Source organism: Phodopus roborovskii, unplaced genomic scaffold, assembly GCF_943737965.1.
Source record: "Phodopus roborovskii unplaced genomic scaffold, PHOROB, whole genome shotgun sequence".
In the NCBI taxonomy this organism is placed as follows: domain Eukaryota; kingdom Metazoa; phylum Chordata; class Mammalia; order Rodentia; family Cricetidae; genus Phodopus; species Phodopus roborovskii.
The window spans coordinates 16983843-17228112 of NW_026126409.1; the positions used below are offsets into that span (position 1 = coordinate 16983843).

The 244270-nt window shown below is 43.5% G+C and overlaps 2 protein-coding genes across 2 annotated transcripts; one reads left to right on the forward strand and one right to left on the reverse strand.

The window, feature by feature from the left end:
- The first annotated feature begins 24049 nt into the window (after window positions 1-24049).
- Mcph1 (microcephalin 1) lies at window positions 24050-96850 on the forward strand. Its single transcript, XM_051181959.1, has 13 exons — window positions 24050-24089; window positions 25532-25623; window positions 28834-28952; window positions 35459-35546; window positions 38391-38505; window positions 39241-39381; window positions 39959-40048; window positions 42200-43315; window positions 52207-52307; window positions 74080-74117; window positions 76165-76327; window positions 96007-96172; window positions 96795-96850. Exons 1-13 carry the CDS (start codon window positions 24050-24052, stop codon window positions 96848-96850), a joined length of 2325 nt encoding a protein of 774 aa, XP_051037916.1.
- A 1375-nt stretch (window positions 96851-98225) lies between these two features.
- On the reverse strand, window positions 98226-148932 carry Angpt2 (angiopoietin 2). Its single transcript, XM_051182082.1, has 9 exons — window positions 148203-148932; window positions 122421-122576; window positions 118462-118583; window positions 113830-114062; window positions 111255-111385; window positions 106201-106302; window positions 105114-105280; window positions 101413-101543; window positions 98226-99096 (listed from the first exon to the last, which is right to left on the reverse strand). Exons 1-9 carry the CDS (start codon window positions 148488-148490, stop codon window positions 98936-98938), a joined length of 1491 nt encoding a protein of 496 aa, XP_051038039.1. The 5' UTR covers window positions 148491-148932; the 3' UTR covers window positions 98226-98935.
- Between the last annotated feature and the right edge of the window lie 95338 nt (window positions 148933-244270).

Here is a 244270-nt window from a genome sequence, read left to right on the forward strand (position 1 = left end):
TTTCTGCTGAAGATACTCAGAGATGCTTTTTAAATATCCATCTGTACCTGGCAGCACCATCCAGAGACTGAGCAGAGAACTAGACAGAGTGGCACATGCTTGGTATCCTGGCACTCAGGAGGCAGAGCCAGGTGGTTCTCTATGAGTCTGAAGTCAGTCTGACCATCATATTGACTTCCAGGACTGCCAGGGATACGCTGTGAGACCCTATCTCAAAGGAAGGGTGGGGAGGGAGGGATTTGAGCATGCAGGAGGCAGGTAAACAGCAAGGCAAACTCTTAAGCTGTTGAATTTAGAAAGCAGGCTTCCTGAAGCATACTAAGCCCATTGACAGAAACTGGGAGGTCAGCCCTAAGCAATAGGTGGCAGTGTCAAGAAGAAAAATAAAATAAAATCGCTCAATACACTCTATAGATTTAGTTTAGAAAGTCACTAAACAATCTATGGCCACTGCACAATGAGCTGAATTTGATCCCCAGGGTAACATTACATAATCCCAAATGTCCAGGTTTCAACAAGCAGTTATACATAGAAATCAACTTTGACTCACACGTGAGGGGGATGCTCAGTAGAACTGGTTCTTAATGGAGTGTAGACATTACACTTATTGGATAGAGTGAGTTTTGCTCTTTGTTTAATTACAATTAATGTGTGTCTATCTGTTTCTCTGGCTGTCTCTGTCTCTCTCTCTCTGTGTGTGTGTGTGTGTGTGTGTGTTTGTCTGTCACACTTCATATGCCACAGTGTACATGAAGTCAGAGGACAATTTCAAAGCTCAGTTCTTTCCTTCAACTATGTATGATGTGTGTTCTAGGATCAAATTCAGGTTATCAGTCTTGGTAGCAAGTGCTGTTACCCACTAAGCCATCCTGTCATCCTTGTAAGCAAAGTAATCAACTGTTTTGCTGACATTTTGAGACAATGTCTTACTATGTACACCACAGACTGGCCTTGAACTCCTGGTCCTTCTTCCTCTGATGCCAAGTGCTGGGGTTATATGCATTCATCTCCCGGTTAAGCAGCTATTTTAAATATGCCCAATGAACCAGGGGCTTGCATGTAAAAACTAAAGAAAAATATGAATGCTGTCTCTTTAAAGAGAGACCAGCAAGAGATAGACACTATAAGAAAAAAACAAAAATTCTAAAGATAAAAGTACAGTAATAAGATTCCTCTTTTAATTATGTGAGAGGATTTTGATGGTAGAGTGAACAGAGGAAAAAAGTCAAGATACTTAAAGCTAAATTGAGATTATACGATGGAGGCACAGAAAGCAAAATCAACAGTCTCAGAGGCCTGTAGGGCTTTACCCGGCATACCCATATTATGTATCATAGGAGAACCAGGGAGAAAGACAGACATGATGTTTGAAGAAAAAAATGACAAAACTGATGGCCTATGTTACTCTATATAAATGGCAAATTCAACTAGTTGCAGTTGGTATAAACTCAGTGAAATCCTTGCCTAAGTACACTGAAATCAAAATGCCAAACGACAAACATAAAAAGGGAATTTTGAAGCAGGAAAAGAGGCATATCATACACCCAAGAGTCTCAGTACAGTTAACAGCTGATTTCTCATATAAAACATTGGAGACCACTGGCAGTGGAATGACATACTGAAATTCTGGAAGAGAAGACCAGCCTATCAATCAGGATCTATCTGGCAAAACTATCCTTCAGATATAAAGAATAATTAGCAGTACATTTGTTGAAGCATGGGTCTTTATGCACATTTGATTACATATATACAAATTGGGGGAAGCTTAATAAACCTAATATTTTCACAGCACCTTCTTCTCTTAGTCTAAACAGATAAGTGTTGACCTCACCATTCAGCAAGGAAATGGATCTCAGCACAGACAGAGACCATTACAAAAACCAGAACCAGTTAAAGTCAGAGTTGTGGAGCACCAGTTCCCACCAACAGATCTCCCTCACCCAAGGACCAAGGACCACAGTAGGAAGAGTAGGAAGACTGCAAAGCCAGAAGAACTAACAGGGAGTTTGCTGTAACATGAGCTGAACCAGAACAATATCAATAAATATGCTAATGTGGACAGGAGACACTCACAAGGATGAAGAACTACAGGCAGCTAAGGAATGCTGAGGAAAGAAGAAATAGTCTCCCTCAGGAAATGGCACACAAACTGGTTATCCAATACCAAATGGTCAGCCCTGAGACCATACATAAAAATAAAACTATCCAGACTGAGCAGGTTGTAGTTACATATTTAGGAATATGCACACACGTGTGCACGTACATACACACACACACACACACACATACAGGCATGCACACATGTGTGTATGTGTTACAATTTAAGAAGGTCATGAACTGGAAAGACAGCAAGGTGGGAGGTACATGAGAGGATCTAGAGGGAGGAAAGAGAAAATGATGTAATTATAATCTCAAAACATAAAAAAAGTTTAAAAAACATAAAGGGTTATACTATGAACTCAATATTCCTATTAAATTTTGATATCAAACAAAAGATTTTTCTGTATCTAAGTCTAACATGGGTGCTCCTTTCAAAAAGAAGGATGTGAACATCAAAGTTACTTCAGTTCACAAAGGAAACGGGGTAAAGGCTCCAGCAGTGGCTTTCAGACAATCCAGAGGAAAAAGAATTATGTTCATGTGTTTCTCTTGCCCAGGTTTGATGTTTTGGTTTGTTCCCCCCCACCCCCAGAATCGGGGTATTTATTTTGCTCATTGTATCTAAGTTTTATGATTTCACCATAGATTTGTTTGTCTGTTTAACTCATTTCCTGGCACAATCCTAGAGTGCACACACACACACACACACACACACACACACACACACACACACACGATTTAAAACATCCTCTTGTTCTTCAATAAAACACACATAGACAGGCATTGTCTTTGTGGGTTTTTACCAACTTCTTAACCTAAATTAAAAGCAACTGAATAAGCTACCTCTGACTTGAACATAAATCAGTTGACAATTTAAAAACAAAAACAAACAAAAAATTCACTGTCTATTGATTTAGTTAGGTCAATTTTCACCAATGGTCCATTTAAACTCCAAAACTGAACTGGATTATAACAACTGTTACCATTTATTGAAGATTTCTTCCCATTGGCTTGGCAGCACTCATTATTTCTGACAGTCCCAACAACCTAGCAGGTGGAAAACCAGGCCATAGATGAGTATTAAGTGTTAGCTCTGAAGTTTGTCCTCAATAAAGCTAAGGCTGGGCTCTGAAGTTAACCTAATTTTCACCACACCATCACATTAAGAGAATTCCATGATTCACCCTTCATCTCTCCCAGCTCTGAATCCTGTCTCAGAGTCCTTAGTGGTCTGCCTGTTGAAGAATTTTAAATACACAGCACCCTCCTAATCTTGTGACTTAAACAGTTGACATTGTTGCAATTCCTCCTTTTACCCTCCCTAGCCCGCCCCCAAATCCCTTCTGCATAGGATAGCTCATTAGTAAGTGTGGTTGTCTAAATGAGAATGTCCCTATATGTTCATACCTTTGAATACTTGGTCTTTAGGTCATAGAACTGTTTGGGAAGGATTAGGAGGTGTGGCCTTGTTGAAGATGGTGTATCATAGAGGACAGGTTTTAAGGTTTCAAAAGGCTGTTACCCCTCCCAGTAGCTCTCACTGCCTCCTATGTGTGAACCAACTCTTCTCTCAAGTACTGCTCTAGGACCATTCCTGTCTGCCTATTACCATGCCCCTTACCATGATGGTCATGAACTCTAACCCTCTGAAATGGTAAACCCCAAATAAAATCTTTCTTTTATAATTTCCCTTGGTCACAGTATCTTATCACAGCAACAGAAAAGTAACTCAGACAGTAAGAGACCAGGGAAAAAGAAGGAATTTTCATAAGCTTGATAAGGAAACCCCAAAGAAGAAAACCTCACCTCCTACCAAACTGCAGAACGTGCTGTAGGCTGACACCACAGAGCTATGACCCTATGCACACCTAAGCACAGATCAAACAGGGATGCTCTGATATGCATGGTCTTTATTTGCATGGCCCTGATTACAAGCCTTTAATTGCATAGCAGATGCATAATTGGAAATTACACACAAAATGGTTTGTGCTAACTCCAGACCTGTACACTGCCCAACATGGGCAGCCCTCAGTCACATGGTATGAATTACAGGCCAGGTAACCACACAGATTAATTCACTGTAATGGCACAAGTACTTCCCAAATGGGGACTGCTCCCTTTGTCAATGTCTTGGGTTGCCTAGCCTGCAGTTACCTTATGGTGTGTTGGGCAGACCTGTCTCTTCCTGAGAGATGAGCTCTTTAACCACTCTTCAAGCCCTCCTCCCTACGTTTGTGTCACTGACTACTTTTCCTGTTGCTTCCTGTACCTCTCCGAATGTTGGAGGCCTACAGAGATTTGTCCTGGCTACTCTGCCTCTTCTTCATTCATTTATTCACAGACTCAACAAAATGCTCTTGAACCACTACTGTGAATAAGCACTTACACTTACAGTTCTGACTCTGAGCAGAGACACCAGCATTAAGCTGTAACGATAAAAGCATGAGTAAGTACATAATGAGAAAGAGTTGAAAAGGAGAACTCCCAGAAGGTCTCAGCCAGGTGTGGCTGAGGTAAGGTACAACCTTGGATGGGGCAGGAGGAGCTCCTACTTCAGGCAGCACTTGAAAGATGAGTGGAGGCTATTATCCTATCAAAGAGATTGAATTGTTCTGCCTGACCAAAAATAAAATATATATAATTTATAAAAATCCAAGAAGCTATGAGTGGGTATTGCTGAGCTCAGGAAAAGGCAGGGCTGAGAAAGGGAGCCAGAAAATCTAGGAAGAAAACCACACCATACCATGTCTGGCAGGCTGCAAAAGGACCTTGTGTGTGAAGGATTTGAAGCAGAGGAGTGGCCTGACCTTGACTGTGCTTTTATGGGAGCATTTTGGCTGTAGCAATGAGCATGCTGGGAATGCAAGTGGAGAATCTGTATCTTTCTTGGTCTGACTTACTTCTGTAGCCTTTTGGTTTTTCTTTATGCATATTATTGCTATTCTCCAATGTAGCTGTCAATGTGATCTTTCTCTTCAATATTTTGTGTGTGAGTGTGTGTGTATGTGTGTGAGTATATGTGTGTGTGTGTGGTGTTTGTGTGTGTGAGTGTGAGAGTGTATGTGTGAGTGTGTGAGTGTGAGAGTGTGTGTGACTGTGTGTGAGTGTGTGTGTGAGATCATGTGCATGCACATGTGTGCAAGGATACATGGAGGTCAGAGATCAACATCGGGTCTTCTTTTCTGATGCTTTCATAAGACACCATGACCAAGGCAACTTATGAAAGGGACAGTTTTTTGGAGGCTTACAGTTTCAAAGGGTTAGAATCCCAAGACCATCATGACAGGGAGCATAGCAGTAGGCAGGCAGGCATGGGGATGGAGCAGCAGCTATGGGCTCACATCCTAATCCACAGGCACAAGTAGTGTGAGTCTTTAGAAACCTCAAAGTCCATCCCCAGTGACACACCTCCTCCAACAAGCCCACACCTCCTAATCCTTCTAAGACAGTTCCAGGAACTGTCGACCACATATTCAAATACATGAACCTGTGTATGCATTCAAACCATCACAGGTGTTTTCTGTTATCTACTTTGATTTTTAAGAAGAGTTGCTCAATGAACCTGAAACTCAAAGGTACATGGCCAGCAAGTTCCCAGGATCCCCCTATTTCTGCTGTCCCTTCACTGGGATCACAGGAGTATCCACACCTTGACTGGATTTACACATGGCTGCTAGGGATCAAAATCCAAGCCCTCATGCTTGTGTGGCAAGCACTTTACTGACAAGGCCATGCCCCACCCTCAGCATTGTATTGTATTTCTAAAACTTCAAGAGGATACACACTATCTCTATAAGTACTTCTTCCCCAAAGTGATTCTATCTAGATCCTTTTTCATTTCCCCAGTCAAGGTACAGAACTAGGCACACCATCTCAGGTTGCTTTGGACCATTTATGTTTACAGAATGAAGCTACCTTCGTATGCTTTCTATTGTTGTGAAAAACACAATAACCAAAAGCAACATGGGGGTGGGGAGAAGGGTTATTGGGTTTACAGGTTACCATCAGAAGACAAGACAGGAACCAGAGGCAGATGCCACTGCTTACTGGCTTGCTCATCATGGCTCACTCAGCCTGCTTTTTTTTTTTTTTTTTTTTTTTTTTTTTTTTTTTTACAACCTAGGCCCATCTGCCAGAGCCAACTGAATGGGGGCATTTTCTCAACTGAAGTTCCCTTTTCCAGATGCCCCTAGTCAAGGTCAAGTTAACAGAAAACAAATCTGCACACTATCATTGATTCAAACCTGTCATTATTAAAGGTACTTAACACTAGCTGGTAGACTTTTATTGAAACAACCATATAACTTTTGGTTGAATGGGCCCCAACTTTTAGAGAAAACTCCTGCACTGAATATACTATATGGTGGATTTTCCAAAGGAGATGCTATTGGTTTGGCAACCTGCTGTGTTAATCTGCTCCAGCTACCACAACTGGATATGCAGTCTGTGTTGCTTAAACAGAAATCTAATACCTAAAGTAGAAAACTGTTACCAGGCTTATAACTCTGACTTGAAGAAGACAGACTGATGATACCACAGGGATGCTAGCTGTTAACTAAGCCAGCAGATTCTGCAGTTGTTGTCTCTACCTACTTGGAGTTGTGTGACTTCAGGCTCAGAGGAGTCCTGGGATCCCTCCATCACTATCTTATTCCACACAACATAGACCTTAACTTGCATTTCTGGACAGCCATCAATTCAACACAAACAGTAGAATTGTCAGGAGAATTTGGTAAACAAATACTCGTTTTATCGTGCATTTTCCATCTACAATTGAGTCCTCTACTCCTGCTGGATTTCAGATGACTGAAAGCAGAATCCCAGTGCTGTGGTAGGATTGTCCAGCTGCTCTAATAGTCCCAGGACTTCCAAGTCTCCATTCTCATGCCTCCCTGTTAGTATGCAGCTTGTTAAACCAATGAAATTTCTTCCTGTGTATATGGGTGTGTGATATGTGTGTATGTGTGTGTGTGTGTGTGCACATGTGGTGTGTATGTATGGTATTTGTTGTGGTGTGTGTGTGATATGTATCTGTGGTGTATGGTGTATTTGTGTGTGGTATGGTGTATGTGCTGTGTGTGTGTGTGTGTAGTGGTGTGTGTGTGGTATGGTGTATGTTGTGGTGTGTGTGTGTTGTGGTGTGTGTGTGTGATGTGTATGCGTAGTGTACGGTGTGTTTGTGTGTGGGATGGTGTGTGTGTGTGTGTGTGTGTGTGTGTGTGTGTGTGTCTGTGTGTGTGTGTAAACCTAGAGCCTCATACATACAAGGGTTAGCCCTGTAGCACTAAGCTACATCGCCAGCCCAACCAAGCCAGTGAAAGATCTGCTGGCCCCAATTCTTCTATTATACTATGAACCATCTAAGTAATTTCTAGAAAATAAAAATGAAACAGTACAGAAAGAAATGAAAAGAAAAACAATAACAAACTCAACCACACAGGTGAACTTCTCAATACGCCAGCCCCAGGGAGAGCAGAGATGGCTGTTAGCATTGCAGACTGATAGATGCTTCGGCAAGAGCCTGGTCTATGGAGGTTTTAAAAAGCACTTTTATATTACTTTTTACCCAAATTTTATATGAAAAAGTAATGTGAAATTTTAAATGGGAACACAGATAACACTTTCCTCCACAATTTCAAGGTAGTGTTTTCATTTTCCTCTTTCTTTCACATCACTCCACTTTCCACCCACTTTCTATCTGGCTGCTCTTGCTTCCTGAGGCTGCAAAACTTAATACCGCTCTCTTAGGTGCCATACTCTTCCCTCTCTTATCTGGTTGACTTATTATATGTCCCCTTTACTACTGAATAGCTAATGAATGAGCGGGCCACAGGGTCTAAACTGGAAAAGAGAGAGAGAGAATCAGAATATATGGCAGGTACTGGAGAGGTAGCTGGGTTCTCAAAGTGCTTGCTGTGCATGCATGAGGACCTGAGTTCAAGCCGCAGAAAACACATAAAAAAGCTAGGCACAGGGCTAATAAGATTGTTCAGCAGATAAAAGCAATTGCTGCCAATTCTGACAATCTGAGTTAGATATCTAGGTGAAACATGGTACAAAGGTGCCAAATGTTGTCCTCTGACCTCCACACCTGCATAGTGGCATGTGTACCCACTGTATGCTGGGGTATAAATGTAATAATATAATTTGTTTTATGCCAGGCACGGTAATGTAGCACATGCTTATAGAGCCAGTATTAAGGAGAAGGAGACTGGTGGATCCCTGTGTGTCGATGGTCAGCCAATTAGCTTAATAATAACCAGTGAGAGACCCAGGTTCAAAACCAAACCAAAAAAAAAAAGGTGGCACCAGAACACACACACACACACACACACACACAGAGAGAGAGAGAGAGAGAGAGAGAGAGAGAGAGAGAGAGAGAGAGAGAGAGAGAGAGAGAGAGGAGAGAGAGGAACCTGGTATAGTGGCACATGTCCTTCGCTGAGGAGCTAGACAGCTGGATCTCTAGGATTTTGAGGCTAGTTTGTTCTACACAGCAAGTTACAGGTCAGCCAAGTCTACACAATGAGACAAACAATGACAGGCACACACTACTCCAAGCTCACACTTCATGATGCTTCCTCTGCCTAGTAGACCTCTGGATTCTATCTGTTCATCCCCTTACATCCTAAAAGATACAACCTTCATATTTTCCTTATTTTAGCCTTTGCCAGGATGCTGTCTAGATGGACTTCTTCAGTATGCAGCCTGTCCAGTATACATATCCACCTTTCCCCTATGTCTTGTCTGGGCTTGTAGCACATTTTTTTTAAGATATCAAACAGTATCTATCTGTCTGGATAGGCCACAACTGTTCCCATTCATGCTCTTTCCAATTTGGGACAATTATAAATAAACCAGTTAAAATGCTCATGTGCAAGTTTTTAATGCACTTGTTATCTTTAAACACATATAATACACACATGCACGCACACACACACACACACACACACACACACACACACACACACACACACACATACTGTACTCTGCTCAGCAACAGAGTACTTGTCTAGCGTCTAGCATAAATTCAGTTCCAAGCACTGAATAGATAAAGTTGCTCCTGTAGATACTCAAGGTTACTTACTAGCAAAATTACCAGCAACTATAGTTTAGGCACATACTCAAAGGTCTGGGGAGGAGTCCCTCACAGTCCCTGCTGAACCAGGAATTAGCAGACATGAGGCAGGGATCATAGGATAGCAGCCAGCAGCAGCCTCTTCTGAATGATTCATGATACCTTTGTCCTCAGTGGCAAAGCTGAGCATGGGACCCCAGCCATGGATCACTGAACATTTTCAGTCATACCACCTATAGGTAACAATACCCAGCAACATTTGGATTTTGGTTTCACAATATACTGTGCTCATTTTCCACACTGGATATGTTTACCCAAGTTTCAGGAAAATATTTGAGGTGATTTAGTTTTGAGTCAGCCTACAGGTGGTGAAGAATAATTTCTGTAGCCTCAGAGAAATGTTTGGTCGGCCTACTTCATAACAATGGATTCTTCTGTCCTTTATGAGAACAAGGACCTATCCATTTAACACACTGCCAAATCTGCAGGTCTCCATGGTGTACACAGGCCATGGGAAATAGGGTTGGGTACAAGAGAAAAAAAAAATTGCATATACCAGGGCCACAGGGAAACAAGGAAGAAACCCACCTTAAATGATAACTGCTAAGAACAGTTGGTTGTAGTGAGATAGTCCTTCTGTGGCACTGACCATGCCCATTGGGGGGTGGAGCCATGGGCAGAAGTGACCTGTGGAAGGAGGTCGGAGAGAGAGCCGGGAAAAGCTCTCTGGCTGGCAGGACTTGGACAGGAGAGCATCGGGTGGAATTTCCTGGTGTTCAATTGTCTAGGTTGTAAGTTATTTCCCCCTGAATAAACATCTATTTGGCCTATTTGTTTATCCTGATCCTTATTTAACCGCGATATCTGGTGTCAGGAGTGGGATTAGGATTTTCACGGGACCTGGGTTTCACCCAGGTGGCAGACGCCGCTCCCCTCCCCAACCATCCCCAACGGGAAGGGTCCCTTGCCTAACCAGGTGGACTGACCACAGCTTTGGGACATTTGCCTCTTCCTTATGGCAAAGGAGATCTTTGCCACCAAAGGTGACCTGAGAAGGCACTCACCGCTTCTCATTTTTTGCCCATTTCCACACTGCACTTTGCATTCCCGCAGAGCTGCTCAGCACCCGCCCTGCTTACGCGTTTTCCTGCCCTTAGTCTTGTGTTCCCAGCAATTCCACAAGTCTCCTTTTAACAAAATTTCGCTTGCCATAGTTTGTTAAGAGCTATTCTACAGGGACCAGAATCAGAAGGATCGTCTGCTGCCAGACAATATTTGGCAGTACACTTCCAGGCAGAACAGGGATCAGATGGGCCTCGGCTGCTAAGCGCTATTTGGTGGTACACCTCCAGGTGTAACTACCACAAGCTGAGATCTACAACTAAAAGCATCAAAGTTCCAGGACAGCAGAATTACACCTAAGGTAATTGTAACATCCTTTGCAATTTAAGCTGATATAATATCTGAGACCAATTGTTCCATAACTATGGCAGATAATTTTACAATGCAGGACTTTAGGAATTATTTTACTTCATATATAGAAGAGATTTTAGCAGAAGAAACTTATGACTGGACCAATATGTACTTTTATTTTATAATAGTAATGGGTTTCATCATTAACATGATATTCTTAAAGAAATTGTTTGAGATTACAGCAAACAATAAGGAATTTGTACAAACCATAGGAGACTTAGTAACAAGGATTCGAAACATTGAAAATGATAGAATTCAAAGCATAGAAACAAGGATTCGAAACATTGAAAATGATAGAATTCAAAGCATAGAAAGTATAGAAAGAAAAGTTCAGAATATTGAAGATGGCATTGGAGAGCTGACAGGTAGAATACAAACCGTGGAACATGAAAATGACCAAGTAAAAAACAGAATTTGTTTCATCTCAGATACCTCAATAACCAGAACAGGAACAATGCAATGCATTAACACTCTAGCAGAAACAGCTCGTTTTTGGTCAGAGGAAGCTACTAATAAGTTTAAAAAACTGGAACATCAGATAGAAAGACTAGATGATAGAATCTCTTCCATGTCTGAGGATAATGACAAGCTAGCAGATAGAACATTGTTTCTGGAAGGCAGTTTACATGCCAATTCAGATAATATCTAAGGATGAGAAGATTAAAAACATGGAATCATTTGTAGTTGGAGAAAGTAAGAAACTGACTGATGCAATGAAGTCTCTAGAAAGTTATTTGATTCAAGAAGTTCAGACACTCAAAGAAACAATGGTGAATAGATTTCAGGCTTTAGAAGACCTTCAGTCTGATACATCAGAAGAAGAACTACAGGTAACAGGGCATGAAAAAGACTTAAAATTTTTCACACCATTTAGGGTCAGGGGAGCTTTCCCTGTATCTATTAATGAAAAACTAGCAACGAAAAAACACCCAAAAGGTGTCTTTGCATATCAGTGGGAACCAATATGTATGAAATATTTAAAAGGTATAAAGGAAGCAGTAGTCTCTTATGGCATGCACTCACCTTATGTGAAGCAATTAGTAGAATCATGGGCATGGAAAAACAAGGTAACCCCTAAGGATTGGGATCAATTAATATCAGCTGTCCTTGAAAACTCCCCTCAATTAGAATGGAGGGCTTTATGGAGAGAGGAAGCAAAAGCTCTTGCACTTCAGGGCTTAAAGAAAGGTTATAGAGCTCCCCAAGATAAAATTCTTGGTGAGGGTCTCTATGCTGACCCAGAACCCCAAGCTGCCTATGATGAACATATCTTGTATCTATGCAGTACAGCAGCTTTGAATGCTTGGGATAAGTTTCATGAATTAGGAGAGAGGATAGAACCCTATACCAAGATAAAGCAAGAACCTAGAGAAAGATTTAGTGTATTTCTAGAAAGATTATCTAGGGCAGTACAATTAGATGTAGCAGACATAGATGCTAGGTGAATACTCATAGAATCTTTAGCTTATGAGAATGCGAATCCTCAATGCAAACAGGTGCTTTGGCCTTTAAAAATGCGATCAGCACCCTTGGATGAATGGGTCCTACATACAGGCAACATTGATTATAATGACAATAAGCTGGGTAGGAGAAGCCATATCTAAAGGTCAGAGAAGACATCAAGATAACAGAGTTCCTTACTATGGTGTCTTAGAAGCTTGGGTAGGAGAAGCCATCTCCAAAGGTTTGAAGAGATATCAACATGTCAGATGTTATAACTGTGGTAAGATAGGACATATGAAAAGAAATTGTAGGCAAAGCTTCCCTAGAAATAACACTCCCAGGAATGAATCAAACAGAAGGCCTCAGCCTCCTGGGTTATGTAGAAGGTGTGGCAAAGGCAGACACTAGACATATGAGTGTAGATTGACCAGAGACAAGCAAGGAAACCCTTACCATCGGGAAACTCCTCGGGGGGCCTCTCGAAGGCCCCCACGTCACAGGTGGTCCGAACATTCCCAGTCACAGTGGAAGACAATCTTCCACAGGACAATTAGAAAATTCTGTGCCTATTATATAAACTCATACTGCTCTGGATGACAAACTAGTGATGGAAGTTGAATCAAACATGACAGAAAGAAATAAAAAACGTATATTTTGGCAAACCGCTATAAATAGTCATAGGCCTAGATTGATAGTTAAGATGAATAGACTGACGGTCTACTGGACACAGGGGCGGATGTAACTATCATATCTAATAAATCTTGGCCTCGAAGATGGCCCCTGCATGAGGTAAATGTTCAGTTCTTAGGGATTGGAACCCTGTCTCAGGTAAAACAAAGCACGAGATGGATAGAATGTATAGGACCGAAGGACAGGGAGGAAGGTTGAGACCATATGTGGCTGATGTAGTGATAAATTTATGGGGTCATGATCTATTACAGCAATGGAATACACAGATTAACATTCCTCCAGTATTAGATAGGAACCATAAACGACCTCATGATTTTGGAAAAAATATTATAAAGTACTATACAAGACAGATTCCAAATATCCAGGCTGTACAAAAACAGAATACAAGTGCTGAACAAACAGAGGAACCAAAAGCCCTATCTTTAAAATGGCTAACAGAGGAACCTGTCTGGGTAGGACAATGGCCTATGACTTCTGAGAAGTTAGAAGCTTTAGAAAGCCTGGTTCAGGAACAGCTAAATGCTGGACATATTGAGGAATCAACCAGCCCTTGGAATTCTCCTGTATTTGTGATCAAAAAGAAATCTGGTAAATGGAGAATGCTTACAGACCTGAGAGCCATCAATAAAGTTATCCAGCCAATGGGCTCTCTACAGCCTGGAATGCCCTTGCCTTCTTTGATACCCAAAGAATGGCCTATTATAGTTATTGATTTAAAGGATTGCTTCTTCACTATACCTTTACAAGAACAAGATAAAGAGAAATTTGCCTTCACAGTACCTAATTATAATAATTCTCAACTGGTGAAGAGATATCAATGGAAGGTTTTGCCACAGGGAATGCTAAATAGCCCCACCCTGTGCGAATATTTTGTACAAAAACCGCTAGAAATAATTCGTAAACAGTTTCCACAATCCATAATCTATCATTACATGGATGATATATTGTTAGCTGACTCTAATGGAGAAATATTAGAAAAAATGTTTGAGAAAGTAAAGGAAGTTTTACCTCACTGGGGATTACAAATTGCACCTGAAAAAATACAAAAAGGAGAGTCTATCAACTACTTAGGAAATAAAATAGGTCTACAGAAAATTAGACCACAAAAAGTACAGATCAGAAGAGATCGCTACCAGACTCTTAATGATCTTCAAAAATTACTAGGAGAGATTTCTCAACTGCAAACCATTATTGGAGTAGAAGGGCATGATTTGAAAAACCTGAAAATGGCCCTAAAAGGAGATAAGGACTTGAATAGTCCACAAATACTAACAGCTGAGAAGGAATTAGAATGGGTAGAATGGGTAGAAAAGAGGATACTAGAAGCACATGTGGACCGTGTGGATCCAAACCTAGACTGTAGACTGTATTCTGGTTATATTACCATCTAGAGAATATCCTTCAGGGATTTTGATGCAGAGAGAAGATATTCCTACCACATAAACAGAATAAAAAATTAAAAAACATATATAGAAAATATCTCTGACTTGATTATAAAAGGTAAATTAAGACTTCGTCAGCTAATAGGAAGGGACCCAGCAGAAATTATAGTACCTTTAACTAATGAGGAAATTTCCTCCTTATGGAAAGATAACGAATATTGGCAGAGAGCTTGCAGTAACTTTTTGGGAACGATTAACAACAACTATCCAAAAACTGAGAGAATCAAATTCATAAAGAAAACAATTTGGATCCTTCCACGCATTGTAAGAAAAACACCTATTTCTGGAGTTCATACATTCTACACTGATGCAAACAAATCAGGTAAGGCAGGATATAAATCAGTAAAAATTAGCAAAGTGGTTCAAAGCCCTTACAATTCTGTACAAAAGGCAGAATTGTATGCCATTCTCATGGTACTTATGGATTTTAAAGAACCCCTCAATATAGTTACTGACTCTCAATACGCAGAGAGTCGTTTTACACATTGAGACTGCAGAATTTATTCCTGACAATACAGAATTAACTTCATTGTTTATACAGTTACAAGATACTATCAGAAAGAGGACTCATCCTATATATAACACACATCAGATCCCATACGGGTCTGCCAGGTCCTCTAGCACAAGGCAATGACGAAATTGATCGTTTATTGGTAGGGAGTGTGCTAGAAGCCTCAGAGTTTCATAAGAAACACCACGTGAACACAAAGGTTTAAAAAAGGATTTTTCTATCACTTGGGAACAAGCCAAGGAATGGATAGTAAGGAAATGTCCTGCTTGCTCATTCTATATCCAAACTCCTTTACCACCAGGCAGTAACCCTAAAGGTATAAATAGGAATGAAATATGGCAAATGGATGTGTTTCATTTTGCAGAATTTGGAAAATTAACATATGTACATCACACTATAGATACATTTTCAGGGTTTCAATTGGCTACTGCTCTGAGCTCTGAAAAGGCTGATTCTGTTATCACACACCTATTAGAGGTAATGGCCATTATGGGCATACCTGCACAAATAAAAACTGACAATGCTCCAGCATATGTCTCCAGCAAATTGAAACAGTTTTTTGAGTATTATAACATAAAGCACATAACTGGTATACCACACAATCCTACAGGACAAGCAGTGGTTGAGAGATCCAATCGTACTTTAAAAGAAATGCTCCATAAACAGGCAGGAGGAACCAAGACACCCAAACACAGACTACATAATGCTTTATTAACATTAAACTTTCTTAATGCTGATGAAAAAGGAAAAACAGCTGCAGAAAGACACTGGACAATAGAAAAAACTTCTGAACTAAATCAGCCAGTGTACTTCAAGGATGTACTGACCTCAGAATGGAAAGCAGAATGTGTGTTACGTTGGGGTAGGGGTTTTGCATAGAAAAACTATGGATACCATCTAAGTTAATCAAGATCCAAGTTGAACAAGAGAAACATCTTAATGAAGAAAAATGACAAGTCATCCAACAAATTAGGTCCCATGAAGTGTGTGGAGGCCTCTCAAAGGTAGGGGAAATGTTCTGTTCTTGTTCTTACAGGAAAACAGAGAAAACCCATCATCAAACAGCCAAAAGACACTGAACATGTAGGTACCTACAGAAGAGAAGACAGCTCTTCAGAAACAATCACTTAATGAAGCAGAATCTGATATATGGTAAAAATATTTAATTGTAGTAAACTATTTCTATACAGAAATCTATTTCTCTCTACTATCCAGTATTCCTGAAGTCCCAATGTATGTAAACCAGTGCTGGCTTTGGAGTTGGATTTGGCTTTCCTTCTCTAAATTCAAGCATGTTGTTAAGATTAAATTCATGGTTTCTGCCCTAAATCAAGAAGCCAATTGGTGTAAGGCAGAAGATAACAAAATGTGGGGACTCATTTCTTATACGCAATTTTCTCTCTGAAATCCTAATTTTCTCACATACTTTTTAATGCTTATTTTTGTCTTTCCCTAATGCATACCTTAAAACTTGAAAATTTTACTTTAATATTGATGTGTAACTTTTCCACTAGGAATAAAAACGATTCCTAACAGCAGTCTTTGAATTCACGGGAAAGAAGATGGGGCCCCACATCATTGTTTCCACTTGACTCAACCTGATGCATCTGAACTACAAAAATCACCCTAAAACCAGTTTGAGACTGTTTTGCTCGAGACAACTCATGACTAGCTAGCTGTAATGGTGCACCTTTTTATTACACCCTGGCCAGAGTTTCAAATAGAAGTACAGTCAAGCATTTTCTGCCACACAGTGACTAGCTACATATGTCACAGCCAGTTCTGTTGAGAAATTGGTTGCTAAAAATTTTCTTCCTACAGGATCCATTGGATCAATCATGGTCCCATTTCAGCAGGAAGTAACCTTAAGATAACAATACCCCCTTTCCCTACCCTTGGAATTTTGGGATAATAGTTATCTTCTTTGGGTTGGTTTTAGTTATTTAGGGTTGGGTATGGAAGGTGATGCTTACACTCGGGTTTATCTTTTAGATAGTAATAGGGAATGGTTGGGAAATGTATGGTTTAGATGGGATATAGGTAGATTAGCCTATTTTCTTGTGAATTTGAGTAAGAATAAGATAGTATTTTACAGCTTACATTGTTATGTATTCTTATATGTGGTAAGCTATGTAAAATTAAGTTTATATTTGTTATATTGTGTGAAATCTTTCCACTTATGATGTTTTATGCACATTATTTTTTACCATATTTTATGTATGTATACTTTTCTTGTATTCAAGACATTTTGTATATTGATACAATTTGGGATATTTATCATGCTGCCCTTTATAGTTCTACCTCTTGTCTTGACATTTCTATTCTACCTCTATTTTAGGGATTTATATGTATGTATACGTATATAGTTATATTGTTTAAGTATTTGTTCCTGATTTACTCAAGGAAGTTGTAATTAGTTTTTTAGCTAAGTTCCTGAGTATTACAGATTATCTTCACTCATATTTCCTGTACCTATGAGATTAGTCAGATATAGATGCTTAATCTTCAATCACTTCATAGACATGCAGAACATGGCATTTAAATGTTTTAATATTAGTAATTCATTGACATGAGACACTGTTGCTCTTGACAGCACCGTGCACTTTCCCGAAAATATGTTGGACACTATTGTTGCTCCTGCTGGAGTTCATTCTCGCCTTAACTAATGGCCTGTTGGGCAAAGAATTGCCCCCACCTTGACCACTGATTTGGACATGCAGTCCTATGTGCTTGCAGGAGACAAATATAGTCAGGGTAAGACAGCCATTCTACCTTCCTGCTGTTGTTGTGGTCTGTCAAGTTCTCTTGGCCTTAGCCAAAACTGGGTGTACCAACGTTCCTGTGAGACCTAGGGTGACTGTCCAGGTGGCTTGCTGTTTCTCTCCTTGCTGCACCTTTTGGAAGTTGTCCATCCGTACTTCCTGTCTACTCTAGTATCATTATTTTCCTTCTCAGGTCTTGATGAGGTTGAAGATTAAACTTTCACAACTATTACTCTCTCTTCCGAGTTAGATATATTAGGTACTAAACTTACGTTTTCCAGCTTAGGACAACTCTATTGTAAACTCTGTTATGCCTTCACCCTAGGACTAGATATGTAGGTCATTTTGTTCTCGATTTTCCTTTTCTTAGAGCACACTTGTTATTCGCTGTTTTGTATATAGTTTTGTATTAAGCCTAAATCTTTTCTTTAGACTAAAAGGGGAATTGTAGTGAGATAGTCCTTCTGTGGCACTGACCACGCCCATTGGGGGGTGGAGCCATGGGCGGAAGTGACCTGTGGAAGGAGGTCGGAGAGAGAGCCGGGAAAAGCTCTCTGGCTGACAGGACTCGGACAGGAGAGCATCAGGTGGAATTTCCTGGTGTTCAACTGTCTAGGTTGTAAGTTATTTCCCCCTGAATAAACATCTATTTGGCCTATTTGTTTATCCTGATCCTTATTTAACCGCGATAGTTGGTAGAAACTGGCCAGGCAGTTTTTGGGCAGCTCTGATTCTTGTCCTTGGCCAGAAGCTGAAAATGCCCCCAAGTTCTATTCTGGCCAGAAGCCAGAAATGGCAAGAGTGTTTGGGGGAGGAGGGGTGCTGACTCCTGGTCTGGTTTCTTGTTGTCTTCTTCATAGCTAGAGCACACCTGCATGAAGGTTTGAGTGAGGGGGTGACCCAAATGGTGCATAGACATAGGTGAGTAAGCCAACTGGACAGATCAGTTCACGTCTCCTGCCTACTAAAAGCTCCTGTAGCATCCAATGGCAACCCATCCATTGGATCCACTCCTGTTAGACTGGAGCCCTGCTGCTCCCTGCCTCTCGTGTTCTCACCTGTAAACCTATATATAATTCCTTCCTAAACTACTCCTTGTCTGTGAAAGCCATTCCAGTTCAGGAGACAAAGGATCTGGAAGCCACTGTCCTTGCCTGTGGTGGCCTTGGTGGCTGTTAACTGTCCAGGACTCAAGCACCCTGAGTTACATTTACCCAAGGTAAGAAAGCTACTATCACTCTTTGGGGTAAGCCTCACTATTTCCCCCTCAAATCATTACCACCTCAGGAGATGCAAACATTTGTAAAAAGTTAACATTTTCAGTAAAACCAATTCCCTGGTAATCTGCCCTATAACTTTTCATCTGTTCAGCACATACAATGAAAATAATTGTAGGTTTTCCAGACAGGTTTTACATGCATCCAACCGGGAATAAAGACCACGGGCTATATATTTCTTAGCTCTTAAGAAGACATAGCTAGTCAAGATTTAAAACTTCCCTTGTGATAAATCCTTATCTTATTTGACTATCTATATTTCTTAAGAGCTAAGAAATATGTATTAATTAAAACAAGAACTCTCCACACTGGAAAGACGGCTCAGTGATTAAGAGAACTTGTTCTTGCAGAGGATTGAGTTCAATTCCTGGTTACAACCACCTGTAAACTCCAGCTAGGTGATTTGATGACCTCTTCTGGCTTAAGTGGGCACTGCATGCATACTAAAAATGTTTACAAATTTTAAAAAGAACTCTGCCTTAGTTTATTTGCTAGCCCATTAAAATTCCACTTATACTGCAAGGTATAAAACTAAAAAAAATTCATTATTTTTCTCCCAATTCTTCTCTGGTATATTTGTTTTGTTTTTTTACCCTCTGGTTTTTAAAGTCAATTTCGAACCAGTCACGCATGTATGTCAATTCACATTACTACATTTTCAAAGTACTTTGGCCTGTGTGAGTACAAGAATATTTCTTATTACATATTATCAAACAATATTTCACAACATAAAAATATGTATTTAATTACTTTATTTTTGATTGATATATTGTGTGTGAGAGAAAAGAGGGGGAGGGTACCACAGAGTGTTTGTGGGAGTCAAAAGACAACCTTCATTAAAGTTAGGTTAGCAGGCTTATGTAGCTAGCTGAGCCATCTCACCAACCACAATAAAATCTGTTTTTGTTTTGTTTTATGGTGATCTGCTATTGTCAGAGTAACATAGTGTAGGCAGCAGTGGGAAACTCTCATTTGTACTGTAAAAGTTTTCTATCTGAATTAATGTCTGTCCCTCAGGTCTCTGGCCTCCCTCCACTCTTCCTCTCTTTCCCTTCCATTTCCTTTGGTTTCTCAGAAAGAGCAATAAGGAAAGTACGCCTGGTTGGTACTTGGCCTCTACATTTGATATTCAAGAGCTTTTAGAAACCCAGATCCATCCCCTGCTGCCTTCGGTGTTTGAGCCACACTGTTGAGAATGCTGGCTTCTAGGGGTTGGGGGGGGGCTGCAGACTGCAAGGGGTAATGTTTTTCCTCAGAAACTACCCTTTATCTGACTTGCTTGCCAGGACTTCCTGTAATCTTGACTGCTGCCTCCTGACTGCTGCCCCAAAGCTGTCAGGTTATTAAGACGAAATCTCTGAAAGCTGGCCACCTGCTGAGTCCAAGTGTGTGCCTCACAAAAGTCAATATTTTCAGCTTTCCCCTAGCCCTGGCGTGCTTTAAGGGCTTTCTAGTGTACATCCTTTGATTGTGAGCGAGTGTTGGTAAGGAAAATGGCTTTCATCTTTTGTCTATGGAAAGTGGAAAGTGGAGTTGCTCTGGTCTAGTCTTCATCACAGTCTTTGTTTAGAAGAAGTTATTTCAAAAAGACTAGAGGCAAGGGCATATTGATGCAAAGTCAGATACATCTGCATTCATTAATGTTTGTTGGGGTGCACCATGTAGTAAGGGTTGGTTGAGGAAAGGCGGCAGTCCAAGATGAAATTTTAAGGCCTATGCAGCAGCAAGAAGGTCCTGCTCTTCCAAGATGAACTTTAAGGACTATGTGGCAGCAGAAAAGTCCAGCCTCTTCTGATGGACTAACCCCCAAAAAGCTGTACAAAGGAGTATTTACTGATTGTCACATAAAGTATTTCCTCATCCCAAGGTGCCTAGTCTAATTTATATATCTTACTAAAGGAGAGTGCACCACCGCTCTGCCTTAGTTCAGCTTTTTGAGACAGGTTTTTTTCCTAGCCCAGGCTATCTCCCTGTAAATCCAAGGCGACCTAGAACTCCTGATCCTCCTGCCTCTCCCTCCCCAACTCTGGGATAACAGGTGTAGGCTATCACACCCAGCTTCTCTTTGTTGACAGGTGTGGCTGTGTATGACTTTAATGCTGGAACTCTAGAAGTAGAGGCAGGTGGATCTCTGAGACTTGGAGCCCAGCCTGGTCTATATAGCAAGTTCCAGACCTACATAATGAGACCTCTGCCTCCAACTACTATGATTTAAAGATTTTTTTTTACATGTATAGTTGTTTTGCCTACATGTATACCTGTAGTCATGTGAAGTACATGTATATCATATATATGTAAAGCCAGCTTTTTACATAAGTTTCAAACATAGCATTTTATACCGGTATGTCTTTAGAGAAAAGAACATCTATATTAGATTAATTCTACTTGTGATAGTTGGGATGACAGATGTCCTCACTGGTCCCCAGTTGGTGGTGCTGTTTGGAGAGGTCATGGAACCTTTAGGAGATTCAGCTTGCTGGAGGAAGTCCATCACTGGAGGTGAGCCTATTATAGCCTCATCTCATTTCCTGTTCATTTTCTCTGCTTCCTATGTGTGGAAGAAAATGTGATCAGCCACCTTCCAGATTCTGCCACCAGGCCATTCCTTCCCTACCATGAATGACTTTATCCCTCTGGAATCTTAAGTCAAAATAAACCATTTTTTCTCTAAACTGCTTTTGGTCATGGTGTTGAATCACAGCAACAACAAAATAACAACCTTAACAGAAATGATTTTTAGGTTGCACGGCAATGTTTTTCTACTGGTACAATGTGATGTTGGTCTCTTCAAACTCCTCACCAAGAATGGCAGTACACACCAAAAAAGGAATCGTAGCCTTCCAGGTCATGACACTAGGTAAGTGAGGTCACTGGGAAGTAATTTGGCCCTGAGAGTAGAGGCCTCATAAAGAGCAGTAGTGCTTTTAAAGAGAAATGTTTTTAAAGCAAATTTCAGGATTATAGAAAACACATAAACAGAAGAAAATCCCATAATCCATCCACAGAGAGTCACAATATGTGCCACATTTTTCTGTCCTCTCTGACCTAGCCTATCTATTGCATTTTAGTTGACTAAAAGCCCATTTTCAACTTTGATTACAGGCTTCACTCTGGGACTGAGCTTGAATACCAGGTCCAAAAGAGCTGATCAAAGCAGAACCATGGTTCTGCTTCTGTGTTCCCTTTTTAGGAAGCCAAGTCCTGTTCTTACTGCCTGTATAAAGTGAAGACATGACCACTACAAGGTATGGCTGAGGAGAAGGGTTTTTAGTACAGCCAGAGGCATCTTGAAGAATCCAGAGCAAGGGATGTAGTATGTTGAACACGGCCAGCAGAGTGGATGAGGCCATGAGAGGAGGGGAAGAAGGGGGGAGAGAGCAAGACAAGAGAGAGGACCAAGAGAGAGAGCCAAGAGGGAGCTAAGAAGACCAACAGAACTCATGGCCAGAGTGACAGGGAAGGGGGTTGGGGTGAGAAGTGCTAAGGGGGGCCACAGGTACTGACTGAGCCTGGAGGCTAGCAGACACTTTGGTATGTTAATAGGCACCAGTTAGCCCTTTGAGTTTCTTTTGCACCTGACAAGACCTAGGGAAAGTTCCCAGGCTGTTATAGTGAAAGCTGCCTCAATTCATGAATTACCAATAATAGCTAATTGTAATTTAAACATTTTTTTAAAAATAGGGCCTCTCTATGTAGTCAAAAGTGGCTTCCAATTCCCGTCCTTGTCCCTCAGATGTATGCCACCACACTCAACAATTTTCTTTTGACAGAAGCAAAAGAAGACAATAAAGACAAATTCCCTCTAAAGCAATGATTCTCAACTATTTCGGATCGAATGACCCTTTCACAGGGTTGCTTAAGACCTTTAGAAAACACAGACTTTTACATTACAATTCATAACAGTAGCAAAATTACAGCTATGAAGTAGCAACGAAAGTAATTTCATGGTGGGGGGGGTCACCACAAAATGTATTAAAGGGTCGCAACATTAGTAAAATTGAGGATCTTTAGAAGGCTAGCAAAACCAAGCAGAGTGAATTCCCCCTAATAAGTCATCAATGCCTCCCAGCCAGTTAGGGATCAAAAAAAGTCCCTGAAGTCCAATCTAATCCTAAAGCATACCCCTCAATTCTAGGTTATGGGCTTCTCTTAATTTTTAGTGCCGTGTTTTTATTAAGTTCGTGAAAGGATTATGGGCTCCATGATGAAACAAAAGAGGAACTGAGCTACATACAGGTAAAGGAATATTAAGTAATTTGTTCATCTTGTAATAAATAAGGTGGAGGACTGGGTGAGGTGGCACACCCAGTAATCCCAGCACTCTGGGAGGCTGAGGCAGGACTGCAGAGTTGTGGGCTAGAAAACAAGACCCTGTTTCAAAAACAAACAACCATAAATAAATAATCAGGGGCTATAGAGATGGCTCAGTGGTTAAGGCCATTTGCTTTAGCAGAGGACTTGAATTTGGTCCCCGTGGCTCATAACCACGGTAACTTCTGCTGGGGGGGTAGGGGGGACCTGATGTCCTCCTCGGAACTTCCACTGGCAGGCACCAGGCACGCACGTGGTGCACATGTGTACACACAGGCAAAATACTCACACACTTAACATAAACAGGTACCGAGAAGAAAGAAGAGAAAACCCAGTCTAATCAAAGGTGGTGCTTTTAACGCCCCGTTCTCAGGGCGACAAAAGGAGACCTTGGCCATCAATCCGCTGGCCCTTGCAGGCTGGGGTCCTGCCTGGCTGCTCCTGCCTCCGGCCCCCTCCCACCTCCCGGCAGCCTTTGCGCGGGGAGGCGGGCCCGCCTCCGGCTCTCCCACTCTCAGAATCTCTGTGGCGGGAGTTTTGAAGAGCCGGGTGCACGCAGAGGCTCCAGCAGCCGGCCTCCCGCTCCACGGTGCGGGGCTGGGTCGGGGCCCACGAGTGGGTCTGGGTGGCTGAGAGCACAGGGTCCCCCTACCGGGTCACCGGGAGGACGCGGGCCCAGCCCGGAGAAGCGACGCGGTGCTGATCAGCGCCCTGAAGCCACTGTGCGGCAGGCCGACTCCAGCCAGGGCGCCGCCCGCAGTTGCTTCCGGGCCCTCCTGGAGGGAGCAAGGACTTTGCTGCAGCGTGTCACGGAGCCTGGAGCACGCGGGGAGGGGAGCGAGGAGGCCGGGGTCCCACACACGCCCAGTCCCGAGCCGCCGAGCCCCCGGGGGCGCGGCCTGCGCATGCGCACCCCTCAGCCTTCCCGCCCGCGCACGCTCGGTCCGGCCGCACACAGGGTCATGGAAACCTCGGACAGAACTGGGGGCGCCTTCCTGAAAGGTGAGGAGACACGCCCAGTAGGTGGGGGGGGGGGTGGTCTGCGTGACGCGCGCTCGGAAGCCCTTCCTGGGCTACCAGGATCCTCTGATTCAGGATCCTGAGCAACCTGTGTAGACCACCCACCCCAGGCACTGTGTGGCCTTCATCTCTTTCGGAGTCCCTGCCATGACACCTATGCGCCCCCCTTCCCCGTGCGTCCTGAGTCTGCGGTAGCTGGCAGGAGCATCAGGTCCCATCTTAGCTTTCTGAGAGCCTCACCTATGGGGCCGCCCGGGCACTTGTGGGATGAGGAAAAGTAATTATTTTGGAACCTACTCAGAGCTGACACTTGTGGAACGCTCTTACTTTTGTCGAGCCAACACGTTCCTTCATTTCACTGGTAAGGAGAGCAAGGCTTGTTCCTCCTTTGCTTAGTAGGGTCCTCACGGTTGAGCCCCCGGGGTGCCTGTTCCCAGGCATGACTCCCTAAACTGAGGACTGGGCTGCCCTGATGCTGGTAGAGTTTCACTTTGAGGAAAGATCTGTGTGGAGGGACTTGGAGTGCGAGAGCTGAAAGAATAGACAGACCAGCTGTTTGCACGATTCTGTAACCAGGGGTGACTTGTTTTTCTAGTATTACTACACTATTTTGTAACAGAACCAGGTATTGCATTTGCTTTGCCACTGTTAACAGTGGGACTCCTGAAGGGGGGAAAAAAAATCTGTTTTGGAGACAGTGTCAAACCCATGCTAACCTATGATACTTCTTAGGCAGCTGAATTTCTGGTCCTCCTGCTAGAGATGGGATTATAGGTGTGGGCTTCCAAGCCTTGTTTGTGTTGTATTAGGCTTAAAAGCTGGGACCTACTGCATGCTAAAGAAGTAGTTTACGAACTGTATGTACTACATCTCCAGCCCTTCTTCAGATTTTACGTGTGAAAAAAAAAGAATGGCAGGTGAAAATTATATGCATCTAATTTCCTTCTCCATAATTTTTTTTTAAGACAAGGTCTCCTGCAGCCCAAGCTGGCCTCCCAACTTGCTATATAGCTGAGGCTGCCCTAGAATTCTTGATCCTCTGCCTAATCCCTAAATGCTAAGGTTATAGTCATGTGAATATGCCCAGCTCCACAAACAAAATTTTACTATAACAAAGCTATATTGGCTTGTTAACCTACTGCCTAGGCTATGGCTATGAAATTGTGTTGTTGGAAAATAGTCCGGCCCAGAAAGTCTGGAATAATTCCTGTTTCTCTACAGAAAGCAGAATCCAGGATAATTAAGCCCAGGTTAGGAAGAGTCTTAAGTACCACCAAGAGAGCAGTGACAATATTTTGAATAGATTCCTAATAGAAATTTTCATTTATTTTCTAACATAAATAGAAAGAGAAGAACCTGTTGAGCAGAGGGTATTGCAATTTCCAATGTGTATTTCCCCCTGCTGATGTCTTGCTTATTTTCAGATATTGTAGCCTATGTTGAAGTATGGTCTTCCAACGGGACAGAGAATTACTCAAAGACATTTACAAAACAACTTGAGGATATGGGGGCAACGGTAAGAAATTAATATCAGAATGATTGATAGCCCGCTGGCATTTTTTTTGTGAGGGGAGCTGTTCCTTTGAACATGAAGAACATGGCAGTGGGTGAGCGGTGGGTGACAAAATAGGAGTTGGGCAGTAAGGCTTACAGAGCAGATGGTCTTGGAGAGTGTGAGGAGAAGTCTAGGAGGAAGCAGGAATCTGGCATTGGTTCTGTAAGGACCAGTTCTTGAAGTCAAAAGAATAAACATACAGGAGAATGAGCAAGTTCCTAAGGGAAGGCTGTGACCTCAGGCATAATGGAAACATCTCATAGCCATTTGACTATCCATATCTACAGCTCAGGGCAGTCACAGCTATAGATTGTGACATGGCCTCAAGATCTCTGAGTTCAGGAGAGAATATTGGCCTTGCTCAGATTCCAGTTGGAGTGAATAGAGCTAAAGGAGGTGGCCTTTTGAATATTTAAGGACCAGTGTTGGCCTGACCACCAGCCCAGGAAAAAGAGAGAAAAATATGTCAGGAACACGTGGAAGCAAGCGTGGAAGAATTTGAAAGACGGGGATTCAGCCAGGTGTTGGTGATACCACTCCTTTAATCCCAGCATTTGGGAGGCAGAGGCAGGTGGGTTTCTTGTTCAAGGCCAGCTTGGTCTACATAGTAAGTCCCAGGACAGCCAGAGCTACACGGAAACCCTATTTCAAAAAACATGCTCGAGGAAAGGTAAGATATACTTGAGGTTTAAAAACTGCTAGACAATTGTCTTAGTTCACTTCCCCATTATAGAGGTAAAGGGGTTTGAGATGAATCTGAGAATCCTGGCTTAGGGGGAAATGGAGACAGTGACCATAGACTGCTCTGGTAGGGAGTTTTGCTTTGAACAACGTGTGCTTATTCATTGGATAGATAACTCAAGGCAGCATAAGCACTGGTGTTCTAGCAGTACCTGCCTTGCTTATCCACCCTAATCTGTGCGAAGTTAGGTCAAAGGCTTAGAGTAGCAGAATCTGCACAGACGAACTACCTGCCACCTACATTGGAGTTGTTAGGAAATATTGTAAATTGAAAATGAATTTAATCACACAGCTTAGCAGCTCTGTGTGTGTGTGTATGTGGAGCTGTGGCTCTTGGGACTAAGATCTGTTGTTCTTTGCATCACGAGATATGCTGCATATCCTACAGTTCATAGCCAGCTTAACAAAGTATTATTTCCTACCACCTCAAAATAAAACAATGCTAAGTAAAACCAGGCAGGAACTTTCTGTATGAGAGGCCAAGCTATTTTCCATTGAAGAGGCACAGCATATTTTGTTACACTGACATGTGGGACACCAAGTAGAGTTTCATTTTTGGAGGGTTGGTGTTTAAATTCTGGCTCACGCCTCTGTCTAGATGTAATCCATGGCAGCCCAGTCCAAGGGGTGGGATTTTTCCAGACCCTCTTTTGTTAAAGATGTGCTGCTTGTTGTCTGATAGCCTGAAAGCTTCACTAGGATGGGGGTCTTCTGATTGCTTTGAGAATGGCTGTGCAGAAAAGTACCACCTGTGCAGGCTGTGAAATCTGTAATGAAATCCAAGAGAAGCCAGCTGTCCTTTGCTTTATACTGGTTTTGTGCTGGGATAGAATTCTTAGTCTCACAAACAGTAGTACACCATCACTGACTTAGGTCTCCAGCATCTTTGAGGTTCTGGAAGGACAATCATTTTAAATATGCTTTTAAACGTGTGGGTGGAGAACAAGAGCACATGGCAAATGTGTGGTCAGAAGACAGCTTGAGGCAGTCTCCTACAGTGCAGGGCCTGGAGAACACATGTAGGTCATCAGGCTTGGTGGTGCAAGCATCTCCCTTTACCCACAGAGCCATGACACCAAACCCCAAATGTTTTTAATCTCTTCCTATTTGTATTTGCTTTCATATTTCCAGTGTAGAGTACTTTTCAGGGAGTATAAAGTCCAAGACCCCCCCCCCAATACCTGAACTTACAGATAGTACCAAACCATATCTATGCATATGCACACCCATGAGCTGGCCCAGTGGTGCAGGACAGGATCCCAGCTATTTGAGAGAATGAGGCACATAACCAAGTTGAAGGTACCTTATCGGATCCTGTATCACAGTCTAAAAAAAAATAAAATAAGAAAGGGTTGAGGATGTAGGTATAAGACTTAGTAGTAGAACATCTGCCTTGCATACTTAAAACCATAGGTCCAAGCCTCCCCGGTGCTGGGATTACAAGCGTGGACGGACCACCATGTCTGACTTTTTACACAAATGCAGTGAATTAAACTTGAAGTTGGCTTTTGGTTTTGTTTTTTATTCTTTTGGCTCTTTTACTTTTGGGGGGGTCCTGCCAAATGGAGGCTTATTATTACTCATGAATGCCTGGCCTTAGCTTGGCTTTTCTTGCCAGCCTCTCTCTCTCTCTCTCTCTCTCTCTCTCTCTCTCTCTCTCTCTCTCTCTCTCTCTCTCTCTCTCCCCTCCCCTCCTTCCCTCCCCCTCTTCCTCTCTCTCTCCTTTCTGTCTTTTTTATTATTTTATGTGCATTGGTATTTTACCTGCATCTGTGTCCGTGTGAGGGTGTCAGATGTTGAGTTACAGACAGTTGTGAGCTGTCATGTGGGTGCTGGGAGTTGAACAGGTGGTGCCTCCCTCCGACTCTCCTTTTTTCTTTTTCTTTATCCTCAGGAGCTCCTCCTGATTTGGTCTCTCCCACTCTCTTTATCCTTGAAGGATTCCTACTCTGTTCTATGCTTGGAAACTTTATTGTTGGAGTAAGGGTGACATGAGCAGAAGGGGGTAAGGGTGATGACATGAGCAGAAGTGTTATTGGGAGGTAAGGATAACAGAAATGCTAACCCTCATTCTGACTGCAGCAGATGTATTTTGGTGAGGAGAGGTTGAGACAAGGTCTCACTATGTAGCTCTGGCTGACCTGGAATTCTGTGTGTGCCAGGCTGACCACAGACTCAGAGAGAACCTCCTGCTTCTGCCTCCTAAGGGCTGGGTGCTGAATAGGAGTTACGTACCACCATGCCACGAGAAAGCATCATGCCACATCCACCACAGGATTTTTTTCTGGTGCATTTTGAGAAGTGAAATTCTCACTTAAGGGTTTTGATCATTTCATTTTGACAAATTTTGAACAGTGTTCCTGTTGATATCTTTATGAAATTATGAATAGATAGCAAGTGAGTTATTTGGTATTGGGATTTTGTCCACAGGTTTCAAAAACTTTGAACAAGCAAGTGACCCATGTGATCTTCAAAGATGGGTATCAAAGCACCTGGGACAAAGCCAAGAAGACAGGAGCAAAGTTGGTTTCCGTCCTCTGGGTTGAAAAGTAAGTAGTTGTCCTCTGCTTTTCTCCTACAGTTTTCCAAGATGGGTCAAAGTCTAGTTTTAATGCTTTGCCTGGGTCATAGAATTTGATATTTGGTTTTCATCTTAGCCTTCTGTGAAGGAGAGTACCTTAATATCTTTAAGCTTTAGTTTCTGCAGCTGAAAAATAGATGAAGTGCTGATTCTGTGTAGAGAGAAGGTGAGCAAGAAGGCCTAAGGCAGCAGTGTGCCTTCGATGTTCAGGAGACAGGGAGAGTGTGACAGAGCACTTTGTATTGCTACCTAATGTTTCTGTTAGGTAATATTAGGTTGTTATTGCAGGAGCCTATTTTCTCACAGCTCTGGAAACTATACCTCAAGCATCTGTTGCTTTATACTTGTACTTGGTGAAGCAGAAAAATGTGTGTGGATATTGAGTAAGTCTTCTTTTTGCTTTTAAGTCTCTTTAAGTTGATCAAATTTGAGTAGCCAAACCTGATTTGGGGCACAGGTTGTAAACCCCCCCCCCCAGTGTGATAACAATCCCATTACTCCCTACTTTGGGTCTGAGGTGGAGGGAAAGGGTAGAGGCAGGAAAAGGATCACAGTTCAAGGTCATCTTCTGCTATATAGGAAGAGTGGTTTGAGGCAGTGTGGACTATGTAAGACCTACTCTTCAAGAAGATAAAAAGCTCTTTGTATTAGAGATGCAGGAAATATCATAACTGGTCTGATATAACACTTTTATTTAATTCCCTTTTCCAGTCAGAATCACTGAACCTTTGTATACACCACTATTCTGTAGATAAATGTCTTTCTGCAGGTTTAAACGCCAAATATTGGGTTTTTAGCTCAGGGGGGTTTGCACATTGTGATTTGTGATAGATGCTGCCTAATTTTCCTGGAAAGAATACCTTAATTCCTATTCTTTCAGGTAATATGAAAAGATATGTTCTAATTTGTTAGTAACAAGTATTGTTTTTCCTTCTCATTTTTCCTAACTTTAAGTGAGCTAGGATGACCTCTGTGAATATCGGTCTGGCTTCTCTTTTTAAATGCCCAAGGTCACACATCACTTTTTCACTGGCTGTGGTCATGTGTGTGTGACTTCCAGTGACCCATTGTGTGGGGTCTGTTGGGCACCAGGTTTCAGACTGTAACAGACTCTGATGAAAATGACCTTTCCTTTGGACAGCAGAAAACAAAAGATGAAGACCGCAATTAAAGATCAACCTGGCTCTCATCTCCTGGGTCTTCTCAAGAAAGTTGTTCATAAGTTAAAATTCTAAAAGTCATTAACACTCATATAAAAAAAAATTGAAATGCATCCATTAGCTGTTATCAGCCTGTTAAAGGAAGGTCTAAGATTGCTGACTGCAGGTCTAGGACCTAGGCCTGTGGAGGAGTAACCCTTAGGGGTCAGTGTGGCTGGCAAGTGCATGGCTGTGCAAGGGAGGAGAGCATGAGAACCCTGTAGTGGCCACTTCCCAAAGCACTGCATGACATAGTGGTGATCAGCAAGTCTGCTGCTGTAAGACTCAGTGCCTGGCTACCCTTTGCAAAGTCTCAGCATGCCCCTAACATGTGCATTCTGCTTAGAAGAGGTGGGATGGACTGTAGGTGGCATTCGACCTAAGGTCAGAGAGCCATTTGGCTTCTAATGTGACATGAATTAAAATGGGCCTGGCAAGCTTCAGATGACTTAGTGGACACTATCACATTTCTACAAATGCCTTTCTTTGTACAATTACATAATTACATTACCTTTTTTAGCACCTAGTTCAGCTACAGTTTCCTCCAGCAATATTCTAAGAACACAATCCTATGCCCTGTGATGATTCAGGTCTGGATCCAGCCAGCCTGGGAAAGATGGAGATTCTGTTTTCTTCTGACCCTCACTAGGTACAACCTGGTGTTCAATACCCAGCACTCAGATCCCAGTCCAGCTCCACTTGCATCTTCTTTGCACAGAGACCCCTCAAACACTCCTTCCTGTGCTCTCTCTCCCTCATGTTCCAGGGGGATAGCTGTTAGGACTGTGTGCTGTATGTCCAGTACCCAATGCGATGTGTCTGTGTTTGAAAATAACACACAGCTACTTAGGTGCCTCGCTGATTGGTTTAAGGGGTAAGGGGTGACAGTTTAGAGGCGGTGAGGGAGCAGTGGGGCTGGCCCTGGTGAGAGCATGGGAATTACAGGTTTTCTCTTGGGGAGAAGCCTTCTTAGTGGAAGGAAGCAGCTGTGGCCTCCATGGGCTCTCAGGTGGCTACAGATGGTGGTGTTGGCACTGCTTAAAGCACTGTTCTCCTTGGCCACTAGATGGAGTGCTGATGTTACCATTTTACATTTCTGAAGACCACTAGAAGTCTAAAAGGAAGTGTTTTCTTTAATATTAATGGGGTACCAGGTAAATGTGAGGCTTTTTTTTTTTTTATCAGTGCAGTTTGGTTTTATTATTTTTAATTGCGTGTCTGTGTGGATATGTGCATTCTGTGTGGATATGTGCATGTGAGTTGTTACCCAGGGAGGCCAGAGGCATTAGATCTCCTTGGAGTTGGAGTTACAGCTGGTCTGTAACCTGCCTGACATATGCACTGGGAATGGAGCTCCAGTCCACTGGAAAAACATTACATGTCCTTTACCACTGATTCATCTCTCTAGACCTTGTTTTTGTTTTTGAGGCAATGTCTCACTTTGTAGCCTGAGCTGCCTTGGAACTCAAAGAGAGTCACTTGCTTCTGCCTCCAGAGTGCTGGGATTAAAGATGTTTATCATCATGCCTAATTCAGTGTGAGTTTTTACCGAGTACCTTCATACCTTAACACCTGTGTGAACATGTAAGTCCCTTGCCTAGATTTGTTACTGACATGTTTCACTTCATGTTGTGAACTGACTGCCTGTCACTCCTGTAGTTGAGTTATTGAGGTACTTAATCTAAAGTTAGACAAAACATGTCTTCTATAGCTGTCACCTAGACCAGGCACAAATTTTGCTGATATGAATCAAGCCTTTCCCCAAACTAGTAGCTATAGAACATGTCTAGTAATTTTATAAACTTGGGCAGATGGTCTATGAGCTAAACTTCGTTTGTTAACCAGAAGGAGGCAGCAGTGCTTACATACCAGCTCTGGTGCAGGCATCTCCAGACTAGCCAATCTTGTCCTGATGGTGACAGTATTCTGTGTGTGGAAATAGGGCCCCCAGGCTCAGTTCCTCTTATGTTCAGATGAGTGTCCACCAGTTAGGCCCCTCCTTTTACTAGTGTGTGTGTGTGTGTGTGTGTGTGTGTGTGTGTGTGTGTGTGTGTGTGTGTGTAAGCTGGTAAGAACAACTGGGGATTAAAGTCGTAACCAGAGAAGGAGCACATGAGAGACATTTCACCCTTGCTGCTCTTGGGCCACTCTTGCTGACTTTCCTTTCATCTCCAACCTTCTTTCATCTGATCATGTATGTATCTGTAGCTCAGGCTGGCCTTTGGCTCTCAGCAGTCTGTGCTCCTCCCTCCCTCCCTCCCCAGTGTTGAAATCACTGGCATGAGTCAGTGCACCCAGCTCTTCTGCTAGTACCTCTAGAAGCTATGGGCTTCTAGAGGCTTAAATGACGGGATTATTTCTTAAAATCAGCCTTGTAAATGTATGGCTTACACCAAGTTTGGTGGTTCATGTCTGTAACGTCAGCACTTGGGAGGCTGAGACAGGAGGGTCACTGAGAGTTCAAAGCCAGGTTGGGTTATATAACTAGTTCCAAATAACCTGAGGTACAATGTGAGACCTGTCTCAAAATATACCTGTTTAAGTTTACAGATCAATGTGTTATAACGACCAAACTCAAAATACCGGGATTTTATAACCCCTCAGAGTACCACCTGCCCCTTACAGTCAGCTCTCTTCTCTCCAACCCCCATCCCAGAGCAGCCTCTGGTCTGGATTCTGTAGCCAGAAGTTGGTTTCCCTGCTGTAGGATTCCAGGCAGACGGACTCTTCCAGCATGGACTGCTTGGCTTCCTTCAGTCAGTGTGATATTTTAGAGATTTCTCCATGACTTATGCAGCAATAGTTTCCTTTCATTTGTTTAGCCAAGTAGTGTCTATTGCATGTACATACCACAGTACATTTGCCAATGGTAGAAATTTGAACAGTTTTCCATTTTTGGTTACTATGAATGAAGTTGTTATGGAGATCTGTGTTTGTGCCTTTCTGTGTTTTCATTTCTCGTGGTTTATTACCCAAACAAGATGGCCGCATGGTTTTATGTTCCTACAATAGTGTGAGTATCCTTCTGTCCCATGCTTTCACCCACACTTGGGATTTGTCTATCATGCGAATTTAGCTATTGAGAGTGGATATATAGCAGTCTCTCATAAGTTCTAACTTACATTCCATAGAATTCTCAGTTGAACTATACAGTTCACTGCTTTTAAACATACCTCAAAGAGTTGTGCAGCCATCTCCACAATTTTAAAGTATTTTTTACCTTCAACTGAAGCCTGTGCCCTTTAGCCATAACTCTGCATGTCTGAAGCCTCAACTACTGTTGGTTACTCTGCCTGTATAGTTTCCTATTTATGGGCATTTTGAATAAATGCCATCACATAGTATCACAGCATCTGAGGTTGTCTTAGCAAGGTCCATCATGTTGTTTGCTTCCTTTTTCTGACCAAATAATGCCTGATTATCCGGATGTACGAGCTCGAGCATACACACGCTTGCACCACACTCCTAATTTATGTGCTCTTGTCAGTCCCCTCCCCCCATACCACCCTAAGGGAGCCAGCAGCAGCTGCAAAAGCAGCCACAACTGCTAGAGAGGCTCACCACACACTGTAGTAGTTCATCAAGTCGTTCCTCTAACTTCAGTAACTATTCTGAGATAATAGGACAAGGAATATATGGTAATAAAAAGCTACTAGTTGCTAAGATGTGGAAGGGAAATAGGCTGGGTAAGGATGAGGATGAGTTTGGATCAACTGAGGGAAAATAATGAGTGAAAAGTAGATGGAAACGAGAAACCTGGATACTGTTAGGATCTACAGTTTAAAGATTATTACAGCTACATAAGGTAAGAAAAGGGAGAATAGTGGAGAAGAGAGAAGAAATGTGGTAAGAATGAGAGAAAGACTGGGCTATGTATAGAATGACTATAATCAACCAACACCAAAATCAAAGCAAGACCGTTAACATATTTTTGCAGCCAGAGAGATGGCTCAGAGGTTAGTAGCATTGGCTGTTCTTATAGAAGACCTGGGTTCAGTTCCTAGTACCCACATGGCAGCTCACACTATCTCTCATGCCTTATTCTTGTCTCTATGGACATGGGGCACATAAGTAGTGCATAGGTAAACATACAGACTGAACACTCATACTCATAAAATAAAGTAAAAATAATGTAAAAAGGTATTTCTATAAGAATGAAAATTGAAAAACAAAGTGAAGATGTTAAATTATGTCATCACTATCTCTTCCTTGTTGGGATGGGTTTTGAGTTCCTCCCTGCGATGTCTCATGTAGCACAGTACTAATGAGGGAGATGGAGTTTTTTCTAGTTCAGACTTCAAAATCAGACTTGTGTGTCTGCAGTGTTCAAACTAATGATCTTTTAGGTTGAGTTTCTGCTCTTTTGCCAGTAGGTGTCAGACAGTCCTTGAGTCTTTTTCTAGTCCTCTAAATGGAATGATGTTGTTGGGAAATTTCTATATCATTGTTACACACCTATTAGATGGTAACCCTTTCCCACTTGGGTTACCTTGTTGTCTGGACATGTTCTTACCTGGGCTCTGGCTGCCTCTGCTCATGTCTGCGTCCATGGTCTTCACTTAGTTTTAGATCAGACCCATGATTACTTAGTTCTGAGCTCAGCAGAAATTTTCCGTGTTGCTGGTCACCTATAGAGTTTGGAAGATGCTTCCTTCTTAGGGTATTGCTTTCAGGGTGCCAGTGGATAACCTCATCCTAGGCTTGCTCTGATGTGTGACATGCCGGCTCTATCTTCACAGCCTCTTAATCCTGAGTCTGTCGGCCTGGGTAGATATCTAACCCCTGGTCGTATCTCAACCTCTAGGTATATCTCTAACCCCTGCCCCTATCTCTAGTTCACTGGTTCCTGTGTCTCCAGTGTAGGGAGTGAAGGTGAGTAGGGAGTGCTGATTTTATTTTGGTAGTGCTTGGGAGTGAACCCAGTGTGGCTCACTTGATATATAAACACCCTAACACTGAGAGACTCTCTCAGTCTCTTGGGGCATGAGGAAATGCAGCCTCCTTCCTCACCACCTGTCAAGTGCGTGGATTACAGGTGTGCACTCATATGTCTGACCCTCTTCTGCCTTTGCATTGGGGCAAAGGAGACCATGTAGAGAAAGAAGATTTTGGAAAATCTAATTTATACCAGCTTATATTTGGCATTTTATGTATTTACATATTATTGTAAAATATATTAGCTTTTGAACCTGCTGCCTGATACATACGTAGTTCTCATGCTGAATGTTATAGCAAAGACAGTTACTCACTGGACTGCCTTGACTTGGTTCCACAGATGCAGGATGGCTGGAGCACATGTTGATGAATCTTTATTCCCTGCAGCGAATACTAATGAGCAGTTACCAAACCTAATTAAAAGAAAAGTAAGTATGCAATTTCAGTGTAGACAGGAGCATTATGAATGTGTACACCCTTGGCTTTTTATTCTAGAAATCACATTTTTTGCAGGTATTGTTCAGAATATCTTAAGTTGCTGTTGAGTTCATTGCTGCTCTTACATAAAGTTTCTAGTTAGCTGTAAATTTTCTTTAGTATGTGAATGCTTTGATATAATCTATGGGAGATGGAAGAGACCAGGCAGCCTTCTGTGTCTGGTGGTTCTTTTTTTTTTTTTTAATTTTTATTGTATGTGTTTGTATGTTTTGTCTCCATCTGTGTCTGTGCATTGCATGCAGATCTGCTGCCATGGAGTCCAGAAGAGGGCATTGGATCCCCTGAAGCTAGAGTTGCTTGTGGACCACCAAGGAAGTGCTGGGGCTTGAACCCAGGTCCTCTGCAAAAGCAGTCAGTGCTCTCAACTGCTGAGCCATCTTTCCAGCCCCCTAGTTTTTGTTTGTTTGAGTGTAGTTCACTGTGAAGTATCAAAGTACCTTGTTCTCAAGAACCACTGTTAGATATTGACCTAATCAAGATTGAATGGAGTGGATGAAAACTGTGTAGTTCCAGCTGAGTAAAAGAAGTAGCTATGGGCTTCTCCACACTTTTAGTAGATACTGCATGATGTGCATCCATTATGTTCATCACAGTAAGCCAGGTACCAGAGAGGTGACGAGGCTACTCCTCCAAGGCTTCTTCTCCAGACTTCCTCATCTGGTTCTGGGCAGTTCTTGATTGTGACATGTCCAAGTAAAGGACTTGGAAAACACATCAATAGTACATGTTGTACATTAATACATTTGGTAAACTCAGGCACAGTGGGTGCCTCTTATGTTTTTTTTCCCTCTGTCACATCATCTCCACTAGTGACCTGGGTAAGAGTCTGAAGTGCTCACTATATGTTAGCATATGAACCTGCTCTGCACAGTGAAGCTCTGCTCAGCTAGATGTTTAGTATGCTGGGCTGCCTTTTCTTCCCCGCTTAATAGTGTGTCTTTGGTCATGTTAATTTCATTTTATATTGCAAATGGGCATTTCCTATATTATATATGTATACACACACACACACACATACACATAGATATACCCACAGTCAGTTTTTAATGAAGCATGTTATATGTTAAATGTGTATTTACTTCTTGTGCTCACAAACATAGAAGTACAATTGCTGGCTCAATGTGCAAATAGCCTTAGATTTGGAGATACACCAATAGTGTGCAAAAGCATCTCTTTATTTTCCAGTGTTTTTGTATTATCTTTATACTTTGTCTAGTCTAATGTACAAATAGTGACAACCTTTAGCCTACACTTACAACTTCTAAAAACTTCTTTTTTCTTCCCTTTTCCAAATGCAGTTGCAAGTTAAATATGACCTGAAAAACATTATCATGTTAGGTGCTTGGAGGGCAGTTTCTACTCTCTCCCTCTCACCCTGCCCCCAGCCTGACCATGGCTTGTTGCTCAGGAAAGAGCAACATCATCGTATTATCTGTTCTCTCTGTCTGGATCATGCTCCCCTGAAGTCCATTGGAGACCCACTTTGCAGCCTTCTGTGAGTCTGAGTAGATGTCACATTACCCAGTAGCCCTCTGGACACTCCTGTCACAGTAGTAGGTCTTTCTTTTGTGGCTGCTGCCCTGATTCTATCCATTCTACCCTGTGACCTAAGGTGCTGCATGGATTTGGAAACATTACTGTTTTCAGGTTCTATGTATGAATCCTTTTTTTTTTTTCCTTAAGCAACTGAACCCCGTTCTAACTGCCACCATTTGTCTAGTGATAGGAAGACACCCAATACTAAGGTCACCAAGTAGAACCTCTACCCTCTGCTTACCATATACCTATGGACTCTGCCCCATGGAAAGAGTCCTCCAGGCACACCGCTGATCCTCCTGACAGAACAGTGTGCACAAGCTGTCCTCAGTGTGCAAAGCAGCACTGTTAAGAAGTACATTGCACACTGCAGCAGTGAGCTGCTGGCCTCCTCCTGCTCCCAGCCAGCACTAGTACAACCAAGTTGTTTGCTAAGGCTCTTGTCTATCACTCATCTCTTTGGTGCAAGCTCTTAAATGCTGAGAATTGGTGCCTGACACAAAAGGGATGTGGTAATGACCAAGTGCCTACCTGACCTAGCACGTCAAGAACAAAACTAGAGCATGGGTCTACAAGGGCCAGAAGCAGCTAAGACAAAAAAACTATGGTTTGTTTGTTTCTTTAGTAACTGAAATAATTGCTTTCGTTTCCTGTGTTGTTTGAGAGAAGTTAGTGTGAGAATATCACAGTGCCTAGGCTGCTTCTGAGAACCTTCTTGGATGCTGAGAATGCCTCAGAAATTAAATAGCTCAGAAAATCATTGCCTAGTATACAGCCTTTCACTTCATCTTCTAAACTCTGTGCTATTCATCAGAACAATGCCCCAGAAATAAATATTGCCAACCCACACACAGTTTCACGAACAACTCATTTAAGTTCTTTTAATTTTGATGTCATTGAAGTTACCAGAGTTGTATGGAAAGGGCTTTCTCTCCTGTTTGAAAAAGTCAACACTCCTAGGGACTGGGAAGATGGCTCCGCAGTCTTTCTTCAGAGGACCTAGCTGGGTTTTCTTCCCAGCACCTACATGGTGGCTCACGATTGTCCCTAACTCTAGTTTCAGGGGATCTGATACCCTCTTCTGGCCTCTATGGGCACCAGGCATGCATATAATGTACATACATAAACTAACACAGGTCAGCATTTCTTCACATAATAAAAACAAGCAAATCTTTTTTTAAACAGACAATAAAGAACACAATATACTTTTATTAATGTTGATAACCTTTTTTGCCTAGCACAAGTGTATGCAGCCCAAAGATTTTATTCCTAAAACACCAGAAAATGACAAAAGACTTCAAAAGAAGTTTGAGAAAATGGCTGAAGAGCTACAAAGGCAGAAGACAACCTTAGGTAAGCCCTGTCCACTGGCCTGACAGCTGGAGGTATAGGGTCTGTGGTAGCTTTAAGGAGGAAGGGAGGAGAGAGCACAGCGCCATCTGCCCGCTGGAGACTGAGTTGTAACTGTGACAGCCACTGGGAAGGAAGGACATTCAGATAATCCTCATCAATAAGTGCGTGGAATTCTTACACGAGGAATGATTACAGGAGAAAAGCAATCTCCTTTCTACCTCATGCCTGCTATTTTTGTTTCATTATCTAGAACTTAGGCAGCATTTGCTCTGAATTCTGTAGGGAAACCACTTGGGCTCTCTTCCTGTGGTCAAGTTCATGTGTGGGTGTGGGTATATGGAGTAAGGGCAGTGTTCAGTAGGAGCACTTTCTGAAACCTGGATATAAAACCAGTTTTGAAGCCAGTCCACATTCCAGCTTTCTTGCTAGTTGTATGATTGTATACATATACCGATTTACCTGTGATCCAGTGGCTATCTCTGTTCATGAGGATGCCAACACCTATCATCAGGTAGGGCCTGGATACACCTGGATGAATAGTGCATGCCCTTACTGAGAGCTCAGCAAGGGCCACCTGGAAGCTGGCTCTGCTGCCAGTGTCATGATTCATGGTGGGCGTAATACTGTCTGTGGGAAGAGAGAATGGTACTGAAAGGGAGCAAGGATGCAGGAGGGAGGGGAGCGTGGTGAAGTGTGAAGCATTTTCTTGAACGTAAAGTTGAACTCTGTTTTCAGATGATGGTGTTCCTGTCATGCTGTTTGAGTCTCCTCGATCATCGGTGTACAATTCCACCACTCCCAATAGGAGCCACAAAAGCATCATGGAGAAGAGACTGCAAGAGATGAGGGAGAAAAGGGAAAACCTTTCTCCTACCTGTGAGTGATTGCTTTGTAAAATGAAAACTGTGCATACTGATGAATTGCAGGTGGACTAAGTCACTGATGACCTAGCTATTGTCTGTGAAACCTGGAAGGTTTTCCAACCACAACACTGTTGACTTCTGGGGACAATTCTTTATTGTGTGCATGATCTAAGCCAGTACTAGGCCTCCCTCACCTTGTGACAGACATTGTCCTATGTCTACTTTAGCACTGGGATCCTACTTCGAGGTAAATATTAGGAACTTCCTTGGTTATCAAGCAAACTGAAAACATTCATTTTATTTGGTTTAAGCTTCAGGCATGTTGGATCTTTAAACTCTCATCTCACATATGATTCTGTGAGTTAATGCTTTTGGGGCAATGATTGATTGATAGGAATTCATTTTTGTCAGTTTTACATCTACAATATATTTCACATAATTTTTCCACTCATAGTAAATTAAGCTTAGACTCTAGTTAGGTGTCATTTAATGTGTGTAGGGGATCAAGAGCAGAATGGGTAGACCTGCTGTTGTTCTCTCCAGTAGGAAATTCTGTGGTCCAGTTCAGTGACATGTCATTATTTTATCAGCTTCCCAGATGTTTGAACAGTCTCAACAGAACCCAAATACCACTCTGTGTGAAGCATCTTTGAACATTGCTCGTGAATCTTTAAGTTCAGGTAAAATTGTAATTTTTTTTGTGTGTGTGACAAAGTTATGAATTGAAAGAAGTGTGTGTGTGTGTGTGTGTGTGTGTGTGTGTGTGTGTGTATCTATGTGTATGTTTACTCACACTTGTACTTTTTGAGATAGACTGTTACTATGGAGCCCTGGCTGGCATGGAACTTACCATGTAGACCCAGCTGTCTCCAATTTAGAGCAGTCCTCTTCTCTCCTCTTGAGTGGTAACATTACAGACATGCACCACCATGCCCAGCTTTTATGTTGTTACTTCTTCTATACACTCAGGAAACTTCGTAAAACTACAACTTATGTTTCTCCTTGAAATTTTGGTATTATGCTAGTATTGACACAGAGCCAAGATCTCTTGCTTGAAGTCTATAGGTTCCTTCCTGGGAATTTGGTCTTTTGCTGTGGAACAAGTTGCTTATTTTTAGAAATTCTTGTGACTACATATGAACTGCTAAATGTGGTATAAAGCAAATCTCTCTGTGAACAGTAAGCATTAAAGAGGAATCGTTTCATGTTTAATTAACCTGTGAAGTACATTATTGAAAAGAGTGTATATAAAGTAGTGTGAGAGCCCTTGACTTTTTTAAAGATTATATAGCTTTCATGTGTCAAGTTCCTTACACTGTTCTCCTGTAAGTCCATGGGAAGGCCTAAACAAAGTCAGAAACCCTGAAATAAAACTGTGTTCTTTGTGCTTCAGGTACTATCTATATCTTGGAAAGCTACAAGAGGAGATTGAGCTAAGCTTTCTTCCCATCAGTGTGGTATATTCTGGCATTCTCTCCTGCGTGCTCTGGATTATTTACGCATTTATCTTTTTGTGTTCAGATTTTTCTGTTGGAAACAAATAGTGATTAGAATGCTGGCTTCTGGGTTTCACTGTAACACACATGCTCACACACCTGCATCCACGCACACACTCTCAGTGAACTAGGCTGCATCTGCACTCTCATTTACCAGAGAGAAAAGCAGGACATGGAGAGGTCAGGTGGATTATGATAGACCCAGGTTTCTGTATTAAATAGTCTTAAGAATTTATGCTCTTAATGATATACCATAGTGTGCCATGAAAAGTGTGATTATTTCATTCAGTTCCTAAGAGTACATCTGCATGTGTCCCTCCAGCTGCTGCCTTCAAAGCACGTCCACAAGGGCCTAGTGTCAGGCTGGCCTTGGCTCCCTCCCTCCTCAGAGCACAATGTCAAGGAGGGTGTGTCTTTGTGGCCTCTGCTGTTTGTTGTTTTTGTTTGTTTGTTTGTTTTTTGTTTTTTTGTTTTGTTTTGTTTTTTCAAGAGAGGATTTCTCTGTAGTTTTGGAGCCTGTCCTGGAACTCACTCTGTAGACCAGAACTCAGAGATCTACCTGCCTTCTGACTGCTGGGGTTAAAAAATGCTCTGTTCTTTTTTTAAAGTTGAACTTCCTTTGTCTCAAGCAAAAGTTAGAATCCCAGTATTGCCTCCAGAGTGTGTAGTTTCTCTAAAATGGAGGCTCTCAGCCAGCCAGCACTGTGCCAGTGGAGAACTAGCCTTGAGTGATGACCACAAGTTCCCAAGTGAGCAAAAATGGCGGCTGCCCTCTAATACCTCATCGTGTAGTGAGAGAACAGGGATCTTTATGCTGTGGTGAATATTGCTGTGTCATGGCAGGAGGGTGAAGCAGTGTGACTTGGTAGGGTAAAGGGATTTGCAGATGACACCAACACTTAGGTGGTTTTTGAAGGATGAATTGTGTTTACCTACAGTAAAATGTGGGACAAAGATGGGGCCTGATGTGAGGAGCCTGGAGGCTTCAGGTGGTAGGGGGATCTTAGCATTATGTCTGGAGTAAAGTGCATGTTTCACTGGAGGTCACAATGCTGAGGGTCTCATTTGAAATGTAAATGGAGCATGAGAACTTGCCAGAAGAACTGGGCAAAAAGGGAGCTGAGTGGTATTTATCAGGGGAAATGTTTCATAGAAGACAAAAGCTTAGCCAGCCATGGTGGCACACATCTCTAAACCCAGCATTTGGGAGGGAGGCAGGAGCAGCCAGGCCAGCTAGGTCTACATAATGAAACTCTCTCTTTAAAAGAAAACAAGGTAGTTTATGGTCAATTGCACATTTTAAAGATGTTTTTGTTTTTTAATTGACCTCTCCAGATGAATCCTTTGCCAGTTGTTCACACTCATCTATTTATGGTCTCTGTGGAAATCAGGAAAGGGAACTGGGAAGAAGATCTGTTAATGAGATGGCCGGGATGGCATGCCTTTCCTCACCAGTGTTGAAGACAAGCAGTTCTTACAGCTCATTGTTCCCCAACTGCCTCAGACAGCCAAGTCCTCAGAAAGCTAAGGATCATCCTCCAAAGGAGGGTACCAGCTGGCAGAAAGATGCTGCAGGTGAGAGAGCTGAGCGGGAGAGAGAGCAAGCTGCAGGTGTGTCTCGGGAGATGCCTGATGAGAAGCTCTGTCTGTCCCCTGCCACCGCAAGGGACATAGATGCCACAGAGGAACCCAAGAGTTGCTCAGCTAAGAGAAAAAGGCCAGTGGACTTGGGTTCACCCCCAAAAAGCAAACTCAAGAAGAAGAGGTACGATAGGAAATCTGCCCTGCCAATACAGCTATTCAAGTCTGACCATAGCCTGCAATTCAAGACCAGCCCCATCCTGGGGACTCCTGATGTTGGGGCTTCCTCTTATGAGGACTACTTTTCCCCTGATAATCTCAAGGAAAGGAATTCAGAGGCTCTTCCTTCTGAGGCTCAGACATTATCAAGCCCTTCCCTGTTCCACAGCAGAAGTCTCTCAAAGTGGGAGCGAAGCAGCATACTGGAAATGTATGATTTTACATGCATTGGTGACAAACCCAGGTCCATCAGCATTCCTGACCCAGTTTTAAAAAGTACTTCTTGTCTTGAGAAACCCAGCAAGGAGGAAGTAAATACAGTTTCTAGGTGCAATGTTGTGGAAACATCTGCTAAAGAAACCCCAGAACATTGCAGGCAGTCTGAACCTCAGCAGAGGGAGGACACAGCCCCGCAGGGAAGCACCCCTTCTGATATCCACAACAGCCCTGCTCATGGCAGCATACCCTCAAAAGGAGGTAGTAAGGAAGAAAGAGAACCAGTTGATGTAAAAGGCTTCCCAAAAGACAGTACCAGTCCTCCAGCATTGGCCTCTTCTGAAGGAGAAGCACACAGCTTCAGTTTTAGAGGCGATTGTAATGTAGAAAAATCTGTGGAAGAAAAGGAGAACAAGTCTACAGGATACAGTGAAAGTATGTGAATATCATTTTCTGAGTCTTTCTGTTCTGCCAGTATGCAATACTGTGTTTCCTATTTTAAATTTGTCACAACTTCATAATTTATTTTCCCTCCCCTTTTAAGGAACATATGTTTGATATTTCCAGTGATGGTCTTTAGGTGGCAGGCCCTAAACCTTCTGGTCAACTCTGCTGCCATGAATACACTTCCCCAGGCTTTGTCCCTGTGGATTGAAAAAAAAAAAAAAAAAAAAGTGGTAATGTTTAATAGTTGGCTTATGCCTTCTGTATGCCTCTGTCACTTAGTACGACAATACAAAGAGGTGGCTGATAGAGGGATTTTTTTTTTTTTTAACTTAGGTTTATTTAGGAAGGGTTTTGTATGTGATAGATACAGTAACTAGCAACATGAATACTCCATAATTAGGGAGGGTTTTTATTGTGAATGAGAGGAAGTATCTAGAGGCATCTGAACAAGTCCAGAGCAGAAAAAGAGAAATGGACTGGACATGGCCAGGGCTGTCTACCAGACAAGGGAGAATGGCAGGGGCAGAGCAGTAACATAACAAGAGTGCTAAGGGAATAAGAAGCAGAGAAAGAGAGGACAGTAAAATTAGCAGGAGTACCCAGGGCCAGGGGATAAAGAGTTGGGATCTGAGGTGACCAGAATGCTAGAGTAGGTGTTCTGTATAGTAAGTGCTTGTGAATGGGAGCTCAGGGAGTCTGGAGGCCAGCATGGGCTTTAATATGCAGCCTGTGTCCTTCGGCTACACATAAGGAACATGACATTTCACAAGTCCCTGAGGAATTCTGGCTTTTGTCTGATCACCAGAAACCCTCCTATAGTCCGGGTTGCACTCTTGAGCTGGGCAGAGACACATTTTGGACCAAGTCAGTAGGCTTGCCCTTTTGGACCTGACATGTTCCTACTGTAAAACTCTAGAGAGAATCAGCCATGGTTTTTCTATGAAAAATGTGAAAAAGTAAGTTTTGAAATTTGACATCAGTGTTTACTTCTGAAGCAACTTTGGGCAATGTTCAATAAAAACAAATATTCGAGGTCAGCCTGGTCTACAGAGCTAGTTCCAGGACTACCAAGACTGTTACACAGAGGGGGGAGAATTTGGTTAACTCTCTCTCCAGCCCTCAAGTAAGAATTTGGATGTCACTTTGATTTCTGCTTATTTTGCTTTAATAATGAGCTATATGATTATAAACTTAGATGCAAAAGTAACAAAAATATCAACAAATTTTGTGATCAAAATTGAAATCTTGGCCTTTGACTTTTTAAAATTTGATTGAAATTAAATATGACTAAATTGGCCCTTCATCATTTCTTTCCATATTTGAGGTGGCTTTAGCCACTATAGAGTAGACTTGTCAGGGGGAAATCATTATAGCTCCATCTCTCTCTCTCCCTTTCTTTCTATTTTGAATATAAGCTCACTCAAAATCAGCTCAAAACATCAATGAAATGATTTTTAGATTTTAAGCTGATAAATAGCTCAACTTTTGAATAACATATTATTTTCATGAGTTTTGTTACATCAAGGTTATGTGTTTTCAAAATATATAAAATCAAATTGACTCTAGTAAATATGAAAGAGTATATATATGTAAAGTTGTTTTGATAGTTCAAAATATCCTGTCTTGAGTTCTGAGTTTTTTTATGTTATATGATATTTATAAGTCATTTGATGTATGATATGTAAATGTAAGTTTAGTGGGACACAACTGGTTCCAAACAGGTTGGCACAACCTAAACCCCAGCATTGCAGGTGTACTTCTTCATCCAGGGCTTAGCCTTCCTGTACACAGTCCTGAATATCAGGCTTCAGAAACAGACAGTGAATGGTACAGGCATGGGATGCTCCTCCAGGATCATTGGAGGAGATTGAGAGGTTTGGTGATGATGAAAGGGGTTGGCTTGCTGGTGCACAGACAGGGACCCGTGTGACTCAGTTTGACTCTGATGGAAATGTTCTATAAACTGTCATGTCTTCCTACAAGACAAACATGGGCTTGTGGGGCAAGATAACACCTATCTAGCCTAAACCCACTCATTTTCCTTTACACTAGTAAAACTCATGGATATTTTACATTGTCCACAGTCAGCCCAGCCTGGACTCAGGCCAGTCAACTCTTTGGGGATCCACCATTGATACAATCATAAATCCTTGGCCTGAAATGGGAATTCTGTACCTGCTCCAGTGGGAGCCAGGAGGCCTGCTCTCAGCATGAGTTAGACCCTCCAGATCCCTCAAATGGAAATGAAAGACTTTCAGTGTCTGCCTTCATTTCACTTGCACTTGTTGACCCTAAGATAGTGTGCAATGAGGATCCTAAAGGAAGTTCCAAGAAAGATCACTAATAGACATTGAAACAGTGGGATATAGTCATTAACTCTCCACATTTTTATTCTCTAATTTTATGAACAATAAACAAGAAAATTTCTATTGTTAAAAAGAATAAACTTTCCTATCTCAAGTCTTCACTTCCTGCCTGTATTAATTTTTCAATTGCCATGGAAGAGTAGTTGTAGACCTGTTATGTCTGACACTTACTTCTAGTTGTAAGGCGACAGCAGAGAGGGAAACAGACTCCAGAGTCCTAGAAGACAGATGGTAGGACATGGTGTCAGCTAGTAAGTGTATTCAAGGGTGCTCCATAGGAGAGAGAGCAGTCAGGCATCTGGAAAAGTCCAGAACAGAGAGATAAAGAAGTAGACTGGAGATGGCACACTAGTAGGAGGATAAGAGAATAAGTGGGGGTAAAAGTGTCAAAAAGGATAGCCAGAGAGAGACAGTAGTGAGATCAGCAGGAGATGGCAGGGGTTGGGGAGGACCTTGGCTTTATAAAGAGGACAAATGCTGTCTGGAAGAAATGGAAGTGATAAGGGTTAGGATGCCAGTGTAGACTTTGAAATGTATAATAGATCCTTGCAGCCACAGGTATTTATCAATGGAGCCATATGTCCCTTCTGACAGACATAAGGAAAAATGACTCCTTTTGGCAAATGGGAACCAGTGTCACAAATTCCTGAGAAATGCTGACTTTAACAATCAGAAATCCTCCTATAGTTCAGGATTCTGGGTATGTGGACTGCCTTTTGGAGTTTGGGAATTGAAGTTTCCTTTGAACCTGACAGTGAGTAATTAGAAAAACACTGATACCCCAAGAGTATAAGTGATTGATCAGGCACCCAGAAGGCTCCTCTAAGGTTTTATTAACTGCGGACCAGGAGAGAGAGCATGTTTGTGTCTACTGAAGGTAAGCACAAATGACCAAACATCCTGTAGGAAGGAGGAGGCCAGTATAGTGACAAGCCACTGAGCCTCTGGCGGGGGGGGGGGGGGTTGATGACCACAAATGTGGCGGGAATCAGATCCTCGGGACCTCCGCTCCCCAGCAAGGCATGGAGTTCCAGTTTGTTTTTATAGTGTGATGAGAAGCCGCTGGGGATTTTGAGCTGAAGTAACCAAATCTGATTTGTTTTCATTGTAACCCTGGATACTTTGAAGAACAAACTGTAGTTTTAGTGTGTTTGCTAGAAGCAATTACTGTCAACAGTATTTCCTTCCAGATAACTGTGTGTATAAACATACAAATGAAATATATTTAAAGAGTTTCTCTTGGATACATAGAACCATATTATCCTGTTGCCTTAAATTGGCCTTTTAAAAACACTTAACATGTCAGATACATTCTTCACAGTGATATTTGTTTCTTTAGTATAATCTATATTAAGGATCAGTGATATTTCCTGTAATGAGTCAAAAGGATATAAAGACATTTTTCCAAATTTTTTGTTGATGGAATTCAAAATTGAGTAGTTTTTGTAATGCATATCTGTCCTTGAATGTTTCCTTGTGTAAGGGGAGGATGAGTAACCCTGTGACTTCATTGGGACTCTAGTAGGTGAGTCTCCCATCATACTTGATTGCAATAATTCTTGGTCCTGTCCAAGTCTAATGTTTATAAGGAGACAGTTTTCAAGCCTGTTGGGCCCTACGGCAGTGTTTATGTAATTGCAGGTTTGCCTTTCCATGTATACCTTCCAGCAGGTTCTTATCTTGTGTATTCATCACTTGGCAGTGGGAAGCTAAGTAGAAACTCTTGAATGGTTCAGGTAGTGTGATCTCACAATTAGGATATTGTGAGATCTTTTATCAGGTCTGGGAAATACCTTAGGAAATACTATAGTCAATATAGAAAGAAATGTCTAAACCCAATTTGTATGGGGATGGGGTCTTGCTTTCTGTTTTATTATATTTATTGTATGTATGTATGTATGTATGTATGTATGTATTTATTTATTTATTTATTTTGGAGGCAAGATCTTACATGGGCGTAATCATCCTGTCTCAGCTTCTGGTCTGCTGAGACTATGAATATGTAGCAACACAGCAAGCTTCATTTTAACTTTTAACACTGCAAGAAGGAAGCATGAAAAGCAGCTTGGTCATTATTGAGATAACATCCTCTGCTCTCTCCCACACGAAATCAATTTGAATTGCCCAGTAGATAAAGTCTATCAGTTGTCCTGTGCACCTTAGTGCACGATAGAGTTCCTACATGTCTTTCACTAATGATACTGATGGCAGGAGCTCCTTATGTCTCACTTGAATACCAGCAGAGTTGGTCCTTTCCACACTATGTCCCATGTCTGGCCATTGATTTAATGCACATTTTCTCCTGTTCAGCATGTGTTAGAATTTTACATGTCAGCGTTTTATACACATGTGTTCACTTATCTGTACAGTTTGGCCATTTCCAAATATTGGAGTCTTTTACAGAATACCAGCTGTTGGGGGTTGATAGACCAGTGTCCTTCCAGCAGGTCTGGCTACCAGATCTTAAGGAAAACAGGTTTCATAAACATTTGTTGGCCAGCAAAATGGGGGAAAGTCCTCCAAGTAGACAGACCAGCCTTGGTCCTTTAACTTACTATCCTATTAGAGGCAAACCTCTATGAAAGTTATTGTCCACCTTAGACTACCTGATATCTCTTGACTCTGTATTTTATTATAGGTCATTTATGGATCAAGATGTGGGCATCATCTCCAGGGATACAAGTTTCAGCTAATACTGGATTTTTGTACTTTGCTCACACATGGTTTAGAGAGTGCTCTGTAATATCCAGCCAGTCCACTCTTGAATCCACAAGTTTATCCAATGGGAAGCTTTCTGACCACTTGATGTCATCAATTACAGCTTATTTGTTCCATCCATAATGGCTGTTAGCAAGGCATTTCAAAACGGACTTGTGGGCTTGTCTCTGAGGCTTGGCATCTGTTAACCCTCGTTTGTCTGTCTATTCAACACTTTACATTTTGAGATTGAAACAATTACAAAAAACGTTGGAGCTAGGGTTCTTTTAAATTTTTGTTTCTTGAGACGTTGTCTTACTCTATAGCCCAGTGTGGCCTTGGAGCAGTCTCCCTACCTCAGCCTCTAGATCAGTGATTCTCAACCTTCCTAATGCTGCTCCCCCTCTTTAATACAATTCCTCATTTTGTGGTGACCCCCCAACCATAAAATTATTTTTATTACTATTTCATAACTGTAATTTTGCTACTGTTATGAATTGTAATGTAAATGTGTTTTCTGATGATCTTAGGTTAACTGCTGTGAAAGTCATGTCCCGTTCCCCCCCCCCCAAGAGGGGTCATGATCTTAGAGTTGAGAACCACTGCTTTAGGGTACTGGAATTATACTCCTGTCCCACTGTACCTTTCTGCTAAAGTCCTTTTAATTTGATCTTTTAATTTGATTATTTCATGATAACTAGGACAACACAATGTGAACAATGAAGCTAGAATGAAAATGAGAAGGCATCTGAGATTTACAGTTGGGTAGAATACTGTGTCCAACTCCCACCCCATGAGCTCTAACCTTATTCTGGATAAGAGTATTTGGAGGTTAACCCTTTGGAAGGAAATTACATTCAGATGAGATCATAAGATTGGGGCCCTAATGAAGCAACTAGAGTTTCATGAAGAGGGCAAGAGACACCAGGAATCTTCTTTCCGCCCTCGTTGCCATGTAAAGTGTAAGCAGCAAGGCTACCATCTGGAAGCCAGGTGGGTGGGCCCTCACCAGAAGCCAATTATGAGTAACTAGTTGAAATCAAAATTTTCAAAGTCTCTGAAACAGAAGATTAATCGCTGTTATCAAGTCACCTAGTTAGGGCGTTTCAAAGCAGTCATCAAACCTATGTGGAAGACCAGCAGTCTGCTGGAGAATGACTGTAGGTCATTCTCAAATAGAGAATAGACAACAAATAGATATTTGTTAGCTGGTTCTATCAGTCCATTCACAGACAGGAGGTCTAGAGAAGGGACATTGCCTCAGCAATGTAGGAATGGATGGTGTCACAAGACATGATGATGTCACCCAGCAAGCACATCTGACAACCTGTGAACAGCAGCACTGCAGGAGCAGACAGGCAAAGCCCAGGGGAGGGGGAGGAGGCACCAGACTGGCCCCACAGCCAGCTCAGAGCCACTCTGCCCTCAGCTGCTATTGGTTGCCTGGTGACATTAGAGGAAGTGTGGCAGAGTGTGTGAGGAATAAGTGATCAAGAAGTGTCTGCTTGTTTCACACTATGACCCAGTGTCCTCTGTCCTCTACTGGATATTCTGTCCGTTAAATACTTCCAATCTCAGGCCTGAAAGCTGGTTGAAAACAAATTCTGTGTTCCATGCCTATTAGGAGCTGGGGAACTTTTTGTTTGTTTGTTTTGTTTTGTTTTTTAAACAAAAAACACATTAGGAAGCAATATAGAGATGTTGGTATCACAAAGTGAGGAAGTCTACCAAACCGAGCATCTTAGAACTGTTAACCCTTTATCTGGCTGCTATAGTCTATCCACTTCTTTAGCAACAGAGGGCTTCAGTGGGTGGGCAGTTATCCAGGATTGAGGGAGACATGACATTTAAAAGACAGCTGAAGAGAAAAGAGAGGGGTTTAGTGTGTGATTGGTTTGTCTCCAAAGGGATCCAGTTTAGACATTTATAGGCAAAGAATGTTGTCTTTAAAATGTTTATAGGGCCCAGGATACAAATAACAGCTAGTTTGAATTCTGGAGAACCCTTAACTATTAATATATTTTTTTTCCTTTAGTTTACTGATTCATTTTTACACTTATTCATTGGGGGCATGCATTTGTCTACCAGTGTTGTGTGTACATATGTAGATCAAGACAGCTTGAAGGAGTTAGTTCTTGTCTTCTACCACATAGGGTTTGGGAATTGGACTCAGGTCCTTTACTCACTAAACCATCTTGCTGGTCCCATTTCTATTTAGATAAAATTCTGGTTCGAAGCATAAATGGAATTGTCAAGTGCAATTTCTCAAACTTGGGTCACTCTGGGTTTTATCACACTGTCCTATCTGCCAGGTAGACTTTCTTATGTATACCTTTTAGTTTCTGAAAGTGCTTTTTATTATTTTGCCTTAGAGCATATTTATTTGTGTACCTAGCATGTGCATGGGCAGTGTCTTCTGCACTGGGCAGTCTTCACTGTCAGCCTCATATTGTTTTTGTCCACAGGTAAGATATGCAGTTCAGCTGGCACCACCTGCCACAGCTGCTGCCTGCCAAGGTCATAAGTGTGGCTCATTTATGCCCCCACATATGTCCTTCTTAAAACGCCCAACTAATATTTAAAGTAGGCAGACTTCTGGAGAAGAATAAGAATAGAGAACTCATGCAAGGCTGTAAGAGTAAGGGTCAACTCACACCCTCTCCATTGTCTGCAGCGGGTATCTCACAGAGCCACAGGAAGTATAGTCGATTCCCTTGTCTGTTTTTGTGGCAAGAAGTTGGTTTAATGTGAAAATCTGGCAGGGAGCAAAATCCAATATGTGCAGATTAAAACCTGAGGCTTTGTACTGAACACTGTTCTAGAAAAACTAAGTCAAAAGCCGTGTTTTATTATTATTTCATAATAACTGATTGCATCTAGTAGATATCTTCTGGCAAGCTGGGTTCATTTGTTTTATGTTTTTTGTTTGTGTTTTGTTTTGTTTTTTATAAGTAAGAATTGTTTTGAGCCTGGCATTAGTGGCGCACGCCTTTAATCCCACCACTCGGGAGATAATAGGCAGGCGGATCTCTGTAAGTTTGAGGCCAGTATGGTCTACAGAGCAAGTTCCAGGACAGGCTCCAAAGCAATACAGAGAAGCCCTGTCTAAAAAAAAAAAAAAAAAAACACATAAGTGTGGCATAACATTGTGACCAACCTTGAAAATTTGCTGAGATATTGGCAGGGAATTGCCTGCTACCTCTAAGTAGATTTTTTTTCTTTGTACTTTATTTTTAGAGTATGTATATGAATGTAGCCTGTGTTTATAGTCACATTTAGCAGTATATGCACACTACATCTAGCCCAATGTTCTACCATCACTCTCCATCTTGCTCTTTGAAACAATGTGTCACAGCAATTGAACCCAGTGCTCACATCTGTGGCTGGGTAGTCATTAAGCTGTATAGAATTTGGTTCTGGTTAATTCTGGAGTGTGATATTATTTTCAGTTAAGTTTTATTAAAACAGAGAGAGAGAGAACACAATATGGCTAGTCTGGCTAGTCAGCTTGTTCGGGGATCCGCCTGCTTCATCTTTCCAAATACTTGCATTACTAGTCAGTACCACACCCATATAGTGTTTATGTTGGTTAGGAATCCAGATCCTGGTCCTTAGCCTTGTATGGCAAGTGCATTATCTGCTGAATTGTTTCCCCAGCTCTCTAATTAGATCTTTGGACATGGTTTGATTGATGAAATGTGCAGTATTCTGTCCCCATTTGGCATAGACAGAATGCTTGATTTTTGTTGTGCCTAACTTACCATTTGCATTCAGTCCATGTTGTTTCTAACTAACCTTCACTCCACTTGGTCTTAGGTGTTAAAAATGGACCTGTGAAACCTGAGACTTCAGAAAGCTCATGTACAGGTCTTGTCAGACCTCAAGAGAAACCAAAGAAATGTGGGAAAGGACAAAAGGTCAGTGGATAAAAGTATAGTTTCAAACCTTCAAATGCTCAGATGTCATAATATCCTACTCTGGCTTAATGAAGCAGATTATTCTGTGAACCACGTGTTTATGTAAGAAATTAATTAGTAGTGAATGTGGGCAGTTTGAATATAACACTGAGAGGTCTGAAGTTATCCAGGATGGGGTATTGGTACTGACAAACCAAGCTTCCTCATAGTGCTTTGCGAGCACATGCCTAGCTGTGAACAAGCCTCCCACTGCTCTCAGCCACTGTGGGGGCCAGTGTCTGTTGCTCTATGCTAATTTAACAGATATTCACTAGATAGGAGCAAAGCACCCAGATATCCTTCATTTGTGAATAATTCAAGGCCTGACATAAAACCAGAGGCCAATAGTCATAAAGCTCATGGAGTATGTGAACTTGAAGTCATTATGGTAGGGGGAGACCATCCTGATAGGCAAGGAAGATAGCTGCAGAGACTCACTTGATTGCCTAGGCGTTGCTAGAAGAACTGATTTGGATAGAGATGTGGAGAGGTCAAGGATTATGCTTTTGTTACTGCGGTTTGAAGAACAATAGAAATGTCTTAATACATGATTTATATTTAAGCTTCCCAGCATGTTGAGATCTTTTATGTAGGGTGGGGATGGACGTTTGTTTGGTGTCTGGTATTGTTATGAGTCTTTGTTGACACTGGGATTGTTTGTTGATATTGAAAGCCAAATGTAGGATTGTAGAATTAGAGTGGTAAATTACAGCTTCCTCATTCATCTTCATGTTAAGCTAGTATCTGTCATTTCTCCCTTTCCCCCTCAGAAATGAGAATTTCACTTGCTTATTTTTGGTCCTTAATAGATTTTTAAGATAATCTGTGTTAAACTGAAGTTTGAGACTTTCGCAGGGTCCTGTTTTTATGTACAGTTCAAATCAATCCATTTTATTAAGCACAGATCTTGTTCCTGCTATCTTTTTAAGATCTTGTCATTGAGCCAGGGATGTAGCTCAGCAGTAAACCTCTCTGGATTTGATCTCCAGTGCTGCAAAGACATGAAAATCTTGTGATTAAATTTTAATACTGAAAAGAAGGTTTCACTGGGAGATGGTGGAGTGTGCACCTTTAATCTCAGCACATGGGAGGCAAAGGCAGGTGGATCTCTTGATTGCAAAGCCAGCCTGGTCTACAGAAGGAGTTCCAGAACAGCCAGAGCTGCACAAGAAAACCCTGTCTCAAAAGACCAAAAAAAAAGAAAAAAAGAAAAAGAAAGAAAGAAGAAAAGAAAAGAAAGAAAAGGGGTTTCATTGAAGCAAAGGGGTTTCATTTGCTAATTATTGTAGATTGACAGTCCTGGTGGCCAGTGCTGCTGTGGGGGATGAACACAGCTTGAAGCTCAGGTTTTTCTCTGGGCATTGATGATCTTCTACTCTTAAAGAAGCAAGGGTAGGTGTTCTCCCATTCTGTGTAACATGGAGATTTAGGGTGAAGGGTAGGGAGCCAGAGACTGGCTAGTGTGGACCCAGTGGATGCAGAACAGTTCTGGGGGCGGGGGGGTGGGGCTGAGAAGACCCAAGATCTAAGCATCAAGGGAGATGTAGTACCCTGTGTTTGTTGTGAGTCTTCTTGAGGGCCACAGGCCTTGTTTGATCTTTGATTTGTTCTGGAAAATTAGCAGCTATTGCTGCTTCTGCCCGTTTTCTCAGCTCTGTATTGCTGGCACTATAATGTTGCCATGTGTTACCCATGTTCTAGAGTTCATACCTTGTGATGTTTCTTTTGGATCTTGTTGTAAGACAGGATTTCACTCCGTCACCCTGGCTGGCAAGTCCATTGTGTTGCTAAATCTACAAAATGAAGTTCATCATCCTTTCATTGTTCTTTTAAATTCTTATAGCTTTATTTGAAATTTTTTTATCATTTTCAGTTCTGTACCGTGCATGTTTATTTTGAAGCCTGTCTCTGACATCTCTGCTATCCCTTGTATCTGCAGTTTCTTGTAGTTCTACAGCTAGTAATGTGTTGGTTTGGCTTCTAGTCAGGAGATGGGATGGTTGAGAGCTTGGCCTCTGTCTTTAGGAGCCTGAATGTCCTTGGGAATGTGAACCTCAGGTGCCGTGTCAGCAATCCAGCTCTCACATCTAGCTGCCGGGGCAGTGTTGTCATAGACATTGCCTACCTGCTTGTACAGTTTTCTGGGTGATCCCAGTTTGTTGGTAGATTTACAAGACTCAGTCTATCACTATTGGAAATTTTTATGATCTTTTAAAGAAAGAAAACTTAAAATGATATCCTTTTATTGATTGGTTGGTGGGGGATTGTGGGGAATGTGAGTATTTGTATATGTGTATGCTGACATATGGAGGACAAAGTCAACATTGCTCCACACTTTTTATTTCTTGAGACAGGAACTGAACCTGGAACTCACTGAACCTGGAACTCACTGACTGGCTAGACTGGCTAGCCATCAGACTTCAGGGATACACCTGACTCCATCTCCCCTCTTCCCTCTCTCCTACCCCCTACCTCCAACCTGACTTTTTCCATGGATGCTGGGGATTTGAACTCTGGGCCTCATGCCTGTACTGAAAGCATTTCACCCCACCCCAGCCTCTCCCTAGTCCCCTATATGCATCCCTTTGTGAAAAAAATTAAGAAAAGATTTTAAGTAAAAAGAATTTTTTTCTGAAACAGTTGTTCAAGAAAAAATACATTAAACATCTAAGTGATTGTTCTAGTTGGTTGTTTTTGTTAACTTGACACAAGCTAGACTTATTTTGGAAGAGGAGCCTCAATAGAGAAATTGCCTCCGTTAGATGGCCTGTAGGCAAGTCTGTAATGCATTTTCTTGATTCATGATTGATGTGGAACAACCCATTCACTGGGGGCATTGCCACCCTTGGGCAAATGATCCTGGTTTGTATAAAAAAAAAAACAGGCTGAGCAAACCAGGAGGACCAAGCCAGTAAGCAGTACTCCTCCATGGTCTGCAGCAGCTCCTGCCTCCAGGATCATAACTTCCCTCAATGACGGACTTATAAACTGTAAGGTGGAATAAACCCTTTCCTCCCCAAGTTGCTTTTGGTTCTGGTGTTTATCACATCAATAGACACCCTAAAACAGTGATCTTACTTCAGTTTCTCTTTAGCGGGGAACAAATAAAATTCAATAAAGAGTATATGATCTTGAAATTATAACTTTCATCAGAATGCTTTTGGTTTGATACCCACATTCAATAGGAAAAGTATCTTTACTGTTTATTTGATCTCTTTTTACTCAGGGCTTGGCTAAACAGTTTATCAGCTCTCCTCTCTTAGTTTATAGTATGTTTAGTTGTATTGTAGGCAGTGATAAAGTTCTACATCATTCCAGGGAGGGAGGAATATAAACTGCTCAGGCAGAGTGACCATTGAGGGTTGTTGAGCATAGAACCTGAGGAAGCTAAATGTGGGCTTCATGCTTGAACTCCATAAAAAGTACATGAACTCTGCTTCTCCATGGTTTTCATTTGTTCTGTTACTTCTGGGCTTGCTGTTGTCCGAAAGATTATTATCCTCAACAAAAATTTAACCTGAATCATCAACTGCATAGCTCTTGGTCAGTGGCTGAGTTTTTGAAATCTCATTTTGAGCTATGCCTGCCAATCCAGGTTGTTCCGCAGGAAGACAAGCTGTGGGTCAGAGCACAGAGGGTTTGCAGATGGCTTTCATAAATGCAAAGCCTTGGGGGGGGGGGAAGAGGACCAATGGACCGCACCTATTTTGACAGGGTTTTTGTTGTTGTTTTAAAAGAAGCCCATACACCAGATAGAATGCTTACATTTTTATTAGCATTCAAAAAAAATTTGTATTATTATGGGTGTGTGTATGTGTGTGTGTGTGCATGCACGCTGTGGCTTACACATGGAAGTCAGGATATTTGCAGGACTTCCTTCTACTGTGTGGGTTCTTAACATCTTACTCAGGTTGTCAGGCTGCACAGCAAGTACTTTTACCCCTTGAGGCATCTTTCTGGTCCAGAATATTTACATTCTTAAAAGCCTTGTACATGATCGAGAAAACAAATAGCTTGCATGTATTTTAATAATTGTTTATTCTCCAAACTTTGTTAGGCTATGAATCTCTAGGGGCTTGCTCTGTGCTGTCTTGGAGTACCCTACATGATACAGTACTACATGCAATCAGGGATGTAGTGATGGTGTGTGTGTGTGTGTGTGTGTGTGTGTGTGTGTGTGTGTGTGTGTGTGCATGCTTGCATGTTCACATGTGTATGGGTACATGTGTTTGAGTATGTATGCATATGAAGGACTGAGGTTGGAACTAGAAGTCTCCCTTGAATTTTCTCCCCCTTATTCAATGACTCAGGTTTCTCACTTGATTGAGAGTTTGCCATTATGCCTAATCTGGGTAGAGCTTCCTCTGGGATTCCTGGTGTCCACCCTCTAAACACTGGAATTATAGGTTGGGCACCACACCCACCCAGTAGATTTGTAGATCTAAACTTCAGTTCTCACACTTTCATAATTAGTGCTGTAGCCAATGAGTCATCTCCCAATCCCTCCCTTTTATATTTTCATTTGTGTGTGGCTATTTTGCCTTTATGTGTGTCTATGTACCATATGTACAGTGATCATAAAGACCAGAAGGCATCAGATCTCCTTGGACTGGAGTTACAGATTCTGAGCTGCAATTTGGATACTGGGACTCAAATGTGGATCCTCTAGAAGAGCAGCCAGTGCTCATAACCATGGAGCCGTCTCTCTTTCCCCTTTTTTGACTCAACATGTTTCCCTCATTTCTTGTGCTCTCTGTCCCCACTCCACTAGAATCGTTGCCACATGCTGTGTTTTTTTTGTTTTTGTTTTTCCAGATGCTCCCCTACTAGAGAGGTGCTTTAGCATCAGTGAGAGATGAAGTCTGTCCTCCAGGCTGCACACTGCAGTTGACTTCTGACTTAAATCCTACTCTTTTCTCCATGAAAAGGCTCCAGACATATATCTCACTGCTGTGCTAGAGTAAATAGTTTTCCAGTTTGTAGTAATCCCAGTACTTTGGCTGTATGCCTTTAGATATTGTGGTGAATGCTTTGATTTCAAGCTTTTGACTTTCAAGTTTAAACAACAGTGATTCATACAAATGATGGGTGATATTTGTTTTTGTTCTTGAAAATTCAACATGGGTATTTATTATTAAGCAAGTCAGGGAATTGTCACACTTCCTCTAAGATGACACATTTTATAAATGTCCCCATAAACAGTTTCCTGCCCTTTATTCCTGCTGGGTGCACTGAGATAGGGCCAGTCTCAGGATGGGTCCCTTGAGAGCCTTTGGGAGATGGGTTTAGAGAGATTGAGTACTTATTTCTAACACAGGTGTTTGGTGATCTGCTGTTCCTTTGATAAACCCTTCCCGTCAAACCAAACCCAGAGCTGGGAAAGATGGAGATGAGCTCTCGTTGTGACAGGTGTAGGTTTCATCAGCAGATGCTGCCTTGTGAAGTCATTTAGAAACCAATGGCATGTTGATGGCCCACGATTACTGTCTGCTCCCATGATGAGCATATTATTATTTTTTCTTGTTATGTATGACAAAATGTTTCTATAAAAAATATTTAATGCAGTCTTCAAAGAGCTTTGGATGCATTGTGAACTGTATAATGCAGAAGTCATCAAATACAGCCATGGTTGTGCACATGGCTGTAATCCCAGCACTTGAGAGTGGGAGGCAAGAAGATCAGGAGTTCAGGTCAACCTCAGCTATGGAGGGAATTCAAGCCTATATTGGACAGGCATCTCTACCAAACTAATTACAAATAAGAACAACGTGAATGTGTTTAGCCTGAGCTATATGAGACCCTGTCTCAGAACCAGTAGTAACAGCAATCTTGAGATGCATTTGGATTGGAGATGGTAGAAGTGAGGGCCTGTTGGACAGATTCCCCTAGACCCTCCGTGACTTCTGGGCGACATACAACTGGAAGCCAAGATGACAATGTACTCTCTACTCAGAGTCCTGTGTGGCAGAGAGATGAGCTGTTCCAGGAGTCTGGAAAGATGTCTGGTAGGCAATCAAGACTCTGGGCAAGGCTGAGTCATCAAATCCCATGTGAATATGTTGTATTAGTTACTTTTGGTTGCTGTGACAAAACATCTTACAAAAGCAACTTAAAGAATGAAGAGTCTGTTTTGGCTTAACAGTCTGTGTTGGCTTTGAATCATGATGGCAGAAACTCAAGACTCCTGGTCTCATTGCTTCTGCAGTCAGGAAATAGGTGAATGCTAGTACTCAGCTCCCTTTCTCTTTGCATTCAATCTAGGACCCCACCTCAGGGCATGGTGCCACTCAACTGCAGTTAACCCTTTCTGGAAATGCCTTCACAGTCCCACCTAACTTCCCACAGGATGATTGTCTAAGTCTAGTCAAGATGCTAATGAAGCTTTGCTGTCCCACACACATAGCTGCTGGTTTCTAAGGTCTAGTTTATTAAATATACTATGTGGGAGATGTTAGCCAACCCTAGTAGTCTGCTTAAAAATATCAAATACTTCCATTTGAAGGAGTCTGTGGGACTTAAGAAACTGCTCATGTGGGTTGTTACTCAGTCCTGTGCCCCCTCAGTGCCCACCTGTTCTCCAGAGAGTCACCACCATGCTGGTGACCATGCCTGCCGTAAGTGCCCCACACTGTGTCCATTCTGTCCCCCAGTGACTCAGCCGAGCTAACCACATTCATGCTGTTCTTGTACTTAGTTGGTGACTCACTTCTGTCCCATATGATGTGAGGGAAGTCTTATGAGAAGGTCCTGGGACTAGTGTTCTCTCGAGGAAGATACCCCTGGGAAGAAGAGACTGGCTATGTCCCCTGGAACATCTACAGCCTGAGGTTGAAGCCAAGAGTGAGGGAAAGGAAAGGAGAGTAGGAGGCAGGGCCTGCAAACCTCACTGTTTCCATGGAAATCAGGTGGCAGTGTGCCCTAGGGAAGGGCTGCTTGCTTCAGTTAGGTGCCTCAGGGAACATGATGTATTCAAAGCCTAGGAGGTTAAGCCAGGAGACTTCATGCTGTGTCCAGTATCACCAGAGGTCAGTGTACCTAAGGGTGGGGCTGAGTCAGTTATCAGCCTTGCCCAATACCATGCATACATAGCACAGGAGTGTGACCTCTGCTCATCTGCCCAAAAGCCTAGACCTCACGTACAAGCAGGCTTGTACTTCCTCCCTGGCAAGACAAAGACTTCCTTTCCATCACTGGGTTTTTATTCCTTTGCCTTTCCATAATTCTCTAACATTTTGACCCTTTTAAATAGTATTGTACTCTAGGTATTCAGTGCTACTACTGACTAATAATAATCTGGGTAATCTGGGTTGTTTATTGTTTTAAAAAGGAATAGAAGAAATGACATTAGAGAGTGACATATCAAAACTGCCAGTTACAAATCAATGAGACATTATATGAGTTAAGCAAAATAAGAAGCATTTCAAATAATTTTTTGGCATGCTTTGTGGCTTTTGGATGTGAGTGGAGATTTAGTTTGTATGTCAGTGTCCAAGAAAATCTCATGTCTGTTGACTGTCAGATTAAAGCAATTTGAGATGAGGAAATCTTTATCCTTAGATTTTCAGCAAATATGTTATTAGAAATTATAGTGTTTTACTTTTCTGTGGGATTAACCTATTTTCCTTGTCAAATATATTTGTTTCTTAATTCTGTTTTATGTTTTAAAAAAAACAAAACTAAAGTCTGTTTTAGTGTTAATAGAATTCTTTTTCTCATTTTTATTTATTTATTTGTTTATTTTGAGTAAGTTCGTTCCACTTGCTCCAGTAAACTTCTTTTTAAAAAATAGCATAAGTGTGTGTCAATGTACACACTTGGGTTGGTTCTCAAAGAGGTCAGAGGATATTGGGTACCCTTGAGTTGTACTTAACAGACAGTTGTGAGCTACCCAGTATAGACACTGGGAACCAAACTCTTCTGCAAGAGCAGCAACAGCACTTATCCCCTAAGTTATTTCTCCAGCCCTCTGTATCTTTTTTTAAGGCTTACTTATTTTTATATTATATGTGCATGTTTTACCTGTATGTATGTATGAACACTAGCGTGTATAGTGCCAGCACATGCCCTTGGAGGCCAGAAGAAGTCCCTTGGAAATGAAGTTATGGTTGGTTGTCAGCTACCATGTGGGTTCTGAGAACCAAATTGGGACTCCTAGAAGAGCAGCAAGTACTTAAAACCTTTGAGCCATCTCTCCATCCCCATTTGTCTTTTAAAAAATAATTTGGATATTAGTGACAATTTTCTTGTCTAGCCATTATGTTTTTAACTATAAACTATTCCTTTGATTTTTTAATTTAATTTTTGATGTCATTGTATGCAGTATATTGTGAACATACTCACCTGCTGCTCCCCTGTTTTTCCCCTCCTGCTCCCACAGACCCTTCCGTCCAATCCCCTCATGCTTTCGGGCCTTGCTTTGTGCAGGTCTGTGCAGCCAGCCGCAGCTACTGTGTGCTCATGAGGACATGAGCACATGTCCTACCCAGAGGAATGTTTTCCAGAACTCCTCCTGTCCTCCATCTCCTACTGTTTTGCTAGTCCCTTTTCCACAGTGTCTCCTGGGTCTTGGAAGGCTTCTTAGAGATGCCTCATTTAGAGAGACAAACTTGACAGCCATTTGTTCTCTGCATGTTGACCAGTTCTGAGTCTCTATATTAACTGTCACTCATTGCAAAAAGAAGTTTCTTTGGCCAAAAAGGATGGCAGCTTGGCTGGCTACCTATAAGATTACTGCTAAAGATGACATATACTTGGAATGCAACTCACACGTCAGGCATTTCTCTAACCTCCTGAGGAGACTTTAAATGACATAACTGCCAGGGGTCTGGTAAGGAACATCCCAGGCAGTGACATGAGAACTTGGGATGGGGGAGGTTGTTTGTTTTGTCAGCCTTTGTCCTTTGCTATAGTTGATCTACCCTTTTCATTTTCTCTGTAGTCACAGTGTTTTATAATTCTGACAGTGCTCGTGTACTTACATGGATTTACAACAGGATCTATGTTTGAAAATACATGGATTAATTATCTCCTCCATTCACTCATTTTTGTTTCACTTGGTTTTTGTCTAGACAGGGTTTCTCTGTGTAACCCTGGCTATCCTGGAACTCCCTCTGTAGATCAGGCTGGCCTCAAACTCACAGAGATCCATCTGCCTCTACCTCCCAAGTGTGTGCCACCACTGCCCAGCCAGTTTGCTCATTTTTAAGGAAAAGTAATTTTACTGTTTATCTGAAAGCTAGTGCCTAAACCCAAACAATTTTTCAGTGTTTTATTTCTGAAATGCTTCTCTTTATCACTAATAAGTACATCTGTTTGGTTTGACCTACCTTTGATCTTAGTAAAACAAAGTCAACTGCAGTTTCCCAAATGTCACATTCCCTCCTTCTCAACTTCCCCTTGTCTTCTTCCTCTCTCTGGACTCTTCTGACTCTTTAGAAACTTCAGAAAGGTTTTTTTCTTAAGTTAACAGCAGTGTGCTCAGTGTGCTTGCATGAGCTACTCCTCCCTCCCTGTGGGGTTCATTCTGTAGTTCCTGTTGATACTGTGTGGCTGACAGCATAGCCCAGAGCCTGTGACTGCGGTGGGTGCTCTTCTATTCTGGACACAGCCTTGCCTGTTCTTTTTCTAGTCAATAACAAAGTTGAAAACTACCCCATGCCTCAGATACATTTGCTTCTATATAGTCCCTCACTCACTGATTAAAGACTATCTCTCTCTCTCTCTTTTTCCTTTTTACTTAAATTTGAAACAAGGTTTGTTTATATGTCAACCCCAGTCCCCACACCCTCCCATACCACCACCACCAACCCCCAGTCCATTCCCTTTCTGCTCCTCAAAGTAATCTCTTAGAGAGATTACTTATAATCACAAAATAAGCCTGGCTTCATTAAATTGATTTGTGTAGATAACTGGAGCTAGAATGGCAATTTTTCAATAGGACCTTAAGTTTGATAATTTATGGGCCTTTATTTTTTTATTTTATGTGTATAAATATTTTGCTTGCATGTATGTTTGTGTACTATGTGTATGTCCGGTGCCTGAGGAGGCCTGGGATCCTCTGGAACTGGAGTTCTGAATGGTTAGTAGCTTCTATGTAGATGCTGGGAATCAGACCCAGGCTTTCTGTTAAAACAAGTGCCTTATGTGCTGAGGCAACTCTCCAACTCCTGTGGGCCTTTCCTAGAGTCCAACTGAACATTTAATAGCCTCTTTTGGCTGGTAGCTGAGCCAGGCAGGAGCCTGCTGCCAGGTCAGCCACAGCCCCTCATGTTTGTGTGACTTCCCTTTGTCTGAGTCACCCTCCACCCCCAATATATCCCATGGCTACTCTACCATGTGAACTTCCTCACTCACTTGAAAGCTGAGGATCCCTTAAGCCGGTCCCAGTCTTGTTGTGCAAAGAGAATATTACAAACACTGGCTCCCTAAAGCAAACCTAGGTTCCTTCAATGTGTGGTGGCAGCTCATTAATACAACATTCTCAAATATGACATTGTGGACAAGGCTGCCATTGTGAACCAGTGTTTAATTACTTTCTCATAACAATGAAGACAAGCTACATGTGAACCTCTGAAAAAAAATATACCACAGTTTCTGGATTCTGGGGAGACCAAACATGGAGAAAGAGTAAGTCATTTCCAAATATGTCCTTTCTGTTCACAAAAGTATGGTCTATCATCAAGTCATCATGACATCCAGATAGCATAAGAACGTAGACGATCTCCTGTCTACCACACAGCACAGAACATGAACACATCAACCATACCCCAACTAAAAGCTTGGGACACTCCCACCAATTAACTCATTTACGTATAGCAATAAACTGTTCTGCTTGGCTGATTAGCAGTCTCTAGAGCCCATCTGCTTCTCAGAGTTCTTGAAACCCCAGTTTAATCCCCTGGGAGGTGGGATCAGAACAAAGCAAAACTCAAGATGAGTGTGATTAACTTATTACTGGCCATTTTCAAATCCAAAGATCTGGTTAGAGTTAATTAAAACAGTCGTGCCAATAGAGAGGTCAGGTTAAGCATGGTATGCAAACCATGAAGTTTAGGGAAGGCATCTGTAAATAATGATCAACCTTATTCTCCAAAAGAAGTAGGAATTACATCTATTTATAAAAGCAGGAGAGGCCCACAAGATGGCTTAGAGGGTGAAGGTGCTTGCCCTCAAGCCTGGCAACCTGAGTTCAATACCTAGGATCCACACAATGAATGGAAAGAACCTGAAAATTGTCCTCTGACCTCCACATGCACTCCATGGCACTTGTATATATAATAAATAACAAAGAAATATATGATAGAGATTTTACAGAAGAAAAGTCAGATACAATAAAGTAAACCTGAGACATATTTGTGGTCTGTCAAGCATAAAATTATAGCAAGAATGTCAGACAGTTGCTAGTCTAGAGTAAGCCCTGCACATCAGTGAGATATTAGTAGAAGTAACCTCCATTCGTTTCCATTCCACTACCTGGGGGAGGCGAAGCATCTCTTTCTAACAGCTTCCTGTGTGTTATCAGTAGAAACATGTCATGTGGACACAGCTATTTCCAGGTCTGTGTTCTTACAAAGTAGCACACATACTTTTGTGGTTTTCCAGGAAATGTCACAGCTTTAGGTGCAAAATATTATTTTACTTTGATTTGATGAAGGCAAAAATCTCAGAAGCTATCCAGAAATTTTGAACACCTGATTTAAGACAGGGCCATAGTTACTTAAAAGAATTAGTATAAGTAAAATTAGAGGTCCACATACTAGACCACTAAATCTAGATACCTTATGGATAAACACATATAAAGAGAATGAATTGATACCCTTGCTAGTAATACAATGGAAGGTTAGCTATTTTCCCCAAACCTAAAGTATTCTATTAATTTCATTTCCCAAATGTTTGTCTAAATATGTGAGTTTGAATTATCAAAGTGTTTGAGTTTAGTAGGAATACCTTCCCCTCCCACCACTGAAAACATTTTAGAGCATTCACTATCCTTACCTTCTTAAGGCAGGGATCTAGGAAATTTGTAGGTTCCAGTGCATCTCCAGTCCAAGATATATGGCCTCATTTGGTGGCATTCCCTCAGGAGGGTCATCCCAGAAGGGGTTGGTGCTGGTTGAGAACCCCCAGATAAACTGGGCTTCAGTACCAGGATGGTCTGCACTGCTGCCCAACAGAAGATTCTGGAGAACTGGATTAGTCTGGCTAGGGTGTGCCTCTCATGGGAGCTATGGGATACAGGTTGCTATGGTGTGCCTCTCACAGTAACTGTAGGACACAGATACCTATGGTGTGCCCCTCACAGGTGCTGTAGGACACAGGTGACTGTGGTGTGCCTCTCACAGGTGCTGTGGGACACAGGTGGCTATGGTGTGCCTCTCACAGATGTTCCTTTGACCTAGTTGAAAGCATGCAGTGTCTGACAAGAGGACTCTCTCTTAGGACTGCTATTTATACAGGAGGCACTACTGTACTTTTGTGCTACCACTCTGCCACTAGAGCCTGCCTTTGCATTCTCTTTGATTTCCCAAGGGAATCCCAGCTTGGAGTAGCCCCAAGTTTTCAGACTGGAGGGTAAAAGTCAGTGTACTACAATAAAGAATAACTTTCATTTAAGGATTAGATACATGTTTGGTGGTGGTGGTGGTGGTGCACACCTTTAATCCAAGCACTCAGGAGGTAGAAGCAGGCAGGTCTCTTGAGTTCCAGGCCAGCATGGTCTACAGAGTGAGTTCTAGGACAGAGGGTTACACAGAGAAACTCTCTCTGGGGTGGGGTAAGGGGGGTATTAGATACAGAGAGATTAGGTAACCCTCCATCCCCAGGCTATGCATGGCAGGTTAGAAGAGTCAAGTAAGGGGTGAGGAGGGGATGCAGGAGAGAGAAAAGGAGGAGGAGAAAGAGAGATAGACAGAGAGAGACAGACAGAGATCCATGATCAATGCTGTTATTTTCCAAGTAGGTTTCCCATAGGGACTTTTATTGAGGGATTGAAAGAAAGCAGATACAAGTTCCCTGGGACCACAGTGTGACTCAGAGATGGTTGCTGAGCTAGGGTAGGAGGGCCAGGGAGTAGGAAGAAGAGGCATGTACAGATGAGTCTTAGGGAGGTAGTCACCACAAGGAGGCGGCTGTGTAGGACAGACATCTGGGTAGCCCACTGAGATCCTAAGTGAGACTGTAGAACTAGAAAACCAAGAAAGGTGGCAGAGCTCCATTCCTTTATAAAAGTAAAATAAAAAAAAAAATAGAAAAACTTGAGCATTTTTAAAGTAGATTCTGGGCAGTATGTCATTTTAAGTGTTCCCTTTAGTGGACCTTGTGCATTACAGCGGCATGCACACATGGAGAAAGAACTACAGTTTGTAACTTTATTCCAAAATTTCTGTCATGGGTCAGGCATGATTATGGTAGTACAAAACAGCATATCTACTTCTTGGTAGCATGAAATTTTTATTTGCTTCGAACTCAAAGCAGACCAACCAAAAGATCTCTTAAGCCAGATTCTCCGTTATTTTCACAGTGGAGACAAGATCTCTGTAAACATCCACCCATTTACAGAGAATAGCACAAGGCAGACCCTGAAACCAACAGAAGCTGGCACCAGACTCAAAGTAGAATTGAAATCAGATTCCTACTGTGACACCATCCACGCACAGGGTCAGTAGCTGAATTCTCGGTGTGTCCCTAGATCTCCAGGGATGAGTACAAGAACTTCTATACCCCCTTTCCTAGATGAGGAAGCAGGGCCAGACCCCATGTACCCTCATGGGGAGAGACAAGACCACCACCCCACCACCCTGTTCAGACTACTGTAACAGAAGGGTCCCCTCGTGAAGAATTTTTGGGAAAGGAAGGAAGGACCCACAGTTCTTGAGAGCAGGCTATTAGTTTATTCTACAGGCATGAAGGTACATGGCAGTGGACTTCTGAGTCACTGAGGAAGGTGGATGAGGGTTGTGGGAGGGCAGTCAAGAAAAGTATTGTCAGAACACAAAAGGCTAGGGGAATTCTTAACCAGCACTATATTTTCTAGAGGTCACATGACTCAGGTAAAGTTCAGCTTTGCCATAGAGAACTGACTTCCAGTAAAATCAGAATAGGTGTTATAGCCATCTAGCTATCAAGTATAAATAAACCCCTGCTTGGCTTTTTAATATTTGATGTGCCAAGCCTTCTAAATGTTAATTTCTTCTTCTGGTCTTTTCTAATAACATCAATCAAAGTTTTCTAATTCTAATTAGATTTTTGCATCGTGAATGTTATCTCCAAACAGGGATCTCATTGGATCTGGGACCTTCAGATTATTGTCATTGAAGAGAATAAAGTACTGAAACTCACTCAGCTTTTATTTCTGCCATTGAAATCTTACATGCAGCAGAGGTTATATGAGCAGATGACTAAGGCATGACATATTCCTGGGTAGTAATGCTATGAAGATATGAAGATCTTTAACACTTTCAATATGATTACTAGCTATGTGGCACTTGGGAATAGCTCATTAAAGAAGCTCTCAGATGAGAGACATCCATACAGAAAAAGGCCATGTGGCCTGTCACATAACACCAGTGACACAGGCACTACGAAGTTTCCCTGAGTATAGTCTTCGGGCAACAGTCTTCTTTCGCTCTGTCATTTTGTGTAATGCACTCTGGTGTGCTGTTCTGTGGGTCTCCAGTATGGATAGCCTGGGGGAAGTCACTTCACTTACAAGTTTCTACTCATCATCATCAGGGCTTGCTGATGGCTTGCCACAGTCAGAGGCCTTCACATCCCCTCAGAGGGTTCCATGAGTGAGCTTCCTGAGAGAAACTGACTATGCAACAGGGGAAAGTGCATATGTGTTTATTAATGAGCCAGTACACAAGCGTCACACAAAACGTGAAGGTCAAACCTGGGCCAGGTTATCAACACTTCAGGAGGATTGTGAGCTTCAGGAGGAAGAAAGTTACAAGGTGGAGCTACTCAAGGGATTGACCAGCCTTCCAGCTTTGCCTAACTCAAATTCTGAGCTCCACTGGCTCTGCTGTCACCATGGTGATTGACTTACAAGTCACAGGCTCCGTCAGTTGAATAATTCTTTGTTCTTACTGAGCTGGTCAAGATGTAAGCCTTAGTAAATCCATCTATAGATCACGGTCCAGTTGATTTTCTTCTCTTTTTAAGAAGGAGGGGCAGCTTTCAAAGTCCTTTTGTGTTTTCCAGCTAGAATACTGAGTTCACAGTGTTGCGGACAAAGCTCCTGCATGCCTTTCCAAGACAATCTCTCTGTGTGATGCTTAAGACTTTGGCCAAAGCCCAAGGGAGATTCAAGAAACACCCACTAATTGGAGGGCCCAGTCAGGGAACTCAACTTTTCTTCCCTTCATTTATCTGAGAGAGTGACTAAAGGAAAAGGCTGTGGCACTCTGAGGACACTGAACAGGCTAGGTAAGGGTAAAGAGAAGATGAAGCCTGAGATAAGAGTCAATAAAATATTTTCTGTTGGGAATAAAGAGATGGTTCAACATTTAACAGCACTGGTGGTGACTCACAGCCATCTGTAACTCCAGTTCCAGAAGATCTGCAATCCTCTTCTGTCCTCTCTAAGGGCACCTAGTGTACACATGATACACAGACATACACACAGGCAACACTTACACATACACATAAAATAAAATTTAAAAAGATGTTTCCGTTGTCAAGTACTTCTTTGAGATCTTCATAAAAGGAAGAGAGGTGGCTCAATAGCCACACACATACTGTTGCCCCAACAGAGGACAATAGTTCAGGCAGCTCCTAACTGCCCATAACTCCAGCTTCAGGAATCGAGCATGCACACACACACACACACACACACACACACACACACACCACACACCTTTTTAATAGACATCGTTTCATTTTGTCTATTAGAAATGCGTCTCACTGTTTGTGAAGCAGTTAGACTCTCCATAAAACACCACATAAAGTGAACAGTTCTGTTCAACTAAAATCTTTCCAGCATGGCACCAGCACTGTATTCAGGGGAAGGTTCACCTGTTTCTTCAGCTTGAAAGTTCCAAGTCAGCAGGGTTCAGCCTGTGGAGTGGGATGATCTGCTGGTCCCTCTTTCAAACCATGATCCACCATCTGAACCCAGGCCTTTTTTCTCCAAGTTGCTGAACTTCTAATGCCTCTAACTGAACCCGGCTTAGATAATCATTGGCTGTCATCCAGTCCTGGACCCTATCCAGACCAAACATCGTTCAAATAAACTCAAACCTTAAAATGCAAGTCAGTGGGTCTTGAATCCAAGGAAGGCCTAGCCTATGTATAACTCAGGTGCTGGGAAAGATTAGCATGTAAGGCAGCCTAGAAGTCACTGTCACATGGTCACTGGGTGGTACCAAACTGATAAAGCTTTGACAGAGTCAACTGAACAGAAGTTAATCAAAGAGCAACTTGCAATCTGAGCAGCCAGGTTCAGAGAGACCTGACCATGACACTGGAGGAAGAGTCTGCAGGCAGAAATCAGAAGGGACATCAGAGGCCTGGTGGGTGTAGCTTGGGTATTTACCTCATCTGAACAAGGCCTGAACATTCACCCAGCTACCTGCCATTGATGGAAACCTGCCTCTGTGCCCGGCTGTGACTCAGCTGTGACTTGTAAGGTTTAACAGTAAGTTAAGCTTTTGCTGAGTTTACACACTAAATTAGGTTTTAGTTGATTGTATAAGGACTCTAGGTACTGAGGCATCCTCAGACCTAATTTACTGTGACTTAACAGCTAACTCTGAATTAAAATACCAGCCCTCTGCTTCCTCTTCCTCAGAAGAGACTACATTTCAATTACGTAGGACATCAAATGACCATACCAAACAACCAAATTCCTAAACATTGCTTTCCCTAGCTGGGACCAATTTATCTAAGCAGATAAAAACCAAAAGCTAATAGAGAACAAAATTAAAAATGAGAAAAATGGATAGCAAAGTTCTAGGGACTCAGCCTCAAAAAGCCCGTGAAAGATGTGTCTGCATCAGAACTGCCTGGGGAGCCGTGCTGTGGGGTCTCAGGCTTGGCCCTGAGCAGTATACTGGGGTGGTGCTTTCCTGTACTGGTGTCGTTCACTGGCCGCCTTCAGAGTCTGCTGGGCATTTCATGAGAGTTTCATAATGGAAAAGATTATTTTTTAAAGGTACAGGAATGAATATATGCCTAATATAAAATGAATATTCAACACATTAATTTGTGAGGGAGCCAAAAAGCCCTTGTCTGGTGTTCAAAGGACAATAACTCGATGAGAGAAAAGAGAATGAATGGTACCCGGAGGCCATGGCCTATGAGTCACCTGCTTAATTTCTGCCTTCCACTTACCCTTAGCTCTGTCCTGATGCCAGGACAACAATAGTGACTTAGAGGAAAGTGTCCTGCTTCTTTGCTGTCACACACCCGTGACTAATGACTCATTGCCATCTTAGGTCGGTGTTTGGCTAAACCCTTTTTCTTGTTTCTTTCTTCAATCTGTAAAACCAAATCCATTTTGGGAAAACATACTCTGGGCAACTAGAGTTCATGGTTTTCTTTTGGAGGCCATCCTTGTTTTGGCTGTGGGCCTCTCACATTCTGTGCCTCAGCTTACCTTTTAAGTCAGTTTAGGCTTGTCAGGAGTGCTGAAATGGTTTTGGTAGTAGTTTCCTCAGTGGTGGACTGTGTTAGTCAGCTTTGGTTTACTGTAACAAACTACCTGAGTCTATTCTCTTAAGAAAAGAAGTGTTTATTTTGTCTCACAGTTCAGCAGCCAGCTGGCCCTGTTACTTTGGCCTGTGGTGATACACTATGTATGGTAAGAGCTTATGATGGAGGAAAACTGCTCTTATTTGTAGCAGGGAAACAAAAGTGAGTGAGCATGGGGGAGGTGTGTTCCTGTAACACACACACACACACACACACACACACTTACTTCAAGGGTCCCCCTCCCCCATTGTCCTAATGACCTCTCACTGACTGTGTCTTAAACACTACCTTCAACATCAGCACATAAGCTTTTGTGGGACATTGAAGACTCAAACTAAGGTAGAGAAGGACTAGTCCACCCAGTAGACTTTACATGTCCATAAATGAAGATCATTTGTATTATGTAGTAGTCACTTGTCTTGTTGCTATGACAAAATACCCAACAAAAGCAACTTAAGAGAGAAAGAGTTTATTGGGGCTCAAAGTCAGTGAGTGCAGTCCATCATGGCAGCAAGAACAAGGTGGCAGGAGCTGAGGACAGCTGGTCATGTGGCAACCACAGCCAGGAACAGGGAGAGATGAGCCATGCTGCTCAGCCTGCTCTTGCTACTCAGCCTGGGCTCCTGCCCATCGGATGGTGCTGCCCACATTTAGGATGGTTCTTCCAGAGGCTTCAGTTAACTTAATCTACATAATGCCTCCCTGCCAGGGCCAGAGGTCTGTTTCCATGGTGATTCTAAACCCTATCAAGGTTAACTGTTGTATATTATAATCAGGTTTGGCAGTTCTCTCTGGCTTTGAGTTTAACAGTTGTTGGGACTATATTTACTTTGTCATCCAACCATCCATTTCTCCTTCCATCAACAGTCTTCATTTTCTTAAATTCATCTGTACAGTTACAGATACTAATATCTGTCATGTTCGTAGGTGTTCCCTTATTAGTGGGAGGCGTCACACTGGATAGATTTCAAGTATCTAACCCTTGTAGGCTAATAAGCAGTGTGCTATGACCTCTGCAGCCAGATAAGTGATGTGCTGGCTCTCTAGGTGTAAGTTGCTCAACTGACAATGGCAAGTTTGACTTTTGGGGCAATTAACAAACTGTTCCCTAAATTTTACCTTCCCTCCAATTGTGTCTGGATCTCCAACTTCTTCATATTCCCATCAAGCTTGTTGTTTTCTATTGTGTGGGTTCTTAAACAGCTGATATAAGGGGCATGATCTTTCATTTCAGTGGGGTCTTAGTGGTTTCCCTGCTTACTAGAGATAATGTAACATCTTTCTGTTGCTTGATAGCCATTTGCATCTTGTCTTTAGAGCCACGTTTATTTGTGATGCTTGCTTACTTTTTTCAAATACTTATTTTTTTATCTGTATGTACATTTTTCTGCATGCATTTTTGTGCAACACATGTGTGTTTGGGGTCTGGAAAGCTAGAAGAGGCCATCAGATCTCCTGGAATGGGAATTCAGCTGGTTAAACTGCCATGTAGGTGCTGGGAGGCAAACATGGTTCTTTGGAAGAGCAGCCAGTGCTCCTAACCAAGGATTCATCTCTCCAGCATTTGATTGGTTGGTTGGTTGATTGATTGATTGATTGATTTTTATTTATTGAGTTGTGGTGGAGGCCGGGGGTTGACATTAGGAGTTTTCCTTGCTCCCTCTCCACCTAATAGGTTGAGCAAGGTCTTTGTTTTGTACCCAGCGTTCAGTGATTTAGCTAATCTAGCTAGCCAGCTTGTTCTGACCATGTCTGTGGCTTCTAAATAATGGGGTTACAAATGCCTATCCAGTATTCACTTGGTTCCTGGAGAACTGAACTTCAGCCCTCACCCTTGTGTGGCAAGCAGCTTACTCCACTAAGCCTTCTCTCTCTTCCCTTCCCTTCAGCAACAGTTTTCATTTTCAGTAGACAACATTGTGCTGTCTCTATTGAAATATTCTGTTATTTTTTTTCATACTGTTGTCAGTGGAGCTGTTTTCCTAATACCTTCTTCTGATTGTTCACTACTAATTTGTGAAAGAAAGACTGGTTTTTTTGTTGTTGTTGTTGTTGTTGATCTTATTTCTTGAAGCCTTGTTGAATTTATTTAGTTCTTGTGGTTACTTTTCATTAAAACCCCAGAGAAGCAACCCATGTAAAATCTGATCTGTGGGTAGAAGTAGTTTTAGTACCTGCTTTCCAGTTTTGGTGTCTTTCATTTCTTTTTTCTTTCCTAATGGTCTGGCTAGTGCAGTGGTTTAGTTTTTGATCAAATTAAACTGAAAATCCTTGCTAGACCTCCGAGTAGAGCTGTGAAGCCAGAGCACTAGATCTGGATGTTAGAGACCTCACATAGGAAGCTGGAAAGCACCCGCCATGTGCTGACATGGCTGGTATTTAAACCCATGTGACCCCTCTAGAGAAGCTTGTGAAGGAAGAAAAGCGGTGGTGGGCAAGGGATGGGGATGTGGGGGGGGGGGTCTGGCATCTATCTAATTGCCCAGCCCCCTCCCTGCAGCTTTGCCCCCCCCAGACTGTCCCACCCCTAGGCTGTGGCCTCTTGTCTACCCCCCCATCAGAGATGACACTAAAGGACAGTCTTAGCTCAGACAGAATAATATTGGATGACTCGAGTCTCCCATACCCAGGCCCTGTGTCCAGAAACAGTCAGAAAGCTATGCTATTGTTATTCCACACAGGTTATCAGAAGTACAGGACAAGAAACTGTAATGTTCCAAAAGGATAGATAAAAGGACAGGGAAGTAGTAGTCTGTTAGCTTAGCTGTCATCGTCAGAGCTCTTCCTCTGAATATCTTTTAGACTCATATTCCCTCTGCATCCTTCAGGCTCCATCTTCCCTAAATGTACAGGGCCAAAGCCCTCTTCTAGGAGTGTCAGGGTCAGGAAGCATCCTTAGAGGCCTTTTGTATTCCCCTCCTCACTGTGCTTTCTCCATTCAAGAACAAGTGAGGTTCCTCCCTTCAATTGTGTGTGTGTGTGTGTGTGTGTGTGTAGTAACTTCACACAATCCCATGGAGCACACACTCACTGGCTGAAAGACATCAGCAAATTCTGAGGGGGTGGGGAGGATACCTAGGGTACTCATATATCTAAGCTGATTTCCATGGTAGTTGCATTTTCTGTAGCACACACACACACACCTACCTGAGTAGATTAGTTACTGTTCTTGTCATCCTGAGGAGCCACTTAAGGAAGGCTTTATCTGGGCCCACATTTTGAAGACACAGTCCAATGTGGCTGGGAGGGCAGGAGCTCGAGGCAGCTCACTGCCTGTGCACACAGGAAGCAGAGAGTGAATGCTGATGCTTAGCTTTCTGTCTTCTCTTTATTCAGTCTGGGACCCCAGTCAATGGAACAGTATCCACTTACCCTTAAGTTGGGTCTCCAAGATGTTTGTTACTGTGGTGATTCTAAATCCCGGGAATTGACAAGCAAAGTCTGAACTACCTCATTGGGCAGGCTCTGGTTGTACCCATCAATACGGAGGCAGAAGGATTGGGAGTTCCAAGTCAGCCTTGGTTACATAGCACATCGAAGTTCTATATAGTGAGACCCTGTCTCAGCAGCAGCCACCACCAACTAATACATGCAGTTTTCATCACAGCAGATGATCGCCGAAGGTGTGAAATTTGCTGGGCCCTCCTGACCATAAACAGTATTATACAGACGTGTGTTCCAAATGAGAATATGGTAGCCCATCCTTCAGAAGAGTGGGCCAGCCTTTAGAGCACTCTTCTCACTCCTTCCTAACTTTAAAGTCTGCACTTTGACTCATCTGAGGGTCCTCGGTGGGCCTTCCTACTCTTCTCCGTCGTGTCTGAGTTTTTCATTTTATTTTTGTTTGGTTTTGTTTTTTTGGATTGGTTTTAGCATAGTGTCTAAATTTCCATCTTCCACTCCATCTCCGTATATATGCTTAAATGTTTGTGTTTAAGTAATATAACTGTTCAAAAAACTTATTAGAGTTTATTTCTATGGGAAAATTTTCATATATTTTTGATTGTTTTTTTTTTTTTTTTTTTTTTTTTGAAATCTCCAGGCAATGAGAACATTAGTCATGACAAGCATGCCATCTGAGTAAGTACTTGTTGTTTTGATAACTTTCTATTCATTGTAAAATTTAGCCTTCCCTTGTATATACTGTAGGTCTTTGTGCCTTCAGGACATTCACAGAAACGGGCTGGATCACTTCTACTCAGTGTAACTATATGGGGTTAGAAGATCATTGGAAATTGAAAATGTAGTTAAATGGGACTGTTGAATGCAAAAAGCTTTTTGGGCCCTTGCATAGCATTAAGAGATTGTATTTATTTATTTCTGTCTTATTTGCTCGCTTAATTCCTAATGGTTTTGTTTGTCCACCCCTCACCCCATGAATGTTCAATAAACTTAGCAGTGCAGGTCGAAGCATTTCCTTACAGATCTTGAAGAAACACCACGTGATCTAAGGCAGATATCTCTGCATCTCGTGGAAGGGTTAATGGTTTGCTGGCTTGCTCTTATCATCTCCTTAAACATTTAGCACAATAAAGAACATCCAACAAAAATATATAATACTGTATTTCTTGCAATGGATTTTCAAATTTGTGCTTAAAGAGGAAAACCACATTTTTTGTATCAATCATAGGTCTTGAGGTTTTTAAGACATCAAAACATTGGGCCATTGCGGTGAAAACATGCTTCAGGAAGCATGTGCACATAGACCACTTTTTGTAGTGGGCTCCTTTTCCTGCCCATGGTGTGCAAACAAAAGCACTTATATTTTAAACACTGTTATGTCATGATTCACAGAAGAGGAGCTCTCTTGTTTTTATTAATACCTTTGATGTGTCATGAACACTTTAGTCTGCTCTAGAAATACTGAATATGAACGTATTAAAGTCCTTGATTATTCTGTAAGTTTAAAAAAAAAATTATAGCCACTTATTCTTCTCATTAAAAGACTTAAAAAAGAAAATTTCTCATTTTGGCTGTTCCATCCCCTGATCCCTTCTCATCTTACACTTCTTGCATATCTTAAGGAGACCTTGGACAGTCTGATTCCATGTTGATTAACAAGGCCATAAAAAAGCAGTTGTTACCAATTAGCACATCCATGAGCTGCTGGTAGCTGCCAGGCTTGGAACAGACAAGATCAGATATTCCGAAGCTAAGTTCTAAACTTAATCCCCTCTGAGATGCTAACAAGCATAGCGTCTCCAGGTCGGTTGGGGAGAGGCCATCTCAACCCATTCTCACAGGGAGGGGCTGAGCTCTTGAGGTGTGATATCCCAGAGATATGAGTCAAAAGCTAGGGCATAGCAGGCCACCCATTGTGGTCCCCTAGTGGAGAGGAGAAAAGCCCACATTTCCACTGACAGAGACCACAGCATGGTCCAAAAGGCCCTGCTCACAGCTTGTGATTCACTGGGGATTTTCAAACAACACTGGGCAGGGGCCATGGATATTAGCAAGCACACTGTAAAAGAAAGAAGCAGGCAGATGAGAACTGAAGGCCTGTGTAAGGATGCTAGAAGAACATCTTGAAAAACAAAACAGAAAGGCATGCCAGCCATTAAGAGAATGACAGCTTAAAGATGCTAGTGAGCTTTGGGAATTAAAGAGATTACTAGAGTCCTCTCTCTCTCTTTTTTGATGAGAAAAACTGCATTTGACACTCCAATGATGTTACATTTTCAAAGTAAAATAAGCAAATAATAATTGGTGTCCTGAGCTAGTGGGATGCTTGTGAGAAAAGCTCTGCTGCCAAACCTGATGACCTGAGTTCATTTCAAGAACCTCTGTGGTAGAAGGAAACAACCTACCCCACGAGTTGTCCCCTGTCCGCCACACTCATGTCACAGCACTCATGCACATATATATTTTAGAAGAGCATGTACTGGCTCAAAAATGCATGAAAGTGCCAGTAGACTGGTGTTGGGAGTCTGGCTTCCAGTGCTGCTGATGTTGTCCCTATACCTGTGTGACATCATCAATAGCTTCATGGGCTTGTATTTGAGATCTGAAAAGTTCTTGTTTCCCCAAACCCCATGTTCCTGTGATGTTACTAAGATGAAGCCAGCCTCTGAGCCTCTGTCTGTCTAATGGACACACAGTGTGACTGTTGACTCTCTCTGATCCACAGGAAGCAGAGCCTCATCATCCAGGTGGTGAACACACTGAAAGGCTTTTCATTCACACCTGAGGTCTGTGAGTCCACCACCCATGTGCTGGTAGGAAAGTCCGTCCGTACCCTCAACGTGCTGATGGGGATCGCAAGAGGATGCTGGATTCTCTCTTACGAATGGGTAAGCCTTGCGCTCATCGTTCATTCATTTTAAAATGAGGTGTTCGCTGGATCCCTTTGATCTGAGATGATGGCATGAGCAGCTGTGCCTACAGTTGCTTACATGCACTGAAGTGACTCTGAGAGCCAGCAAGCTATTCCTCCCACCATCACACTGAGAATCACTCAGAGAGTGCTGTGAGGCAAATGCTAGAGGAAGATGGCAGCCTTTAGAATAAACTCCCAGCCTCCAGTGCAAAGAAGATCAGAACAGGCTTAGGCTAAAAACACAAACTGGCTTTTTTCACATGCCAGTGAGTGTTGCTGTGTGTTTGACTGAGGAGTGATGTGAACTATGCTCTTGATGGCTCAGAAGCCAAAAAGAAAAAAGAAAGAAAGAAAGAAAAAGCTCCAGAGATTGTTTGCACAGATGGATTTGCTTAGGATGAAACATGTTCTGCTAATCCCATTGGATATGTTTCTCCAAACACACATGCAAAGTTAACATTATTTTCTGTGCATTTAAAGCCATCTTTTAAAATGTTTCATCATTTCCATAATTGATAAAAATTGGGCTAGTCTGTCAGTTGGTGTGGTTTTCTTTTGATCCTCAGCCTAGGGGTCACTTCAAAGGCCACCAGCTCATTGCCAATGGGGCAGCCGCACTGGCTACTTGTGTTATGTTGACTCTCGTGCTCCCTTCTCCTCACCCAAGAATGTACTACATTAATACTGGGTTAATTTAATCCTGTAGGATTATACTGTGAAAACAAGCTGCAGATGTCCAGTTAAGACACATTTTCCCGTGTCATAACCCACAGCTGTCTGTGACAAAAGGCTTAAGAGTGCTCCGGGAGTGCTCCAGCAAGTACTAAAGTACTTGCTGCTCATGAAGACCTGGGTTCAAATCCCAGGGCCTACATGAAAAGCATAGTGTGCTACATGAACTTGTAATCCTTCCTGTCACTGAGGAGGTGCCTGGGGCAGATCTCTGGGCCAGCCTAGCCTAATGGGCAGGTCCCAATGAGAAATGCAGTCTTGGGAAACAAGGTGGGTGACTTCTGAGGAATGACACCCAGTAACTACAGATGTGCACACAGGAAAACACACAAAAAGACTTGGATTTTTACTTGAAATCATGATGTGCAAAACTTTAAAAGTATTCTGGGTTTTTTGTTTGTTTTGTTTTTGAGACAGGGTTTCTATAGGTAGCCTTGGCTGTCTTGGAACGTCCTCTGTAGACTAGGCTGGCCTTGAATTCACAGAGATCCACCTGTCTCTGCCTTCTGAGTGCTGGGATTAAAGATGTATGCCACTGCTGCCTGGCTCCAAAAGGGAATTCCTCATAAAAATAAGTGTCCATACTTGATTCTGTGCCAGTCTATTCTTCTAGGAGTTGAGCAGCTAGGAGAGACCAGATAAGAGATTGGGACACTCTCAACATGAAGAAAGGAACTTGTATGTGAGGGACACAGAAAAGGGACTGCTGACACCCCAACTCCAGGGTATAGTTAAGGTTTTTATTGTGAATAAGAGAGAACATCCAGAGGCATCTGGAAGAGTCTAGAGCAGAGAGAAAAAGAAGCCGACCGGACATGGCTAGGGCTATGCATCTTGGAGACAAGGAAGAATAGCAAACAATTGAGAGACTAGAACATAGTGACGGAGCAGGAGAACAAGCCAGTAAGCAAGGAATAGTGAGAATGGGATATGGTTATGAGGAAGGTGAGTAGCTGGAGCAGGAAGGAGCAGCAAAGCAGTGGAGGCTTTGAAATGTGTGACACATACTCGAGAATGGGGACCTAGGGAGCCTGGAAGCCAGCATGGGCTTTGACATGGGGCCACGGGTACATGTCAGTGGAGAGCCATATGTCCCTTCTGCCACTGGTAAGCAAAATGACTCCTTTGGCTGATGGAAACGAGTCTCACAAGTAAGAAATGCTTGCTTGTATCTAAGTGCCAAAAATTCTCCTATAGTCCAGGTTGAGCGAAGCCTAAACTCAATTTGAACTGAGTCAAGGGGGCCTGCCCGTTTTGGAGGATGGGGGTGGGGGGACTGGGTACCCTTTGGACCACACAGTATGGGACCCCTCACACTTCTGCTCAGTGCCTGCCAGTTCTTCACTAGTCACATACGCCTCCACGACTTTACTCTTTCTTCTTCATGGACCTTCTACCTTTCCACAAATGGAGCAGGAACCCCATTCTCCCCCATCCCCAAGCATCAATAGTTTTGCTACCAAAATGATCCCACTGCTACCCATGGCCATGACCACCCTGGAATATACCTCCCCCTAGCAGTCTCTCAACTTCTTCAGCACCCAACTCAAGGCTCATCTCCACCTCCTTACATCACCTCTCCATCTAGTTCTTCTCTGGAGCTAGATAACTGCAGAGGCAAGCTGCTTTACTTTGCCCCGAGGTACTTAGAGTCACGGCTCATGGCCAGAGGGCAGCTCCTCAATCAGAATTTTCCAGTTACCTCAATGTGTTTAGATGGTCATTCAGCTCAGGGCTGTTTAAACAAATCATCCTTCACAAAGCCCACCAAGTTATTTAAAAATAACTCTTAACATTGGCCATGCTGCTTTGCTAGGTAGAGTCCCTCAGTGGCTGCCATGGCAGGTAGGATGAGGTGGAGACTGACTCAGGGTGTTCTCACGAGGCTTGCTTACCTGTATTAGGTCGGTGTTTTCCATTTTCTCTTCTTCCCTCCTCCAAAACAACATATTCCCTCTTATTGCAGAGCCCCTATACAGGGTTAGTCCATGATTGTCATGGCAGGAAGCAGACAGGCAATGGCCCTAGAGCAGTAGCTGAGGGCTTATATTCTGACCCACAAACACAAAGCAAAGAAAGCTAACTGGGAATGGCATGGGCTTCATCCCCAGTGACACACCTGCTATAACAAGGCCATATCTTCTAATCCTTCCCAAACAGTTCCACTCACTAACAAGCAGTCACACATAGGAGCCTACAGGGGGACTTTCTTCCTCAAACCACCACAGTTACTATCCACTGTCACCATAGTTTTATACAAAAACAATGTGTAAAATAAAGAAATCAGAATCATAGAACTACTTCTCATCTTTCAGCTGTCATAATCTTGCTGTGCTGTCCCCTGGTCCTTGGAGAGGGTAATACGGATGCTGAGCTGAGCACTCAGCAGCCATTTATCCTCAGTTACAAGTTTCTTTATCGGCCACTGCTTTTTCTGTTCAGGACAGATAACAGTCAGTCTAAAGCATACACATGTAGATGTCTGTTTGGCCACACCCAGCTTAATGCCAGTTATAAGTTCCTCATTAGGGCCTGTGACTTCCCAACCACAGATTTTTGCACTGGTTCACAAAACCAGATTTATATTTCTTCCCATGAAGTAGACCTCATATCTAATCCAATGCTGTAACTGTCTTTCCAACCTTTGAATACTATATCACTGCAGGCAATCCTTTCAGAGCTTGAGAACACTGTTTTGGAGGCTTGAATCTTATGCAAAAATGAAAACCATTGCAGTGTCAGCAATAGCTAACACAGCACTATGTGGGAAATGCAAGTGTCTGCCACATAAAGCAGACATCTGTTCATGTAACTTAGCTGTGTCAGCTGCCACAATCTCCCTTCTCTACCCTGACATGTGTATCAATGTTGTTAGGGTTTACCCTTTGAGAAAAAGGGTAGAAGTTGACCAGACCTTTTCTCCTATTTAGACCAGTTTTCAACAAGGCAAAGGTTGCCACTTCTTCTTACACAGCCTTCCTTCTTGCATTTATATTATTTCGTTGCTTCACTTTGCTTATGTTTGTGTGTTCATGTATATGACTGCACATGTGGGCACGGAAACATGCATGCATGGTGCATATGTGAGGTCAACCTCAGATGTTGCTCCCCAGGTATTTTCTAGCTTCTCTTTGAGACGGAGTCTCTCATTGACCTCAAGCCTTGCCAAGTTGCCCAGACCCTCTGGCCCATGAACTTCAGAGATCTGCCTATCTCTACCTCCTGGCTCACAGTGGCTGAGATTATAGGTGTGCACCACCACTGTACCTAGCTTTTTTCTTGACTTCTGGGCGTCTAAATTCAGGTCTTCACCCTTGCAAAGTACATGCTTTATTGATTGAACCATCTCCCTAGATTTCCTCCTTGAATTTTGAAAAGAGAGCCAATATATTTGTTTGAGAGAAATGATTGCTGCCACCATTGGGAAGATCAGTCACCAAAATTTCTAGTTTAATGTCCAACTCAATTTGCATTTCCAAGCAGCATATAGTCTTAGAAATGTTACAGCCTTCACAGGCTTCAGCTTCCCTATGTGTCAAGGTTATGAGTTTCCGTATTGTAGCCTTGAAAGATGGAGTAGACCTTGCTGTCAGAAGGCCCTCTCTGTGGGCCTTCCTCTAACACCATCTCCAGTTGGGGGATTCTTAAAATATTCCCTTTGGCCAGCATCAGAAACTTAGCTCCAAGGAAAACATTTCTGAGAATGTTTTTATTTCTGGGTTTGTGTAGTGTTCTCAGGAAGTCTATGTGAAAGACCATTGTAGCAGGCAGCCCTTCAAAGTCAGATGGCAGCCTGTGGCCAGTCAGTCACAGATGCTCCTGGTGATGTTGTCACACAGTTTGGTGTGAATTTTTGCCTAGTCTTCCTTTACTTTTCTACTTGAGAACTTTGCTGGTGACTCCTGCCCGCTCCCCAGTGTTCACTGTATTTTCTGGAAAGAAAATAGTCCATGCTTTTTCTGATTTTTCTGACTGAATCGCCTGGCACATAAGTAAGGAGAAAACCATGCCTGCCATTGCTCTGTTTGCTGTGCATGAGAGAACAGGAGTAACACAATAGAAAGTAAGCTGACTCGACAAAGTGTCCATCTGGACTCAGGCTGCGTTAAAAATCTTGCCTACTTTAAGAGCCAGTAGGCATTCTCCTCACCTTGCTTAGTGTTGCTCTTACTTCTGTGACTTCTCTGCAGCCTGCCTCTGCCTTTTCACCTGCTTGTGGTCACTAACAGGCTAGAAGAATGTCCTGTGACCCAATCCCTCCCTTCTCCAGTTCTGTCTCTAGTCAGAAACAGCCTGGCAGCCATGAGAATTCAGCCTATTTCGTATTTTAAGATGCCAGCTCTAAACATCTCACAACCAAAGCTTGATAAGAAGTTTTAAAATGTAAATAAGCTATAAATCCAAATATTCCTACAAAATTTCAAGGCACCTAACAATAAATACTGAAGTGTTTTCTGATTCAGAGAGAAGGGAATGAGTCTCTGCCCTAGAATGATGTGACCAAGTTGGGGCTCTCTCTCCCGGGTTTACTGGCATCTAAGATGGAGCCAAATGCTATTGAGCAAAGCATGTCACTCGTGTGTGGTCCGAGCCTCTCACTTCACAGCACTTCGTTGCTGCTCACTGTAAAACCAAAGCTAGGTGCACCCAGAACCAATCTGCCTTGTGCTTGGTCAGTGTCTCTTACTTTCACCCAAAGACTATTCAGAATAAGGTGCCATGGCACCACCTATTTCTTGAGCCTAACATTGGAAAATTCTAAGGATACGACGTTTTTTTCAGCAAATTGCACTTGCCCTATCACATCTGCATGCAGAGTTTCTGGTTGCTCTCCTTCTGTTTCTCTGGTGGGCAGCCATGTATGCAGTCTTGAGTTAGCTCTGGCCACATGTATCAAGATTCCGGGGCCCACCTGAGTAGCTCTGGGACCCTTGAGCTTTTATGGACTTCATTCCAGAGATATTCCATCCCTGCTACAGGTTATAGCATGAAGGACTGGAGGTCACAGAGCACTTCACATGTGTCAACTCACTGGTCGCTACAGAGTATTTTGCAACATAGATACTACATGTCCAGATGAGAACACGATACAGAAATAGCTTGACTGGGTCTCGAACATGGGTCTTCGAAACAGTCTTGGTAAAGGTATTGTCCCAAGGCAACAACCATGATCGTTTACCTTAGCATATCCCCGACTTACAGATTTTTACTGCTAAGTGACTTAGAATCTCTCCACAGAGGTAAAGAGCTGTAAAGTCCATGGGCTTCTGCGCCCTGTGTGTGTATGCCCATGCACTTTTTCCACCGGGAACTGGCCATGGACCGCCACACTAAGGATTCTGTCTGGAGCCCATCCCTAATCCTCTGTCATCTTTCTGTCCCTCTGGCTAGATCCTGGAGTCCTTTTCCCACACTGGAGGCACAAATTGCCCATGATTGAGAACAGATTAAAAAACAACCACACAGTTCCCCTGGACATTTACCTTAATGAGAGCAGTGGGAAAACGTATCTGGGAGGGATGAGTGGTATCCTTTGGAGTCAAAGCCATTTTTCCAGAGGGAAGACACCATGAACCACCACCCCAGACTTCACCATGAGCAAAGCTCTACCATCATTACCTTTTTCTTTAAGGTGTACCTTCATAGATCAACACAGAAGGATAGGAACCCATTCCAACTCGGGCAGGCAGGCTTTTGTGTGTCTATCCTCTGTCCTAAGTGGGTCTCAGGGAGGCTAGGGCAGAAGGGACAGCAGAGTAGCAGCAAGCAGCTAGGATGATCCAGTGAGAAATGGCTGTGGCCATGAGAAGGGGAGTTATAGCACAGCTTGTGAGTATAGAGCTTTGGCCATGACAAGGCACCTACAGTGCAGATAGAGTGTAGAGAGCTGGTCTACAGCCTTGGATGCAACAAAGTGACTCCTGTTTCTACAGGAACAACTGGTGGCAGTCATACAGTTCATCATGGAGATATCGAGGGAAAAAAACATGGATAGGGAACAACAGAAAAATTCTGCATTACACATAGTGAGCTGGAGATTCCTATCAGGTATTCAAGGAGAGGGGTGTGTATGTTTGTGTGTGTGGATGTGTGTGTGTGTGTGTGTGTGTGTGTGTGTGTGTGTGCACGCACGCACACACACATGTGTACACACTAGAGCTTTAGAGTCATGGAATGATTGTGCAATGGGGAAGAATGAGCCATAGGGTAGGTCAACACTAAGGAATCCAGGAAGACAGAACATGAGCAAGCAAGGGGAATCAGGAAGGACATGGTACTGCACATTGTAAACTTTTTTCATTTTATGAAAAAAGTCCCTGGGTTACAGTTAGGTTTAAAGTACATGTTTCTGTATCGGGCAAATAGTTTCAAAGAATCAGGCCAAGAATCTGTAAATGAAGGTGCTCAGTTTCAATCAGCTTGTCTTCCTTCCTTAACATCATGGACATAGGGGTCACTCTGGTTTTCTATGCTTCATTTTCACTAAAAGCCACTGATGAGGGATTTAATATCTAGGGCTTGGTTTCCCTTCCTTGTGAATGAAAACTCAGGGACATCACCTTAAACTGGAACCCAAGTCCAGCGTTCACTTTTAGAAAATGCTTTAGCCAGGCAATGGTGGCCCACACCTTTAATCCTAGGAGTCAGAGGCAGGCGAATCTCTGTGAGTTCGAGGCCAGCCTGGTCTGCAGAGCAAGTTTCAGGACAGCTAGGGTCACACAAAGAAACCTTGTCTCTAAAAACCAGAAAGGGAAGGAGGGAGGGAGGGGGAGAGAGAGAGAGAGAGAGGATGCTTTAGTGAGCTAGAGATGGCTCTGCATTAGGACAACTGACTGCTCTTGCAGAGGACCTAGGTTAAGTCCCCAGCTCCTACATAACGGCTCATAACCACTTGTAACTCCAGTATCAGAAGATGCAATGCATTCTTCTCATGTATTCTGGCACCAGGCTTGCACATGGTAGACATATGTACATTCATGCAGACAAACATTTATACACAATAAATAACACTTTAGATAGCACTTTAGTAGTGACCTAAAGATGTGTCTTCACCTTCTTTTGCAACTTCTTTGTTTCAGATTGAGAAATTATTTCTTACTCCTCCCTCCCTCCTTCTCTCTCTCCCTTTGTTCTGGGGACCTAACCCTAGCTGTGTGCTTGTTTTGGAGCACTGAGCTTCACCTCCAGTCCAATTTCTGATGGCTTCATCAGTCTTACTTTTGCTAATAGCATGGAATATTTTATCCCTTGGCACACATTGGAAAATTCACCCATAATTTGATTTAACTGGAACTTTCCAACAGCTGCCTCTAGCCATCTGTCATTCAGATCCTTGCCAGTGACACTGGGATGCTGTTGGCTGTCCACACTTTCAGGGTTTCTGAACTTTATCCCCAAGTCAAAGTAGATTGCCAGGGAGCATTGTACTTGAACTGTGCTAGTCTGTTCCTAAGCACCTCTGTGGATGAGACTTGAATGTCAGTGTCAGCTTTGAGGAGAGCTGATTGAAGAAACACTTGTTTTTCAAGACATTTGCACTATTTTCCAAAACTATAGTGAACTATATCCCTCATTTTATTGTGTGGTACATTTTATGTCTGATTCTTACAGTCCACTTAGAGAAAATACATTTGATGGGGGAAAAAAACTAAAATAAAACAAACAACATCTTGGGCTTCCTTTTGCCAGAGAATAAGAATACATTCGACTCAGTGTGAGTTTGTTTACTGAAATTGAAATAACAGCTTGCAGTATGCCTAGGGTAACCGTTTTCTTTGTGCTTTTCAAATGGTTTTAGTTCGTTTGAAAGAGCACGTCTCTGCTAGTATATTAACATTCTGAATACCTAATCATTTATCAACTTCAGGCCATCTCAGGCCATACACAACCCCTGTGGACCTTTACTTTGACATACTCATGCCAGGACGTGACCACCAAATCATTACTCTCAGTACAGGAGAGTGCAGGGCTCTGTCCTCAGTGTGGTCAAACTACCACAGGGCACTGCATCTCAGACCCTGAACAAAGGCAGCCTCACTCAATGTTACCAGAGTCATTTTCTCTTCCCTTTTGTTGAGTGACAATAGAACAAGAAAGAAGAGCGTGAAAGTCACAGATAGTGGTTTCTGTTTGCTTGTTTTGTTTCCTTAGTACTCCAACCATTCTGGTATTCCTTCTTGTAGCAGGACACTGACTTTTCAATTGAGGGATTAAACACAAGACCTTATGCTCACCTACCAGGCAAGCCTTCTCCCAGTAAGCCACACCCTACAGGTCCCATAAAGAGCACTTTTGTCACATAGCTTAGAAGTAGTCACAGTCTCTCTGGCACTCAATCGGACATGGAGCCCAGTGCTTTTTTTTTTTTTTTTTTTTTTTTTTTTTTTTTTTTGAGAAGATGCATGACCTATTTCTTTTATAAATCGGAGAATTTCTCCTTGCCTCTGATGGAGTCAAGGTTGTGTGACTTGGTGCTCATTTTTTAAAAGTAGTATAAAACCCAGTGTTTCCCTTAGTAACCGTAGCATTCAATGTGCTGTCTCCTTGGCCATAGTAACTTGTGCTCTTGTTTCATACTGTGAAGTGATGTTTCTGCTATTTATTTTAGTTACGTTGGAATTTGTTACAGTCATTTCTTTGTTTTTATTCTGATAAGGAAAGTGCATGCTCATGCTATTTATAAAGATGTTTGGATTTGACATCCAAGTTCAGTGGTGAAATGCCGGGTCACCCTGGTCACTGCTTAGCTTATTTTAAAAGTGGCTATGACTGATCAGTTTAGTCTCAGGATCTCAGAGTACCTCATTTTCATTTTAGTGACCTGGAAAGGACTGGGTAAAGTACAAGCGCCCTTTGACAGAACTCACCTTTTGTGGGACTGGTAAGGGATATGCAGAGATATCCCGCCATGATCATGCACACCTGGAATCCCAGAATGCAGGGGTCAGAAGCAGGAGCTTAAGATTGAGTGCAATGCAGACCACAAAGTGAGACCCTGTCAAAAAGTCACACTTTCTGTGATGCTAGTTTTATGTTAACTTGACACAAACTAGAGTTATCATCTGAAAGGAGGGAGCTTCAATTGAGAAAATGCCCCCTCAAATCTATCTGAAGGACACCTTCTTATTTTTTTCAAAAATTTATTTAAATTAATATGCATTGGTGTGAAGGTGTCAGATCCCCTGGAGCTGGAATAGCAGACAGTTGTGAGCTGCCAAGTAGGTGCTGGGAATTGAAACCCAGGGTCCTCTGGAAGAACAGACAGTGAGTGCTCTTAATTGCTTAGCCACCTCTCCAGCCCCAAAGGGCATTTTCTTAATTGGTAATTGATGGAGGAAGACCAACCTCATTGGGGTAGTACTGTTTCTGGGCTGATGGTCCTGATTCTATAAGAAAGCAGGCTGAGCAAGCCATGAGGAGCAGCAAGCCAGTAAGCAACACCACTCCATGGCCTCTGCATCAGCTCCTGCCTCCAGGTTCCTACCTTGTTTGAGTTTCTGTCCTGACTTTCTTCAGTGATGAATTAAGATGTGGAAGTGGAAGCCAAATAAACCCTTTCCTCCCCAAATTGTTTTTAGTCACAATGTTTAGAAGAATGTACAAGACTTGTGGCAGGAGGGGGAGAGAGGGGGTTAGCTGGGCAGTAGTGGTCCATGCCTTTAATCCAAGCACTCAGGAGATGCAGGTGGATCTCTGAGTTTGAGGCCGGCCTGGTCTACAGAGTGAGTTCTAGGACAGCCAGGGCAGCACAGAGAAACCCTATCTTGAGCCAAAAAAAAAAAAAAAACAACAATTTTACTGCTTTAGACAAGAATAACTATTTAACATTGTAAGAGGAAAGCCATCAATGCTGAGAAAAATGGAGGCTGCAGAGGTTCAACCCCAAAGTTTTCAGAGGGGAACAGTATTAGCAACTGAGCTAGAGACCACTCTTGTGATACTTTGGTAAAGAATGTGGTTGCTTTCTACCCTTATCCTAAGACTGCCTGAGACTCAACTGAAAAATAGTAGACTAAGTTTCTGGAACATTCCAAAACAGCCTATTAATAACCACTCTTATTCATACCTACAGTGAAAAAGAGCAGGTGGAGCAGAAAAACATACAAAATGTACACTTTTAGGAGAAAAGGAGCACTGGAAATTTAGTGTTGCATCAAAGCTTATACTGAAAGAGATAAAGGCCTGGTATGAAATGGAATAAAAGGAGTGGTGCCCTCAAGGCAAGACCCCCACCCAGCCAAGCTTCCAACTTGTATGAAGGCCTAAGGAACTATCTGTTCCTAAAAGGCAAAGGAAAGCTGCCACAAATGGGCTTCAAGGAAGCCAGGCTCCCATCGTACACAGGCAGTCAGACTTGCCAGTGTCATCCCTGTGGTTCTGGCTTTAGAGTCATGAAGGATAAAAGAGCAAAGGGGTTGCGGAATCTTCTTCTAGGTTAAGGAAAACCAATGAGACCCCAAAATGTTAGAGGTGCCAAAACCATGCCTCAATCCCAGCGCTGCTAAAGAGAGCTAGACAGGGAGGGGAACCAGCCCAAGAGAGAGAAGTGTGTTGCAGTCAGAGGGTGGAGCTATCTAAGCCTTTTGGCTTCAGACACAGAGCTACAGGATTTGCAGTTTTTCCTGCTGGGCTTTGTTCTTGCTTTGGTCCAGTATTTCCTCATTATGTCTCCTTTTCTCTCTTTTGAAATAGTGATGATATATTCTGGTTTGTTTGTTTGTTTTTTGTGTTTTTGTTTTCTGGTTTTTTGTTTTGTTTTGTTTTGGTTTTTTGGGACAGGGTTTCTCTATTGTTCTTGTTTTGTAGCTTGTCCTGGAACTAGCTCTATAGACCAGGCTGGCTTCAAACTCACAGAGACCCACTTGCCTCTGCCTCCCCAGTGCTGGGATCAAAAGCATGCACTATCACCGCCTATCTTGCCTTTCGATTTTATAGGGGCTTACAATTGACAGATTGACCTGATAGAAGAAGTGACTTAGACTTTGGCCAGCATTGAGACTGTGGGAATGTTTGAAGTTGAACTAAGTGCATCTTGCATTATGATGTGGCATGGGCCAATGGGAACCAGGGAGTGGAATGTGGTGGTTTGAATAAGAAGGGCTCACACAGGTTTAGGTTCATATATTTGTGAATATTTGGTCCACTGAAGGTAAAACAGTTTAGAAAGGATTAGAAGGTGTAGACTTGTTAGAGGTAGAATGTCATTGGGGATAGCTTTCAAAACACTGCAACCACTCCCAATTAGCTCTCTGCCTCTTGCTTCAGATTAAGATGTGATTTCCCACATGCTGCTCCAGCTGCCTGCCATTTGCATTTCTCCCCCACCAACCTAAACTCTAACCCTCTGCAACTGTGGGACCAAGTACAAGCTCATCTTGGTTGTGGTATTTTGTCACAGACAGAAAGGTGCTGTGTGAAAGCCCAGTTCTGATTCAGGCGGCCTTCATCCGGATATGACTTCACAGACAGCCACATGCCTAGTGCTGTGACTGGACATTGACTAGAAGGCTCAAGGAACCAAGTGGACATGTTGGGTGGAAATAAGCTGTTTCCCAGGTGATTTCCACCTGCTGAGTCCATTGGCCAGCACAAGTATCTGTGAGAATGGTGGCTTGAATATGTTTAGTAAATTCTCCTGGGAAAGTGGCTCTGTGCTCAAATTAGTGAGTTTTAAATTTGAATCTAGCACTTCCATGATTTATGGCCCATATTAATTCCAAAGGTGACCTTTAAAGGTCATCTTTATTCGCAACAAGACTTCAACTTTCACATGTTACTTCTGCGAGTGGACAAGATAATGGGTTTCATACTAACCTTACTGAAAGCCTATTATTAGCCTTGTAGACTTGGGTAAGCAATTGCAATCCCAATCTATAGTAGGATAAAAGATCATCTGTATAGCAGTGGCACTATTATTCAAGGACTTTGACACCTTTCAGGAGCTATTATTAAAGTCATAATTTAGGTGAATCTTGACAGCCTTACAAGAGATCACATACCTGCTGGTGCTTTTTAGTGATATCTCTGTCATATATGATTTCATGGGGATGAGCTCTGATCAGTCATCAGGATAGAGCTGGAGAGAAAATTGGGAAGACTTTGTAGGCACAGCAGGCTTTTGTTACTGTTTTATGTTTGATCCAGGTGTGGTGGCTCATGCCCAGCACTTGAAAGGTAGAGAAAGGGAGATCTCTGTGAATTCAAGCTCAGCCTGATCTACATAGCAAATTACAGGTCAGCCATCAAAACAGAGTGAGATCCTGTCTCCAAAACAGGGCAGGGGAGAAGGTGCTGGAGGGATGGCTCAGTGGTTAAGAGCACTGGCTGCTATTCAGAGGACACAGGTTTAATTCTCAGCACCCACATTGTGCCTAACAGCCATCTCTAACTCCAGTTCCAGGAGATCTAATGCCTTCTTCTGGCTTCCTAGATACTACACACACAGTACACAGACATATATGTAGGTAAAGCACTCATATGACTAAAGTTTTAAAATGAGGGAAGTATTGACTATATTACCTAATTTTTAAAAAAAAAAAAAAAAGCTTTGAAACTACAAAGAGGGGCTGGAGAGATGACTCAAAGGTCACTAGGTGTTCTTCCAGAGGTCCTAAGTTCAATTCCCAGCAACCACATGGTGACTTCTATAATAAGATCTGGTACCCTCTAGAACACTGTATACATAATAAATAAATTTAAAAAACAAAGGGATGAATGCACACTGTGGACAAACTAAATGCTACACTTTAATGCTACACAAACTAAATGCAGTTACTTAACTGCATTTGGGAATATTTGCTACCATTAAAAAAAAATTACACCTGAAAAATTGTTCCAATGTGGCAGCACTGCATCTACTAAATGTGCTTGCTTGTACCTTTAAAAATAACTTTATGTAATTATAGGAAGCATTTCTTGGTGTTGTGAGATAGGGTAGAAATACAGGGGGATAGCTTATTTTGGAACAAATATTATTGCCTTGAAACTTTGCCAGTTCAAGCTGGGTTCTTTGGAAGCCCAGGCCTCCTGTTTTCTGGCTCCAATGTGCGTGGGACATAAGTAACCATTTACTTTGTCATTAGAATTAAACTGTGTCTCTTTCTCCCTGTCTCCCTCTCTTTCTCCTCCCTCCCCCTCCCTTCTTCCCTCCCCACTTCCCTCTGCCTGGGTCCTGAAGTTCAGTGTTACCTAGAAATAGCTACATTGCCTCATTGTTCCACTAACTGCCTGGTTACTCTTCAGTTGATAGAGATGAGTGATACATATTATATACGTGATGGATTAACTAGTTTGCCCTTTGTCCCAAGTGGCCTGCTTTCTGTGTGTTTAAACAGTTCTTTGCACTGCCTGGTTGGGGAAGAATCACAGACTTTATTCATTACTTTGAAGCAGCCAAAATGAAGTATGTAGTCCAAATTCTAATTTTTGTTGTTTGAGAAAAATCACCCTAATCATTGAGACTAATACTCTATGATATATGCTGGGGAGGTTTTTATAATTTGAAATTTATGGTTTTACCAAATGAAAGTTTCGGGGTTTTGTGGGGTTTGTTTTGTTTTGTTTTTGTCATTGTTAATTTTCAAGACGGCGTTTTTCTGTGTAGCCCTGTCTGTCCTGGAACTCACTCTGTAGACTAGGCCGACTTTGAATTCACAAAGATCCTCCTGCCTCTGCCTCCCAAGTGCTGGGATTAAAGTTGTGTGCCACTCCTGCCCAGCAGCAAATACAGTTTGATAAATTGCTTCCATTGTCCTTGAAAATACTAAATATTGCTTCCATCCCTTAAACCACAATTGATGGGGAGGGTAGGTAGGTAGATGATAGCAGAGATGACCCTGTCACTGTTCTGATCAAAGTGGACCGAATACCATGTATATATGGCAGTCCCTACTCTGTCTGCTGATCCAGTGGGACATCAAGCAGACTTTGACTAGTATAAAGTTAATCTGGTCCTCACAAATTAAATATGTGGCTTAAGTGTCCATCAGACTTAATATATTAGCTGGTGTGTTATGCAGCCTGCAAGAAGCCCTCTCTTGCTCCTTTCCTGGTAGATCCCTTAAAGTTCATATTGCCAACTGCTGTTGGATTTTGCTTTGTTCTGAGGCAGGGTCTCAAGTAGCCCAAGCTGGCCTTTTGCTCCCTATGTTGCTGGCGATGACTTTAACTTCTGATCATCCTGCCCACACCTCCTGTGCGAATAGGTTCCTGTCACCACAACTGTACATGTCATGCTAGGGATTGAACCTAAGACTTCCCTGCATGCTAGGCAAGCACTCAGTCAACTCAGGCTCCAGCTTCAACCCATGAAGCTGAAGTTTTAACTGGATGGCTGAGATATGTTCTCTCTGTAAACAGGCTGCAACATGAGGGCCAGAGAGGCTGGTCATCTGGGACTCTGGAGTAAACCCAGTTTTATAGTACAGTTACAGGAAGCTTGTTCATCCAGACTGGCTGTTTGTGCGTGGTTCAGCACGACGTACGGCAGGGCCATAGAGTGAGTGGGATCCATGTCATGTTGTATTTCATGTCAGCACTTAATCACTACAATTGGAACAGCTTTCTCAAGCCCAACCTAAAAAATCCTATCTTACATACTGGTTTTTGCTGTAGCCCAAGCCATTTACCGTCACTTTAAATTAAAGGAATTTGCTATTATTCCCTTCTTTAAAAGCATTTTATGAGAAGTTGGAAAGTAAACTAAGGAAGCGTTGCTTAGGAAATATCTTGTGAATAAAGAATTTTCCTTGAGATATTTAAGCCGTTAAGAAAATACTATAAAAATTTTAAGCTTGGTCCCCAGGACCAGCAGGTGTCCTCTGGTCATGGTGTTCCCATACTTCTGTGTGGATCCAAAACACACACACACACACACACACACACACACACTACACATACACACACACACACACACACACACACACACACCACTTGAACACAGTTGATGCTAAGCTGTCTGATGTTAGGATCCATGGGATTTCTGGAAACTTCCTGATTTTCTTGAGTAGAGACAACTGTTGGGATTGCTAGTGTCTTTCCCTGAGTTCCTGCAGAAGTATCCTAACTCTAAGTCCCTCTTGAGTACATCTGCACATCGGAGAGCCTTGGGTTCCAATATCTTGGGATCACATGTAACCCCTTGGTTGTTCTGCTTCTCTGGGAGCTCAGGCTCGCAGGCAGATGTTCTGCAGGTGCCTCCCACTGCCACGACACCACAATCCCCTTTCTTTTCTTGCTTTTTTTTTCCACCTACTTTTCCATGCTGTAGCTGCTCTACAATGGGGTTAATGCTACATCCAACACAGAGGTAACAAAATGGATTGATGCAGCATGACTGGAGCCCAGCATCTCCGGTAGATGGGAAGATGGAGGGTGAAATCTCAGTTTTTCTGTTTTGTTGTTTTGATGGGTAAGTGTCCCAAGGAGGACTGCCCAGGCTCCCTGAGGCACTGTTCCTGTGTTCAGGGTGAAGTCCGAGCAGCAGGAGGTTCCTTCCAAGCTATGTTGACCTTCAGGAAAGGAGCTACTCCTTTGACCTGTTCTCTTCCTCTGGTTCCCTTGTCCCCCCCAGCCTTTGGGACTCTGCAAAATAATTAAATATTTCTGTCACCTTCTTCCTCCAGACACTTAAGAGTTTCAGCCCCCCTCACTCAGTCACCATTCTCTGACTGTTCTGTGTTCTCCAGTGTTTAGTTACACTGTCTCTTCTGTGAGCTCTTTCCCCCTTCCAGTCTCTGGTGGCACTAAAGATATGGTTATTTTGCCCCACCAATCATATTGCAGCTGCATTTTCTTCAGGACATATAGCGGTCACCTTCACTTGCGTTAATAAGAGCACTGCTCTCGCTCTCCGGCTTCCCCTATGCAGCCAAACTGCCTCACACTGTCCACAAGAATTATTAAAATGTGTATAACATGAAGAGAATTGGAAGGGATAGAGAGATTGTTAGGAGTAGGTTTTCCGCCAGCCTGGTCACACTGCCATGCCTGCCCCAAATAATACACAGAGACTCTGTATTTGATGTAATGCTGTAAGTCAGTTACTAGTTTCTTTATCGGCTACCTCTGTCTTAAATATTAACCCATTTCTATTAATCTAAGTCTCATCTTACCGGAGAGAGGGACCGGCACCCTGTTCTCTCCGGTCTCTACATGTTGACTCCTCCCTACTACTTCCTCGAATCCTCCATGTCTCCTAGTCCCGCCTATCTTGCTTTCCTATTGGCCAACAGTGCTTTATTCATTAACCAGTATGAGAAACATATTCAAAGAATGACATCTCCCATCAATGGTTAAGAGCATTGCATGCTCTTCCAGAGGACTGCAGTTCGATTCTGGCAAACACATGACAGGTCACAACCGTCCATAACTATAGTCCCATGGGATCCAATGACAGTTGTACATGCAGACAAAACATCCAGATCTATGTATACACAAATAAATAAATAATGGATAGATATTTAAAAAGAAGAGACTTGGTACCAGGGTAGTGTAGAGTTAAATATATAACCTTATGTGGTGGGACAGCATCTAGGTGTATCTAAGAATAAAGCAAAAAAAAAAAAAAAATGGTTCCTCAATTAAATTCATCAACAAAGTTTGGACTTTATGAGTGAGGATCAAATGCCAACACTGTCATTTCTTGTATTACTGTGTCTGATATCTAATGTGCTAGTGTTGGTTGGAGGATGTTGAGCTTTCATTGAAGTGGATTCTGGCGATAACTTCCCCTCCCAAGATTTATGTACATAGGATTTATTTAATCCCTTGCATGCAACCCCACTCCTTGTTGTATTTCATTTCTCAGTTATTTTTGTCTTGCTCTGTCTTCTGGGAAGTATGTGGGGTTGGGTAGGATCATTTCACAAGCCTATCTGGAATCCTACATAATAGATTTCTTCTATTTTGAAAATTGTACTAAGCCAAAGAAAGATTTGTCTATAGAAATGAATAAAGCACAAAGTTTTTCCTATATTTCTGGTTCTATGACTTCTACTTCCAGGCAGTATTTATTCTTAAAGAAATTTATCTATTTGCTTAGCAAAATCATACTGTAACTGCCTTACAGTTTTGTTTTCTTAACATTTAGAAAGGAATAAAGTCAAAGAACATGAATTTTCTCCACAAAGTTGTTTAGGTTCAGTTGACATTTTAATGTGGGTTGAGTTGGAACTTCAGTGCCACACACATTTCTACAGCTGACTTGTAGCCTCTCACTGGTGTAGCACATTTCCCACCACAGGATTCTACCATGGCCACATGTTGACATGAACCTGATGTCGAAACTGCATGTTATCTCCTAGGCTGATTCTATGAGGTCATGGAGACCCACAGTATTGATAGTGTATCTCTGAAAGACAGATAGCAAAGGACAGCTGATAGCAGCAGTAAGGGGAACACTGTGTGATGTAAATGTTTTTAACCCAGTTATTATTGAACTTATTAACATCTTTCTCCTCTCCTCCCTCCCCTCCCCTTATCTTTCTTCTCTCTAGTGTCACTTAGGCAATAAAACACAAAAGGGAGTTAAATGACAAAATGTCTGTGACCACAGGGATCTAGTTAAAAAAATGTAGTATTTTCCTTGAGCAGGGTTCCTGCGAACACAACTTGCTGTTTTCCCATTCCTTCCTATTCCCTCCACCCTCCCCTCCCCTCATCCCACCCCAACCCTCTGCTCCTCAGTAAGGGTAAGGCCTCCCATGGGAAGTCAAGTCTTTCCCATCACCACTTTGAGGCAGGACCCTGTGTCTAGTCTAAGCAAAGCATCTCTCCATAGGAAAATGAATATTTTCCCATTCTCAATGTAGACATGCTTTCCCATGTTGATCTCCACTCTGGTTTCTTGACTTAAGCTCAACACCCTCATGGCTGCTTCTCCTGTCTTGTAGGCATGATTGCTAACTCTCAGGTCCTTTGTTTTTTGGTTTTTTATTTTTTGTTTGTTTGTTTGTTTTGTTTTGTTTTTGTGCCATGTGGTGGGCCATCTCCCACAATCCTCCCCACCACTGTTCTAAAGAACCACCCAGCCCAGCGCAGGCCCACACATGCACCTCACCCCACTTCCTCCCAGTCCAGCCCCACACATGCGCCTCATCCCCCTCACACAGCTTCTGCCTGCTGGAAGTCAGGTCAGTATTCGTGCAGAGCGTGCACCTCACCAACTGAGTCCTCTCCCAGGCCCTCACTTCATTTTTTTTAATTCGTAAAATCATAGGATGTTTATGGAAGAATCTAAAGAACAGTGAACTAAAAACTTAAATGCCTAACACATAGCATGTCATGTAAACACAGGATACCTGTTAAGTATTGTCAACTTAACAGGATATGAAATCACCTAGGAGACCAACTTTCAGGCACACTTATGAGGATTATCCTATTTAGAAAAGTTTCTGTCCATACCTATGTGAGATGTTAATTGGATTTACTGAGGAGGCCAAACCCATTCTAACCTAGGGTGGAACTGTGCCCTAAGCTTGAGTCCCATAATGCGTACAAAGGAGAGGCAAGCTAAGATGCGGCATTCGGCACTCATCTCTCTCTGCTCCCTGACTTTGGAGGCAGGGTGACCACTGCTTCAAGCTACTACCTTGATCTCCCTGCCCTGTAGATCTGTGCCCTGAATCCCTGAGCCTCGGTAACCTCTCTGCTTCTTATGGTGCTTCTGTTGCTGGGTACTGGCCTCCATTTCCTACCATAGCAAGATGTTTTTTCTTAATAACCTGTTTGTTGATGACTGTAGCAGGATAGCATGAGGCTTCCCAGAGTGCCCTGGTGTTTGGGTGGTTGTTTTCAGACACAAGCAGTGCTTGTCTTTGCTAGGCTTTTAGGGGGCTTTGTTTTTGTTCTAATCAAAGTGACTTTGGCCTGCCGCCCAACCATCTAATCAACCCGTTCTCTGTGTGGCTGTGTCCCTCTTAGGTGCTGTGGTCTTTAGAATTGGGTCACTGGATTTCTGAGGAGCCTTTTGAACTCTCGGAGTCCTTCCCCGCTGCTCCGGTAAGTCAGCACTGCCTGGCGGTGGTAAATGCAATGTGGGGCTCTGGGAAAACTGCTGCAAGCATGAACTTCATGTCTTCGGTTAAGTGTGGGCTCACTCAGACTAAAAGGATTTCGCCCTAGAAATGAATGCCTTCTATTCATCAACTTGTGAGATCACATGTGACAACTTGAAATACTTGTAAAGTCAATGAGAAATGTCACCTTGAGAAGTTTTGCTTAAGCCAGGCAGTACAGCATTCTGGAAACTAAACTGAGTAGATTGCTGAAAGTTTGAGGCTAACCTGAGCTATAGGGTGAGACCTTTTCTCAAAAAAATTAATAAACAATAATTATTATTATAATTATGAAAGCCTGTAGAGCTGTAGAAAACAGAAATATTAACAAGAAAGGACAACTCTTAAAAGTAATGCTAATACAGATAAAATTGATAGGTATAAAAATCATGGCCTGGCAGCATTGTGATGTGATATTTATATTTTAATGTTTGTCCTACCTAATCTCCACCTTTAAGGACTCTTAGGTATTTTAAATATTTACTGATTAAATTCTGACTTCTCAGATAATTAATGTCTGACTGGAAACAGGGTTCTACAGAAGTTGGCTGTCATTTCCAAACATGTTGTCTGGTTTGGGACAGTTTATTGTTTGAAAAGATGAGTCTCTGAAAGGCAGTGACCGTTCTGGCTGTCCCTGGTGTTCTTACATAGCTATCCAAGTGGCCCTGTGCCGGGGCCCCAGCAGGAAGCTGAACTATGCCCTCTAATCGCTCAGTCATCTAGCTCGTTGCATTGTTTTGTTTTCATTTTTAAAATTACTGTTTTGATTTCCTTTCAACTTTGTAAATGTTTTCTTAAGGACAGAAAAAAAAAATTCTTCTCAGTAAGTTTGTTTGTTTAAAATACTGTGTAAGGAGCTGAAGTTTAAAGTGGAGACCTGAATCCCTCCCATTCTCTGACCTAACAGAGTGTATGTAATTCTGAGTTGCACAGGAGGTTTTCCTTTGAAATTCATCTTCCTGTGCTCATGAAGGACTGCTGGCTTCCTGGGCGATCATTCTCCTATCTCTGTTCCTGTCATTGTGGTCATTAAAGAAACTTACTGCTTTTTGAAGCTGAGGGATGTTTCTTGGTGTCAGATGTTCTAACTAGGTACAGAGCCATGTGGGCCCATCGATGTCCCCTAAATGTTATAGTAAAAACAGCTGTCAGAAAGCAGGGCCCAAGCTCTCTACTCTGGAATTCATGGTACGAAGGGAAGCATGGCAGAAGACAAGGGTGGCTTGGCCACCTGAGTCTGCATATTGACCAGAGCACACAGCAGTGTGTGAAGGTTTCTAACACCAAGGCTATGTGAAAGAAAATGGGTCACAGCAGTGGTTCTCAACTGGTGGGTTGCAACCCCTTGCGGATTATCATATCAGATCTCCTGCCTATCCGATATTTCCATTATAATTCATAACTGTAGCAAAATTACAGTTGTGAAGTAGCAATGAAATAATTTTAGGTTGGGGCATCGTCACCAAAATATAAAAACTGCTTTAGGAATGTTAGAGAAATAAAACAAATCCAACATCTGGGTGTAAAAAGGGACAGATGGATGGGTAAGGAAGGCTGCATGAGAAGCTGCTTCTAATTCTTTTGTACAGGTGTTCATTGATAGAGCTGGCTCTCAGTAAGCTCCCAAGACGTTAGAACAGGGAGAATTAAGGTTTAACAGTCCTAAGCATAAAGCTGTGTTCTTAAACTTTTTCTAGAAGCATCTGGTGATAACTATGTACAGGGCATTTTGCCTTTACATTCTAAAACACTTGAACAGTTTGCTAGTGAAGATAAAATGTTACTGAGGCCAATTACTTTTCTATAAATTAATTCAGAGAATTACTGCTTTGTAGATGTCATAAGTAGGATGGTTATCCTCTATCTCAAATCAAGTTTTATTTTCATTTTGTAAAGCGTGTCTTACTCAACTAGGGAACAGTCCTTTGGAAAGAAACACTAACTCAGTGGTGAAGCCTCTTCAACATGAATCAGCGTTTTCTTCATTAAAAACAACTGTCCTTGTCATGAGATACAGGGTTTTTTGTACATGACCAAAGAACAAACTTGTAAATGTTACCGTAAAAATTAAGCATTATCACCTCAACTAATAAGTTATATTTAATTACTAAAAATACCTTCATATTTAACAGCCAGGCAGGAAACAAAATAGTACAGTCTCCACATATACCAATGTGGCACCGCTTGCTGGTTATTCCAGAGTTGTGGGCATATTCACCATACAGGAAATAGTATCCAGCCATTAAACAACTAAGCCGTCGAGATAGGTAAATGTGTTGTTTTCAAATGAAACTGTAAAGCACCTAAGAGGAAAACAATGCACTGTGCTCCTCCAGATATTAGCGTGTAACCACCTCTTAGAAAATCCCCCAGTACTGGCCGATGTGGTGAGTGAGTCTTGCCATTGGTGATGGCCATGTTTATATACTCTGTAAACCCTGCTCAGGGGACTGTGTTTCCAAGATCACCTTCTCTGTCTAAGTGTTCTGATTTCCAGTTATTGACTGATGAACTCTGACTCGACGCTCTCCCTTGTGGCAGAGTCTGCATGCTGTCCCTCTGACCTCTGATTCTCAGCTTCAGTGTCACCTTCCCACAGTGCCTTTGGGTTTCCTTGGGTTGGTTACTGGTGCTGGCTTAAGTGATGCGCTTCTGTCTGGCACACAGAGTTCCTCCCCACCCCCAGGAGCACCTCCTGACAGGGAAAGGGGCTGCTGCTGTGCATTGGTGTCTCTCAGTGCTTTGGGTTAATCTTTGGACACAGCAAGGTCTTCTGGTAGCATAGGAGGCATTTAGAAATCTGCTGGCCGGATCATCATGGTTGTGGCCTTGAGCGAGTAGCCGGACCCCTTCCAGTAGTACCACTTGATCCCATTGAACTTATTTGTATTCTGCTTTTGTGGGTAGTACTGTCCATTCAAGTTGGAAGGACCACACGCATCAAACCACCAGCCTGTGAAAGTGAAAGACAGAGGGAGTAAGAAGTAGGTAGTGGCACCTGTGTCAGCACGAAGAGGCAGGCTCAGGTGTGCGAGTCAGTTCCCAGCTCAAAGAAGGTGCACACACACCCTCACAGTGTGGGAAGAGCCACTTTGGTTTGTTGCTCCCCAGACACACACCTGTGCAGTCACAGTTCCATTGTGGTGTGTGCTCTCACACACTTTCTGTTCCTTTTGTGCAGAGTCCTTGCAACATGGAAAAACGTGGGTCGGTGCTGTGTGAAAAGCCTGTCGTGCATTGTTGCATTGTGGGGTGAATATATGTATGTAGGAGTCCTGACCAGGTCAGGGCAGATGATTACCACCCTCAGACTGTTTTGGCTGGAATAGAAACCGTGTGCCTAGTGCTCCATGGAGCTAGGAAAAAAGAAACTTTAAGGCTATAAGGTAGAACACTAAGGGAGAGTCAGTAGCAAAGACCTTCCTCATGGGTAGCTCTGGAGCCCACAAATAGGAGCATGGAGGGTGGTAGATTTGCCATATGAGTTCTGATCTGAATTCATCTCTAAGCCTCATCTGGGGAAGACTGATTATATGAGATTGTATGATAGCATTTATGTTTGTTTTTAAATACAGAAAACAAGAGTTGTTGGTAAAGAATGTGAGTGAAATACCAATTCAGAGGCGACCACCTCAGGGCAAGAGGGATATACACAGTAAGGCATCTTCTCTAAAAAAATGTTTCCTGCCATGGAGTGCCGCTGTCTTCCTGGCTACTGCTGCCTGGAGACCCTCCTAGCTGGCACCTGTGATACGTGAGGGTGTATAAGAAGATCCTGTGTTGTGCAAAACTTGGGTCAGTAACAGATCTGCCTTAAACTCCAGGCAGGGACCTTCTATGTTACTGTGCCTGCACACATCTCCCTCCTCCATAGGCCAGCTTCCCCATGGGCCCTCACATGGCTTGGAACATGGCCTCCTTCAGCCTAGACCTCCCTAGTCCTTCCCTGGCTGCTTGCCTCTCCCCCAAGCCCCAACCTCTCCCAGCTCCATTCTCAGCCCCTAAATCTTGAACTAGGTAAATAAATGGATGTGTCCTTGATTATGAAGCTGCTCTCCTGCTCTCTGGGGTAGCAGCACACGGGTGGTCTGGAAACAGCCAGCCCCTCCAGAGAGGTCTTAGTGTGGGAATGGCAGGCAAGACTTGGGGTTAGGTGTGTTGCAACCCCAGAACCCACCCCCCATTGTTATTTGACTTTAAAGAGTATTGTTACACAGAGATGAGAGGTTCTAGCCCCCTTTACAAAATCTTTCCTTTGAATAATTACAAGTAATGGGGGCAACTCATGCCACCAAGTGGCCACTCTGTTCTCCCTGAAACTCCGGTATCTACTATAAAGTGGGTCCTACTTCTTCCATGAAATTTCAAGTTCTGAATTTCATTTCTGTTTTGTCAATAAACCCTCTTATTACTGTTGATGCAAGGATTCTTGACAGAGGGGTACATGTGGTTCAAGCTCAGATCTCTTACTTGTCTTAGCAGTAACTTACATTTTTATTTAATTACATTTTATTTATTTATGGTGGGGTCATGCTGCAGCACAGGTGTGGAGACCAGAGAACAGCTTGAGCTAATCAGTTCTCGACTTCCACCCAAGGGATCCAGGGATCAAACTCAGGTTGTAAGGCTGGACAGCAAGCACCTTTACCACTGAACCATTTTCCAGGCCTGAGCTAGGGGCTCTTACCAAACTTGGAACTCAGGGCTTCAGCTAGACTGACAGGCAAGCAAGCCCCAGCACTGGGGTTGAAGGAGCTCATCACATACTTAGCTTTCCCAGGGGTCCTGGAGGCCTGAGTGCCAGTCTTCGTGTTTATGTGTCAGGACCCTTTCCCACTGAGCTGTCTCCCCTGCCCACTCAGTGTTGTAATCATCCGATACGTATAAGAATCATGATGAGAGACAGCTGAAAAGTCTTGACTGGATATTAAATTAAGCAGAAATGAAGTAAGATGGAGCTAGATTGTTTCCTTTCATCTGGTCAATAAGCACCACCTCAGAGCTTGCTGGATCTCACATATCCACTTAATTTACCTGGGCTCACTCTAGAGGACACACTGTTGGCCTAGTGACAATTCAAGCTCCATGTCATGTTCTCCTGTCATACTTGGGCCAAAAGGAGGAGAAACCAATATACTGGTATCCAGCTAGTATGTCTTCCCATGAAAGTAAGGCCACTGTCCCCATGCCAGCCTGAGCTCCATGCTGCCAGCCTTCCAGGCTACGAAGTTGCTCCTTGCCAACACAAATAGGAACTGAGTCGCCCTACCTCCCGTGAGCATCTGGGAGCACTTGCAGATGCATTTGTCGTTGTCTGAATCCTTTGTGCTAAAATCACTTCCTGGTTGGCTGATGCTGCTTATTTTGCCCGCGGTGCCTGTAAGTCCTGTAAGGTGAATCCTGGAACATGCAAAGGAAAAAATAAGAGCTGTAACTGGCTGGGGTTGTTGATTCACCGTAGTGGAAAATTTCTCATGGTGAAGAATTCCATTCTACAGATCGCACCGGGGCTGGCTAGTGCACTCCAGTGCCTGCTCAGTACAAAATATTTTGCACTGGTATAAACAGGAACCAACTTATCATCAAACCCTCCGACAAAGAGAGATGTTTTCATGACAACTTCAACACATATTGCCTGTACCAGCATCAGGGGGTTGGCGGGGCTTTGTAATTCATTTTCCTATTGCCTCCAGATAAACAAAAGGGGGGGGCTACAGCACAAAGGGGTGTCCCCCACAGATACCCCCCCAACCACTATCCCTGCCAAATTGGTTCTGGAATAACCAGATACCCTCTCTGTGTTCTGAACGGGTGGGAGTTAAAGGGTAGAGAAACTAGGAGATAAGGACTGGCTATTGAGTTTGGGGTAGAAATCTACAGCGTCATATAGAAAGTAAATTCCGGCAGCTGTTTTGCCTCAACTCTGAATACTCGTGTAATAACCCTATCCCACCTTAGGAAGGGAGTGAATGTCAGTGCTCAGATACCTGGTCATGGCCCACACTGTTAGACTGTTTCCAAAGTGTGTCTTGCAGCAGACAACTGTTCAGCAAGGAGAGGCTCAGGGAAAGGCATAATCATTCAGTTCATTTACTGTTTGGGTTTTGAGATGGGGTTGCACACTGGAGCTCAGGCTGGCCTGGAATCCACTATACAGCCCCTATTGACATTGAACTTGTGGCAGTCTACCTGCCTCAGCCTCCCAGTGCTGTACTTACAGACAGGTGCAGCATGCCCAGTTAGAACATATGCTTCTGTAAACTATTACATCACTGCTGTAAACTGCCTGTGGGCAGGGTGCAAGATAGGTCAGAGCTGGGTTTCACATGATAAGGTGGCTGTGAGGGTGCCATGTTGGTGTCTTGGCATGCCAGTGCCCAGCTCCAGGAGACTAACATGCTGAATCCCCGTGACAAGATGAGCTCTAGACACAAAAGGCTCTGGGCCAAGATTCCATAAAGGAAATCCCTGCCTAGGTGACTGGAAAGTGTCCTGTTAGCCCCAAAATGTGTTCTTCTTTGTAAAGCCTACTACTCTTGCCAACCAGCACCTTTGGACTCAGTTGTCAGGCTCTCACATGGGGACAGAGAGAGGAGGGACCAATGCCCAGGGCTGTGCCACAGGTATGCACAGTGGGTGTTCATGGCAGCTCTAGGACACCAGATGCTGTGTGTGCAGTACTAGCTCTTACATGTTTGGCATTCTGAAACATTTCTTTCCCTGAGCCTAGGCAGGCAGGATGTGTGCTACCCCCATAACAGCCCCCCTTAGGTTCGTCTTCCTTTTCAGTCTCTTGTCTTCTTTGAAAGGTCAATGCTCAAGGGACTCATTAAGTGTCCCCCAAAGGCAAGTAATATAAGAGAGAAAGCTATTTTTATTAGTCTCTATTTGAAGGGTTGTTCAATTTTAGATCCTTTGGAGGCCTACCAGATAAAAGTACATTCCTTCAGATCCATTATTAAGAACAGCCATGAACTGGCTATGACAGCGCCCATGCCTATAATCCTAGAATTTGAGGGATTTAGGTAGGACCATCAGGGATTTGAGGTCATCCTTGGCTACATACAAAGTTTTAGCCCAGCTTGAGCTACATGAGACCCTATTTTAGGAATCCAGAGGAGAGGGCAGGGAGTCGGAGGTCAGGCAGGCAGACTGACTATCCATCTGTTGCATACACCTTTCTTATGCACTTTTCAATTTTCTGATTTTCCTTGTTGGCAAGAAGCACAGCCAGGTGTCTAACCTCAATCAATCTCAGCTGTATCTCCCTCCACTTTCCATATTATCATCCTGCTAATGACTGTAGCAAGTTTTTATGGGGTATTTGTTTTACATCTCCAAATAAATTAAGCCTCCAAAGCCAGTTTTCTTTTCAAATACCATAATCAAAATATGTTTGCATTTCCAAAGGAACCTCAGCTTAAGATATTTTTATAATGTCAGTATGGAAGGGTGCTGACCCATTTAGTAAAATCTCCTTATATAAACAGGCTAATTCTTCATTTCTGTGTTTCTTCTTTAAAAAAAAAAAAAAAAAAAAAAAAAAAAAAAGAATTAATTCCTCTATTGTAGCTTCCTAACTGCTGCCAGTTAAGAAAATATTTAGCTTTGAGATAGCACAATGAAGATCACTTGTGTCTCAGAACCCAGTGACTTCTGGGCTTTGGAGTCAGGTGGGACTTGCTGGGGGTGAGGAGGGTCTCCCGTTCCTCCCTTCCCTCCAGAGAAGCCTGATCTATCCATGAACTTCACCGAGAGCCTCACCAGCTGTTTCAAAGTTACGTCAGGCCTTGTGTGTTTTGAAAACAGCTTCTGAATCCTCACCCGCTGTCTGTAAAATCAGGCTGTTCTGGGCAGCACGTAGCCCTCGGGTCAGGCCCCAGACTCTGAGCCGGCTTCCCTGTGCTGTCCACTGTGACCTCTGTAGGACATCAGCCAAAGACATTGTAGTCAAGCTTCCTCCCCTCAGGGCTTGGGCACCACGGAGATGGAGGTCGCGCTGTGGGCCATGGCTTTGTTTGTGGAGTGCCTGTTGTGTGTCACTTGCCCTCTGTGGCTTCAGTAGGTTTACTACGTGCTCTGTGAACACAAGCGAGCACCAGGTGCCCACATCCTTTGGGCGCCTGTGGTCAGCTGTGCTCAGACCTGTTTCTTTGCCACCGTCCCACCCTTCCTGCCCAACACCCCTGTGGAACTTGGATTTGAAAGCACACTGAATGCACACTGAGTCCAGAACCTCGTGCATTGGTCTGGTCATCCACATAGAAAGCCAAGTCCTCGCTGATCTCCTCCTAACCCTGCTTTATAGCCAAAGAGTGAGCAGTCAGGGTTGCCCACGCTCTTGGAACATTTGTGGTCACTGTCATCAGATGGGTGGGGATGAGCCAAAAGCTAAGGGGACACTGTGACTAGGGTGTTCTTTCTGTTTCTTAATTTGGAATTTAACACAACTAACTGCTTAAACTTTAAAAAAAAAAAAAAAAAAGAGCTAACTTTTAATACCTTTGGGGAAAAAACAATGACGGCTGTTACATACAATATATATCAAACGGATATATCAAGTCCACTAATTCTACAGGGGCTCTGAATTGCACATTGTATACTACATAGCAGCTCCTCTTAGCGCACACACAGGCAAGCAACAGATGCAAAAAGGCTCTCACAGTTTCCTGTACACTGTTTGTCCATAGTTAGAAATCTGTCCTCTGTCAATCAATCATCGATCTATTTACCTTGCAGTCCTAGGGACTGAATTATCAGTCTTGCCCATGCTAGACAAGTGTTAGACTAGTGAATTATATCAGGAGCAGAAAACTTGAATCTTAAAACTAGAGAAACTTGCAGTGCCTCTGAGAAACAGCAGTTCAGTATGGAACAATTCTGGATCTTGTTTGGGTAATCATGGATGGCTCTTATTTTCTGGGATAATTACTCAGAAAGGTCCTTTGATTTTTCTCAGTGACAACTTACCTATAATTGAACTCTTCACTGGAGAGGTAAAAGTGCTCATACAGTGAGTGTGCCTCATTGCCTTCCCAGTCCTTCAGCTGTATCTTAAGCACATAGCGATGCCGATTGGTCACCTGTGAGACAAACTCGTTCCCCAGCCAGTACTCTCCCAGAGGGCTCCCGAACCCCTGCAACCAAGAGCAGTTCAGTTGATCTATGGTTGTTCCATGTGTCATCATACAGTCAGTAAATGGTACTCCCTAGTAGAGATGCAAGGTCTTACACGCATGCAAGTTTTATAAATTAATTTTAAGAGAGAGTGAATGGGGGTGAATATATACCACATGTGCTTGTGGAAGGCATCAACACCTTGGGTGTTAGCTCTAGCCTTCCACCTTATTTGAGGCAGGGTTTCTCACTACTGCATACACAATGCTAGCTGGCCCACAAGGTTCTGGGGAGTCACTTGTCTTTGTCTCTCATTTTGTCATAGGATTACAGACTTATATGGGTTCTGGGAATTCAAACTTGGGTCAACAGCCTCACATAGTAAGCATTTTATGCATGGATCATGTCCCCAGTTCAGGAAATAGATTTTTTTTCAAGTCAAGTTTAGGGCTAGAGAGACGGTTCAGCAGTTAAGAACACTAGCTGCTCTTCCAGAGGACCCAGGTTGGATTCCCAGCACCCACTTGGCACCTGTCTCTAACTCCAGTCCCAGAGCTTCTGACACCCTCACACAGACATTCATGCAGGCAAAACACCAATGAATATAAAATAAAATAAAAATTTAAAAAGTCAAGTTTAAGGAACTTAACTGTAGTCAGAAGAAAATTGCTGTTAGAATATTTAAAGTCACTAGCATGACCATGAGCAAAGATGTAATTGTAATAGCTAAGCCCATCTAGGTACCGTAAGACACAACTACAATAGTGACATTTATGCCATTGGAGCCTCACAGCAGAGCAGCTTGCCCAGACAGAGTGTTCTGTATTATATTTCAGTTACTTTGACTACAACATTTCTTAAGAGAGACAGAAATGCCGGGCACTAAGAACCATATCATAAATAACTTCTTCAGAAGCCATTGGTCAGCATCCGCCCTTACCTCTTTGTATTCTTTCCATGTTCTCTGGAAGTCAACAGTACCATCTTCCCGGTGTTGGATGACTGTCCACCCACCGCCACTCGTGTCCATATCACAGTAGGCCTGCAGGGAAAAGTGCACAGTCATTAAGTGCTCAACATCCATGACCCAGGCCTTTGTAGTAATGACTTCTTCCAAGACGGCTTTGTGATAACTTGTGGGGTAAATTGTTGTCCATTGTTAGTGTGTACTGGAGGCATTTAAAATGGTGATGATCAGCAAGCAATGGAATCACATGACAACGCTGGTGAAAACTGGCCTTGCTGCTCATCGTGTGCTCTGGCTAAAGAGTCCCACCCCATAGTTGGTTTAGGGAGTGATTCCTTATTGTTGGGAGACTGTCATATTCTCTCCAAATCCCATATCGTTAACACGTAGAAAACCACAGACTTGTGTTCCCAGCATTGACAACCCTCACTGCCAGCTACATCCATCCTTTAGAATAACAGTTAAATCACTACACAGTACCAAACTCTCCTCACCTTTTCATGATTTGAAGCTGCTGGGCTTCCATTGTGTGAGGGGAAAAGCCTGTTTATTGGTGCATTCCTGGCTTGTGGAGGGCCAGCACCATGTGACCTGGCTTGGCTAGACAGCGCTGACACTGGGGTTTGAGTTTAGGCTTCTGCACACTTCCTTCGCTGCCCATGGCATTTCTCCCCAGTGTTTTATTTCTGCTTTTAAATTGCCTCAGTGGTCTTAAAAAATTTTGTTCAGAACACAAAATTCTTTGGACTTGCATGCTTAATTTCAGCTCAGCTGGAGTTTTATTGTATAATTAACAACCCTTGAAAGTAAGATTATATAAATACTTTTCAATTATAAGGTTGCAGCAGTACCCCCCCAAAAAAAAGTTTTCCAGAGAATAAGATAACTTCCTACAGCACACATGGTGGGAATATTAAGGTTCACAACCAGTTATGAATATTCTTCCTCTTTTGAGTACCATGGTTTGTGGAGACTAAGGAAGACTATCTTGGCAGGTTTAGCCTAAATATAGCTACTCTATATTTGTGAGTTAGGATCCTGGGGATGAGAGCTAAAGGACTCATGAGAGCCTCTCGTCCTGTTTGTTGATACTGCCTAATAGGAACCACACCCCCAAGGAATCCATGTGGTCTGCCATGTCGTTCACCTCTGTCACTCATGGACGTTGATACCTCTAATAGATTGCTTTGTTGGGGTGTCTCTCCAGCACTATTCTACCTCTCCATGAAGACCTTGGGCTCATGTCACCTTCCCCATGACTGGTGTTTAGAAAGGTACATGGATTTAACAAAATTATATTTATTCATAAAAAGATTATGTCTTCAGTAAAATTATACGAATAGACATAACAGATCTGCTTTAGGAACCCCCTGGCTGTTACCATGTGCTGATGCTGTTTTTGTTAATTAACCACGATTGTTTGAGTCCCTTGCATGCAATCTGCCAGATATTTCACATGAGTCACTTGCAATCTCACCACCACTATGAACTCTTGAAACAGTTGACTTAACACTGGTTCATTTGGTCATTTATTCAGCTTGTAGTGGTGAAAAGTATTCGAACATGGCAGCCTCCTTAATTCCTGTGTCATATCTTTTCCCTGACATCATGCTGCCCCAAGCAGAGAAATTTGAACCTTTTGACAATAGACAAAAGTCCTTTATCCCAGATCCACACTGAAGTCAATTCATGAGAAGCCCTTCCTCTTATTTGCCTGTGATCAACCAATTGACCATAGCTGGGCCATTCTGTCAATATGTCACCTTAAAACTCTACTTGGAACACTGATTGAACAAGCTACACTAAGGTAAGGACCTAGTGGCTATGCACAGAATTAACTCCCCAGCATCCTCAGTGACACATTGGTAGGTGAGAAGAAGTGTTTGTAGTGAGCCCACCCTAGTTCTAATAATACCCAATTCCTTGGTGTCAAAATTATCACAATGGAGGTAGTTGCTTGATGATATTTAAAGCAGGCTTCCTCTGTGCAGGAAACCATTTTGCCTTGTGGAAGTCAGAAGCAAGACTCCCAGCTTTGAGGATCACTGCTAGTACATGAATAAATTTCATGAACCACGTTTTTCTTGTCTTTGACTCCATTAGTAACCATGACAAAGTTACTAGAACATTCTCTTAATAACTTTGCCCAGATTTTTAAGAAATGAAGAACAAAGCCTTTGTGGGAAACAGAGCGTCATGGTTCACTGGGTTGTGAAATTTGCAAAAAAGATAGTATTCTGGTAGAGTACCCACATAGCCAGGAGATGTTCAGTGAAAATATGGCAAGGATCAGACCAAGATCTGAAAGGCAGCAGTACTCTGTGCAAGGCATGCCTGCTTCCATTACAACAAACCTGGAGGGCGCTTAGTGTTTTTGATTTGCGTGCCTGAGCCTGGCACGAGGACCCAAAGCCCAAAGCTTTTCAGCAAGTAATGCTTGAGTTAAGTGCTGTGCTCCTGCTTTGGGCTTTGGTGAGGTGAATAAATAGCAGACGTCCATAAGCAACAGAAGTCTGAGAAATCGAGGGAAGGAAACAATTGTGCTTCTAACTAGCAAAACACATACATGCTTGTACTTCTCACGGATGCCCTTTTACAGTGTGTATCTTACATCCATGAAAACCTAATGTAAAGGTGAGGTTCACTAGGCACTTAAATTAGTTAAACTGGTCAAATATAATGTTGTAATACTAAAGCCTTTGATGTGAGTGACATTTCCTTTGCATTAGATGACTGTGGCTGCTGTGACCCCTCATGTAGGCTCCATGTATTATTTTTTCCAGAGCCGTCTCTGGTGCTATGCTTTGACTGTCATACCTTGCAAGGTCGAGTGACAGATCAGTAACACAAGATCACATTGTCATTTATGGAACACCAAGTCTGGAGGGAAGTTTAGAGATAACAGTGCAATGCAGGCCAGTTATTTTAATTTTTAGAACTTTATTTTATTAGTGTGTGTGTGTGTCTGTCTGTCTGTCTGTCTGTCTATGTGTGTCTGTGTGTGAAGGGGAAGCATGTAAGTAGAAGTCAGGACGATTCTGAGAGTTGATTCTCTCCTTCCATCTTGTGATTCAGGAAGCACAGTCCGGCCATCAGACTTGCAGGGCAGTCACTTTACTCACTAAGCCATCACACCACCCATAGGCCAGGTATTTTAGAAAAGAAATTAGGGCTGTGAAAAAAACTTACTGTCCCTTGCCGTATAAATGGATTTAGTTTTACTGTGAATATCTAAAAGGAATATAAATCTGTCTCTAAGCATGACCTAGACACATAACCCAAAGTACAGGCTCTTTCCATCTTTGTGCCTGTCAAGCATGGTGTTAGGTAGGAGATGGCACTAACCCAGAAGGGCATCCCTAGAGCACTGTGAGTTTGTGACAGTGTAGTTCTGGGAGTTTTCACAGTGGGCTCTCAGCTTCTATCCATTCTGGGTGCTACTGCAGGCCAAGATCATGCAGGTATCTGGAGACAGACAGCTGAATGCAAAGAACTGTCTTGCAAGCTGCATTGCAGATGCAGCAGAGACGCTCAGCCTGGGGTTACTTGTTTTTCATCTGCAGCAAACTCTACAGTTTCTCTCCTTCCAGTGCTCCCCTTCTAAGCCACCAGGGACATTAACTGATTTTCAGGGTTGGTTTAAAGCAGCATGAATGAATTAGAGAGATTTCTTTGGAAAGTATTATCCTAAATAGCACAGTTTTATTTTTTTTAATTCATAATCAAAGTGTATGTTACTGTTTCAAATTCCACATCTTTAAACACTTAAATGCTAGTATTTTTCTTTGATAGCATGTTAAATTCTGAAGATAATACTGAGTTCAAAAAGATACTACTTCCAGGAGCCTCTGAAATTTCCGTTTTGACACAGCATCCCATGAATTTTTTGGAGTCATGTTGGGGAATAGCAACTCTTATTTTTAAATACAACTATACCTATCAACATGAAGCGTGTACAGATGTCCAGCTTTCACATAACCCTTCACACTGGTTCTTGTGTAATGCTGTTCTGCCTCTCAGAGAAGCTACCGGAAGTGATTTTCTGAAATACAATCTCCCAGGGCTTATTCGGGGTGTATCAGTAAACCGGGCCACTTGTGGATGGCCTGGCCTGCCTATGTGTTAACCTGCCCTGTTGGACAGGGATGGGGTTCTGTCTACTTTCCACAGATAGAACAGATACTGAACTTCCCCATATAAGATGAAAAAGAATTACACCCTTAGCCAGTGTGCTTGGGTCTTTGGGACCACACTGAATGGGGTCATAGTCTTCCGCTATGAGCTGTGGAGGCCCGGACTTCCTGGAAGCCCTGTGAGCAACTCCACATAGAAAGAGTTGTTCCCAAAGTGAAGATAGCAGCACCCTGGTGTGAAGCAAGACTGATGTAGAGGTGTTGGCGACCTGGTGACATGTGCTCTGTTCAGCCCACGTGCAATCTAAAACAACAGCAGTGCCCAAGACACTTTTCAAAGCAGTGAAAGTGTTTTAGTTTGAGGAGTGTCTTGAGAAAGAGGGTCTCAGTTACCAAGTTAGTGTTGAACCACCTCTGGGCACAAGTCAGCCTCAGAAAAAATGACTGACTTTATCAAACTTTGGCTGCTAAGTTCACGGCTTTCTACAGTTTATATGACAAGAAGGGAAGTGTGTGCAAATTAGTCCCTTCTGACCAGTTGTATTCTCAGTGAACTCCCTCCAAAGTGGAATGTAGTTATTCCTTGGAGAAATGATTAAAAGACAGACTCTGATTAATCCAACTTCAGTTCGGAGACAATACATTCATTAAAATCAATGAGATGATGCCATCACCTGCAGTGGAGGTTGGGGGAATAGAACACCTGAATGTGAGCATTATTTCAGTAGAACATGCTTGTAGAGGGAGGTGGAGATGCAGGGCCATGCTCTATGGCTGGCAGTGACAGAGCTCTCTGTGTATGCCTGGGAAGGGCACAAGATATGGATACTCAGGGGTAGGGGATGTAGTGATGTAGGGGAGTCCCTACAGCTCCCATAGGATACCCTTCCTTACCTTAATCTCCTCTGTGGAGTTGGGAAAGGTCAGCGTGTAGATGCCACTGGTGGTGAGTCCTGACTTGAAGACGTCCGCACAGTCTCTGAAGGTGCTTTGCTCTTCTTTGGGGATGGCAGCAGAGCCCTTAGCTGTATTTAAAAAGCAGCAGGACATTTAAAGGGGTTTGTGAATGGAGAGAAGCCTGTAATTCAAGACCTAGCCGTTTGTTCTCATGTAAGCAAGACAGGCTGTGCATGCCCAGAGTTACTCTTGAAGCACACTTTCCTTTCACTTTGGAAAATTCGTACAAATAGCTCAAACATATTTATTTACTTGTGTGTTTGTGTGTGTACATATGTGCACATGTATGTGCCATCCCGTGCATATGGCAGACAGAGGACAATCTACAGGAGTACGTTCTCCTCCCACTGTGTTAGCCCTAGGAATCTAACTTAGGTTTTTGGAGGCAAGTACTTTACCCACTGAGCCATCTTGCTAACTTCTTACTCCCTTTTAAAATCAGCTGTGTGTAATATGGGTACTTCATAACGACCTGTAATAAACCACTCCTTAAAAAAAATCTTTCTTGTCCAGACTTGAGCACCTAAAACAGCATTCCCTCCACCATCCCCCGAATCCCTTTAGCTCATTGTCCTAATAGTCAGAGTGTACACTGTCTGTTCTTTTTATGTCTGAATGTAAGTGTTTAATCTTTTTTAGAGTATTAAATGGAGGGCTAAAAAGTGTTAGGTAAGAGTATTTGCTGAGCAAGCCTGAGGACCAAAGTTAGTCCTCTTAATACCTATATAAAAATCCCGGCGTGAGCCGGTCAGTGGTACATGCCTTTAATCCCAGCACTCCGGTGACAGAGGTAGATAGATATCTGTGGTAAAGCCAGCCTGGTCTACAGAGTGCATTCCCAAACATCCAGAGACCATATCTCAGAGGCGGGAAGGATTCCAGTGTGGCAGCACATACCTGTAACCCAGTATGCTGCCACATACCTGTAACCCCAATGCTTGGGGCTAGGAGATGGGAGGATTACTATACCTCATTAACTGCCAGCCTAGCTCTGGTTCAATAAGAGACTCAAGGGAAGAAGGCAGAGAATGCTGAAGGAGGATACTCAGCATCTTCCCCAGACCTCTCCTTGCGCACACACACACACCTCTCTACAGGCACCATATCCACATAGACATCCAATATTGAATGTGTATACATAGTATCTTTGGGAGGTCAGTAAATGTGACATAATAGTCTGCATCTTTGCAGGAGCACAATGCCTGTTTATCTAATGTGTTTAAATTCTTTAAGCCCAGACTTTGTAGGCTTATGAAATTCCTTCAGATTTCAATTCTGCCATCATTGTTTCAACTTTCCGTTTTTCACCCACCCGCCATTTCTACCTCACAAGCACCAGCTGAGGGGACATCATTAAATAAACCACCGTAAGAATGAAGTCAAATTCAATTAGGAAAAAAAAAAAAAAAAAACTCTACAAAAAAACACTACAATGATGGAACATTCCATGTTTAACTAATGACTGAAGATTCTCCTTTCTTCCCTCCCCCACCCGTCACCCCCCCAGTAAGTAAAAGAATCTAACAGTAAAATGGTAATGATGAAGGCTAAATATGTTTAAGAGCATGGACAGAGATAGGAGCTAGTGCCACCTTGGTACCAACTGTGCACCAGCCACAGGGAGTAGGGGACTCTCGCTTGTGTCTCTAGCCTTCCTTTGGGCCCAGGGCCAGTTTGCCCATTTGAAAACCAATGAAAGATTCACTATAGCTTAATAGCTTGCCAGCCTCCTCCATTTGACTGATGATGGAACTAACTCAAGATGAGAACCTCGCAGCCTTGAATCAAACTTATCTCTGTGCGTTGGAGTGGCAGGTGTCAGTAAAGGCTCACTTTGCAGGCATGAGGACTTGAGTTTCATCTCTAGAACTCACATCCAAAACAAAGCCAGACATTGCAGCACACACCTCTAATCTCAGTGCTGGGGAGGTAGGGATGAGGAGATCCCTGCAGCTCCTTGGCCGGTGAACCTCACCTACTCTGCTCTCCAGGTTCCCTTGGGAGACTGTCCCTAAAGACAGAATGAATAGCACCTGAGAAATGACACCAGGGGTTGTCTTCCGGTTCTAGACCAAAGGTTCTCACCCTGTGGGTCATGACCCCTTTGGTAGTTGAACAACCCTCTCACAGGAGTCATCTAAGACCATCAGAAAACACAGATATTTATGTTACAATTTATAATAGTAGCAAAATCACAGTTGTGAAGTATCAACAAAAATAATTTTATAATTGGGGTCACCACACCATGAGGAACTGTATTAAAAGGTCACAGCATTAGGAAGGTTGAGAACCACTGGTCAAGACACATGTGGATATTTGTGCCCATGAAAGTGCACACATGAACACAGACCAGGGTTTGTGCTTCGTGATAGTATAATATATGTCCTCCTCATTCTCTGCCTCCTCCTCTGTGCTTGGACTCCTGCACTGAGACTCTTGTCTAAGAGAGATCATGTTGGAGTTTTGAGGGCTCGCCCATCCTAAGTCATCAGGAGTGAGGAGGTCTACTCACAGTTTGGCATGGATATCATGGTCAGAAGGCTGTTGACTGTCTCCATCAGGTCATGCTGCTGCTTCTGAAGGACTGAGTTGTTCATGGTGGCCGTCACCAGCTTCTTCTCCAGCTCATCGATGACTGAGCTCTGCTTGGACACAAGCACCTGGAGCTGGTCCTTCTGCTCTTTCATCGACTGCAGCTGCACACTGTGCTTGTCCTCCATGTCTAGCACTTTCTTTTCTAGGAAGCTTATAAGGGGAGGTGTTTGTAAGTGTAGGGAGTTCCAGGTGCCTCAGGGCCTCATCAACCAAGTGCTTCCTAATTTCCAAAACCAATAATTTTTTCCATCTCTTGGATTTCTGTTTGGTGGTGTTTGGTTAAAATGATTCATAAAGTGGGAAGATTTGGGGGCTGGGGAGGTGGTTCAGTGGTTAGACACCCTGTTGAAGACCTGGTTCTGTTTCCAGCAGCCCTATGGTGGTTCACAAGTACCTATAACTCCATTCTCTGGATGTATGATGGTAAGCATAGCTGCCCTCCATAATTCCAGTTCTAGGGGATCTGATGCCCTTTCCTGACCTCCACAGGCACCAGGCATGCACATGCCTACTTGCAGGCAAAAACTCAGATACTTAGAAATAAATTTTTTAAAAACATTTTTTTAAACTGGGAAGATTTCTCACAGCCCAAAGAAATCTTTCAAATTGCCACAGTATGCTACTTAGGAATATGTGTACGTGTGCATATGCATGTAAACCTGACAGAGTATAGAGTTTTGCCTGTGTAAGAATACACTGGGCCATGGTAATAGACAGTGAGAATCACAAGCTCACAGGAAGGTGGCATTGTTTCAAGCCATATTCACAGAGCTTTTCATGAGAGCAGAGAGTTTGAATTAGACCTTCAGGTCATGTGTTACCTTTCTCCTAAACTATTTTCATTTAAATATTAATCACAACAACAGCACCTACTCTCTCAGTACCATGTGGCAAATATTCTTCTATGATGTTGGCAAATATTATACACAAGTTTAAATCCTAGCACTTTGGCTTTATGAGTGTAAGTGACTTTCCCAGTTGTGCATTGGTTCCCTTCATCTGTAAACTGGGTTAATATTGTCCACTGCATGAGGCTGCTCTGAGGAGTAAGTGCATTTAAAAGTATAAACAGACTGGTAGTCGACACTTAGGAAATGTGATTACCAATATCAACGTTATCATCTCATGTTCAAGGAGTAAACTGAACAAAACTAAAATTTAGACACAATAAATCAAATGCCTATACACACATCCAGGTGGCTGATGATGCCAAATCAAATGCAGATCTTTCTTACTCTAAACTCCTTGTTCCTTTGTTCCTTTGCTTGCTTGCTTGCTTGCTTGCTTGTTTGTTTTCATGTGGATCCCTTTCTTTGCAAAGTTTAGCCAGCCTGTCTCACATAGGTGGTGCTTAACGCTTACAGCCTGAGCAAACCTCTTAAAAATTACTTAATAAAGTTATGCCATATAAGCCCCAAAATGTTTTATTAGTGGTTTTATAGTTATTTCTAATCTTAATTTATAAAGATACATAACCACTCAAAGGTTTAGGTAAGGGTATACTAACTTTTAACTGTAACTTTCTCCTGTAATATTAAACTAGAAAAAAAAAAATAATTTCAAGTGCATAGGATTATGTAAATGCTGGGAGTTTGAGATCATGAACTTGTTCCAGGAACAGAGTCCCACATTAAAGGCCTGTGGCAGCTGCTATTGTCCGTGAGATGAACGGAAGATGGGAGAATCTAACTGTGAACCTTGGCCTCTCTGTACTCGTGCAGGATCAGTGGCTACGTGCTTCATGGAAGACCGCTGTAACTGCACTGCTCCATAGCCCCAGAGTTAGTCAGTTATTTTGAGAATAAAAGAGAACGATAAAATGAAGAGTTCATAGTAGATTTAACTTCAGCTGGTGGTTCTAACGGTGCATTAGTGTTGATCTCGGGAGACATGCTGATCCTGATAAGGATTTTTGATTTTGCTTGAATCTACAAAGAAAGCAATCTCACTTTGAAGAAATTATTAAAGATTGTTCAGAAGTCATTTGTGGAATGTGAATCAGCACATATTTTTCCCAGTCACGTTTTTTTAAAATCTTAGGCTGTTTAGAATTGAAGGCAGGAAACACCCATCGAAAGGGCTAACGTCATCAAGGAAATTTCATGACGTTTTGATGAGGAAACTTTATTATTCCATCGCATATTTGTAACAAAAGAGAAGATAATTTCTGTACCCACATGGAAGGTTCTTGTTCCTTCCATGTGGTCCCTGTTACTGACGGGTTTTTTTTATTTTAGGTAAATCAGCCTTTGTGTACCTGTTCCAGAGAAGGCACATCCAACACAGCGCCCCCTCTGGTAGATTTTTAGCAGTTCAGGTTGTGAAGCACCCACTGAGGCAAGTCATGGGATCCTTTTCAATGTTAGCTATCAAAGCAAGATGCTTTGATAGAGACACTTCCAGGTTTAATCATAAATTCATAAAATGATTTATTGAAAAGGCACATTATTTATTGGCCCAGGTCAGTTAAACTGAGGGAAATGTGAAGGACTTAAATAAGGAGTGGAATGCAAGGGATTGTTTAAGCAGAAATTATTAGAAACCACAGCAAGTGACATCGTGGTTGGAAAACAACTGTTCTCTATAGTAAAGAACCTCAATTCATGAAGAAATCTCACCAAATCCTGAGATGGATTTTAAAATATAGTGGAAGTTTCTGTGTATCTCGAAGCAATTCCCTGAGCAGCTAACTTTGTGTAGAGAGGTTTATTCCAACTCATCTAGGAAAAAGGCAAACACTGACGTTGAGTACAGTCAGCCAGCATAGCCACAAGCTCTGAACCTGTGGATTCAACCACACTGGGATTGAAATTATTTGGGGTTGGGGGCACCCATGCTAAACTTGTACGCCCATTTGTTTTGTTTTGTTTTGTTTCTTTTTCCTTTTTCTTTTTTTTTTTTTTTTTTTACTGCCTAGATGACACAGTATAATTGTGAGCACAGTTGTTACATCATGCTAGGTGTTATCTGCAAGCAACATAGGGACACTTTAAAGCATAGAGGAGGCTTATGTAGGCTACAGGCTAATAACTGTCCCGTCTTATATAAGGGACTTATGTATTGATGGATTTTGGTACCCAAAGTGGATTATACATTCAATCTCCTATGCATCCTGAATGATGGCAGAGTTTACAGAGAAGACACTGGGTGGCATTGTGGGCATATTGATGTGACTGTGAAGCCTTGGGAAGAAGCAGTCATCAGTACCCGAGTATGTTCCACAAACTGAGCAGTGCCGCCTTTCCAAGAGGTGGTGTGTTTACAGCAAGTAGGTGCTATCAGCAGTATCAACAGGAGCCCTGCCAAGGGAAGCTAAGATTGCAGCATCTCACCTAGCAGCTCAAGCTCCCTTACTGTGCAGTGGGGAAATTAGAAATAGGAAAGAAAATGTTCCAGTAAGGGGAAAAAAGAAATCTATTTGCTCTTCAAGCTCATAAATAAAAGACAAAGTAAACCTAGTTACCCAGATAATAACTGTAGCTTGGTGTTTATTAACACTGAGGATGATGTGAGCCCCTATCCATCCCCTTTTCTGGATAAAGAGTGAGACCTTAGGACCATTAGGACCATTCTCCATGAGAGATGCAGTCTCAATTGAAAACAAGGAAATAAGCACCACCTATATTGTAAAACTACTCCCTGGTGCCCCCCCCCATGGGAGGAAAAAAAACCATATGGAAACAGTTTGCATTCATGTAACTATGTTGAGATTTTTAAGTATTTAAATATTGACACAATTATATTTCGCATTCACTTTTCCTCTTTGTTGTAAGCTTTTTAAGGTGTTTACTGGTGCTAGCGTGTGAGCAAGTGAGCTATGGGTGGCTGCCCCTGCTGCATGTGGAGGTCCTTGGACAGTCTTGTAGGGTTGGTTCTCTCTTCACACTTTGTGTGTGGAGGAAGGGGATTGAACTCAGCATCTCAGATTGGTCTGGGAAGCACTTTTTCCAGCTGAGCCATCTCACTGGCCCTCGCCATAGGTTTTAAAGAAAAGTATTACACAGTGAAACAAATGCCATCTTCCAGCTTCCCCAGTGTGCTCCACCTTGCATGAAACAAGATCCCCATCCCCACCAAGCATGGCAGCACTAGGGAAGCAGTAGCAGGCATTTCTAGGAGTTCAAGGCCAGCCTGGTCTACAAGGTTAAGTTTCAGGCAAGCTAGGATTACAAAGTGAGAACACCCCCACCCCCAGCCAAAGACCTACAAATGTGGTCAAGCTGATATTAAAGCCTCAGACAATGTTAATTCACAACCCCACTAGTATTTTGTGTGGATTAAACTGCATAATGTTAAGGGATTTGGAAGGTTCCTGCCAGAGTCTTTAAAGGCCTAGAATGAAAAACAAACTTCGGGACTAATCAGTAGTTTGAGGTCAGTGTAGAAAATCTCTCTAGATTCTCCTTGCCTCTTGTTCTCAGAGCTCTGATCCATATATGTTCCAGGCAGAAATCCATCCTTTTGGGGAAACTATGCTTATAGTTATGGGTAGGCTGTATATCTAGAAAGGGTACAGTTTGGAATATCAAGTATTTTGTAGTATTATTACCTGTTCTTATCTTGTAGTTTGTTTATTTCACTGGTCTGGTCCAAAATCTGTTTTTCCAATTTGTTGGTAGAAATAGAATGTTGGAGAAGCTGCAACTCGAGTCTTGTTGTCTGGTTTAATACCTGCATATAACAAACAAAATCACTGCCTACCATCTTGATTAGTACAATGCATTGCCCTTTCCTGATTCTGTCATCAGGTGATCAGAAAGCATAGTATTCATTAACTCAACTATCTTGTTCAGACACATGGTTTTTCTTGTCTTATATCATAAAACATGGTCATATCTGTGTTTGTATTCCCATCCTCCAACTCTCCCACCAAACAGAGCCTCTTCCCAATTGCTTTTTAATAACCAAGTCCAAATAGTGCTACCTGTACAGGTTTGGGTATGGGGCCGTCTGCCGTAGCATGGGGGATCTTCCAGTGCCCACACATTTGAAAGAAAGAAAAATGATTCTCCATTCCCCAACAGCTGTTAACTGCCAGTAGCTCCTCAGTAAGGGATGAACCTGGAGTGCTCCCCCCACTCCATCCAGGTTTGGCACATTTTTTTATGTCCTTGAAGATTTTGGTGTCATAGAACATACCTAACTATATTATCATTTAAGTCTTTTCATAGTAAATGAGTAACAACTCTAGAAAACAGCTAGTATCGAATCACATACTATGTCACTGCTTCTGTAATATATATAGCAGAGCAAATGGTGATACTAAATAAGCACTTTATAGATCAAAAATTATAAATGATTAAAAACATCTCAGCCTAGCAGGATAGCTCAGCAAGGACAGATACTGGCCACCAAGCTAGGTGACCCAAGTTCATTACCCAGGATAGAGCAAACTCCTGCAAATTGTCCTTTAACCTACAGAGAGAGAGAGAGAGAGAGAGAGAGAGAGAGAGAGAGAGAGCATGCAAACTAAATAAACCTAATAATTTCATTTTAAATAATTTCCCTCTGCTCAAAAGTTTCTGTCAGTGGACAAAAGGACAGAGTCACATGCTCCCCCTGTGAAAGTGAAAGCTCATTTTTAGCCTGCTTATACCCACTTGTTAAGCCTTTTCTTTCTTGTGTTCTATTTTTCTTGTTCCTGTTTTAAAGTCCTTCTGACCAATTAGGGAATAATGAAATCTCAATATCCAGTGGAAGCCAGTGCTGCCCATTGTGTGGGCTCTTTGGTGCCTGGCTGCCTCCCAGCAGGAAGAATCAACTACTCACATCCTTGTGTGGTGTCACTCAGGATGTGATATCACCTGTTAATGGAAGTCTGAATCGTTGCCCAGCAACCAGAGACCTTGAAAAAGAATCATTGTTTGTGGGGGTCCTTGTCATCAGCATAGCCCTGGCCTGTCTCACCATGCAGGTGCCGGGCATGTCTGGTCCTTGTCAAGCCTGGCTGAGGTCATAGCAGAACGCTTCTGGAAATGAGCAAAGGACTGGCCTGTGATTGCAATGCCACTAGCACAGTATTGGCCTCTGTTTTCTCTTTACAGACATTCAACACCAGTTTATTCGCTAAGGAATGGGACAATTTGAGAATTACAGAATGAGGACAGATTTGAGGAGAGGCAGAAAAAGATGCTAATAAAACCCTCTTGATACAGGAATTGTGTGTGTCTATGAGGGGAGAGAGGATAGTATCTGTGTGGAGGTACGCACATGCCATGGCACACGTGTAGTGGTCAGAGGACACCATTAGGACTTGGTTCTCTTCTTCTGCCTTATTGAGGCAGGGTTCATCTTGCTTCTGCTGTGAGTGTGCTCCAGGCTCCTAGTCAGCCCCCAGTCAGCTAGGGAGTTCTGTCTCTGCTTGCCATCATGCCTTAAGATCACTGACTGACCTTAAAGATGGGCACCACTTACACCCAGCTTGCTTTATGTGGGTTCAAAGGATCAAACTGGGATCTTCATGCTTGTGTGGCAAGCACTTTTACCTCCTGAGCCATCTCACCGTTCCAAAGGGGGTTGTATAGTTTGGCAGACCTTAAGGTTCTAAGTAGCTGGTAGTATGTTGTCCAGGTCAGATAATGGCTGTAAGACCTCAGACCTTCAACTTCGTACGTACATTGTTTAATAACCTCACTCTGACAGTCTAGAAGAATTGTGCATCAAACCAGAAATGTTCATGTTTTATGGGACTAATTCCGTACCACCCGTTAAGTGACCAACAGTTGCTGTCAACTGAACTGAGAACCTAAGTCAGCCTATGTGTCCTTCCTCAGGTTCACCCACACTGATGTGTTTATTTGGACTCTGCAGCTGTTTTCTCTCCATTCCTGGCCTGTTTTCCTGTTAGCCTCAGTCATAGGATGTCTAACTTCATAATGGCATTTTTTAAATCCTGTGATCTTACACCAGATGTCACAAAGGTTTGCATAGTTTTCTGTGTCCTAACTTTATTTTCTTGCTTGTATCAGAAAAAAAAAAAAAAAAAAAAAAAAAAAACAAGAAATGTTATACTGTGATTAAGGGACATTTTGGAAGAGCATGATAGCCCCCCCCCCCCCAGAGTTACTGTGAAAAGCTGCAGAATGTCACATAACCATTACAATTTTGTTACCAATTGACTTGATCCATAAATACATTATTTCTTTTTAAATTACTGTATCTCTTCATGTTAACACTCATTAACAAGCAGGATTATAGCTCAGTGCCTGTGATCTGTGGGAAATGTATAGTGTTCCTTTATATTGTTCCTAGATGCCTGGATAGTGTTGAAAGATGATAAGCAAATATTTCCTTACTCTTGTTTTTTATAAACTTTCTTGCTCTACTGTTTTCTCTATGAAACCAGTTTTTAGAGAGACCCTGAAGGATGATTGTCACCATGATAGCAGTGTCTCGGGCGTGAGAGCCTACTGGTCTCTCTTATGGCAGTGACGTTGTCTTGTGTGAAGTTTGGCAGTTGGTCCTCTTTTTCTCAAGCAGCAGGTGGGGCTGAATGTTGGGGTGGTTTACAGTGGGAGACCTCTGTTATTTTCTAAATGATTGAGATAGCTCAGAGAATGATGGCACTAACTTCTGATGCTTCCAAGAATTAGGATTGAGACTCAGGAAGCAGAAGCTTGAGCAGCTGCCCAGACTCACTCTTCCTTGGGAATCTTGGCTCCGGATTGTTATGGAGTTTTCTTATCCAGCCTAGTTCTGCCACCCTTCTCAGCCCCAAACAAGCACATGGATACTATATTAGTTGTGAAACTGTTGGTCAATGACTGGGGCTTCTTATTTGACTAGGTCTGTCTTAATCATTAACCCATTTCTATTAATCTATGTATTTCCACGTGGTCTTGGCTTACCAGAGCATGCTCAGACCTGCTACTCCTTTGTGGTCTACATGTTACCTTTCCCAGAATTCTCCTCAATCTGATCCTGCCTATCTTACTGTCTCATTGGCCAGTGTTTTATTCATCAACCAATAAGAGAAACGTATATACAGAAGGACATCCCCCATCACCGGATCACACCCTGTCTGTGCAACTGCAGGCCTCCACCCACTATCCTGCCAGCACTCCTCTAAGAATCCATCCCACAGATTTCATTAACAGTTACCTTAATTCCAGGGGTAGATTGAAGAGCGAGGCTGTGGCTCTCTGCTTCTTAGTTTCTAGTTCTCAAATATACAAAGCAAAACTTGGAAATGGGAAATAGCACCTAGAGTCTAGAAGAGGCCAGTGAAGTGAAGGAACATTTATTATCTTAGCACATTAAGCTGTGGATAGCATGTGTATAGCTAGGAGAGCCCCTGAATAAACTAAATAAATAAATTTAGCCTCAGTTGTGGAAATGAAAATCCATTGTCTTCTCAAAGTTCTAGCTGTCCCTTAACTCCTCATTTCTGAAGCCACTGCCTTCCTCTACAGCCAGCATCTGTCTAGCTTTCCATTATTCCACCATGCAGCCAGCCACAGGCACGCGGTCTGTCAGCTGCTGTACCAACGGGTTTTGTCAGTCACTTACTTGGGCCTCCACGTCCGTCAGTTTGCGAGTCTGGGCCGCTGTCTGGTTCAGCAGGCTGGTTCCGATCTCTATCATCACAGCCGTCTGGTTCTGCACCACATTCTGCTGGATCTCTACCATCTCCTTCTTCATGTTGTCCTGGATGTAGTTCTCCAGCTAGGAACAAGCAAGTGGTGGACAGACCATCATTAGTCAAATGGCTAGAAGCCTGGTTCTTAAGTACTCATCATTTATTTGCCACTTTTCTGAAACACTGTACTTAGGGTGGTGAGAAGGCTCAGCAGCCAGGGCTCATGCTCCACCCTAACACTTGGCCTTTTGGACACCGATTTCCTTTTGTATAAGTTAGCATTTCCAATTGCTCAGTCAAGCACCTCAAAAATAAGGCTGTATACTTCTACATCATTGTGCGTGTATTACTCCGTGCTTAAAAATTCAATTTCCTTTTTCAAATGGTAGTCTGATAATGAGAGCCATTAATTGGCCCAAACTATAGCTCAAAGACAAAAATTATTTTCATTCTTTTAATGCGAAGTAGAGTACTTTTACATTTAACTGAATATGAAATCTGAGTCTAGCACCTTCCTTTAAATTTGAAAGTCTCTACAGAGGGTCACCGGATCAGTCATCAAAGTCATCTTCCTAAAACACTGACCAGTGACTCTTCCCTTCTGCCTTCAAGAGTAAGAAGGTGGTATGGGAGGAGTCGAGTTCCTCTCTGTTCAAGGGTTAGGGTTAGGGTTGGGGTTAGGGTTAGGGTTGTTGGTGGGCCTCATGTTGTGTCTCCTGATGGGTGCTATGCAGCCCATGGATTCTCACTCTTAGCTGTATGCTGTTTCCACAGTTTGCTCTTGGCATTGCCCTGTCCATCAGTCTCCTCCCTTCCACATAGGCTTTCTGGATAGTTAGCAGTCACTCCTCGGTGACCATTGTCCTTTGGTTATTGAGTAGTGTGACATGTCAGTTCTAATTTTAAAAAGTGACACTCAAGAGAAAGACACCATGTGACAGAGCTTGGATGAAGTGGGTTTTTTTTTTTTTTTTTTTTTTTTTTTTTGGTTGTTTTGTTTTTTTAAATTAGGGGAAAGGGAAAAAGAGGGAAGGGAGAAGGGAGACAGGCCTCTGGAGACAGGTGTGGCAGGAGAGAGAGACCCTTTTAAAGGGGGACAGGTGGTGCTCTTAGTGACTGCACCTCAGGACGTATCCTGTCAGAACCCCAAGGAAAGGCCAGTACAGATGCCTGAATACTAACAAAGTCCTAAAGTTCTCAGGTCATTTATGAAAGTTGAAGATGAAGCCTCCACTGTGATATGGAGTGAAATGCTGTAAAGCTCCAATGTCTGTGTGTAGCAAGGAGTCTACCCTCGAATGCTGGTCTCTACTGACCTCCATCAGGCCTGTCCCAGGCTCTTAGTATAGTGTCCTTCTTAATGCACTGCTTACAGGAATGCATGGGCAGCACTTTGCATGTGTGTGTGATCCTGGGTCACAGCCAACTCATCCAGAACTGTCCTCCATGTTTAGTTCCTCTCCACCCCCAGCAAAGACAGTATATACAGAGATATATATTCTAGGAGTCTGGAGCTAGGAAGATTCCCTGAGCCTAAAGTGTAGATCTATGCTCAGAAACAACAGCCTGCAAGCCTTGTGTAAATGAAGATCTTAGTTTCCCTTTCTCACTCTGAAGCATGGAACTAGAGAGAGAAAATAAACCATCCAACACCTCCCTCCCCTTTTCCAAGCTACTGGATCAAATGTGGTTGCAACTGTCAGAAAACAGGAGAAGATTGTTTATAAAGGTGACATTTAAACTTAAGATGGAATTTAAAAGTAGACCTAGAAACTTTAAAAAAAAAAGACTTAATTTTTTAAAACAAAATTTCCTCATTTCCTTACTGTATCTTTTTCTAAGCTTCAAGACAAGAAATTCTAAAAGGTCAGTAATTTAGGAAGAGATGTGCGACAAAGCCACGTACATGGATATACCACATGTAATGCTTATTGCGGTTCATTTTTATGACAGCATCTTGCAGTTTGTAGGGTGGGCAAAGTGACCCATTTTACACCAAGGTACTTAAAGTGAAGCCCTGGGAAGCTGTGAGCTGCTTCAGAAAGAGGACACTTGACTCTTCGGAAGCCGCCCAGCAGCTGCAAGGCCTGTTGGAACATGAATGTCTGCTGATCATTTGCCACATCTCAGCCACTCTCTAGAGTGTCTGTGAGCTCAGAATGACCAGCTGAGAGCTAATGCTTGCATGCAATGTTAGCTCATTACCAAAGCCCCTACACACATTGTAGCCTTCAGCAGTGATACAGCTCAGAATTGGCTTGAGCATGCCTTCCTGTCCTGGGTTTCATGTGCTTATAACAGACCACCTCACAGCAATGCTGGCCAACAAGAAAGCCTAGAATTAGGGCAGGGGAGTCTAGCTTGGTGGTGAAATGCTTGGCTAACATAAGCACCATGGATGGGGGGGGGGGAGAGAGAGAGAGAGAGAGAGAGAGAGAGAGAGAGAGAGAGAGAGAGAGAGAACAAAAAGAAAACCCTGCATCCAGAATCAAAAATAATTAACAGTCATGTCTCCCAAGAGTGTCATGATAGAAGAATCTGCTTTTCCTCTCCAAAGACTAGTAGTAATTGTGGGATAGGGAGACTGTGGTTGTTCATAAGAGAATGTGAAGACAGCCATTTCCAAATGAAGGTATCTGTCATACTGTCTGTTGTCTTTCTACAAATCATGACATCTCAGAGAACCTAAGACTGGCTTTAGACATGAAACTCTCAGCTGATCAGCAGAGATAGATAGACCTGGAAACTGCTCTTTCCTGGTCCCAACTTGACCACGTGGATGTTTTTTAATACCTGACAGCAAATATCAGCTAGGCAAAGCCCATTCTGACATAAGAAGTCAGCCCGAGGGGGAATGGGGTAAACAAGTGTTCTCCCATGGGTATCCTTTCTTGTCACTTGAAGGTGTTAACAGCAACAGCTCTAGGAACCTCCTTGGGCCTCCCCATGGAGGGGCATGGTTCTTATTCCATTCCATGAATACAGTTCCACATGCTCAGGCTTCATATGAACCTTTGACATCAGCTTCTTGTGATCATGCAGGGACTGTGATCTGTAGGCACAGGTGTCTCTGGAAAGGTCCCTGTGTACCTGTGAGAGGTCACCCTGTGTTTGAATGTTCACTTCTAATGGCTGAAGCACCTCTGGGATGCTGAGACTTTGTTGTCCCTGTGCTCAGAATGCAAAGGAACTCTGATTCTAATGCTGCAGCCTGCCCTCATTCCATAATTGGAGAACATTGTTGCTCACTTTGGATGTACTCCTAATACCGTGTGTGTGTGTGTGTGTGTGTGTGTGTGTGTGTGTGTAGTGTCAAATATGTTCTAAGATTTAATTACCCCCTTAGCCTTTTGAAGGATGAGATTTGACAGGAAAAGTAAGTCCATTTGTCAGACAGCCTTGCAGACTGGCTGTAAATTAAACTGTCTCTCTGGCTAGCTTCCTTATATTTTGGACTGGAAGAAAAGTAATCTTGCACTTTGTTGAAGAAAGGAAAGCATGTGTAGTTTGCTGGAATTGTCTTCAGCTTAGGGGTCTTTTGTTGGCCCCTTGGCAACAGCAGATGCTAGTTGAAGATGCTACTAGATGCTAAGTAGAACTGTTTTCCTGGGAAATTAAAAAAATAATTTGGTGTTTCCTTGAACACATTTTGGGCTATCACTTCACTCTGTAAACAAAATACTGTAACAGTTCTGACAAATGAGACAGAGGAAGGGAAGGAGGGTCTTGTCTTTGCCCTTGTTTGCTTTGTGACACGGTCTCTTATAGCCAGGCCTGGCCTTGAACTTGTAATCCTCCTGTCTGCATATCAAGCACTTACATTACTAGTGAACCCTACCTGCCCAGTTAGTTCTTTATTTCTTTTCACCTCAATGAGCCCTCCCTCCATGGTTATTATTCCGGTGGAAGCTTCCCTCTAGCCTCTGTCATCCATATACCCGAAGAGTCTGGAATGTTCTGGTGGAAGTTCTACCCCAAGCCCCCTCCCCCACCTCTCTCCAAACCCTGCCCCATCTCAGAAAGTCCGCCAAATGATGACTGTACCCCAGAAAACAGACATGTGGTTTTCTGATCTCTTTGGATGGCTGGAAAATCACCCAGGAGCACTTTATCCATTAAACGTGGGCTTTTCCTAATTTGGTTTGATTTGGTCTGATTTGGAGTACCATGTCAGTGGAGAGGATTATCAGGGTGCAACAGCTTTTCAGTTATGTGTCCCCGTCCCCATCCCCCACCTTCTCCTTTGGACCTTAAGGCAGTTGCTGCCTTCTCTCCCACCACCCTGCCTTCAGAGTAAGGGAAACTAAATATAAATTTGATCCCTCTGTGGCTCACATTGCTCCCTGACTTTGTCTGGAAAGGAATCTCTGTTCTTTCTCTTGGGTTCAGGGCTGACATCCTCTAATCTATTTGACCTCTGTGTTAGTCCAGCTTTGTTATGAAGACAGAACACCAGAGGCTGGGCAGTTTGGAAAGGAAAGAGGTGTAATTAGGTTCAGTGAGCAGGTCAGTAGCAAAGTCATGCCTAGTGTGTGCAAGGACTTGGGCCCAATTAGCTCACAGTTTGAGAAACTCAAAGCCTAAAGAGCATGATGGACAGCCTCCCTAGCAACACAGCAAGCAGCACAGGTTATCAGAGCAGGAGCTCACATGAAAGGGACAGAAACCAGAAAGACCATGAGGGGACAGTCTTGCTCCTTCATAACAACACTCTTGGAAGACCTAACCAGAGTCCCAAGAGAATTACTTTAATCCCTTCTTAGTGTAGTGCCCCAAGTGACCTATGGCTAGACTCCCAAATGATGGGACCCACCATTTCCCAAAACTGTGACACTGGGGACAAAGCTTCCAGCACACTAATCACTGGGAGACATGTACAAACCAAATCCAAACCAGAGCAATCTCAAGCTCTGGGTTCATATGACTTTCCTGTTGTGCCTGCTTGCAAATATTAGAGTAGCAATAAAGGCACACTAAGAAAATAACTCCTCTGGTCAAGAATATGGGATCCATGGGATCAATGAAAGTGACCTAACATTGCAGTTGGCCCAGGTCAATCACCTGGCCAAAGGACTACCCCTAGGAATGCAGGCTCACCTTAAGCCATTCTAAAGACATAGGAAGGATAATTAGCCCTTTAATGAGACACTGTTTTTCTGTTCCCGAATTCCCACCCCTAACTTGGTCTCTTACAGAGCGCAGTCGTGCCATGCTCTTCCGAAGCCTGCCCAGTCTTAGGAATTACTCAGAAAATGGCAACATTCCCTTTTCTCTCTATCTCCTCACTAAGTTTGTTGCCCCTAACTCTGGGCTTCCTTACTTTTCATAGCCATGTGGCTCTTTGTCCATCGTGTTTCTGATCTCCATGCCAACTTAAATGGTACAGTCTTTCCCCTTGCTCCTCCATTCTCCTCTTCTGGGTAGGTGCTACTAAGATTTATAGCTTATCTGAACTGGGGTGATTTTCTTTTAAACTCTAATAAAGTTGCCTTTAAGCTTCCATTTGAATCCATTCTTAAATTCATACATTTATAAGACTAGGAACCCCAAGAAGGGACCACAGTCTCCCCCTGGATAATAAGACTATTCAATACCACACCTGTCCCTTGAGCCCTTCACCCCCTGTGTTCATGCTCTCCCGCTCTGTGCTCCTGAAGCAAGGATGCGTTCTGATAATACGTATAGGTATACATATACATACATATATGTTGTTGAATTTATTTTGAAATCCACCACTGGAAGTGAATGTTCATGCTCATTTTGGATAATAATTTCTGTAACCATTTCCATATACACCCTTAGAAACAATAGCCCAAACATTTGCTCTTACAATTAGTTTGAAATTTTGAGTACAGGATTATTAAATCCAGGGATGCTGTGGCTGTGTGGGGATGGCTTTTGACCTAATGTTCTCTAGTCTTTGTCATGGGGAGACTCTGAGGTCTCCAGACAGAAAAGTGGCAGTGCCTGGGCCCTTCCCATCCTTGTAGCACTGCTTTGTTGATTTTGGTTTTCAAGTCTCTAGCTTTTGCTGCCTAAGCATCTGTGTTCTCAGCAGTGTTGCTGGGGGATGCTGAGATTAAAGGGGATAGGGCAGGAGGCTCATGCTTTGGAGAAACCTTTGTCTTCCTAGGATATATGTGGCAGGCCCATAGTAGGACATATCAACACAGGTTATAGGTCATGTTTTGATGCCCCCAGAGCTAGGAAGCAAGAGTCTTCCTGACTGTCATGTTGATACACCATCTTACTATATTAACTAGGGACACCCACATCAGAGCAAATAGCCCACCTCTGCTCTCCAGTTTTACCTCCTTTGCATAGTCAGTGTAAGGCAGATTAATGCAGAGATAAACAGAAGCCAGACCTCTGGCCCAGGCTCCTGGGAGGTTGGCTCATGTGAATTTTCTTTAACAACAGTCCGCTTCCATTTGCCCTGGCCCTGGGACATCAGCCTGTGTAAGGTCTTCCAAGAACACCATTTTTTTTCCCCCTCATTGGTTCATGTGAGTGGCTTTCTGTTATCTGATGCAAGGTCCAGACAAGCTAGCCTCTTGCTACCTTCATCACTATGAAGAGACGAAATGACATCTTGGTGACTCCTTTACATCAAGAAGCCATAGATGGGAACTGCAGGCCTTGGTTGGCAGCCTTATCCCCAGCTCCTGGGATGATTCATCTAAACTGAGTCTGTGTGTTTCTGACTGCGTGCTTTCCTGTGCTGTTGGAGTGCCTTCACTTATGCCCACACCCACTTGCTGCTGTGTGTACCCTACTGTCACTGCTCAACATTTGGCCTTTTCCCTCAGCAGCTGTGACTCTGAGTATATGCCGGTTTAATGAAACTTTGAGTGAGGTGGATGTTTTATTTAGCACAAGATGCCACACTTTATAAAAGTGTCCTCTAGAAAGGTCTTGGAATGCGCATGTCTATCCAATAGCTGTCAGAGCGCAGGCCCATTCCACCTTACAGAGATCTATACATGGAGGAGTTGAAGGTGGCAGCGCTTCCAAGACCAGATGTCCATACGCAAAGCAGAGCAGTCCAACACCGCTGCAGCAGAGTGCTTTTTATATCTTCGTTTTTTTTTTTTTTTTTTTTTTTTTTTTTTTTTTGGTTTTTTTTTTTTTTTTTTTTAATCTCAGTGGGTTCTCACATTCTTAGCTTGGGTTTCCCCAGGATCAGAGCCTGAGACCCAGGCAGGCATACAGGAAGTTTATTTAGGAAGTAGTCCCAGAGAGTAGCCATGGAGGATGGCTGAGGAAGGCAGCAAGGAGAGACAGCCAGTTCAAACATGAGGATTCTGTTGGCCACCACACTGGTTACTGGTGAGATCCCCAGAAGACCAGGGGAACCCTGAGAACTGTCCTTCAGTGACCACCGATGGTTCTGTACATCCCCATGCCTTGGGCTATAATCCAAGGGTCCCCAATGTGTTCTCACTAAGAAAAGTCAGCCAGGGGTCTGGAGGAGGGTCCACATCAAGGCCAGTCTCTGGAAATAGTCCCAGGGGTTGAAAGTGGTCACCAAAAGTGTGCCCCATGGTGGCAGGGTACCTCTGTCAGGCCTCCTTGGTAACGGGAAATTGAGGCTCAGAAACCTTCAGTGTTTTTTTTTTCCAGTGCCCCCTAGACCCAAATCTACAAGCTGACAGAGCAGTAGAATAGGGTGGGAGTTTGAGCTGTGTCAAATGTGGCCTTTGATTGTAAGCTTCCAGCCAGCAATTTGTGTGATGGCTGTGTGGGAGAGCAACAGCAAATCTGAAAATGACCCATCGGAGAGGGTGAGAATGCAGACCGGAAATGCCAGCTGAAGTCCCTACAAGAGGACAAGCGAGGCATAACCTCGCCTAAGCTTGAGCAGCCAAAGTATGGAGAAGAAATTCCTTTTAAGCGCAGCAAAGAAGTGGCATCTAGGAGATTCTACAGGCTTCTTCCATACATCTGCTGAGGAAGCTGAGTAGTTCATCCTACTTATTAAAGGTAAGGTGAGCCTGGCAGTGCAGGGCTTAAGTGTGGGCATAAGAAATCTCACAGTGTGCCCTGCTGTGTGCTGCCACTGTGGACAGACACCGACCACTTTTCCTTCATTTCCCATTTCCAGTACCAATTCAAACATGCAAAGGCTTTCAATGGAGGGAAGTTGAGCTGCCAAAATGTAGACAGGGTTAGCTTACATGAAGACTCAGTAGTGCACAGTGTGCAGCTGCCCTATTTACTTATGGTGATGTGCACCTGCTGGCCTTTACCTATGGCAGTGTGCACTTAACATCCTTTTCTATGGCCATTTGCACCTGCTAGCCTTTACCCGTACACTGTAGAGTTGCCCCACCCTGAACTGGTTGCTTTGGAAGGCACTTTCTCGGTGTGGATGATGCCTTTCTCCTGGATAGTCTTCCTTCTCTTACCCAAGCATCCTTCTTTATGCTTTGCCGTGGGTTCGAAACCCTGTCTACATCTCTGTGGGTGGGTGGGAGTGTAACAGGTGTGTCTGTGCATGTGTCCCATCTTCGTTAATGTGTAGTAGCGTGCAGACCTGGAGAGACAATGTAGTATACTGCCGCCAGGAACTCTCAGCCCACTGCATTGCTCTTCATTTTGTCATCCACAGCTTTTCTAACTTAATGATTTCATTACAACTAAACTTTGCTTTCCTGACCTACTTAGGGGGAAAACCATCCTCTTGTGTTTGATTAGATTATCTCTCCTTTAACCTCTGGTTCCATTCCCACTCTTCCAAGTGTTTAAGGCTACAGTTTTTTCATATTTATTTTCATACTTGTAGTCCCTTGTGTGCACATATTTCACAGGACTGTATATGTGCCTGCATTTCGCTGAAACTAAAAGTGACCAGTCTTTTTATAACTCACATCATAGATACAGAATATTTCACAAGGCCTTGCTTTACACATCAGTTTTTAAAGTTTAAATATATCTTTAAACATTTCAGCAAACTCGTCTTAAATTTGATTAGCAGGTTTTTGGTTTTTATATGACTTTATTTTGTTTTGAGTCAGCCCTCATGATGCCCAGGCTGACCTGGGACTCCATGTAGCATTTGTCAAGCCTGTCTTCAAACTCATGACCTTTCTTCCTCAATCTGCCTCCCAAGTCTGACATTGCAGGCAAGACCAATCATACCTGGATATGTATACATATTTAATTTTGAAAGAAAAAAGTACTTCAGGGGCTGAGAATATAGCTCAGGTGACAGTAATTGCCCACCATTCGTGAAACCCTGGCTTATCCTCAGCACTGCATTTAAAGCAAGCATGGTGGTACATGCCTGCTATCTCAGCCCTCAGGATGGAGTCGGTAGTATAAAAAGCCATGTTCATCTATGTGGCAGATTAAGACAAACCTGGGCTACACCAGGATGCAGCACAGTGTAGGGAAAGCAAGGCAGTACTCAGACAAAGCATGCAATAATGTCACTTTTTCTCCTGATTATAATGTACGTGAATTTCCTGATCTGAAGTTGATGGGAAGTATATGAAGTACTTATCAGTGTAATTGTGGTGGTTAATCTAGGACCAGTGTTCGCTTTGTAAGACTGTAGAAAACCCCTGGGCATGTTCCACTTCTGCCTGTGGCTTGTAGTCTGTCACAACTGTCCTGCAGACCACATGCCCTGGGGCCTTTAAATGGCTGGAGTTTGACTCCACGGAGAAGAGGCTCAACTGGGAACTGCAAATGGTGATTATGACTTCGGGCAAATCTAATTATGTCTAATTATGTCTCCTGACCCAAAATAAGCAAGTGGCTACCACAAAATACACACTGTGCCGAGCTTCTCATGCCAGCATTCCAGCTTAGGGCTGGTATTGCTTCTGATTTCTGTTCAAAGGGAGCTGGTCAGATTTCTGTTTCAGGGCTCATTCATGTTGGAGAAGGAGTGGAGCTACTCTCCAGACAAGGATAGGCACAGAAAAACAATTTGGCCATGAGATGAAGGCATGCTACTCCAAACTGAACATAATTCCTTTAATTTTTGTGTGTGTTTATGTGTCTGTGTCTCTATGTATGTGTACCTGTGTGTGTAGGGGCAAAGGAAGACAACTTTATATCTGCTATGGCACTCTGGTTTATTCTCTTGAGGCAGGGCCTCTCACTGAACCTGGAGTTCACTGATACTGATTGAACTACACACACACACACACACACACACACACACACACACACACACACTCACTCACTCACTCACTCACTCAAGCATGTGTATGTGCATACAAAGATGATGGATGGATGGATGGATGGATGGATGGATGGATGGATGGATGGATGGTTGGATAATAGAATACTTTACATGTTACCTAGGAACAAGTTATTGAATGAACTCTCATCTTAAAGACAATATCAAACTGTAAGCTTGCTGTCATAGTGTCCTGTGTATTCCCTCCATTTTATGTCTCAACCAAAAGAGCTTTAAAGGGTAGTTTGAAATGAAATTTGTAATGTATTTTACTGTCATAGCATGATGTTGCTTAAAGTAGGTGACTTTATATCTCTGCCTTTAACCTGGGACTATCTAGATAATGCCTGTAGAGTGAGCTTGGGAATGTGTCCTCAAACTGTGGAGGAGACCATTCTAGCTGCCCAGGGAGGGTTAAAGGATGCAGTTAGGTAAATTAATAATTTAACATTCCAAAACATGACTCTTTCCGGATCAAGCATAAAAGGCATGTGCCCTTGGAAGCCCAAGAAAGAATTCATACAGTTCCCATTAGTCTAAAAATAAATAACAAGTAAATAAATGTCTGAGTCATGCATTGCATTTCGATGGAGTTCAGTGGCAGGGAGAACATAAGCTATGTTGTGAACGGTGGCTCTGCCGAGTGCCCAGTGGGATGAGGTTGAATTTAGTTCCAACTTGAGTTCCTTCAGTGCACTGTGTCGTGCATTTGGGTGGCAATGTGGAAACTTGAGTGAGATAGTTGTGCAAAGGCTGAGTATGGCTAGGGAGGGTGTATGTCTGTATCTGTGTGTCTGTCTCTATGTGTAGAGGTCTCCCATCTTTGAAGCTATCCTGTGGGCACCTCTGCAGCAGAGGAAAATCCCAGCTGAGCTCCATATTCAGTACTGACCCAGCCAGCATGTTCAAGCTTCCATTCCTCATTGGGAAGAATGACATAGAAATACTGGAGCTGGTCAGAGCTCAGCTGTAACAGTGCACATCTTTTGTGCATGAAGCTGTGGGTTCAGTCCCTAGCATGTTTACCAACACCTGTAATCCTGGCACCTAGGAAGTGGAGGCAGAAGTATCACAAGTTTGTGGTCATCCAGTTCAAGGGTAGTCTGGGCTACAGGAGACCTTGCTCCAAATAGGTGGAGGAGGAAGCAGCCTACTGTGGTAGGTTAGCATTCCAAAATCAGGTTGAACAAATCAGCAGATTCCAAAGTACACTCTAGGGCAGCCTGACTCCCTTGCAACAAGTGGTGACACCGTGCAGGGGAGTTTTAAATGCTCAAGGAAAATCCACAGTGTTCAACTCTGCCAACTCTTAAAAGAACCAGGGCTTCTGGGCCCCTCAGTTATAATGTCTAATTGTCCTCCTGCAAATCTGAATTTCTGGTGGCCACTGTTGCAGAAAGCAAGCCCAGCAGGGTAGAAGATGGACAAGAACACACAGGGGCAGTGTCCACTTTGACTCCAAAGAAGTTGTGCAGTGCCTATAGGATTAGTCCACTCCATTCATGCTTAAGAAACAAATCCATTCAGAAGGCTGAGACAAGTTTGAGACCAGCCTGGGCTATATAGCAATACTTGGTCTCAAAAAAGAAAAAACTTAGTAAAGCATCATTTATTTCTTGCAGTTTATGTGCATTTATGTCTTGAAATGATGACTAAGTATTTAAGTGTTTGGATCTAATATTTTAGTCAATTCATTTACTAGGAGTTCCTTTCCACATAAGGGTGGTGTGGGGGGGGGTGGTGACCAATAACTAACTATGAGATACTTTGGATGCCAGGAACTGAGAAGATTGGGAATACACTGCACAGAGCCTTGCCTTTGGTGCAATGGAAACTAACCCTCCCTGCTTACAATCAAGGTATCGCCTCTGCCTTTAGTTACTATCTGTGTGCATGTTAGAAAACTAGAAGCACAAACAGAACTATTGAGTCATCTTAGACCTTAGCAAAAACAGCAACCAAGCCAACAGTAGTGGTGCATGCCTTTACTCTCAGCACTCAGGGGACAGAGTCAGGTAGATCTCTATCAGTTCAAGGTCAGCCTGGTCTACAAAAGCAAAAGGACAGCCAAGGCTACACAGAGAAACCCTGTCTCAAAAAAACAAAAGTAAAAACAGCACAACCATGTTCCTTGTGAATTTGCTGGCAGGCTCTGCCCCCTTTAGGCAAGCAGCTCTTCTAAGCAGGGAGTGTTTGGTAGCATGGTTCTCAGAGCAGTGTACAGGTATCGTGGGATTCCGTGCTCGCCCTTGGGCTGGTTCTTTTTGGTGGTAGGTGGAAGTATAGCATTGGCATTAGCTTTCAAAGGTTGATCTTACCTGTGGCTGCTTACAATTGATAGTCTGCATATGTCCTGCCCTCACTCATTAGGTGAGCAATTCTGGAACTCTTGAGTTTTTCAGAAAAGCCGAATTGACTTGAGTGCCACAGCCATTTCAGAAGTAAAGCTCAGCCTGATTCTCCAAATGTTTGTGGTGACAGTACAAGGGACTTGACTCATTTTCCCATAATTAATCGCATTTCTTGTGGCCTGCCCCCCCCCACCCGCCCCAGCCTTCTTGCCTTGCATGCACGGCTGTTCGAATGGAAGCTAGTGGAAAATTCCTGTCCCCTTTCACTCCACTGCCATGAGTTATAAAAAGCATGCCATTCACAACGGACTTTTCTTCTGCATGCTTACATTTTTACTCACAAAGTGAATGGGGGAGTGAGTTTTAAGAGCTATGTTGTACTTAACCAATGAGGTTAGGGGCTGCAGTACCACTCTGAATCGCAGAGCAGCTGGCCCTGTCTGTGACTTCTTAGTGGCTCGTATTGGTATCACCGAGACCATTTGAGTGTACTTCTTTGTCAGAGCCACAGTGACATGAGTGCCACAGGTCACTCAGAGCCCACCCTGCCTGGCTCACTAGTGGGAATAAGGGGCAAGCACAGAAGTCGGCAGCATCAGGAGTTTTCTTCCTATTGTTAGACCTGTTTGTTTGTTGTGATCGAAACAAGAATCACCTTGTCCTATTTTTAAGCCAGAGCTCACTGTGGTTTTCCTGTGATTTGATCTTGACCCCATGAACCACTTTAATTTGGAGTCCCCTGATGGAAGGGCCTAACCTGGAGTTTGGCTACTTGTTGGAGTCCACGTTCTGAGCATTAGGTGCCTTGGGATCCTGGTCCCCTCCTGGGGTGATTGTCAAGGCCAAAGTTAGACCCAAAGTGAAGGATTTGCCCCCAGCACTTTTCCCATGTTCTGGTATTTTCCAGCTGGTAGGTGCAGACCTAGCAGGATCTTTCCTCATTCCTATGACTTACATTCCCTTTGAGAGCAAAGTGCCTACTAAGAGAGCAAGTGCCACTTAAATGACAATGCAAAACTAGAAGTTGGCCTTTGAATCCTCCTCTCTGTGATTATCCCAAGCAGCTGGGAGCCCCACCCGGGCCAATTTCAGTACAAGAACTCTGTTCCCAAGGCACCTTTCTCGTGCATTTGTGTGATCCTAGTAACTTCTCAAGGAGTAAGCTCTAGGAGAGGAGCTGGTGTGAGCTCTGTTCGGTGAGCACACCTCTCAGAGGGCAGTGCTATCGAGAAAGACCTAGTAAAGGAAGAAAAAAACTCCCAGAGTTCACAGAAGCAAACTCTACTTTGGAAAATTTGTGTGTGTCCGTTCTCCCCCTCTCTACCCCCTAATGATGGGAAAGGAAGATGGCAGTGAGTAGCACCGGGACACCAGGGCCCTTCCTCCCATCCCCACCTCACTTTTCCATCTCTTGAGTCTTTCTTGTCTCTGTTCTAACTGCTGAACATAACCTTGGGGAAATTTATTATATTTGTACTTAAATCCACAGAAATAATCTCTCCCTTCAGAGTTCTCCCTCAACACCTCAAGAATGAGCACCAAGACCTCTACTCAGCATGGGCTCTGAATGGCGGATTCCATTAGAGAATAAGTTGATCTTGGAATTCACGCCAGACTGCTTTTAAGTCGTTCTAGCAGCAAAGACTCCAAAGATAACAATGCAAAGTATGGCATATGAATTCAACCAGCAGAGAAGCATTGAAGTATTGACTTCTATAAAAAGAGCACACTTCCACCTGAACTAGTGCACACGGGTGTGGAAACAGTACTATATAACAAATCACTCCTCAGTAACGTACCGTGGGAGCACATTTCAATGCATGCAGTACCATGAATGACTCATTGAAAAAAATAAAACCACCGAGCAGAAGTATAGACAGTACTGCTCCAGTTACATGAAATTTAAAACATGGTTACATAAACCTGTATTTGGTGGCAAAATAAAGATTAGCCTCGAGCAGAGAGGACCCAACCAGCAAGGGGGACACAAAGGCCATCAGCTGTGCTGGGCTTGGGCGTCATTACACAGACATGTGAGAGTATACCCATCAAATTATGTGCTTGGGGTGAGTAGGCTGCAGGCTGTATAATTTACTCCTTGAAAGCTGAACTAAGTTTCATAATACAGCATCGCCCAGAGTCTAAGGCAGCTGAGCCAGCAGTCCAAATGAGAATAACTAAGAAACCTCATCTGGTGCATGAGTGCTGGAATAGGGAGGGAGCAGGGACAATGGAACCTGGCTTGCTCTCCCAGGCTTGTGTAGCCCTGCTTTAAGATTAGTGGCCTTCCCATCTTCAGAACTACCTTGTTCATGAATCCTCCCTACCTCTGGAAACCTCAGCTCCTGTCTCCAGATCTTTCTGCACATGGTGCTAATGGCCTGGGGAGCAGCTTGCACCTGTGAACCCTCACATTATTTGCCTGCTAGTTAAATTTGGTGGGTCTCAGAGTTGAGCTTCTCAGTCTTGGTCATGTGAAAAGCAGAGCCAGCTGCAGGGCTCCATGTCTTCCCGTGTGGAGGTAAGCCCCTGCCTTGCACCCCTGTCCCTCACGTAGCAGGACATTTCCTATCTCTGTTCTCACAGACAAGCAGTCTACCAGAACTGGGTCCCCTCCTTCTCCTCCCATGTTTCCTGCTCATTTAACATGACAGATGTGCTCTAGAAGTGGTAGCCATGCACAGTGACAGAAGGGCAGATTTAGGGAACAAGGTGCAGTCTACCATGTGTCCTCAGGACCCGAGAGGAAGTACAGACCACTGTCTGAGGCCACTGAGAATCTGCCTCATCATAGGGAGCTCTGAGGTGGGGGAATGTGTGCAATTTTACCTTCTGTACTGTGTCCCAGTCTCCTCCTGAGTTGAGTCTCTTCTCTGGATGGAGAAGAGGACATCTCCTCTACATGGGAGTAAGCTGAACAAGACATGGGATTTCTTAGTATCACATGATTCTTTTCTAAAAGTGCAATCAAAGGGAGAAGCCACTACGGATCTGTCATTGTTACCTTTGTTTAAAGTTGGTTACACATTATAAAATGAACAACTATTACCTAAGGGAATAAATAGTTCTGATTAGTCTTCATTTTTAATTAATATGTCTCTGTCCCCAACTATCACCATTTTTGAGAACATTTCACTGTACAATGTAGTTAAAATTATACTTCTCAGAAATTTCTGTTAACCCTTTATTAAGGTCAAATAAGTTTTTTGTTTTTTTTAAAGGAAAATTGAATCTGTTCCTTTGCAGTTAAAAATAATAAGGGATTTCACAAACATACCACAAATGTTAAACAGATAATTAGCTTGTGGTTGGAATTTTGATGGTTTTATGTCACTCAGCAAAATGTAATGCAGTCTCTCTAGCAGCATTTTTGCACCAAACATTCCCGTTAAAGAGCCCAGTTTCTTCAGGGATTTTTAAAGCTACATCTGTATCTAATAAGTGCTCAAGATTCCAAAGACTAGATAGTATAATAATACTCAAGACTCCAGTTATCTTCAGACTAATGTTTATCATTATCTAGTAGATACTCCAAAGATTGATATCATCTGTCAATTCTAGAAATTTAATAGCAGGGAAAAAAAATACTTTGAGAAGTCAAAAGAAACACTACCTCTGAGTAATTTTGCATCTTGTCCAGCCAGGCATGCAGGTTGACTGGTGAGTGGCCCGATCCCTGTCTAGAAGGTAGTATGGGACAGTTGTTAACATAGATGTGGTTCTGGCTTTGTTGAACAACAAAGCATGCTGGGACACCCCCTCCAGGTTGCAGACAAAGCCCCCGAAGCCTGAAATGATAAAAGTGCACTTAAAAAGAAATAGCCATTTTAAGAGCTCACTGTGGGGACATGTGAATACAACAGGAGCTGGAGAGAGCGGATGAGAGGAAAATGTGATGTAGTGGATGACTTTGGGGCACACCTATCTCCAGAGAAGCCCATCAGTCAGGTGATATGCAGAAGGAAACCATTGCATATTTTCCCACAACCCTCCTGTTCAATGTTGAAAGGTACTTAGGTACTGTAAGAGCATAGATACTCTCTGGTCCCTACCTCAGACAGCATAGAAGTTGGCCAGAAGAAAACCTTTAGGTCCTGTGAGCTCTTATACAGATCTTGATAAGCATAGCTCTGATCTGATATCATCCGTCAGTTCATCCCACTTGCAGTTTGTCCCTTGTACAGCCTCTGACAGTTTCCAGGGCTCATCTGCTCCCATATGCATTGTTGGAAGCATGTGACTGTGCTGTGAGCTCACCACTGTTAACATAAGAAAGCCTGTCTCATTCCTGAAAGTGCAGAGTCCTGGTCTTAGGCAGAGCACTTAGCTGAATGAAGCAAGGGGTGACTAAGCAGATACTAAGTGCCTAACCCTGCTCCTAAAATACCATTGAGTAAGCAAAAAAAAGCTACTCTAAGTACTTGGCATTCTGAAGGGACACCACAAGGGACAGGAGAGATTGGTGACTGTGGGGGACTTTTGAAGGGAAGGATAGTTGAGGTACTGAGGATTTGAGGGGCATTGGAGACATTTTGTATGAAATGCTAGAACACAAGAATGTCACTCTAAAGCCACAGAATGAACTCAAGGTTCCACCATGGATTGTGGCTGATAAATATGCCTGTGCTGGTTGGCAGCTCTTCCCCTGCACTGTGGGATATTAATAATGAGAGAAGCTATGTAGGCAGTAGCTGGGGAATCTCTACTTCCATCTCTTATTTCTAAACTATGATCCTGGAACACACACACACACACACACACACACACACACACACACACACACACACACGTCAACAAAAGGCCAGTGAAAATGTTTGCGTTTACACCTTCAGATTATACCAGTGAAATTAGCCCACTTCTGTCAGAGTCTTCTAATGGTTTGTTTTGTGGTTAAGTAAATGTGCAAACACAGACAGCCCAGGGACACAACCCCAAAGAAAACCATATAATGATAACAGTGTGGACACAACACATAAACATTATAAACATACATCTAGATCTCTCTCTCTCTCTCTCTCTCTCTCTCTCTCTCTCTCTCTCTCTCTCTCTCTCCCTCCCTCCCCCCCTCTCTTTGGTATAGAATGACTCTATTCCATACCCTGGATGAACATCAAACTGTTATTTCCCGCCCATCCCCTTAACTCCCATTACTTGAGTTTGGCAAAATTCCTGAGGCTGGCTCTGGCTAGAAACAAATTGTCTGAAACAATGTTAATGTTTTCACCTCTTTTCCTTCTGGTTGGTGGTCTTGAGAGCCCAGAGGTCCCTCAGCCAGAGTGGGTGGGCAGCTTCCCAGCTTCCTCTCCAGTACATCTTGGAACAGAACATCCGACTTTATGCTAAAGTCCTTTCAAAGTGTCATACAATCCAGCAAGTTATGCTGAGAAGGGTGGCCTTGCTGTAAATTCATGAGCAGACAATGTCTTGACATATCCCCCCCTCCCACCCTTTTGCTGCTGATCATTTCTCCCAAGATACCCTCTAGGCTGCCAAAATAGAAATTGTCAGTTTGTGTCAATTTCAGTGGGATGCTGTTAATTGATGGCATAAAGAAGTGATCCCAGAGCTGGGGAGATAGTTCAAAGATAAAGAGACTTCATCTAGCATGCACAGGATCTGGGTCTAATTCCCAATACCAAGCCAACCAACAATAAAACAAAAACTAAAAACCTAAGCACACATGAGCCTAAATCCAGACTTAGCCTACCTCTTATGAATTTGCAAAAACATTGTAGGGAAGGTTCAGATATGTGCCTGGAAGACTCTGAAATGCTCTTAGGACAGGGTGGTATGATTGATGACCAGACCAAACCACCCAGTAAAACTGAGCCTCTCCCATCAAACAAGAACGCTGGTGAATTGGAAGAAGTAGCCATACGCACCCATTTGTTCTTGATGGACCGTGACAAAGTAGATGGGGAAGCCTGGGAGTTTGCTTTCCCGCAAAAGGCCAATAACAATAATAAATATTCAACACACAAAAATTGCTCATTCTCTGTGAGACTTCATTAGCATGATAAAATAATATGTTTCCAGGACCTATATCTTGGTATCCATCTCTTAAGAATTCTCCATTTCCCATAAAAATATGAAATATGTTTCCATGAAGCTATATTTTTAAATGATTAATTATATTTTAAATTTAGTTTGGTTGCATTTTTTAAAACATTGAGTGTTGGTTTAATATTTTCTCGCATTATCAAACTGATTCTAGTATTTATTCACAGATATGAAATGTTGTTCAAAGGGAGAACTGAGGCAGAAAAATTGCCCTTTGAGGACCCCATGGGGACAGGATATTGGGGACACCCTGTAATTGATTGATTCTCCTTAGTTTGCAAAGATAATAGTCATTAACGCTGGAAGAGTGGTGCTGGGGGAAGGGTTAGGTCCACTTCTCAGATTTTTGTAAGCTCACATCTTTTGCCAGTTGGTACAGGATAGGATTCATTGTAATCATATACTTATTTAAAGACACCCAGCTAGACACACCAGACCTAGGTTTCAGTGGGGGAGGGCGAAGCCTGTCCCTTTTTCAAATCACACATGAAGCAGTCATTTTAATCCCATTAAACTGGGAAGAAAAAAAAAAACCTTTTCTCTGACAACATTGCCTGTATTTCAACTGTTTTTGTTTTCATCAAATCACTCAGTTTTATCCCATTTTAAAGTTGCATACAGTTACAGTTCTGGTATCCAGTCATCTTTGGTCCTGCCCATGCTAAGGATGCTAGATGGGATGGGAGAGTTGTCCACTCTGCTGGGTCTGCTGAGTGGGAGATGGGTATGTGTTACTGATTCTGGATGTGGGCCAGGTTGCTGAACCTTTCAGGTTCACTTCCTTTTCATCTCTAACTAAAAGTTAAATTATTGGAGAGTCTGGCTATATATCAACATTATCCTTCATTCCATGTAGTTTAAAATATTTGTCTGTAGACATTTATTTCACATTGATGTGTTTAGTGGTTGTTTTTGAAGCTGTGTCTCATATAGCCCAAGCCTACCTTTGAACTTTAGAGGTACTGTGTATTGGCCATTCCCAAAACATGGAACATGTCCATTCAGAAATAGGTGTGATTTCCATTTCACAAGTTTCTTTGCAGTGACTAGTTTACATTGCCCTCACATAGTGTCCCTCCTTTCTCCAGGCCTGTGTCCATCCCTCTGAGTGGTGCAGATCTGACTTCACAGGCCCCTCCAGGCCACATTCTCAAGCAGTTTCCTCCCCTTCCACTTACCCAGCATCCAGAGAAAACACTTTCTGGACACTTGGAGCCCCTCAGTCAATATTTTTTGAACAAATAAATGAATTTGAATGGCTCCGACCCTGAACAAGAAACACCTCCAGATTAATGATGGTATTCACCCACTCACGTCAGCAAGCTTAGAAAAAACATGGCACTTCTGTCCAAATCCATATTCATATGCCCCTCTCTGCCCTGCCTGGCGTCTCCCCAGCTGTGGCAGGTTCCCCTGCAGTCAGAGGAGGGAGGGCTACATACACACTCTTCCTCTCTCTGAGCTCCTCAGGACCTCTGAGCCACACAGAACCTGGTGTTGTCAGGCCAGTGAAGAGGCTGGTAAATGTAGGAGATTGAATCCCCCAGGCCTACTGAGAGATACCAAGGAACTGTAAAGTGAGCTTATGCCAAGCATAGAACCTCCTGTTCCAATGTTACTGCTACTGATTCTGAGCTAAAAAGCCTGGCGGAACTGGGTGGATCTCTTTATATCAGAGAAGATGCTAGAACTGTGGTTCTTAACCTGTGGGTCACAACCCCTCCATAGGTTAAATGACCCTCTCACAGGAGCCACCTAAGACCATCAGAAAACAGATATTTGCATTATGATTCATAATGGAATCAAAATTGTAGTTATGAAAATAATTTTATGATTGGGGTCCCCACAACATGAGGAACTGTATTAAAGGGTCTCATCATTAGGAAGGTTGGGAAGCACTGCTCTGTGTAAGAAGTTCCTTCACATCAGAAGACGTAGAAGGTCCTGTTTAATGGAGTGAGTCTCTGTGTTTGTCTGACAAAGCCTGTTTTAGAAGTGTATGTTTCACAGAGCCGATAGCAACACAGATGTGCGTGCGCGCACACACACAGTCACAAAGGCAGAGGGTTCCTTGTCATTATCGCAAAGTAAAAGAGAAAATCTTCAGTGCTTGACCCATGATTTAGTAGTAGTCTGCCCATTGTCCCTTGCATATGCTGTGTTGACCCCAACTCAGGAAGTTCCCCAGCTATCCCATTCTGTCCTCATTTCATGGGCAGTGATGGAAAGAAACAAAGTACCTCCATCCATTGTTGTCATAACTGTCAGCCCTGCACACTCCCTGTCTTGCCTTTCCTGTCATCCTTGCCCCATATACACTGGCTGGGCTTTAATCCAGGCTCTCCTTCCGCCTCAGTCCTCTCCTGCCTTCACTCTGCCAGCACAGGTGGTCTTCCTTCCCCTACACCTTGCTCCCCGTACACACTGGGCTTTAACTCAGATGTTCCTTCTCCTCAACCACCACCACCCCACACCCCATTTCTTTTTTCTGGCCTCATTTCTTGTCAGCCGATAAGCCAAGACATTCTGTTCTGGCTGTGGTATATGTAATACCACAATCTGTGTGGTAAAAAGGAAAACTATAGGTCTTTATATTGACCACAGCAAACAGCTAATGTAAATCCTGAAGGAAGATCTGGAGATTGTTTTACAGTCTGACTTTTCTTTTGTTGTTGTTTTGTTTTGTTTGTCTTTGTTGTTTTTAAACAGGGTCTCACTATGTAGTCCTGGTTATGCTAGAATTTAACAGAGATCAGCCTACCTCTGTCTCCCAAGTGCTGGGATTAAAGGCATGCACTTTTGATTTTAACTTTGCCTATGTCTTTCTTAATATTTTTATTTTTAAAGTGTTTATATGATGATAGGGTTGGTTTTAACTTGTCTTTTTAAATACAAATATTAAAAAATTTAGGATTTTTTGTGACGTGTGTGTGTGTGTGAGTGTGTGTGTGTGTGTGTAAGTTGTACAACAAGAAGAAGCCAGAGGCAAATGTCAAGTGTCTCTCTTAGTTGCTCTCCACTTACTTATGGATCAAGATCTCACTGAACCTGGATCTCAGCAATCCAGCTAAACTAGCTAACTGCAGGGCCCTGTCTATCTGCAGCACCCAGTAAATGCTGGAGTCACAGATTCATGACACCATGCCTAGTTTTCACATGGGTGCCAGGGATTGTCATGATTGTGTGGCAAAGAGGTTAGCAACTGGGCCATCTCTCCAGCCCCAATTTTTCCATTATTTTATGTGTTAGAATAAAATAGCACCATGGGCCTTAATATCCTTGTGAGTGTTCAGGCAGAGGGACTGGCTTGCAGATGAACCTCTCAATCACCACTTGTTTGTTAACTGTGTAGACCCATTGTAGTCAAAGTCAGACTGGCTTTCCAATATCAGCATTGAAACTCAACAGAAAGTGAGGTGTGAAGGGAGTCATTTCTCAGCTCAAAGCCATTCAGGCTAATCAGCTCTGTAGGGTGATACCCAAGTAGTTAATCCAGCACATCCAGCAACCCTGTTTGATAGGCAGAGACCGCCTGACTGCAATAAATAAATTCCATATCCATGTATAGTAAATATGTATCCTTACGCACCATAAACAATTATCATGAACTGTACTAGGCAAACAACTTGCTGTGGCTACACACTGTACTGTACCTTACACCCCTCACACACACACTACCCTTCTCAACCCTAGTGAAACTCATCCCTTCCATGACTCAAAATGATGATGCTAATATATAATGACCATAATCATAGCAGTTGTTTCCCTGAGATATTAAATAGGTGATTTAATCATCTTATCTAAATGCAAACAAAAAAATTGCTTCCAATACTAATCATATGCATATTTCCAACTTCAGCATGTAATTCCTGGGCTACAGATGCTGTTCTCCAGACTGCAGGGTAGCACATTACTGTCACAGAAGATGGGAAGGCATCTTTCCCATAATGAACTAGGTTCTGTATTCTTTCACATACAGATGAAGAATGCTATGCATGATCACACACACACACACACACACACACACACACACATGCGCGCACAGGTGGGAAGGGCCTGAGGGGCTGAACTCCTCCGCAAACTCCTTGCCATTTGTTTTCTTTCTCAGTGGCAGCAATTATGTTTTTAGGAACATAACTGCCTTGGTCCTCCTGCATTGGACTGATGAATTGCAGTTTCCAAGCCTTTCTTCAAGGATATCTTACTATCGCTTTTAAAGAAAGAAAGGGATTGCCTTTCCTGAACTGTACTCATGTTGTTGAAAAAGCAGCACGGCAAGGCCGGTGGCAGAGGAAATGTTTACATCAAGCTAATAAGCATTAGCCATGTTTTTCAAATCACTCTGTCTTAGAGTGGCTGCAGGGTTCGTAGCTGTTTATAAAATACACGGCATTCAGTAGCGTGAAATAGTTGTTTATTTCCTTTCCATATTTCCTCTTGTTGGGGAAAACAAAAATACATTTGACCTACCAAATTGTTGGTAAGCTGGGAGTCTGCATAAAATGTGTTAGAAATCACTGGGACAGAGGTCTGTCCTTCCTAACAGTTGATCACCTGGTATGATGGGGCCTGGCAATCAGGAGTTTATCTTATCCTTGCTTAATGCCAAGCTCTGTGAAGAATGAGCCTTCCCTTGTATTGTTCCATTCATGTGCTCCCCCCACATTCATTCAGAAGGCTGACACTTCCTTTGCATGACAGATTAAAGGGGCAGTGCAGGCTCTTAATGGTGTTCCTGGAGCTTTCTTAGTTTGAACTCCTTCGGCTGTGCTCAGCGCTCAGAAATTGAAATACCATTCACTGCCAAACTCACCAAAACCGTGCCCTTCTTTTCCTTCCTGACAAGTATTTGAAACTCCTAAAATCCGAATGGTTCTTTGGTGTGTAGATCAGGAAGGGCAAGGAAATAAGGAAATCTTTACAGCTCAAGAGAAAACATGTAAAACAATGAAACCAAATTGTGCCTTTTCTTTCTGTGATAATCTATAAATAGGTGTTGGTCGTGTTGTTGCTCTTTTAGTTATCAGGCTTATCTGTGGTTCAAGTAGACGTTATTTTCTTCCCGCAGAGAAAAGCAGTGTTTATTATTGCAGGTGCCAAAACACGGAGGAGAAAAACAAGCAGGGAGATTTTATTTAATCGTTCGAGTGGGCTTCATATTTACTTTCTGCTTTTGTTTCCATGCCTGAAGCCCATAAACCAAGCAATGATCTGGCCAATTGCCTTTCTCAGGTGCACTGCTCAGAGCAAGAGCAGGTGCTGAAGGGAGCAGGTGCCACCACTGATGAGTAGATAAGCGCCACCACCCTCCGTGACAGTTAGTTGAACTGCTCAAAGAAGGGCTTTAAAAATGCCATCCTGCTGCTGTTCAAATATTTACTAATAGACCCTGGGAAAGAGGGGGTTGTGGCCACCTAGCTTTGAGTTCTTCCTCTTGTTCTCTCTGCAAAGCCCTACGACAGGGTGGTTTCCCTGTGCAGGAAACACAAGCCCAGGTATACCCATCCCAGGCTCTGCTAAGCAGTGTGCAGCATTGCCCTTGGCAAAACATTTTTTTACCCCCTTTTGGTGACTGTTTATCTTAGCAGAGGACTTGGTAGTCGTCAGATTAGAGTGTTTACTAGAAGGATGTGCCTTCCTCCCTCTGTGGAGCTCTGCTGGCCAATATCCCCAGCACTGCGGGAGATGTGGAAGGTCCCTGAAAGTGAGCATGACAGTTCCCAAAGAAATCCAAAGAGATAAGCAGATACCTGGGACCCCTCACTACCCCACACATTGCAACATGTGTTGTCTCAGACATGAAAGTCAGGGTTCAGATATCTGAATTTATGAAAAGAGGAAAACTGAAAAAAAATCACCCACGAAAAACTAAGGGTTCTGAGGAGGAATTTTGTGTTGTGTCGCCTGTAGTCCTGGGTAGTCTTTGTTTTCTGTTCTTTGATCTGAACGACCCCCCTCCCTCTCACCACAACACTCATTCAGACTCTAGTTTCCAGCAAAGGCTTGTCCACTTCCAAAAGCAGGGGTATGCATGAGAAACACAGATTGGGACCACAGCTTTATTCTCAGAGTAAGGAAGGTTGTCAAACCCAAAGTTTACAGAGAAGTCTGAGAAAAATAAATTATGCTTTTCTGGGAAGAAGTATTGAGTGAAGTCCACCAACTTTTAAAAGATTTATATGACTTTAAATAATTACCTTGTAATCATGTAATGTCATTGTCATAATGGTGAACGATTCATCTAGTATCTACATGTTTTGTTTAAACTTCCTGTGGAATACATATGGTTCACATAAAGAAAACTCCAGGGTCATTTGAGGTTTTGTAGAAAACAATCATTTGTGAAAGCAAAACAGACCTTTCAATGTCTTATTTTGGTTACGCTCTATAAAAAGGCCATGAAACAGAGAGAGAGATCATTGCAGCCCCAAGAACAAAACTGTCAGACCCCCTCTGCCCAGCATGACTTGAGCGTAACAGCCCCACGTGGGACAAACTCACAGCCTGTCTCTGGAACTGAACGGGGCTGCCCTGTCTCTGGGACACTTGGGAAATACAGCCCGGTTTCCAGATGGCAGCCCCTACAAGACTCAGCCCTGAGACTCGGAGAACATGAGGTTGACTTTATTTAATTTCCTCTCTTTTACCAAGAGCCATAATCTATTTTTGTAAAGAAATTCAGGAAATTGGTAAAGCACTTGACTCCATCCGTTAAGTATCCGTAATTAACATGATTGTCACGTTTTCCCTGGCTCCGTGCTGTCTTGTTCACAGCCTCCCTCACATGCCTACAGCCCACTGAGAAGATCCTGGTAATGGGTGTCACTTAGCCCCAGCTACTCAAACACAGATCTCTGGAGAGGCACACTTCCTCTGCTCGGCTTGTAAGGATTCCTAAGCTCGGGGATTTTTCTGAACAGATCCTGGCATTCTTTTCAGATAACCCTTTTATTGCTTTTCAGTCCATGCCTACCTTCCTTCAGGGCAGTACAAAAGAAACCACTCCTTTCACTCAAGGATGCTTGCAGCCCATCTGTCTCCGTAGCCCCAGTCCCTGGTGAAACCAGGGCTGTTAGTTCTTGCTCAGCAGAGCCAGCCCACCTTCCTACCTTCATCAGCCACTGTGTGTTGTTCTCTAGGATGTTCTCCAGCACCTGCAGCCTTTGCACAGAGTCGTCGTAGTCGAGGGGTGCGTCCCTCTGCACGGCATTGGACATGTAGGGGCTGGAGGAAGATCGGCAGCTGTCGGTCTCCGGCAGCAGGAATGTATAGCTGCAAGGCCCATTCTGGACCTGGTACTGCCTTCTCCCCGTGCTGTCCACGCTCTTCCGAAAGTTATTGTAGGCTGAGGCCAAGACAAAATCACAGCCAAAAGTTAGGACAACAATCTGCCACATTCTTTCTCCCTTTGGGTTATAAGCTGTGAGCTCAGCAAACTTGCAGGCACGTATGCGTCCTGGCCCGCGCTGCTGCTGTCTAGAGCACAGGGCTGTGCTGCATGAACAAGTCCATCAGTGAGAGCCTTCTCCTCCCGTGCCTGAAGCAGACTGGACTTCCAGTGCCGTCTCTCCTCTTCTGCCCAGCACACCGGGAGCTGTCCCGCTTAGGAAGGAGCAGCCCTGCTCACTCCAGAGGTCTGCACAGACTCTTTGTTTCTACCCTGAGTCTACAGTGTCAGTATCCGAATCAATCACTTTCCTTCCCTTATATGATAAGTTGATAAGAGCAGCCAGACATGTGCAGCCAGCTGCTCCGCCCCCTGGCTCACCCACTATCTTCCTGTAGGGGGTCACTAACCAGGCAACAGGAAAAATCAGAGCATAGTGCTTGCTGCCCCGAAGGACTGTGCACTGCAGAAACCTTCTGGGAACAAGGACCAGCCACAAGGCTCCCGGGCATGTCATAGGCACCACCCTAATTATTTCCTAGAGAGACTCCGTTGTCTGTCCACTCATTCGCTGTCTAAGCTTGCAGAGTAACTGAGGGAACCACTTTAGTTTTAAAGCACAACAAACATTTCTGTGTTTTCCTGTAGGAATAAAATGTCAGCTATACATATCAAGACTTTATTTTTGTTATTGTAAATAATAAGAGCACAAACAGCCAGCTCTTGTAAACTGTGCTTTTTCAGGAGGTTGGGGGTGGCATATAGTCCTGTTGGTATTATTTGATTTTTTTTTAACTATTAGCTAAGTTATGCTCAATTTTTATTTTAACTCGGTTTGATGTTATTTAGTCATTACCAAGATTGGCTTCTCAGCACTTACATGTTTGTAACTTAAAAAAAATAGCCATTTAAATATACAAATAAAACTTAAAATACTGTGGCCTCATTAATGCTCTATTGAGTTATGATAGATATTTAAATGAAGTATATCTAGAGGGAACATATACCCTTTCCTTTACTGTATCGGGGTTTGCTCAGGGCTTATCTGTCTGTAGCATGTTATTAATTAAATTAGTCCCAGTCAGTGGGTTCAGGCAAATTATTTTCCCCATTTAATTAAGCGCTAAAGCCCTTGGCCATAAAAGTTAGGGGCTGTGCTGACTTCTAAGGCACAGCTCTGTTGGTCCAGACTCACTTCCCTTCATAGCTAAAACTTAATGGTAGAGATTGGTACTGTGCAAACTCCAGTATCCAGTGAGCTGATTCGAAGGGCGTCATCTGCCTCCAGAAAGCCCAGGCAGCGCCAAACTATGCATGCACGGCTTTAGTAGGAAACAAGAGTCATGATTTTAGACTATCTGTGACTCTGGAATCTGCATGGTGAATTTTGTCATTTAAAGAATCAGTTTGGAAGGGACTTATAACATAATCTTTTTAAAATGCATTCTATTAACAGACTGGCTCCCCAGTTGCCACCAGAACAGGGGTTCTTGTCCCAAGGTCCATGGGCAGATATCATTGGAAAAGGAAAGAATATGTCTTATTTTTCAACAACTGAAATTCATCTTTTCCTGTATAAATGAGGAATTAGCCGACCATACTTTCCCATCAATGGGGACATGTCCTTCTGACAGATGCCTCGAGCCTCCCACAAACTACTAGAGAATTCTGTGGCTCAGAAAAGGTGAACTCAAGCTCTGCACAGACAGTTAGTAGGGGAGGCAGTTTGACTCCTGAGAGAGGATGCTTGGCTCACTAATGCCGACATCCCTACTTAGAACATCTAGAAGACAGTAAGCAGGCCTTAGCGTCATTGAGAGCACTGTGTGTACTTAATAAAGCTTAGCTGCTCACAGCCTCAGTTTCCCTTCTTGGAATATAGAGGCCATTCTTTCTCCGGATGGTCTCTGAAACATTCTGGATGAGGTTGGTATATCATAGGCACAATTTAAGATTGCTAACTCCCTTTCTTTTCAGACTCGTTTATTAAGTGGAAATGAACCATCAAACAATAGCTCTGGGGTTCAGGACTTAGTCTCTGACTCAGGGCAAGGCAATAGCAATAGATGCAAATCTTTTCATTGTTTGTTTAGTTTAATACATGGTTTAGGTTGGAACCATTCAATAGTGTTCCAGGCAAATCAGGATACTTTATAAGAAGAAACATGGAAAAAGAGATGCATATGCCAAGTACCGAGTGAAGCATTCTGCTAGGCAGAAGGTGACTCACATCAGGACTACTGATGTGAAGGGGACCATGGGACACAGAGGGAAGGAGGCCAAAGGCAGATTCCCTATGAGAGTACATAGGAGAAAGTAACACCACCTCCTGAGAGCACCAGGCCTCTCTGCTTTTGCAATGGACACTGTCCTCATCCAGCATCCCCAGAACATGGTAGGAGCTGCTCTCCATAGACTCTGAAATGGAAATGATTCAAAGTAGAGTCGGCACAGCTTCTTTGAGGAATGAGGTAGTAGAGGTGTCAAGCTCTAAGGACTGTCCCAGTCCTGATGACTGTATCAGCCAATCATGGCAGCTACTGGGCAGCTTCTTGGCCTGCCAGAACAGCTGGACACCTGAAGGACTTTATTCATGAGCATGAACAGCTCTTTCCTTCCCCCCCCCCCCCAATTGTTTAAGAATGTAGGGATCAGAGCAAGGCATGGTATCACATGCCTGTAATCCCAACACCTAAGAGGCTATAGCAGAAAGATTGTTGAGGCCAACCTGGGCTATATGGAGGCCCTATCCCAAACAAAGCAAAATAAATACACACACACACACTTGTAAAAACTCATTGCTAGCCCATACATCCAAATAGGCTATGAATTAGAAGCAGGGGAAGGAGTCAGCAAATCTATATCCTAGGGATGGGACATATTCAGTGAGAGTACTCACTGTTGAGTCTACATCCAGGGCAAGGGGCTAGTACAAAGCCCAAAGAGAAATAACTCTTAGAAGCTGGATATAAAGTCCTGGGAACTTGACACCATCACAGAGCAAAGAGTGACACAGTGTGGCAGCCCCCAGGCACAAGAACTCAGAAGGGCTCACACAGTCAAAACTACAGCTAGGCTTCTAAGAGGACCCCCCAGGAAACCCTCACAGGACACAAACTCCAAGGAGGCTAGCAGAAACCAAAAGGGTCTCTCCTGTCCGGGCTATTAGTTCCACCAGCCAGTGGCATGGGGTAGCAACTAAACATGCCCAGACCCCTCCATCCTTTCTGTGGCTCTCCAAAATGTTCCTTTTCCATAGAACCTTTGCCTTCCCTTGGTGGCTTGCTGACAGGATTGCTGAAGCAGATGAATATACAAAGTGAGGGATATTGTTACTGGTTCCCTGAAAGCTGCCCTCAGCCCCATCACTTCTGGGGAGCAGCTGTGCATGGTGCATGGTTTTGTCATTCTATGTATTTTCTGCCATATTACACGTCATGAGCTGAAACTTCAGAGCACCATGCATCCTTTCAACAACTGTTCCTGGGGGCTGGATGAGATGGTTCAGTGGTTATAAGCACTGGCTGTTCTTCCAGAGGACCCGTGTTCAATTCCCAGCACCCACATGGCTGCTCACACCTGTCTGTAATTCCAGTTCCAGGGCTCCCGACACCCTCAAGCAGACATGTATGCCGGCAAACCACCAATGGTCATAAAACTTTAAAAAAATAATGATAATGAAAATAACTGTCTCCGGTACTCGTTAAGCCATTTGATGGTACCAGAAAGACGTAGTTAGTAGTTACCTGTTTCCAGAAAGGAAGCTGTCTGCGAAGACCTTAAACAAAACAAAACCACAATAACTTTATTTATTCTCTGGGAATTCCGTACAATGTACTTTGAATGTATTCACCCGCCCATAACCATCCTGTCTACCCTCCCACCCAACTTTGAGATGACAACGGCTTTTTATTATTCTTGTTGCTGTTTCTCTTCTTCGTCTTTCTCTCCCACCCCCATTAAAAAAATAATTGGCTGTCAGATGCCACTAACTTTTCAGCCCATGGTGGGATTTCATGTTCACCCCCACACTGGGACTCTGGCTAAGTGTTGCTTGCAAAGGCCTTATGCATGCGGTCACAATCCTCCCTGCTGTGTCTGGAAAATGCTGCTCCCTTGATTGTATCAACCACCTTTGGCTCTTATAATCCTTCTGCACATTATTCCACAAGGAACTGTGAGCCTTGTAGGGAAGGATGCATCACAAAAGACCCTTAAGCAGCACCCTGTGGCATCATCTCACTCCATTCAGCAGAGACAAAAGCTACAGGGTCTCCTGTAGGCTTTGGCTTTCCCAACCCTTCAGGAATCTAATCCCCCACAGATACCCTGCTGTCTGAATCATAGAGTTGGAGTGGTCAGAACCTCTAGCTTGCCTAAAGTCACCCAGAAGGTGATTGGCTCTGTGCAAGTAGTATGCTAGGTAGCCAGGTACTTCACACTTTTAAATCAGCCCACAGGGAGCAGCTCCCACGTGACCCATGCCAGAGGACATTTGTGAGTAGCTCACATGGCCTCCACTATCACTATGAACCAGTTTACAGAATGTCACTAGGGCCTTTTGCCTGACCTGGAATAACATTAGTGCTCACCACATAACAAGGGATATTTTGCAAAAGCCTGTGTTATATAAAAAAAAAAAAAAAAAAAAATACACAGAGCATGCAGACCCTGCACTGGCATGGGGTCCCCTGCATTTGGGTCTGGACTGCAGTCATTCTCCACAGTGCTAGGCAGCCCCTCTGAGCCAGTCCCCTGTCTGGACCCTCACCAGGCACAACAGAGTTCTCTTTCCGTGTCATCGCTGCCTACAGCCCTGGCATCCTGACTGGCACAGGCACATCTGGCCAGCTTGGACTGCATTTCTGGAAAGTGCCTTGGTATATGAGAGACCGTGCTGAATTACCCTACAATGTGAAGCTGGGACACTGTGTCTTTGCCGTCAGGATGGCCCACTTGGGACTCTCAGGCGCCTGGCACTCAAGAATGGGGAGAGAACTGAGGGACTTCTTGGCATCTCTCCTACAGCCCTTGGCATCTTTAAAATTGGCAAAATAGTTGATATGTTTCTATATACACCTCAAAGTTCGTTGGTAAGAAAAGGCATTAGGGGCTCAGTGGATATAAAACTTGTCATAGAAGTTTTCTACTGCTTTCTCCGCATCTTCCACAGTCATTAATGGGAATCAAGGAAACAACCAAAACTTCTACACAGGCACACAGGCACACACTTGTGCACACACAAACTCACACACAAGAGATGAGAGGAGATAAGAATATTTCAGTAGCCTCAAAGCAGTCCCTGCACAGCAGTACCTTGGCATGGCTTGTTTCTACTCAGTATATGTTGACCTCAACCTGAACAACAAAGGCAGACTGGACTCTGGCCATCAGCAAAAATGTCACCTCAGCACACCAACTGCCACCACACCTGAGCTGCCAACATGCCCATATGGAGCCCAGAATCTGGGATGCTATGAGGTAATCCCCAGATGCAGGCTGGAGAAAAGTACCAGAGGAAAGCCCCTTGAAGTTACTCTGAGGACAGAAGGAAAGCTCAAAGAGGCACAGATCCATCAATGCATATGCAGCTTTTCATTCCTGTTAAAGATAGAGAAATCAAGGTTCACTGAGGCAAAAAGCAAAGACTCCTGTCAGCCAAGCACATCCATGGGCCCTTCTTTTTCACTAATGTAATGACATTGAATTTAAAGCCATGGAACATATGTGTGTATACGTGCGCGCTTGTGTTCACACAGATAAACACACACACACACACACACATATTCATGGGTCCTCATGCTTTAGAACAAGTACTACTACACTACTACTCATTGAACAGTATCCTCAGACCCTAAAGCAGTCATTTTTACTCCAATTTTAACAAGGCAAAAAAAAAAAAAAACAACCTCCTTTGGAAAGGATTGAGACTTGCTGTTTCGTGCTGGCTGTCACCTGCGTATAGTACTGATACTCCTCCTGATGATAGAATCCATGTCACAACCCAAAACTGAGCTTCTGGGTGCCCCGTCAAAGTACAAGCTTATGTGAATAGCATCAGTGTGATCATGGAGAGTGAGGAAGCCCTGTGATCATCCACGTGGGTGGGGACCTGTGGTCATCTATGTGAGGGGACAACCTGCAGTCACCCATTAGGGGGCAGTCATGAGTGAGTACACAAACTCCCATCAGTGGAGACTTAGAATCTAAACGCTGGAAACCCAGCATGTGTGTCAATGCTGTGTATTAACATTGTCCCCACATTTTCATTTTTCAGGCTTTCATAATCCCTTCCCTATCTGTCTCTTTAGCTCGGTCCTACATTCACAGCTAAGAATGTGATGGGCCTATGAAATAAAACATGGTGTCAATTGGAGTACAGTTTCCTGTTCTCATTGGAAGCATATGTTTACGTGTATACTTATGTATGTTTTCTGTATGCACATAGCATTTGACATAAAATAGCTGGCCCATTATATTTAGAGTATATATAATTAAGTCACTGGCTTAGACTCAGGCATTGGCTCTGTGGAATTTTGTGAGAGGTGAGGAAGTGAATATTTTGTTAAAATCATTCTGTGACTGCCAAGGGAGGGAAAGACCGTCTGCCAGATGTGTTTTCAGGCTACTTCCTTTCCTGGGAAACAGTCATTTCCGCCAACCGCCAGCATGTTTTCATCTATGGTAGATGGTGACAAGTGCATTAAAGGAACACAGGATCTACAGCATAGGCCTGTCACCCTTAGTCACCAACTTCATCCCAGTTGTGTGACTTATATTTGACAAAGGAATACAGACCTGGTATGTCGATGAGTGCATATGAGGGCAGGGAGAGGGGCTGTAAGAAGGCCACCTGACCTCTCAGTGCCTGCCATTCCTATTTAAGTTATATCCAAAGGTACCAGGTGCTCACTCACTCTCTTATCCGAGTGCTAACTCTGAAAATATGTCTGAATGACACATAGATGGGAGAGATTTTGTTTTAAAGAAACTTGAAAGATTCACAAATTGTTTACAGTTTGCACCATTAGGACCCAGAAGAGCCCCCTGGTAAAGTGCCCCCGTATCTGACAGCCACACTGAATCTTCTAGAGCCCACGGGCTCTGAAAGGGGGAGATTTTTATTTATTAGAAACTTGAGAAATATGCAAGTAAATATTTTTTTAAGATTACACCACAAATTCCTCAAATTTTTAGGAAGATTTCAGTTTATATAATTATCCTGTTGTATAAAGTTGTCTCAAACACTATTTGATTTTTAAATATTTTCATTTCTAATATTTTTGTGGAATATTTTATCTCTCCATCAAAAAAAGAAGTGTCAGAAGGGTTCAGATACAAGTCACAGCTTTGAGAAGACAGTGCATGCAATTGTACAGTGATGAGTGAGTGCCAACCTGACATTGCTGCATTTCCTCTCTGGAGGGAGAAGTGGTAAACATTCTTTGTAAAAGATCCATGTGTCCTTGATGGCTATTTCACTCACACCCTGAATTAAATCTTTGCTCTGACACAGTAATTAATGTTTTGAGGTGAGTCTACTAGCTAAAATTTTTATAATAATTTTTTAAATTTAAATTTGAAACAAGCTTGTTTTACATGTCAATCCCACTTCCCTTTCCCTCTACCCCTCTCCTGTCCCCTTCCTACCCCTACCCCATCTCCTTTCTGCTCCCCAGAGAGGGTGAGGCCTTCCATGGGGAATCTTCAAAGTCTGTCATATCATTTGGAGCAAGGCCCAGGCCCTCCCCTAAGGGTCTAGGCTGAGAGAGTATCCCTCTATGTAGAATGGACTCCCAAAGTCCATTCATATGCTAAGGATAAATACGTATGCACTACCAGAGGCCCCATAGACTGCCCAGTCCTCCTAACTAACACCCACACTCAGGGGGTCTGGATTGGTCCTGTGCTTGTTTCCCAGTTATCAGACTGGGGTCCATGAACTACTTCTTGTTCAAGTCAGCTAATTCTGTGGGTTTCTCCAGCCTGTTCTTGACCCCTTTGCTCATCACTCCTCCCTCTCTGCAACTGGATTCCAGAAGTTTGGCTCAGTGTTTCACTAGCTAAAATTTTACATTAAATATTCCTAAATTCATTTCAACAAACTTAAGGAGTTTGGATCCTTCTGCTCCTGAAAAAAGTGCCCGGCTTCCCTTCATAGCCATTATGAATGAACTGTCTGCATCTCTGACAGAATGAGTTTTCATTTCAAGTGGCTTAATGCCATCTAGATTAATCTTCTTTTAATCTAAATTTATAAATTTTTATCTTAATTATTGAGAAACATTTTTTTAAAGAGATAAAAATGCTATAATGAGTATTCCCACTTAGATATATTATCTTTCTTGGTTTTAAGTTAACATAAATAAATAGCTCATGTCAAGGTTATTAAAAAAATAATGTACATGACCCTCATTTTGTATTCCCATCCATCTGGCTGAGTTAACATGAAAATCTTTCTGTGGGAACTTATATTTGGTTATGGACTTACATGGACAAAAGTAATTTTTTAAAAACTGTATCACGACTATGATAAATGGTTGGGCATAAAAGTTACAGTCACAGTTATAAACAGTCATGGTGCTTGCACTTAGGTGCACAAAAGGCCTCATGCTGTCCTTGTCCCAGCATGGGTCCAGCTGTGTCTTAATGACCAGGTTTTCCTGGTTGTCTGCCTAGGTACTCTGTGCTTTTCTCTGAAATGCTGCTAAGCCCCTAGTCTGGCACCCAGTAGCACACCCTCCAAATGTTCCCATTCCAGGAAAAGGCACGAGTCAAAGAAAGACTGACACAGAAGAGAAAATAAAAGGAAACAAATTGCACAAAGACGCAAAGAGAGGACATTTATTAAGTATTAGGCACCAGTTCCTGATATCTGGTTCCCTCAAGGAAGAAGAAGAAGAAGAAAAAAAAGGCCATGTTTCTAAAGCCTAAAGACTATTGTAGTGGAATATTTACAGGAAAAGAAATTATGTGCATTCTCTCAAAATCCAGATGCCTTTAAATGACCTTGACTTTCAGTCTATATGCCAAAATTACAATTTAAAAAATTAAGCCAAAAGAAAACTGCAAGAGAAGTGCCTATTACAGAATGCTAACATCAAATCCACTATTAATACTCACCCACTCCCTCTACTGGCCTCCTAACAAATGACTCACAGGCCTGTCATTAATGTCATTAATAGAAATACTAGGCAGTTTAAGATATAAATCAGCTGCAGCTCATAAGTAACCCAGATGCTGTTGGTCATAATGCAGAGTAGCACAGCACACAGCGCTTTAACCTCAGTGCACACAGACATACACATTGAGCGTGCACAGCATATGCTGCCATACAGCTACCACCCGTGGGAGATGAGCCATGCTTTGTGACCGAAACTTGTGTTAACAGTCTCCAAAATGAGTAGAGTCTGAGACTCAACTGCCTGTAGCAAGATCCCACTCCAGAGAGGCAAAGGGATGCTGTGTCAAAAGTATGGCTTTGGCAGCATTGGTGGTGAAGTTCATGCCCCCAGGAAAGCAGGCGAAGGTTAAATGAACTGCTGGAATGCCTTCAATGTTATTTTTGATCGCAACTGTTTACTTAATCAAAAAGCCATCTCCCCAACCCCGACCTGCCCCATAGAGCAACCTAAACTGAGAGAAACTACATCCCAGAATTCTTAATAGAGGAAACTCAAATAGCTGAGAAACATTGCCTAGATAGACAGGCAGGCAGGCAGGCAGACAGACAGACAGACAGACAGACAGATGTATTCCTTTGTTAAGGGTTGGGTTGTATTACTCCTAAAAACAAGTTGAAATCCTATCTCCAAGGACCTCAGATTGTTACCTTATTTGCAGTTAGGTCATTTGGGTATACTGAATTATGCTAAAGCCATACTGAAATAGTGTGAGCCACACATCCAACGTGGCCACTATTTTTACAAGGTGATGCTCATGTGGAGAAGGAGACATCCTCTGAAGATGCCATGTGACACCAGAGGCAGAGGGCAGGTGATAGTACCACCAAACAGCCATTAGCCTCTAAAAACCCAGGGAACAGCCAGAACAGATATGATCACAGGCCTCAGGAGATGCCGACATGTTGAAGTGGAGCATCCTGGCCTCCAAAACATTGAGAACATGAGTTTCTGTTCCCTATGCCACTCTGTTTCTAGTGCTGCCTCCAAAGCAGTTCACATTATGATGGACATTACCATGTGCCTCCACCAAACTAACCACCCAGTTCTCATGCTTCCTCTTTAACCCGAGGGCAGGGGCAACCCAGGCATTTCTTGGCTTCTAATGAAACAAGTAGCCGTGCCTAACTCTCGCAAGACTTTCTTGGGAGGACTGCTGATCTACAATTGCAGCCACCCTCGAAAGGACCAGGCCAAGTGTCATGTCTCCTTGGAAGCTCTCCCTATCTTTCCACATGTCAGCTCAGGGTCACTGCGCTTAAGGTGGCATTGCTCCTATCTCCACCATGTGATGCAGTCCTAACCTGGGGCTGTATAGGCCTGATGCAGCCTATTGCTGCTGCAAAGTGCCCCGTGCACACTCATCTGCTGCACCCACAAGAGCACCTACCACCTAGGGCTCCCACCCATGCTGCCAGCATTTGTCTCTGCTGCCTGTGTGACAAGAGCCCCTTTTCCATTCATCCTGACACTCCTGCCACTGGAGTGGTATTCTGCAGAAACCTAAGATGATGGCCTCAGTCCCAGCCACCTCAGGCTGCTGCTGCAATAGAGGAAGACAAGCTGCTGGGTGGCTGTCACGAGCCCCTTGACTGGGAAGTCTTAATCTAAACATCCAGAAGCCCTCTCCTCCACATCTGAAGCTCCTGGCATCTCAACTTCCTGCCCTTGGATGCGGTGCTTGCAGGTCTATCATGGAAGCCTCCATCTTCTCTCCATCCCACATGGTCTGGAGTTTGTTTTATTCTAATAAAACCAATAAGCATACAAAAGTCAGCAGCTCTGAGCCAAATTCAACTATCAGATGCACAGCACCTGATGAGGAATACATTGTTCCCAGGTAAACACATTCAGGGATTCCATGTGTGCAAATGACCTTCTAGTAAATATGCTAGATCTAGCATTTTTAAAAGCTTTACCAGAGCTGGGAGGGGGTGATGCACACCTTTAATCTCCTCGGGAGGCAGAGGCAGATGGGTCTCTGAGTTTGAGGCCAGCCTAGTCTACAAAGGGAGTTCCAGGACAGCCAGAGTATTACACGGAGAAACTCTGTCTCTAAAACCTGAGAGAGAGAGAGAGAGAGAGAGAGAGAGAGAGAGAGAGAGAGAGAGAGAGACCCTTCAACATTGTTTACCACATCATGTATGGCACTGTTCTTATTCCACTACTTTTAGAACTCCAGGACCTCAGCTGAAAGCCATACACCTTGCACTTAAAGACTTGACCAGTGGCAAGTCTTCACTCTCTTAAGGGCAGAGGATGCCCCCAACTACAGCATTAACTTAGTATGTGGTTAAGCTGTATACAACGTTACAATGTTAGCCCTTTGGTGTTTGAGTGCTGTTTCCTTGTATTCACTTCTATAGATGTATAGACACCAGGCAAGCATAGAAAAGCCCCTAGATAATAAGTCCTTCTGTTTTTCATCACAGACAAATTTTCTAGAGCCTTCCACCTGTCTGCACAGTCACTCAAGAAAAGAAAAAATCCATTCCAACATGGCAGGTGGTGGGAACGAGTTCTCCGACTTCCTGTGACACACTGCATCTCTCCCTCATCTCATTTGGACCTTGGGTTCCATGGCCTTCTTTGGGGAAAGCTTCACCTCTAAGGGCAATTCCAAAGCAGCTCTCCTTTTACCGCCTGATAAGAATAGCATGCTGACTTTGTGTCCCATACACTCAGCTGTCCTGCTAAGTGTGTGGATGGTGGCCTCTGGTCATAGTCAAGCTTGGACTGTGAGGGTGACTCCTGGGAGAAGGAAGCCGTGGAAATTCTCTAAAAGTCTGGTGTTTCTAGGAAAACACTCAGCTTGAACCTGCACTTGTTTGTCCCTATCAAGTGTCAGTCCTAATCAACATTTTAGTTGGCAAAGGGAAAAATAGAAAACATCAAAGCTTGCCGCCTAAAACTTTGGGAAAACCCTTCCCATGATGAATTTATTCAGGGCCTAAAAATACTAGTGTTTTCAGAAGAACCAAAGCCCGACTTTGCACCTGCGTTCTGGAATGTATTTTGAATGCCTTAATGACTCAATGGGGAAATTTTGGGGCTGTTTTTTTAAATATGACCTTACATTTCACTGTATGATTGTTTTCTTTTTTTGTGAATATTCTACTTTGTGGCTACCAAAATGTTGGTAATGAGGAAATAGACTAGATTCAAATGGGAAGCAGAGAAAGCGGTTCTCTGTGTGTTTGAGGCCATCCTGGTCTGCATGATGAGTTCAAGAACTACAAAGAGAGACCCTGTCTCAAAAGAGAAAGAAAGAAAGAAAGAAAGAAAGAAAGAAAGAAAGAAAGAAAGAAAGAAAGAAAGAAAGAAAGAAAGAAAGAAAGGGAGGAAGAAAGAAAGGAAGAAAGGCACCGCCTATGAAACTGGTTGTGTTAGATCTAGCTTTGTAGATGACTAGCAACCGCCTATGAAACTGGTTGTGTTAGATCTAGCTTTGTAGATGACTAGCTTCAAGCTCCCAGCAATCATCCTGGTTCAGCCTCTAGAGTGCTGGGATTACAGGCTAGAGCCACCATACCCAGCTTGTCTGACACTTTCAGATAGAAGAGTTAGTGCTGCACAGGATCCTCGGCTGTCTCGGGACACACATAGGCTCATTAAGGTATTGGGCAGCCGTGCCCGCCTTGGGGTGGGAGAGCTGATGAACACCACGTAGTTCTCCATTCTTCAGTGTCTGCCTGCCGAATCACCAAAGGAAAATTCCATCTGCGATCGAAATGGGTCTGATTTATTCCCTTAGGAATGATGACCAGAGTGCATTGTGTCCTCTGTAGATAGTCAAAACCATGTCTGTGTTCAGAGTTGAACTGTCCAAGATCTTCTGATTAATTCGTGCATTCCTGAGGAAAGTATTCGCTGGAACTTTTTTTATGAGGGGCATTTGAGCAATTGTTTGGGACACAGATGATCAGAGCATATCTGACATATGGCCTGGACTTTTGTCCATGCTTCTATTGTATTGTTGTTGCATACCTGACATTAATTAACCTCTTAAGTCACTGCTGAGTCCCATGCATCTAATACTGAGAAACGATTTTAGAAAAAACAAATATGCAATGGCATGTTGCATCACCAGGAGTAGCCAGATTTCTTAGTTACAAAGGAAGATACTAACAGATGTTTTCTAATTTATATATAACTGACACTGATTGAAAAGAAATTGAATACTTTAAATAATACTAGTGAGGAAGAGGCTGTGTGCTGTTTGTTCAGAGGCTGAGGTAGAGTTTGAACACAAGACAGACAAATCTGCTTCCAGCACCACCAGCCCTCGCCAGATGTAAAGGCTCCGTGTGCCCTTGACAGGGAGGCCTTCTTCCTCTGTTAGATTCTCACTCCTGAGTGATGAGTCTGTCTCTGTGTAGATGGGAATGAATTCCCTATCCACTGCACACATTGGGAAATGGAGCTGGGCATCTCTGCCATCACACGATAGGGAATTGCCAAATGTAAGCACTCCAATACCAGCCAAGGGAGTAAGATCCATGTGTACTCACAAATGCAGTCTGACATACACATTGTGAGGTATTAGCACCTCCCTCCGTGATGTTCCTGTGGCTGTTGGCTGTCTTAAACTGGAATCATCTGAGCATCAGAAAGAAAATTAGAAGCACATATGTTGTACATGACCCAATAAGGCAAAATGCCTTCCCCAGACCCACGGCTAGACAGGGTATTGCTGGAACATGGGCTTCCTGCCTCCTGTTCATATAGGTAACTGCACATGATGTATTTACACGTTTAATACTGTTGACACAGAGTCCATAATTATACTAGTTTTCTTTAATAGGTGAGAGATTTAGTACTCAATAGATTGCTCCCTCCCAAAATCTTCACACCCTGCTAGTGGTCTGTCACTTCTTAGGAACTTCTGCTCATCCCCAGATTGATCTGTAATCAAAGCCCCCATATTTTATGTAGAGTTTGATTCCATGGTCCAGACACACTGTCAAAACAGTGCTGTGCATGGAGGAGCTGGAGACAGAAGGATTCACAAGCTCCTCTTCCTGCCCCGTCCAAGACATTGATCCATCCTCTATACAAAATGTTTACATTCATATCAAATCTGGGGTTTAGTGAACCATAAAAGTTAGAGGTTAATGGAAACAAGAACTGACCCTAAAGCATATTTCAACTGATTTAAAAAGAGACAAAGCAGACGTAATTACTGTGAAAAGTACTTTTACTGCACGGAGCCTGCTCTCGTGGTGTAATCTCTCGTCCTTCTCCTCTTAGCTGTATACACCCATGCATTCCAAGTGCACAATGACATTAGCAGAACAGGATTCAGGGCAGCCCTGACTCCTCAGGTCATTAGAACTAGAAGAGAAAGGGCATAAAGACGAGTTATCTCCTGAAGCACATTCTGTTTCAGCTACAACTCCACTTGATATTCTGACAGTATACACAACAATTAGTAATGACTCTGTTAAAGTGACCTCACAGGGGCTGGGGGCTGGGAAGATGGCTCGGTGGGAAAGTGCTTGCTATGGAAGCTTAAGGACTTGCATCAGAATCTTCAACACCCATGTAGGAAGCCATGCATGGCAGCAGAGTCTATAACCTCAGCACGGAGGGGGCAGTGGGGAGGTATAAAAAGACGGGCAACCCAGAAACTGGTCAGCTAGTGAGATTCAGTGAGAGACCATGCTCACAAACCAATCAACACCAGCCTCTAACCTGTACACCCCCCCCCACAAACACACACACACGTCTATGCATGTGAACCAGTAAGGTTTGGTGAGAGACCCCGCTCACAGACTAATAACACCAACCCTTAGCATCTACACGCACATGCCCATGCATGTGAGCATGAGTATATTAAAACACACACATACACGTGCACGCTCACACGGTCAGATTCTGCCAAGACTTAGCTGTGGCAGGAGATTCTTGCTTACCAACGCAATTCTTCTGCTAAGTAGGTGGGGGTTCACTGTGTCCCCTGACCCTACCATGACTCTGTATATGAACCACAAATTGCAGTAATGTTCAAGAGCCTAAAAGTCCAAATATAACATAAGGAACAGGGTCTCAGATCTAAGTGAACCAACAGGCAGCTTCACCCACCCCAGTGCCAACAGTCTTGGCAGTACAACAGGTGTAAGTTTGTAAGCATAAACTGGTCTTCAGCGATTTAACTGGAATTAAGAGAAAAACCGTTTTTCTAGTCATGCAAAAATGGCTACAGAATCTGTTTCCTGATATTTTTTTTCTTCCCCCTCCCCCCCTCGGGGAGGGGGAGCAATAAAAAGGCTTGTCAGGAGTGAAAACACAGTTTTTCCTGTTGGAGTATGCAGAGAAGGGAGGTATGGTTCTGGCCGACAATACACACAGCTAAGGTGAGAAGGAATAACATTCCCTGGAGTGCTGAGTCTACCGACAGCAAGTGTCCTACAGGCTTCCTGTTAAGGAGACCGTTTGGGTGAACACTCCAGGGGAGCAGGCTGTGTTGTCAGCACAGCTGGGAACAGTGGTACATGATACATACAATATGTCACAGCTGTCTGGGAGCTCTTCCCTGGACAGAGGTTCTCTCCAGGGCCGCATTACAGCTGGAGCCTGGATGCTACTCCTGTTGGCTACCTCTGTTATTCCTTCACCTCCTAAAACCATACCCCCTGCTCTAGATCTGCCTTTCCAGATGTTGCTATTGTATTAAAATGCATCCTCCTTTCTCTGCCTCCCAAGTGCTAGAAGTAAAGGATGAGATCATCATACCTGGCCTCTTTCTCCTATTTTGAAAGTGAAGTTAATGTATTAAAAACTGTGCCCTGTACGACTTTTCCTCATGGCCAGTCAGGAGACTGCAGAGCAGACCTTAAAACACAGTAGCTCCATGTCTGCAAAACAGAAGGTGGCCAGCAATGCAGTGATGGTGTGCATTGTTCTATTTCCTGTTTGACTGTTAGCTGAAGTTCACTCACTGCTCTAACTACAAGTTTCTCAAACCCAAGAAGCAGTCTTGTTAGTACAGCAGGCATACAGTGATGCAACTCGGACCAGCTAAAGTTCTCCAACTGCTCTGAGGTTTCCTAGACAAAACAAAGTCTTAGCCAACTGCTCCACCTTCAGAGATAAATCTCAGAGGCCTAAGGGTCTCTGCAGCCCCATGCTCTGCATTGTACTCTCTATGGCAGGGTATATGTTGAGACCACTCCTTATCAGTCATTGCTATCTGCCAGTCAGGGCTTAGAGATGCACATTTGAGGGGAATTCTAGCAATGTAAACGCCAACTAAAGGTTTATGGGTGGGGTGTATAGGTGGACAGGAAACCATGGGTTCACCAGGGTGGGACAGGTAGAGGCAGAGTGGGAAAGGGAATGCTGGCACTAAACACAGTGGTGCTTGTGCTGCGAGCACGGGCACTTTGGAGGCTGGGAGCAGTTTTTGGTGGGACTGCTCTGCTGAATGCTATTCAAGGTGAAGAGAAAAGAAGGGTTAAGAGCCATGAGAACACCGCCCCCAGCCCCTGAGCTGTAGACTGGCTCAGTCCTCTCTACACAGTGATCCTGAGTTAAAAACTCACCTTGCTCATTCCTATCAGGAAAATCCTCTTGCCACGTGCTGTAGTTGGAGGACCACTTAGTGGGTGGCCCTAAAGTCAGAAATGGCGGCACCCAGAGCAGTTCACTCGAGCCAGAGCCAGGGTTGCACTCCCACTTCTCAGTGCTTGAAGCTTATTTTAGTTGTTGATGGTGTGTGCCTGCCTGACGTGAGTGCCCCTGCACCATCTCTAGTTCATGGATTGCATTGCCCTAGGGCTGGCAGGCATAGACACCCTGACCTGACTTCTTACTCAGCCATATTGAGGTTCACCTGGATGTCCCAGGGCTCTGATTCTGTTTAATTTGTTCTAGAATGTTTCCCATGGCTTTCTTTGTTCACTGTCATTTCTACACAGAAGAATTTCCCCCACCTTCCATGTATGGTTTAATGCTGTGGGCAACATTTCGCAGATGTATGATCGGGGCCCACACCCAACACATGGTGGAAGCTTCCCCCAACTGCTGACTGCTGGACAGCCGAGTGCTTTCCAGCTGTCAACTGCTGTGAATTTGATTATGGTTTCTGGCAGAGATTTGTATGTATACATAAATCACTTGGTAATTTTTCAGGAGAATGACTGTCTTGGGGCCTGGATAGTTGAGTGTGGTTTCAGAATGTTCCCGATGACAAGGGCACAGCCCAGGGCATCTGTATATGAATGTCTTCCTACTTGCAGGGAAATGGGAGTAGGTGGGAAAGAAAGTGTGTACTTGGGAGGCTAATGCCAAAGACAAGTAAAAGGACATGTAATGGCAGTTAACTCCCATTGTCAAAGACCATGGTCTCTGCTCTTTTGATGAGGTGACATGCATCTGAGCTCCCCAAGACTGAGTGTCCTCTAGAACGTGTGTTGTGAATCAAACCCTCACTTAGAAGAGGCCAGAAAACACATGTTTGTTTCAGTCTAAACCGTCATCACTAGGACTGCTTTGTTGTAGGCTGTGCAAAGTGGGCAGTAGAGAAGTTTTCACTCTTCCAGGCTAGGGTAGGAGATGAATTGTGATGCTGAGGGAGAGGTGCTGATGCTGGCAGACACTAGCTGTAGAGATACCAGCACCTCACCTGTACCCTGCCATCTCCACTCTACAGGTGAAAAGGACTGTAGCTGCAACTCTGTGAAGAACCAGCCCGCCCAGCAGGCAGCTCCTTAAGTCCTCAGAACATTGACTGTTGCTGAAGCAATAACTATCGATTCCCTGGAAGAAGAAAAAATTAATGACAGCAACCAAAAGAAAACTTCCACTTAAGACCTTTGAAGAACAGATTTGTGGCTTGGGAGGCAGGGAAGCATTGGAAAGCTCTTTGTGGGGAAGATGAGGGCCAAAGATCCCCAGGAAAGCTGGATCCCCACTGGGTCTTTAGATGGGCATGCCACCAAGTCACACAGGACAATAAACACTGGCATGTGCTCTCTAGGCCTCTTCTGTCCTTCCCACTCTAGTGTGTGCCTGTCTCCTGGGTAGAGGCTGAATGCTCTGGACAGACTTAGCTACTGCATTATCATACCCATGACACTGCTGGACCTCACCAACAGTCTTCCCAATGTGTGCCTATGTCCCCTAGATGCCCAAATCCATGGCATTCTACAGGGCCACCAGTTCCACTGAGGATAGGCTCGGGTCCCAACCACAGTGAGAAAGACACTTGGGAATCCATGAATTATAACCTAACTGTTACTTACAGGGCACGGGGGAGACAGGGTCACCAGGTACAGAGGCAGAAATCACAGTGTTGGGGAGAGGGGGTAGCGAAAACATTCTTTTACAAATAGATTTTTCTGAACTAAGAACTAGAGTATAAGACTGTCAACAAACCTAGTTGATAAATTGGCAACAGGATCTTCTTTATTTCTGGGAAAGCCAGGTTGGTTGGGAAGTGACACAGAACTCAGAAACACATAGAAACACACAGAAATTGCTTTATGGAATTCAGATTTTAATGATGACCTTTTCGCATAGTGATGATGCTTTGCTTTTTCTTTGTTGAACTGTCAGTACCTCAATTAACAAGACATTCTCTCGGTACAAATTGGGAGAAGAGAGTATTTATATATTCTACTTCCTCTTTCCTCATACTTTGTTACTGAAGATATTGACATAAAAACAGGATCTTTGTAGCCAATGAGTTCATCTACCGCTGGTTCCCACCAGAAATTCCCAGCTTTGTGACATCAGCGTGTGTGTAGCTCTAGGTGTCACTTCAAGAGCAGACACCTGGAAATGATGAAACCTCAAACAACAAAGTTGTTTTCAGGAAAACAAGCTACTGGGGATGGGGAAGGAAGCTGAACTTCCCTGAACACCTACTATGTGCTTGCCATCTGCCCTCATCTTAAGGTTTGGGGTGAGAAATGCAGACCACACCATGCCAGGCAAACCCTGACCAACTTTGTTCTCGGTGTGTCCAAGCGCTGTACCTAACAGAAATTCACAGACATGTGTCCCCTTTGCACCATTGAATGCCACTTGGATGCCGCCACACCTGTCAGAAAGTCTGTAGTCTGCACAGATGAGTCTGTGTCTTCTAGATACATCTGTGTTTATTGTGATGAGATTGTTAAAATGAGATATCTTAAGTTACTATAGATTGTTTTTCTCTACTTAAAAAAAAAGTCTTAAAAACAAGACTTCCAAAGTATCTCACTCTATTGCATGCAAATGTTGCTGCTGACACTGTCTCCTGTAGCTCATGCTGGCCTTGAATTACCAGCCCTCCTGTCTCTGCCTCCTAAGAGCCAAGATTACAGGCAGGTCAAGGTGAATGTTCTTCATGATAACAAAAAGAAGGGCAGGGGACATTCGGACAAAAGGGATGTCTAAGAAAATCAGAAATCATGGAAAAAATCAAAGCGTTCCATTCTAGGGAGTAGACCAGCCACAAAAACAGCAATGAGGTTCCAACTGTGCATTAATCCTTGGGTATACTGAAAGCTTGGGTGGCAGCTGAGGAAGGGTAGAAGGAAGGAAAGCTATGTCATGTTATCTGTGTTGGACATGAAGAGAACAAAAGCCACTTGGTTTGGATTTTCAGAAATGTGATGCAAGCCACTGTAATTTAAAAAAAAAACAGCCATGATTGGAAAATGAGACAGGTCTGTGGTTAGGCAGTTCTTAAATCTCAAGTCTGCTCGCCCCTCTATGAAGGATGTGTGGGTTTCCGGTTCAGATCGACCAGCACCCTTAATCTGGACTCTGACCCTCTTGCCATTGTTTTCTTGCCTGACATGTTAGGTGCACTGTGTATGGAAACAGTTACAAGCAATGGTTTGCCAACATATAAACAAAAATAGTAAAAATAATAAAATTGCAAGACAAACATCACAGGTCAGTGGGGATGTAACCCCAGGCTTAATTGCATCAAATAGCCAAACATGAAGTCTTTAAACACTTTCAAAAACATTTTATTTATTTGTTTGCTTATGTATTTATTTTATGCGGAAACCAGAGGACAACATTTGGGAGTCATCCTCTCTTCCTACCTAGTGGTTTCCACGGCTGAAACTCAGATTGTCACGCTTGGCAGACAGCACCCTTAGCACTGTGCTGCCTCAAAGGTCACTCTGTCCCCTGAACTACAGTGAGATGTCTCTCTGGGGCCGTAATAGTTAAAAATCACTCCCATTGGCCACGTGCCTACTTTATATAGCCACTGAGCTCAGTGGGTTTTGGCCACATCATAGCTGAACTCTGGGGCTGCTCCCTGTGAAGGGCTTGCTCTCACGTGGTGTTTGCAGATAGTCAAATGCTGAGTGACAGACAGGCCCCGGTCACATGAAGCCAGACCGCATAAATCATGGGTATTTCCCGTGGTAAATTTCCCTAGTACGGAATGGTGAGGGAAACATATACTGTCTTTCCTTGCCTCCTTTGTCTTTGAGGGGTGCAGTGGTGTAGCCTAAGAGGTTTCTCTCCCGGCTCCTTTGTAGCCTGCTCTGTAGGGTGATAAGCTATGGATATCCAGTCTGCCCTGGCATATTCGACCCTCAGAGAAGCAATTCTGTCATCTCGTGCTTCAGTGATATTGAGGAAGTTTGGAGGCTGAGTTTTATAGAAAAGTGAAGAGATGTGGAGACACTGTGTGGTACTTGAAGAGAAAGGGCATTCAGCCTCCACTTGGAGCAACTGTACCTGACAGACTCCTCATTGTGATAGGTAGCAGTGCTGTTTATGAAGCAAGGAAGAGTAGAAATTGATCCTGTCTCAGTGTGTAGCTGGGAAGTGTACATCATAGCAAATTTCAGCTTAGACATGCATTTGGAATTCTTCAGAATGGAAGGCTGGATGACCCTGGGGGTAGAATCAGGAAAAGTTCCATGGAGAAAACAGAATGGAGCAGGGAGGCTGTGCTACTACGCTGTCATCTGAAGCCCTTTACCTTCTTGTCAATCTTCATGACATCATCCAAGTATAAGGAGAGCAACAGAAATGTCTGATAGCCACATTTGCCACACAGTTTGTCAAATCCTAATAGTTTAGTGTATTTGTTTCCATTTTTGCTTGGTCTTGGCAAGTCTTTTTAATGTTAGAGTCTGGCCCAGTTATACAATTAAGCCTCTTTTTCCTTCGTCCCTCCACAGAAGCTACCGTGGCCCTGAACTGGTCTCTTGCCTGTGCTCATGCATACACTTCACACAATCATCACAAGATCTGCCTGTGACTTGTGGACAGGTTGGCTGCTCCTGCTGGTGAAAGGCCCTGCTTCCAGGCTCTGGCTGGACAGGGCATACGCTTCAGCACTTGCTAGGAAACAAATGAGGCTCTGCCCTACCTCAGTGTCTTCATATGTTAAGTGGGAATAGTAATTATGTCCAGGAATATTACAGAGAAGTTAAATGACATTTAAAAGTACTATTCTCAGCTCCTAGCAAATGTCAAACATGCAGCAAGTGATGGCAGTCGGTTAAAGGTAGAGGTAAGCACTTAGCCCTTTCTAAAGAAGCCAATTGCATGAGAATATGAATCCCTTACCTTTAAGATCTATTTTATTATTTATGTGTATGGGCGTTTTGCCTGCATGTACATATGTGCACCGCATGTGTGCATTGCATTCCTGCAAAGGCCAGAAGAGGTTGTAGGATCCCCTGTAACTAGAGTACAGTTTTTAGCCACCATAGGTGTGCTGGGAATCAAACCTTGGTACTCTGAAGAACAGTCGATGCTCTTAACTGCTGAGCCACCTCCCCAGCTTGAGAGTGAGACTCTTGACCTCTTGTAAATCCCAAAGGGATTGTAGCAGTCCATAGCTGTAAGCAGCTCAGAGGGCCTCTATAGAGATACCCCGTTTCCAGCCCAGGACCTGAGGAGACACCTCACAGGGAACCCAGTGAGCTCCTGAGAGACACAGTTGTTGTATAAAACTCATCCAGTAACTCCAACGTTCCAGTCAGAGTCCATTTCTTCCTTTTTTGAACTCAAGTTCACTCTAATATTTGAGCTACAGTTGTTTTAAAAAACAATCTGGGCTACCTCACTCTTTGTACATGGTTTGGGTATTTATTAATAAAAAAAGAGCTCAGCACTTGCTTTCTTGGTGAGCCTGCAAGACCTGGAGCCTTGCTTATTGAGGGGTGTGCCTTTGCTGGAACAGGGGCTATCCTGGGTAACTTTACCATCCCAGGTTTGATTTGAATGTGACCTGTGTGTTTCCGTTGTAGTAAAGCTGAATGTGATGGCAAGGAGGGGTGTTCTTCCCTTCAGAAATGTCTTTTGTGAAGAGTGGAATCATTCCATTAAAGCACACGTAAGCTCCTCACTGTCTTACGTGACTATCTCTGCAGGGGACAGGGACTCCAGCCACCATTGCACTCAGCCTGCAAGCAAACACACACACACACACACACACACACACACACACACACACACACACACACACACACACACACCTTTCCCTTTCCTCAGCGCCTCTGTGGCTAGCTATCTAGGTGAGGGGACTATAGTGCACAGAGGGCCTGAGCACTTGGCATCCTTAGAACTGTGTTCATCTGCACAGGTTCCTATAGCAGTCAGAGTAAAAGATCCTGTGGGGGGAGGGGGATTATATATGGAGACAGAACCAGAAGTTCAAGGGCAGGCCCCCCAGCCTCAGCTGGGGTTTGAAGCCACTCTAGGCTCCATAAAACCCTATCTCAAAGAAAAAAAAAAGTTCCCTCATAGCCATGGGAGTCACTATGGAATTTTACCCTAATGCTCATTGCCCTCGGGTCCTGGGAGAGGACACAAAGGGCTTCCATTCTGTGGGACCATGTTAATTTTCCACAAGACCCACTTGTTGCCTGCATGGAAGATCCCATGGCATAACTAAGATGCAAGCTGTCGATCTGAACCAAGTGATGAACCAATGAATGAGATAGGCACTCCCTTAGCTACAGATCTCAGGATGTCCTAAGTGTAGGATCTCACCAGGCTTGCTGATGGGCCATGGGGAGCAGTAAGACTAGGTGGCAGGGGATAGCTGGGCTCTCCTATGACCAAGAGATGGGAAACCCACAAGCCTGAGTGAGAAGCACAGTGGAACCCAGGTCATCAGTGAATTATTTCAGCTGCTATGGTGACAGGGATACTGTCAAGAGTGGGAAGAGACTACCATGGACATAAGTAAACATGGACAGTAAGAGACATGGTCAAGAGGGTCATTTATCCAACACAAAGAAGATCCTGGAAAAAAGAGCTCAGGAAAACCAGGTGAAGGATCTAAGTGACAGTAGGAATACTTACATGAGAACATTTAACTCATAGAGTTTGTCTGTTTTGGTATTTTGCATCTTCCCATGCATGTGATATACATTTGCAGCGTCTCTCCTGGCCACACTGACAACAGTGAGTTCTAAGAGATGAGGTTTACATCTACCTGGAAAGGATACTGGAATATGTTTTGCTGTTTCTTCAGCTCCAAGCTCAGCTTGGCCTCACACTAGCTGTGCTTTTAACTACACATTCCATGCCTCTGGACTGGAGGTCTCAGCTCATTCTTAAGCTTCCCCTGGAGCTCAGCCAGCTATTGGATGTCCATAGCCTCTGTCCTCCTTCCCAGTCAAGGCTAAAGATAGGCAAATAACTGGGGACATAGTCTGTGGGGATATATACTACAGGATGGCTGGGCCCACCACCAAAGCATGATACAGTTATCTCCATGCTTAGCTAGCCAAAGGACTCTAGCAATTAAAACAGTAGGAAGTGACCCACTCATACAAGATGGGCAAGAAAGTCAGAGGCCTTGATCCAATGTGCAGAGTGGCAGTATGCTAGCCCATGGGTATTAATGAGAGGCCCACAGGATATTCCTGATCCCCAGGAAAAAGTTTTGCAGCACTTGACTGTATACCTGGCACCCAGCACACTACTCTGAAGAAGACAGCTGCCAGTGAACTGTGGTGCTAGCTGAACCCAATCAGATCAATGCAGGGTAATCAATCTTGTGCTGGGGTCCCTGGACTATTCCAAAGACAATATGTTCGCAAAGGAGATAAAAACATAGTATCTGTCGATCATAAGATGACTAAGACTTACCTTCCGAGATCCAGAAGGACAGAGTAAAGAAAGAAAACTCCTGTGTAGATTTTATGGCAAGAATTAGCAATGAGTCAGTTTACAAAGAACCAAGGCAAGACTGTAGCCTACACTGGGAGGCGGCACAGGAGCCATGACTGCCCCCATCGTTCCTGGCATGCAACTCCACCTTGAGATTCAGCATAAGCCGGATTGCAGCCACTGCGAGAGTAAATGGGCCAGCTCCTGCACAGAGCACCTGGGCCCTCAGAAGTCTCCCCCAATGTCACCTTTATATCATCCCTGTCGAAACAAAGGAAATACTGAAAGAAAACAGACAGGACACAGGGATGCCACATCCATCTTTTCATCCGACATGTACCATTCCTTAAAGCCAGTTCCCATTCACTGTGGCCACAGGTAGCAAACGTGTGTTGGAAGGGCCTTCGGCCATGTACTGGTATGCCTAGAAACACTGGAGGCGGTGGGAGGATGGAAAGTGGCCAAGGCCTGGAGCGCTGGATTTCCCCACTAGACCCAAATGTCTACTCCCCCCTGAGCATTCCTGAGTTTCTCCAGGGGCTGTTACTGCTACAACAGAGCCAGTAAGCTAAGAGCTGGTGCTGGGAAAGAACAGGGAGAAAAGAGTTCCTTTCACTTTCCCAGTCTGTTCATCTCTGCTGGCATTTGCTTCTGGGCGGTCCTGAGACCTCAGCCTCTGTCTGTACCGTGCTACTTCCAAATGCAGCCCTCTGCCTAATGTGCACATCGTCCCTACTGAGCCCACCAAGCCTCTCCTTGGCTAGTGTACACCTGCCTCTAGAACTGTGAGCCCCTGGATGGCAAAAGCAGATGCCTGGCTTTTGGGCTCTGCTCTCACACACATGATGTGAAAGCCCTTGCCTGAGTGAGTGTGTACTCAATAGGTAGTCTCTTTCCAGGGTGATCTGATCCTTGTGCAGTCACCAGTTTTGTCAGTATTTCAGAACCCCTGCCATGAGTGTCCTCCACATATACCATAAATGCCACCAAGAGGAACAGACATAAGGGTGACCTGCAAAAGCCCCAGTCAAGATACTCAGTGGGAACCTTCCCAAGACAAAGTGTGTCTGCAGTGTAACTCTCGGAAGTGACAGCCTGGAAGATCCAATACAGGAAGAAAAAAAGGTGGGGGGGGGAGTGTTGGTGCTCTGGGCGGAGGATAAGTGTTGACCAACCCCTGCACCCACCCCCCACCTTCACCCTCCACCGCCACCCCTGACCCTTGCCAGGAGAAAGGCTTACAGCTGGCAGGAAGGTGAGTGTCCCAGAGAGCTCCTCTGTAAAGCCAGCCTCTCCCTGGTGTGAGGAAGCCTCTGGGAGGCCGCTGCTGCTCTCCCTGCAGTGAAACCCCATTTCTCTTGCTCTGTTCAGCTGAAGGCATGTGCATGAGGTGAGCACATAGCCTCCACCTGCCTCTCCATTGCAGTGGGAGCCACATACTCTGCATCAGCCATGCAGTGCATCACCCGAGAAACCCATGAGGATAATGATCTTATAGGTTCCACTCAGAGCTCGGAGAATGGGTGTGATCAGGCGCCTTAGAGATAGCTGCAGCTGTGGCTTCTCAGCTAGTGTGATTTAGATTGTGACTCTTCCCAAACATAGTGTGTTGCACAAACTTTTCCTGGGGAGATGTGAACAGAAACCTACTCAGACATCCCCCAAGACAGGGCAACAGTCAAAGTCATGATTCCACTCAAGTCTAGCATAGATGACAACTTGTCCACAACTGCATGGATAAAGCTCCTGTACACACACACACACACACACACACACACACACACACACATTCACCTCTGAAGACCGAGAGATCACGTGCAGCTGGGGCTCATTAGATAGGCACCAAGGCAGGCACCAAAGGAATAAGCTGGAATCTCCAGTGCAGGTCTAATAACCCTTCCCACTGCTTCCTTCTTTGTGGCAATGTCAACACTACAAATCTTGAGGTTCTCTTGTGAACAGTTACATCTGCTCTGATAAAAATGGCTGTTAACTGGAGGACAGCATCCCACAACATGGTCCTTTATAAGTTAAAAGCATTCTGCAAACTTGTACCTGCTTAGCTGGGGAAGAAAGAGGTACAGTACTGGGGGCTTCTGGCTACCGAAACTGTTTATTTGAAAAAGCACTCATCCTATTTGAATGGTACTTCTCAAAGTAAATATAAGAGAGGCTTTTAAAGGTCTTCATAAAAGCGAAAATGTAAAGCGCTCCGGGGAAGTGAGGTAGCCCTTTCAACTCAGCTTCCAACTCACTTCCGCAGTCATATAAATAGGAAGGCCTCTTCCTCGTTCCAATATCTTAAAAAGAAACCTTGATGTTACGTGATGGCCTAAAAGGAATGCCTTCCTCCTAGGACGGACGGAAGGATATTCTTAAGGAATGCTAAGCTTGTGACAGGAATTATTGATACCTTTGGAATTTTTTCTCAAATGACTCAGGCTTCTTCAAACCATTACCTCGGAATTAGTCAGGGACCGCTTGTCGCCAGTCCCCAACTGTTTTAAAGCCGAGCCCAGCACAGCAAGAGAGTGAAAGGCAAGGATGTGCTTTTGTGCCTTATTCTTACCACGATGGGTGACGCTTGTTTTCCTCCACACTTTAATTAGAATGTTTCTACATTTGCCAAAGAAAATGTTGGAATGGAGACAAAACCGTGAAATTATAGGAACAGGGCTTGATGTAATAGCTTATTTGTGAAGGAAACACAACTTGTTTGGTATTTTATTGAAGCAGGAAGTTCAGAGCCTCAGAACACACAGGCACAACAAATTCTCAGGTGCTGGTTGAGTCATCTGTTGTTGGCAGTGGGCTCTGGTAGCTTTCCCTGAATTTACTTTTTATCTTCAGTTTTTTGTTGTTGTTGTTTTTTGTTTTGTTTTGTTTTTTTCAGAGTCACGGGGGTCAGGTGGAGTAGGAAATTACACAGAGCTCCAATCAGTGATTGTGTATGTTTTTTAAGATAAGTCATGATATTAAACAAATAAAGCAAATGAGGCAGTTGCCTATATACAGAATACGGGAAAATGAAATAAAATGAGAATTTGCATGAGTGGCTATCTACATACTATCAGTCCGGGGAATCATGTGATTAATCAAAAGAGAAGTGCTGTGGTTTGTTCCTCTGTGTTCTGTCATCTTTTGGCCATAGACACTGAATGACAGACCCACAGTATTAGAAAGCTGCAAAGGTTTCTGAGACTGATGTTGCTTTGTTTTGGATGCAGAAACAGTTAAATTGGGGTTTTGTTTTGTTTTCACTTTTCTCTGGAAACTTTGTCTAGATGCTGCTTTAAAATCTGTAAAACTCTGCAGCTACCCTAGACACCACACAGTGTGTTGATCGCCCCTAAGTCTCCTAACAAGGGATAGCGCCTCATGGTAGAATGAAATCCATTGCAGAGTGTGGGGGGCCAGGGGCAAGGCCCAAGTTCTCTCTAGTCATGTGTATGTCACGTGTGGGGGGGGGTAAGAGAGAGAAAGAAAGAGAGAGATGAGAGGGAGAGGTGTGTGTGTCTATGTGTGACATGTGGGTGTGAGTGTACCCTTGGAGACCAGAAGTGTCTGATCCTCTGGAGCTGGAGATATAGGAGGTTTTGAACTGTGTTTACAAAAGGTTTGAGCCAGTAGGAGGCTTAGAATCGAACTCAGGTCCTTTGCAAGGGTTACAGGCACTCCTAACTGCTGAGCCATCTCTCCAGCACCCCAGGTCCTCTCTAAATTGCTGTGTGTCCCACAGAATATTTGGCTGGTGAGCAGCTGTTAAACAAGTCTGAGTAGAGACAGGTGCCCTCAGGAAGGAACAAGGTTAGATCCTACAGTTCTAGACATTACCTGCTTGTAGCACAAGCCAGGGCCAGCAGGGTGGGTCTTTGTTGCCTAGCATGAGGGCACCTTCCTGCTGCTGCTGTCCATGCCTGACTCTCTACTCTTGTCTTTGTAAACATGTCTTTAGAACACAGATACCATTGAGCTCCATTATGCTATGGAATTTCTAGGGATTTCCTCTTGTTGCAGGTTAAAGTTCAAACCACAGAGTGTGGCATTCCAGAACTTTCCAAAACCTGCTCTCACTTCCCTGCTAGTTACATCTCTTCTTTTCTTCTGTTCTACCCACACTAGGGCCAGCCTGCCCTCCCAAAACTGCTGCTAATTATCTAGTCTCTGTCACACTAGACATGTTCATACATGCTATACACATGTACATATGTCCATGTATACAGTCAGAGTACACATCCCTATATGTGTTTATGTTTGTGTATATTATAGTACATATATAACAGATATCTATCACACACACACACACACACACACCTTTTTCCTAATTATCCACAGGACAGGCTTCTCTGAAAAGCATTCCCCCAAATCCTCCAGAAAGAGCTGAAGATGTCAGAGAACATTATACATGAGGATACATGACCTGTCCTTATCCCATTAGGTATGTCTGTGTGTCTCCTGCGAGGTTGTGAGTTCTAGAAGCAGAGTTCAAATATTTTTCCCCTTTCCTTTTAACTTCCTTACATTATACATTGGAGACATTCTGTAAGTCTTTGAGTTAAATTTGAATGTAACAGAAGGTAGCAAGATTCCAAATGCTATGTGGGTAATTTAGGAAATTCAGAGTCCTTGTACAGAGTGACCAAGAAAGATGCTCAGGGGGACTTGGAAGCCAGGAGGACTTGGATGCAGGGGGACTTGGAAGCCAGACATAATAAGCCTTATGCCTTATCTGTCAAAACTTAGAACAGCCATCTCTAGTGGGGACTTCCATAGCAACCAAGCATTGGCAGATAAAGGTAGACCTGATGGAGATGGCCCCCCAAGCAGAGGTACCCTGAGATGCTGAGCCTCTGTAGTGGCCATGGAAACAGAAGGGAGACTAGGTCTGAGATTAGGGAAGTCCTGGGACCTGGGAGGGATGGCGCCAGCTGTGCCCTCCCACTCAAGCCCCAAAGTGGGAAGGCTCCTGCTTTACAGGTCATTTCCTCTCCCTAATGCTCAGTGAATTCCTGGTCAGCCTTTGTTGTTGGCTGGCTTGGTTTGTAGCTTTCCTTGTTGTTTACAACCTCCAGGTATTTGTAGACAGATCTTATCTCCTTCCCTCTTAGTCACCTCTTGGCCCAACTCTGTGTATTTTATTCTTTTAAACTCTGCTCCTGGCATGACCTTTCCACACTCTGTGAAGCATGTTTATTTTCTGTTGTTCTACTGGGACTATTTTAAGAGAGGCAAGAAGCTAAATAAGGCCTGGCCTACATAAGAATAATCTTAAAAAGAAAGAAAATTGAAATGTGTTTGTATGATGTGTGCATATTTATATCTATGTACACACCTGTGGTCGTGTGTATTGTATTTATGTATGTAAACACTTGTATGTGCATGTGCGGGTGTGTGCATGTATGTGTGTGGGAGGGGTGTTCATGTGGGGGGATGCATGTGTGTGGGTGTGTGTATGTGCAGGTGTGCATGTGCATATGTGTGTGGGGTGTGTATGTGTGTGTACATGTGTGTCTGTGTATGTATGGGTGTGTTCCTTGTGTGGTTATGTGCATATGTGTGGGTGTGTGTAATCATGTACATGTGTGTGCGCTCATGTGCACAAGCACATGGGTGCCCAGCCAGTCTTCTATGAATACAGGGTATCATTCCCCCTGAGAGCCTTACTACATGCCTTTCTTCCTAAGCACCCTCCTGCAGCCTGAATTCTTCACTCTTCCCAGGAATTAATCCATACGAAGTTGTATGACAAGCAAGACATTGATACCCATGGCTCCATACAGAATGTGTCTGTCCCCTTCTATGAGGCTGTGGTGCCTATAGAAGTGGTTCGTGAATGTACAGTTTTCAAATGTGCCAGCTCGATTTTGTCTTGGATTCTGTCGTTGCCAGGCACTCCAGAGTGCCTGGGACTGATGTGAGTACCATCTTCATGGATATTTCCTCATCACTGAGAAAGGACCACTACTCTTCCTTGGTGGGTGTGATCCAATGCAACCATGCCTTAGTAATAATGTGCTCAGGCGTGCTCTTCAAGCTCACTGTCAGTAAACAGACATTGACTATAAATAGACCTGTCCAGTCGGCCAGCCTGACTCTTCTGAAGCTCCTCTGTTCTAGTTTTTGTTCTCATCTGGGCCTTCTATGACTGCAGAATCATGCAGGAGATTTTTTAAGATCATGTGCTGTGATCCTGTCCCCTTTGGTTAAATCAGAAGAACTGATACCCTTGAAACCCCATGGTAACTACAGGAGTGGTTATTATAAACCTCAGTCTGCAAACTTTCTCTGCCTGAGCATCCCACTCAGCTCAGTTGGGGAGTAGAGTGTGGACTCGCCCACCCAGTATTCTGACTCACTGCAGTAGCATGGGCCTGCAGCTTCTGAGACAGTTCTAATAGCCACTCAGAATGAGAACTACTCTCAAGGACCCTATAAAACTGTTAGAGTACAGCTCTGTCTACGTTTTAGCTGAGAACTCCTAACTTTGTATGTATGCCCAGACCCACACACACATGCACGTGTAGACTAAAGGTCAGTGTGTCCTTCCAGTGTCATTCCTCAGGAGCCATCCACCTTGTTTCTTTGAGACAAGGTCTCTCACTGGAACCTGGAACTGGTCAATTGACTAGGCTGGTTGATCAGTGGGCCTCGAGGATCTTCCTTTATCCTCTTCCCAGCACTGGAATTCCATGCACATGTCACCATGCTCAACATTTTCATGGAGATTCTGGGGGGTCAAGACTGAATCCTAGTGCTCCTGGGACAAGCACTTTATTAACTGAGCCATCTCCCCAGCACCCAGAACTCCTGAGTCTCTAATACCCTATGGATGTGCTCTAGGCTTTTATATGATTTACAAAGCTCTTGTCTGCCAGGCATCTTTTAAAAAAAAAAAATGTTGCATTCATTTATTTTATATGAGCTAAGCACATGCGCACATGCATGTCACAGTGTACTTCTAGAAGTCAAAGGACATCTTGGAGAAGTGGGTTCTTTCTTTCCACCATGTGTGTCCTGGGTGTCAAACTCAGGTCATCGGGCTTGGGAGCAGATGCCTTTACCCACTGAGCCATGTTGATGGCCCTACCAGTGCTTTGGGCAAGTAGCAGCCGCAGCCGTTTTGTCTCCCTCCACAACACATCCCTACCAGATGGTTTTTAAAGGCTCAAATAAAGATTCTGTAAATCCAAGGAGTGGCTTCCTTAAGTGTTGAGATTTCTAAAAGTGAAAATTGAACAGGGAGATTCAGAGCCACACACCACGGAATAGTTCACATCGTTAGTACTGAAATGTATGGAGAAACTAGCTTCAGACCTGTGAATGGGAGAGCCTGGGTGGTGGGGGTGGAAGGGAATGGGAACTAGCTCATGCTTGGAACTGGAACACTTGAGAGACTGAGGCAGGAGGACTGGGGCAAGTTTCAAGCCAGGCTATAGTGTGAGACTTGGGGGAAAAAAATACCTAAGAGTTCAAATTCTGACATACTTTTTGCAGTTGCTGAACACTACAAGGCATGACATGCAGACTTATGGCTTTTTGGAAGTTATTTGTGGATTCCCCAGACAGCTATGTTCCCATCACTTATGCAGCCTTTAAAACTCAAATGATCCTTTCAAAATCCACGCTTGGCACACACCGAACTCGGACATTGGTTGTCTGAGTAGCATTCAGCAAAAGTCAGGAAAACACTTCTGCCTTGGCCAGCCCAATCAATCATCATCTCGGACAACCACAAGTGACTCTTGGAAACGCTGGGCCAACAGTGACCCTCCTTCAGCACTTCCTTGTGCCTTTTTTCATAAAGTGAGAGTTTCATCCAGTGCTTTGGGCAAGTGGCAGCCGCAGCCGTTTTGTCTCCCTCCACCACACATAGACTCTGTATTTATTGGGAGTTTCATTATCAAAGTAATGCCACCCACATACCACCAAGTAGCCCCATACCAATGCAGACATCTGGGGCTTTTTACCTCCCAATACTCCCTCCTCTGTCCTCACCCCATATTTTTTCTTAATTTGTTCTTTGGAATTTATCTCATTTTATTTCTAGTTAAAAACAAAGGGAGATTATATAAACCATACTCTCAGACTCAACAACACATGCTTTGCCTGAGACCATTGCTGCCAAGGACATAAGGGTTCCCTAAATCATTTGCGTTATTGTCACTGGCCTTCACGTCTCCTCTCTTTGACATGCTCTCATCTCCCAGTCATCAGCCTATTAAATGTTCCTGAGTCCAGTTCACTTAACCAGACGCAGATGTTCAAGGCTGAGTTGCTACTGCATTAGAGGCAAACTCCCCTCCCATCCATCCTTGGAGCTCAGATTTCAGAACATAGCCTAAGTAGCAGGGAGGGCTGCATTGTCTGGTATCTGGAATCTACATTGTTATTGGCTTATCACCTTGGGCGTTGTGTGAGAATTTTTTATGGATGACTACCTAAATGTCACTTATATGTACACAGACACACACACACACACACATGTGACTCTTCCAAGGTGCCATATCCATGATTTATCACACGTTTGTCAAGGGTTTCAACTGCAGACATTTGATGACAAGGCTGGTAGGATTGAAGATGGCACCACCACCAAGGAGGTCACCACCCTAATCTTGGCATAAACCCAGTGTAGATCTAACCAGTTGTATAGCTCGAGGTTTCACAGCCTGGGATGTGGAAAAGCCAAAGCACCATATGAAATATCCATGTGTTTAAGTCCCACCTTTACTAACAAGGTAAAGCTTAAGGTGTGACAGGGAAATATAATGAATTTAGGCCTATTGAAAGATTTGGTTGTAGATATAGAATTAAAAAAACTCAGTATCTTCAGACACTGTCAGAGAACTGATGGCTAGAAAGACCATTGTGCTCTCAGACAAGAGGCTGCTAGCATGGTTGAACAACCATGTCTTTAAGTCGCTATGCTATGCCATGCCATGCCATGCCATGCCATGCCATGCCATGCTATGCTATGCTATGCTATGCTATGCTATGCTGCCAAGCACGTTACCTTGGTAGGATGCCTTAGACTCCAGTCTTGTTAACTATAAAATGTTATAATGACCGTCTCTGTTTCAGGAAATTTGTAATAGTTGGCATTTTGTTGAATGTACCTAGAACGGTTTAACAAATATGCAGAGTGCAAATATTGCATGAATGTAAATGAATGGAAGGCTGTGCTAACATGACCACTGGCATTTCTGCTGAGCATATGGTATGACAGCATATGTAGAAGGTGGGAGTCAAGAGAGGTAAGGGCTTGCTGAAGGCCACACAGTAACAGAGCTGAGATTGAAGCCTGTGTTCTTCCTGGACCCCAGGCTTGCCCTCTTGTCTCTCAGCTTCTTGGGACAGGAGAGATGCTGAAGAGTTTAACAATGGGTGTTCTTGAAGGGTTTCTCAAAGAGGGCTTCAGGGTGGCCCCAGGAAGGGAGATCAAATAAGAAAGAAGACAAATTCAAAGAGAATGTGGTGTGTACTGAAGACACACATCTTAGGCATCTTTAGATGTGTCCAACAAAAGCCAAATGTTTGTGGCATATGACGAAATGAGCAACAATGCGTGAGCTAGCTTCCCACATGCTCACACAGTAAGAGGTGGGGTGGGACTGGGAAGGACCAGTGTTCTAATCTGGGGGCCCTCCTCTGTGCCACATGCTGGGTGCAGCCTCCAGGGTGAGGGAGAGCTACTCAGAGAAGTTCCTGATGCCTGTGCGGAAAGAGGCTGACCTGTCCTTGTTCTGTGGCCTCATGCCCTTCATGTCTCTAGGCCTTGCAGTGCTTATCCACAGACTGTGGTGATCCCTTGGAGTAGAGCATGTTGTTCCAAATGTGGCAAGCTTTTCAAAATGCTTTTCAATGTCACTCTACTTTTAAACTTGCATGGTGTGTTTACATGCTGAGTAATTTATGGCAGTAGTTAAATAAGCGTTTTATAGCTCAGGGTCCAGTGAGAAAACAGGAACATTTACAGATATCTGTGCAGAAAGCTCAGGACACTGTAGCCATGGTGACGCAAAGCCAGGGTATTCTTGGTGGCAATCAGGAGCCTTTATCCCTAAGGAGTGGTGGCTCTTTCTCAGCCTTTCCATCGTGTTCTTGGCAGGCGAGTGCCCCTTTCAAACTCTGTCTCCTTCTTCTCTGCCCCACCTGTCTAGCATGGGATCAGCTCTGGTTGTCTGTTGATGTATCTTGCCCAGTCAAACCAGTCATCCAGCTCCTGGCTGCTGGAAGGGGAAGAGTGGGCCTGGCACATGTTTCCCTGTTGTGAAGACCCTTTACTGGGGAGAAATCACAGCATCATCGAAGCACAATTCCAAGAGAAGGGTTTCAATTTGCTTTGCTATTGCCCATGGGCCTCCTAAGCCAGGGCTAAACTTGTCACTCTCGATGTGATTTTGCGTGCGAGCTTGAGAGGGAGCGGGGTTTTATTGGCCTATTTACCCCAACTAAGACTATAAGATGTGGACTTTTTTTTTAACCTTTGTAATTCTTTCAAAAATGCTTATGAGCAATGACTAAAATTGAAGACTTAAAGTGTCGAAGTTTTAAGTGGCTCGCTGAAAATGAAGTCCTCTGCTGACTGTTGTTGCATATGCACAGATGAGCCACAGGCCCGCTGCCCAGCTGTGAGCTGCCCCAAGAATGTCCCCCTACACTCACAAACCCCTGCCTTCTGCTGTCCTTGCACACAGCACCTCAGCATTGGCCATTTGGGGTCTCCATTCCAAGCTCAGCTTTAGACGTATTAGTCACTTTTCTCGTGTTCTGCAAATGCCTGTACAAAGCAACTTAAGAATGAAATCATTCATTCTGGTTTGCCATCCATAGGGGGAAAGACATGGCTGCGGGGACATGAGAAGGCTGGTCATAAAGCAGATAGGCGGAAGCTGGTGCTTGGACTGTGTCCCTTTCATTCATTCCCGGGCTGTCTCCTCATTCCTGCCCTGATTTTTGCCCCTAAAGTAGTGTGTTTTGCTTACCAAGCTGAAGTTGAGACTAAATCCCATGGAACCCGGTTCTCCTGCATACCATACCCCACAGTTACCCAAGATATCCTTTAACTGCAAATGTAGCTGAGTGTCCAGTGCATGCCAGGTATGCTAGAGTCTACCACTGAAGAAAGCAGCCACTTCTTGCCTTTGGTTCCAGCAGGAGAAATGAGAAATAACACAAAAATAAATAAATAAACAAATAAATGATCTGTTACATTGAAAGGTGCTGGAAATTTTGACAGAAGGAAGAGCAGACCAGGCTCAGGAGGGACAGAGTGCTGGGAGCTAAGGGGTACCTTCGGTGCTTAGCGGGCAGGCCCTGCAGACAGTGAGGCAACTCAGTAAACTGCAGGGTCACCTAGGTGGGAAGGCAATGCATCTCAAGCAGAGGGGGCACAGTGCAGGAGCATAAGGCAGAACAATCATAAGCCAGAGATGGGCATGGCTGCCTGAGAGACACGGGCAGTGCAAGACCCTACTGGCAAGAGCCCTGCTGCCCACCATGGGGGCAAGGGCTGTGGGGGAGGCTTCACCCTGTGAAATGACACACCGGCATTCCAGACTTACGATCCCGAGCTTATAATTCTGAAATTCCCAATGTTCTGAGAGAGTTGGTAGGAAGGAGACTAGTCAGAAAGAGACAGACACCGGGGCTTAGGAGCAACTAAGGTTGTGCTTAGCCTCACTTGAACAGCAGTGTCAAAGGGCCTAAGCAATGTCCTGGACCAGTGACATGGGATATAAGAAAAGGAGTGAGGTGCTAAGTCTGAGCCCAGGGTTTGAACTTAAACACCAAGAGTTTAAGTTTGAACTTAAACCCAAAATTGAGATGGAAGGCTTCAGACCCAGAAGATGCTGGGAAGCAAGAGAGCAAGTTGTGAGTGGTTGTGAGTGTAGCAGAGAGGTGTATCAGGGACACACACACACACACACACACACACACACACACACACACACACACGGAATGGAGTGGAGGCAGAATGCTGGGTGGTAGCAGCATATGGAGACCCTTTGAGGATGGTTTTTGGAACTATGGGGAGAACAGAATAGAAGAACATCAAGGGCTGATACCATGGGTTTTCAGCATTAAGAGGTTAGGACAAGAAAGAGCCAGTGAATTAACTGACCAGCAACAGAGGGACACAGGGTAAGATGGGGAAAGTAACTCCAGAGGAAGGCAGGATCAGCAGTCTGTGCTGTGTGTTTTGAGAACTATGTGTGCCTTGTCTACAACTCTGTGAAGGTGTGTGACTGGGCAGATCATGTCGTGGACCAGATGGAAGCAAAGGCTATAGGGAGGAGGAAGAGGAGAACAAAGAGACACGAAGACAAAGACTCTGTCCAGGGAGTAGAACAGGGAGATGGCAGGTAGGTAAATAGAAACGTGCATGATTTTCATTGTGGATGGGAGGTGATCAGGAGGATGAGGGAACTGACAGGGCAGTCCTCAGTGGACAAGTAGGACACAGTCATGCTCTGTGGGGACTGTTAGCTTTCCCTGGGAACAGTCCACCCCGGTCACCGGGAGGAAGGCAGATCTGTAGAGATGCTAAGCCCCTAGGGAGGCTGTGGAATGTCTGTTTACTGCCCCACTGTCTTCAGCACGTCAGAAAGCAGTGTCATGGCTGCATGTGAGAAATGGCATGCAGCAGGGTTGGAGGGTGGAGAGCAAGCAGGTGGGGGGGGGGGGGAGAGAAAGAGGGGCCAGAGAGAGGAACTCTTTCTTTCATCATGAGTTCTTGAGTGCCTGGTAGCCGAAAGTCACATGACTGTAGGTCCAAGGCCATGTCTGCAGACAGCTGCATGGGTAATAAGAAGCTACTGTCTCCAATTGCAACTCCTTCCTGTTGATGTTGAACTTGGGGGGGAAAGAGACTGGTACTGGGAACCTTCAAACATCAATGGCTGAATCTTCCTCTGGGTGCCAAACATGGCCCAGCACTGCCATTCATGCTGACCTCCCTACTTTCATATATCAAGCAGCATCCAAGTACAGCTGCTTTCTCATTCTGTCTTGAGTTCTCTTCCTTCCCAAACTCATAGCCTTCAGGTTTGCCAGATTAAAATCATGGCAGTTTTTTCCTTTGGCCTTTTCCATCCTGCCCTGTGGATTTCTTCCACAGAGCAATCCTCCTAACTTACTCTTTTTTGTTGTTTTGTTTTGTTTTTTGAGACAGGGTTTCTCTGTGTAACAGCTCTGACTGTCCTGAAACTCGCTCTGTAGACCACCTGCCTCTGTCTCTCGAGTGCTGGGGGAAAACCTACTCATAACATTGGGATTTAAAGGTGTATGCCACCACTGCCAGGTAAATCCTCCTAATTTAGAGTTGGTAATATAACCGATACTTACATGAGGGAGTCTGTTGACTGATTGATTGGTTGATTGATTGATTGATTGATTGATTGATTGATTGATTGATTGCTCGTTCGATTTTATTTGTTTGTTTTCAGATAGCATCTTGCCCTGTAGCCCAAGCTGGCCTAGAACTCGCTATGCAATGACTTTTTGATTCCCTGTAACAACCCTCCTCCCACCATGTGCTCACGTTGGTCTGCGGCCTGTTTATTCAGCCTTATCACCCGGTCACTTCTTAACACTCTAAAAAAGTGTCTTTTCTTATTACCTGCCCACGCCCCCCTGCACATTCACACTCCAGCGATCCTGGACTATGTGTTGGAGTGTGCCAAGCTCTAGACGCCTGTCACCTGAAGTGCCCTGCCATGTGCTTTCTGTCCCTTTCCCACCACCACCACCAGGTCTTCGCAGCTGGTTCTAGTCTCCCCATTCTCGTCCTTGAATAAGATGTTGTATTGTTCTCTCACTTGAGAAACAAAGTGGACTGACTGTCTTCTCACTTTTGTGCTCTCACAATGTAGCCTGTTACTCTGTTGAATGAATGCTGGAATGAATGATTGGATTTAACAGTGAGTGACCCAACAGGAGAATGAAGAGCAAGCCAGGAGAGCACGAATGAATTGGTGACAGCATCCTAAGAAGTGTGGAGAGTCAGTGGAAACTGGATCTACCAGACAGTGTCCTCAGGTTCTCTGTAATATCCAAAGGAGATCTGTGTCCTGTATCCCTGGGACTCAGTACCCCCTCAAGCCCTGTAAGGGAAAGATGTCCTCTAAGGACCACACCCTTCTCTGGGTACTCAGTATTCTTCCAAAGTAGCTTTGTTGGCCTGAAGTGACTAGCATAGCCCAACACAAGGGATTCTCTCTCTAACTCTCCTGGATTCCCCAACCTCCCTTATGGGTGCCTGTGGGATCTGTGCAAATGTGCACAGGTTCTCCTGTCTCTTCAGTTTGCCCAGCACACCCATACACCTGAGCCCTCAGAGTCCAATGAGAGGGAGCCAGGGGAAAATACCCGGGGTGTGTGTGTGTGTGTGTGTGTGTGTGTGTGTGTGTGTGTGTGTGTGTGATCATGTGCATATGTGTGTATGCATGTGGAAATCAGAGGACAATTTCAGGTGTCACTCCTCTGACACTATCCACTATCCACCTTGTTATTTTTGTCTGCTTGGGTTATTTTTTGGTTGGTTGGTTTGGTTTGGTTTGGTTTGGTTTTTGAGAAAGGGCCTTACTCTAGCCTTGGCTGTCCTGGATGACCAAAACTCACAGAGATTCCCCTGCCTCTGTTCTGAGATTAAAGACGTGCACTTCTATGCCTGGCCACCTTGATTTTTTTTTTCCCTCTCTCTTTATGTGTATGGATTTTGCCTACATTTATGTCAGTATATCATGTGTGTGCCCTGTGATTGCACATCCATGAGAATGTTCTAGAGGCCCACTCCAGTGTACTCAGAGCTGACATCAGCAGTTCCTCACCAGTTAGGGAGGTAGCAAGTGTCCTCCACAGAAAATCTAAGATGCACGATGGTGCCGCCTGCTTGTGTTTCTCATGTTTCTCAGAAGAGTTATCCAGCTGACACTCATTGTCTTTGTGTTAGCTGTTAGCATTAGGCTATGGAAAGCTCGTCTGGGGACTCAGGTGTGGAATTATTTCACTTGACCTGGATGTGGATTTGTCTCCTTATCAGGGGTAAGAAACAGAGTTGGGAAAAGCCAGCACCCTGGGTCCCAAACCCTTTGATTCAAAACCTGGCTGCCCTGTGGCAAGCAAATAGCCTCGGGCATCCTCCTAGAGCTTTGTTCAGCCCCTTATGCTGACTGCTGTCACCAGGATTTGGTCACAGCAGCTCAGTACCTCCTCTCCAGTACATGGCCCACCAGGGACCTGTGTGTCCCATCAGTGAGCCAGAGAGACTCAGCAGGTGAACTCTACCACTAATTGAAATCCAATGCCCTGGCGAAAGTGAGTGAACCTTCAACCCCTGCCAAGTTTTATTTCTTGACCATGGATGAATAGCTAAGATTCCTTGGCGCTAGAAGCCTGGGGGATTCCGTTCCGCTTTCAATAGTACAGTCTGCCATGACTGACTTGTAGGTAAACAGATTTGAAGGGTCTGAGCTAAACCCTGGTGAATCAGTAGCCTCTCCGAGTAGGACAAACACAACACAAAGTCACAGAGAGTGCATTCTCTAAAGCAAAGCAGGCATCCAGTTTGGGCCTCAGCTGGCACCAGACTGTTACAGTGTGCAATGAAGAGCTCGGAGCATGAAGCGTCCACTTTCTGTCTGCTCCTTCACCTTCCTGCCCACAAGTACATACAAGCACATATGTGTGAAATATCCTTACATCTCCATCTGCAGAGAGCCACAGGAACTCCCCTGAAAACCCTGTGCACTGGGCTTATTTTAAAGGCTGCTGAAGCCTTGGGTGTCAGTGAACTGGAGTCATTGTTTTTTCTCCTGAGATTTTTTTGCACAGAGCATCTCTGTGTAACTAAGGCTGGCCTCACACAGTGACTGCCCTTGCCCCAGACTCCTGAGTGCTGGGATGACAGATGTGCACTACTATACCCATCATCCATCCTTGATTTCTAAGGAGGCATGCAGGGAAGAATCTGCTTCACTGGAAAACTATACTCTGTAACTGTGTGTGCCCTTCTTAGTCATCTGATTCTGGCTCTGATGGCCCTTGAGACACTTCGGGACTCCATAGGGTAAGGTCTGCTGCCCATACAAATGCTGTAGTTATGTGTGAGAAGACACTTTGCATACCCAACAAGAAAGCCAGTTAAGTCCACACCAATTTTCCTAATCTGTACAATGTGCTCCTCTGGTCTTCCTATCACAGATTTCAACTTTGTATACTCATTCTGAATTGGTATACAATCTGTGACTTTTTTAGCTTTGCCTTTTTGTTTTTGTATAGGTTGGTGTGTTCATGGTATGGGGGGGGAGGGGTATCTATGGGGGATACATGTGGAGGCCAGAGGTTGATGTCCATCAAGCTCACTACTCAGCTTGTCCCAAGGACCCTCCCACTCCATCCCTGCTTTCCACTTTCTGGGATTACAGGTTCTTCACCATCCCCACAGGACTTTTATGTAAGGGATAGGGATCTGAACTAAACTCTGGTCCTCAGAATTACACACACAACAAGTGATTTAGCCACTAAGTTGTGTTGTAATTTTTTTTTTTTTTTTTTTTTTTTTTAGAAAGTTGCTCGAGAAAGAAAGATGCCATGTGACAGAGTTCGAGGGGAGGGGTTTTTGATTAAGGGAGAAGGATCATAAAGAGGGGAAGGGGGGAGAGACTGGCCTTCTGGGACAGAGACAGTGGGAGAGAGGAAAGAGAGGCAGAGAGAGAAACAGGCAGAGAGAAGGAAAGACGGGGGTGGGTAGCAAGTGGGCAGGGCCCTTTTAAAAGGGAACACAGTGAATGTGCACAGGTGGTGCTCTTAGTGGCAGCAGCTGAGGATGTATCCTGTCAGAACTCCAAATGCCTAAATACTAACAAACCGTCTCCTCAGAAAATCTTCAGTGTTCAGTTATTTCTGTGGCCCTTGTTCAGGTGACAACAGAAATAACATTTTCCAACAGCCACCCAGCCAACTGTTCACTGACTCACACCTGCTCCCTACTCTCTCCATAATACCCTCATGCCTGGCCAGCATTTTCTCTTTGTGTGTGTGTGTGTGTGTATGTGTGTAGTTTATAATGTAGTGTGTGTGTGTGTGTGTGTGTGTGTGTGTATGTGTAGTTTATAATGAAAATGGAGGTTAAGGAAGTGCCTTGAATTGTGGTAACAAAGGGAGTTAAGACAGCCTTGAAAATAATCAGCACAAGACCCTTTGGGATATGATCTTCTGTCCCTCTGAAGGATGGGGATGCACCATGGAGGAGGCCAGAGCAGCACCACAAGGGAGCACTCCCTGGCAGTGCCTTGGCTTTCCTTTTGTACAGTATATGGCCTTGAAGTTCTCAGCTAACTTCAAAAGTGTACCAGTCAGGCGAATGGTGCTTTGCTAGAAATGAAAATGTATGAGCCAAGGCCAGGGTCCCAAGGCAGTGTCAATGACTGGTAGGCAGTTTGGTCACAAGCACTCAGAGGCACAGGGTGGCTCCAAGGGCAGTGCTGCACTGGTCCCTGGGCTTCCGGTTATTCCCACCTTCCCCTACCTCCCCCCCATCCCCCCCCACTGAAAAAAGTCTGAAAAGCCAGGAGGACTAATAAGGACTTCTGTCTTCAGAAAGCCCTGTTCGTAAGCCTTCCTTAGGGAAGGGCCTGGCTGGAGCTTAGCAGCGAGAGCAATGATGTGCCCTATTGCCCTTAAAAATGAAATATGCCAGTTATCAGTTTCCATGGCAATAAACTCCTTGTTACATTCATGTCTTTGACAACAGAAAGAGGGTCTTAGCTGCTCTTCTCATTACTTTGACCAAACACTTGACAAGAAGTAATTTAAAGGAGGAAGGTTTGTTTTGTGGCTCGAAGTTCAAGGGAAATCATTCCCTTCCATCATGGTGGTGAAGACTTGACAGTAGTAGTGGGAGGCGGGATGGTTACTATGTATCAGCACTCAAGAAGCAGAGAATGAACAGGAAATGCTGCCCAGCTGTGAAGTCTCAGAGCCACTCTGAGTGGTCCACTTCCTCCTGCAAAGCTCCACCTCCTAAAGGTCCCACATCTTCCCAAGCAATGCCATCAGCCTGGAACCAAGCATTAACATACAGGAGCCGGTGGGAGACACCACTTCCAAACCACAACAGAAAGTTGGTGCCTGTGCAGGCTCAGTTGTGCTAAATAATAACAAAAGGGGCTTTTTTGTTTGTTTTGTTTGTTTGTTTGTTTGGTCTCCCCCAGAGACAGGGTTTCTCTGTGTAACATCCCTGGCTGGCCTGGAACTCACTTGTAGACCAGGCTGGCCTGGAACTCACAAAGATCCATCTGCCTTGAGAGTGGTGGGATTAAAGGCATGAGCCACCAGCTGCTGGCAGTAATCAGATCTTTTAAACATTGCCTCCTCTCATTCCACCTGAGTAAATAAACAAAAATAAAATTTTAATCTGTTGACTTTACTATTATCATCTGAAATTGGGAATCCTGTTTCTCATCGATCATCAGCACCCCAAGTGAGTCTGGCAAACATACATGCTTGGTGAGGAAATAATAACTAGCCAAAGAAATTAGCAACTAACTCCCCATTCTGGGATGTCAAAGGCTCATTCCCCTCTTCCCAAATAAAAACAGGCTGCCTACTGCTCATAATATTGTAAGATACTGAACTTGAGCCCATTTTTTGTTTGTTTGTTTGTTTATTGTTTGAGACAAGCTCACACTTAACAGAAGCAGGCTCAAATTCACTGTGTAGCTGACGATGGCCTTGAATTCCTGATCCTCACTCCTCCTCCTTCAAAGTGTTAGGATTATGTGTGCGCCACCAAACCCAGATTTTGTTGTTGTTGTTGTTGTTGTTTTAGAATATTGTATTGTAAGTATGTGCACTCATTGTGTTAGCATTTTAGAGTGGATTAATAAATATACAACAAAATAAAAGCAGGTACCTTATACACTTAGAATTGGTTTTCTAGTATAAAGAAAAGAGAAGAGTATGTCTTGATTCAGTTAGTTCAGGACTTAGGTTCTTCAGGATCCTAGACTTGCCATCTTCCCATTCATCCATTTCATCATATCCCAAGGGCTCAATAACTGCATGTGTCACACATAGACATGACCATTTAGTCCAAAGGGCATTTGGGGTTCTAATAGTAGGGGGAGCATCCTCTAAATCTCATCTAGTCTTAGATGACATTGGCTAGGAGAAAGTCATCTCCGGAGGAAATGGGATCACTTTGATTGACTTGGATCAGTCCAATCTTTCCCTGGGCTGGAAAGGAATCCTGAGTAGAACATATGAGGTAGCACATCCCATAGCATCCATTTCCTGCCTGCCATGTTGGAAGAAAAGAGTCTAATTAATAAAAAACAATGTCTAATATACAAACACTGACTTTTTACTTTGTATCCTTATGCTTCAGTCATTGGTCACATTTATAATTACTATTTGAAATATGTGATTATGCCCTGGATATTGTTTCTTGAGCTCCTGTTTCAATGTAGCTTGGTCCAGCAGCTCAACAACTTGGTGGATAGTTTCTTGGTTTCTTGGTTTTGTCTTTGCTCTTGACTGGCCATGTAAGTGGAGTAGCTCCCTCTGGGCCTGCCTTAGCATCACCTCTTCATCTAACTAATTGTCCCACTGCCCCTCTCACAAGAATATTGGTGTCCACCTCACCATTTTAGTAAAAGAATCATTGATATAATAGATATAATAGGACTACTGCCAGTTGCCAGTCAGGGGCGCATTGTCAATGCCCAGTAAAAAAAATGCAAAGGGAAAGAAGAGAAAAGAAAATGTTTGAGTAAATTGAAGTATATTAAGTGGGTCCTACTACCCTGAGTGGAACTATATTTTCATGGTAGGGCTTTCTTTTTACACTAGGACTAGGTGTGGCCATGCTCACATAATCCCATCACTCAGGTGATAGACACAGGAAACAGAATTTGAGGCCAGCGCTGGATATGAAAAGAGTTCCAGGCTTCTCTAAATGACACAGCAAGACCCTGCCTCTGAAACAAAGGAAACACCACTGTAGTGTGCAAACTGAGTGGAAAATCACATGAGAGATATAAACTAAGAAACTTTATTTCCAATGTTTGCAGGGTCTCTTACCCACCAAGGCTTACCCTTTTCAAGAGTTCCTTTTCCCCATGCTTGACATCGGAACCCCTAATTTCCCTGAGCTATTGATCCCAGTTGTTGGGGGAACAGACTAAAATATTTAAAATGCATAGCTCTCAACATTTCCAAGGATGTTTGTACTTTTTTTTAAGTCCTTATCAATCTGTTATTAGTAAAGCATATTTAAAATAATGGACCTTCCCATTGTCCCTTGAGTCAACCAGATGGCCACAGCAACTGTACCAAACCACAAGGGAGTACAGCTTCACATGTCTGTTTCTCAAATGCTATCAATAACACCCTTCAAACTGTTTTCATGATCCCATTGAAATTCATGATCCCATTGAAATATCTTTTAGGATCCTCTCCCCCACATACGCACCTGCTCCCTCTGGGGAATGGTCCTGGAAATTCTCTTCTATGTCTTTGCCATCTCTCCTGGTGGTCAATCTGAAGCAGTCTTAGAGTCTGTTAGTCACTTGCCGAAGAACCCTGGGACCCCTAGAGTTGAATGATGGCAAAGGCCATGCCAGCAGTAGATGTTCCCCTCATCAGCGCAGTCCTCCAAGTTACTTAAACAGCACCCAAAGATGGACTTGGTTACTCTTGAATACTTTGTTTTTAAGATTGTGATAATTCAGAAGCTAACCCAGTTTTTTCTGTACATTTTTATTCCTAGAATTTTATTCCAGTCCACTTTGAAAAACATCTTTCACATCATCATCCTCTTGAATCTTGGGAATGTAAAATTTGCCCCAGAATAGATAGCTTTTGTGGTTTGGATCTAAAGTAGGATCCCAAAGGCTGGTGTGTTGAAGTCTTGATCTCCAGCTGACCATGCTATTTGAGAAGTGATTAGATTGGGAAGATGCTCCCTTCATCACAAAATTATTCTATGCATGACTTCATGACTGAGTGGGCTTTTAAGAGGTAGGGACTAGTTCGAGGAAGCTGGTCAATGGGGTGTGCTATTTCCTCTAACTGTTCTGTACTCAGTTTCCCAACCACCATGCTTAGCACAGAAACCATGAACTGACATCTCTGAAACCATGAGCAGGAAGAAAGGTAGTGTTTGCCTAAGATACATTGTCATATTGACAGAAATTGACTAAACAGCCTTACCTTGAGTTTGTTTTTGAAAAGAGAAGCGAGTTTCTCTGTTAACCTGCTCTCCATACTGAGTGAGTTCCACCCCCACTGACTTCCTTCTGTCTACCCACAGGTCTGTAGACTTGAACGCCAGTTATCTACCCGGCGGTACCAAGGAACCCTCTTTGCCAGTCAGCCGAAGATGTTCATTACACCAGCCAGCAGCCCCCCAAGAGCCAAGCTGTGTGAACTAGTACTCTTGTGTGGTGGCCACGTCAGCCCAACCCCTCAGCAAGCCAGCCTCATCATTGGTCCCTACTGTGGCAAGAAAGAAGCAAGGATCCAGTACCTGTCTGAGAAATGGGTCTTAGGTAGGAACCCAGGTGATAGAGCATAAACGGGAGGGACGGGGAGGGTCCCACTGGTCACATGACCATCAGGACTTGGGAGAGAGGGAGGCTGGTGCCCATGTGGTGTGGGCCTGAGATTAATAGCTCAGCCTCCAAGCAACTTCCTTCCCTAAAAGTCACAGACATGCGTGTCCCTTACTGCCTGCTGAAGGACAGTTCACAAGGAGAGGAGATCGCACTGGGCCTCTAGGCGCATATAGGAAACCTGCTCACCCAGAGCCACCTCAACCTCAAACTGTGAGCAGGGGGTACACTGACTGGCTTGGGTTACACACCTGTACCAGGTGCCACCTGAGATTCCCAGGGAGGAAAATGCCCTAAACTAGACATCTGGCCATAGAAGGCCATCCACATGGATGTTATGTGGGTGACAGGCAGTTATCCCACTTTGGAGGATTGGAGAACTTCAAGAGGAGAAGGGTCATGCAGCTAGGACGGGCTATCCCGGGGGTGTGCTCCCCCCCTCCTTCCCTCCCTCTTCTCTCCTGCCCTGCCCTTCTCCTCCTCCCCTCCTTTTATGCTGGGCTTGATGAACTCCAGGGTCAGCTTTGAGGATAAAATGAAACCTCCATCCCTGAGATTTTGAGAAATGGATTGGTTTGGTATGACTGAATCCTGCAGACCAGGCAACTGAAACAGTCATTTTCTCACCACCATGGAACCTGGAAGGACCAGGCCAAGGTAGGAGCAGGCAGATCCCCTGTGGCTTCCCCCGAGCTTACAGGTGACATCCCTTCCCTATGTGACTTCTTTCTTTGAGTGCACACTTCCTCCTTAAAGACACTGGGGAGACTGGCTTGACCCCACCTGGGACCCAATCTTAATTTAATGTCTTCCCTGGGTCCTGTCTCCAACTACATCTACATTCTAAGGTGGTGGGGATTATGGCTTGAACATAGAAGTTTTAAGGGATTCAGCTCTATCCTATTAATGGATTACCCCACTTGTAGGTCCTTATCTGCTTCCTTCAGTGCTATCTTCTCTCTCTCTCTCTCTCTCTCTCTCTCTCTCTCTCTCTCTCTCTATCTCTATCTCTCTCTGTGTGTGTGTGTGTGTGTGTGTGTGTGTGTGTGTGTGTGTGTGTGTGTGTGTGTTTCTACCTTTCCCTCTCCCTTTCTTTCTTGTGGTGAAGTCCCAACTATCTCTTCCTCTCCTCCTCCTCATCTTCCTCATTCTTATTCTTCTCATCCCTTCTCCCTCCTTTCCTGCCTTCCTCCTCTCTTCCTCCTCTCCTCTCCTCCACTCCTCCCTCATCTTCTCTTTCTGTCTGCCCCTCTTTTTCTTCTTCTCTTTCCCTTTCCTTCTTTCTCTCTCCCGAGGCTTAGGTCCTTGCTGAGTCCCTCAGAACTGTCTCCCACTGTGTGTTTCGGTCTCTCTTGTTCCTCTCCTCCTTCCTGTTTTCCCCTCCTGGGTTTTTATTTAACCCTCCTTCCCCATCTCACCCTCATCTCTAAATCCCAAAGTTCTGGTTTGTCTCACCCTCCTCTTGACATTCACCTTGAACAAATAAATAGATAACCCTTGTTTTCCAAAGTTACATTCACACAGAAACACATAGATTTTATTAATATATTTTAAATAATTGATGATTGCCCCTGTACATTTTCAAAAGAGGAAATCAAAAGTACTTTCTACTATCTGCTACAGAGCAATTTGTCTTTTGCTTAAAAACTACTTTTAAAAAAAATAGCCTTTAGCTCCAGTCCCAAAGCCAAGCCACTGTTTAGTCTTCTGAATGCCAAGAATAGAACCTTCAGACATCACATGTTCTGAAGCCGGGTTCTTGTTTGGTTTCTTGGAAAAGTGCATCAAATTAACAACCACTGCAGACCAGAACTGGGCTTTGAAAACACGTCTGTACATGCCTGGTGTCAAGAGTCTGAGACAACAACTAATAGTTCCTGAGTTCGGGAATTGTGTGCCACTTGGGGCCCCAGACCGAGCTGGTGGTCCTGTTATTTCCAGGCTGGGTGACTGATGGCCCTTCCTGTTGCTCCTACGTCCTGTGTAGTCACTGTCTCAGCCAGGCTAAGTCCTTCCGGTTGTTTTGTCAGTTGGCTCTGGCTGGGATTTTAGGGGACAACTCTCTACCTGCTGCATCTACCCAAAAGCCCCGCAACATTCTCTGCATGCCAGGGCTGGCTCAGGGACCCTGGTTTCTGCTTCTTTCCTCTCCTAATTGACGTCCTGTTGCTGACCTGTCATTGATTACACCAGCTCCTCTGCCCTTGGCAGCATCCGGGTATTGTGTGTGCTTCTGGCCTGCCTATGTAAGATGAGTCCCCATGGCTTATGGGTACCCCCCAAACACACGAGTCTTGTAGCCCTAGCCACATATTCTCCAAACACTAGTTAGTTGAGTTGTAATTTAATTAAATTACAACTCAATAGCTGCCGTGGTGTACATGGAACAGAGGCGTTGCTTCCACATTTGTACCTCAAGCAGATAGGTCCTATGCTTGCTGTCCCCCTCAGGCTCTGCACTGGCTTCATCTTTTCCTGTTCACCTTGTGCAATGGCCAAAGCCGATAACACATGAGCGTGTGATATGGTGTGTGCTGTGGTTGGCCTTCCCAGGAATTTCTGAGTGAAAATGTCCCTGCAAGCATAGAACTGTTACTCCAGTGCCATAACAAAGTGGCATGTGTCCTTTGAAGGCTCTTACTCCCCCAAACTTCTATTATTATAAACTTTTCTCTAGAGAACATTTTATTCTCAGGCTGGTGGATTAGGCTCAGGGATTGGATGCTTGCCTACCATGTACAGGGCCCTAGTGTTATTCTGCAGAGGGACAGAGAGAAGAGAAGAAAGGAGATAATTATAGTTTCTAACTAAAAGGGCCTGGAGATACAGTGTGATGGTAGTGCATTTGCCCACCATGTGTGAAGGCTCAATCCCCAGCTCTAAAATAAATGAATAAAAAGAAAAAAAAAAAAACATTGCTAACAGGAACTTTTAAAGCATTGGTTTGAAAAGAAAATTATCTCGTGATAAGTTATGAAAGACAATATTTGGCATTTATTAATTAAGTTTATCCTAACTGGAATAGGCAGTATGAGTTTGGTTGGACCAAGGCAAGTTTTGAGAGTAGTTTGGAAAAAATGTTTGTTTAAAAATGTTAAAAGACTGGGCAATGGTGGCACACACCTTTAATCCCAGCACTCGGAAGATAGAGAGAGGTAGGTGGTCTCTCAGTTCAAGGCCAGCCTGGTTTACAGAACAAGTTCCAGGACCAGTTAAGGTTATACAGAGAAACCCTTCCTTGAAAAAATCCCAGTGTTAAAAGCTTTGTCTGTCCTCTGTCAAATTTGTTAGTTGCCATCAAAAATGAAAACACAAGGCATGAATGTGCTGCATTTGGTTGGTTAATAGCTTTATATTTATTCTTCTAGTTGATGAGTTTTGTGTGAAACTGCTGAAAAGTGCCTCAAAGAAAGTGAGTGATTCTTAGCAGAATTTCTTCTAGCTTTGTCTGGTGAACTATTAGCATTGAGCATCCTGCCTTCCCAGCCATTGTGTGTTGCTGACATAGGACATGAAGGAGTGCAGAATGTCACCCTGTGGAATTTGACAGGAGGCATTTAATCCTTGCCTTACTCATGCTCTCCACAGAGAGTGTCAGATGCCATGCAGCCTTACAAGGAGTCTGTGTTCCCTGTTCACTCCCTAGAGCCCATTTTCCCTGAAACAGCACTGTACTTGCGCCAGCATTCTCCATGAATCATTCAACCAGAAGGAGAAATGGGGATTTTTGAGCAAGAACACTGTTGTGGGCACTTGAATATACGTGAAAATCAACAAGAGGACAAACATCAAATTCCTGGTAGCGGGAAACTGTCCTGATGTCAGTAACATGAATGTTCCTTAAAACTGTCTTCTAGTTGTTGGATTTCCCTTGAAACTCTCATGAAGTGTAATTCCCATTTCATATCTCAAAGATCCCAGGGTGAGAAAGGGGCAGGCAGAGCTCTGCACCAGAAGCTGTCAAGATGTGTGAGTTGGTGCTGTGGTCATTCTTGGTCACGCCATCCCCACCCTTCGATGTTATCAAATAATATGGGGTTGGCCTTTCTCATGAGACCGGTTCCAGTCTCCTCCTCCCCTTAATTGTCTGGGCTACATTCAAGAGATAAGACATACATTTATGCTATTATGGGGAAAACATTTATGCTATTGTGGGGAGATAGTGTAGTATTCTCCACAGAGTTGCCAGAAAAAAAGAAAATTTAGCCTTGACAAGACTTCTGCATAGCTTGCAAAGAACATTGGACTCAACTGTTGTCCCAAGTCAGAGCTTTCAAGAAAAAGTTCCCTGATAGCTTGAGGCCTTCCCATGCTGGCCTGGGCTATTCATTGTGTCCATCTGACCAGCTAAGTGCATTAACTGTGGCTTTCTGTGAAACAAGGCTACCCTGGACACCATATTCCCTGTAGATTCATAATTAAGTGGGCTCATGAGGGTTGGTCAAGCTCACCTTGTCCCACATCCCAATTGCATAGATAAGAACTAATCACAGAAGGCCGGGGGTCCAGAAGAGAAACCAGAATAATGGGAGGCAGGTCTGCCCATTGGCCCCCTGCAAACTTTCTCTTCCCCTGTGCTTAATTTATCCCTGCCCAGGAATCCAGGCCCAGCAGCCCACCAGTCACACTGAGGGAAAGTCACTACCAAAATATATGTGATTAAAAGCTAAGCAGTAGGATTTTGTGATTTTAACATCTAAAGTCAATGTGTGTGCCAACATATCATTGGCAGGCCTCTGTAAGTCAGCTGCTGACATGGTATCTTAGCTTTTGTTTAGGAAATAAATGGAAAGAATGGACTCAGGAGAAGTCCCTAACCTCTCCCAATGGTCCAGATGACCATCCTTGAATTCTCCTGGCCAGCCAGGTTGCCCCTGTTCAACTCAAGCCAATGCCTTCAGCCTCCCTCAGCACAAAAAAAAAATACCTCCTCAGAACAAAAAAGGCAGCTGTGTCTTCAGCTCTGAGCAGATATGATGTCATCGCAGCAGCACTTTTATACCCAGCCGAAGAAATGTACGTGCTCACTTGGGAAGTCACCATGGCCGTCTGCATGGCTGTGCTCAGACATTGTGATGTGTCAGGCACCTCTTGCTGTAGAGATTAGAGGTTCATGAAGCCCCTACAGCATCCCTACTCCTGAGCCCACTGTGCCCTGCCTCCCAGCATCTAAAAGGAACTTCAAAACTTGACCTCCTAATGGGATGTTACTGATCTCTTAGCCTGCCTTTGCTCACTGGCTTGGTTAATTGATGCTGTGGGTTATGGCTGAAAGGTATGGTTGTGACTCTGGAATACCTCAGGCTTTGGCTCCTTTGTTGTTGTTGTTGTTGTTGTTGTTTTTGCAGTTGCCTGCTGGGCAGTTAATGTTAAATGCCCTAGAATGTCAAGTTATGAGGTGCAAGTGGTTGAGATAAAGCTTAGAATGTGACTGTATTTGGAGATAAGACCTTGAAAGGGGACAAAAGGTTAAGTGCTCATAAAGGTAAGATGTTAATCCTATTGGATGGTTTCTTTTCTAAGAAGAGGGAGAGCATGCGTAGGGAAAAGACCATGGGAGAATGCAGGGAGCAGAGCTTCAACCAGCCAAGGAAGAGATCTCAAGAGAAACACCTTGACCTCAGACATCAATGCAGAGCTGCCAGAAAGCAGATAAATGCTGTTTGCCCCACCCTGCCTGGAGTCCTCTCTGATCATAGCCTGGGGTTCCTATAATTCACTGAGTCCTGAGATTCCCCCATGGAAATCATGGTAGATTACAAAGAACTCCAGAAACCAGCCCAGCAACCTGATTTCCAGTTCAGCATCTTCCTCATAAGGATTGGGATTTATTTTGGTAGTGAAAGCTTCTTTTGATTGTAAGAACACTAATCAGTAGACTTGCAATTGTGGACTGCAGAGCAGTGTTCTGCAAACAGGCCTGAGGCTGAGCGAAAGACAATAAATCTCCCCAGTTCTCAAGCACAGAAAACAGCAGCTGGGTGAAATGATGCCGTTTTAACATTCAATCAGTTTTGTCTTAAACATCAGTGCTTAACAATGAGTGACATTAAGATAATCTTGAAGCACAAAAGGAGGAGAAGACAGTAGTGATGCTCCCAGATATTAACAGACAAAAGCAGAGAAGACCATGAAGCTGGGCAGTAGTGAAGCCCGATCTTCTAAATAGTAAAAAATGCAATGAGAAAGGAAGACACAACAGTCAATGAACAATACTGCAAAGGACCTGAGAGACAACTATACACACAGTAGGGATATTTGAAAATCAAGGCAGTGTGATGAGCAAATTCATTTTGATAAATTTGAAAATGAGATGCCAAAACTGAGTCAAGGAACAGAAAACATAAACAAAGAGTAAAGAGTAACCAGGAAGTGTGTTGTGTCCCACCAAACTGCCGCTGGAGGACAGGGGGATGCCTTCAGAACACCAGACCTGTGTTCCAGAGGCTCCACTGTCACAGAAACATGAGAGGATGAGTAGAAGCTACACAGACCAACCTTGTGGGAAACTTTCCCCGCCTTTAAAGGTTTACGGCAACTAGAATATGACCAGTCGAGGGAAGCTGTCTTCAGAATGGCATGATGGTGTGCATGTATAGTAGATGGTCAGGAGGAGGGCAAGCTGGTGCAGCTGGGGCTGGGACTCTGCAAGATGGATCCTCACCACCATTTCTCAGGCTGGATGAGAGTGGACAGGGAAAGAGGTGGGGTCTCTGCGTCAACTCTGAAGGGAGGCCACAGACATAAAAGCAGATAAATGAGAGTACATCAAAAGGACCAAAAGGACTGGCTTCATAACGAGTGTGCATAAGTCTCCTGCAATTCAAAAAATAATGGTAAGATGAGTGTGAAGAACCATGAGTGTGGAAAAAATACAAGTGTATACTAAGTCCATAACAAAGTGGTCAACAAAACTAACCACTGGGGAAATGTGAATCAGAACCCCACACCCATTATGATGCCTGCTACACACACACACACTGAAAATTAGACAAAAAAAAAAAATAGTGTCCAAGAAAATGTGGGTAACTTGGAACCCTTGTATGCTGCTAAGGGAAATATAAGTATTGTGGCCACTAAGGAAAACCCTGTGTTGAGTTACCATGTGACCCAACAGATCCACTGCTTGGCATACATATCCCACCCCAAATATGAGCAATGAGTCTTGCAGGATGTGGATGCCTACAATTATAGCAGCATTATTTATTCATCATGGCAGAAAGGTGGAAGCAGTGGAAGCAACCCTAAGTATCAGCTGACAGACGACAGCAAGGCAACGACAGTGTGTCAGCACAGTGTCCTATCTCCTGCTCCACATGGACACTATGCCCAGGAGAATAAGCCAAGCACAAAAAGGCAAACCCACACTAGCGATATCCCTGGGACAGAGACAGAACATGTGATCAGGGTTGCCACAAGCAACCACAGGAAGAATGGGAGTGGCAAGTTGCTGTTTAGTGGATACAGAGATTTGGTTTGGGATCATGAGTCAAAAGAAAGTTCTCAAAGTTCCTAAGTGTCGGTAGTTGCACAGTTTTGTAAACATGGTTTTTAATGGCATTGGAGTGTGCAGTTGGAATAGCAAGCCAGTGAGCAGCACCTCTCCATAGCCTCTGCATCAGCTCCTGCCTCCAGGTTCCTGTCAAGCTCAAGTTCCTGTCCTGACTTCCTCCAATGATGAATAGTGATGTGGAACTGTAAGCAGAATAAACCCTTTCCTCACCATGCTGCTTTTAGTCATCCTGTTTCTTCACCCTAAAACAGAGACATCCATCACCTGAGCCCCTACTATTGGAGGGTGAAGTTCTTGCCATAAATATCCCCCAGAGACTAGGTGATACCCACCCCACAGTGAAAAAAGGAGTTGCTAACTGAGTGAGTGTGTGTATATGGCCAATGAACTTCCTTCTTTGATAAGCAAAGATGAAACCTAGTCCCCAGTGCTCCTGACCTGGTACAGTGTCATCAACCACTAGCTACCAAGTTTTAATTCAATATATTTGTTCTTGTGCTATAAAACATTAATGTTGGCAACATGTTGGTTCCATACTTCAACCGTAAGACCACACAGAAGTGTGGTTAGGAAATTGTTGCTTCCCCTAGATGCATGCCAAGATCTATTAAAGAGCATGGCGGGTGTGGGGCTTAGAGAATGAAAGAGTTAAGGGGGACAGGAATAAGACAGAAAGGAAGAGCTGTTGCCTCAATTTCAAGGTCATCTCTTGCATCTTTCCTGCTTAAAATTCTTAGCTGCAAACACTGAGCCCAACTCCTGGAATCCAGTTGCAGAGAAAGAGGAGTGATAAGAAAAGGGGTCAAGACCAGGCTACAGAGACAGCTGACCTGAACAAGGGGAAGCTTATGGACTCCCAGACTAATAGCTAGAAAACCCGCATTAAACCGACTCAGACCCCCTGGACGTGGGTCTCAGTTAGAAGGCCTGAGCAGTCTAAGGGACCTCTGACAGTGGAATCAGTATGTATCCCTGGTGCACAAAAGGATTTTCGGAGCACGTTCCCCATGGAGGGATACTCCCTTAGCCTAGAGGCAGGAGGGAGGGCCTAGTCCCTATTCCAAATACTTGACAGATTTTGATGATCCCTCCTGGCCCTTCCTATGGAGTGGGGGGGGGATTGGATGGGAGGGGATCAGGGGGCATGGGAGGGAGGGAGGGAGGGAGAGGGAACTGGAATTGATATGTAAAATAAGAAAAAAGTGTGTGTGTGTGTGTGTGTGTGTGTGTGTGTGTGTGTGTAATTTTTAAAAAATTCTTAGCTGCATACTGGTGACACAGTTGAGAGGAGGCAAAAGTATCGGAATCATGTGTAAAACTGGAGTCCAAATAGCTCTTACAATTTGGGTGGAAATGTGGTGGAATTACTTTATAGACCTGGTACAGAGAGCCTATCTTCATCTGTGGCTCAAAACCCAGGTACAATTAAACAAAATGTCAATAGAATGTAAACACATAAAGAAGACAATAACTCTTACATGGCAAAAGTGTGTATAAGAAAAGACAAAAAGCAAAAGACAACAACAACCAAAACATAATGCAGCATACATCATGAAAAGGGATGAACCATAAGACCTGCTTTACCATTGTACAGTAAACTAAATGGTGTGCCCATACTGACAAGTGGTTTCTTAACTAAATATGTGTATGTGCATACCCACGTGTTCACAAGTGCACATATATGCACCAAATGCTAGTCAACGTGTCCCCCCCCCCTGAAGCCCACCAGGGAATCCCTCAACAACTCACACTCTACATGGAAGTATATCTGTACAGGAAGGCAGGAGGTAAATTCTTGAATACTTTCTTAAGCCAAAAATAAGATGAGCTTTTCTATTTCTCTATTTTCCCTTTATTTCTAGTGTGAACCCCCTTTTATCTCCTGTTCCACACAACCTTCATAGCTGCCCATCTTTCATTAGCATCACTCTTCGAGGCCCTTCAAATGTCATTGTCTAACCAACTATACAATTGTAATGGGAGATGCTGTAATGATTCTAATTAAGCTTGTCAGCCAGTGGGTACCGTCAGCTGTGTTTCTTCTTCGTTTTTATAGTAAGAAGACAGTGTGGGTTAGTAAGCTTCTTAGTATTGACAAATGATAGCATATTAGTCATGATTTTTGTTCCTTTGACCAAAACCCTAAGAAAAAAACATATTGTAGCCCTCAGTTCAGCAATCTCAGCACATTGTTGTCTGGTTCTACTATTTGGGGGTCATGGGTGGGCAATACGTCATGATTAAGGATATATACTGCAAAGCAAAGCAGCCTATTGCAGCTGGGTAGCACAGGGAAAGAGGAGAGGGTACCAGGGCAAGATCTAAGCAAGGGCATGCCCCATACACCTACTTCCTCTGCTAGACTCCGCCTTGTAAAGTTCCCAGCACCACTAGCTGGGCATGAAGCTTTCAGCACAAGCCTGTGGACAGCCACAGCACAGGGATTGTGGCCAACTGTCTGTACACAGTGCTGGCCGGCTACCTAGCTCTGTCTATGACCAGGTACACCTTACAATATTCATGAAGTAATTACTTTGTTTTACTTTATTTCATTTTACTTTTAAAATCAAATGGGACTATGAGCAGTTCTGAAACATTTAAAATATTTAAACTATCATTTTATAAAAAATAAAGATTAGCTGTGTTGCAACCAGCTATCTTAGCTATGTTAACTGTGAAGTTACCTTTTTTTCTCTCTCTCTCTTTCTGTTTAGATTCCATCACCCAACACAAAGTCTGTGACTTTAGCAACTACCAGTTGCTACAATGAGAGACATCTCTGCCTGCTGTCCTCAACAGGCAAGAAAAACAGCCATGGAAAGAAGGAGCCGTCATACAACTTAAGGCCTGATGCCATACATTACCTTGTGTGCTGTGATTTTTATCTTGTGGGGGGAGTGAGAATGAGTGAGTGTGTGTGTGTGTGTGTGTGTGTGTGTGTGTGTGTGTTACTAGAGATTAAATCCAGGGCTTGCTAAGCAAGCACTCTACCATTGAGCTACATCTCCAGCTTTTATCTTTAAAACTCTTTTATGTAACTTATTCATGACTCATATTGTAGTTCAGAGAAGTCTTGGCCAGCCAGCACCAATTGGGCTCTGTGTATAATACTAATAATGACCATGATGAAAAGGTCACAGAACCTTTGTCTTCAAGATACTTTACTCCCAATTATAGAATGGGAGTTGATTTAAATCGTTTTAGTCCTAAACAATCAAACAACCCCCATAACTTTCTTGGCTTGGACTCTGAGATCTTTATTAGTGTGCTATGTCTAGATAGGAAGGACAAACCATGCATTTTAAGATAACACTTAGTTTCTGAAATGCTTCTCAGAGCAGTTAAGGAAGACGGGTCTAAAAGTATTGTACAATGATTATGTCTGCCTTCTGAATGGCTACCCCAAGGTTCCCTATGGAAAGTCAGCTGCTGGGGTTGAATTATGTCAGGAGTGTCCAACCCCATTGCCTACATGTCATATTTGTCCAAGGATAACTATGAATGTGGCTAATACAAAATTATGAACTTACTTAAAAGTATCATAAGGTGTGTGTGTGTGTGTGTGTGTGTGTGTGTGTGTGTGTGTGTGTGTGTGTGTGTGTGTGTGTGTGTGTGTGTTGAGAGGTAACTCGATTGCACAGTTCTTCTGAGTGAACTTTGTAAATGAAGGTTGGTCACTCTTCATTCTGTTGACATGGAATCTGATGGTATAGCCCAGTCTGGCCTGGAGTTTGCAGGCCTCCTATCCATGTCTCAAATGTTGAGTTAATGTTGTTGATACCACATTCTCTTGCTATTCGGGCACGTAACAGAGATAGAGTCCCCATAAGCTTGAAATTGTCATACAGCTCATTGCGGTTTTCTGTGTTATGATTGGTTGCTCGTGTCAGCTGCTGTTTCCAACTCATTAAGTCTCAACTCCACTTCCAAAACCTTGTCATTTTGGAGATAAGCAATTGAATCATGCAGTATGTGAGTTTGTGGCATTGGCCTTTTTCACCATGTAATTAAGTTCTGATGATTCATTCATATCATGTGTGTCAATAGACAGTTCCCTTTGGTTGCCAAACAATATTCTGTGGCATGGATGTTCTACAGCTTCGTTATTCATCCCCTGAACAGGGCACAGGAATGAAGCCCAGTGGGAACGGCCCTCTGAAATTTAAAGCAATTTGTGGTGTCGTGTTGTACTGGATGATCCAGCCATCCAAGCTCCTTGGAAGGAGTAGATCAAATAAGAATGAAGAAGACCCCATTTATCATTGGCTCCCTCTTGTATAATTTGAATAATTCTGTTTCCCTCACAGATCCATAGCTTGAAGCCACCACTGGCAAATGATGTTAGGAAGTTTTAGAGAAGTGACCAGATAGATCATAGAGCCCTGAAAAAAAAAAAAAGACTCTGGGTAAGCCCTTTGCTTCTACTACCACATGAGGATGTACCAAGAAGGCACCAGGATCCCCAAAAATGACTTGTTCAAACCATTCCCTAGCTTACTCATGCACCATGGACTTGGGAGTCTCCCACTTCTGTTGGCTATTGGGAAAATGCCAACACCCAGCCTGTACCACACCCAAGCCGTTAGGGGGACATAGCATCATGCTGAGAAGCAAAGGAAGACAAGGGTGTTCACTACCAAGAGTTCAGATGGAAAACAAAGCAAGACAAAAGGAAAGCATGTGTAAGTCTGTCAGTAGGCAGGTGTCACGGGTGTCCTATTCTATATGGTGGTATTCCCGTGCAGGTTACCAGCTTAAAGTCAGTGTCAAGAGCAAGTTGCTGTCCCCTCTCTCTTTGCATGGGCAAAACCATTAATCTGTTGGTTATTTTGTTGTACACAGCAAGTGGTAAATCCTTGCTTCCTTTTGTGACCCAATGCAGACCTGGCTAATTAAACCCTTGGTCCACTGACTTCGGTCTCCAGTCCTTCACTCTACCCACACTCCCTGGAGCTCGTGGTTACTGAAACCTCACCTTCTAAATATGTAGTTGATCATTCCCAACCAGAAGCTATCCAGGGGCCATTATGAGGAGGTTCTCTTGCATGACTTCAGGATTCCTCAGTTTTCTTCTTGATTGATTTTTCTCCACAGTGAATGTGGTAAAATGACCACTAACCCCTTTGTACCGTTATTCCTAATGTTATGTTTGAATTGGGTAGGTTTTCATTTTTTTCTTAACAATCCTTTGAGATTCTGCAGTTCAAGTTACTTTCATGCATCAGAATAAATATAAAAGTCCCTAACTGAGCATCTCCTGTCTCTTTATTCATCAGAAACCATTACTAGCTCACTTGAAGACATTAAGAAAAAAGTTTTGCCAACACTGACAAGGCTGGGTGTGTGTACCTGTCCACTGCTGGTGGCTTGATAAACTGATACCATGTCTTGATTTTCACATGTGGAAATCAAACCTAGCACTTCCTGCTCACTGAGCAAGCAAGCACTCTAACACTAGGCAATGTTCCCCAGCCTTTGACATGATGACTTGAGGAAGCAATTTGTTAATCACCATGGAAACAAAGGTATTTACATTCTAGATCCATGCAATTTACTTGTAATAAAATCTTCTAAGAGGATGAAAGTTCCTTTTTTACTTTCCTGGTGCTATGGTAAAATACTCTGACAACATCAATTTTAGGGACAAAGGCTTTGTTCTGCACAGTACAAGAGTATAGTCCAACATTTCGGAGAAGACAAGACAGCAGGAGCCTGAAGCAGCTGGCCACATGGCATCCCATCCATAATCAGGAGCACAGAGCAGTGGATGCTGCTCAGTAAGCATCTCATCCCCTTTCACCACGTATGCAGTCCTAGGGAACAAAGGCATCTGCTTTGGTGGGTGTTCCTCCTCATTTAACCTAACCAAGATAATCCACACAGGCATGACCCGAGATCCAGCTCCCAGGAAATCCTACATTCTGTCAAGTTGACAATACTTATCATCATACCAGTGACATTCATTATAGCCATTATAGTCACCATTAAGCATTAATTACATTCTTTTGCCCATCAAAATGAAACTTTTTTTAGTTATTAGAAATCAATCCAGTGAAATGTCAAGCAGCACATATAATAATGAAAAACAGTAGAATGTAAGAAATATTTATGGAATATGGAATAAAGCTACAAAATTTTGCAGTTTTACTATATATAGGCCACCATGCAAATTTTATTTGCACATCACAGTGAAGTTCTAGGACAATATCGTGAAAAAATAGTTTCAGTGACCATTGGGGTTGATTTGTTAATGCTGTAATGTTTGTCCAGGAATACTTCTAATGACTTTGAAATGCACAATGCAGCCACTTCCTGCAGTCAGGACCAAAGCTCTTGGGCTTCAAGGAGGTGGAGACAAACTTACTGAAATAAGGTATCAGCAGAACTGACTCCTTTTCGGAGCCCTCAGGAGAAACCATCATGCTGCATTTTTTTCTGGGTGAGGGGTTCCCACCCCTACCCCTTGGCCTTTGCTCCACCTTAGTCACATCAAGCTAGAGTCTTTGAGCATTCACCCCACTCTGATTCTTATTCCCAGACCCCCTATTAATCTGGGATAGTATCTTTATTTACGACAGCCGAGTTTCCAATTTCCCATACACCTCTGCAAGTGTGTACCTTGGTTGCAGGTTCCAGGCTGGGGACATGGGTGTCTTGTCAAGGCCTTGATTCTGCCTCCTACACTGCTCCAGGTCCCCCCACATGAAACCAGAGGCTAAACAGCCATTTTCGGGGGCACAGCCTGAGACTTCTGACAAGTCATTTTATTGTTCCTTCAACTGTCCAAATCAGCATCCCACCTGCCCTGATGTCTGACAGCCTAGGGAGCGGGAGCAGGGCCAGGAAACACACCCTCATGGAAAAGGGAGCCAGGGCTCTGAGGTCTGTATTCTGAGTTGTGTTCCCAGCATAGATTAGAAAATGTCTTCTAAATAGCCATGAGCCCAAATAACCCAAGAGTACAGAGACAGTAGGTAATGTGTTCAATTACTTTTTGGTCAGCAACTATTTGACTTAATTACTATTAGGCTGTGAAGTCTATTTTAGAGTTATCTGTGATTCCAAAGGGTTACATTCTCTGCCATCAATGTTGCTTTTTTTTTTTTTTTTTCTAATTTAAAGCCATGAAGGTTTTATATGTGCCAAAAAGACAGTATCTGATTTTCTCCCTCTAATAGTTGAACTGTTAACTGGAAGACAGTAATTAAAATTATTGACCTGAAACTAAACAAGAGCACACACATATTCTACAAGCTAAACTAATATTTTATTTGGTACGAGTTCCCAGTTTAGGCGTTCCTATTTTCCCAAACCCTTAAGACCTTCCAGGGGCGAAGCTCCACCTAGAATTCTAAGATACTGGCAGCCGTTGTGGCTTTATTAATCTGGTTTCAATTTTTTAAGCATTTGGATTCATGGCTTATCTATGGGAACAAATGATTGTTCTATCTTGAAGAGTCCAGAAGGAAGATTTACTGAGAAAGTTAACTTCATATCCCCTTCTATGGGCCAGCCAGTGTGATCCCGCCAAAGCTAAGGAGAGAGGAATAGCAGGGGAGGAACTCCCTCCTGGGCTGGGCCAGCATCCACAGGAGAGAGGCCAGGGCCCTATCAGTCAGCCCACTGGGCCAGAAAGAGCTAGAGAAGAGGAGCCTGCCAGACCTCAGGGCTCAACACCAAAAGCACCCTATCAACCAGATGGGGCACTAAGCCAGCGGTGTGAAACCCAGTCATTAAAGTATTGGAAACCAGTTAGAGGAGGCAAGAGAAGGACTCTGTGTCCTGAGAGTGTGAAGTTGTGGGTGGCAGGGGCAGGGCAAGGGCTCAGGAGACCACAAGCCTCATTTGAAAAACAGAACTAGGATGCTGCATGGGACAGGGCCAGTAACACAGAAAGAGGTAGAGGCTCAAGACAGATCTCAGGGTGATGAAGGGCTGTCACCTCTGCCTGTGGCCACAGAGCCCAGAAGGGACTGTGCAGCAGCCTCCCAACATGATCAGATCTTACACCAGGATTTGAATATTCTAAATTCTAGCTTTTTTAAATGTAAAATCTGCCACAGCCCTTGTTAAGAAGGGTTTATTGCGCAGAGGGACCGTCTCACAATATCTTTTTAGCCCAAATTAGACTTTAACTCATCACACTCGTGCCGAGCCATTCTTAACATCCAACTTACAAAAGACTAAGATTGGTTCACACCAAACAGAATAAAAGAACATAGTAGGACATTTACTAACCTGTATTCTGTATCACTTACTATGCCAAGCCCCAAGGGTCAGAAGTAGCAAGTATTATAATTTAAAAAAAAAAAAAAAAGAAGAAGGCAGCACGACAGAGAAAGATACCATGCAACAGGGTTCAAGCAGAGGGGGAGAGGGTTATTAGGTAAAGGGATCATAAAAGGGGGCAAGGGGAGGGGATGGTGACACCAGCCTCAGGGGATAGGAGCAGCAGGAGAGAGGAGAGAGGCAGAGAGAGAATGATGGGAGGTGAGCAGGATCGTTTGTGCACAGGTGGTGCTCTTAGTGGCTGAAGCTGAGGGTGTATCCTGTCAGAACCCCAAGGACAGGCCAATGCAGATGCCTGAATACGTACAGCTAGGACAGCTCTGCCACAGAGTGATGGCCTTGAAGGAACTGAATACATCTGATCGCCTATGTATCAAGTTCAGAAAATGACCAGAAAGAGGTCAGATTCCCACAGAGGAGTGGGGAGACAATGTTCTGCATCCAGGAGGGAGAGAGGAAATTCTGGAGAGGGAGATGCTTTCAGGGGCGAAATGTGGAGAATGAGGACTAGTGGGTTGTAAGGAACAGGGTGGGCTTGAAAGGTACTCAGAAGAGGTGCCAGTAGGGCTGGGTGGTAGTATGTGCAGAGTTGGACAAGGATGAGTCAGTTGTGAGGTGTAGGTAGGAAGGACTGGAACCCTCAGGAATATCTAGGGGTGGTAGGTATCAGTTCCCCGTGCTCCCTACAGGAGCAGCCTGTGGATGGGAAGAAACAAGAGTTCTTGTGCAAACTGCTCTGTGAATCTAAGTTAGTCACTACACAGTGTAGACACAGACTTCATTTTATTTATTTTTGAAAAAGGTTTTCACTACATAGCCCTGGTTATATAGGGTTAGAGCAGGCTGGCCTTGAACTCTATAGAAATTACCTACATCTGCCTCCCAAGTGTTGAGATTAAAGATGTGCATCACCAAACCTGGCAGCTACAGACTTCGAAATGCAACGGTTTATGTTATCCAACAGAGCGTTTAATCATTTCCAGCCATACAACATATGTTCTTATGACCATATAAAGACATAGAATGAAGGGCAGCTGGGATTACAGGCCTTCTCCACCGCACCTGCTTTTTGCCCAGGCTTGCTCTTGAACTCCTGGACCCAGTTGACCTCTCATGTCAGCCCTCCAGTTTACGATTGCTACAGATGCACACCACTGTGCACAGCTAGAAAATGTGTCACCAGGTCCTGAAGAAGGAAACACACAGATACTCGGAACAATATCCCTCAGGCTTCTGATTGCTCACACAGATGACCTTGACATTGAAGAGCAGACAGTTCAAATGAACCACACCTTAGGAAGAGCAAAAGGACCAGATGGCCAGACAGACTTCAGCCAGAGGTATCACCAGGTACAAATGACAAAACAGGCGTGTCCAATAAACATGCTGGACCAGCATTGAGAAATGGTGGCAAGAGGATCAGGAGTTCAAGGCCAACCTCAGCTACATAGCAAATTGAAAAGCAGCCTGGAAATGAATTTATTTTTAAGTCTCACAAATTAAATGAAAGCAAAGGACAAAATCTATGAGAAAGGGACAATAAATCCAAAATAACCTGATACATTCAAGTAAAAAAAAAGAAAATATATTTTATAAAAACTAAAAATAGCACTTACAATATAAGAGCATTTTTTGTATGTCTAACCTTAGGCCTTAGGCATCCCAGGGCAGCTAAAAATGCCACCAGACACATTTATAGATGAAGGCATCATGTTGCCGTGTTAAAACACAGATGGTCCAGGAAACAAAACCAAACCAAGGAACTCTCATGAATGCCAAATACAGGCAAGTGGGGACAGAGCACCATCAGCCACCAACCTCCTGCCATTGCAGTGTCTCTACACAGAGGAGGAGCAAAGAGTCCCTGGGCAGCACAGTTAGACCCCAGAACAGAGGAACCCCAAACAGTGAGCAGTTGCCCCTAGAAAACAGCAGAGCCAACTAGATCTAGTACTGGTTTTGACTGGCAGGTAGATGCGAGTACTTAGGATTAGCAGTAGAAGATGAGACAGAGGTCTGGAGCCTGCTACCCCGTGAGTTCTCAAACTGGCCCATCTAAGTACCCATCACAGCCAGGCTATGCCCTAGGGAGAAGTTCTTACTGAGAATGTCAAAGATGGATCCCGAGGCCTGTAAGGTGGTTAGGATGAGCATGACTGCCATAGGCTCAGATACCTTGGTTCCCAGTTGGTAGAACTGTGTGATAAGCATTAGGAGGTGTGGGCTTGTTGGATGACGTGTATCATTAGGGATGGCTTTGAGGTTTCAAAACCCCATGCCAGGCCTGCCCCCCTACCACACCCCCTGCCTCCAACTTTCAGATCAGGGTGCAGGCTCTCAGCTACTGTTCCATGCTTGCCTACTTGCTGCCATGCTCCCCGCTCCCCCCAGTACTTACTCTCTGAAATTGCAAGCAAGCCCTCAATTAAATGCTTTTTTTTTTTTATGAGTTGAGTTTCCTGGGCCATGGAGTCTCTTTGAAACAATAACTAAGACAGCAGAACTGACACAGAAGACAAAGGATTAAGTCTGAGGTCAGCTGACATCTTCTGTAGAGGGTAGATGGGTCAGTATTTTGGACTTTGAAGACCAGACAGTTTGTCAGCTCTGTATCATTAGTGCAGAAGCAAACTTAAGCAGCATGATAGAGAAGGATACTGGCTGGGCTCCCGTAGTCTTCACATGTGGATACTGACATTTGATCCTTCATATCATTTTCATGGGACACAAAATAACATTTCTCTTTTGTGGCATATTTTGAATTACTTAAAAGTGTAAAACTTTTCTTCACTCATAAGTCAAAGGGGGAAAATAGTAGATGGACAATGGACAGAACTCTCCTGGTGCTGATCCAGGTGTGTCTGGACATGATAGGGGGCAGGGGTTCAGAACAAAATCCACCTTGACTCAGCACAGCCAAGACAGCAGGAGGGAGGGCTCTGGGAGGTGAGGAGAGCCTTCAAAACCTAGCTACATACAAGAAGCCCAGGCCTGATAAGTAGATGCTCACGAAAACGACCTACAGATAATTACCAAGGTCAGATTCCATTCAAAGTCATGCAAAAGAAAGGGTATGAACCAAGACACAGCCTCAAAACAGTTGAAAATTCATTTCAGAGCAAGCTTGCAAACCTGAGGAAGAGCCCATAAGATGTGAAAAAGAACGTGGTTTGATCTTGGAGCAGGAGGAGGACCCCTCAATGATCAAACAAGAGGATCCTGGAAAGAAACTATTTTATTAATTTACCTTTGCATGTCAATCCTTGTTCCCCCTCCCTCCTCTCCTCCTGCTCCCCCTAGTGCCCCCCCTTCTCCCATCTGCTTGACAGAGAAGGTCAGGCTTCCCTAGGAAGTCTACTAAGTGTCCTATCATCTAGCTCTGTCCACACACTGAATATCCTTTGGCACTCAAGTTATAGTCCTAAAGTACCATTTCTGAAGAAAGCTATAGCAACACTTCTCTAAGAAAGGGATAATTTTTCATTTGCTAAGAGTATAGGATGAGTTTGGAACATCTTGTCACAACAAATAGAAAGCCATCAAAGACTACTGGGTGATATCTAAAAAAGTCCACAGACCTGCTGGAAGAGGCTCCTACTGGGTAAGGTAGAGCATCTTGCATTTCATAATAACCTAAATGTTTTCCAGCTCCTTCAAAATGTTTAATGGTAGAATACTTGTCTAGCATGTTCAAGGACCAAAGAGCAACCCCCCCCCCAGCAAGGGGATGGGGAGTTTAGTATCAGTGACTGCTGCAATCCCAACAAAAGAATCAGACATTTCATCCTAGAGTCTTGACAAAGCCTTGAATCTGAGTTATGAAACCATTGGTGAACTCAGCACCAATTTCCAGGAAACACAGAACCAACGATGAGGGAAAGTGTCCTGCAAACATACAGCCACCGACGTGGTAGGAAACTAGAAACTACAGATCAAATGATTCAGGTCCTTCAGCAGATAAATAATTATGAGAGAAAGGGAACAGAAAAGGACCATAACTGTTTTTTAAGACATAGAAAAGACTGTTAACATCCAAGAGTAATAACATTTATATTAACATTAATAGTATTCAATGTAATCTGAAAATTTGACACTATTTAAGAATCAGGAGATCATATCCAAATAAATAGTTCCAAATATATCACAGAAAGACAAACAAAAAATATGAAAGAGAAGTTATAAAATGAAAAGGTGAGAAAGTACTATATAATCCATTCCAGAACTAAATGGCAGGACAGTGGCATTGAAGATTATCACTGAAATAATGATGTCTTCCTAGAATTGAGAAATCACTATATTATACCAGGGAAGATAGTAAAAAGTGAATTCATACATAGTTATCTCTTAGTCATAGTACATACATACTATCAAAGACAAAGTAAAATAACACCTCAATTAGGCTGATTGTAATCTTCTAATAGTAGCATGGAAATAGGAAGAAATAGATCTCTTTGATGTACTAGACAGTATTCATAGATCTGGAATTGTAAATCCAATGCTAACTGGTAGTTTCTAAATGTGAAGTAAAACAGATATTTTCAGATAACTAAAAGAAACTCTGTGTGTGTGTGTGTGTGTGTGTGTGTGTGTGTGTGTGTGTGTGTGTAAGCATTCACATGAGTGTACCTGTGGGTGTGGAAGCCAAGGGTTGGCATTGGGTATCTTCTCATTTGCTCTCCACCTTATTCTTTGAGACACAGACTCTCATTGAAGCTGGAGGCCACCAGGTTGGCCAGTGTGACTATCCAGCAAGCAACCTCTCTCCACCTTCCTAGTTTTGAGTCATCTCCTCAGACCCATACATAATTTTAGACTGAGAAGTAGAGATAAAGAAATCTGAAGGAATAAGGCATGTGTCATCAAAATCTGTAAAGGCAAATGAAGGGAATGAAAAAGCAGATCCAAGGTTACTCAACATGGTCCTGAAGCAAAGAAAGATGTAAAATTCATTGAGATGTTCCCTGCAGGCACAGGATGACACTGAACTACAAGGCTGAGCAAGTGGCTGGTGTTTTGGTGTTTTAATGGGCTCAGTTGAAAAAGAAATAATTATTTGTGACCCTTCCTGAGACTGGTGTGTGTGTGTGTGTGTGTGTGTGTGCGCGCGCGCGCGCGCGCGTGCACATGACGTGTGCGCATGTGTGCACATATGTGTGCACTTGTGTTTTCAACCCATTTATCTACAGTTCCCTTCAGCTCTTTCTTTGCTCTAACTTTGACAAACCACTTGTTTTTACCTCCTGGACAGTGGGCTTCACAAGAGGTTCCTATTTCTCTGGCTCCAGTGAGCAGCCACAAGGCGTCACCATGGATGTTGGAATCCTCTGGCGAGCTGGATGCTATAGTTGCTGACAGACCAGTGCTAGACTCTCTGAGTAGAGCAAGCTGGGGAAAAACCACTCACATCTCACTGTTTAAAAAATACCAATGGTCCCCAAATTATAGTGTGCTGTGTGAGCTTATGAGGCGAGCATTGGGAAGTCTACAAGAACCCTGTCAGAGCTGGTGTTTGCTTCCTGAACTGACTGTTATATAACTGTTATCCATAGCATAATTGGAGTACAGTAAAAAGGCTGTAGATTATCCATGTCTTTAGACATTTTCAGAGTAGACCTAGACCACAGAGTGCTGGGCAATTCACCTAAACTTTGAGGTCTGTGCCCTCTATTTGCAAAATCCCTGAGACTTTGTCCTGAACTGACCCCTGACCTAAGTGAGGGTATGGGAATGGAAAGACATGCTTCACGGTGTGGGTAGTGTGTGAGGGGAGGTGGTTCCAGGGCCTCCGCCCAGGAAGCAGGCCGTATCTATGCAGCACTATTCTAACCTTTAGAGGGTTCAGGAAAAGGAAGAGGCCAGGGAACGGGGTAGCTGGCCAGCCTGCAGAGCAGCCATGCAGAGGGCAGGGCAAAGAAGGAGCCCCAGAGGCCAGATGCTCATGTCCTGGAGGGGGGCATACACAGGGTAATGCCCTAGAGAACTGAGGACTGCCGGGAAGTACCAAAATTTCACCTGCTCCATCACTCACCATGTACCCTCAAATGTCTACTATGCCATTCCATTTTTAGCTCAATGCTCCCAATGTCAGGGCTATTCCTGTTTTGGAGACCACAAGAATGTGGCATAATTGAGGGTGGGGGAGATGAGAATGGAGTCTAGCCAGAATTGCTGTGGAGAAAAGACACTGCAGAAAAAATAGGTCTGGCAAAGAAGCCCCCCAAAGTGGGAAGGGGGTTTGTGATGCCTGAAGGACAATAGGTAGGATGTGGATGAGAAAGCCTTCAGCTCAAGGGCCCCCAGATCTTCTCTACATCATCCAGGAAGTTCTTGTGGTATTTGACATGCTAGATCTGAAGTGATGCAGACCCCTTTCCTGCTCCACCACCCCCTCCACAGAGGTAGAGAGTACTGGGTCACTAGCTTTAGGGAGGTCTGCAGCTGTGTCTAGGGAGGTTAGCAGCCAGGACACAGTGTCCTCCATAGAAGATGCCAGCCAATGCCCCCAACAGAGGCAAAGCAGGAGATCTGTGGGATGTTTGTAACAGTGGGCCCAAGTATTCCACACTGGGGTGGCCAATCAGCCAGCCAGGCCTTCTGAGCTCACCCAACCTCAGAACTATAGTTGCCATTGTGGGTAGAAAGACAGGGCCAATGATCTTCCTACTGCAGATAAGGACCGCAAGGGAGTGACTGTCCCACTACAGCAGAGCTGTAGACAAGTCACATGCCTGGATCTGGGCCTCTGTCCTCTCCTCTAAATACTCATCTGTGTGTCCAGCCCAAGCACTGAGGCCTATAGAAGACAACTCAACATTTTCTATGAAGTCTGAGGTAGTGGTAATGGCCACTCCAGAGGTTGGCTTCCTTCTTTATTTCAAGGTTGGGATGAGCAAAAGAAAGTTGAGTGGAAGAATCTCTGTCTCCCATGCAATTTCATTACCACCTTCGATTGGCATCAATGGCATGGAAAGACTCCCTTTGTTTTTTGTTTCAAAAAGAAACACAGAGATCCAATAGTTGGCTCTCCCTGATATCAATTATCCATTATCAGCCATGATGCAAAAGTATTCAGGGAAAAGCCAAAAATAACTTACTTTTTAAATTGCATGCCATTCTTAAGTAGAATGATAAAATCTCCTACTGTCCCACTCTGTCCCAACCAGGACGAGTATTATGCCTTGGTCCAATGTATCTTCATTGTACACAGCTCCTGCCTGTCATTCATCCAGCAGTTCTCAATGACCAGATCAACTCCTGTGATAGGATAGTGCTGTGTTCTAGGAGCCCGTAAGCAGAGCCTAATGCTTTATCATTTGCCTGCCCCCCCTCCACTCCCAGCAATTGTATAAGAATTTTCTCATCTTACATCCTCACCCAAAGGGTGAGTACAGTGTATAAAGATACCAAAGGAGGAGTTGGAGAGATCACTAAGGTTGTAAAAGTACCTCCTGCCTAGCTCCCTGTCCTTTCCATTCCTAGGACACACATGATGAAGGGAGAGAACCAACTGCCAAACGTTGTCCTCTGCAGGCTGGAGAGGTGACTCAGTGGCTAAGAGCATTGCTGCTCTTGTAGAGGACCCAGGTTCAGTTCCCAGCACCCACATGGCAGCTCACAGCTATCTGTAACTCCAGTTCCAGTGGATGTGACACACTCTTCTGGCTACCACAGATACCAAGCATTCACATGTGATGCATAAATTCAAGCCGTCAAACACTCATATACATAAGATAAAAACAAATTTGGTTTTTGTTAAAGTGGTTCTCTGACCTACACACACACACACACACACACACACACACACACACACTGAATAAATGTTTAAGAGATCACATAACTTTCATTGCAGCATCTTGTTATAATCATGCCATTATCATTAATCTATTACTGTGCCCATTTTAGAGGTTAGATGTTATCATGGATGTGTATGTACGGGCTTCAGACTATCTTGAGTATTCATCATCCAGTAGGCTATTAGACCAAATCCCCTGAAGATAAAGAAGGGTATCAAAGATAAGAGAAGTGGCTTTAGGCTCTTACTCTCCTCTTCACCCTCCTTTGGGAGAAAGGGAATATGTGGATAAAGAACACCCAGCTATCAGAGAAAAAGCTAGAGGGCTTGTTTGGAAATGTGGGCCTCCCTCCTCCTTTGTTAGGTCCCACATCAACTTTGCCTTTCAAAGAGCCATGCTGTGAAAAATGGCAAAGCCGGCTTTGTATCTGCTCTCTGCAAGCCTCCTCTTCCCACCTCCCCTGCTGCAGCCCTGCAGTCTTCTTCCTTAGGTCTCTTCCCTGCTCAGGACAGTCTGCTGTGTGCAGACCTGTTCTCAGTTCAGAGTTCCATTCCTTGGCCATCTTTGTCAATGTTCTGAGGCAATAATTCACCAGAGGGTAGATAGCCTTGACAGAAAATTAATAGCATAGATGCAAGGACTTTGGGGCTCCATGATGAGTGAGTTAATCACTTCATTGAACTCACAGAGCTGGAGGTCTAGAACAGAGGTCTGCTGTTGGGGCTTAATAACTTGCCCAAGGCCATCCATGTCCTTCGAAGTGATAGAAGATTCTGACTTTGTGTGATTTCAAAGTCCATGTTCTTCTCAGATATGACTCCAAAATGCCCTCCGTGGATCAGTCTATAGTGTTTTGTCTCCTGCCCAGTGCCCCATCCTCAATGAAACTAATCCATAGAACTAGTGTTCCAGCCACACACCCTTTCCCATCACCCTAGTAACATCTCTGTGACAGTCAAAACACACACACACACACACAGAGAGAGAGAGAGAGAGAGAGAGAGAGAGAGAGAGAGAGAGAGAGCATGCACCCTTACAAATTCAAAATACTTCAGCTCCAACTGGTCACTGCATCTAAAATGCAATTTCCTCTTCAAAATAACTCAACAAGTAGCTTGCCAGCAGGCAACAATTAAACCTCAGTAACTAGTACAGACTCGGAGGGAGAAGGGGAGCCAAGCAGATTTAACCCAATTCAATACAATTTCTTTTACCATGTGAGTCTTCTGAAAATGAAATGCTAACTTAGGCTACATAGAGCTAACAAGTAACAAATGCTCACTCTGCCTAGCAAGATAAACTGCCCCTTAGGGACAAACTTAAGATAAGTTAAACACAGTGGCTGCATACTTCTAATGAAATAGACAAAAAACTTCCCAAGCCATGAGTAGAGGCAAGTAAATAATGAGAATAGAGGATAGACTTGAGAGAAGTTAAAGTCATGTCAAGGACTCCATATCCCATCTATATTGGAGTATGCTAATGCAATTGGAGTTGCAGGGACAAGGCAGGGGGCACAGTGGGGAACCAACCAACCGCATAGGTCCACAGTTGGAGGTCCTCAGCATGCCGCCATGTTTATTCATTCCCACTTAATGAAGCTTCAGTTCACCAGCATAGCCAGAGACAGAACCGGCAGAGTTCTCAGAATTCCCAGGCTAATGTGGTTAACCAGAAATGCTTTATTGACTGGGCAGAGGATCCTCCTAGCTTAACAGCGGTCAGCTTCACCCAAGCAGCTGTGACCCCACTTTCATGATCCCCCCATGACTAGGCTTGTCAACAGTCCTAGAAGGGAGTAGGTAGTTTTTGGACCCTCATCTGAGATTCCGTGCTCTCTCTGTATTTCCCGGACATTTGTATGTAATTTTGCCCTAATTGCACGCAGCCTCATGGTCTCAGGTGCTGGAGTATACAGACTGTGGAAAGGTGACCGAAGGGGAACCTCCATCTCTGTAGCCAGGGGGACAGTGTTATCCATGCTGGGACTTCCTGGTGCCATGGCTGCTTTGAGGTCACCTGTAATCCTGTAAGTAACCCAGTAAACTCATTAGTCCCCCAAGGTTTGTGTGTAGTCAATGGTTAGTTCTTGCCTGTCTCCAAATGCTCGGCTCTGTTCCCACTCCTTCTGTGTGTGTTTGTCCTGGCCTTGATAGATCTGCATGTGCTGCAATTTATCTCTCTCCAGGAGTTAAGGAGTTCAATTTGAGCCCCGTGCCAGGACTCAGCTCCCAGGGTCAACGATCTTGTACATGCACAGGGTTGCTCTTGGCCTACATTTTTAATAAATGGTCATTTTCCTATCTGAATACACAAAAGACTTTAAGCACAGAAATTTAAGCACCGTGTATAATATTGTTTCACATGTAAAAATCAAGAGGGTAGCCTCATCGTTGCTTGGGTTTCCTGTGGGATTCCTTTGATCCGGGGCACTACTGTGAGCCATGTGACTCCTTTGAGGATAGTGCCAAGGCAGATGCCAGGGTAGAAGTCATTAGAACATCCACCCTGTGTGAAGTCAGACTGAGGCCAGCGATCAAAGATGGAGAGCTGAAACCCTTCCTTTCTTGACCCCCAGCTCAGCAGATGTCAACCAGGACTACAGGTTGGGCCCATCTGAGGCCCTCCTCCTTTCCCTACCTTGATACAAAATGACCTTGCCTAGGGCCTATATTCCTAGGGTCTCAAAGGGCCGCCATGTGTCTGTCTTTTATAAAAGGGTCATCATTCTGTCTGTCTGTTTTGTTTTTTTAAGTTTGATTTGTTGTTTTGCTTTTTGGAGAGGGCCTCACTATGCTCTCTGGCTGGCCTGGAATTCATTATGTAGATCAGATGGACCTGGAACTCACAGAGATCTGCTTCCTGCTGTCTCCTGAGTGCTGGTATTAAAAGTTTGCACCACCATGCCAATCTCATCCTGTTGTCTTTAGTCATGAAACATGAAAACTGAGTGAGATTTCATAAGAATCTGAAAATGGTCCTAAATGCTCATCCAGTTGGCTGTTAAGTGGATTACACAGAAAACCAAGAAGGTGTGGGGAATGGGTCTGTTCAACACCAAAATGCCTAGGGAATCTACTGGCACTAACTGGTCACCTAGACCACTCAGGGTTTCCCTGGATGCTTCTGAAGCTGCTCTTGGGATCAGTCAGACCTTCCCTCCTGCATTCTGACTGCACCTTAGCTCTTTCTCCCTCTCTCTGCCTGAATACATGCCAAGTCCAATCAATGACCCTGCTCAACCCTTGGGTGAGCTGATAACACAGGCATCTGTGCCAAAGGCTGAGGGAAGGGCTAATGCCAATAACAAAGAATCAGGGTCTGGCACCCCAGGGCTATCATCATGACCACAACTGGATTCAGGGAAAAGGCAAGGAGTTCTGAGTCCTCGGCTCTGATCAACCACGGATCCTGCCCCACCTGAGCTCTAGCTGGTCTCAGCAGCACCTCCAGCTCTGACACTGAAATCAGCCTCACTGTTACCAAAAGCCCACCCACACTCCACCTCCACTAACACAACCAGGCCCTGTCTGGCCCAGCCAAAGCAGGCAGGCAGGGCGCAAAGAGCTGAAGTCAGAGTCACATAATGGTGTCTTGAGGCCTGTACTGTGAGGCCAGGTTGAGCACTGCAGAACCTTCCCCCTTCCAAGCATGGAAAGAAGCATCAGTCAGGTTCAGGAGAGCCAACAGGACTGTTCGAGCTGTGTGTCTGATACAGTCATGGGCTTCCTGACCTGCCCTCAGCCTGGGACAACAGCCATCCCCACATGGATGCATGCTTACATTTTAGAGTTAGGGGATAGACTTGTAAGTGTGTACAGCTTAAGGGCTGGCTGAGAGTAAGATGATGAGGTTCTCAGAATGTGGCTCAGCCCGGGAGGGGCTGAAAAGGGAGGGAAGAGGGCACTGGGAATTGGTGGGGTCTCTGAGAAAGTCTGGCTCAACCTCCACTTAGCAAAGGAAGCAGAGACTTCATCCAGAACCACTCAAATGTTGTCAGCAGAGGGAACCGAGGGTGGGAACCGAGGCCCTAACTTTTCCTTCCAGGTCCTTCTGGTCCTTGCAGCCTTGTGGCTTCCCGGAAACCAAGTGGCTTTAGCAAGACAAGGCAAAGCTGCTGGAACATACCAGGGTGGTCACAGGAAATAAGTGCTTCATAAAGGAAGGGTGATGGCGTCAGAGGTGACATAAGACAACACGTAACTGAGGTAACTAAGAGACAAAGGAGGGGCCAGTGCTATTGGGGCCCTCAGGTAGACAGTGGAGAAATCCCCCCAACTTCAAGGGTGTGACGGTAACAGGATTAGGAGGAGGCTCATGTTCTTCTGTGACACCACCAATGCAGAAGAAAAGGGAACTGTAGCTGTTTGCATGCTCAGGGTCTGACCTCTCCAAGCCATGCAGGAGTTGAGTGGATTGTGAAAGCCCTACTTGATTGGCACAAGTGACAGGCATAAGTGGACATGTGTAAAGACACAGCTGTTTTCAGCAACGTGCTCTCTGGCTATTCTCTCATGGTTGTGCTCACCCATTCTTATTCAACTCTAGAATTTTCTGTTCTGTCCAAGTCTGCATTGTTCTCGGAGGAGTTTTCCTTTGTTTAGAACTTCATTCATTCTTAGCATGTTAATATCTCAAGGAGGAAACTGATCCTGGCTAGAAAGACTTCCCCACCTCATCTCAGCACTGCCCTTGCCCAGGAATGTCAAGTACCACAGTCACCGCTGACCTGGTCTTTGTGCCCCCAGCAGGAGGATATAAGAAGACATTAGTAGACAAATTCCTCAGATCCAGAGGTTATAGAGTTCATACAGATCCCATGCTGTGTGTTCAAGGCCTCATCAAGGCTTGCTGTTATGTTCTTGGGGGAAGGTCTGGAAACTGCTAAGCCTCAGAGGAAGGCTTAAAAACTGTCGTTCGAGGGGTTGAGAGAGATGGCTCTGTTGGTGAAGTGTTTGCATGCAAGCATGAGAACCTGAGTTTGACTTTCCATCTCCTGCACAAAAAGCCAGGTGCAGTGGCACATGTCTATAGCCCCAGAGCAGGGGAGGTGGGGATGAGCCACTCACTAGCTGAGTCTATGAGATCCAGGTTCAGCGAGACCCTGTTACAAAGAGAGGATGTAAAGAAACTGTAGATGCACCAACCTCCACCAAGCCTGCACACACCACACACCCCTGCACCCACAGGCACACACATAACACACATATACATAATACACATGCATGGGCCAGTGTTGGAAACATGCTGCTGGTGTGTGGGTTTATAAGCCCATTCGCCTCCCCTCTTGTCGTTAGAAATCCCATCTGCCACAGACAGACTCTAACTCAAAGGTAGCTTGGAAAGCTAAGAAACTGAAGTATGAATCCCATAGTCAGGGAAAGTTACTTTTTGGATTTAAACAAACCATTGTTTTCTAGGTCAAGATGTATTTGTTGTCATTCCAGAGTCACTCCAGTGAGCCTCTGACTATCATAGCTGCTCAGTCTTCACTGCACGGTAAAAGCAGCAGCATTTTCAAGATTTCTGGTTTCACCCTTTTAACCCAAAGACTAACTATAAATAGACGTGAAGTCTGGGGTTTCCATAGCTGAGTGCTGCTATAAATAGCTTTAGACATTTTCCCACTTCATGCTTTCTAAAGGAACATTCTCTACTTCCCTTCTTGGATAACCTCTGGGAATAGAGCAAGGCCACATTCAGAATTTTATTAAGCGAGCTTGACAGAACTGCTAATGAGCGTACCAGCAACCAGGAGTGTCCCTCAAATACTGAAAACAAACCTGAGAATGAAATGACTTCATAAGTGTGATCAGTTACACAAATATTTAACCATAAATGTATTTCTGGAAAAGACATTTTCAATGTTAGCAAGCTGTTAACATTTTTATCCTCTTTCTCATGAACCTGGGAGTTTCCTTCTAAAACACAAAATTAAGCCTAATCATTCACCAGTTCTGAAGTGAAACAAGTACACTCTACTTTCCCTCCCAAGATGGGCCACTGCCTTCAACTCCCTCACAACACCAGCTACCAGGTGTTCAGAAAGCCTGTTCTCTCCCTTGAGAATGTTCATGGAAACACACACACACACTCTCTCTCTCACACACACACACACTCTCTTTCTCTCACACACACACATACACTCACACACTGCTGGACTGTTGTAAGATCCCTGCCCTGCACTGGATATACACACTCATACATTCTCTCTCTCTCTCTCTCTCACACACACACACACACACATACACACACACACTCACTGCTGCACTATTGTAAGGTCCCTGCCCTGCACTAGAAACACACTCACACACACACACACACACACTCTCTCTCTCATACACACACAAACACACACACACATATACACACACACATACTCACTGCTGGACTGTTGTAAGATCCCTGCCCTGCACTGGATACACACACTCACACACACACACACACTCACATACACACACATTCTCTCTCACACACACTCACACACATTCTCTCTCACACACATTCACACACATACACTCTCACACACACACTCTCTCATACACACACAAACACACACACACACACACACACAGTCTCTCTCTCACACACACACACACACTCACACACTGCTGGGCTGTTGTAAAGCACCTGCCCTGCACTGGAAACACACACTCTCTCTCTCTCACACACACACTCTCTCTTTTCTCTCTCTCACACACACACACTCACACACACACACACACACACACACACACACAGAGTCACTGCTGGACTGTTGTAAGGTCCCTGACCTGCACTGTTCTCCTGTAACACTGGCTTGGGGAGGTTGAAGCTGAGCCACACAGAAAGAAAGGCCTCTGAACAAGTCCAATGCCTGCCTGCTAGCAACCTCTGCTGGCAGTTTTTTCCAAAGGGGAAGGAAATGGAACAGCAAGAAAGCTAAGCAGAGAAAGGGCAGGTTGAGGCAGCCCAAAATCGGGCTCTGGGTTTGTGTTTTGTTTAAAGGTGGACAATAGAAGAGCTGAAAAAAAATGCTCAAGATATTAGTGATTTTTCAAAAAATTTTATTTTATCTGAATTGGTGTGAATGTGTCAAATCCCCTGGAACTGGAGTTAGAGTTACAGACCAGGTTGTCCTAGAACTCACAGAGATCTGCCTGCCTCAGCTTCCCAAGTACTTGGATTAAAGGCATGTGCCACCACCACCTGGCTGATATTAGCGATTTGTAAAACAAAGCATTTGAGCAGTTTTAGGCTTATAGAAAATATTGAGCAATAAATGAGGTTCCCATGTGCCTTCTCAGCACTGCTAATTTCCTCTATTTTTAATCTTGTGACGTTGTAGGGTGTATTGGCTAATTAAAATATAGCCAATATATTGTGTCAGACACTCCACAGGTTTTGGCAAGTATAAAAAGACATAAGCCACATTGTAAATGTTATACAAACTAACAGATTACTTTCCCCACAAAACTCATGACTCTCCTCCTGCTCATGTTCCCTTCCCCCAAATCCTTGGCAACCATTCACCATCAGTCATGTCCTCCATGATTTTGTCTTTTACAGAATGACATGCAATTAGAATCGGCAACAGGAAGCCTTTCTAATTCAGCTTCTTTCTCTTAGCAACATGCATTTAAGTTCCCTCTGTGTCATTTGTGGCTTGATACTGCATTTCTTTTTAGGGCAAAATAATATTCCATCTCTTAGGCTAGCCACAGTTCATTCTTTCCCAGACTGAAGGAGACCTTACTTTTTCCAGGTTTTGGCAGTTATGAACAGGTGGATGTGTGTAGGGCCCTTCGTGGACCCTTGAGGCAACTTGAGCAAGCCTGAAGCAGTTGGCCAGAATTCCTTGCCCCAAAGCTGTTCTTGGTATTCTTCCTGTTTTGATAACACACACCTTGTGATGATAACACACACCTCATGGCGAGGAGCTAAGCCTGAAAATCCTGTTATTTCCCACTGTGCTGTAAGTCAGTATTTAAGCCCATTACATCCCCTGGATAAACAGCATTCGGCATTCTGACATGGCCATCGAACAAATGACCCACTGTCTTGTCTCTTATTTCAATCTCTAGGCCTTCGCCTGATTTGTGGAACAGATCGTAGTACAGGCACTACAGATGTGATCACCAGTTTGCAGGCTTTCTGCACACATAAATCTTCAGTTCCTTTGGCTAAATACCAAAGAATGTGGTTAGTAGATCACAGGGTCAGTACACTTAGTACTTTAAAATTTTACTTACTTTTTATTCATTTATTATATGCATGTGCATTTGGGGGGGTCAGCTCATCTCTGGAGGTCAGAAGACAGCAACAGGCTCTCTCCTTCTGCCATGGGGGTCCTGGAATCAAGCTCAGGTCCCCGAGCTCATTGAAAATCTCACCAGCCCTACATGTTATTTTATAAGAAACTACCATACTCCCTCCACAAAGGACTATTTCAGAATGCATTCCAGTCAGCAATGAGAGAGTTGTTCCTGTTGCTACACAACAGCATTTGGTGGCATCAGTGTTCTGTGCTTGGCTATTAGGTGTGCAGAGGATGCCATGGTGTATTTAATTTGTAGTTCCTGATACACGTTACTAAGCACCTTCTGTATGCTTATCACTTCTTATATTTTCTCTGATGAAGTATGTTATGTTTTCTCTATTTGAAGTTGTTCATTTTTGTATTACTTAAGTTCTGTCTGTATATTGGATGTCAGTTCTTTACCTGATGTGTTTTACAAAAACAAGTATCTTTCACACAGCTTTTTATTTCTTCTCTTAAGTTAATCAGTGAACCAGCATTTGTCACGGAACCTCAAAAGACATTTTAAAAAATAAAAGAACTAGCATAATGGATTCTTCTGACTCATTTTATAAAGTTAAAAAAAAAGTGTGTGTGTGTGTGTGAGTGTGTGCTTGCATGAACATGACTCCTCTAGGGGTGCCTGCAGAGGTTAGAAGGCATTGGATTCTCTAAGTGGAGCTGTAATTATGGCAACAGCTGGGCGCTGGAAACCACACTCATGTCCTCTAAGAGAGCAGCAAGTGCTCTGAATCATGGAGCCATCTCTCCAGGCCCACCTCTGAGTCTTAAGGAGTCCAAATATAACAAAGAAGGTCAATATCCTAAGGAACATAGGCAAGCCAGTTGCTAAGGAGGAGGAAATGTTAAAAATAACAAACCAGGCTTGGTGGTGCACATCTTTGTTTCCAGCACTCAGAAGGTAGAGGCAGGTGAAGCTCATTGAGTTCAAAGCTAGCCTGGTCTACATTGTGAGTTCCAGGCCAGCTAGGGATACATAGAGAGACCCGTGTCAAACAACAGCAAAAACATTAAACTACTCACAAAGCCTATAGTGGCCTTACTGAAAGGAAGGTACACACACGCATGCGCACACGCATGCGCACACACACACAAAAATCAAATCCTCAACACAAAGATTTATTACCCCAGAGTGTAGCACCCACGCTACCATCTGTTCCACGAATCAGGCGAAGGCCTAGAGATTGAAATAAAGACAAGACAGTGGGTCATTCGTTCAATGGCAATGTCAGAATGCCAAATGCCTAATGCAGAGCCCTCCACCAGAGGGGCAAGTAGAGGTAGGAGGGGGTAAGCAAGAAAGAAAGGCAAGAAAGGGTGTTTCTACAGGAGTGGGTTTTTGAGGGAAAAGGGGGAAGTCTATGCTAGGGTGAGTTCGTCAATACTGGTTGGACATATTAGCCAAATTATAGACTTTGACTGTTGGACCTTGGTGTTTTGTCTCAAGAATGAGTCAGTGGCCAAATAAGGGAATAGACCTTGGGGGCTAGCTTTAGGAATGTAACAGTTTTTAGCAAGAGAGAGGAAAAGGATAAAGGGCAAAATCTGTCTGCAACATTTGCCATGCTCAGGCCTGTGTTTGCCATGCTTGGGCCTGCTAGAGACCCCTCACTTACCATGGGAGTCATTCAACACATATTAATGTCATTGAAGGTGACTATTCAGACAATAACTCATATGCCTAACATGTGGGAAGAGCCAGAAAAGAACATACAGTTAACAACAGTTTCTTAAAGTTAAAAAATACTCTGATGTATTCAAGTACCTTCTTTGTACCTTCTGTGCACCAAGTTCAGGTATGATCATGTGGGACACAAGACTGACTGAAGCCACAAATCTCCCTTTCTCCGTGCAGCTTATGCACAAATGTATGTGGTAGAAAGTGAACCCAAAGTTTGAGCTTCTAATCCCAGCATGGGCTGCAACAGCAGGCGGGCCCCTGTGAGATCCAGGACAGCCATACCACTATCAAAAATCTCTACCAGAACTAAACCAGGACATCCATGGCCTTTGTCTCAGCCACACAACTTACCTGCCCTGCAGTGTGTTGGAAATGGGATCACACAGTATGTGGCTTCTCCCATTTAGAACAATTCAACTGTGAATTCCGAGATGTGGCAGGAATGAGTGCTTCCATTAATTTTATTACAGAGCAGTGTGAATTGAAGTTCCTACAAAACAAGCCATCTACTAGAGCTTAGTTGATTGTGTATTGTTGGGATGTTACCCATCCAGAGCAAAAGTATCTAGACATAGCAACTTCCAACTATGGGGAAAATCCCTTGGGATGTAACAACTTAGTAGGCCACAGGCTTCACTGTCCCCAAAACTTACAACATCATCAGATAGCATCTGAGACCTATGGCACAGACATCTCATTTTGTTGTAATCCACCAATGTATTTAAAAAAAAAAAATGCTTTGTTTCTGAGTTTCTTTTGTGGCCATGAAAATTCTGCAAGCACTTTCATGTTGGAACATGTTGTCTGTGACAAGATAAATCTATGTTCTCAAGCCATGACTCACATTTGGTTCAGAATAAACTACCTCTGACACCAGCTGGAATAAGAGCTATGTTTTGCATCAACACCTTTGACCTCCAAACAGGTCACCAGAAAAGTCACTTGGCTTGGTACTGGGTACCATTACCTGCTCAGGTGAATACTGGTGAGTTATTTCTTGGGCAGGGACTCCCCCTTTTCTTTTGGTTCCTAGCCAACTGGTTTATTCAGAGATGGTTTGGGGCAACTGTTCCAAGTTTTGGTTATCATTGCATTTCTTGTGCTAGCCTTTGGCTTTTTTCTACTGCTGCTTCATCAATGCTCAATACTGCATTGGTGTGTGTTCTCTGCTATATAACATTACTTTTCTTTTATAAATTCTAGGGGTGTCTTATTTTAATGTACTGAAGGTAAGAGGCACTTGGTCTTTCCAGCTCAACCGGATAGAGAGGACAGGGGGACTCCCTCCCCTAAAACATACAACAGTTTCACATGGAAACCCAAGGCAAAATACCTTTTCCTCAAATGCAAGAGCTCTCTTGGCTCACTGGGGAGACACTCATGAAGGACAGCCACCCAGAGCCTTAAGCTCCCTCCTGTTCCCTGTACACATGTATTCCATGTATCCCATGTGTACAGGATAAACCTGAGAAACAATGGGAAGAAATGACTTCAGGATAAAATCCAAGAGGTCTAATTCCTTAAACAGCATTTAAATCTAACTCAGATCCCACAAATGGATATTCCTAAATTGGTTTCTTTTGTTTTTTTTTAATGTATATTTCTGTTTTATTCACACTAACCTAGAACTCCTACATAATAAAGCAAAGGATAATGGGCAGCCCGCTTGAATTGGAATTTTAAGCACCCAAGAAAAGAAATAATAAAATTGTTAACTTGGAAATAATGTCTTGAAAAATTCTATCAAAGTTAAGAAAAATCGATGTTAAAAAAAAAAAAACAGGAAACAAGAAAATTTTAGATTGTGTCAGCTTTTTTCGCACCCCCTACTCTCATCTATTCTTTCCTAATCTCATCTCTTTCTCTTACCTTCTCTTTAATAATCACAATTCTGTATCAACAAAACAAAGATTGTTGTGGCCCCTTGTAAGCTGACATGTAGATAAGAAGTGATCCATACTCTCTATGATCTCTGGCTGAAAACTTTTGACCCTGAGGTTTCCCAAGCCCCCAGGACTATGAGACTCGCTAGAGAATTTCCTAACACCTCCTGCTCTACAAAACAGGACCTTCTGACTGACTTTCTCTCCAGTGTCTGCCTCACACATCAGGAAGGATATTAGCCTAAGTTTGCACAACAAACTTCACATTTTGGCTTTTACAGAGTATGAGCTTGAATCTTATCAGCACTCAGGTAGGTCTTTCTGTCTTTGAAATACACATTTTCTACCTCTTCTCTAAGAAGAGCCAAGCCTATGCAGGTACAGATAATGGATCAGGCTAGCTTGGTGCTGAGGAGGAAAGTATAATTCCATCAGTAATGTGACTCTAAAATCTGCAAATGAGGGAGCCAGGGTGGATATGATCAGGGTGCTATATACATATGAATTTGTCACATAAAGAATATTCCTGAAACTTGCAAATCATAAAGTTAAATGATGTCTACAGTAACATTGTGTCTTTTTGGTCTGTCTTATATGTGCACCGATATGTATTCCCTGTGCATGTTTGTTTGTATACTGGTTACATGCTACTAACTTGTTCCAGCAAGTGACTGCTTATGTAAATTGGAAGTGTAAACCCAGTACAGATAGTCTCCTTAGTTCGTAGTACATCCAGAGATTTGGGCAAAAGTCCTGGCTCATGCAGTCTAACAAGCTAGACTTTGCCACCAACATGCCAGTTAAAAAGACAGAATAATGACAAGGGTTAAAGAAAAGATATTCGGTCAATATGGCCACATTGGGGGTGAAGCAGAGAGAGAGAGAGTGGTCCAATAACCCCAAGTCTGTCCAGGGTATTGATAGGAGAGAAAAAATGGGACAGGAATCATGATTTTGTGCAGTCCTGACCAGTGACAGGTCTCCTTAATCATGGACTCATTCCTGATTCTGTGATGTGATCCCACATAGTCAAGCTGGTTCTCGGGAGAACATCCCTGGAAGGTTTCCTTGTTCCTAGAATCGAATAGGACTCCAAGTCAGATAACTTATCTCTCCCCTGTCAGTCTTAACCAATTAGAAAGTTTTGATAGCTAACTAATGGGTCAAAAGAAAGGAGACAGACACAGAACGAAGGCAGAGATGCTAGGTTTTATCCTCTGTGAAACCGAGTAAGAAGTTGGTGCTTTGTGTGTGGGGAGGAGGGGGGGAAATTTCTTAACCTCTGAGCCATACCTCCAACCCTAAAAAACACAATTTCTAAGTGCTTATTAAAATTAAGACTTAACTCTGAATAAATCAATTATATTTATCAGTCACCAGAATCTGTCAATAACCAGAATCGTCCCCAGGACTGCTGACTTGTGTGTGTACATCTGTTTGTACATGTATGTGCATGCACACACATGAACCAGTCTTGTTCAAGTGATCACAGGTGGTGTGTATTTGCGATTATGACAGCCATGCCAAATACAGAAGACAGTTCACAGGTGTCCTCTCCATTTTCTGGCTATTGCAGTCTTTCTGCCTCTTCTGATGTTCCCTGGGCCCTGGAGGGAGTGACATAGAGGTCTCATTTAGTGCTGAACATCCAATAGTTATTTGTTGTTAGTACTTTGGCCAGCTGTCTTTGAATCTCTGCACTACATATGTTCATGCAGCAGTTGTCTGTGTATCTATCCATTTAATAACACATCAACAGGACATCCAAAGGCCTTTGACCAGTACTAGTGTGTGTTCTCCTCTGTAGAGAGGGCCTCAAATCACATTGAAAAGTGATGGTAGTAATGGGGAAATTGGACTTCCCTCATGAGGTCATTAATAAAAGAACTTAAGAATAGACTCAAACAGAAGCCTGCGAATAATTTTGTGGGGTTTAAAAAGAAAAACCCAGAGCAGAAAACTTCCCAGAAAAGGAGAGTTAAGAAAGGTAAGTGTGTGTGTGGGGGGGGGGGGCATGTCCTTTGAAGTAAACTAATGCAAAGTTCATCCACATGGCAGACAAGAGTCATCCACCATGGCCACCCTGGTGATAGGGAGGGAGCTTCAGAAGAAGTACAGAAGCCCAAAGTATGAAACAACAAAACAAACAAAACATACGCTGCTCAGCAACTGAATGAAAAAGGAAGGAAAAAAATATTTTACTCCTGACTCAGGAAAATGGGCAGACCAGACAACCTCACCACGGTATCCCACTAAGAGATAGGGATTCTGGGAAGGAATTATCTCAGTAAAGGGATAGATCTGCCTGTCTACTGAGCATGGCTTAAGGTAGGCCCACTTTTCTAGTATGGTTCTACCTTCTGAGGGGTGGTCCTTTGTTGAGGTCATGAACCCACCCAACTGGATTAACTCTTGAGCAAGAAGACAATAGCATGTTTCCAAATAATGGTAGAATCTATTCTTTTAAAAAAAGATTTATTGTTTTAATTATGTGTAGATATTGGAGGTATGTGCAGCTGCCTGCAGAAACTAGAGACACTGGATTCCTCTGAAGCTGAAGTTCTAAGCAGCTATAAGCTGCTTGATAGGCATGCTGGTAACTGAACCCAGGTCCTCTGTAACAAGAATCTGCACTCTTAACTGCTGGGCCATTTCTCCAGCTGTTTTCATTACTCTCCACTTCTTTGACAAAGCACCATGATCAAGACAACTTGTAGAGGAAAGAATCTGTTGGGGCTCACAGTTCTAGACTGAGTCTGTGACCATCATAGCAGGGAGCATGGCAGCAGGCAGGCAGACAGGCTGAGGCAGGAATTGAGAAGCTTATATCCTGGTTCAAAAGTAGGGTGCAGAGAAAAGGCTAACAGGGAATGGTGGGAGCTTTTAAACTCAGAGCATACCCCCAATGACATACCTCCTCCAACAACATACTTCCTGATCCTTCCCAGACAGTTCCACCAACTGGGGACCAGACATTCCAAATACTTGAGCCTATAGGAACCATTCTGGTTCAAACCAACCAACCCAGATTCCACTCTTTATTTTAACAGTAGGTTAATCCCCAGACATTCTTGTCACTACTCCACCAGTGGGTACATCTTGCCTGGCAGGTCAGTGTGGTAGCACATAGGGTAAACAGCTGGGAAAGACCATTGATGGTTTTCTCCCTAGTAGCCTGCATAGAACCTTCTGGATCTATGAATTCTAGCTAGCAGGAAGAAAGCTTTCTGCTAGGTTCTAAGTTGATTTCTCTGTGTTCTATAGCCAAAGTATATGTTGTCTTCAGCAATATGGCCATACCATCTAGTAGGCATCTAGTAGGTCTAGTAGGCAACAGAGAACAATGGTGATAGCCTATAATGTTTTGGGAGCCTCTGGGCTCTCTAGCTAACAACTCATAGGGAGGTATCCCACATCTGGCAAGTGGTATTTTCATGTGAAAAACAGTATCTTCTGGAAGCAGTATTATCCAGTCATGCAGGGTATTTCCACTCAAACTCTTTTAAAATCATGGTTTAGTTTATATAGTAGCAGGTTCCCATATGGTCTTTTCATCCTTTCTTAGTTTTGTTTGACTCTTACTCCAACTTTCACCATCCCTCTACCCCGTACCCATCTCTGCTCTCTCCACCTCTGCTTTTATATCGTATGTATATTGGTCTCCCCAACCCCCAGAGACTCCCCTCAGCATCTCAAGGATCCTTTCTTGCTTCCTGGCCTTTACAAGCACTCATTTAAACTTAAACTCATAAATCTATGAATTCCAGTGTCTTCATATGAGAGAGAATAGTATCTTGTATTTCCAGATCTACCACTTGGTATGTTTTCTTGGTCCATTCTTTTGCATGGCTTCTTTTTTTCTTTTTTCTTTTTTCTTTTTTTTTGTGATGAATAGAGTTCTGTTGTGTATATGTACCACATTATCATTACCCACTCATCAGTTTGTGGGATGGCAGCATTTCCTAGCTACTGTGAACAGAACAGCAAAGAAAACAGATATATGGCATATAGTATAGAGTCCTATGGGTAAATACCCAGAAGTGATATAGCTAGGCCATATGGTAGTCCTGTTTTTAGCTCTTCAAGAAACTTGTACACTGATCTTCATAGTGCCTGTACTAGTTTACATTCCCACAAACAGTGAGTGTCTTTCCCAAATCTTTACCATCTTCTACTTCCCTTTATTTTCTTGATGGATTTTATTTTCTGCCTGGGTTGAGATGGAATTTGAAAGTAGTTTTAACTTGCATTTTTCTGATTGCTAGTGAAATTGAACATTTAAAACTGTTTATTGGCCATCTGTATTTCTTCTTCTTCTTCCTCCTCCTCCTACTGCTGCTGCTGCTGATTATTTTTAGTTTACTTAATATATCACACATCTGATGGTGCTCATGTGGATATCAGAGCACAACTTGTACTGGTCGATTCCATCTTTCCACAAAGTGTATCCTGTGGACCAAATTCAGGTCATCAGCCTGGGCAGTCAGTGCCTTTAGCTACAGAGCCATTTCACCAGCCATCTCCATCAATTTTGAAAAGTAGCTTTGCTAGATATAGCAATGTTATTGGCAGTTTTGTTTCAAGGTTTCATTCTTTGACTTTGAAGGTTGGTGACAAGAGATCTGATGTTATTCTGCTGATTTCACCTTTGTGGGTGAGTTAGTATGTTCCCTTATGGCTTTTAATATTTCTTCGTTTTGTATTTTTTGACATCTTGACATGTTTTGGAAATGGTCTTCTCTGGCTATTTCTATTTGGGGTTCTAAATGCCCTAAATTATATTTCTTTCTTCCGAGTTTCAGACTATTTCTGCTATAATCCCATAGAATCTATTACTTTCATGTTTACTTTGCTCTTTCTTCTATTGTATAGATTCTTAAGTTTGGTGTCTTTGTTGTATCCCAGAGTTCTTGGACATTTTGGCCATGGCCCTTTATTTATTTATTATTTTCTTTCCTGACATTTGAATATAATATTTCAACAACTGTGAACTCCAATCTGCTGTCTTCTTTCTTCTGTTTGATAGAGCCTGTTACACTCCCCATTGTGCCTCAGATTTGTTCATTGAGTCTTTCATTTCCAGCATTTCTTTTGTGTGTATGTGTGTTTTGTTTTGTTCCTTGAGACAGGGTTTCTCTGTATAATAGTCCTGGCTGTTGTGGAACTCACTTTGTAGAACAGGCTGACCTTGAACTCACTAAGATCCACTTGTTTCTGCCTCCCAAGTGATGGGATTAAAGGCGTGCACCACCATTGCCCAGCTTGTGCCAACAAATCCCAGCTCATTTCCAGCATTTCTATGTTTCACTACTCTCCAACTTGGTTGAAGGGTTTGATTTTGATTCTTGCTTCCTTAAAATGCTGGTTTCTGTCATTTCTTATCTTACTTTTTTAGGTAATACTGTGCTCTTGAGAGTTTCAACATTAGGTATAATCACTTGTAAATAGTATGTGTCAAGTAAAGAGGGTAAAAAAAGAAAATAAGATCAGACCTAGAAAAAGAAGATTAAAAATTCTAACAAGATCTGGAGGCTTCCCCTCTGCCCACAAAGACTGCGTGCCTGGCCTCAACTTCATCAGATCCTAGGAGACTTTCCTGTAGCTAGATATATCCAGAACTAGAATCACTTTATCTTGGTCTATCATTAGCTCTCTTAATAGCCAGTTATTGCATATCTGACCTAGTATTCTTTATCCTTTGCAATGTACTAATGTCTCAAACCACTAATTATGACAAGCCCAAAGGAAAGATGTCATTAGATAACCCCTATTGCAGAGATGCATCTACTTTGTTGAACCTACTTGTCTGATGTTCCTGCCAATTTATTTGTAAATGCCTTCTTTATGACTATAGTTTTGTAACTATAAAGGATCATGTAACCGCACTTATGTTGGAACATATTATTGGAGGCATCCCATTCCCAGGAAATGGTCACTCATATTTGATTCACAATAAGCTATTCCTTCTGAGATGAGACCAGAGTTATGCTTTTAAGGCAGAATTCTGTTTTATGACTGTCAAATTTGCTCATGTACTGATGAATTAGATACTTATAAAGGTTCCATGAATATTTATAAGCCATAATGTTAATCCCAAGATGGGAGGAGAAATATCACTGACCCAAACCACCATGGCCAATTAATTAAAACAAACTTTTTTTTTTTTTAATTTGTATACATGGGCAACCTCCCCTGTAAGGCAAAATTCAAGAAGTAAAGAAGACAAGATTCTTATAGCTTAGGAGTAGGGAGTTTCCAAACAGGAGATTTGGCAGGCAAAATAGGTGGGTCGCAGGAGCAGAACATAAGCATAGCAAATTAGCCATAACAACTATGACTTGAAACAAAGACATGATTGCAAGGTGGTCATAACAAGGTAAATACTACAAGTAGTCATAACAACTCTTTGAAATAAAGGTAGGGCTGGAGAGATGACTCCAAGATTAAGAGCATTATCTGCTCTTCCAGAGGCCCTTAGTTCAATTCCCAGCAACCACATGATAGTTCACAACCATCTGTAATGAGATCTGATGCCCTCTTCTGGCCTGCAGGGATACATGCAGGCAGAACTGTATCCATAATGAATAAAAATCTTTTAAAACAAAATTTTAAAAAAGGTAAGGTTACAAAATTGTTATTTGTAACAAAGACATGGTTTCTGTTTCCTGGAATAGGCAGTATAGAACAATTTGTAGTTAAGGTTATACATGGGGCATAACCCAATCCTTGAGAAACACATTTAATCATAAACAGGAATGAGCCTGTTTTGTCCTTACTATAAGATGTCTTTTAAGCTTCAGATGGAGGCAGGCTGCTTCATCAATAATATGTCCATAATACATTTTAAATTAGTAGTTGGGTAAGATGTGAGACATAGATCAAGCTCATTATTTTCAGTATGGATACTTGGTTATTACAACATCATAATTTTCTCAGCAACTGCTTTATACTTTTACACACGATTAACTGATCATTTCAACATGGCTCTATCTCAGTAGCATTTTGTTCTAATAATCTTTTAGCCCTTACTATAGGGTTATACTGAAGGTATAGGTAACTTACTATACCTTTATTGTCAGGTCCCAAAGAAATCATTGTGGTAACAGTTAACATATCCAAGTGCACACTGGCCTCCAGGCTATCTCAGCATCACAAGTATGTTTCCAGATCTCTGGCTCCTCTCTGCTCCTCTTACCCTGCCCCCAACTCTAAACCCTCCAGCTCCTGAGCTTTGCTTCCCTTCCCCAAGCTTGTGGTTCTTATAAAAACCTGCCATTTTGGCCACAAACTCTTTTTGTCCTCTTGATTCTCCGCTCTTGGCTCTTGGTCCCTCTCTTGCCTCTCTCTCTCTCTCTCTCTCTCTCTCTCTCTCTCTCTCTCTCTCTCTCTCTCTCTCTCTCCCTCCTCTCATGGTCTGATCTATTCTGCTGGCCATGTTCAGTCTGGACTCTTGTAGATGCCTCTGACTGCTCTCTCCCTCATCTCTACAATAAAAACCTTCACCTCAACCACACCTTGGAGTGATCACCTCTTCATCCATTCCTCAGCAGTCTTCAAATCAAGCATTATGGCCTCCCATCTTTTTATTTCCAATTATTTTGTGGGCTGGAGAGTGACTTAGCAGTTAGGAACATTTGCTGTTCTTCCAGAGGACCTGAATTCTACTCCTACCACTCATGTCTGGTAGCTCCCAACTGTCCAGCTCCAGGGATCCAATACCCATTTTAGCAAGAGGTCCCAAATTCAAGGCTAGCCTGAGAGTACAGTGGCACTTCACCAAATCAAAAATGCTAATCGAAGGCATTAGTGTAGAGAGTGGGACTGTCATAAACAAAGGGGAGCAGAAAAGTTTAGGGTGTGATCAGAGTGAGATCACTGCTTCATAAACTGTGGCTATCAACTCAGTGTGGGATCATGAAATGGGATCTGAATCTGGTGACTGAAAATGAACTTGAAATCAAATGTGAGCCCAAGGCATTTTTCACAATACCATCTGTTTGCATCATGTTGATTTCACTGCAAGCTAATTTCTGAACATATGTGCCCTTTTCACTGCACATGCTGTCCACACAATGACAAGGAATAGTGCCTGAAACAGTTGGGCTCAGATCCAAGACTGTTGCCTGTGATGAATGGCAGTGCCTCCCCTGTAAAGTTCTGTGCCCTTATAGAAACATACTGGTTTAATTATGGAAGACAAAGGCTTTTTAATCTTTTCCTATCATCATTCCTCAGCACGTATCAAATTAGTATATATGTCTTTGTATTGTATTAGAACGTTTGACTTTAAAAATTGCTGTTTGAAGTGCTGACTTGAGTTTTGAAAAACATTGGCTTAGGGTTAGGGAAAAATTTTCAGCACTTTGGGAAATGGGCCTAAACATACTTCTGCCTTTTTGTACTATGTGTTTATGTGAAGAGGTAACATCAGTGTTGATTCTAAAATCAAAAGATCAACTTGAGAAAATACTGAAGCTGACCCTTTAGTTCTGCAATATCAAATATTCATCCAAGATTTAACTACATAAAAATAGCATATTTGCTTACATATTTAATCAATGACAAAATTGAATACATAGCGAAGAGTCATTTTAAAAGGTGCTAAGCTGGAGCCAGCGAGATAGCGCAGCATGTTAAGAAAGGTGCCTGCCACCAAGCCTGACAACCTGAGTTTGACCTACATGATGGGAGAAGAAAACCAACTCGTACACACTGTCCTCTGACCTTCACATGTGTGCTGGGACAGCACCACACATACACTGAAAGCTTGATACAATCCGAAGAGTAACCAGAGAACCCAAAAGATTCTCTAAAGTGGACTCCTTCAATATTTATTGTCAGTAAAAATTTGATTTTTGGGCAGGAGAGGTGGCTCAGAGATTAGGAGCATTGTCTGCTCTTCCAAAGATCCTGAGTTCAATTCCCAGCAACCACATGGTGGCTCACAACCATCTGTAATGAGATCTGGTGCCCTCTTCTGGCCTGAAGGCATACATGCAGGAAGAACACTGTTGTGAGCTGCCATGTGGGTGCTGGGACTTGAACCTGGGTCTTTTAGAAGAACAGCCTGTGCTCCTCTGAGCCAAGTCTCGAGCCTCAGGGAGGAAACATGATGGAAGCTGTAGGTAGTAGTGGTATATTGTACTAAAAACATTAAAGATTTTTCTAAACATCCCAGGTAGATGTCTGGTAGGAAAACTTTTCTAAATGTTAGCAACTCGAGAGAATTCATCTGTACATTGGAGAGTCAGCATCAATTATGGGAGCATCAAAACCCACAGCTGAAAATTAGACTCAGTCAAAAAAACAACTGAGTAGCAGGTGTGGCTGACAGCAGCCACAGCTGGAGACTTCTATGAACATAGCCTGAGTTGACCCCCCCCCACCCCCCCCCCACCCCAGCACTTTGAAGGGAGAGGCTGCTGCCTGAGGAATCAGAGCAGACAAGCCTGGGCATGCTCTTGGCAGGAAGAAAAGCAGTGTGAAGGTGGTGGCAGTGTGCAAACTAGAAAGGAAGAGCTTGCCAGCATAAACTGACAAACTGCCCTGCCTTCTTCATCTTGACTTAAAAGCTATCCTATGGTAAAGACAGACTAGGTTCGTCCCTGTTTATGATTAAATCTGTTTCTCAAGGATTGGGCTATGCCTCACCTGTCACCTTAACAACAAATGGTTCTACACTGCCTGTTCTGAAGACAGCAAAAAAAAAAAAAAAAAAAAAAAAAAAAAAAAAAAAAAGAGTGGGAGGGAGGAATGTGGTGATAATTTTGTTTATGATCTAACAAATAAAGCTTGCCTGAAGATTAGAGTGCAGAGCTAGACACATTAGTTAGCCATAGAGGTCAGGCAGTGAAGGTACACAACTTTAATCCCAGCATTTGGGAGACAGAGACAGATGGATCTCTGTTGGTTCAAGGCTGCCCTGAGCTACATGAAATTGATCCAGTCTAAAAGAGAAACAGAGCTCACACAAAGGTGACCCCAGCACTTAAGATCACATACCTTTAATATAAGGCGGGAGGAGACAGGAGCTCAGTGAGTCTGAGGGTTGGTGGAGACAGATGCAGTCTGGAGATGCAGTCTGAGGACAGGATCGCCCTTTCTGTCTGAGCATTCAGTGGTAGAGGTGAGAACTCTTTAGGGACTGGCTGTTACAATAAAGATGGAGGGGGACCTTGCATGGGGCACCTTGGTGGATTCCATGGCAGGAAAGGGTGACCGAGGTAGGGGACAACACACCAGGCAGACAGCGCTTAGTGAGAGTTCTTATTACAAAGGGAAGCAGGGGAGAGAAAAGAAGTAAAGAGACACAAAGACAGAGAGGACAGAAGAGAAGAGGGAGACAGAAAAAGTCCTGTCTGCCTCAGGGGAACCGCGGGGAAGAGAGATGGGCAGAAGGAGAAGAGAGCAGAGAGAGAAGAGCTTGAAAGAGAGCAGAAAGAGCAGGAGAGTGTAGGTGGGCGGGTCTGTAAGGGGTCCTTTGCACTTGCCTGCAGACTAGTACTCAATGGAATCCTGGGCTGACCAGAGTACTGCCTGCCAGGTGACAGGGACAGGCCAGCATAATGCCTGAATCCTTATGCTGGCCACTTTGCTTCTCTGATCTTTAGCTTTAACCGCAATATCTGTCTCTGAGGTTTCATTATTAAGAACATTAGAATCCAAGCTATAATGCCTTTATTTCAAGAGGTTTTTATGAATATCTTGTTACACCACTTTGTTATGACCAACTTGCAACCATGACTTTGTTTCAAAAGGTTATTATGACCAACTTATTATGCTTATATTCTGCCTCTATGATCCCTGCTTATTTGCTTGCCAAATCTCCCATATGGAAACCCCTGTTTTCTACATTTTTTATATTAACATAATATATATTATTTTATAACATATTTTCTATATTATATTGGCTATATATTATTATATTATAATCTGTAAGAGTATGATTTTTCTGCCTGCCGCTTGTTCTTGTCCTGCTGCTGCGCCGCCAGCCCCAAATAATGTACAGAGACTCTGTATTTGATACAATACTGTTGGCCCGGTTACTTGTTACTTATCGGCTAGCTCTGCCTTTAATTATTAACCCATTTCTATGTATCTTCACATGGCCTTCTCTTACCGGGGAGGCGGCTGGCGTCCAGCTCTCTCCAGACTCTCCATCTTGACTCCTCCTTACTACTTCCTATTTCCTCCTTGTCTCCTAGTCCCTCCTATCTTCCTTTCCTATTGGCCAACAGTGCTTTATTATTAACCAGTATGAGAAACATATACAGAATGACATCTCCCATCATCTCCTCTTTTCTGTCTAAATAAAAAGAAGGGTTTTAACCTTAACATAGCAAAATATATTATACAACAGTTATCAAGTAAGAATCACAGTTAACAATATTTAGTCCATTAACATTTAGTAAGATTTGAAGAAAATATTTCATCATCTATTCTATCTTTGTGTGTCTAAAGTCTAAGTAACTTATCTTTAATCCTAACTAATGAAAACTATAACCATAACTATCTGTCTTCAACTCCTTCAAAGACCACAGAAGGATAATATAAACTCTAGAAATGACAGGGACAACTCACTGCCTGGTCACCCGAAGTTCTTTTGTAATCTTCCATCTTTAGCCCATAGGCCATAGTGTGTCTGGCAGACTCTTCAGCAACACAGGAAACTTTAAACTGTCTTTTTGTATTGGCAGTTTGTCAGTCACTTTTCTCCGTGTCCTGCATACTGTCTCGAAGACTCTTCCATGAAGCAGGAACTCTGTAGCAATGTCCATCTTGAATCAGCAGTCACTTTTCTGTGGGTCCTGCATGTCCACTTTATACAGCATAAAGTCAAACAGTCCAGACAAGAGCAGTATCTTGTCCACATGGCTAGTCTTGCCATATTGAAAGCAAACTCCATAATGAGTTTCTTCAATGTCCATCTTCCTTTGTGTTGCAGGTGGTATTGCCAAGAGCAATTATGTCTCTCTGTCACAAAAACCCTAAACCACTTTAAATGCCATATTCTGTAGGTCTTTGAAAGGTTTGAAGAATTCCTATCCATCTCAAATACATCTCTGTGTATCTTGAAAAACCTAACTAACTTAACTCTAAGCTTTGACTATCATAGGTAATTATCTATAATCTGTACTACATTATATTTCTATATAAACACAATACCTAAACAAGAGGAGAAATACACATCTCACAAAATTGACATTAAATTGTATCAATAAATGAAAATCGACTCCAAAACAAAGTAATCATATCAATACCATAATTCCCTTTTTACCTTTAAAAATAATTGGCTGTGATTATTACCCATTTATAACCAAGTCCATTTACATGAAAACAAACATTTATAAACAATGTTTGGGAATTTGGGCGTCGTTTTTTCCAAACTACTTCCTGCTGACAGGGGGCGCTGTCATGGGGGATCATGAGAAGACACAGAAATCTTGATGACATCTCCCATCAATAATCTATATATTAGCTATCAAAATCTAAGATAAAATTTTTATAGCTCAGACATCCTGAACTTCACATCCAATGGTGACCTCTTGAACCCAGCCTTACGGGGAGACAACCCATGTGGAGGAATAAAAAAAAAAGTTTGCTTTAATTTTACTGCCCCTCATTTGGACCAGTGGTCTTTCTGTGTGAATCTGTGGGATTAACATGACAGCATATGTTCAAATACAAGATGAAACAGCATGAGTTTTGCTGGAGAATGAAGAAGAGTTTATGTGAAATATCAGTGTTAGAAAGCGAGCATGGGATGAGATCTTGGCCAGGCTGGGCCAGGCTAGGGAGAGCTGAGTGGTGTCCTAAGGAGCTTATCGGGATTGCTTCTGCACAAAGACCTTAAGGCCACTCTAGTACAATAGAAGGCCATGCTGTATGAAGAATCAGACACTTTCCTGGAACATCGTTGCTCAAGGACAGCAGGATGCCTCAGAGCAGCTGGCTTTTTCCTTCCTGACAGGTACACAGGCTGTTTCTACCTTTCCAAGCTCCATGGCATTTGTGGTTTAGGTTTGCATAGCACTGTTTATGACTTGGAATCATGTCACAACTGAGATCCAGTGTTTAGTCCTGTGTGGCCATCAACAGTGTCTCAGCTGGCCCAGGACTTAATCACCTTGGATCCAATTACCTGGATGGAGGGGAGTGATTCTCTAGAACACTCTGACTGTGGTGCTGTCTTGCTTGGCAGTGCCTGTAGAATGCCTTCCAAAAAAGGCACACAGACAGAGAAAACACTCCATAAATATCTCACAAGTGGGGATTAGCATCTTAGGTGTTCAGCAACTGACCTGTCAGACTGAGTCAACTTCTTCCAGGAACTTCATTCCCAGAAGATAAAGCTGTTTGCCAAGGGCTTAAGTGACTCCAGGAAGGCACGTCTTCCTAAGAGTGCAGATTTCCTCTCCAGTTTAGTCAATGAGGTTTTGTGGGCTTACTTGCTGTGCCTTGGTCCCAGCTATAGGAAGATAGCAAGAACAAAATAAAGCTCTTCACTGGGATCCTCCATTCTAGCCATTGTGACACACAAAAATAATGTAGTAAGACAGAAACAGAATAAGGGTGTTTATAATAGTACTAGGTAGTGCTGCAGCAAACTAAAACCTAGAATAGGTTTAAACAAGTGAAAAAAAATGTTTTTGGTTTTTCAAGACAGGGTCTTTCTGTGTGGTTTTGGAGCCTGTCCTGGAACTGGCTCTATACACCAGGCTGATCTCAAATTCACAGAGATCAGCCCATCTCTGCCTAATGAGTACTGGGACTAAAGGCATTTGCCACCACTTGATTTTTTTTTAAGTTTCAAGAATCCTGAAGGTATAGACATGATACTCTGCCTCATAAATTCTAGTTCTAGGTTGAAAAGATGGCTCAGCAGGTGAAAGTTCACGAAACCCCTATGAAGATGGGCGAGTTCTGACTCCATGAAGTTGTTCTCCAACCTACACACACATATTGTGGCATACTTGCCCCCCTTATCATACATGCTGTTGGGAGTTGTTCTTGTGGGGCTTCAACTGGAACCAGACTAGCGGCCCAAAGTTGAGTGGGGGAGCGTGGATGAGGGAAAGGCTAGCTATAGACGATAAAGAAAAGACAGACACAGAATAACGGTCAGGAAGGCAGATCAGTCAATATGGAAATGCCACCAGTTTATTTTTCACCACTCTTGTATACCTTATCCAAATTGGGTAACACAGTATCATGTATACGGAGCAAACAGACTTTTCTTCCTCACTTATTCTAAGAATTCAGTAACGACACCTTAGCTTCAACTTCTTGTTCCCTAGCCTTGAGGATCAGGTGTAGTCACACCTTAGATTCAGGTCTATTGTTATTTAGAATAAGACATCCAAACATCCTTAGCCACACCTTTGACAGAACTCTCTGTCCTTGTGCCAAGATCTAGTGGAGCCATCTTTATGGGCACCCATAGCAT

Excerpts from the sequence above, each read along its gene's own strand:
- Mcph1 (XM_051181959.1), top strand. The coding sequence starts at position 24,050 with ATGGAAACCTCGGACAGAACTGGGGGCGCCTTCCTGAAAG. Across the intron at positions 43,316-52,206 it reads GTCTACAGGATACAGTGAAA|GTGTTAAAAATGGACCTGTG; the intron begins GTATGTGAATAT and ends ACTTGGTCTTAG. Across the intron at positions 76,328-96,006 it reads GGATTCTCTCTTACGAATGG|GTGCTGTGGTCTTTAGAATT; the intron begins GTAAGCCTTGCG and ends TGTCCCTCTTAG.
- Angpt2 (XM_051182082.1), bottom strand. The coding sequence starts at position 148,490 with ATGTGGCAGATTGTTGTCCTAACTTTTGGCTGTGATTTTGTCTTGGCC. Across the intron at positions 118,584-122,420 it reads TGACGGACGTGGAGGCCCAA|GTATTAAACCAGACAACAAG; the intron begins GTAAGTGACTGA and ends TGTTATATGCAG. Across the intron at positions 101,544-105,113 it reads AGTGAAGAGTTCAATTATAG|GATTCACCTTACAGGACTTA; the intron begins GTAAGTTGTCAC and ends TGCATGTTCCAG.